This window comes from Oncorhynchus mykiss, chromosome 26 (assembly GCF_013265735.2).
Source record: "Oncorhynchus mykiss isolate Arlee chromosome 26, USDA_OmykA_1.1, whole genome shotgun sequence".
NCBI lineage: Eukaryota > Metazoa > Chordata > Actinopteri > Salmoniformes > Salmonidae > Oncorhynchus > Oncorhynchus mykiss.
The window spans coordinates 29,388,328-29,624,864 of NC_048590.1; the positions used below are offsets into that span (position 1 = coordinate 29,388,328).

General features: G+C 43.4%; 9 protein-coding genes across 15 annotated transcripts; all 9 read left to right on the plus strand.

Moving 5' to 3' along the window:
* Nucleotides 1–15,124: 15,124 nt before the first annotated feature.
* On the plus strand, nucleotides 15,125–39,963 carry LOC110506591 (C-type lectin domain family 18 member A-like). Of its 2 annotated transcripts, XM_036964197.1 has the most exons (12): nucleotides 15,125–15,342; nucleotides 16,195–16,286; nucleotides 33,158–33,388; nucleotides 33,650–33,747; nucleotides 33,903–34,024; nucleotides 34,597–34,704; nucleotides 34,860–34,952; nucleotides 36,579–36,685; nucleotides 36,814–36,943; nucleotides 37,086–37,182; nucleotides 37,733–37,824; nucleotides 39,429–39,963. In XM_036964197.1, the coding sequence occupies exons 1-12, from the start codon at nucleotides 15,216–15,218 to the stop codon at nucleotides 39,464–39,466; spliced, it is 1,335 nt and encodes a 444-aa protein (XP_036820092.1). In that variant the 5' UTR covers nucleotides 15,125–15,215; the 3' UTR covers nucleotides 39,467–39,963. The 2 variants fall into 2 exon arrangements, with proteins under 2 accessions (XP_036820092.1, XP_036820093.1); XM_036964198.1 differs by lacking the exon at nucleotides 34,860–34,952.
* Nucleotides 39,964–79,236: 39,273 nt separating this feature from the next.
* Nucleotides 79,237–148,537, plus strand: LOC110506592 (RNA-binding Raly-like protein). Of its 3 annotated transcripts, none has more exons than XM_036963610.1 (7): nucleotides 79,237–79,521; nucleotides 107,132–107,207; nucleotides 136,204–136,254; nucleotides 145,458–145,627; nucleotides 145,939–146,052; nucleotides 146,689–146,879; nucleotides 147,390–148,537. In XM_036963610.1, exons 1-7 carry the CDS (start codon nucleotides 79,482–79,484, stop codon nucleotides 147,426–147,428), a joined length of 681 nt encoding a protein of 226 aa, XP_036819505.1. In that variant the 5' UTR covers nucleotides 79,237–79,481; the 3' UTR covers nucleotides 147,429–148,537. The 3 variants fall into 3 exon arrangements, with proteins under 3 accessions (XP_036819505.1, XP_036819506.1, XP_036819507.1); XM_036963611.1 differs by having other exon boundaries at nucleotides 79,240–79,521; nucleotides 146,689–146,840; XM_036963612.1 differs by lacking the exons at nucleotides 79,237–79,521; nucleotides 107,132–107,207 and adding exons at nucleotides 134,209–134,554; nucleotides 134,789–134,858.
* A 1,119-nt stretch (nucleotides 148,538–149,656) lies between these two features.
* Nucleotides 149,657–152,428, plus strand: uraha (urate (5-hydroxyiso-) hydrolase a). Of its 2 annotated transcripts, none has more exons than XM_021586320.2 (4): nucleotides 149,657–150,267; nucleotides 150,593–150,732; nucleotides 151,032–151,167; nucleotides 151,399–152,428. In XM_021586320.2, exons 1-4 carry the CDS (start codon nucleotides 150,193–150,195, stop codon nucleotides 151,486–151,488), a joined length of 441 nt encoding a protein of 146 aa, XP_021441995.2. In that variant the 5' UTR covers nucleotides 149,657–150,192; the 3' UTR covers nucleotides 151,489–152,428. The 2 variants fall into 2 exon arrangements, with proteins under 2 accessions (XP_021441995.2, XP_036819726.1); XM_036963831.1 differs by having other exon boundaries at nucleotides 149,667–150,267; nucleotides 151,403–152,428.
* Nucleotides 152,429–152,557: 129 nt separating this feature from the next.
* On the plus strand, nucleotides 152,558–162,858 carry LOC110506595 (programmed cell death protein 5). 2 transcript variants are annotated; one of them, XM_036963832.1, is made up of 7 exons: nucleotides 152,564–152,766; nucleotides 158,269–158,298; nucleotides 159,063–159,106; nucleotides 159,415–159,476; nucleotides 159,601–159,692; nucleotides 161,648–161,719; nucleotides 161,791–162,858. In XM_036963832.1, the coding sequence occupies exons 1-7, from the start codon at nucleotides 152,701–152,703 to the stop codon at nucleotides 161,833–161,835; spliced, it is 411 nt and encodes a 136-aa protein (XP_036819727.1). In that variant the 5' UTR covers nucleotides 152,564–152,700; the 3' UTR covers nucleotides 161,836–162,858. The 2 variants fall into 2 exon arrangements, with proteins under 2 accessions (XP_036819728.1, XP_036819727.1); XM_036963833.1 differs by lacking the exon at nucleotides 158,269–158,298 and having other exon boundaries at nucleotides 152,558–152,766.
* Nucleotides 162,859–163,211: 353 nt separating this feature from the next.
* LOC110506596 (diphosphomevalonate decarboxylase) lies at nucleotides 163,212–167,098 on the plus strand. The gene is made up of 10 exons (XM_021586322.2): nucleotides 163,212–163,432; nucleotides 163,712–163,782; nucleotides 163,892–164,006; nucleotides 164,125–164,271; nucleotides 164,473–164,672; nucleotides 164,796–164,870; nucleotides 164,936–165,154; nucleotides 166,027–166,142; nucleotides 166,219–166,327; nucleotides 166,699–167,098. The coding sequence occupies exons 1-10, from the start codon at nucleotides 163,357–163,359 to the stop codon at nucleotides 166,777–166,779; spliced, it is 1,209 nt and encodes a 402-aa protein (XP_021441997.1). The 5' UTR covers nucleotides 163,212–163,356; the 3' UTR covers nucleotides 166,780–167,098.
* A 4,649-nt stretch (nucleotides 167,099–171,747) lies between these two features.
* Nucleotides 171,748–173,756, plus strand: p22-phox (cytochrome b558 alpha-subunit). The gene is made up of 6 exons (NM_001160312.1): nucleotides 171,748–171,805; nucleotides 172,227–172,296; nucleotides 172,544–172,618; nucleotides 172,777–172,860; nucleotides 173,068–173,149; nucleotides 173,559–173,756. Exons 1-6 carry the CDS (start codon nucleotides 171,748–171,750, stop codon nucleotides 173,754–173,756), a joined length of 567 nt encoding a protein of 188 aa, NP_001153784.1.
* A 948-nt stretch (nucleotides 173,757–174,704) lies between these two features.
* Nucleotides 174,705–209,803, plus strand: tcf25 (transcription factor 25 (basic helix-loop-helix)). 2 transcript variants are annotated; one of them, XM_021586324.2, is made up of 19 exons: nucleotides 174,705–175,748; nucleotides 176,180–176,317; nucleotides 176,466–176,534; nucleotides 176,738–176,859; nucleotides 176,990–177,055; nucleotides 177,141–177,223; nucleotides 186,786–186,916; nucleotides 187,466–187,565; nucleotides 188,946–189,039; nucleotides 189,183–189,275; nucleotides 194,455–194,560; nucleotides 194,684–194,843; nucleotides 195,176–195,263; nucleotides 195,440–195,598; nucleotides 198,427–198,517; nucleotides 199,192–199,271; nucleotides 203,676–203,751; nucleotides 208,572–208,784; nucleotides 209,087–209,803. In XM_021586324.2, the coding sequence occupies exons 1-18, from the start codon at nucleotides 175,533–175,535 to the stop codon at nucleotides 208,737–208,739; spliced, it is 2,040 nt and encodes a 679-aa protein (XP_021441999.2). In that variant the 5' UTR covers nucleotides 174,705–175,532; the 3' UTR covers nucleotides 208,740–208,784; nucleotides 209,087–209,803. The 2 variants fall into 2 exon arrangements, with proteins under 2 accessions (XP_021441999.2, XP_021441998.2); XM_021586323.2 differs by having other exon boundaries at nucleotides 208,572–209,803.
* Nucleotides 209,804–216,791: 6,988 nt separating this feature from the next.
* On the plus strand, nucleotides 216,792–220,810 carry LOC110506598 (melanocyte-stimulating hormone receptor). The gene has a single exon (XM_021586326.2). It carries the CDS (start codon nucleotides 217,293–217,295, stop codon nucleotides 218,307–218,309), a length of 1,017 nt encoding a protein of 338 aa, XP_021442001.2. The 5' UTR covers nucleotides 216,792–217,292; the 3' UTR covers nucleotides 218,310–220,810.
* A 6,569-nt stretch (nucleotides 220,811–227,379) lies between these two features.
* On the plus strand, nucleotides 227,380–233,448 carry LOC110506599 (tubulin beta-3 chain). Its single transcript, XM_021586327.2, has 4 exons — nucleotides 227,380–227,632; nucleotides 231,326–231,434; nucleotides 231,676–231,786; nucleotides 232,060–233,448. Exons 1-4 carry the CDS (start codon nucleotides 227,576–227,578, stop codon nucleotides 233,130–233,132), a joined length of 1,350 nt encoding a protein of 449 aa, XP_021442002.1. The 5' UTR covers nucleotides 227,380–227,575; the 3' UTR covers nucleotides 233,133–233,448.
* The last annotated feature ends 3,089 nt before the right edge of the window (nucleotides 233,449–236,537 follow it).

Genomic DNA, 236,537 nt, shown 5'->3' on the forward strand with positions numbered 1-236,537 from the left:
GCACTACTCATACTGTACATCACACTCCTGTTTCATCCACTATGACGGACAGATCATCTACAGGTTACACTTCAAGGCAAGCCCATTATTCAGTCCTGTGCAGAGACATACATACATATATAGGAAAAGTAAATAATTAAACCCTAGAAATCATACAGTAGTGTTTTGATTAAATGTTTAAAAGTGCTTTCTCAGATCAATAAAAAGCAGATCACAAAGAGGGGTTTACAACACCTTCAAAATAAATACAGTTGAAGTTGGAAGTTTACATACACCTTAACCAAATACATTTAAACTCAGTTTTTCACAATTCTTGACATTTAATCCAAGTAAAAATTCCCTGTCTTAGGTCAGTTAGGATCACCACTTTATTTTAAGAACGTGAAATGTCAGAATGATAAGAGAGAATTATTTATTTCAGCTTTTAGTTCTTTCATCACATTCCCAGTGGGTCAGAGGTTTACAATTAGTATTTGGTAGCATTGCATTTAAATTGTTTAACTTGGGTCAAACGTTTCGGGTAGCCTTCCACAAGCTTCCCACAATAAGTTGGGTGAATTTTGGCCCATTCTTCCCGACAGAGCTGGTGTAACTGAGTCAGGTTTGTAGGCCTCCTTGCTCGCACATGCTTTTTCAGGTCTGCCCACACATTTGCTTTAGGATTGAGGTCAGGGCTTTGTGATGGCTTCTCCAATACCTTGACTTTGTTGTCCTTAAGCCATTCTGCCACAACTTTGGAAGTATGCTTGGTGTCATTGTCCATTTGGAAGATCCATTTGTGACCAAGCTTTAACTTCCTGACTGATGTCTTGAGATGTTGCTTCAATATATCCACATAATTTTCCTGCCTCACGATACCAACTATTTTGTGAAGTGCACCAGTCCCTCCTGCAGCAAAGCACCCCCACAACCTGATGCAGCCACCCCCGTTCTTCACTGTAGGGTTGGAGTTCTTCAGATTGCAAGCTTCCCCCTTTTTCCTCCAAACATAACAATGGCCATTATGGCCAAACAGTTCAATTTCTCCAAAAAGTACAATCTTTGTCCCCATGTGCAGTTGCAAACCATAGCCTGTTTTTTTATGGCGGTTTTGGAGCAGTGGCTTCTTCCTTGCTGAGCGGCCTTTCAGGTCTTGTCAATATAAGACTCGTTTTACTGTGGATATAGATACTTTTGTACCTGTTTCCTCCAGCATCTTCACAAGGTCCTTTGCTGTTGTTCTGGGATTGATTTGTACTTTGGTGCGAAAAGTGCATTCCTCTCTAGGAGACAGAACGCGTCTCCTTCCTTATTGGTATGATGGCTGCGTGGTCCCATGATGTTTGTACAGATGTGGTACCCTCAGGCGTTTGGAAATTGCTCCCAAGGATGAACCACACTTGTGGAGGTCTTGGCTGATTTCTTTTGATTTTTCCATGATGTCAAGCAAAGAGGCACTGTGTTTGAAGGTAGGCCTTTGAAATACATCCACAGGTACACCTCTAATTGAGTCAAATGGTGTCAGTTAGCCTATCAGAAGCTTCTAAAGCCATGACATCATTTTGTGGAATTTTCCAAGCTGTTTAAAGGCACAGTCAACTTAGTGTATGTAAACTTCTGACCCACTGGAATTGTGATACAGTGTCATGCACAATTGTTGGAAATATTACTTGTGTCATGCACAAAGTAGATGTCCTAACCGACTTGCCAAAACTATAGTTTGTTTTCAAGAAATTTGTGGAGTGGTTTAAATACGAGTTTTAATGACTCCAACCTAAGTGTATGTAAACTTCGACTTCAACATGTGTATCAAAATAAGTTTAACACAAGACCAGGAAATAAAGGATTGTCAATGTGTAGCTTCATGTCTTCTCATCTTACAGATATTGATTGTCATATGTTGGATGTAAAACAATAAAACCAGTTAAGGAGCTCGTATTTACAAGCCCAGCTCTCTCTCAAACATTCAATCTCGACCACAAGTGGCCATTTTCTAATTTTCATGTCTTTGACCCCTTGTCCCCATCCATAATTTTGCACGCCCCTAAACCATAATTGAACCCTTCCCTTTCTGTCATTAGAATTGATACAACTCTACCAAATGCATCTGTTCCTGCCATACCTGTGTGTCTCGACTCAACTTAGACTCCCTCTTCCCCTCCTTTTAGTCCCTCTTTGATCCTTAGGACTTCAACCCTCTCTACCCCCCTCCCAGCCCCCTAGCCACTGCCCCACTCCAAAACTCTTACCACAGTACCCTTTCATGCACCCCCCTGCCAACGGCCCTTCGTCCAAACTCTTATCTAAACTATTGTCTCTTTGAAATCCTCTCCATACCCACCCCCCCCCCCCCCCCCCCGTTTACCATATCCACTCTTCTTCCCTCCATTCTCCCTCCACCTCCAGCTGGCCTCCCTCAACTCACACCCCTCCCTTTCTCTCTCCCTCTAGAACTCGTACTGGGAGATGAACATGGTGATCTTGGTGATGTACCGCCCCAGCTGGACCCCTTTCTCCAGCTCAGTCATCTCCACCTCTGCCTCCAGTGTAGCAGGTCTTTGCACCGGGCTCCCCAGCACCAGCTGGCCTGTCTGGCGGTCCGACCGCTGCACCGCGAAGTGGCGTCGGACCTGCCCGCGGCCCAGCAGGGAGAAACGCAGTGTGTCGCCCATGAGGCGGAGGGTCGACACACGGAACATGGTGCGTGGTGCTGACAGGTTGGATACGACAGACAGGTAGTGGTGGGAGATGGAGTTAGGGGCCTGAGAGCACACCTTGTTGTCCACAGAGCAGGGGTTACGCTCACAACGCCTGGGGAACGGGGAAGGATATAGGCATTAAGAGGGATTATTGCAAGACACTGATAAAAATAGTTATCAAATATTTTCTTGATTAACTATAAGAGGATGTATTCACAGGGGTGAGGTTTTGCTGTAGGTGGCGTTTCGTATGCGGGAGCAGTCCACACGTACACACTGGAACCCTCCGTAGTTGTTTATACACATCTGGTCCCGGGTGCAGTTATTCAGTCTAGAGGCACACTCATCTATGTCTACAGGCCAGGGAGAGAGAGGGAGAATAATGTGTGTAAACGTGAGGGACAGATAAAGAGACGGAGAGAAAACAGAGCGAGACAGAGAAATAACTGATTTATTGTAATTGTCTACAAAAACAAACATGGATTCAGACCAGATGTATGGTTTGTTTAATTATTCAGCCAGTGGATAACAGAATTGCATGGAATTACTGCTACAACGAATAGGAAATAATAGGAAACATTCGTTATCCTTCAGCCAAATGATCTTCTTTCTCTTTGTGGTAGACTATTCAAATGTTTAGTATTCATCTGGCATAACTGGCATGTTTTGAGCCAAAGGATTTGATGGTGTGTGTGAGTGTGTGTGTTCAGCGCTGCGGGAGCATTTGAGACTTTGGTACAGTGTGTGTGGTCTCCTTTCACCTTTGCAGTTGCGTCCATCGCGGGTGACATTGTATCCAGCTGGACAGGTACAGCGGTAGCCTCCAGGAGTGTTAACACAGGCATGTGTGAGCTGCTCTATTCCAAAAAAACAGTTGAGAGCTGTGCACTCTTGCTGCCTGCAGATGACATTCTGCTGAAACTAGGCTGTGTGTGCTGCGCACATGTGAATATACAGCTCTGGAAAAAATGAAGAGACCACTGCAAAATGATCAGTTTCTCTGCTTTTTACTATTTATAGGTATGTGTTTGTTTTTTTGTTTTTTTATGAAAAAGTTTATTTTATTCTATAAACTGACAACATTTCTCCCAAATTCCAAATAAAAATATAGTTGTCATTTAGAGCATTTATTTGCAGAAAATGACAACTAGTCAAAATAACAAAAATGATTGTGTTGTCAGACCTCAAATAATGCAAAGAAAATAAGTTCATATTCATTTTTAAACACAATACTAATGTTTTAACTTAGGAAGAGTTCACAAATCAATATTTCATATAATAACATGTAATAAACCTGATTTTCAATCACAGCTTTCAAGCATCTTGGCCAGTCTTTCACATTGATGTTGGGTGACTTTATGCCACTCCTGGTGTAAAAATTCAAGCAACTCGGCTTTGTTTGGTGGCTTGTGACCATCCAGCTTCCTCTTGATCACATTTCAGAGGTTTTCAATGGGGTTCAGGTCTGGAGATTGGCCCTGGCCATGACAGTGTCTTGATCTGGTGATCCTCCATCTACACCTTGATTGACCTGGCTGCGTGGCATGAAAGCTGTGAGGTGGGCGGACGGTCTCGAGTACTACAACACTGGTTTAGACTGACTTGCAATTTATGTTAGGTTACATTAAACTTTTTTTAAATGAAATTAAACCGTCATGCAACACTGTAGATTTCCAACATATCCTGACCTCAGTGTTCACATCCATTGCACCATGCAGCCCTCTATCAGTGGGCTGTGTGTGAGTGGGATGATAGACTTATAGAAGGCTCCCACACAGTGCAAGCAGTGTTAGTCATGGTCAAAGTTCATCCAAATCCCCATTACTCTGTGTGTGGCTCTCACCTACAGCAGTGTACTGTACACATGGGTGAGAAATGAGACAAACAGACAGAGAGAAACAAAACCAAACTGGGCCGTATTGAGGCGCAGGCTCTGCCTGGAGCCCTGAGTGTGTATGATAGCCCAGCCAGCCAGAACCAGCGAGAGGGAGTGGACCTGGGTCTCCCTCGGTGTCTGGCCCTTGTGTGTTGTTGCTACTAGTTAGACATAGCATAGAGATATATATAGGACTAAGTTCTGGTTCCAGTTTATAATCGCAATAGGGCACCTCAAGGATTTTGTTGTATATGGCCAATATACCACTGCTAAGGGCTGAGTCCAGGCACTTCACTTTACGTCGTGCATAAGAACAGCCCTTAACCATGGTATACTGGCCAATATACCACACCCCTTTGGGCCTTATTGCTTAAGCATCTCTACCTACATGTTGGCACAGGGCTCTGGCAGGTGGCTCCGGCCCAGCCTTTGGTACACGTGCAGGAGAACTGGTTCATCTCGTCCACACATGTCCCCCCGTTCAGACAGGGAGACGAGCCACACTCATTTATGTCTGAGGAAAGACAGGAGGAGTAAGGGATTAGTCAAGAGAGGAGAATGAAGTAATATTAGCCCTGATGTAAATGTTGGCTAGCTAACTTACTGACAAGCACAGGTGGAACCTTATAGCTCTGATGCATGAACCAAAAGAGAAAAGCTCCTTCTCTCTGCGTGTGTGTGTGTGTGTGCATGCACACACTTGCGTGCGTGAGCATGAATGTGCGTGTGCATGCGTGTGTGTGAGTACTCAACCTAACTGGAGCGAAAAGGGATGGCCTGACTTTTAGTCTGACAGAACGTCTTTGAAGTGTTATCTAAATGTTAGCGAGCTGTCAAGACAGAGGGCTGCTATCACTATGTGTCACAGTCACTGGATTCAATAACCCATTCTGGATGGCCATGAAAATACATAAAAAGGAAATGTGATAATGAAATGCATATGGATGCAAGCCATCTTATCTAGATAAATGTTAGTAATATGCATGAAGTTTAAAATGAGGGAAAGGGAGATAAAGAAAAGAGGGGGGCACAAAGAGGATGCTGACAAGGACGTGAGAGAGATGTTAGAGAAGATAAATAGATGAGTGACGGGACAGAGAAGAGGAAAGGAGAAGATAAGGGGGGGACACCTGACAGGAGCTAGAGAAGTAGATGGTAGTTGACAAAAGATAGTGATTTCACGTCAGATATGTGTTAATCTCACTAATGGTTAAGGTTTGGATTAGGGGTAGGGTAATCTGTAGCAGATGGTAGGGTCACTCACTGCTGCAGGTGGGCTGCTGGCCGCTCCAGGTGAGGCTCTCCTGACACATCCTGAACTCTGCTCCCACCAACTCATAGCCCGCATCACACAGGAAGTGAACCTCGTGACCTGGGTTCTGCGCCTTTCCCAACTTCCTGCTGTTGGCAGGCGTGTCCAGTTTTAGACAGGTATATGTAAAGCGGTGGGGGGCGGTTGGTAGGGGGACATAAGCCAAGACTTAACTCTCCAGCCATAGGTCCATAGGAGTTAAATTTAACATTTCTACCTACCGCTTACCACCAAATGTCAAATTACATACCAGTAGTGGCAAAGGAATAACAATCCACCAGAGTTAACATTTTTAGAACGCAGCGTGACTCTGCTAATAGCAGTTTTACCAGGACTACTCTGTCCGGCTGTGCTGTGTGTAGGCCTACACAACTTACTGAATCACGATTGGTTCTCGTTCATGAGGTTGACAACAATAGCAGAAACATTAGTATTGAATTATAAAATAAAAAGCAGCAGGCCTACTAAAAGCCAGTTTAGGCATTTCAGTGTACTTAAAAAGAACATGAAGAAATCTAATTTAAGCATGTTGCATGTTGCGTCTTTGACTGATGTTTGGGCTGTGTGCAGATTTACCATTGTTTACTTTGCCAGTCTGTTTGGTGGCTGTGTTCTGTAGCAAGTTGAGTTTCTTCCTCAGGGTGCGGAGGCTCTGAAGGTATGCAGCCTCGTGGGTCGACAGCAGCTTCTGGACCTGCTTTAGGGAGCTCTGCATGTCCTGCCTGCTGGGACAGTCCTACAGGGACAGGGCATGGTAAGCAGGTGAACACTTTATTGTCCAACAGAAACAGGGGAAGTCAGGGGCAGTGGAACAGTTAAAAAGGGCTATACAGGGATAACTTGACAAGAGAGTCATCCCCAAAAAGGCAATTCATTTGCAGAGTTACTGTATTTTAAAAAGCCGTAATTCAGGAAGTTTTTAATTGCATTTTAGCAAAGGGGCAGGTTACAAACATGGGTTTGTAAGATCCATTAAAACATTGAGGAGCATGCAAACTTATTTTTCCTATACTGACATAGGCAATGAATGCTCTCTGTGTAGCCTAGTGAAATGCAGTTACAGTTGATAGATGACTGCCTAATCTAAACTTAAGTCAGGGACCGTGAGACACAGGTGACTTGGTCAGAGGATGGAGGCAGAACTAACTCTTACATTAGCTTCCTAGAATTTGACATCACTCAGTTGTACAGACCACATTCTGTAACGTATGCTTCCAACTCCCACTCTCAAACACATAGAGCCCCTGAATGCAGCTCAGGTTCCAGATGCCAATCACCTACATTCTGATCTGTTCACACACCTGTATGTCGTTATCACACACTATTAAGTTCTTTGCACCCCATCATTGTGAGGTATTGTTTGTTTTGTGACACACTTCTATTGGGAGCTCTGGTTTTCCCAAAATGTAATGCTCCCGTGTATGACAGTTTTGGCCTGCCTCATTAACGATGCCTTTTGCCTATTCCCTGCCTGTACTTTATCGGATTTCCTGTTATCAACCTACTACCTGATCTCCCGGATGAAGTTACTATCCTTTTCCCTGCCTGTCCTGTGGCCTTAGGACCCCCTGTGTATGACCACCTGCTTGCCCCTGGACCCAGCTACCTGCCTCCTCCTGTGTATGACCACCTGCCTGCCCCTGGACCCAGCTACCTGCCTCCTCCTGTGGTCCTTTACAAATAAACACCTGCGCTTGAAACCAGCTCTTTGTCTTCCATCGTGTTCATTACACATACACTGCAAAGGCAAATGTCCTCGCAACTTAATCACTGGACAGAACAGAGAAATGACCTCACCAACAACAACAAGTTAATGTCCATTGGCTTGAGTTATGAATGATAAACTAGCAGCTGGTGAGCCACATGAAGTGATTTGTTACTGCATTTAGAAAGTATTCGAGGGGTTTTCCTAAGATAGCACTGAAAGGTAAAGAATGTAGTGTACAGTACATAACAGTTGCTAAAAAGGTCACTGGTCTGAGTTTATGGGGAGACCAGAGGAGAGACATCAGAGTAGACATACCTGCTTCAACACTACATCAGCACTCAGATGGTCATGTTTTTAATATCACTGTCCACAGTAGGCAGCCTAGTCAATGTGGTGAATGAATTAATTGAGCCGGCGACATCTTCCCCCTGGTTGTCTGACCTACTGTACAAGTGAACCAAGAGTTCTGAGCACGCATGGGCAGCTCAACAACCCCTACCACCAGATGGGGAGCTTGAAGTCAGAGGTGGCTGTAGTGTTGGTAGGCTTTTGCCTTTGTGCAAAGTGAGTTGTTCTCTAGTGGTAGTAGTTTTATGTTTTGGAGGTTGCGTGGTGTTACTTGATGGTGCTAGAGAGAAGTCCTGTAGGCCTCCTGTACGGTCTAAGGGGGTTGCTGTGAAACACTAAAGACACACTCCATGAGAGAAAGAGTGGCTCCAATCCTATCTGGACTCATTCTCACAACAGATTCCCATCACACTAAACACCCTCCCATTCTGTCTTTTCTCATATCCCAGCATATCTCTGCTGTTCTATCTCTTCAGCCCAGAAGTGTGTGGAAGTTCTGACAGTCAGTGGAATGATCTCCTTGGAGGCAGAAAAAAATGTTGCTTGCTCATAGCGTTCATTGTTTGATGCAGGGGTGGGCGTACTGTAAGTTGGAGAGGCTGTTTGGGGTCAGATGGTGTGGCATAAACACCCAGAGGGTAAACATCACCTGTGTATGAGGCACAGCCTCTCCTCCCATTGGCTGAGAAAATCAGGGAGTGTTAGTAGTATATTTTCCCTAAACTTCAACTCTCTCCCTCCTCCTCCTCTCTGTCCGCTCATGGATGTTTTCAGAAAGCCAATTAGTGTTTTCATCTGGCAGAAGTTATGTAAGAAAAGTAAATATTTGGTCATCCTGTGAAAACACCTGGCTGATTGAAACTGGAGCAGGGAGCTATGCTGCTGGAGCGACATCAGTCAGGACGGACGGAGGGAGGGAGGGAGGGAGGGAGGGAGGGAGGGAGGGAGGGAGGGAAAGGCTGCTGTTTGTGTGCCCCAGCGATAATGTCCTTTTTCTGCCTCCGCTGCAAAACATTTAATGCATTTGCATTTCATGTGTCTGTGACATTATCTTGGTGTGCCTAGGTAACATACCTATAGCCTCCTTCAGTAAGTTCTGAGCTGCTCTTTGAATCGAGAGGTGTGCAGTGCAATGATGAAGGCCACAGTAACATGGTGATCTAATCCAAGGATTCTAGATTGTTCTAAGTGAATTCTGTGATGCAGAAAGTTTTTGCATGAAAGGAAAAGTGTCCTGTAGCTAATAATACTCTGGGTGACCTTGTTCAATTATGTAATCACTGCATGGCTTCAGTTCTGCAGTGTGAGTTGTGCCATGACAAGAACAAGCCAAAGATCACTAATGAGACCTGAACAGACTCCTTATACACACAGCTCATTACCACACAGTACGTCATGATCTTAACCAAACGTGGACAAAAACTAAATTGAGTCCCAATTTGACATTCCACATTAATTTCTAACTGATCAACAGAGAGTACGGCATAGCACACACACACACACACACACACACACACACACACACACACACACACACACACACACACACACACACACACACACACACACACACACACACACATACACACACACACACACACACACCAGCCTGCTGTAATATAGACCCTTGCCCTTTGACAAGGTAGAGAGGTTTAGCAGTTTTGTGTTGAAATACGTCAGAGGTGTTCATAGGTCTATTCATAGTGATGGGCCTCTCGGTGTGTGAACATGCATCAAGAGGCCTTAGTAATTGTTTGTGCAGCTTGCCTGGGAATTGAGGTCGACCAAACACCATTTCTATCAATGGGTATCTGTCCATGTCATGATGCATGGATAATGACCTTATAGCTGGACTTGCAGGCTCCTGACTTTGACAAGAGATTGTCACTTCAGCTTGATGCGTTTTGACCTTCAACAACACCCAGACATCAATGCTGCGTTGCTCAGTGTTAGATGTTGAATTAAAGCCTATCCATGAAAAGAGCATTCAGACAATCTTTCTCTCAGGTCTATTTTCTCAGTTGTAAATCTTGTGTGAAATTTACCCACTGTCTTTTCAGGACATTAGATAATGGCAAGAATTTTAACTATGTCCCGAGAATACTGTATATTTGATAATTAATTGGTCTGGAAATGTTTTCTGAGTTTTTACGTTAATGGACTACCTAAACAGATCAGAAACCACAATAGACTACATTGAATCAAAACACACTCATAGAGATTATAATTGTAACCCATGATCATATCAAATACAGTCATTTATTTAGATTTTACGTATCACTCTGTGATATGTGGTGTGATACGTGCTTTTAAATCAGTTACATTTTTGTTTGGACCAAGCAGCTGTGCAAAATGAAACCAAGAAACACCATATGTTGTCTCTTAATAGTGGCCAAGGTGCCCTCATGACACTGACAACCGCAGGAAACACTCACCTGCCCAAATGCAGCGAGGATTGGACAAAGACACAGGAACACAATGACAGCGTGCATCCAAATCATTTTCAGTTAATCCTGTACTGTGAATACACTCAGTCACGAAGCGCTATGGGTTGGGTATCTTCTGGGTACAGTGAATTTCCAGTGTGTAAAATGCACTTATAAGCACCTCAGTGGTATTTGTGAGAAATGCTATTAATTAATTCACATGTCAGACAAGATGCCAAAGCGAAACTTTATGGAATGTAGGGTTTACTCTTCGAGAACCAATCAGGTTATGGGACTAGAAGACCTGTTGACCACATTTTACAAAATAACCATTGCGTAGGCATGTGTATTTATTTTTGGAAGGCACATGGCAAATTTCCTCACTCATGAAAGCCTCTCAGATGTGGAATTTGTAAACTGGAGAGAAAAACAAATTTTGCAGGAAGCTTGGATGGATTGAGGCAAGTTCCACTGGGCAGTGGGCACTGTGGGAAGGTGACAAGCAGGGTAATGTGAGACACAACTCATACAGGTTGCATCTTCTCATGATTTACGAGGAAATGTAAACCCATCTTTCACTAGGGAAATAACTATGTAACACAGGAATACATATAACCTACTTGAGCAGCACACATTTTGTTGAATTAACTCAGCCTTGTGCTTATTACCAGGTAATTACAGTAGCCTAATGGACAATGAGTCTTTGTTCCAATGTGTTTTTCTGTTATCTTGAATGGCAGATATCCTGAGAGAAAAAGCGTACTGTTGAATGAGCATAGAAAGTGGGGAAGGTGTGCCCTCTGCAGGGAGTAAGTGTCCATCACCTTGCCATCATCTAATTCAATGGTTATGTTCTCATCTCCCCAGCAGAACACACATAACACCATCACTACCATGGAAGTGTAGCTAAGGTTAGTTGTTCTGTCGTACCCCCAGCCTGGTGAACGTTCTTATATCATAAAAACATTCTCATGCCATAATCAGCTCCAGATAGTAAATCACCAACTGCTGAAGCATCAGGAGTCCTGTTTCATTCCCCACGCTGGGGCCATCACAGACCTGTCAGTGAGTTAGATCTGATTCCACCTGTAGCTCTCCTCCCTCTCAACCACCCACCCACGTAATATAGACCCACTGTGACTGCACTGAACAGTACTGCATTTACTGGCCTCTACTTTACTGCTCCTTTCTTTTCTGCTTGCTCAGCTATAGTTCTCTCCCACTGTCCATTATGATACACATGTTTCCCTTCTGCATTCCATTCTATTCCAGGGATTGTGGTTCTGCATCACTCATCACAGGGACCTCTGCACCCGTCCTCTTGGGTTAAAGCTCTGTCTCTTTCAAGACTCATTGACATGATGGTCTCAAATCACCCAGGACAGCACTGAAGACAACAGTCACACAGCAGTAACTTCCCCACTACCACCCACCCACCTACTCACCCATGTGCAGTACCCCATCCTACTGTAAGCCCTTCACTAGGCCCAGGATGTGATATAAGCATCACCCCCATGTCTGAATCTCTGTCCTACACACTGAGGTGACTCGGCGCTACTACAGTACCTTCCCTAATCCTAGTAGGTGATGTCACTATGAGAGGATAATGGGAAGAGAGCCGCATGTAGAATCGATAGCCCATGACCAGTGAGTTGTTTGTGACTGATTGGTGCCTCACTGCATGGGGGTCTCACTCCACAATGTCTGTTCTTTTATAGATTTGAGAATTGAATACAGAAACACGAGATGGCTCTCAATACTGTGAGATCCTTCTGTAACAAGAAGCAGAACAGTACAACTAGTTGAGGTTCTGTTGAAACTGGTTCCCCAATACACACCCCCTACCCCCTGTCCTTCAGTTTCTGTGGGGAACACAGAAAAACAGTATACAGAATACACAGAATACAGTATGAACCCTCAAATTAAATGACAGAGTCTTGAGAAGACTCAAGTTTGGAGGGATTTATTGAGAAATTTCGTTTTTGATGACATTTACGCGTATTATTTGCTACTGATGGTCAAGACATTTGATGTTTTTGTGTGTTGTGCGGCGGGGGTGTAGTTGGTAAAGTGGGGGTTTTGATGTGATGATGGAGAATGATTGGGTATCAGAACTCTTCTGTTCAGCAGACATTTCATGGTTTCACTGTGGTGATTATATTGTCTTTTTTGACTTTGTGGGGATCTACTGCTGTAGTAGACCACTATGTAACAAAGGATTCCTGAAAAGATGGGTGAGATTTCTCCTCATGGTGTGTGAGCATCCCTGATTGTTGAAACTTCTCTCGTTCTCTAGTTGTACTGTTTGCAGACGTTAGTCGTATAGAGCTGGCATAGGAAAACCTCTGATTATTTGGTCTCTCTCACAGTGTTACCCACTATTGCATAAAGGCAGAATGAGCTATTTATTTCAGCGCTACACCCTTCAATCACTGTAGTTACCTATACTGAGAAAATAGGACAAGCGGTGCAGATTTCTCCAAATGAATGCCATAGTCAGGACTGTAATGCCAGTCATTGGTAGCCCAGTCTCATCAAATGCACACACACACACACACACACACACACACAAACACAAACACACACACACACACACACACACACACACACACACACACACACACACACACACACACACACACACACAAAATATCTGTTATTTGGAAAACCTTAATTTAAAAAATGCCATGTCAGATATTTTTTATGTCTGTGGCCTTCAGTGAAACATAAATATTTTCATTGTGACTCTGAAGAAGTTTGCGATGTTATTCTCATGGATCAGTGACACTGAAGTCTGCTCGGTTTGGGCTCCTTGTCTATCTCTCAAGTACGGTATCTGTTGTTTATAAAGAGTTTAGGCTACAGTAATTGACTTGTGCTAACACGGATGTAGCCTACTGTTGTATATAGCTTTCCCTACACTACACATGGGATCACTCAGATAGGCCTACTGACAGTCACCTTTGACTTTTAATTGATGTTTTCTTGATTGTTTTACATAGGGTATACATTGGCCTTAGGGATGGTCCAGACTAAAAAAAACTATTGGTCGAACAAAAGTCAAGCCGGTGGGCATTTTTTAAGGTGTATTTTTCCATATATAGACACACCCTATGTGTTTTATAGTGGCGACCTGTAATTCAGGGCTAATATACATATATATTGTACCGGTCAAATGTTTTGGAACACCTACTCATTCAAGGGGTTTTCTTTATTTTGACTATTTTCTACATTGTAGAATAATAGTGAAGACATCAGTAGTAAGCAAAAAAGTTTTAAACAAATCAAAATATATTTGAGATTTGAGATTTTTCAAGTAGCCAACCTTTGTCTTGATGACAGCTTTGTACACTCTTGGCATTCTCTCAACCAGCTTCACCTGGAATGTTTTCCAACAGTCTTGAAGGAGTTCCCACATATGCTGAGCACTTGTTAGCTGCTTCTCCTTCACTCTGCGGTCCAACTCATCCCAAACCATCTCAATTGGGTTGATATCGGGTGATTGTGGAGGCCAGGTCATCTGATGCAGCACTCCATCACACTCCTTCTTGGTCAAATAGCCCTTACACAGCCTGGAGGTGTGTTGGGTCATTGACCTGTTGAAAAAGAAATGATAGTCCCACTAAGCGTGGGATGGCTTATCGCCGCAGAATGCTGTGGTAGCCATGCTGGTTAAGTGTGCCTTGAACTGTTCAGAGGAGAGTGAATCAGGCCTTCATGGTCGAATTGCTGCAAAATAAACCACTACTAAAGGACACCAATAATAAGAAGAGACTTGCTTGGGCCAAGAAACACGAGCAATGAACAGTAGACCAATGGAAATCTGTCCAAATTTGAGATTTTTGGTTCCAACCGCCATGTCTTTGTGAGACGCAGAGTAGGTGAACGGATGATCTCCACATATGTGGTTCCCACCGTGAAGCATGGAGGAGGAAGTGTGATGGTGTGGGGGTGCTTTGCTGTTGACACTGTCTGTGATTTATTTAGAATTCAAGGCACACTTAACCAGCATGGCTACCACAGCATTCTGCAGTGAAAAGCCATCCCATGCTTAGTGGGACTATCATGTGTTTTTCATCAGGTCAATGGCCCAACACACCTTCAGGCTGTGTAAGGGCTATCTGACCAAGAAGGAGAGTGATGCATCAGTGCTGCATCAGATGACTTGGCCTCCACAATCACCTGACCTCAACCCAATTGAGGTGAATTGGACCGCAGAGTGAAGGAAAAGCAACCAACAAGTGCTCAGCATATGTGGGAACTCCTTCAAGACTGTTGGAAAAGTATTCCAGGTGAAGCTGGTTGAGATAATGTCAAGGGTGTGCAAAGCTGTCACCAAGGTAAAGGGCGTCTACTTTGAATAATATAAAATATAAATATATTTTGATTTGTTTAAAACTTTTTTGCTTACTACTTGATTCCATATGTGTTATTTCATAGTTTTGATGTCTTTCTACAATGTAGAAAATAGTCAAAATAAAGAAAACCCCTTGAATGAGTAGGTGTGTCCAAAATGTTGACTGGTACTGCACATATATTTTAGCTAAACAGCCTAAACAGCCCCCCAGGGTCACCACTGCATGATACTTAATACTGTGTGGTTGAAAGGTCAGTCAAGCTTTTATATGTTTGGTTGTCCATGTGGGTTTATCGCAGATCATGTATCGTTCATTCAACTAAAGTTTGAGTAGCGGCCAACTTTGTGCGCGTGAGTGGATAAGAACAGTTGCAAAATGTTGAAAATTCGTGGGAAGGGGAGAGAGAGGGGGAGTGGGAGTGAACGAGAGGGAGAGACGAGCAGGGTAAAAAAGGGAGCCACTTGTCCACAAGGAGTTTAGAGTACTTGGCACTATTTACCTCAGTAGCCATGGGGTCTCTAACGGGACCCTTGTGTCTGCTTCTGTTTTTCATGGTGACCCTCCAGACCTCGTACCTCACCCACGCGAATAGGATAATCACGGAGCAACCGAGCCGCCCTGATTCATCTGAGAGCGGTAAGAGCGCGCGTCGACAGTTCTGTGTTCGGCTCAGCGCTGGTCAGAGGAAAACAGCAGGGTGGCCGATGCACGCGATACAGTATATGTGAAGAAAAGTGTGGTTGTTTTTATTAACTTATCTTGCAAAAAATCCTTAAACTATCCTAATTAATGCAGGATGTTATTTAATTTACGGTGGATATAGGCTTACATTTTACGCTATCATCCAGAGCGATGTATCGTAATGAGTGATTACATTTTCATACTGGGCCCCGTGGGAATCGAACCCACAACCCATGTTCTATCAACTGAGCCCTACTGGACTAACCAACTAATTTGAAGCAGATACAACTTGTAAATTGTCATCTGTTTCCTACATTCCATCTTAACCTTTGTAAATTGCAAAAATGTGATTTGCATATAGGCTAAACATTGGACATTCATTAGTAAATTATGCTATGCTACGTTTAATCCCCCAGTCAAAATAACCTGTGGGATTTTGCTTCTTTCCCAATAAAATAAAGAATGCTATAGGATTTTGAAAACTGTAAGATTTTGTTATAATTCTGTCAGAATCCTATTTGGGAAAAATATTCTCAGTAAGGATACAAGGCCTATATATTGAATAGAGATATTAGTTAGTATTAGCCCAATGATAGGCCAAACACATTTTAGCTCTCCAATGACAGGCCATACACATTTGTTTAGCCTATCACATGTACCGGCTGTGGATATACACTGTCCCAATGTTGTGGAGTGCTACTGTATCAACAGACCTTTCAGCCAACCCCCTTGCCCCCCTTACAGACACTTGCATTCCATTGCCATGGCGACCAGTCCTAAATAATTGTGTGCTTTTCTTTATTCCAGGGCTTGGGTTGAAGGAGCATTTTCTGATTGTTACACAGCACAATAGGCTGCGCAGCTGGGTCACCCCCATGGCCGCTAACATGCAAAAAATGGTTAGTTGCCTTGCCTGCCTTTCATTATATTTATTTTGTGTGTGTGTGTCAGTTTGTCTGTCTGTTTGTCTGTCTGCCCGTCTGATTGGGGAGGATAGGCTGGTCCTAGCTCTATAAGGGCAACTTCTACCCGAAGCTGTAAGCAAATGTAACTCGGCCGACAGCCGTGCTGCCATGCAGGCTGGCCCCTTTGAAACACATCACTGAGTTACATGGCTGCTGCTGCCTGCTGGACACCAAGGTCACCTGAAATAGAGCCCTGCCAGAAACCCTCCCCTGTGCTCTTTCCCATGCTCCCAATTACAATTGGTCACAGTCTGTCTCTTGGTTAACCGAGCCCTCGGTAAAGGCCCTCCATTTGATCCATGATTTATAACACAGCTATATATTATATCCAAAGGTACTGTACAGATCAGTTGAAATCGTATCCTCATAAGTAGTCACAGTTCCTCCCTCTCTGAGGGTATCCCCATTTCCTCATCTCTAACAACTAAAGAAAGGCAGCGACACCAGAGATTTCTCTCAGGGTATCTTCTGTTGAAACATTGATATTCCCAACAGTGAGAGATAGTGAATATCAGTCTGTTAACGAAGACAGTGCATGTTGCAGTCACAGGGACACTGACACCACAGCTGTTCTGTATGGTGCTGTCTCTGGCAGGGTGTTAATGCTGAAGGCCATAACCACTGTGTGGGGTGGATCTGGGATCTGTCCCTGGGGCTCTGAGATAGATATACCAGGAGGATTACATACGGTGTCTCTCTGTCTCTACTCAAACTAACAGTTTACATACACTAAGTTGACTGTGGCTTTAAACAGCTTGGAAAATTCCAGAAAATGATGTCATGGCTTTATATGTTACGGTGCGTGAATGAGGACCCAAAAGCGAATTAACGTAAACAGAGCTTCTTTAATAACAAAACATAGGTAGGCTCAGATGGACCGGCAGATTCCGACAGGACAGGACAAGGTTGCAGCAAACATGACGATAGTCTGGTTCAGGCATGAATAACACAAACAAGAATCCGACAAAGACAGAAACAAAAACAGAGAGAGATATAGAGGACTAATCAGAGGGAAAAAGGGAACAGGTGGGAAAAGGGGTGACGAGGTAGTTAGGAGGAGACAAGGAACAGCTGGGGGAAAGAGGGGGAGAAAAGGTAACCTAAAACGACCAGCAGAGGGAGACAGGGTGAAGAGAAAGGACAGAAACAAGACACAACATGACAATACATGACAGTACCCCCCCACTCACCGAGCGCCTCCTGGCGCACTCGAGGAGGAAACCTGGCGGCAACGGAGGAAATCATCGATCAGCGCACGGTCCAGCACGTCCCGAGAGGGAACCCAACTCCTCTCCTCAGGACCGTACCCCTCCCAATCTACTAGGTACTGATGACCACGGCCCCGAGGACGCATGTCCAAAATCCTACGGACCCTGTAGATGGGTGCGCCCTCGACAAGGATGGGGGGGGGGGGGAAGACGAGCGGGGGCGCGAAGAACGGGCTTGACACAGGAGACATGGAAGACCGGGTGGACGCGACGAAGATATCGCGGAAGAAGAAGTCGCACTGCGACAGGATTAATGATCTGAGAAATACGGAACGGACCAATGAACCACGGGGTCAACTTGCGAGAAGCGGTCTTAAGGGGAAGGTTCTGAGTGGAGAGCCAAACTCTCTGACCGCGACAATATCTAGGACTCTTAGTTCTACGCTTATTAGCAGCTCTCACAGTCTGCGCCCTATAACGGCAAAGTGCAGACCTGACCCTCTTCCAGGTGCGCTCGCAACGTTGGACAAAAGCCTGAGCGGAGGGGACGCTGGACTCGGCGAACTGAGATGAGAACAGCGGAGGCTGGTACCCGAGGCTACTCTGAAAAGGAGATAGCCCGGTCGCAGACGAAGGAAGCGAGTTGTGGGCGTATTCTGCCCAGGGGAGCTGTTCTGACCAAGACGCAGGGTTGCGAAAAGAAAGACTGCGTAAGATGCGACCAATAGTCTGATTGGCCCGTTCTGCTTGACCGTTAGACTGGGGGTGAAAGCCGGAAGAGAGACTGACGGAAGCCCCAATCAAACGGCAAAACTCCCTCCAAAATTGAGACGTGAATTGCGGACCTCTGTCCGAAACGACGTCTGACGGAAGGCCATGAATTCTGAAAACATTCTCGATGATGATTTGTGCCGTCTCTTTAGCAGAAGGAAGCTTAGCAAGGGGAATAAAATGAGCCGCCTTAGAGAACCTGTCGACAACCGTAAGAATAACAGTCTTCCCCGCTGACGAAGGCAGTCCGGTGACAAAATCTAAGGCGATGTGAGACCACGGTCGAGAGGGAATGGGAAGCGGCCTGAGACGGCCGGCAGGAGGGGAGTTACCGGACTTAGTCTGCGCGCAGACCGAACAAGCAGCCACGAAGCGACGCGTGTCATGCTCCCGGGTGGGCCACCAAAAACGCTGGCGAATGGAAGCAAGCGTACCCCGAACGCCAGGGTGGCCGGCTAACTTGGCAGAGTGAGCCCACTGAAGAACGGCCAGACGAGTAGGAACGGGAACGAAAAGAAGGTTCCTGGGACAAGCGCGCGGCGACGGAGTTTGAGTGAGTGCTTGCTTTACCTGCCTCTCAATTCCCCAGACAGTCAACCCGACAACACGCCCCTCAGGGAGAATCCCCTCGGGGTCAGTGGAGGCTACTGAAGAACTGAAGAGACGAGATAAAGCATCAGGCTTGGTGTTCTTAGAGCCCGGACGATAAGAAATCACGAACTCGAAACGAGCGAAAAACAGCGCCCAGCGCGCCTGACGCGCATTAAGTCGTTTGGCAGAACGGATGTACTCAAGGTTCCTATGGTCAGTCCAAACGACAAAAGGAACGGTCGCCCCCTCCAACCACTGTCGCCATTCGCCTAGGGCTAAGCGGATGGCGAGCAGTTCGCGGTTTCCCACATCATAGTTACGTTCCGACGGCGACAGGCGATGAGAAAAATACGCGCAAGGGTGGACCTTGTCGTCAAAGAGGGAGCGCTGAGAAAGAATGGCTCCCACGCCCACCTCTGACGCGTCAACCTCGACAACGAACTGTCTAGTGACGTCAGGTGTAACAAGGATAGGTGCGGATGTAAAACGATTCTTGAGGAGATCAAAAGCTCCCTGGGCGGAAACGGACCACTTAAAGCACGTCTTGACAGAAGTAAGGGCTGTGAGAGGAGCTGCCACCTGACCGAAATTACGGATGAAACGACGATAGAAGTTCGCGAAGCCGAGAAAGCGCTGCAGCTCGACGCGTGACTTAGGGACGGGCCAATCAATGACAGCTTGGACCTTAGCGGGATCCATCTTAATGCCGTCAGCGGAAATAACAGAACCGAGAAATGTGACGGAGGAGGCATGAAAAGAGCACTTCTCAGCCTTCACAAAAAGACAATTCTCTAAAAGGCGCTGGAGGACACGTCGAACGTGCTGAACATGAATCTGGAGTGACGGTGAAAAAATCAGGATATCGTCAAGGTAAACGAAAACAAAGATGTTCAGCATGTCTCTCAGGACATCATTGACTAATGCCTGAAAGACAGCTGGAGCGTTAGCGAGGCCGAAAGGAAGAACCCGGTATTCAAAGTGCCCTAACGGAGTGTTAAACGCCGTCTTCCACTCGTCCCCCTCCCTGATGCGCACGAGATGGTAAGCGTTACGAAGGTCCAACTTAGTGAAAAACCTGGCTCCCTGCAGGATCTCGAAGGCTGAAGACATAAGAGGAAGCGGATAACGATTCTTCACTGTTATGTCATTCAGCCCTCGATAATCTATGCAGGGGCGCAGGGACCCGTCCTTCTTCTTAACAAAAAAAAACCCCGCTCCGGCGGGAGAGGAGGAGGGGACTATGGTACCGGCGGCAAGAGCTACAGACAAATAATCTTCGAGAGCCTTACGTTCGGGAGCCGACAGAGAGTATAGTCTACCCCGGGGGGGAGTGGTTCCCGGAAGGAGATCAATACTACAATCATACGACCGGTGTGGAGGAAGAGAGGTGGCCCTGGACCGACTGAACACCGTGCGCAGATCGTGATATTCCTCCGGCACCCCTGTCAAATCACCAGGCTCCTCCTGTGAAGAAGAGACAGAGGAAACAGGAGGGATAGCAGACATTAAACATTTCACATGACAAGAGACGTTCCAGGAGAGGATAGAATTACTAGACCAATTAATGGAAGGATTATGACAAACTAGCCAGGGATGGCCCAAAACAACAGGTGTAAAAGGTGAACGAAAAATTAAAAAAGAAATGGTTTCGCTATGATTACCAGAAACAGTGAGGGTTAAAGGTAGCGTCTCACTCTGAATCCTGGGGAGAGGACTACCATCCAGGGCGAACAAGGCCGTGGACTCCCTTAACTGTCTGAGAGGAATGTCATGTTCCCGAGCCCAGGTCTCGTCCATAAAACAGCCCTCCGCCCCAGAGTCTATTAAGGCACTGCAGGAAGCTGACGAACGCTGGACCGACAAGGTAGTGCAGGATCTTGAAGGAGAGACAGGAGTAGTAGCGCTCACCAGTAGCCCTCCGCTTACTGATGAGCTCTGGCTTTTACTGGACATGAAGTGACAAAATGACCAGCAGAACCGCAATAGAGACAGAGGCGGTTGGTGATTCTCCGTTCCCTCTCCTTAGTCGAGATGCGGATACCTCCCAGCTGCATAGGCTCAGCACCTGAGCCGGCAGAGGAAGATGGTAGTGATGCGGAGAGGGGGGCAACGGAGAACGCGAGCTCCTTTCCACGAGCTCGGTGACGAAGATCAACCCGTCGCTCAATGCGAATAGCGAGTTCAATCAAGGAATCCACGCTGGAAGGAACCTCCCGGGAGAGAATCTCATCCTTTACCTCTGCGCGGAGACCCTCCAGAAAACGAGCGAGCAAAGCCGGCTCGTTCCAGCCACTGGAGGCAGCAAGAGTGCGAAACTCAATAGAGTAGTCTGTTATGGATCGATTACCTTGACATAGGGAAGACAGGGCCCTGGAAGCCTCCTCCCCAAAAACAGATCGATCAAAAACCCGTATCATCTCCTCCTTAAAGTCCTGATACTGGTTAGTACACTCAGCCCTTGCCTCCCAGATTGCCGTGCCCCACTCACGAGCCCGTCCAGTAAGGAGAGATATGACGTAGGCGACACGAGCAGTGCTCCTGGAGTAAGTGTTGGGCTGGAGAGAAAACACAATATCACACTGGGTGAGGAACGAGCGGCATTCAGTGGGCTCCCCAGAGTAACACGGCGGGTTATTGATTCTGGGCTCCGGAGATTCGAAAGCCCTGGAAGTGGCCGGTGGATCGAGGCGGAGATGGTGAACCTGTTCTGTGAGGTTGGAGACTTGGGTGGCCAGGGTCTCAACGGCATGTCGAGCAGCAGACAATTCCTGCTCGTGTCTGCCTAGCATCGCTCCCTGGATCTCGACGGCTGAGTGGAGAGGATCCGAAGTCGCTGGGTCCATTCTTGGTCGGATTCTTCTGTTACGGTGCGTGAATGAGGACCCAAAAGCGAATTAACGTAAACAGAGCTTCTTTAATAACAAAACATAGGTAGGCTCAGATGGACCGGCAGATTCCGACAGGACAGGACAAGGTTGCAGCAAACATGACGATAGTCTGGTTCAGGCATGAATAACACAAACAAGAATCCGACAAAGACAGAAACAAAAACAGAGAGAGATATAGAGGACTAATCAGAGGGAAAAAGGGAACAGGTGGGAAAAGGGGTGACGAGGTAGTTAGGAGGAGACAAGGAACAGCTGGGGGAAAGAGGGGGAGAAAAGGTAACCTAAAACGACCAGCAGAGGGAGACAGGGTGAAGAGAAAGGACAGAAACAAGACACAACATGACAATACATGACATTATAAGCTACTGATAGGCTAATTGACATCATTTGTGTTTATTGGAGGTGTACCTGTGAATATATTTCAAGGCCTACCTTCAAACTCAGTGCCTCTCTGCTTGACATCAGGTGAAAATCAAAAGAAATCAGCCAAAACCACAGAAAAAAAATTGTAGACCTCCACAAGTCTGGTTCATCCTTGGAAGCAATTTTCAAATGCCTGAAGGTACCACGTTCATCTGTTCAAACAATAGTACGCAAGTATAAACATCATGGGACCACGCAGCCATCATACCAATAAGTAATGGAATACCCACCCTGAAATGGACAAAAATGAATGGGAACTTATTGGCACCGCACAAAACATATACATGATGTACAATACCACTCAAATGGACGTTGTTTCATTCAAAACTTATTGCAAATGCCATATGGCAAATGCCAAGTGTCACACAGCAAAAATCCAATAGATTGCGAGCGCGCTCCACGGTAAATTTTCACATTGCAAATGCACATCAAGTCAAGACCCAAGGGTCAAATTTGGAAAATTTGAAAAAAAATGAAAAACTTATCACCCCCTTAAAAAAGTGCCTTCTGGACCGTTTTTTGAAATTCTTTAGATTTTTTTTTGTCAATTATACATGTATAAGAACTGTATGAACATACTTTTGTCATATGTATTGGCATTTAAAAAATTATTGTCAATAAGGCATATGTTTTGTCCATTTGCAATATGATTTCATAGGAAGTCACAAGTCGAAGTCAAAAGTCAGTGAACCATTGCCAAATGCCATAAGAAATGTCCAAATGCAATATGAAAGTGTTGATAGTGTCAAATCAGGTTGTTATGTCCATTTGCCATGTACGATCATAGGAAGTCGGTTTCCAAACCCAAAAGTCAGTGAACCATGTTCAAATGTCATTTATCCTGCCCAAATGATATATAGCATTATGTTAAGCCATGAATCAACCTAGATGGTCTATTTGTCATGTATGATGAGAGAGCAGTGGGACTCTGTTGTTCTTTAATGATTTTTTGAAAAACGTCCAAAATGACCAGGGTCGCCTGCTATTGGATGGGCAGTAGACCCTTTGCACCCCCCTAAAGGCAATAAAAAAAATAATAATTAAATGTGCTCCTGGTAACCCATTCCAATCACCAGGCGCACGGCTATCCATTTGCAATATGTTTCAATGGGCATTTACCATCACGAATTTGAACTTGGGATGGCCGGGCAGTGATTCTGGTTCCTCTCCATCGCTCGTTGGTGTTGATTTCAGAATGTCAATTTGGTGATGGTCTAACACTGTTTAAACATATTGCAAATGGACAAAAGTCAGCCAGCAAGTCACCGTCCATCAGTCAATTAGATATCATTCGGACACCAAACTGATACAAACTGACACCACACCTACTTTTTCCAACTTGTTTAGAAGCCAACTATCACATATTTCAGAGCAGGCCCAAAATTCACAGCACCTTCGGTTTAAACCATACTAAAACCATAAAACATGTAGTTACGTTCTAGCTGCGGGTCCAGTTCTGACATTATGTGTAGGTCTAGCTGAGGCGACCCAGAAACCCAAGTTTCGGCTCGATAGGTCATTTGGAGCCAGAGCAGGGACCTTAATTGGTGCTGATAATCCACATTTTCCGGGCGTTGCTACGGGGTCCTTGAATGAGCTATCGGACAGAAAATTTAAGGCCCATCTCTATGGGCCGAGGCGGTTTCAATGCACCTAGTCTTGCGACTCTGGGACTTTTCTAAATGTTGTCATTTTCGTGATGGTCAAAATTAATTTAAGTTATTGCAAATGTACGAGGCTGTTTCTCGGTCTTCTAGAGCCACATAACTCACCGTGCACTATCGACTTGAGCTCTAGAACAGGTTTCTAAAATTTCCAAGCTCAAGGTCTGACGGTTCTTTGATAGTTTGAACAAAGGTAACTATTGCAGGCTCTGTGTGTCTCTAAGCCTCACTCCGTCCTTGCTGTGTGTGTGTGTGTGTGTGTGCACGCTTTCCTTGGAAATCTGATGGGAGAAATGATTGATTTACAGTTCATGAGGGTTGCCTAATCACACGTATGAAGTTTTGGAAAGATCTGACTTGAGCCCCTATGACCTCAATTTAAGGGACTATCCTCATTGGGGTAGGCTTTTACAGAATCCTGAGTTTAAAGTCTTTACGTTAAGAATTGACTGATTTACACAGGGTTGAATGCAGTGTTTTCACAATCTGCAGGTTGGGTATATCAAAACACCTTTATGGTGTATTTAACCACTTCCGGTTTCTCTAGGAAGCTTAGAATCAACACAGGTGGAGTTCATAGTGGCCTGATGAATTGTCATCGAAGACAGGTTCATAAGACATTCATAACCCACATAGGCTTCAGGTTGAATTTAAGGGAGCAGGCAATGTATTCCTATGGGGAGAGTAGTCATTGCAAACTGTTTGATGTAAACACCCTGTTTTCACTGTTAAGGGTTAATGCCACACAGTCAAGGTTGCACAGATCGGGAGGACATCAGGAACATTCCATTGGTTGAATTGTCCTTCTAACCCTAATGGTTCTGCCACTGTCCCCTAAAAGCACCTGAAATTTAGGGCCAGGCTTCATTATGGGCCTACTTTTTTTCATGGTCACTGTGCTCAGACCAAGCGAGCTACGGTCAAGCGGGGCATCTCGTTAAACTCGGCACAGCCTAGAGATTATGGTAATGCCATTGTAGGCTCTTTGTGTCTTTAAGCCCCGCACTGTGTCACTCCATCCTTGCTGTTTGTGTGTGTGTGTGAGAGAGCTTTTCTTTGACTTCTGTTGGGAGAAATTACTGATTTACAGTTCATGAGTGTTGCCTAATCACACATATGAAGTTTTGGAAAGATCTGACCTTTTTAACCCTTCGAAACAGCCCCTATGACCCCAATTTAAGGCACTTCCGGTTGACACAGGAAAGTGAACACATATCCTCTTTGGGGTAGGCTCTTACATAATTTTGAGTTTTAAGTCTTTACGTTAAGAACTGACTGATTTTTTTTGAGCATCACCAATTGTACATTGTACGATTTCTCTTAAATTACGATAGATAAATGGCTGGTTCTTTTTTCCTGACACCATAGGTTTATGTACTTTGACTATTTTCGTTTTTGACCTTTAAGCCCGGAAAAATGTCCTTAACTCAAAAAGCGTTGAGGCCTCGACACCGTCTTTTTCGGGGCTAACTGCCCATTAGTCCAAACCTATGGTCACCAAGTTTCGTCTTCGAAGTCTTTTCCTTTTAGGAGAAATGGCCATGTTGTGATTGGTGATGTTTTGTACATTTGCAATAAGATTCCATTCGCAATATGTTGGAATTTACCGGGACAGCGGAAAAATGACCAAAGTTTGAACATTTTATAAAACGGAAACCGAATGTCCTAGAGACTTCGTTCGATGACTTCCCGGCCCCGGTGCACGGCCCACCACCATCGCCATCGAATTTTACAAACATTCGCGGATGTCTAGTAAGGGACCGTACATTTGCAATATGGAGTTTCTCATCGATCATACAGCAAATGCCAAAATGTGCCCTTCATGTATGGGAGGAGACTCGTTCTGTCTCCTAGAGATGAACGTACTTTGGTGCGAAAAGTGCAAATAAATCCCAGAACAACAGCAAAGGACCTTGTGAAGATGCTGGAAAAGTATTTAGTCAGCCACCAATTGTGCAAGTTCTCCCACTTAAAAAGATGAGAGAGGCCTGTAATTGTCATCATAGGTACACTTCAACTATGACGGACAAAATGAGAAAAAAAATTCCAGAAAATCACATTGTAGGATTTTGTAATGAATTTATTTGCAAATTATGGTGGGAAATAAGTATTTGGTCAATAACAAAAGTTTATCTCAATACTTTGTTCTAGAAATGTTTGCGAATTTATTGAAAATTAAATAGATACATATCTAATTTACAGAAGTATTCACATCCTTGATTTAATACTTTGTAGAAGCACCTTTGGCACCGTTTACAGCAGTGAGTATTTCTGGGTAAGTCTCTAAGAGCTCTCCACACCTGGATTGTGCAACATTTGCCCATTATTCTTTTCAAAATTATTCAAGCTCTGTCAAATTTGTTGTTAATTATAGCTCAACAGCCATTTTCAGGCCATAGATTTTCAAGTAGATTTAAGTTAAAACTGTAACTCGGACACTCAGGAACATTCACGATTTCCTTCCTGTATCTTTGTAGTGACTGGGTGTATTGATACACCATCCAAAGTGTAATTAATAACTTCACCACGCTCAAAGGGATATTCAATGTCTGTTTTTTTGTTTTTGTTTTACCCATCTACCAGTAGGTACCCTTCTTTGTGAGGCATTGGAAAACCTCTCTGATCTTTGTGGTTGAATCTGCGTTTGAAATTCGCTGCTCGACTGAGGGACTTCACAGATAATTGTATGTGTGGGAAACAGAGATGAGGTAGTCATTCAAAAATCATGTTATACACTATTATTGCACATACAGTGGGGCAAAAAAAGTATTTAGTCAGCCACCAATTGTGCAAGTTCTCCCATTTAAAAAAATTAGAGAGGCCTGTAACTTTCATCATAGGTACACTTCAACTATGACAGACAAAATGAGAAAAAAAATCCAGAAAATCACATTGTAGGATTTTTAATTAATTTATTTGCAAATTATGGTGGAAAATAAGTATTTGATCAATAACAAAAGTTTAACTCAATACGTTGTTATAGAAATGTCTGCAAATTTATTGAAAATTAAATACATACATATCTAATTGACAGAAGTATTCACACCCTTGATTTAATACTTTGTAGAAGCACCTTTGGCAGCGTTTACAGCAGTGAGTATTTCTGGGTAAGTCTCTAAGAGCTCTCCACACCTGGATTGTGCAACATTTGCCCATTATTCTTTTCAAAATTATTCAAGCTCTGTCAAATTTGTTGTTAATTATAGCTCAACAGCCATTTTCAGGCCATAGATTTTCAAGTAGATTTAAGTTAAAACTGTAACTTGGACACTCAGGAACATTCACGGTTTCCTTCCTGTATCTTTGTAGTGACTGGGTGTATTGATACACCATCCAAAGTGTAATTAATAACTTCACCACGCTCAAAGGGATATTCAATGTCTGTTTTTTTGTTTTTGTTTTACCCATCTACCAGTAGGTGCCCTTCTTTGTGACGCATTGGAAAACCTCTCTGATCTTTGTGGTTGAATCTGCGTTTGAAATTCGCTGCTCGACTGAGGGACTTCACAGATAATTGTATGTGTGGGAAACAGAGATGAGGTAGTCATTCAAAAATCATGTTATACACTATTATTGCACATACAGTGGGGCAAAAAAAGTATTTAGTCAGCCACCAATTGTGCAAGTTCTCCCATTTAAAAAAATGAGAGAGGCCTGTAGTTTTCATCATAGGTACACTTCAACTATGACAGACAAAATGAGAAACAAAATCCAGAAAATCACATTGTAGGATTTTTAATTAATTTATTTGCAAATTATGGTGGAAAATAAGTATTTGATCAGTGTGGGAGGGCACTGTGCAACCTGAAACAACACGAATGTGTGACAAGCCTCCAATGATAATCCACTGGGCAGTTGCTCTATATCTGTTCCCATCTATTACTGTGCCAGTCTTATCTCCCTTTGCTTACATTGCATGAGGACAGACGAAGACAGAGGATAATCAGTGGATAATGAAACACACAACGGTGGGGTTGAATAGTGTATGTCCTAGAGGCCTAATAGCCATTTTGTCCAAAACCGTCACTTATCATAGATTGCGTTCTCAAAGCCAATGATAGAGCAGAGTTCCTAGACTGCTGCTAAGCATCGGCAAACTGCACATAGCTGATAACACGTAATGAGAAAAAGAGGATGAGGATATTATCATGCTGCATTCAGGACTGTGGTATTACAGGTAATTTGCTTGCGAAGGCCGATGGAGGAATCCCGGGCGAGCTGAAGAAGCATATTAAGGAGCTTTACTGATAAACGCTTAAAAGGCTCAGGGCTTTAGCTGCGTTTGTGATTCTCTTTGAGGAATTTCCACCCAGGCAGGGCAGCAGGCGTGGGTAAGCACTGACTGATTGTGTCGGTAAAGAGATTATAGTGTGGCCCTGCAGCAGCCTCCCTCTTCTCCCTCTTCTTCTTCTCTTCAGGAGATAAAAGAGCAGCGCTTCACACAGTTTCACAAATGAGGCTCTTCTCTCTCTGTACTCAGTCCATGCCCTCTGGAGGTTCACCTAGGGCTGGGGAAGCCTGTCTGACAATAGGAGGTACTTTGCTTCAAATACAGAACTGGAAATTAGGTATTTTCTCTTGGTGTAAGACAGGAGAGGGAGGCGTTTGTTTTACGTCTACACGTTGCAGAAACTCGTTTTCTCGTTGTAATGACATCATTTCAAGTTTTGCCTGCTGGGTATGTGTGAGACAAAGTGTATGGGCGATGTGTATGTCTGCAGCTAAGTCATTTACAGTACATTAGGTCAAAGTTCAACCCGCTTAACGTCTCCACTTAGCTGAGGACTCACACAGCTAACAGAAAGATTTGAGTGGGCATGAAAACATCGACTGGGAAACAGTGTTCCTGCTGATTGTCACTGCTATTAAAAGCTCCGCTGTCTTGGCTTATTTTACACTACTTGCCAACATCAATTCCTCGGCTATAAGTTGTTGAATTTACGGACCATAGCAGAGGAAGACTAAACATATTCCTATGTCTGGTCTTTGCTTTACTACTGTAGTTACTTAATTCCTTGCACTGATGCATTGTGATGTGAAAATGGAACATTCAAGAAGGGGACTTGCCTGGTGACCCTGCTCCCCTCTGGAGGCATCAAAGCGTGCGCTGATGATTTTGACCAGAGGACATCAGAGGGAACAATGTGCTCAAAGGGGCTTAGCACAGACTCTTAATTAGCTGTCACTCCCCTGACATCTGGACATGCCTCCATTCATCAAACAACAAATGTCCTATGATGAGGAAGTAGTGCTAATGATGAAGTTAGTCCTACAGGAAGCAACATCATCCTTTCCAAGCTCTTTATAGTATGGCATGTATATTCCCATACACTGGGCCTGTTGTATTCTCTTCAATGTGTTCATGTGTCAGTCATAAGACCATCTGAGTTTTAGTAGGTATTTTCCTTAATAAATTGAAACACATGTCTCCAGTTAGTGTTTCTGAGTATTGAGGATCTCTTACTTCACTGCAAGGTTGAATAATTGACAAACGGGTCAGTGTTCCCTTTTAGAAGGCCCTTAAATATTAACACTGATGTACCAGATGAAGATTAACTTAAAAGGTGACAACATGAAAACTCCCCTCTTTTCACCCCGTCAGTGGACCCAGTCAAAGCCACTGTGGAGGAAATGACATTGATTTGTTTGGCTGTCTCATTCTTGCTCCCCTCTAAGGGGGGTGTTTTTATATAACACACATTCAGGTGAAAACACCAGCTGTGAGCTCTGCTGAGTACACACAGGCAGGCTGTGAGCTGTGGCTATCAGTAGGACAGGAGTGGCCTGGAGAGTGTTTGTGTTGGGGTCCCTCTCAAGGTGATGGAAGGCTGGCAGAATCTCTGAGGAACAACGTTGAGAAGGTGTGGAAAGATGCGACTGGTGGGGGCTGTAGTAATGGTGAAGGAGAAGAGACGGGGGTCAGTGAAATGGGGAGATGGTTGGATGTTGACGGCCTGGCTAACTTTTTTCTCTCTGAAGAGCGAATGGGACTCGGATAGCTTTGCATGACATCCCACTGATGTGTGCCAGGATACCCTCTCTCTCTCCCTCCCCCTTTCCTCCCCTTCTGTCCCCTCTCCCCATCTCTGAAACAGGACCCCTTCTTTGGGGGCCAGTCGTGAAACGGCATATGTGGAAACACGCCCCTTTCACATTCGGGTCCTGAGTGCTGACAGCCGTCTCCACGATAACTGGCTGCAGTTGTCGGGGCAGCTAACGCTGAGCGGAGACATTCTGCTACCACTCGACACGCACAAGACGAGACAGGGGTCAAACGGCTTAGCCAATGAGTGACAGCCACTGTCCGTCTCCCTGTCCTAACAGAGGCAGAGGCTGCCTCATCAGTTCCTCATCAGCAAAACAGAAGAATCCACACTGTTTATATGCTGCTTATACAGTGCATTCAGAAAATATTCAGACTTTTCCCACATTTTTGTTATGTTACAGCCTTAGTCTAAAATATATATTTTTTTAAATCCTCATCAATCTACACACAATACCCAATAATGACAAAGCGAAAACAGGTTTTCATAAAATGTTTGCAAATGTATTACAAATAAAAAACAGAAATACCTTATTTACATAAGTATTCAGACTCTTTGCTATGAGAGTCGAAATTGAGCTCAGGTGCATCCTGTTTCAACAACATGAATGGAGTCCACCTGTGGTAAATTCAATTGATTTCTACACGATTTGGAAAGGCACACACATGTCTAAAAAAGGTCCCACAGTTTACAGTGCATGTCAGAGTAAAAAACCAAGCCATGAGGTTGAAGGAATTGTCTGTAGAGCTCCGAGACAGGATTGTGTCGAGGCACAGATCTAGGGAAAGGTACCAAAACAATTTCTGCAGCATTGAAGGTCCCCAAGAACACAGTGATATATCCTCACACCAATATTTTTTACATTTGCAAACATTTCTAAAAACCTCTTTTTGCTTTTTAGGGGGTATTGTGTGTAGATTGATGTGGGGAAAAAACAATATAATCTATTTTATAATAAGCCTGTAAAGTAACAAAATGTGTAAAATGTCAAGGGGTCGGAGTACTTTCCGAATGCACTGTATGCTTATAAATGTGTCTACTGGGACACTGTTTAGACACTCAGTTCTTCATCTGCCTCAGTGCCTTGTGTCTCTTTAGTGGGCGGATATCCCAACTCAGTACTTGATACTGACAGGCCCATCATGTTTCTGACTGTACTGTGTCTTTAAGCATAACCCTGTGAGTCTGTCTATGTTGTAGCAGGCTCTGTGCCAGGAGAGGAGAGAATGTTAATAGGTGTGTGACGTTGGGATTTCATTTGATCCCTCCACTTTAGAGACACGCACCTCTCACCAGACCAGGGCATGACTAAAGGACGCTAACCCATCCAGACTGTCCCGCCTCTGGCCCCCTACTCCCCACCCCCGATTTACCCCTACACTCCATGACCCCTTCTCCAACTCCCCTTACTTCTCTCTCCCCCTACATCCCAGTCCACCAGTGTCTATATCTCTCCTCTCATAGTGAGAGGAGAGACATAGAGGAGCTCAATGGGTGTAACTTTTGTTGACAATTTTGATACCCTTTGGAAACAAAACATGTTTTATAAGGAGGATGGGATCCACCCAAATAATTTGGGCTCCTGGATCCTTTCACAGCATTTACAAGGCTGCGTTGAGACAATGACTTACTAATGACCCAAAGCCCAGCTCAGTTAATCCCTACCATTGTGACACTGAGTTGTCATAATGCTGAAGCAAATGTATATTATACCAGGGGCATTGGAAGACACAATGTAAGTAACCTAATTGATGTCCCTCTAACTGCCTCTGCTGATCCTACAGCTATTGTATGCTGTAATCATGTGCCTATGAACCAGATTTATACTGGTAGCACTGAGGCAGTGTGCCCTAGGAGGAAGTCCACTGTGTGCAGATCACCCTGCACTAACATAAATAACAAGAGCATATCTACTTCTGCTAAGCTTCCCAGTAAAGCAATGAAAACAAGTAAGCATCCCAGAAAAGTGCTCAAAATAGCCCACGTTAACATATGTAGCTTAAGAAACAAGGTTCTTGATAATACCTTTGATACAGTGGCAGCAATACAAGGTTATAACATTTACAGAAATGCGAATGGTGGAGGTGTTGCTGTTAATATTCAGAACCACATTCCTGTAAAGCTTAGAGGATCTCATGTTAAATACAGGTCTCTTCACTGTCCCCAAGTCCAGAACAGACTATGGGAGGCGCACAGTATTACATACAGCCATGACTACATGGAACTCTATTCCATATCAAGTAACTGATGCAAGCAGTAAAATTAGATGTAAAAAATCGAATGGAACAGTGAGGACTGTAAAGAAACACAAACATAGGCACAGACACATACATACACACACACGAAAACATATGCACTATACACACAAGTACACATGGATTTTGTATTGTAGATATGTGGTAGTGGTGGAGTAAGGGCCTGAGGGGGCACAGTGTGTTGTGAATGCAATGTTTTTAAAATTGTATAACTGCCTTAATTTTGCTGCACCCCAAGGAAGAGTAGCTGCTGCCTTGGCATAATAAACACAAATACAAATACAGGGCTCATAGGACACCTTGCTTAGCCGGAATCCTCTCCTAAGTGCACCAGCTTTGAAAGCAGAGATCACCTTTCAGCCTCCCAGGGTGTTCGCTGTTCACCATCCTGACTGTGTAGTTTCTTTAGGACTGTCCTGTTTAAGATCAGGTACCATCACATGGCCTGTGCTGGCCTTTAGCGATGAATAGCACACTTGCTGTTGTTGATCTATTTAAGGCCTATGAGGATGAGATAGTATACTCAGTGACCTAATGGTCAGCTGGCCGAGCAGCAGAGTCACTCTGCCATGGTCTGTGATCATACAACCAACTTTATTTATTTATTTCCCTCCCATACTCCTTTTTTATCGATCTCCCCATCAGTCCCTGCACAAATACCGTATCCATTTTAGGCTATAGATTTCCAGAGCTCTGCGACTAAGTCTTCAGAAGAAACATTGTCAGTGAACATTAACAATGGGAGGCCAAATGGTGAGCCTGGCATGGGGAGTGTCCCAAAAGCTAAATGTGTCCCTGAAAAAGGGCCCTTCAGGTCACAAAGAGAGGAAGTCGGTCTGTCACCCTCAGTCAATGGAAGGTTGTTCCCCTTTGTATTAGTTTAAACGTGTGTGTGTGCGTGCGTGCGTGCGTGTGTGTGTATGTGTGTGTGTTGTCTTCTCCCCCTTCCCCATATCTGTAGGACTGGAGTGAGAAGCTGGTTCTACTTGCCCAGGAGAGGGCGGAGTCTTGCCACACAGACCCCTCTCCTCAGGACCAACAGCTCCGCCACATTGGCTGGAACACCCATCACTCAGCCCATGCCACAACTTCATTTGCTGAGGTCATTGACTCATGGTTCGAGGAAGGGAGGGACTTCATGTACTTGAGTGGGCAATGCAGAGAGAATGCTACCTGCCAACACTACACACAGGTAATGGTTAACAGTACTGGATCTGCCAACTGTGCAGCAACCCCAAGTAACTTTGTGTCAAAACAAGCAGTCTCAATTCAACTATCATTTCAATTTGACTAATTGGTGTGACTGAGTTTGTGTTGCCCACTTGCCAATACATTGTGTTGCCAATATACTCCCTTTCCCACTCTGTTTCTCTCTAACTCTGTCTGTGTGTCTGTCCTGTCTGTCAATCTCTCTCTGTCCGTCTGTCTGTCTCTCTCTCTCTCTCTGCTGTAGTTGGTGTGGGCCACCTCCAGTAATGTGGGCTGTGCCAGACAGTTGTGTCTGAGGGGTGATGCTCTCTGGGAGCTGTTTGTCTGTGCATACTCCCCTGGGTAAGAACACAATTAATTTACCTAATGTCAAACTTCTCCTCCTGTTTTAGTACTCAGCCTTAGCGTGCGTGCGTGTGTGTGCGTGTGCGTGTGCGTGTGTGTGTGCGTGTGTGTGTGTGTACATGTATACGTGTGTGATATATGTCTCTCTGCAGGGGTAACTGGGAGGTGAATGGGAGGTTGGTGGTGCCCTATGTTACTGGTTTCTCCTGTTCTCTCTGCACCTCTTCCATGTCAGGCTGCTTCAGACTGTGGGACCACGTGGGAGGACTGTGTGGTGAGACCCCTATAGAGAACACTCTCATTCATTTAAAGGTAGACTCAGTGATATGATGTTGCCATGAGCAGCACCGCAGAGCCACGGGACCAAAACAGCGGTGAAGCCTCGCACATCAACGCTCTTAGTTGTTGTCGAAATGGACCCACTATGCTGTTTACTTTGTGCATATAGTTGTGTCTACCTTTAAATTAGTGAGAAATGTTAGCATTTGAATCATATTAGCTGTTCCTTACTCAAAGTAGTATCTATTTCAACCAACTCTGTTCTCTACAGATTGTTGCCTTAGAATCTCTTTAGTGCACTAAAAGCGACGTATCACCTCTATTGAAGATGACAGTTCATTATCTATTTTGAGCCAAAGACGTTAAGTGTATTTTTTGCCTCACTGAAGTATTGTCATGTGAAGGGGTTTTCTCTTAATCCGGTTTAACTGTATAGCCAACACGTAACCACTTACCATGCAATGATGGCCTTGTCAGAGAACAAGCACTAACTGGAGGCTAAATCTATTAATGGAAAAATGAAGACTTTTAAGCATAGGTATTTAGGAAATTGTATCTGTGTTCCAGAGACCCCCAGGAACCCATGTCGTATGAGCTGTGGGCAGCATGGTCGTCTGAACATCTCCTCCTGCCAGTGTCATTGTGGACCTAGGTTCACCGGACGATTCTGTCAGGGTACCCGTCTATGTGCCTGTTTACCAGTCTGACAGTCTACTATAGTCATTATTATCTTTGTGTGTCTGACTAGGCATGCTCTGCAGTGTGTGTTCAGGTATCTCTGTAGGTGCATCATGGTCGATATACTGTATGTGACTGTGTGTGTGTTTCAGTGCGCTGCAGTGTGAAGTGTGTGCACGGCCGCTACAAAGAAGAGGAGTGCTCCTGCAAGTGTGATGTTGGTTATGGGGGTGCTGAGTGTGCAGGTGAGTGTGATGTTGGTTATGGGGGTGCTGAGTGTGCAGGTGAGTGTGATGTTGGTTATGGGGGTGCTGAGTGTGCAGGTGAGTGTGATGTTGGTTATGGGGGTGCTGAGTGTGATGTTGGTTATGGGGGTGCTGAGTGTGCAGGTGAGTGTGATGTTGGTTATGGGGGTGCTGAGTGTGATGTTGGTTATGGGGGTGCTGAGTGTGCAGGTGAGTGTGATGTTGGTTATGGGGGTGCTGAGTGTGATGTTGGTTATGGGGTTGCTGAGTGTGATGTTGGTTATGGGGGTGCTGAATTTGCAGGTGAGTGTGATGTTAGTTATGGGGGTGCTGAGTGTGATGTTGGTTATGGGGGTGCTGAGTGTGCAGGTGAGTGTGATGTTGGCTATGGGGGTGCTGAGTGTGCAGGTGAGTGTGATGTTGGTTATGGGGGTGCTGAGTGTGATGTTGGTTATGGGGTTGCTGAGTGTGATGTTGGTTATGGGGGTGCTGAATTTGCAGGTGAGTGTGATGTTAGTTATGGGGGTGCTGAGTGTGCAGGTGAGTGTGATGTTGGCTATGGGGGTGCTGAGTGTGCAGGTGAGTGTGATGTTGGTTATGGGGGTGCTGAGTGTGATGTTGGTTATGGGGTTGCTGAGTGGGATGTTGGTTATGGGGGTGCTGAATGTGCAGGTGAGTGTGATGTTAGTTATGGGGGTGCTGAGTGTGCAGGTGAGTGTATATGTGTGTGGGAATCAGGGTTGGGGTCAATTCCATTTCAATTCCAGTCATTTCAGGAAGTACATTGAAACTTTACTGTATTAATTTAAATGGAATTGACCCCAACCCTGGTGGGAATACGTTTAGGTAGCCATTGTGCTACTGTCACACCATTACTTTAAACCAGAATGAACTCCTGTCATCATTGTATCTAAGTCAATGCACCCTCTCTTCTATTAAGCTTCAGCCTGATTAGATTCAATGTTTACTGTGTTATCAAGCCATATGCATCTCAGGGGTTTTTCTTGTTTGGGCAAAAGACCGTCCTCCGTCCTCTCTCCTCCATCCTCTCTCCTCCTAGAACTGGAAACCGATAAGTGGTCATGTCGTCGAGCAGTGTGTCAATTTGTAAGTAGGAAGAGTGTCCTCCCCCCTCGATAGCCAGAGTTTTGAAATCTGTCACACCCCCATTTGAATCAGCTTTTGTTTTGTCAGAGACTAAGAACATGCACACATTTAAAAACAATATGCTACTTATTGTTTTATCTATAAAATGTCTTGCACAACTAACTTAATTAATTTGGATCATTTTACACATTTATTTTGGGATCCACCTCTTTAAACGTAATTTGCCTATTGACGCGCGATTGCAGAAGGACCATCTAATTTCAAGCAAGCACATTTTCATCCACGTTCACTCTGCTCTACAACTCTCCTCGATTAACTTTGAACGTTTTCAAAAGGTGGCGAGTGAGGACAGAGGAGAGAGGACGCAGGAGGTGAGCAAATCGAAATGATAAAAGGTCATAGTGTTTATTGTGATCAGAATGGACTGCGGTCTGTACACTAAGTTTGAGCCAAGATGGATGGTCAGTGTCTGGTGTCTCCTTTACTGAGGCCTAATGTGTGTTGCTTATGTTTCTGTAGAGAAGCAGCAGTTTCCCTTCCACAACTGTGACGTGAGGATAGATGGAGAGTGCTTCATGGTGTCTCCAGAGGTCAACACCTACTATGGAGCCAAGACCCACTGTCAGGTTAGAGAGAGAGAGTGTGTGTGTGTGTGTGTGTGTGTGTGTGTGTGTGTGTGTGTGTGTGTGTGTGTGTGTGTGTGTGTGTGTGTGTGTGTGTGTAACCCATGTTGTGGTGTGTGTTTGGACCCCAGGAGCGAGGAGGGATTCTGGCCCAGATCCACAACCAGAAAGTTCAGGACATCCTCGCATTTTACCTCAGCCAGCTGGAGCCCAGCAACGAGGTCACAGACCCTGACTTTGAGACACGCAACTTCTGGATCGGTACGTCACTTTCACTGTCCTTCTATACGTACAGCCAAATAGCTTTGACAGACTGACTTTGGGAGTTTGTGTGAGCAGCATTGAGATGTGTCAAGGTGAGATAAGGATAAGCATCCTGTAAGGTTGTGTGTATTGTGTCCAGGGCTGACATATAAACCCCTGAAGGACTCTTTCCGCTGGGACTCAGGAGAAATCCCCACATACAACAGCTTCGCCTTTGGACAGCCTGACAACCAGGGGTGAGAGAGTCATAACTTTTGACAACTTAATGATAATAGTAACAACAATTATAACTTTGTATTATCACGTCACCTTGTTGAATGGATAATCATAAAATAATATTAGAATCTACAGTAAGCAGGTGGAATGTGGCACTGCAAATGCGACTCCACTAAATTTTTTACTGGAATGAACATATTGATACCATCATGGTTATTCTATATTGTGTGGAACACAGGTATAGTCTCACGTAGTCTCACATTATCACCTCACCCTCTGTGTCAGGGGGAGAAAAGCCTGGGCCCATACCCACAAAGCATCTCAGAGTAGGAGTGCTGATTTAGGATCAGTTTTTCCTTTTAGATCAAAATTAATATGATTATATGGACAGATCCTAGATCAGCACACCTTATCTGAGATGCTTTGTGGATACGGGCCCTGGACATTGAGGCTACTGTGTTTGAAAGCAGAACTGTCATTTTCTGTCTGACCACCAGATGTCTCTGTGTCCCCTCTCTCCATCTCACTCTTCCTCCCTCTCTCCTCTCCCTTGTGTCTCTCTCCCTGCAGCTTCGGGAACTGTGTGGAGCTGCAGGCTTCCAGCGCCTTCAACTGGAACGACCAGCGCTGTAAAACATGCAACCGATACATCTGCCAGTACGGTGAGAGAACACAACTCTATGAGAGACAGAAAGAGACAGAGGTGAAAAGAGAGGGAGGGAGAGAGAGGTGGAGAGAAACAGAGAGATGCTGAGATATTCTAATCAAGGAAATCTGTCCTCACACTGCATCCAGACTCATTACCATTAGATGTAGCATTCACTGATATATCTTAAAACTCTCTAAACCTGCAGGTGGTTTAAAACACCTGTTGGACATTGACATCACCGTGACAACATATTAAGAGAGACTGACAATAGCTCGTAAAAATTCCTGACAGACAGAGCGGAGTTCATACACTATCGGTAGAAGTTACCAGTACACACAGATCTAGGATCAGCTTACTATCCCCAAATTTTGACCTTAAATCAGCATGCAAGGGAAAGACATCAGGACCCTCCCTACCTGGTCTCTCTGGCTGAGGGATGCTGGAGTCAAAGTGAGTGTTCAGTATAAAACCCAAGCAGAGAACACATAAACACATAAACACATCACAGCCCTAACTCCTGATCTGGGTGCAGTGTTTACCGTCTGTGTTTACAAGGGAGAGGCTGTGTGACACGGCCCACACATTTTAATGATACACTCAGCTGGAATCAATGGCACTCAGGGCTCCTCATAAAGAGCCTTTTAGAGATCGATATACGTCAGGCCTACAATGGAACCAAACACACACATTTCTCCCCTCTATAATTCACCAGAGTGATGGAGTCAGAATTGGAGGGTGGTATTGTTTGTTTGGTTTTGGTTAATTGTGTGCGTTCTAGGCAGGAGGCGAGCGCTGCAATCTCATATTGATCATCCAGGGCCGTCCTAATCCAGTCAGTGTTGCTGGACGTTTCTAACAGCTCACCGTTTAAAAGCTCTGAATCTTGATGGAAAACCATAGGCTTCTTAGAGCGAGAGGCCTTTGTGTAGAGAAGGGTCAGTATAGAGGATTGGAGAGGAGTGTGTGGGTAGGTGAGCGTGTGTGTGTGTGTGTGTGTGTGTGTGTGTGTGTGTGTGTGTGTGTGTGTGTGTGTGTGTGTGTGTGTGGGTGGGTAGGTGGGTGGGTGGGTGGAATGGACCTGACCAGAGCTTAAAGTGGAGTGATAAGGCTGGTGAAAACAGAACACATGAGAACACAGCTGGACTAGAGGGGAGCATGTTTTACTCAACTCCCTCCTCTACACAAGCACTCTAACTAAAACAAAAGATTCATTGGAGCAACAAAGAGTGAAATGAATGGATTTGACTGTGATTAATAGCTCCCCCACACACTCACACACTCACACACTCACACACACACACACACACACACACACACACACACACACACACACACACACACACACACACACACACACACACACACACACACACACACACTCTATCTCGTACCCCCCTGAAGGTATAATTGTGAAGCTGCATTGATGTGTTCTGTTAATTGGCAATAAAATGATAAGCTGAAAGCACAGGGAGCCTGAGGGGTCCACACAATTACCCAGATACAGTGTGTGTGTGTGTGTGTGTGTGTGTGTGTGTGTGTGTGTGTGTGTGTGTGTGTGTGTGTGTGTGTGTGTGTGTGTGTGTGTGTGTGTGTGTGTGTGTGTGTGTACATCCACAGCTCCAGAGCACATAGCCCTGTGGGAGGTTGGCCGGTGATGAACTCGGCACTCGAGGGTGGAGAGCACAGAATTGGAGAGGTTGGGGAGGTGGGTCGTTTGGGCCGTTCGTTGGACCCGGTCTGGGTGTGTGTCAAGCAGAAGCTGGTCTTATTGGTCTTATTTCATCCAGTGTTTTTCACGCCAACTCTTGTTGCACATATCCCCTGTTGCTGGTCAGGACTGGGTCTGTCTAACCAGTGCAGGAAAAAAGCACACAATGGGAGAACTTCCAAACCAACAGAGTTTGAGCTCAACTGTAGATGGTCCATGGCAGCACAAATCTGTGTTTTGTATGATACTGTTTTTTGTATTGCATATTCTTTTCTCTGACTTAGCTAAATTATGATTCATTTGTGATGTTTGTCATACCTGCCTCCCTGCATTGTCAGTTTGAATGTACAATTCTCCCCAATGCACTGAATGTACAGTACCATGACAACCACTATTTTTGCTTTCTCAGTCATCCAGTAAGTTAATTAAAACGGTTTGCTACAATGTGCTGTGGGGTATTTTTCCAGACTCGGTAATTCTATTGGTCTCTGTGTTTGTTAGTGTGTGTGTGGTGTTTAGTGGAACGTTTGTGTTCTAGTATGTGAGTGTTTGTTAGGAATAGTTTGTGAACGTGGCACTGTGTGTCTTTCTACACTAGTTTGGGAAGAGGCCAGTTTTACTCCTGTGTGTTGGGAGCGTCTCTGAGGTGACATCACAGACCGTGTCCAGGAATCCCTATGGACCAGGGATGAGTGTGTTCAGCTGTTTGTCAGGCAGCACTAGGAGGGGAGAGGGGGATGAGGGTGGGAGTATGAGGGGAGGAGTCGGCTGCAGAGAGAGGGATTAAACCAACCTGCAGTGCTGCAGTGGAATCATGCAAATGAACAAAGCTGGGAGAAGGTCACCAGGTTAACAGGTGGGCAGTGGAGGAGGAAGACGAGCAATAACAGTGTATCTGTGTATGTGTGTGTGTGTTTACCATACCTGCATTAAACAGTGGTGTTAATGCCAAGCCCACTGCGTTGCCGTGCTGCCACTCAACAGCTGATTGGTGCAAAAGACAAAACTACTGAAAAAGTTGTTTTTAAAATGGAAGTACAATCACCCATATTCACTACACAGCAATCAGACTTGAGAAATCACTGAATTTACAGTCAAGAATACAGGGAGGTATTTTGACTTACAGTAGGTCATAGTCAGGGTTGTTCTGCTCTACATTGAACAAACTGATAACATGGTATTGATTGTAGATGCAGATACGTAGATACTGTGTTCATGTCTTTGTGTGATAGACGTGCCTGCCATAATGCAGATGAAACTGGTTTTCGAGCTTCTAACTGTTTGTATGACAATGCGTGTGCTGCGACTGAGTCTTGATTTACATGTATGCATGTAAAGTGTGTGGGTGCACTAGGGCTGGCTGATATGGCCTAAAAATCAGATCTCAATTTCTTCGTATTTCTTATTTCACTTATGGGTCGATTCATGGTATACAGTATCTAGATTATTTAAAGGTTTTTCTAGCTAAGCTTTGTTGTACAATTAAAGGTCAAATCCACTGCATTTCAAACAGTCAGCAATAATCTAATGAATTCAGGGCTTGTGAAATTATGGCTAGGCTAAACATAATTATTTTATCTAAATAGTTTACAGTTTTTTTCGATTGCTAAACGAAAGTGGACACAACTGGAGTCACATGTGCAAAACTCTAACTACAGTCTGCACAGCAGCAGTTCATGTGGACCAAACTCTAGTTCGTTTTTCATTGCTTGAACACAGTTTTCAAAACTCTACACACTTATCCCATGACTTTAACCACAACCTGCACAACACTGTGGATTTACAGCACTTTGTTCAAATGCTAACACACTGCTGTCAAAACTGTGAACCATACATTCAAAACGGAATAGATTTCAGCCTTGTGCCTTTCAAACACTGCTGATTGCAATTTCAGCTGAAAGGCTAAGCAGGTGTCTTGTTTTAGACTTGTTAGTGAATACACACACATATTACAGTATATATAGGTAGAGCTCAGAAAGACTCATTTTGGAAATGGAAGAAGATGGGTTCGTGGAGGGAGAAGGGTGGCAGGGAGAGGGCGGATGCGTGGAGGAAGACAAAGAAGACAAAGAGCTGTTATTTCAGATGAAATAAGGGCTACACTTATAGACCATGTCGTGAACCATGGTCTCTCATTGAGAGAGGCAGGGTTGAGGGTGCAACCCAATCTGCAAAGATCCACAGTGGCATCTGTAATGCGAATTTTACATCATGCAAACAGGTGAGAGTTACATCCTTACAGTAAATGAAAACATTACAGGAATCTATTTTGTACTGCAATTATAGAATATTTACACAGATATATATTACAGTAAGTTTGACTGTAAAATATATTTTTACAATAGGACCCAAAGGCTGCCCCCAACAGGGGGAAGAGGAAAAATATTTTCAGATGCGCAGGAAAATGCTATTGTTGACATGGTTGTTGTCAACAATGCAATAAAACTGCGGGAGATTCAAGATAGAGTGCTGGCTGATACTGATATATTTGAAAATGTTAATTCTGTCAGCACAACAACTATTGCTCGAGTCCTAAAGAAACACCAAGTTACAATGAAACAGTTATACACTGTACCGTTCGAGATAAACAGTGAACGGGTAAAAGAGAAAAGATACCAATATGTCCAGGTAAGACGTCTGAGGTTACGTACACAGCTATACAAAATATTTACAGTAAAAAAAAAACACTAGCATTTCTACAGTAAAACTGTGCACTTACTGTTTTTCAGAGAGTAATGGAGGTGGAAGCACTGGAAAGACCACATTCATTTGTATTTATCGATGAAGCTGGATTTAACCTTGCCAAAACACGGCGCAGAGGAAGGAATGTTATAGGTCAAAGGGCCACTGTGGAGGTTCCAGGCCAAAGGGGGGGAAATATCACCATGTGTGCTGCAATGGCCAATGATGGTTTGCTTCTCAACACACCACTCATTGGCCCATACAACACAGAAAGGCGTATAGCTTTCCTAGAACAGCTCTATGCTCAGCTAGTGCCAGCATTACCGGGGGAGCCAGTAAGAAACCCCCAAGTTTTTGTCATAGTTTGCGATAACGTTGCTTTTCACCACTCTGCAGCTGTCACAGATTGGTTTGCAGCACATCACAGATTTATGGTTTTGTACCTGCCTGCATATTCACCCTTCCTCAACCCAATAGAGGAGTTTTTCTCTGCCTGGAGGTGGAAAGTGTTTGGTCACAACCCACATGACCAAATGTCTCTTTTGGAAGCCATGCGTGCCGGATGTGAGGACACGAGTCCAGGGGACTGCCAGGGATGGATAAGGCACTCCAGAAGGTTCTTCCCCAGGTGCATGGCAAGAGAAAACATTAGATGTGATGTTGAAGAAAACCTGTGGCCTGATGCTAGAGAGAGGCAGGATTAGCCCCTCAATTATTTGTTCGAATTACAGTATGTACTTTAAGTTTCTACCTTTTTTTTCTCATTACTGTAATTCCGTAAATTACTACAGACTATTGAAGCAAACTGCTAATTTTCATTTACCTTAAATAATTATGTTCTAAAAATTGTAATAAATCATGTGAAAGAATGTCACTCTTTTCTTCGAAGAAAATATTACTTTGTATGAAGTCACTGAAATTGTTCAAACTGTAAAGATGAAAAGTTTGTATTTTCTGTATTGGTGTTTGATGCTAGTGTTTTTACTCTCAGCCTGTCCACTGTCATTCTGTGCAGAGCATTGCATTTCCAGAATCAATGTTCATTGAGACTCCAGTTTAAGAGACGTTGAGACATAAAAAGAGTATCAATACCTTCTATTCTATTACAGTAAAATAATGTCTCAATGGGTTTCTGTGTCCATATGACCGATTCTGTTGGACCACCAAACCTCAAATGCAAATAGCGTGTTGAAACCGCTTATCAGAGAGGAAGAAGTGATGTCATCTTTGTTTTGAGAGGGAGGGGGAGGGGCTTGGTGTGTGTGTAAATGGGAAGGTGCACACCGCCAGAGATCTGTATATAATGATGAGATACTCATGTCTCCGCCCTAACAATGGGAGTCATTGTCCCATAGGCGGGAAGGACAGCGACAAACTTAGGTCGAAATAAGCCCATAGAAACGCATTGGGTTTATTTTGGAAAGATTCTGGAGCGAGTCATACCTCTAGCTTCGCCTCTTCCTCTCTGACACAGCACAGAACGAGTGAAGGAGACGAGACCAAACAACTTGAGAACAAGAGGACATAAACATTCATTAAAATGAAAATGTAATACAGACATTTGGAATATGGCGCAAAAACGTTCATTTGAATTAATCAAATGAATGTGATCGCCCAGCCATAGCGTGCACTGGATATACTACTGTATGTGTGTATCATGCATGTTACAGAAAGTGTGTGTTTGCCCATGTTCTATACGTGTGTGTGTGTATGAGAGTACCTTCACGTGTGTGTGTGTGTGTGTGTGTGTGTGTGTGTGTGTGTGTGTGTGTGTGTGTGTGTGTGACTGTGCGCCCATGCTCCATGTGAGAGACAGAGCCCTATCCCAGAGCCAGTGTTAGCGTGGCTGGCCGGCCTGCAGCCCGCTGGTCTCATGGTGCCCTCTGATAAGCTGGCGCCGTAGCTTGCCTCAGAATGGAAGCAGTGCCAGTGGAATTAGCTCCCATTGTCATGGTAATAACAGTGATATTACTGCCCTAGTCCGCCACCGACCCACCATTGTAAGGAAACAGGAATGCAATTTCTCCTGGGGCAGCGAGCGGAAGGAGGATGACAATTACTGTTGTGTGTGAGAGGGAAAGTCTCTAAATGACTCTCCATTCAAGCAAGGCCAATGGGCCAGGAGCCAATTAAAGTGGGAGCAGGGGAAGAGCAGCATCCCCACAACCCACAGCTCTTACACGCACACACTTATTCAGGGTTACACACACACACACACACACACACACACACACACACACACACACGTTAAGAGGAACAGACTGAGGCACTTCTTTCTCATTGTCAAACACAAGCAGACACACAAGCACACACCCACAAATGAATTCTCTCACATGCATAACTCTAGTGGAGTTTGATTTAACGTTACACTGAGTCTCATGACTTATTCATTTGAACACGTTTAAATATTTGGGTTTGTGGACTTCATAATGCAGCGGGGGTTCGTCTGAGCTGCATGGATCCACTCCCACAGACACCATCCGTCATGATTAAACGCTCCTGTGGTGTTTATGGGATCAGACAGTCTCCTCTGATTCCTACAGATAGTTATCGACACAACGAAGTGCCCTGTGAATCACCATAGAGGAAGCCAGGGGTAAAAATGGTGACGCCGTTCACTGCTCTCTTTCACAGAAGAAGAATAAAGTACCTGAATAGCAGCGTAGTGGTAGTGTAGCTGGCGGCATGTGGAGAAATATGTGGGCCTTTCATTGGGGAGGAGAGCTCCAGATAAGTCTGGTTAAACTAGCGGCTGATAATCAGCCACAACAATAGAGCCAATTACTCAGAGCCCACAGATAACTGAGCTCCCCTTCAGACCCAACCCTTCCTTTCCTCTCCTCTGCTATGGCTCATTTATTCTGGAGGTGTTTCTCTCTCTCTCTCTCTCTCTCTCTCTCTCTCTCTCTCTCTCTGGGTGTATAAGTATCTCAAAGCAGCAGGGCTACTGAAGGCTGCAATCAGTAGTCAATTAAAGCCTTTTACATTCCAATGGTAATGAGGGCTCCAATGCCCACCTGCGAGGAGGGAGGGCGGAGGGGATGGGGGGTTGGGAGGGGTCTGATTACGACTCTTATGGGGAGGTTGATGGTAGGGGATAGACATTTGCAGACAAGGCCTATAGAGTTATCATAAACCTATGTCCCTCCAGTCAATGGGGGATGCAGTGTGTTCTGGTTTTCATCCCTACCTTTTACTAACTGATTAAGACCTGAGACACCAGGTGAGGGGATTCTCCAACCAATCAATGGCCCTGATTGCCAAATTAAGGGCCAGCATCAGAGACTGTTGCCCCCGAGAGCCACGCAGATGTGAACCCCTTGTCCCCTGTATAACCTCATTGTGTTTGGGAGAACTAGTTGAAGAGTAAATAACATGCCACTGCTCAGAGAAACACTCTGTAGGATAGGTTGATAAGGTTGCATCTTTATTTCTCTCCAAGGTACTAATGCATTTCTCATTTATTTCCCAGCCCTCCAAATCCATACACACAAAGCCAATTATATGGTTATGGGGAGAGAGAATTATCAAGGCCCGCTGCCTAATAGGAACAGTAACTAATTTTAGCCCAAACCAATAACTGAATCTATTCAAAGGGAGCTTGTGAATACGCTACAGTTCCCCTCATCATTAAACCAATATCTTTTAGCCCTTTATCTACATTATGGGAACATTTTCTCCCTATTCTCTCTTCCCTCTGTCTTTGTCTACTCCTCTCTTTATTGCAGACCGAGCGCCCGGCACATTGCGTTTGGATGCCAGATGAACTTTGATAAGAGTTAATGAGAAAGTAGCATTGTGCTGTGAGGACAGAATGGCCCTGGCTGCTCTTAAGGACCCCCTCACCACAAGATGGAGAGAAAAGAGCTGCCCACTCTACCTACTGGCAATAGGAGGGGGGAGGATGGGGAGGATGGGGAAGAGGTCGGATGATAACGGGGAGGGAGGAGGAACAGTACATTTTCAGTCAGTGACCATTTTGTCTTCTTATTAAACATTTACCCTACTTTCCCTCTGTTTACATGTTCTCCATTACGGCTGCAGGTTTCATCTCAAAATGGCGTCCCCCGTCCTCAGAATCTACAGCACCTAACCTGAATGGGACCTCTAACCACACTCTTTATAAGAGGGTCGTGTTCAGCTCAGGCCAAGACATTCAACTTGCACTGGAGTGGGACATGGGAAATAGAGTAGATTGGTTTGCTTTAGATGCGTTAGTTCCACCTGATGATATTAAGCCATGATAGATAGACTAGGCTCATTGCAAATCATAGAACTCATAATTCTCATAAGCAAAGTGTAACATCCATTTATTTTAATGAGCATCTATCATGACTTTCTGTTTTTCCAACGTTTAATCCCAGTGTCTTTATGGAAATTGAGAACATTTCAGAATGTCCATGAGCCTCTACTGTGAAGATAATGGATTTGACCTGCTGTTTACTTCATTCCAATAAAGTCTTCCTTAGCATTTGATTTATAAACACTTAATGTCCTCAAGGAGGATACGAAATAATCGTCAGGCTCCGATCAAATCAAATCAAAATAAAATAAAATCAGATGCAAGCATACTTCTGTTAAATGCGGAATGCTGTGTGTGTGTGTGTGTGTATGTGTGTGTGTGTGTGTGTGTGTGTGTGGAGCTGATTCGTGAGATGGCGAGGCGGAGAGACAAGGCTCGTCTCAGACACGCCAGAGAGGCTAATGTATCTCTTCAGCTCTCTGATTAGAACCATTTATCGGAGAGGAGGGAGGGGAGGATGAGGAGTGTTGGAGAGTGGGAGGGATACAGGGATAGACGAGGAGAGTAGAGTGAAAGTGGGATGTGGGGGAGAAGGAGTGTGGCGAAACGAGACAGGGAGAAGCAAGGGAAGAAGGAGTGAGATGGAGGAGTGAGGGATCAAGCAAAAACATGGAGCGGAGCGTGAGGCAGAAACAGAGGAGATGGGAGGGGAAAAGAGAAGCGATAAGAAGAGTTGGATTGGAGAGAGAGAGGAAGGGTAGAAAAGGGCATAGAGGAGAGAGGAGTTGGACTGGAGAGAGAGAGAGGAAGGGTGGAAAAGGGCATAGAGGAGAGAGAGGATGGTCCTCTACAGTGGAGAGGTGCACCTGGTCAACTGATGAGACGGGTCTTTAGCTCTGGGGAAGAGGAGAGGTAGAGGGGAGGAGGGGATCTGGCAGAGGAGTAGAAAAGCGAGGGAGTGTGCCAATAAATGAATAAATAACAGAGGGAGAGATGAGAGGGCCTCTCAAGGACGTCATATCTTAATTGAAAATGACAGCTTCAATTAAAAATGTAATCATTCTGTCCGTTTTCTAATTAAAATGGGTACGGCTGATAGTTTGTCTTATTAACTTCAAAGGGCGATGCAGTGCGACGGGAGGGGGGGCGGGGTATCGTTAGTCGAAGTGGGAGGAAAGGGAAGGAGAGGGGTGAGGAAGGGTGAGGATGAAGAGGGAAAGAGCGGATGAAAGGGTGTCCTTCTGTGTAAAGGGAAGCCACCCACTCACCTACTCTGTCTGACCTACGAGTGAGAGGAGCAGACAAGAATGGAGCTGGATGACAGATACATTTTTGAAACATTTATTTGTATTTGATCCTCTTCATGAGTTGATTGTGAAAGAAGACTGACAGAGTTTGTTGTTGTTTGTTTGTGCAGGCAGTTGGACAGGAGGAGTGGTTGGCATGACTTTACACAGCTCTCTTACTCTACTCCCTACAGCGAGGAACAACACTAGTCACTACTCCAAGCACTCTCTCAGTATGGGTCGCTCTCTCTCTCTCTCTCTCTCTCTCTCTCTCTCTCTCTCTCTCTCTCTCTCTCTCTCTCTCTCTCTCATCTTCCAAAGTGACCCCCTCCCTGTCTTTCACCAACTCATACCACAGAGTATCCATGCGTTGATAGAGCAGCTAAACACTGTAGTCTTGATCGAAGGTCCATTGGTATGAGGATAGAGCTCCACTCTGTGGTGAGATTCCTGCTCTTTTCTTTTCTGGGGTATTTATCCAGCTCTCTATTGTGTGGAGCTAGTCATCTCTGTTGTATTTAGCGTCGTGCCATATTGATTTCCCCTCAGCGCTGGAAAGACCACATTTTAAACCGGGTGTCTTGACGTGAGGAGAATAGAGTGGTGGGAAAAGACACACATATACACCCGTGCAAGCGCACAGATACACACACAAACTCACACACGCACACACAGTGACTTCACAGTTTATTTAGCCCAAATCAACGAAGACCAACAGGATTATTGAGGTGGGATTAGGTCAGATTAGAGGCAGTGAAGGAGAATTCCATTCAGTCTGAGAAAGACAAACACACTGGACAAACTGGCTATTTGAATGTCCAAAGAAAACAGCCCCATTCTTTCCATTTCTCCTCCTGTCACTCTTTCCATTACTCCTCCTGTTACTCTTTCCATTACTCCTCCTGTCACTCTTTCCATTACTCCTCCTGTTACTCTTTCCATTACTCCTCCTGTCACTCTTTCCATTACTCCTCCTGTCACTCTTTCCATTACTCCTCCTGTCACTCTTTCCATTACTCCTCCTGTCACTCTTTCCATTACTCCTCCTGTCACTCTTTCCATTACTCCTCCTGTTACTATTTCCATTACTCCTCCTGTCACTCTTTCCATTTCTCCTCCTGTCACTCTTTCCATTACTCCTCCTGTCACTCTTTCCATTACTCCTCCTGTCACTCTTTCCATTACTCCTCCTGTCACTCTTTCCATTACTCCTCCTGTCACTCTTTCCATTACTCCTCCTGTCACTATTTCCATTCCTCCTCCTGTCACTCTTTCCATTATTCCTCCTGTCACTCTTTCCATTACTCCTCCTGTCACTCTTTCCATTACTCCTCCTGTCACTCTTTCCATTACTCCTCCTGTCACTCTTTCCATTACTCCTCCTGTCACTCTTTCCATTACTCCTCCTGTCACTCTTTCCATTACTCCTCCTGTCACTCTTTCCATTACTCCTCCTGTCACTCTTTCCATTACTCCTCCTGTCACTCTTTCTATTTCTCCTCCTGTCACTCTTTCCATTACTCCTCCTGTCACTCTTTCCATTACTCCTCCTGTTACTCTTTCCATTACTCCTCCTGTCACTCTTTCCATTACTCCTCCTGTCACTCTTTCCATTACTCCTCCTGTTACTCTTTCCATTACTCCTCCTGTTACTCTTTCCATTACTCCTCCTGTCACTCTTTCCATTACTCCTCCTGTCACTCTTTCCATTACTCCTCCTGTCACTCTTTTCATTACTCCTCCTGTCACTCTTTCCATTACTCCTCCTGTTACTATTTCCATTACTCCTCCTGTCACTCTTTCCATTTCTCCTCCTGTCACTCTTTCCATTACTCCTCCTGTCACTCTTTCCATTACTCCTCCTGTTACTCTTTCCATTACTCCTCCTGTCACTCTTTCCATTCCTCCTCCTGTCACTCTTTCCATTACTCCTCCTGTCACTCTTTCCATTACTCCTCCTGTCACTCTTTCCATTACTCCTCCTGTCACTCTTTCCATTACTCCTCCTGTTACTCTTTCCATTACTCCTCCTGTCACTCTTTCCATTACTCCTCCTGTCACTATTTTCTCATTTTCATTTTTCATATTTTCAACACCCCTTATCCTTTTATCTAATTGTATGTTGATTCCTGTTATACTGTAGACACACTGTTCTACAGCAAACACACAAACACTCACAACTCCCCATATTCATCCCACCACTCTCCTCATACATCCCTCTTTATTCAGACTGTTGCAGACTGATCACTAGAAACACACTGCGATTTCGGACATCTGAAGAGGTCCTGAGAACGTCAATATATGCCTTCCTCGGCACTCACCCCAAAAAATGTAGGCGATTGTCCAGCACTGAGCAAACTGGTGATGCTCGGAGCCGGAGCACACTGTTTAGACCACTGCGCTATGGCAGTTCACAATGCTCTAGCAAGCCGCAAGAATACTGTAAATACTGGTGATACCTGATAGTAATAGTGCATTGTTTTTAATGATTTTGTTTTAAGCCTTCACCAAACCATAGCCCTAACCGTAACCACTCAGAATGAAAACCTAAACGAAACCCTTTGAGTTGTTTCTGTTTTAACTCTGTAGCCACACGGAAATAATGAATAAAAAATAGACATTCATCCAATAATACGTCAAATATTGAAGGGAAACTATGAGATATTTTTGCTATATTCACCCTCCTTTACAGTGAGTTCTGGTAAGGGCTCCTCATGCGTAGTGTGGACACACTGCAGCTGACTTTGACAATGCTGAGATCACTTACAGCAGGGAGAGAAGGAGTGGATCGTTAGGTTGTGGCGAGAGTAGAGACGCGTCAGAGAGGATGACGTTGTAAAACTATTAAACCAGGCAGGTGGAAAAGCTTCGACAGTGGGCAGCTGTAACTGAGCAACCTTCAACTGGATGAGAGACAAAAAGGGAGAGAGAGAGAGAACGAGAAAATGAATGCTATTTTGTGAAAGGTTATCCATCAATGAAAAAGAGTGACACTGGTTTGAGATGATTTCACCTTGTGTGTGTGTGTGTGTGTGTGTGTGTGTGTGTGTGTGTGTGTGTGCGTGTGTGTGTGCGTGTGTGTGTGCGTGTGTGTGTGCGTGTGTGTGTGCGTGTGTGTGTGCGTGCGTGCGTGTGTGCGTGCGTGTGCGTGCGTGTGCGTGCGTGCGTGTGTGTGTGGTAAAGGACCATGTGTGTTTCATTGCCGTAGTTGCGCTGTCAGGTCAACATAGACCTGGATCTCATTCACATTACATTCCTGTTCAGTTACTCTGCAGGCATTCTTATCCAGAGCAACTAACCGTATGAGTCATGCACAGAACAAGCAGCCAACACAAGCAGAAACCCTTGGGACAAACTTTATTAAATAAATGCAAAAACGCTATGACTAAAAATGTGCAATTCAAACACAAATGTTTAGGATATAGGTTGATGTGGTATATGGTTTTAATTTGATAAGTGTTAGAGCCAGTATCATACATGTAGTTTCCGTGTCCTTTCCGTGTGCTTTCACAAGTATGCTCTTCAGAACACACAAATCCTTCCATCCATAAGCATGTTCATTTCCAACATTGTTCGGAGACCGAGAGCCTCTTCCACATAATCAGCACTTTGATTTATTTTGCATAGACAGAGATGATCATTAGTTTGTGATGGTGGCAGCAAATTGGACTTACAAGGCACCTAATATCTTCCTCCCACTTAGAAAAACAATTTTCCTGCTTATTATATTAGTGGGCCGCACTTCTCCCCAGCTAATCATCCTTCTCTTCTTCTGCACAGAGAGAGTGAAAAAGAGAGAGATAAAGTGGGAAAGGAGAGAGATGAGCCGGCAGATTCAGATAATCACTTCTGCTACGAGGATTAGAGAGATTCTTCTCTTTCAGAGCTGCTGTCTCAGTGGATCAGTGTGTGTGTGTGTGTGTGTGTGTCTGCGTGTGTATGTGTGCCTCTGTGTATGCGTGCATCTGTGTGTAAGTACCTCAGTGTGTGATTCCCTGTGAGCCACTGTGTAGGGACATATCCCTTACACTCTGAAAAACAACTCACTAATTGCATTTGACCTCTAATTGTCTGTGTATGCAGATGAAACCCATCAAATATCTATTCAATTTGGCTGTATATTGTTTTCCCTTTCTCCCACATAGTGTCTCTTCCTCTCTGTTCCTCTCCTCCTCTCTCCCTCCGTTCTGATTTTCATCAGGCTCTGTGGCCGTGGCGCTGGTTGTTAGAGATGTCTGGTTAGAGTGTTATCGTCCCGGCCGGGAGGGAGAGCCTACCAGGCTCTGGCGTGACAGAGAGAGAGACAGGGCTGCGGAGGATGATAAATGGAGGTGTCAGTGAACGCTACTCTGTTCTAAAGCGTTCTCCGCTGCACTCTCCACTGCCTCTGTCTCATTAGACCCAGCCAGCCCTCTGTCGCGACCAAGAAGGTGCTAATACAAAGTTAACTGCCTCTCCTTCTCTCAAATCAAACCAAATCAAATTGTATTGGTCGCATACACATATTTGCAGATGTTATCGCAGGTGCAGCCAAATAATTGTGTTTCTAACTCCAACTGTGCAGTAATACCTAGCAATACAAAACAATACACACAATTCCCCAAAAATTGTATTAAGAAATATCTCCATCTCTCTCCACGCCAAAACATAGTTTCATCTGCCTGCCTCCCCCTAGCTAACTTGTCATCACATGAAACAATTTTCTTTAAATGATGGATTCTACACTGAGGGACCTAGCTGGGTCTGGCTCGGCTGAAGCCAGACTTTGTTCAGCACATCATAAGTTTGGAAAGTGTTGTTGGACAGTCTGCCTGTCCCATATTCCAGGGTGCATCACCACAATGCCTGCAGAACTACGATCAAAATCACCTTGAACATTCACATGCATCCATTTATCCAGTATATTACCATATATACATGTCATGTGTTTGTAGCATAACTTCAGATGTCAGTCCCGCTGTGCTGCAGTGGGGTTTGTCCATATGCTATACTCTGTAACCCTGTTTATCTTACTTGAGTAATCACTGATCTAACATGATAGGATGGGTGAAAGGCAGAGTTCCATTACAGGTTTTACAGACCCAGTCTTGTCAGATCAGTGATCAGTCAAAGGAAGGGGGAAGGAATGATGCACTTAGGATGTATTCAAGCAGGGCCATTGTCTTATTAATGACAGTGTAGTAAGTGCTGCAGTATCGAGGGTTGGAGGGTGAAACTCCATCATAAACAGCCCTACAGGACTGCAGTTGATATGCAGTGCAGGTTTGCGTGTACAGTGTTGTGGGCTGTACTGGAGGTACTGTAGTGTGGACTGTGGAGTGAATGGGAGGTTGGGTTGGATCACTTGGTTAGAGCTTTCTAGTGGAATGAAAGCTTGGCTGCAGTCCTTCTCCCATTAGCCCTTCCAACACTCACTGCTGCCACGGTTACCCAACATCCCGTCCCCCGCTCTTTGATCAAGTGGCGTCAATCTCAAACACACACACAGTCAAACACACATACGACCCTCTCGCCCAGGCAAGTTTTAACAGATGGTTGGTCATGGCTTAGAGACCCAGACTCTGACTCTCTGTCCACTTGAGATGGCAACTCCACTTGAGATGGCAACCGGACATAATGAGACTCTCGCACACAGAACACCAGCCAGAGAGATGACAGAGGTTCACAGACAGAGAGTGGGGGGTGGAGGGAGAGAGAGAGAGAGAAAGAAAAAGCAGGAGACACAGGCAGACAGAGCGAGATAGAAACGGAGAGAATGTGTGAGAGAGCAGTAAAAGTTAGAGGGTGAGGAAGAGAGAGAAAGAGAATGGAAGGAGGAGTGAAAGAGAGAGAAAGGGAAGAGAAATGAAAGAGAAAGGTAGTCAATGATAATGTATGAGCTGCCTTTTCTGATCTGTAGCAACTGGGAGGGGAGTAGTGGTGCATTTAAAGAGAAGATTATTATGTCAAGACTCAGTAATACCTCTGTGAACACTCAACTTCAGTTTGTGTGGGTGGGGGGTGCATGTGATTACTTTTTTACTTCTCTGTGTGTGTGTGTGTGTGTGTGTGTGTGTGTGTGTGTGTGTGTGTGTGTGTGTGTGTGTGTGTGTGTGTGTGTGTGTGTGTGTGTGTGTGTGTGTGTGTGTGTGTGTGTGTGTGTGTGTGGGTATGTGTGACTGGCTCTGATTTCCCCTATGATGAGAATAGATGTGTCCAGACATAGCAAGCACCACTGCCCTCCCTTTTCTACTCCCTGGCCATATTACCTCCCTCCCTCCCTCAATCCCTCCCTTTCCCCTACTCTTTGGCCTTGTTCCCTAGTGCTCGCTCTCCTTCCCCCTCACTCCTCTATATTTTTCTCTTTCCCTTGTGCCTCTCTCTTTCTCTCCACTTTCTTTCTACTCCACACTGCCTCTGAGTTAACATGCCAATTCTCCTCCTCTCTCCCTATCCTTCACCTTCCTCTCCCTCTATCTTTTAACTCTGTCTCACTGCCTCTCCAACTCTCTCCCTCACTCACACTCTGTCTCACCTTCTCCCAATGCCTGTTCCTTTTTTGCCTCTCTTCCTTTGTCTCCTATCCCTCTCTATTTTGTTTCTGCCGTAACTATTGGAATATTGAACTTTGACTGGTGCCGGACATTTAACACTGAGGACACAGCAAACAAACACATTGGATGAAAAATGTATATTGCGAATGTTCTTGTGCACTATAAATATTGCTCACAGAGGAGAGGAAATTATTTTTCCTTTATTTAACTAGGCAAGTCAGTTAAGAACAAATTCTTATTTTAAATGATGGTCTAAGAACAGTGGGTTAACTGCCTGTTCAGGGGCAGAACGACAGATTTGTACCTTGTCAGCTCAGGGATTTGAACTTGCAAACTTTCAGTTACTAGTCCAATGTTCTAACCACTAGGCTACCCCTAACTTACAACAACATAGTGTTGGCCTACCAAACATGAAACAAAAATGTCTAAAATGTTGTAGTAAACAGTAAGGGAATGCGATGGTTTAATGCTAGCGATTATTGTAATATTATATGGAATATTTAACAAACAGCATAAAACATTTTCAATACGGAAATGTGTGTGTGTGTGTGTTACTGCACAGTGATTAGTGTGTCTTTGTTTGTTGAAGAGCATTATTTAGTCACCCATGTAAATCCTGATGGGTAATTACATGGATTAGAATGGCTCTTTCAGAGTGCTGGTGGAGATGGGCTTTAAGGGTAAGGTAGCATAAATGTAACAACATGTAACATATGGAGTTGCATTAGAAACTCATCAAAAGTCCTAATGCAAAGTTACACCTCACTTTTCTATTTTTCGAAGAATGTCGAAGTCATGCTGGAAAAAACATTTGCGGGGTGTAACGTAGTATGGAGGACCCAGCAAGCCAGCGTATTCGCTATAATGTAAACTCGGACAAAAATAAATTCAAACGTATAACTTCAAATTAAACCAAATCTAGCTGCTATTCCGTGTGACTATTGGCTTACGTCGTCCCGGAGCAAACATAAATTATTCCGGAGCTAGCCAGCTGAAGAGTTCCATCAGCCACTCCTGGGCTACAATGACCTATCCGGACCCGTTTTACAGCCGATGTGGAGCCCCACCGGGCCTTCAGGCCTGGACTACCGACGTTATCTGCCCGACGGAGTTATCCAACTGGCCCCTCCGTCGCGACGTTACCTGAAAGCCCATCTGCGGCCCGCTAATTGTTAGCTGTCTTATCGGCTACTATCTGAATAGATCTATTGGACAATTTTTCTTGGGTCACTATAACTATATCTATTTTGCCAATTGGATTGATTCCCTCTACCACACGGAACCGCACTAATCTACCAATGGAAACGCACGAGGTGGCTAAAAACAGACCTCCATCCTATGCTAGCTTGCTACCGTTGGCCCGACTAGCTGTCTGAACCGCCGTGACCCCAACCAACCTCACAACTCACTGGACCCTTATGATCACTAGGCTAAGCATGCCTCTCCTTAATGTCAATATGCCTTTTCCATTGCTGTTCTGGTTAGTGTTTATTGGCTTATTTCACTGTTGAGCCTCTAGCCCTGCTCATTATACCTTATCCAACCTTTCAGTTCCACCACCCACACATGCAATGACATCACCTGGTTTCAATGATGTTTCTAGAGAATATCTCTCTCTCATCATCATGTATTCCCAAGATGGCATAGCAGTTCAGACGTATTTTTGTCCTCGTCCTGTCGTGTATATAAATATATAGATATATTTACAACTTTTTTTTCACATACATTTTTAATTTTCCAAAAACTCATCTTCAGAACACTCTCCTGCAATCCGCTTCACCAATTTATATTTATATAAAAAAGTATTATTTACCTCAGATCTGTAATCCTCCGAGAGGCTAGCCAGAAATTAGCCAGAAGCTAGCCGGGAGCTAGCCAGAAGCTGGTCCAGAAGCTACTCTGAAGCTGGTTCAGAAGCTAGTTAGCTTATTTACTGGCTAATCGTTAGTACTCAGCTAACCACGGTTTGTGGTCATCGGCTGTCCTTTGGCTCGAGAATCTATCGCCAGTTTTGTACGGCGCGGTGCAGCGCGGCTCGGAACGGAACGGAACATACCGGATTTCGGCCGCTGGCTCTGGACATCCATACCTGGATCTCACAGCTAGCTAGCTGCTATCCGTGTGACTATCGGCTTTCGTCGATTCCGGAGCTAACATCAATTGTTCCGGAGCTAGCCAGCTGAAGAGTTCCATCAATCACTCATGGGCTGCAGTCACCTATCCGGACCCGTTTTGCTGCCTACGCGGAGCCCCACCGGGCCTTCACAGTTGGACTGCCGACGTTGTCTACCCGAGGGAATTGTCCGGCTGGCTCCTCCGGCGCAACGTTGCCTGGGCGCCCATCTGCGGCCTGCTAGCCGTTGGCTATCTTATCGGCTGCTATCTGAATATACAATCGGACAATTTTTATTTTATTTTATTTTTATTTATTTATGTATTTTTCTTCTTGGGCCTCTATAACTATATCTATTGTTTTTATTTTTGTTGTTGTTGTGTGATTTGGATTAATCCCCTCTACCACACGGAAACCCACTAATCTACTGACGGAACGCAAGAGTTGGCTAATAACAGACCTCCATTCTATGCTAGCTTGCTCCTATGCTAGCTTGCTACCGGTTTAGCTGTCTAAATCGCCGTGACCCCCAACCAACCTCTCCACTCACTGGACCCTTTTGATCACTCGACTGAGCATGCCTCTCCTTAATGTCAATATGCCTTGTCCATTGCTGTTCTGGTTAGTGTTTATTGGCTTATTTCACTGTAGAGCCTCTAGTCCTGCTCATTATACCTTATCCAACCTATTAGTTCCACCACCCACACATGCAATGACATCTCCTGGTTTCAATGATGTTTCTAGAGACAATATCTCTCTCTTCATCACTCAATACCTAGGTTTACCTCCACTGTATTCACATCCTACCTTACCTTTGTCTGTACATTATACCTTGATGCTATTTTATCGCCCCCAGAAACCTCCTTTTACTCTCTGTTCCAGACGTTCTAAACGACCAATTCTTATTGTTTTTAGCCGCACCCTTATTCTACTCCTACTCTGTTCCTCTGGCGATGTAGAGGTGAATCCAGGCCCTGCAGTGCCTAGCTCCACTCCTATTCCCCAGGCGCTCTCTTTTGACGACTTCTGTAACCGTAGTAGCCTTGGTTTCATGCATGTTAACATTAGAAGCCTCCTCCCTAAGTTTGTTCTATTCACTGCTTTAGCACACTCTGCCAACCCGGATGTTCTAGCTGTGTCTGAATCCTGGCTTAGGAAGACCACCAAAAATTCAGGCATTTTAATTCCAAACTACAACATTTTCAGACAAGATAGAACTGCCAAATGGGGCGGTGTTGCAATCTACTGCAAAGATAGCCTGCAGAGTTCTGTCCTACTATCCAGGTCTGTACCCAAACAATTTGAACTTCTACTTTTAAAAATCCACCTCTCTAAAAACAAGTCTCTCACCGTTGCCGCCTGCTATAGACCACCCTCTGCCCCCAGCTGTGCTCTGGACACCATATGTGTACTGATTGCCCCCCATCTATCTTCAGAGTTGTGCTGCTAGGCGACCTAAACTGGAACATGCTTAACACCCCAGCCATCCTACAATCTAAACTTGATGCCCTCAACCTCACACAAATTATCAATGAACCTACCAGGTACCTCCCCAAAGCCTTAAACACGGGCACCCTCATAGATATCATCCTAACCAACTTGCCCTCTAAATACACCTCTGCTGTTTTCAACCAAGATCTCAGCGATCACTGCCTCATTGCCTGCATCCGTAATGGGTCAGCGGTCAAACGACCTCCACTCATCACTGTAAAACGCTCCCTGAAACACTTCAGCGAGCAGGCCTTTCTAATCGACCTGGCCGGGGTATCCTGGAAGGATATTGATCTCATCCCGTCAGTAGAGGATGCCTGGATATTTTTTTTAAATGCCTTCCTAACCATCTTAAATAAACATGCCCCATTTAAGAAATTTAGAACCAGGAACAGATATAGCCCTTGGTTCTCCCCAGACCTGACTGCCCTTAACCAACACAAAAACATCCTATGGCGTTCTGCATTAGCATCGAACAGCCCCCATGATATGCAGCTGTTCAGGGAAGCTAGAAACCATTATACACAGGCAGTTAGAAAAGCCAAGGCTAGCTTTTTCAAGCAGAAATGCGCTTCCTGCAACACTAACTCAAAAAAGTTCTGGGAACCTGTAAAGTCCATGGAGAATAAGAACACCTCCTCCCAGCTGCCCACTGCACTGAAGATAGGAAACACTGTCACCACTGATAAATCCACCATAATTGAGAATTTCAATAAGCATTTTTCTACGGCTGGCCATGCTTTCCACCTGGCTACTCCTACCCCGGTCAACAGCACTGCACCCCCCACAACAACTCGCCCAAGCCTTCCCCATTTCTCCTTCTCCCAAATCTGCTCAGCTGATGTTCTGAATGAGCTGCAAAATCTGGACCCCTACAAATCAGCCGGGCTAGACAATCTGGACCCTTTCTTTCTAAAATTATCTGCCAAAATTGTTGCCACCCCTATTACTAGCCTGTTCAACCTCTCTTTCGTGTCGTCTGAGATTCCCAAAGATTGGAAAGCAGCTGCGGTCATCCCCCTCTTCAAAGGGGGTGACACTCTTGACCCAAACTGCTACAGACCTATATTATCCTACCATGCCTTTCTAAGGTCTTCGAAAGCCAAGTCAACAAACAGATTACCGACCATTTCGAATCTCACCATACCTTCTCTGCTATGCAATCTGGTTTCAGAGCTGGTCATGGGTGCACCTCAGCCACGCTCAAGGTCCTAAATGATATCTTAACCGCCATCGATAAGAAACATTACTGTGCAGCCGTATTCATTGATCTGGCCAAGGCTTTCGACTCTGTCAATCATCACATCCTCATCGGCAGACTCGACAGCCTTGGTTTCTCAAATGATTGCCTCGCCTGGTTCACCAACTACTTCTCTGATAGAGTTCAGTGTGTCAAATCGGAGGGTCTGCTGTCCGGACCTCTGGCAGTCTCTATGGGGGTGCCACAGGGTTCAATTCTTGGACCGACTCTCTTCTCTGTATACATCAATGAGGTCGCTCTTGCTGCTGGTGAGTCTCTGATCCACCTCTACGCAGACGACACCATTCTGTATACTTCTGGCCCTTCTTTGGACACTGTGTTAACAACCCTCCAGGCAAGCTTCAATGCCATACAACTCTCCTTCCGTGGCCTCCAATTGCTCTTAAATACAAGTAAAACTAAATGCATGCTCTTCAACCGATCGCTACCTGTACCTACCCGCCTGTCCAACATTACTACTCTGGACGGCTCTGACTTAGAATACGTGGACAACTACAAATACTTAGGTGTCTGGTTAGACTGTAAACTCTCCTTCATGACCCATATCAAACATCTCCAATCCAAAGTTAAATCTAGAATTGGCTTCCTATTTCGCAACAAAGCATCCTTCACTCATGCTGCCAAACATACCCTTGTAAAACTGACCATCCTACCAATCCTCGACTTTGGCGATGTCATTTACAAAATAGCCTCCAATACCCTACTCAACAAATTGGATGCAGTCTATCACAGTGCAATCCGTTTTGTCACCAAAGCCCCATATACTACCCACCATTGCGACCTGTACGCTCTCGTTGGCTGGCCCTCACTTCATACTCGTCGCCAAACCCACTGGCTCCATGTCATCTACAAGACCCTGCTAGGTAAAGTCCCCCCTTATCTCAGCTCGCTGGTCACCATTGCATCTCCCACCTGTAGCACACGCTCCAGCAGGTATATCTCTCTAGTCACCCCCAAAACCAATTCTTTCTTTGGCCGCCTCTCCTTCCAGTTCTCTGCTGCCAATGACTGGAACGAACTACAAAAATCTCTGAAACTGGAAACACATCTCCCTCACTAGCTTTAAGCATCAGCTGTCAGAGCAGCTCACAGATTACTGCACCTGTACATAGCCCATCTATAATTTAGCCCAAAAAACCATCTCCCCCCTACTGTATTTATTTATTTATTTAGCTCCTTTGCACCCGATTATTTCTAACTCTACCTTGCACATTATTCCACTGCAAATCTACCATTCCAGAGTTTTACTTGCTATATTGTATTTACTTCACCACCATGGCTTTTTTTGCCTTTACCTCCCTTATCTCACCTCATTTGCTCACATTGTATATAGACTTATTCTTCTACTGTATTATTGACTGTATGTTTGTGTCATGACGTTGGCCTGGGAGTAGGTTTATGACAGTCATAAATACCTCTTCCTCCCTTTTTCCTCTCTCTACTCTACTGATGTTACATTTGCAAAGATTCTGGGAACATCAGAAGGTGGGGGGAGTGAACTATATTCTGGTAATCCGACCAATTGAACATATGCAGTGGTACTTAATGAATATGATGTCAGTTCGGTTGTCATCTGAGACATTCTCATCAATGATAAGATGAAATAAACTCTACAGTGGTAAGTCTGCAAATCAGAGTTATTGGATTCACACGGAATTGTTGTTCAATTGAAATGTTTGAATATGAAATTATTTGTGATGGGATGAAATGTGATTTTAGCTTCTAAAATGTGAGATTTGGGTTTTCATAAGGCTCTGCTCAATCAGTGGCCCGCCCCTGTGAATGGACATAGGCTATAAAACTTTTCAAGCACGCCCTCCTCTCCCTTCCTATATAAAGCCTTGACGACAATATAACCTTCTGTTCCGAGGATGTGAGGACGACGGTCCGATGTCAGAATGGTTCAGATAATAACTACAGAACGAAGCCAACATCAGCGTGAGCTTTGGTTGCGAATGGTATGAACTTTGAACTCTTATTCACTACAGAAGTGATACCTCCTAGCCGTTGAGTTAGCAACAGCAGCTGCAAACGCAGGTTAGGAAGGAACAGACAGAGTATCCCGTCTATCACACAACGATATTACTACAACATATTCAATTTACCAGTAGAGACATTCTTCAAAGGACAAAGGACTCGGTTGGGCAACAGCCTTCCATCTACCACCAACTTACCGAAGCGCAGCTCAGAGTAAATATTTATTGCATTTTCCTTTTCCAAATGGGCGGTAATTTAGAATGCATAAGATACTGTATTTACGATAGCACAGCTTCGCCCTTTGTTCCTCAGTCTTCCCGCTCTTTCACTCAAACCCCGCCCCTTTTCTTTTGTGTAACAAGCTGTCATATCTGTTCCGCCCACTAGGGACTTTTTCCTTTATGACGTAATTTGTAATCAAGTTATGATTTAATTATGTGTATGTGTAATTCTGTGTGATTAGTTAGGTATTTAGTAAATAAATAATTAAACCCAATTTTGTATTGCTGATTCAACTTGTTAGCCAGGTTTCGTGCAGATAACCAAGAATTTACCACTTTCAGATGAGACTGAATTAAGATGATGATTAATATTGACTGCTATTGATGTAAAATATTACTAGGTCTTTAAGAGTTTATTTGGAAGATAACAGCTCTATAAATATTATTTTGTGGTGCCCCGACTCTCTAGTTAAATACATTTACATGATTAGCTCAATCAGGTAATATTAATTACGTTGAAATTATTTTATAGAATAGCATGTCATATCACTTAATCCGGCATAGCCAAAGACACAACATTTGTTTTACTCCATCTGTAACTCTGTGTTGTTGTATGTGTCGAACTGCTTTACTGTATCTTGGCCAGGTCGCAATTGTAAATGAGAACTTGTTCTCAACTTGCCTACCTGGTTAAATAAAGGTGAAATACATTATTATTATTTTTTAAATACTTTATTAATTTATTGTTACAAATCAGCTTGGAAGGTTGCTAGCTAACTAGTCTGCCAGTGCTAGCCCTACTAGCTTAGCACTGTGTGAGTCAGCCAGTTGCTATCAACACCTAGCTTACAGCTACATTAAAGTAAAGTTTTGAAAATAAATGAATGCCATCTAACCAGTTATCAAATAATGTTACCAGTATATGCAGTTATCTTAGCCAACAAACCAGCCAGCTAAAGTTAGTTATTTTAGCCTGCTAGCTAGCCTAGCCAGCTAACTAATAAGTAGTAACCCAGTCCTTGTGGGTATAACTGCACTATGTGGGTATTACTGCACTAGTTACAAACAACAAAACTACTACAACACTCACTCGCTCGGCTTCCACTATCAAATGCACAGGAGAGAAAGTTGCAGTTTTTCCGCATTCATTTATATGGTTTCTTCTTTGTGGATGTACATTGTAGTTCACCAGCGCCAACACTTGGTTTGGAATGTAATTACATGCTAGCATGGCTAGTAGTGAACATTAGCCAGCAGGGATTAGCTAGTTAGCAACGGTTCTTCATATTTTGAGAATTAGTTCATTGTGGGTAGTTCCAACAATATCTACTACAAACTATGTTTGTAGTTATAGGTAACTATATAGATTGTGACTACAACTAAGTTACTAAGTCTTTGACCAAACTGTGTTGTTACGTTGGTGAGTAAAAACTCATGCTTCCTACTTTTTAATACCTGTGTGTCTGTGTGTGTTTACCACTTCCCTCCCAAACCACAACCCCAAGTCATGAGCAAACAAACCCAACTGTTATCATACGGATCAGTAGAAATCAGAGGTTTTCTTACGGCTTTACAAAGTGTTATTTAGTGTTGACAACAACAGCCTCCCGGCCTAAAGTCAGTCTACTCTGTGTTGACTTTTTAATAGACTAATTAAATACCTAGATGAAAGCCTCTACCCTGGGACCATCAGCTCTACATTCTACAGGCCTGTATACACAACAGTACATTAAACAAAGGAACAACTATTAACGATGCTGATGGTTACTGATGGATTCAGTTGATTTTGGTGTTAATGGTTATGATGATTGTAAACACAGGCCTAAGTGATATTAATGATGCAGGGAGCTACAGCAGAAGTATTTATCCTAGGCTCAGCCTCCATGGATTGATTTATACAGTATATGTATGTGTGTGTGTGTGTGTGTGTGTGTGTGTGTGTGCGTGCGTGCGTGCGTGTGTGTGTGTGTGTGTTTGTGCACGTGTGCAAGATTGCTTGCCTATATCTGCATGGATGGATGTACATACATTGCCTTCCGAAGGTATTTACACCCCTTGACTTTTTCCATATTTTGTTGTGTTACAAATTGGAATTAAAATGGATTTAATTGTGTCTTTTTTTTCAATGATCTACACAAAATAATCTGTAATGTCAAAGTGGAAGAAAAATTATATATATTTTTTAAGATGAATGAAACTGAAACACTAACACTATCTTGATTAGATAAGTATTCAACCTCCTCAGTCAATACATGTTAGAATTACCTTTGACAGCGATTACAGCTGTGAGTCTTTTTGTGTAAGTCTCTAAGAGCTTTGCACATCTCGATTGTACAATATTTGCCTATTGTTTTTTTTTATTCTTCAAGGTCTGTCAAGTTGGCTGTTGATCATTGCTAGACAGTCTTGCCATATATTTTCAAGATTTTAAGTCAAAACTGTAACTAGGCCACGCAGGAACATTCAATGTCGTCTTGGTAAGCAACTCCGGTGTATATTTGATCTTGTGTTTTAGGTTATTGTCCAACTGGTTGTCCTAGTGGTACTCAGTGATGTGTTGTGTTAGATTTCCTCTGAACATAATGCTTTGCATTCAGGATAAAAGTGTATTTCTTTGCAACATTTATTGCAGTATTGCTTTAGTGCCTTATTGAAAACAGGATGCATGTTTTGGAATATTTTTTATTCTGTACATCCTCACTGTTCTCCTATCACAGCCATTAAACTCTGTAACTGTTTTAATGTCACCATTGGCCTCATGCTGAAATCCCTGAGCGGTTTCCTTCCTCTCTGGCAACTGAGTTAAGAAGGACACCTGTATCTTTGTAGTAACTGGGTGTATTCATACACCAAGTCTAATTAATAACCTCACCATGCTCAAAGGGATATTCAATGTCTGCTTTTTTACCCATCTACCAATAGGTTCCCTTTTTTGTGAAAACCTCCCTGGTCTTTGTGCGTGAATCTTGAAATTCACTACTCGACTGAGGAACCTTACAGATAATTGTATACGTGGGGTATAGTGATGTTAACCACTATTATCATGTTAACCACTATTATTGCACATAGAGCAGTAGCGGTGTGTGGGTAAAATCACTGGGGAAGCCAAGCCAAGCCAGTAAAAATGCCATATTACACCCTCTGATGTGATAACTGCGGTGTTTGCTCTATAACCCATTCGTTCATACGCCACTGTGATACACCATAAGGCCGAGACAACAAAAAGACAGTCACACAGAGGAGGAATAAATGTGTTTCTTCACAAAACCGGAGAGCAACATCTGTCCGGGGATGTCCACAAAGCAAATATTGCCTGTAACAAACAGTTACAGTGGGGCAAAAAAGTATTTAGTCAGCCACCAATTGTGCAAGTTCTCCCACTTAAAAAGATGAGAGGCCTGTAATTTGAGAATCATACTTAGGTAGCCTGGGTTTCACTGTGTGTTTGTGGGTGATTGTTCCTGTCTCTGTGTTTGCACCAGATAGGACTGTTTTGGGTTTTCACGTTTCTTGTTTTTGTAGTGTTCGTGTTTATCCCTTTTGTTATTAAACATGAATCAACATAATCACGCTGCTTTTTGGTCCGCCTCTACTTCACCCGAAGAGAACGTTACAGAATCACCCACACCAACAGGATCAAGCGGCGTGGTAACGGGCAACAGCAGCGAAAAGAAGAATGGACATGGGAGGACGTTTTGGACAGCAAGAGTATGGACTATACTACTTGGGAGGAGATAGACAGGTGGGAGGTCGACCCAGGGAGAGTGCCGGAGCCCGCCTGGGATTCGATGGAGCAGTGCGCGGAAGGTTATCGGAGAATGGAGTTGGAGAGACAAGCACGGCGTGGGGCTAGAGAGACCGGGCAGGCACCGTGCTATGCTGTGGAGCGCATTGAGCCAAGTGCCATGAAGCCGGCTCTACGCAGCTGGTCTCCAGTGCGTCTCCTTGGGCTGGCTTACATGGCACCAGCCTTGCGCATGGTGTCCCCGGTTCACCTGCATAGCCCAGTGCGGGCTATTCCACCTCGCTGCACTGGCAGGGCGACCGGGAGCATTCAACCAGATAAGGTTGGGCAGGCTCGGTGCTCAAGAGCTCCAGTGTGCCTGCACGGTCCGGTCTACCCAGTTCCACCTCCACGCACCAGCCCTCCGGTGGCAGCTCCCCGCACCAGGCTTCCTGTGCGTGTTCTCGGCCCAGTACCACCAGTGCCAGCACCACGCATCAGGCCTACAGTGCGCCTCGCCTGTCCAGCGCTGCCGGAGTCTCCCGTCTGTTCAGCGCAGTCAGAGCCTTCCTCCTCTACAGCGCTGTCGGAGTCTCCCGCCTGTTCAGCGCAGTCAGAGCCTTCCTCCTCTACAGCGCTGCCAGAGTCTTCCACCTGTTTAGCACTGCCAGAGCCTTCCGCCTCTACAGCGCTGCCGGAGTCTCCCGCCTGTTCAGAGCTGCCAGTCTGCAAGGAGCTGCCAGTCTGCAAGGAGCTGCCAGTCTGCAAGGAGCTGCCAGAGCTGCCAGTCTGCAGGATGTCGCCAGAGCTGCCAGTCTGCAGAATGCCGCCAGAGCTGCCAGTCTGCAAGGAGCCGCCAGAGCTGCCAGTCTGCATGGAGCAGCCAGAGCCGCCAGTCAGCATGGAGCAGCCAGAGCTGCCAGTCAGCCAGGATCTTCCAGATCCGCCAGTCAGCCAGGATCCGCTATTCAGCCAGGATCCGCTATTCAGCCAGGATCCGCCGTTCAGCCAGGATCTGCCAGTCAGCCAGGATCTGCCAGAACTGCCAGCCAGCCAGGATCTGCCAGAGCCCCTCAGTCCAGAGGCGCCGGAGCCCCTCAGCCCAGCGGCGCCAGAGCCCCTCTGTCCCGAGCAGCTGCCCCTCTGTCCCGAGCAGCGGCCCCTCTGTCCCGAGCAGCGGCCCCTCTCTCCCGAGCAGCTGTCCCTCTGTCCCGAGTTGCCCCTCTGTCCCGAGCAGCCGCACCTCTGTCCCGAGCAGCCGCACCTCTGTCCCGAGCAGCCGCACCTCTGTCCCGAGCAGCCGCACCTCTGTCCCGAGCAGCCGCACCTCTGTCCCGAGCTGCCCCTCTGTCCCGAGCTGCCGCCCCTCTGTCCCGAGCTGCCGCCCCTCTGTCCCGAGCTGCCGCCTCTCTGTCCCGAGCTGCCCCTCCGTCCATTGAGAGGGGTCGCCGTGGTTAGGAGGCCACGGAAGCAGACAATAAAGTGGACTAAGACAATGGTGAAGTGGGGGCCACGTCCAGCACCAGAGCCGCCACCGCGGACAGACGCCCACCCAGACCCTCCCCTATAGGTTAAGGTTTTGCGGCCGGAGTCCGCACCTTTGGGGGGGTGGGGGGGGGGGGGGGGGGGTACTGTCACGTTCTGACCTGTATTTCCTTTGTTTTGTATTTATTTAGTATGGTCAGGGTGTGAGTTGGGTGGGCAGTCTATGTTTGTTTTTCTATGTTTTGGGTTATTTCTATGTTTCGGCCTAGTATGGTTCTCAATCAGAGGCAGGTGTCATTAGTTGTCTCTGATTGAGAATCATACTTAGGTAGCCTGGGTTTCACTGTGTGTTTGTGGGTGATTGTTCCTGTCTCTGTGTTTGCACCAGATAGGACTGTTTTGGGTTTTCACGTTTCTTGTTTTTGTAGTGTTCGTGTTTATCCTTTTTGTCATTAAACATGAATCAACATAATCACGCTGCTTTTTGGTCCGCCTCTACTTCACCCGAAGAGAACCGTTACAACAGCCAGACCAGAAACAAATGTTTACTCCTGAACGTATATTATTTTGGCTTGCCATAACAAAGGTTGAATACTTACTAACTCAAAACTTTTCAGATTTACGTTGTTATTAACTTGGAATCATTTCAAAAAACTAAATTCCACTTTGACATTGTGGGGTACTGTGTATAGATCAGTGGCACAACATCTAAATGTAATACATTTGACATTTGTGGAAAATGTGTAAAAAGTCAAAGGGTGTGCATTGACCCTTCTTTGGACACTGTGTTAACAAACTTCCAAACAAGCTCCAATGCCATACAACACTCCTTCCATGGCCTCCAACTACTCTTAAACGCTAGTAAAACTAAATGCATACAATTCAACTGATCACTGCCCGCACCTGCCCGCCCGACTAGCATCACTACTCTGGACAGTTCGGACTTAGACTATGTGGACAACTACAAATACCTAGGTGTCTGTTTAGACTGTAAACTCTCCTTCCAGAATCACATCAAACATCTCCAATCCAAAATTAAATCTAGAATCGGCTTCCTATTTCGCAACAAAGCCTCCTTCACTCACGCTGCCAAACATACCCTCGTAAAACTGACGATCCTACCGATCCTCGACTTCGGCGATGTCATTTACAAAATAGCCTCCAACACTCTACTCAGCAAACTGGATGCAATCTATCACAGTGCCATCCGTTTTGTCACCCCATATACCACCCACCACTGTGACCTGTATGCTCTAGTCGGCTGGCCCTTGCTACATATTCATCGCCAAACCCACTGGCTCCAGGTCATCTATAAGTCTTTGCTAGGTAAACCTCCACCTTATCTCAGCTCACCATAACAACACCCACCCGTAGCACACGCTCCAGCAGGTATATCTCACTGGTCATCCCCAAAGCCAACACCTCCTTTGGCCGCCTTTCCTTCCAGTTCTCTGCTGTCAATGACTGGAACGAATTGCAAAAATGGCTGAAGTTGGAGACATATCTCCCTCACTAACTTTAAGCATCAGCTATCTGAGCAGCTTACCGATCGCTGCAGCTGTACACAGTCCATCTGTAAATAGCCATCCAACTACCTACCTCATCCCCATATTGTTTTTATTTACTTTTTTGCACACCAGTATTTCTACTTGCACATCATCATCTGCACATCTATCACTTTCAACGGGTGTATTAGAGGCGAAGTCGGGTGCAGGAGAGTAGAGTGATGTAAACAGGCACACTTTTATTTTAGTTCCAAAAATGAGAGCACTACATAAATCTAACGCGCTCAAAACACAGAACATAACAAAAGTAATAAAACACCACAATAACATGAAACAATTCACACAAAACAATTCACACAAAACACACAAAACTAGATGGGAAACAGAGGGTTAAATACAAGTAGACTGGGGAAATGAAAACCGGGTGTGTATGGAACAAGACAAGACAAATGGACATATGAAAAATGGAGCGGCGATGGCTAGAAAGCCGGTGATGTCCAAGGAGAGGAGCCGACTTCGATGGAAGTCATGACAGTACCACCCCTTGACACGCGGCTCCAGCGGTGCGCCGACACCGGCCTCGAGGGCACCCCGAGGACACATAATTTAGTCATTATTCATAAAAAATCCCATAACAATCCACACTTTGACTAAATATTATACTCACAAGCACATCTTTTTTTATTAGATAACAATCCACACTTTGATTAAATATAAAAAAATCACACCTATTTTTATTAGAAATATCTATTGTTATCCAAAATCAAACTAACAGCTACCAATATATGTAATTACATTGACTGTTCTAGGCCTAAATCAGAATCGTAACTCTTCTTATCAGGATTTTTGTTATAATCTTCATCAAAGAAACAGTCTAAACATCAAAACAAGGAAACCTAAACATCAAAAATGGTCTCATCAAACATAGGCTCCTCGTAATTAAAAGACACAGAGCCTTCTCCTAGGCCTGGAAGTCTGTATTCTTCATCCCACTGGTCAGAGCTCGGAATCGGTCCGTATCTCACCATCTATTTCGTCATCGAGTCCTAGAAATGAGAAGCTTTCTTACAACAGTCACACAGGTGAAGGTTGTACAAAACACAGTGATCATGAAATGTTGTCATTTCCCAAGACACACTATCAAACCTATTTGTTAGAGCATTATCTACTCCAGTTCTCTGCCAGGGCCCTGGTCACTGATCCGTCTGGAGTTGTGTTATCGGGGAGGAAATTACAACATTCTGCTCCGAACCTCATACACCCCCCACCCTTTTCAGCCAGTAACATATCCAAGGCTATTCTATTCTGTCATCCCATCAACCTAGTTGCAGCTGTTATCACCAGAAGATGCTTGATTCCAATCCAGAACCAATCAGGTAACCCCCTTGGAACTCCAATGCTATCAATGTAAACTCAATTGTCAAAAGATCCTGACAGAGCACTCCTTCTCTCTCTTCTACCTGTCTCTGGGTAAGGGTGAAGGGCATGCCTAACTGCACTAGTGCACAACTACCGGTCCAATTGGTGGGCAGGTTAGGCCAAAGCTTCATACCTCCACACTTTAAGTCTTTTCATCTGCCCGTCAAGTCCCTCATTGTCTTGTCGGTTGTAACATTCTCTGTCCTATTGCATGTTCTTACTTCCCCTACATCCCATCCGTGTGTGATGTAGCGAGCCATACAATAATAATGTCCTCCTGTAACTGTGAAATGGGGAATCTGGATCTCCTGGGTACATGGGGATATAGATAATGCAGATCAATGCAACTGTCATTGTTTGGCTTCCTTGCCTTCATGAACAGCTTTACCATTCAGGCCATTCCCCTCAGTGTATCAATTCCATCAGATGGAAAGGGAATGGTTATCAACTGAGGTTTCGCTGTGGCGCAGGCCTAACATTCTTCTTTCGCTACTGATCTGGCTGTATACTGAATCCATTCTAACCATAGTTTAGATTCCCAATAACCCGTTTCCACCTCAATCACTTCCTTCAGATCTGTTGTCTGCACTATCCGCACCAGCCCTTGGCTCTGGACGACTCTGCTGTCAATATCTGTTTTGTCTGGGACTCTGCTTGTATTCTGGCTGACTATAGTGCTATCATCTGCCTAACTTCTTCTACCCGGAATGGCACTAGGGTGTTAACTGAAACCTTTACCTTCACTACACTCCCTGTTTATCCAGATCAAGTGATCTTTTATGCTGTGTCCTATCCTAGGCCCCCCTAGGCCCCGTCCTATCCTAGACCACAACTTACCCATCCCCCCTTTGATACCTGGCTCTGCCCAGGTAACAACCTTGCCGCATCTCTAAACAATAACTTAGGTAAGATTAGTAAATTATCCTTATGTCTGGCATTATCATGTAGGAGCGCCCCTTTCATTCTCCACATGTCCAATTCTCCCTTGAGCGTCCGTTCATGTCTATCCTGTATCAATTCTTTGTCACTCCTATCTAGCTCATTTCCTGGCCCCCCTTCTCCAACTTCTCCTCTCTGCTCTTAAACTTTCAAGGTCTCAGCAGTTCAGAGGAGGGCGCCTCCGTCTACCTTTTCCCCTATCTGTCTGTAGCTCTTTCTCATAACAGTCAGTAACAACTATGTGTTGTTTCCAAATATTAACTAAGTGTCTCACTGTTTGACTTTATCTGAACTGTGGACATTATGGATATTATTTGGAATTTTCATCTGCGTTGTCATGACCGCTCTTTCCTGTGGATTTCTGAACATAACGCGACAAACAAACAGAGGTATTTTGGATATAAAAAAATATTTATGGTACAAAAGGGACATTTGTTGTGTAACTGGGAGTCTCGTGAGTGAAAACATCCGAAGGTCATCAAAGGTAAACGATTCATTTGATTGCTTTTCTGATTTTCGTGACCTGATGCTAAGTGTACTTAATGTTTTGTCATGCGATCGATAAACTTACACAAACGCTTGGATTGCTTTCGCGGTAAAACATCATTTCAAAATCTGAGACGACAGGTGGATTAACAAAAGACTAAGATGTGTTTTGCAATATTGCACTTGTGATCTCATGAATATGAATGTTTTTAGTAATATTATTTGACCGGGGCGCTATGCTATTCAGCGGTTATCCCGCTTAAGGGATAGGTAGCGTCAAGAAGTTAAAGAACCCTTTATCTAAAGAATTCACGTGTTTAATTAAAACTCAGGAAACAAAACTTCTAATATTTCCTATGTGAGTGTACCCCTTTAAGATATCATGTCTCTTGGAAAATGGAAATGTACTCCCTCCAATCATTAGTTTTAAATTTCCTCAATGTTTCATGTAACTCATTCAGTCCTTCTCCAAATAGTCTCCCCAAAATGCTTGATAGGAATACCCTGCCATTAGACACACACAACTGTGATAAATGTGCACTGTCCCTTTCAAATAAAATAAACTCAGCCTGCAATCCACTTTGCGGACCTTTCATTGTTCCCTCAGAGTGAATGGAAACAGATTATAATGTTAGTATACCTTAACTTCCTGTTAAATTTCACTGGTGTTACCTGAACAATCAAACCAAAATCAATAACCGGGAACTATTACAAAACTTTTACAATACATCTATTCAGACCTCCCTCTCTTATAGACAAATATAGCACAGTTAGCGCCACCAACCAGTGATGCCCACCTAGCAATTTTGTTGCTAAATTTAGCATCTTTTCAGACTACCCCGACAAATGTAGCTACTTTTAAAAATGTGTTTGGAACTTTTAGCAACTTTTGAAACGTGACTCAAAGCTATAATGCACGCATTTTCCATCTAAATGACACAAACAATTTTCTCTTTCACCCTCAGTCACAACATCATTGCCTGGTTGCAAAAGTGCATTGTGAGTGATGTCAGCAACAGGCCCTCAGCCAGTGCCCAAGCCGCAGCAACTTCAGCGAATTGCAAATCATTGTTGGCTGACTGCAGCAGCAGTAGTACGGGTTCGACAAGCCAAACCCAATGAATATAGTTGGTCACATATGTTTGATCTTGAACAGAACTTAGAACATCAACCAACATCTCTCCATCTAAATTGTACTGCCAAAAGTACAGAAAAGAGTGGGAGTCTGTACCTGAACAACTGTCAAATCCATTTGACTAACGTTATTGTATAGTCTATGTAATGACACAGTTTTATGTTATCAAGCAATGATATCACAACGTCATTTAGCAACAAATCAACCTTCCTCCAGCAATTTACCCTGAAAATTAGTTGACAACACTGCAACCAAGCCTCTTGTTCCTGCCTCTAGGCAAAAATATACCCCCTACTCCAACTGAGTTCTGCTTTAATTCTATCGTAAGAGTAAAACCAAACTTTCCAACTTTCTCAACTCCAAAATTTAAAAGTACCATGTACTTCGCTAAATTTATAATGCATGTGTCAAGTTCTGACCTTAGTTCTTTTGTTATGTCTTTGTTTTAGTATGGTCAGGGCGTGAGTTGCGTGGGTTGTCTATGTCCTGAGCTGCCTGAGTCTCCCGCCTGTCCTGAGCTGCCAGAGTCTCCCGCCTGTCCTGAGCTGCCAGAGTCGCCCGTCTGTCCTGAGCTGCCAGAGTCGCCCGTCTGTCCTGAGCTGCCAGAGCCGCCCGTCTGTCCTGAGCTGCCAGAGTCGCCCGTCTGTCCTGAGCTGCCAGAGCCGCCGGTCAGTCAGGAGCTGCCAGAGCTGTCCGTTACTCCGGTGCTACCGGAATCGCCCTTCACTCCGGAGCTGCCGGATTCGCCCGTCACTCCGGCGCTGCCGGAATCGCCCCTCACTCTGGAGCTGCCGGAGTTTCCCGCCTGTCCGGTGCTTCCGGAATCTCCCGTCCATTTGGGACCCGTTGCTAGGGTCCCCAGTCCGAGGTCGGTGGCGAGGGTCGCCGCTCTAAAGAGGCCACGGAGTCAGGTAAAGAGGCGGGCAAAGACTATTGTGGAGTGTAGTCCATGTCCCGCGACAGAGCCGGCACCGCGGACAGACACCCACCCAGACCCTCCCCTATAGGTTCAGGTTTTGCAGCCGGAGTCCGCACCTTTGGGGGGGGGGGGGTTACTGTCACGTTCTGACCTTAGTTCTTTTGTGAGTTGGGTGGGTTGCCTATGTTCTTTCTTCTATCATTTGGGATTTCTGTGTTTGGCCTGGTATGGTTCTCAATCAGAGGCAGCTGTCAATCGTTGTCCCTCATTGAGAACCATACTTAGGTAGCCTGGTTTCACCTTTGAGTTGTGGGTGATTATTTTTCCGTTTCAGTGTTTGCACCATTCGGGACTGTTTCAGTTTTCATTTGGATTATTTTGTTCTTCTGTATTTTGTATTCATTTTCCATGAAATCCCATTATGGATACATACCACGCTGCATTTTGGTCCTCCGATCCTTCCTACTACTCCTCCTCCGAGGAGGAAGAAGAAACCCGTTACAGTATGTCAGTCAATCCATAACAATAAAAAACATTCAATGGGCACAACTCTATCGTAATTATCTCTCTGTTATTATTTAGAATTCATTAGATTTAGGTAACTGTCTCTTCTATGATTCAGCATTTTAAATACGACTCCATTCCCAATACGTTATTCCAGCGGACCATTTAGGCATGAACGTATTTCATCGAAATCGACTCGCTATTATTTAGAATGAATTAGTCTTTCAATTGAATCCAAACAAGCTATTACAAACAAACCCTAACAACCGTATCTCTCCCGGCAAAACATATCAATATTTGAATTACAATCAGAATACATTTTTGTCTATCGGTGCCTAGGCTGAGATACGAAGCCTGAGTCGTAGGCAAGAGTTCCACCCCTCGACCACCATCACTATTGGAATGACGGAGCATCCCCGCAATCAACCCTATTATTATAATTGTCTGTGGTTGCAAACTCCGGCACCAAGACAATTCCCAGAAAATAGCCCTAACTTAAAGGTCAAGGCATCTCTCCGCCGATGATTCTCCTTACTTTCTCTCTCTTCTATCAGAATTTAGGAGTAGTTACTATTGTGACTTTTGATTTAGTTATTATTGAGTTATTAGGTCTCACACGTGAGCGAATTATCATTTTTGCGACTCTCGACTGATTAATATATCTATCACCACTTTTCATAGTCTCAGACTACTTCCCATATACAATAGACTATTTAGGTCTCACACGTAAATGAGTTACCGCTTCTTATGACTCTTTACTTGTTAATAAACCTATCTCACACGCACCTATTTTTTCCCTTGCTGATATCCTTCTTTAAACTTACTCTCACCCTTTCTCTACTCAGTAATTTCGGTGGTTGCCTCCTACTCGGTCACAATGTTTACAGGGAGCCTTACACTCCCGGGCAAAATGTCCTGTCTCATCGCAATTAAAACATTTTCTATCGTCTGATCCTGTCCCTTTTTTTCTCTCTCTCTCTTAGGTCCCTTCCTCGCTTCGGCTAACCACATACGAGCGGTGTCGAACCCTTCTGTCCGTTGCTTCTCTACCTTGTCCCCACAAACCCTATTTATTTGTTTTTCATTGATGCCAGTTTTTCTATATTTAAACTCATTTTTCAACCATTCCACACATTTCTTGTTAACAACCTATAGTTTCGGCAAGTCAGTTAGGACATCTACTCTCTGCATGACCCAAGTAATTTTGTCAATAATTGTTTCCAGACAGATTAATTCACTGTATCACAATTCCAGTGGGTCAGAAGTTTACATACACTAAGTTGGCTGTGCCTTTAAACAGCTTGGAAAATTCCAGAAAATGATGTCATGGCATTAGAAGCTTCTGATAGGCTAATTGACATCATTTGAGTCAATTGGAGGTGTACATGTGGATGTATTTCAAGGGCTACCTTCAAACTCAGTGCCTCTTTTCTTGACATCATGGGGAAATCAGCCAAGACATCAGAAAATATTGTAGACCTCCACAAGTCTGGTTCATCCTTGGGAGCAATTTCCAAATGCCTGAAGGTACCACATTCATTTGTACAAACAATAGCACACAAGTATAAACACCATTAGACCACGCAGCCGTCATACTGCTCAGGAAGGAGACGCGTTCTGTCTCCTAGAGATTAACGTACTTTGGTGTGAAAAGTGAAAACCAATCCCAGAACAACAGCAAAGGACCTTGTAAAGATGCTGGAGGAAACAGGTACAAAAGTATCTGTATCCACAGTTAAACGAGTCCTATACTGACATAACCTGAAAGGCAGCTCAGCAAGGAAGAAGCCACTGCTCCAAAACCAACATAAAAAAAGACAGACTATGGTTTGCAACTGCACATGGGGACAAAGATCATACTTTTTGGAGAGATATCCTCTGGTCTGATGAAACAAAAATAGAGCTGTTTGGCCGTAATGACCATCGTTATGTTTGGAGGAAAAAGGGGGAGGCTTGCAAGCCGAAGAACACCATACCAACCGTGAAGCACCGGGGTGGCAGCATCATGTTGTGGGGGTGCTTTGCTGCAGGAGGGACTGGTGCACTTCACAAAATAGATGACATCATGAGGGGAAAAAATGATGTGGATATATTGCAGCAACATCACAAGACATCACTCAGGAAGTTAAAACTTGGTCGCACGTGGGTATTCCAAATGGACAATAACCCCAAGAATACTTCCAAAGTTGTGGCAAAATGACTAAAGGACAACAAAGTCACGGTATTGGAGTGGCCATCACAAAGCCCTGACCTCAATCCTATAGAAAATTTGTGGGCAGAACTGAAAAAGCATGTGCGAGCAAGGAGGCCTACAAACCTGACTCAGTTACACCAGCTCTGTCAGGAGGAATGGGCCAAAATTCAGTCAACTTATTGTGGGAAGCTTGTGGAAGGCTACTTAGGTTTGACCCAAGTTAAACAATTTAAAGGCAATGCTACCAAATACTAATTGAGTGTATGTAAACTTCTGACCCACTGGGGACGTGATGAAAGAAATATTTTGCTAAGGTGTATGTAAACATCAGACTTCAACTGTACCTAGAAGTGCTCACTATTCTTATTTTTTTATTTTTTTATCTTAAAAGTAAAAGTAATATAGTCAACTATACAACTTCTACTACTACTACTACACTTTATATCATCCAATAATATATAATGAAAAACACTCAACATGAAGAATTAATGCAATTATGTTAATTTCAAATATTTATTTTGAAATAAAGATTAGGTGCTCTTCTTTTTATAGCAGCAAGTAAAGGGACTGGACAAGGCTTTGCCTATAGCTGAAAACATCCTGGAAATGAGTGAACGCTTCCTTGGTTTCTTCTTGGTGGAGCCTACACTCTCTGTTCGGCAGGATTCTTGATCATTGACAATTGCTGTAAAGTAAAATGTAAACATAACATTTTCCTTAACTGACCCTAGTTAGTTAACAGTCAGTCAAATTTGTACTTTCTCCTCCAAGTTGGGTCAAAATAGTTGTTCCTCTTATCTTTTCCCTGCATTATTTCTCATCTCCCGTTAATTCCGGGACCTCCTTTGAGGATTTACTGCCCAATGCTAGTTAACTTTGTAGTTACTATGCTTATTCTCCCTAACTAGGTGTATGTGCTTCTATGATTTATGTGTGTGCTTTTCACCGTCATCCAATTACTATAGTTTTGTCCTATGGTATATTCTCACAATCTATGTATATATCTCCTTCCCGTTAGTTTCCCTAGGTTCACAAATCGTTTACATTCCTTTGTAATAGGCCCCTACATCTCGTCTCTTTACTGACCCACTAATATACTCTTGATCAGGTTCCAACTTAGATCTCAATATTAATTAGTTTACATTGGTAGTGCAAATACCTTAAGTCGTTTCGGACCTAAGTCGCTGAGGACTTCTCCATTCCTAGGTGGCTTCTAAATCCAATTCCTGTCTTCCAATTGCATAGAATACTACCTATATCAGGGTTCTCTACACACAATTCTAAAGACAGGTCACCAGATCAGAATGCCCCATGGGTTTTAAAAATTAACGTCTAAACCACACAAGAGTCATTAAACATATTTCTCCAAATGAAGCCCGAATGTCAATTCCCCAAATACCCAAATAAAGTTTTACTGACCTTGTTTGTAGGCTGGGAAAAGCAATGTTCGTGAGATTCCGTCACCGTCTCTGTCGGCCTTAGATATATACCGGCCTGTTCTTTGAACCCCAATTTCAGGGGCCAGGTCATTAATTTACGGGTCAACGACCCGCCCGTGCACGGTTTTCGGCGTGCTATCTTTCGGAAGACAGGGACAGATTTAAGAAAACCGCTCAAAGGACCAAATTGTTCAGTAATTTTGCAATCAATGTTCATAAATTCCAATTATCTTTATCTGTCTGATACCCAGAGGTTGTACATTTCTGGTCTTAAATAAAACAGACAGAATTCCCAGATCACAATTGATCAGATCCAGGTTTATTTGCGAGAGCTCTGCCGTACATACACAAATACGTTCCTTTTATTAACATTCTAACCTATGCACATACATACACACCAACATAGGGATTTTCTCATGAGTCTCACCACAGTTTATAACCACTCAGCTAACAGTTCCAGTCTCTCCCAGATACTAGAGCTCTGGAGGGGCTCTCCCTGTCCTATCTTATCTCTCCAGAGTTACAGCCAGGTCGGTTCAAACATAGGTTAATGCTACCCTTCCTTCTCTTTCTACACCCACAAACATTCCTTTCTTCCTAGATCTATGCTATATAACCCCTTCCTAATGAACAAACATTATTTAATAATACTAGAAAGACAGGTTGGAATTATGTTAGTTATAATTCTACGTTAAATGTATACATCATTTAGTCATTATTCATAAAAAAATCCCATAACACGCGCTCAAAACACGGAACATAACAAAAGTAAAGCGCGTAATAAAACACCACAATAACATGAAACAATTACACACACAACATGATGGGAAACAGAGGGTTAAATACAAGTAGATTGATTGGGGAAATGAAAACCAGGTGTGTATGGAACAAGACAAAACAAATGGATATATGAAAAATGGAGCGGTGATGGCTAGAAAGCCGGTGATGTCCATTGCTGAACGCCCTCCTGAACAAGGAGAGGAGCCGACTTCGGCGGAAGTCGTGACAATCACTCCAGTGTTAATTTGCTAAATTGTAATTACTTCACTACTGTTGGCCTATTTATTTATTGCCTTACCTCCTTACTCCATTTGCAGACACTGTATATAGATTTATATATAGATTGTGTTATTGACTGTACTTTTGTTGATCCCATATGTAACTCTGTGTTGTTGTTTTTTGTCACAATGCTTTTCTTTAACTTGGCCAGGTCGCAGTTGTAAATGAGAACTTGTTCACAACTGGCCTATCTGGTTAAATAAATGTGAAATATTTGTTTTATTTTATTAAATTGACGTGTTTCTGTTGTTGAGTAAATGACTGGTTAATCAAGTGGAGGGAAACAAACACCAGAGGTCTGCTATACCTGTCTGTAATCTCTATCTCCTCACTCTAATCACATTGCACTCAAGGGACACTGCCTGTGTTTATACTGTGTGTGTGTGTGAGTCTGTGTTCAGCATTTGATTGTGTGCATGTGTGTGTGTGTGTCTTAGCCTCAGTAGAATGACTCTGTCTTAGATAAGGCTTAATTAATGTTGCTTTCTCCATAACAGGGAGGTGAGTCCCCCCCCCCCCTCTCTCTCTATCACTCTCTCTCCCCGCCCTCTCTCCCTCCCTCTTTCCCCTCGTACTCAAGGATCTCCACTGTTAACTCATCCAGTTGTCACCCACAACACCCACATTCTCTGAATAATGTGTGTGTGTTTGGTGCATGTGCGTGCCTGTGTATAATGCCATCCCTGTGTGATATGAGGTCAGTGGTGAGCTCCTCTCGTCATCTCTGTATTTGGCTCTGCTGTGTCCTCAGATTCATGCTCCTCTCTTAGACCCCTGCCCTCCACTGTCCCCCCTTCACTCCCTTAGCCCCCGGCTGTGGATAGAGTTACCCTCTCTTCACCACAGCCTACACACACACACACACACACACACACACACACACACACACACACACACACACACACACACACACACTTCTTGGCAGCTCTCTCTTTGCCTGGGCAGACTCTATAAGCCCTGATCCCCAGCCAGGCTCTTGTTGCTGTGAAAAATAAATTGACACACTCACACTACCCCCCCCCCCCCCCCCCCCCCCCCCCCCCTGCCTGCTGGAGCTAATGGGCTAACCCAGTGCTTCCTCTCTCCACCCCCGCTGCAGAGGGACAGATGGTACATACTGTTGGTGCTGCTCTAACTGCTCTGTCATTGATTCAGTAGTAACACAGTCGTCAGTCCACAGCCTGCCTGCCTGCAGAGAGAGAGCCAAAACAGGAAGAGAGAAAGAGAGGACACAAGGAGAGAAGAAAAGAGAGTGATTGTGAGAGAGAGAAGCAGGGAAAGCGTCCAGCCATCTTTCTGTCTCCAGTCTGAAAGCCACAGACGCCCTCTTTGTTTGGCGTCCCTGATATGACCCTGTTCAAAAGTGAGCACCACCGCAGCCCACGATGTGAGTATGCCAGGCTATAGATACCACTCTATGTGTGTCTGTGTCTGTATGTTTCAGTGTGTATGTATGCATCTCCTACTCAATCTCTTTCTGCTTCTACCTCCCTCCCTGTTTTCGTCTCTCCCTGTCTATCCCTTTTTTCACCCCCCTTTTTCTACTTTTCACTCCCCTTTCTTTCACATCTCTTTTCTCTTGGTTTCTCTCCCACTGCCTCTCTATTCCCTAAATCCCTCCGTCCTTATTTCCCCTCTCCTTACTCTATCCCCCCTTTCTCTCTCCCTCTGGTATTTCCTCATGCCGACCCATACGCCTGGCCAGGGATAACCCTGTCTAATGGAACGAGAGACAGAAAAAGAGAGAGAGACGGAGTGAGTGAGGTAGTGAAAGGATCCCGAGTTGAGGTGACAGGAACTCGGCTGTTTACTCTCCAAACACAGCTGAGCTTAGCCAAGGACTGGAGAGGTGTGTTTGAGAGGACGTGGGCGTGATGAGAGCGTGTTATGGGTCTGTCATTTATCTGGGTGTGGGTGCTTGCGAGAGAGAGAGAGATAGACAGAGAGGTAGAAAGAGATCACTTATGTGTGTCCACATACATGTTATAATAATATGAGCATGGGTACATGAAATTGCATTATGACAGATGTCCGCAACTGTGATAGTGTGTTGGCCAGCAGAGTGGTGTTGGATTTAGACTCTCTGAGGCATCCGGCTGTGTGCTTGACAGGCTCTCCTGCAGTGCTAGACTGTGTGAATCGATCCTGTGGTTCAGCCAAGACTAGAGCAGCCCAGTAGGAAGAATAAGGGCACAGGGTCAGCTCTCTCTCACTGGAGCAGAGAGGACAGAGCGAGAGAGTCTTCAGGACGCAAGGGCTAGAGCTGAACCTTCTACCCAGCTGAGCCTTCACTAGGGTTGTCAATAACTGTGGAGAGTGGGATTACATCGGTGCATGTATGTATGTATGTAAAAAGAGAGAAAGGGCGAGGGGGGAGAAGACCATTATCAAAAGCCCACTGCAGTCAAAAACATGATTTACCTGTGTTTTATCCAGAAAATTATGTCATGGCTTTAGAAGCGTCTGTGGATGTATTTCAAGGCCTACTTTCAAACTCTGTGCCACTTTACTTGACATCATGGGAAAATCAAAAGAAATCAGCCAAGACCTCAGAAAAAAATTTGTAAACCTCCACAAGTCTAGTTCATCATTGGGAGCAATTTCCAAACGCCTGATAGTACCACATTCATCTGTACAAACAATAGTACACAGGTACAAACACCATGGGACCACACAGCCATCATACCGCTCAGGAAAGAGAAGCGTTCTGTCTCCTATAGATGAACGTACTTTGGTGTGAAAATTGCAAATCAATCCCATAACAACAGCAAAGGACCATTTTTGATTTAACTAGGCAAATCAATGAAGAACAAATTCTTATTTTCAATGACAGCCTAGGAACAGTGGGTTAACTGCCTTGTTCAGGGGCAGAGTGACAGATTTTTACCTTGTCAGCTTGGGGATTCAATCTAGCAACCATCCAGTTACTAGTCCAATGCTCTAACCCCACTAGGCTACCCTGCTGACCTTGTGAAGTTGCTGGAGGAAACAAGTACAAAAGTATCTATATCCACAGTAAAACGAGTCCTATATCGACATAACCTGAAAGGCTGCTCAGCAAGGAAAAAGCCAGACTACGGATTGCAACTGCACATGGGGACGAAGATCATACTTTTTGGAGAAATGTCCTCTGTTCTGATGAAACAAAAATATAACTGTTTGGCCATAATGACCATCATTATGTTTGGAGGAAAAACTGGGAGGCTTGCAAGCTTAAGAACACCATCCCAACCGTGAAGCACGGGGGTGGCAGCATCATGTTGTGAGGGTGCTTTGCTGCAGGAGGAACTGGTGCACTTCACAAAACAGATGGCATCATGAGGGATGGAAAATTATGTGGATATATTGAAGCAACATTTCAATACATCAGAAGTTAAAGCTTGGTCGCAAACGGGTCTTTCAAATGGACAATGACTCCAAGCATACTTCCAAAGTTGTGGCAAAATGGCTCAAGGACAATAAAGTCAAGGTATTGGAGTGGCCATCACAAAGCCCTGACCTCAATCCTATAGAAAATTTGTGGGCAGAACTGAAAAAGCATGTGCGAGCAAGGAGGCCTACAAACCTGACTCAGTTACACCAGCTCTGTCAGGAGGAATGGACCAAAATTCACCCAACATATTGTGGGAAGCTTGTGGAAGGCTACCCGAAACGTTTGACCCAAGTTAAACAATTTAAATGCAATGCTACCAAATACTAATTGTAAACTTCTGACCCACTGGGAATGTGATGAAAGAAATAAAAGCTGAAATAAATCAATTTCTCTACTATTATTCTGACATTTCACATTCTTAAAATAAAGTGGTGATCCTAACTGTCATAAAACATGGACTTTTAACTAGGATTAAATGTCAGGAATTGTGACAAACTGAGTTTAAATGTATTTGGCTAAGGTGTATGTAAACTTCCAACTTCAACTGTATATATTTCCACACTATTGTCACACCCTGACCATAGTTTGCTTTGTATGTTTCTATGTTTTGGTTGGTCAGGGTGTGAGCTGGGTGGGCATTCTATGTTACATGTCTAGTTTGTCTAGTTCTATGTTTGGCCTGATATGGTTCTCAATCAGAGGCAGGTGTTCGTCATTGTCTCTGATTGGGAACCATATTTAGGTAGCCTGTTTGGTGTTGGGTTTTGTGGGTGATTGTCCTTAGTGTCTTGATGTCCTTGTTCTGTGTGTATGTGCGCCAGTATTAGGCTGTTTTGGTTTTCGTTATGTTTATTGTTTTGTAGTGTTTGTATTTAGATTCGTGTTGCTTCAGTTTAAATAAACATGGATCTCAATCTACACGCCGCATTTTGGTCCGACTCTCCTTCACACCTAGAAAACCGTGACAACTATGATGTTGGAATGATACTGTGAAATTGTTAAAAATGATGATAATGCCATTTTAGTGTAAGAGCTGTTTGAAAAGACAGCCTGCAATTTCAGCCTGTTTATGTGGGATGGAGTTTTGGCCTTCCATGGTGACATCACGATGTGGTAAATTAGTTAATAGACCAATAAAAAAGAGAATTCCAAACCTCTCTGCCAATAACAGCTAATTGTCAGTTTTCCCTTCCCCACTCAGACCATTCCCAGACAGTCCAAGAAAGATTCTTGCTTGAGAAATTGCCCTTTGCTAAGAAGCTATCTTTCTTTTTCACCATTTTAATTGAAAACCATCACAGTAACCAGGTTTCCATCTAACCATTTCATGCAGATGAATGACCTGATGCATAAATTCACGACAGGGATTATGGAAACAGCTCATTTCTGTGTAAAACTTCCAATGTCAACAAAACAAAATACGCTAGACAACGTGAGATATTTTTTTGGTCTGTGATATAGATTATGGACAGTTGCAGTGGAAAAGCTTTTATGCGCAAATATTGACAGAAAAGCCATAATGTCTCAGTAAACGTGCAGTCACGTGATGATGTTGGAAAACAATGCAGTTTATAGGCAGATGAAATAATGAACATCAGAACTTCTTTCAGAACTTCGTAACTTATGGTGGTTAAGTGCCCTGATGAGCTTCGTGCAAATTTCCAAGAGATATTGAGGATAGGCTATCATTTAAATGATGGTGATGTCATGATGATCGGTGCTTGGCTGACAATTCTAAAAATAAAAAAGGATCTTGCATATTACCTACTTTTGTCCATAGAGCCTGCACCAAAACCAGATTGAGCAAGTATGCTATTTATCGCAACAGTTTTTGTGACAAAACCATATGTAGTGTTAAAAATGAACTAGTTTTTTATTCAGGACATGAAAACGTAGGGCTAGATTCAATCAGATCTGCTTTAAAAAATACAGTTGAAGTCGGAAGCTAACATACACTTAGGTTGGAGTCATTAAAACTCGTGTTTCAATCACTCCACAAAATTTTTGTCAACCAGCTATATTTTTGGCAATTCGGTCAGTGAAACAAGTAATATTTCCAACAATTGTTTACAGACAGATTATTTCACTTATAATTCACTGTATCAAAATGTCTTTCATTACATTCCCAGTAGGACAGAAGTTAACATACACTCAATTAGTATTTGGTAGCATTACCTTTAAATTGTTTAACTTGGGTCAAACATTTTGGGAAGCCTTCCACAAGCTTCCCAAATTATGTTGGGTGGATTTTTGCCCATTCCTCTTGACAGAGCTGGTGTAACTGAGTCAGGTTTGTAGGCCTCCTTGCTCGCACACACTTTTTCAGTTCTGCCAACAAATTTCTATAGGATTGAGGTCAGGGCTTTGTGATGGCCACTCCAATACCTTGACTTTGTTGTCCTTAAGCCATTTTGCCACAACTTTGGAAGTATGCTTGGGGTCATTGTCCATTTGGAAGACCCATTTGCGACCAATCTTTAACTTCCTGACTGATGTCTCGAGATGTTGCTTCAATATATCCACATAATTTTCCATCCCTTATGATGCCATCTATTTTTGTTTCATCAGACCAGAGGACATTTCTCCATGTGCAGTTGAAAACCATAGTCTGCCTTTATTATGGCGGTTTTGGAGCAGTGACTTCTTCTTTGCTGTGCGGCCTTTCAGGTTATGTCGATATAGGACTCATTTTACTGTGGATATAGATACTTTTGTACTTGTTTCCTCCAGCATCTTCACAACGTCCTTTGCTGTTGTTATGGGATTGATTTGCACTTTTCACACCAAAGTACGTTCCTCTAGGACACAGAACGCGTCTCCTTCCTGAGCGGTATGATGGCTGCGTGGTCCAATGGTGTTTATACTTGCGTACTGTTTGTACAGATGAACATGGTACCTTCAGGCATTTGGAAATTGCTCCCAAGAATGACCCAGACATGTAGAGGTCTACAAATTTGTCTTGGCTGATTGCTTTTGATTTTCCCATGATGTCAAGCAAAGAGGCACTGAGTTTGAAGGTAGGCCTTGATATACATCCACAGTTACACCTAAAATGGACTCAAATGATGTCAATTGTGAAGCTTCTAAAACTATGACATCATTTTCTGGAATATTCCAAGCTGTTTAAAGGCACAGTCAACTTAGTGTCTGTGAACTTCTGATCCACTGGAATTGTGATTCAGTGAATTATAAGTGAAATAATCTGTCTGTAAAAAATTGTTGGAAAAATTACTTGTGTCATGCACAAAGTCTATGTCCTAACCGACTTGCCAAAACTATAGTTTGTTCCAAGAAATTTGTGGAGTGGTTGAAATACGAGTTTTAATGACTCCAACCTAAGTGAATCTTAACTTCCGAATTCAACTGTATATACACTACCATTCAAAAGTTTGGGGTCACTTAGAAATGTCCTTGTTTTTGAAAGAGACGCATATTTTTTGTCCATTAAAATTAAAGACGCCTCACTAGTCCTGAACTGGCATCTTCATTAAATTGTACCCGCAAAACACCAGTCTCAAAGTCAACAGTGAAGAGGCAACTCCGGGATGCTGGCCTTCTAGGCAGAGTTGCAAAGAAGAATACATATCTCAGACTTGCCAATAAAAATAAAAGATTAAGATGGGCGAAATAACACAGACACTGGACAGAGGAACAGCACCCCTTAGTTGCTTCTTCACTGTTGACGTTGAGACTGGTGTTTTGCGCGTACTAATTAATGAAGCTGCCAGTTCAGGACTTGTGAGGCGTCTCTTTCTCAAACTAGACACTCTAATGTACTTGTCCTCTTGCTCAGTTGTGCACCGGGGCCTCCCACTCCTCTTTCTATTCTGGTTAGAGCCATTTTCCGCTGTTCTGTGAAGGGAATTGTACACAGCATTGTACGAGATCTTCAGTTTCTTGCCAATTTCTCCCATGGAATAGCCTTCATTTCTCAGAACTAGAATAGACTGATGAGTTTCAGAAGAAAGTTATTTGTTTCTGGCCATTTTAAGCCTGTAATCGAACCCACAAATGCTGATGCTCCAGATACTCCTCTAGTCTATTGCTTCTTTGATTCTTTAGTGTGCGATGAGACAAGGATATCCCTACCTAGTTGTATTGCTTCTTTAATCAGGACAACAGTTTAAAACTGTGTTACCTTAATTACAAAAATTACACAGTTTTTTTTTTCTTTACCCCATTTTTCTCCCCAATTTCGTGGTATCCAATTGTTAGTAGTTACTGTCTTGTCTCATTGCTACAACTCCCATACGGGCAGTCGGACTCACTATCAGACTCACAATCACAGCCAGGATTCAAGCCAGGGTGTCTGTAGTGATGTCTCAATCAGTGGGATGCAGTGCCTCAAACCGCCGCGCCACTCAGGAGCTTTAGCCAACATCCACATGGCAGTTGTTTTGACAATGTCTTAGGTGGAACTGCATTACAGCTGTCAAATCCACAAGTGGCTCTCGGCATTATACCTAAAGCAGACATTACCATTGGCGGCACAGTGTCGAATTAACAGCCTTGTTTACAAGTTGGAACACAGGAATTTAAGATATAATCTACACCTTGATTAGGATGATAGAAATCCTCATTATTTAGTTGCATTTTTTTTTTTCAATTTAAGAGTAATTATTTCTATATATCATATGCTTTCTCGTTCCGAACTTCTTATTCGAGTGATTTGACAGCCGACACCGCCAAAACATAGCTATACGGTCGTCTGCTACCGCGGGTTAACACCTGATCTGATTGAATCTAGGCCTTAAGTGCAGAAGTGCCTTTATTTGGACTGTCATCACAATCAGCATTTTATTGCCTAAAAAGTCAGTTTGATTGTAACCTCTGGTGGGAAAATGCACATGTACTTTTTTTATATCCGCATTCAAATCTGTCGCCAATTGGAAGTCTAGCTAGTAAGGTACTTCATTGTTACCTAGAAATGATTCGATATTGGGACAAAAAAAACAGATGCATTGGACCTTTAAGGGTTGTAGAGCTTGGAATAGAGAAATACAATTGTTTAGTAAAATAACCAGAAAGCTAGAGAGAGACAGAGTGAGAGGATGAAGGAGCGAGGAAGAGTCCTCGGAGAGCGAGAAAGATAGAGAGACAGAGTGAGAGGATGAGGGAGGGAGGAAGAGTCCTCGGAGAGCGAGAAAGATAGAGAGACAGAGTGAGCGGATGAGGGTGGGAGGAAGAGTCCTCGGAGAGCGAGAAAGATAGAGAGACAGAGTGAGAGGATGAGGGAGGGAGGAAGAGTCCTCGGAGAGCGAGAAAGATAGAGAGACAGAGTGAGAGGATGAGGGAGGGAGGAAGAGTCCTCGGAGAGCGAGAAAGATAGAGAGACAGAGTGAGAGGATGAGGGAGGGAGGAAGAGTCCTCGGAGAGCGAGAAAGATAGAGAGACAGAGTGAGAGGATGAGGGAGGGAGGAAGAGTCCTCGGAGAGCGAGAAAGATAGAGAGAGATCCGGAATATCTTAGTATACTAAGCACATGAATTTAGGACCCACTGGTCACAAACTGGTTGAATCAGCAATGTAATTTGTCAACATATTTTGACGTGGGATCTACTTGGATAATACATATAATTTTTTTTTAAAACATCAAGTTAAACTTGTTTTGAGGGTGATATTTCAACCACACCATTATACCATCATTGTAACCAATTTTCAACATAGACCAGCCTTGTGCAAAATATGTTGAACCTTTGAAACAACATTAGATCTTCAATGTTATATCCACTATCAGACAAAAACTGTAGGCTGGGCAGCATCTCCTACTGGAGAGTTGATCTACACCTATTCATTTGTTCTCCCATTCTATTTATCACTGACTACTACCAATGTGCTATCGTGAAAATGATTATGGAGAGATCTCTTAATAGCTAAATACATTCACTGTTTGTCTATAAATTAATAATTGATATGTTAGATTCATGTCTCCATCAGAACCAAAAATCTAAGACAAAGAATAGGACTAAATCAAATCAAGCTTTATTTAAAGTGCATTTAAAGTTTGATTAGATTTAGTCCTATTCTTTAACTTTTTGGTTGAGATGGAGACATGAATCCAACATATACATTATTCATCTGTAGACAAACTGGATATTGAATTGTGTTTGGTTGTCAGTGCAACCAAATATCAACATTTAAAGGAGATATTCTGCTTGGATAGTTCCATCTGTGCCACTGACGTAGCTTTAATTCCAGTTTGTCTAATAATGTATTCATTGACATGTTTGATTCACATCCCCATCTCAACCCAAAATCCCCAAAGTTAAAGAAAGGGACTAAATTAAATCCAATCAAACTTTAAATGCAATTGAAATTAATTTAGTCATATTCTTTAACTTTGATTATTGGTTGAGATGGAAACATGAATCCAACATACAATTATTAATTAGTAGACAAACTGGAATTAAAGCCAGAATAAGTCAGTGGTACAAAATACAAATCTCCTTCAAATGTTTATTTATAACCAAAAGCAATTCAATTACACTTTGAAATACTGTAAGTAGCCTATTAACATATCAACAAGTTAACAAATAGGCCTATGTTGGATTCACATCTCCAACTAAACCAAAAATAAAAGTTAAGGAATAGGATTAAGCCAGTGGCTCAGAATAAACTATCCAAGCATTAGATATAATTAAAATGTTGATGTTTGGTTGCTTTGTCATCCAAACACAATTCAATATGACTTTTGTAATACAGTAAATAGTATAAAGTTAAGACATTTTACAAACTAATGTAACAGTATTCATTCAACCTTAAAATGAGTAACACATCCATGGTCTAATTTTAAAGTTACTGTAACTATAAATGTCTTCTTATGTCATCATAAAAAGTGTGCATGTTCAAGATAGCATGCAAAGTTCGCAGGTCTGTTGAGATCTTCACAATTTTTTAAATAATCTGTGCAGAATCTTGAACAGCATTGATCACTTGCGTTAGGCCTATGTACTTTTAATGTAATCTCAACTACAATCCAGGTCATTTGGTTGTGCTGTTAGATGAAGCACAGTGATAACACATTAATTAAGTTGCTGTATAAATACAAAATCTCTGCCATTGTATTCCCATTTGAACTTCGTAGTCCTTTGAAATGGTTGAAAGCGCAGTGATAACACATTTTGATAACAAGTAAACAAAAAAACAGTTTTTTCTTTGGAATTTGGTTGTGCTTTTAGATCAGGGGTAGGCAAACCTGTTCCTTGATTGCCGCAGGTACTGCAGGATTCTGTTCCAACTAGTCACCACACCAGACCAACTGAGCTAATTGATCAGTTCAGTGATTGCCTTAATTCAACACACCTTGTCGTCCAGGTCGGTTAAATCAAAAACATGAAGTGGTTGAAAGCATAGTGATAACACATGGGGAATTCAACAAACTGTCTTTTTGAGTGGGTGAATAAAGGTTGAAATCTCATTGATCAACGTCTCAACCAAATATTAGCCAAATGTTGACGTTGAAATGACGTGGTGTGCCCAGTGGGGATACCACATATTATATTCTCTCCTCTTCTAATAATTTATGTTCAATGAGGTTTTCTTTTTAAGTTTTGGCATATTCATTCCAGCACCATACATCTCACTGCTGGTTTGCTTCTGAAGGTAAGCAGGGTCAGTCCAGATGAAGCTGAAAATAAACGTGGGAAAATAAGTCACGTTTGTGGAAAAAAATACATGAAAATGAACATTAACATTAACATCAATTGTGTGCCATGTTCATTTTTACACCACTTCCAGTCTCCCATCCAAGGACCAACCAGGACCAACTGCATAGCTTCAGAAGCAAACCAGCAGTGGGATGCAGGGTGCTATGTTGCTGGAATGAATGTGCCAAAACTTACAAATGGAAAAAAGGCAGCAACTGAAAAAAGGCAGCAAAAGCGAAGGACAGGGCAACATGACCAAACATAGGGAAAATTGTCAGGAAAAAGGGAGCCGTTTTATTGAATTGCGTTGTCATAACAAATGTTTCACTGCAAATGTTTTTTTTGTATCCATTTACAATTCATTTTTTATTTTGCTCTCAATATCATTGTTTGTGTTTGCATTACTAAGAATGTTGTTGTCGACTTCAGAAGTTTTGCTTGATATTAATGGCACAAGCGTAACTCACTCACTATAGTATTATACCATATAATAACACCATTAGTCTATTAAAGGTGTTTAAAGTGGCAGTCCTTAATTGAAACCTTAACAAAGTGTTCTCCCCCGCACAATTACAGTGAAAGATGAGGGATGGGGCTGGAGAAATGCAACCACTCTCAAATCCATAGAATACACTGTTGGGCGCAAGGACTGACCATCCATGATATCAACATATATCATTTTTAGGCTATACAGTGGTTGTTTACATTTACTTTGTTTACAAACATTGGAGTATATCAAGCTTAGATTTTGGGTTCAAATGGGGTACGATAGCTGAACTAAGAATGAATTTACAGTGCCTTCAAAAAGTATTCAAACCCCTTGACTTATTCCACATTTTGTTGTGTAATAGCCTGAATTCAAAATTGATTCAATATTTAAAAAAAGATCTGTCATATAATAACCTATGCCCATAATGACAAAGTGAAAACATGTTTTTAGAAATATTTGCAAATGTATTGAAAATGAAATATACAAATATCTAACTTACATAAGTATTCACACCCCATAATTATTCACACTGAGCCGATCCATGTCAAAATCAAATTCGGCAGTGATTACAGCTGTGAATTCTTCTGGGTAAGTCTCTAAGAGCTTTGCACACCTGGATTGTACCATTTTTGCACATTCTTCTTTTTTAAGTTCTTCAAGATCTGTCAAGTTGGGTGTTGATCTTTGCTAGACAGCCAAGTCTTGTCAGATATTTTCAAACCGATTTAAGTCAAGACTGTAACTACGCCACTCAGGAACATTCAATGCCGTCTTGGTAAGCAACTCCTGCATATATATTGACCTTGTGTTTAAGGTTATTTTCCTGCTGAAAGGTGAATTTGTCTCTCAGTGTCTGTTGGAAAGCAGACTGAGACAGTTTTTAATCTACGATTCTGCTTGTGCTTAACTCTATTCCATTTCTTTTCATTCCCCCACAAAACTCCCTAATCATTGCTGATGACAAGCATACCCATAACAGGATGCAACCACCACCATGCTTGAAAATATGAAGAGTTGTACTCAGTCATGTGTCGTGTTGCATTTGCCCAAAACATAACACTTTGTATTCAGGACATGAAGTTAATTTCTTTGCCACAGTTTTTTAAGTTTTACATTAGTGCCTTATTGCTAATAGAATGTATGTTTTGGAATATTTTCATTCTGTACAGGCTTCATTCTTTTCACTCTGTCATTTAGGTTAGTATTGTGGAGTTACTACAATGTTGTTGATCCATCCTCAGTTTTCTACTATCACAGCCATTCAACTCTGTAACTGTTTTAAAGTCATCATTGACCTAATGGTGAAGTCCCTGAGCAGTTTCCTTCCTCTCCGGCAACTGAGTTAGGAAGGACGCATGTATCTTTGTAGTGACTGGGTGTATTGACACACCATATAAAGTGTAATTTATAACTTCACCATGCTCAAAGGGATGTTCAATGTCTGCTTTAAAATGTTTTACCCATTTACCAATAGGTGCCCTTCTTTATGAGGCATTGGACAACCTCCCTGGTCTTTGTTGGTGATTCTGTGTTTGAAAAGCACTAATCGACTGAGGGACCTTATAGATAATTGTATGTGTGCGGTACAGAGATGCGGTAGTCATTCAAAGGTCATGTTAAACACTATTATTGCACAAAGCGGGAGTCCATGCAACTTATGGAGTCCATGCAACTTATTATGTGCACATTTTTACTCCTGAACTTTATTTAGGCTTGCCATAACCAGTGGTGTAAAGTACTTAAGTAAAAGTACTTTAAAGTACTAATTAAGCAGTTGTTGGGTGGTATCTGTCTGTACTTTTCATTACTATTAATATTTTTTACAACTTTTATTTTGCTACATTCCTAAAGAAAATAATGTACTTTTACTCCATACATTTTCCCTGACACCCAAAAGTACTAGTTAATATTTGAATGCTTAGCAGGACAGGATGGTCCAATTCACACACTTATCAAGAGAATATCCCTGGCCATCTCTACTGCCTCTGATCTGACAGACTCACTAAATAAAAAAGTACTATGTTTGTAAATGATGTCTGAGTGTTAGAGTGTGCCCCTGGCTATCCGTAAATACAAATGAATTTTCAAAATCATGCCATCTGTTTTGCTTAATATAAGGAATTTGAAATTTGATACTTAATTAAATTTGAGCAATTACATTTACTTTTGATACTTAGGTATATTTAAAACCAAATACTTTTAGACTTTTACTCAAGTAGTATTTTACTAGATAACTTTCGCTTTCGATTAAGGTATCTTTACTTAAGTATTTTTCCACAACTGGCTTTAACAACGGGGTTGAAAACTTATTGACTAAAGACATTTCAGCTTTAAATTAAAGCACATTTTTAAACATAATTCCACTGACATTATGGGGTATTGTGTGAAGGCCAGTGACAAAAAGAATCTCAATGGAATCCATTTTAAATGCAGGCTGCAACACAACAAGATGTGAAAAAAAGTCAAGGAATGTGAATACTTTCTGAAGGCTCTGTATACTCCTATATTCTTCAAGAATCAATGGGTACATATCATTCATTTATAAGTCCAAACATTTATGTAGCAACTGTGGATTGCCCCTTTAATAGGAAGTGACCTTCATACAGCAGAACCATGTCGCCATTTCAGTGTGATCCATTAACCTGCCCCCCCCCCCCCCAATGTCCTGCATTTGGGTTTTCAAGATTTGGTCACCCTAATTCCAACCAGTAGAAACATTGCAAACAGAAAAAAATCTTATTTTACAATGACGGCCTACCCCGGCTAAACCCTCCCCTAACCCGTACGACGCTTTTTTGTAAGGGTGTATGTAGTGAGAGCTGTTAGAGTAGATCCATTAGAGAAGAGGTGGTATGAATAAATAAACACAGCAGCACCAGCAGGCTCACCAGACAGACCCCTGAGACTGGTCCACCCTTCACACCAGGGAGAGACCTACACGGCTAATATCTCTCTGAAGCTCTCAGAGGGCAGAGTGTGCGGTGTCCTTACAGCATACAGTATACATGTATATTACTAGAAAAAGTAATATGGAACGTTGAATGAAGTATGTCTAAGAATGCGGTGAGAGAGGTACGGCCAGGCAGCTTGTATCAGAAACTCAGCCGCTTCAGTGGTTCTGCTCTTTGTGTATGCTGCGCTGCCATGCCCCTGAGCCAATGTGTGTGTGTGTGTGTGTGCCCATGGCTCCCTGTCTCTTTGTGAGCTGACTGACAGACTAACTGACTGATTGACTGACTGACTAATTGACTGACTGGTTGACTGACTGACTGACTGACTGATTGATTGACTGATTGACTGACTGATTGACTACGTTCAACACTAGGGAAATAGCTGGGGCTATTCTATGGAAAAATGGAAGTGTTATTTATTGAATCTCAATTAACATAAATGATAAAAGAGGAGACAATAGAATAGAGGCTGTGGTACGTCCCCACTGGGCACACCATGTCACATTTGGTTGAGAAATTTCAACCTTTATTTACCCACTAAAAAAGACAGGCTGACGTTTGTTGAATTACTTGTGTAATTACTATGCTTTCAACCATCTAAAGGCTCAACCAAATTCCAATGTAAAAAGAATGTCATATTCCTGGTTTAGTTATCATCTAAATGTGTTATCACTGCGCTTTCAACCATTTAAAAGCACAACACAGTTCAAATGGGAATACAATGTCAGGTGTTTTGTATTTATACAACAACTTAATGTGTCATCACTGTACTTCAACTAACAGCACAACCAAATGACCTGGATTGTAGTTGAGATTACATTAAAAGTACATAGGCTTAGCACAAGTGATCAATGCTGTTCAAGATTCTGCACAGATTATTTAAAAAATTGTGAAGATCTCAACAGACCTGCGAACTTTGCATTGCTATCTTGAACATGCACACTTTCTTTGATGACATAAGAAGACATTTATAGTTACAGTAGGCTAACCTGAAAATGTGGCCGTCAATGTGTTACTCATGTCCGAAAACCATGAAAATGTCAAAATAATAAACAATTCATGTGATTTGTTCACACGTGTCTGAAAAGTTTTTTTAATGTGATTTTTTAATGTGATGTTTTGTAAGGGCAATAATGCAACTGTCAAGATCGCTGTGATATACCTTTCTAACCTATACTATCTCTCTCTCTCTCTCTCTCTCTCTCTCTCTCTCCCCCTTTCTCTCTCTTTTAACTGTCAGGATTGCTGTGATGTACCTTCTCTACTGTCTTTCTAACCTATACTCTCTCTCTCCCTTTACTCCCCTTTCTCTCTCTTTCAACTGTCTCTCCCCCGTCTTTTTCTCCGTCCTCTCTCTCCCTCTCACGCCCACTCCCCGTCATGCTGCTTTGTTAGGCCTATTTTTATGACAGTGATGTTGGTGGTTGCTCAGCTTGTGATATCGTCAGTAAGAACCCTGTCAGCAGACTCTGATCTGAGATCAAATGGACCAGGACTCCTGTCAGAGAAAGCAGATGGGAGTGATCCAGGAAGTCAGATCTGAGAACAGCACGATGGTAGAGACGTTGCATTGTGTGTCAGCATGATGTGAACAGGCAGGTGGGCTGTGCTTTAACAGTCCCGTTTGACAAACGACCCACTCTGCCACTGCAGAATGCCAGCCTTGTGTGTGTGATAGGCGGTGCCACTTGCCAAAAACACACAGGGCTCCACGCTGTGCAGGATCCCCCACAATTCATCTGTTCCTGGAGCGCACAAAACTGCCAAAATGTCACTCCACTCCACTCCACAGCTCATTGCTCTCGTTACATCATATTTTCCACATCGGGGGCTTGAATCCGGGTTTAAGAGGTCACAGTATTTGCCTGAGTAAAATACTAATAAAAAACAAAGCCTAATTCCAAGTAGGATGTTTTTGCTTATGCATATCCTCCTCTCTTCCAGGTAATGTGATTAAACTGGCTTTAGATATGAACATTTACCATAGCTGGTGGTGAGGCAGAGTAGAGGTCGGTGGGAGAGGCAGGAGCCAACAGTCAGTCAGAACACGGCAGTAGGGATTATAGATTTATAATCCTGTGGTTATGATTACAACTCATTTCATGTGACCTTGGTTTTGGTCACACTGACAGACAGTCACTGGCTGCAGCCGCTTGTTTGATGACGCATCTCTGTTTCAGTTTACTGGTTTCGTGGTTGATGGGATTCTATACCGAGTCCTCCACCCTTTCTGGCCTCTGTCATCTGTTCACAGACTTCAACACAGAGATTGTGGAGATAAACTCATGAACAAGGGATAATCAGAATCGAGGTCAATGCATTGTTCATTTTGTCAGATTAGGAACTGAATTGGAATTTGTGTGTTTTCCATGTTACATCAATAGTGGGGTTGAAAAAGTGGAGTTAGTGTTTCTTACAATAGTTAATTCCTACCCCTGCTGTTGTACTCTAATCAGAAATTCCATAAGGAATTAAATAGAAAAATATGCATAGAACATCTTGTCGATGACTGTTTGTTTTTTACTGTAGACCTGTGTTCATGTTATAAAGCACGAATCTGTGTAGGCTTGAAAAATCCTAGGAACTTTTTTAAATCATGGTTGGAGGTTTCCGGAATTTCTGCTTATTCTCTCCTGATTTCAAGAATCTTTCAACCTGGAATTTCTGCAAAACCACAGAATTTTGGGAAATTAACCGTAATTTTGCAACCCTACACGTGTTTGTGTGTCCATCCCACATCCTGACTCTGGGTTGACTAATCTGCTCAAGGTGCCTGGCCAACTCGTGTGTGCACTGGCTGCACTGTGGTGACGGTCCTATAGCCTCATCCATGTATGTGTATGTGACCACTTTGAGTCCCTTTGAGTCTGTTAGCATCCTCCCATGTTTTCTCTTAATAGACTCTCAATCTGTGTATGTCCTCTGTGCAGGTGGGTCCTCTGTTCACAGACCCCTCAACACAAAATGCTCTTCCACCCCCATAGTGCTAATGCCTCCTCTGGAAGCCTGCCATTTAGACAACAACAACAGAACACATACGTGTCAAAAATGGTCACTCTTGTCACTCTAGTCCTGTTCTATCCCCAGCAGACATTAAAAGCTTTGTGGTAGTGTTTTAGATGTTTTTAGTGTTGAGAGGCATCCTGGAATGTGTTTGGATTGAGATCACAGTGGGAAAGCTAATTGCATTGTATTGCTTTCGTTTCCTTTCATCTCTCCCTGTTATTGTTGTTGTTCCTTGAAACCAATTGAGTTGTATTGTCATATTGCATTTGACTCTGTTACAAGCCATTTATATATAGTACATGTTCTCATCGTAGCATTGGTTATGGAAGGCAAAAATACTCACATCATGTTTGACAAGCACACTTTGCATAACACCATTGTAGGTTGCCATCAGCTGAAAACATTGCAATGTCTGTTCTTACAAAATCAATAAAGATACAGAATATCTGAATAGCTAAATGCAGAGACGGAAGTGAGAAGGCGATCAGGGGCAACTTTTATCTTCAACAGGAAAAGTAAAATAAATCACTGGAGGACGTATTTTAAGAGACATGGTTTTTCTACAGTCAAAATATTACAACAGCCACAAGGCTGTTGACAACCAAAGCAGCCATGACTGCAGTTGTTTAACATAGCAGTCAATCTATTTCCTGTAGTTTTAAAATGATTACATATTTTGTTTTATGTAATAAAGTTTTATGTAAAAAAATATTTCTACTTCTAATGGAGCACACTTTGTTAAACTGCAGTGGGCTAAATCAGGCTCACAGTGTTTCTTGGCAAATCTACTTTGAAACAAAAGTATACACCTCACACAGATGGTTATGGTCTTAAACAAAATAACACACCTGTACCATGTCAGATATACAGTTGAAGTGTATTACATTTTGAGATGCATCCCAATATTAGACTTTATATGCATCACAGAAGACTGAAATATAACAAAACTTTTTGATATAGAAACACCATATTAATTATGGATTTATGAAAAATATGAATAATATTCCACCCATGAAGCCGCTAGAGGGCGATTTGGTCATTTGACTGCAGGAAAGGGAAATAATATCATTCAAATAAGTTGACTCACCCACATAAGTACACCTGGATGCACATACATTTTAAAGACATCCTCCAGAAATGTAGGAACGTTTACTGTTAAAGTGATATCCCTAGTATAAATACAGTGGCAGGGCGGCAGGGTAGCCTAGTGGTTAGAGCGTTGGACTAGTAACCGGAAGGTTGTGAGTTCAAACCCCCGAGCTGACAAGGTACAAACAAATCTGTCGTTCTGCCCCTGAACAGGCAGTTAACCCACTGTTCCCAGGCCGTCATTGAAAATAAGAATTTGTTCTTAACTGACTTGCCTGGTTAAATAAAGGTAAAATAAAAAAAATGAAAAAAACAGTGCCTTGCGAAAGTATTCGGCCCCCTTGAACTTTGCGACCTTTTGCCACATTTCAGGCTTCAAACATAAAGATATAAAACTGTATTTTTTTGTGAAGAATCAACAACAAGTGGGACACAATCATGAAGTGGAACGACATTTATTGGATATTTCAAACTTTTTTAACAAATCAAAAACTGAAAAATTGGGTGTGCAAAATTATTCAGCCCTTTTACTTTCAGTGCAGCAAACTCTCTCCAGAAGTTCAGTGAGGATCTCTGAATGATCCAATGTTGACCTAAATGACTAATGATGATAAATACAATCCACCTGTGTGTAATCAAGTCTCCGTATGAATGCACCTGCACTGTGATAGTCTCAGAGGTCCGTTAAAAGCGCAGAGAGCATCATGAAGAACAAGGAACACACCAGGCAGGTCCGAGATACTGTTGTGAAGAAGTTTAAAGCCGGATTTGGATACAAAAAGATTTCCCAAGCTTTAAACATCCCAAGGAGCACTGTGCAAGCGATAATATTGAAATGGAAGGAGTATCAGACCACTGCAAATCTACCAAGACCTGGCCGTCCCTCTAAACTTTCAGCTCATACAAGGAGAAGACTGATCAGAGATGCAGCCAAGAGGCCCATGATCACTCTGGATGAACTGCAGAGATCTACAGCTGAGGTGGGAGACTCTGTCCATAGGACAACAATCAGTCGTATATTGCACAAATCTGGCCTTTATGGAAGAGTGGCAAGAAGAAAGCCATTTCTTAAAGATATCCATAAAAAGTGTTGTTTAAAGTTTGCCACAAGCCACCTGGGAGACACACCAAACATGTGGAAGAAGGTGCTCTGGTCAGATGAAACCAAAATTTAACTTTTTGGCAACAATGCAAAACGTTATGTTTGGCGTAAAAGCAACACAGCTCATCACACTGAACACACTATCCCCACTGTCAAACATGGTGGTGGCAGCATCATGGTTTGGGCCTGCTTTTCTTCAGCAGGGACAGGGAAGATGGTTAAAATTGATGGGAAGATGGATGGAGCCAAATACAGGACCATTCTGGAAGAAAACCTGATGGAGTCTGCAAAAGACCTGAGACTGGGACGGAGATTTGTCTTCCAACAAGAGAATGATCCAAAACATAAAGCAAAATCTACAATGGAATGGTTCAAAAATAAACATATCCAGGTGTTAGAATGGCCAAGTCAAAGTCCAGACCTGAATCCAATCGAGAATCTGTGGAAAGAACTGAAAACTGCTGTTCACAAATGCTCTCCATCCAACCTCACTGAGCTCGAGCTGTTTTGCAAGGAGGAATGGGAAAAAATGTCAGTCTCTCGATGTGCAAAACTGATAGAGACATACCCCAAGCGACTTACAGCTGTAATCGCAGCAAAAGGTGGCGCTACAAAGTATTAACTTAAGGGGGCTGAATAATTTTGCACGCCCAATTTTTCAGTTTTTGATATGTTAAAAAAGTTTGAAATATCCAATAAATGTCGTTCCACTTCATGATTGTGTCCCACTTGTTGTTGATTCTTCACAAAAAAATACAGTTTTATATCTTTATGTTTGAAGCCTGAAATGTGGCAAAAGGTCGCAAAGTTCAAGGGGGCCGAATACTTTCGCAAGGCACTGTACTGTAAAGTGCAGACACTAAAGGGTAAAACATAATTTTTTGAGTAAAATTGTGCTTTTTAGACACAACTGTAAACTTCAAGGAGTAGGGCATTCAATGAGTTGTTCTGATGGGAACCCGTGATGTCATCGGCCTACCCCTTGCTTGAGGAGCAGTAGAGACAAAAGAGGAATGCCCCACCCCACCACTGCAATGTCATGACTTACCTGGACCACCTATTGAGATGTGCCTTTTGTTTTGTAAACAGTGGTGCGTATTAATGGATGCCAAGGGAAGCCAGGCTTCCCCTAAAAAAAAATGCATCAAGAAAAAAAGATAGATCTTTCGTCTCTCTGTGTTTCATAATTTTCCTTCAATTCGCAAGAGGCTGAATGTACATCACAGGAGAAAGCGCGCCTATGTCTCTATATGTGTAGGCCATCTATCTGATGCTGTCTGGTCCAAAAAAGTATGACATTGTTGCCTTCCGTAGCATTGAAGGCAAGGGAAGCCAGCGTGCGTCTGGCCCCCCTTGACAAAAATAGTATACAAAATTTGCGAAACCGCATTGAGCTATACTGAGTGAGCTCAACTGTGAATGGTTCTGGCACACCAAAAAAGTATCAAGGGAAGCCAGCTGGCTTCCCTCCTATCAAATCCCATTGAAAGTAATTGACAGAAAATTGTTGTGTTTTTTTAATCTTCCAGTGGCTAGCTATCCAGCTAGCTAAATTTGTCTCTTTCCTAAATTAGCCTTGGATGGAGATAGGGATATGGACTTGTGGTTTTCATTAATTCTCCATACTGGCCAATGATTATAATGGTGATTCTGATTCAACCATTAATTCATACATTGTTGTGCCCCTGGCCTGAGAGAATGGAAGTTCAACATGTAGCTAGTTGTAGAAGGTTAATGTTAACTAGCTAAAGTTGCCCATGAAAGGAAGTTAGGCTAGTGAGCAAGCATTTTAGCCAGGTAGCCTAGGACAACAAAAAATAAAAGCATGTACAGTCGTGGCCAAAAGTTTTGAGGAATTAAATTCCTCTATGTTTTAATACCCAATTAAAATTAAACACTCTGTCAATTCCTAAGAATTTGTAAGACTCTTATTTGCATAAAATGGACAGAGACCAGTCTCAAAATCAACCAGCAGTGTTTATTCTCGAGAGTACTGAATATGATACAGTTTACCACAGGTTATAAACTGAAAATGACGTCATTAGTTTTCGAACTGACCCGTCTCTTCTTGACACTGGTACAAAGTCTGTATAGTTCTCAACCCTTCCCACATCATCTATCCTAATTTAGATAATTTACGACCTAGCCAAGGCCTGCCTGTGTAGATAAGCATTCTAGCCAGTCTGCCGATATAGTTAATTCATTTCTACCAAGGAACAGACAGTCATTGTTCTAATTCTTGATTATATTTACACACATTATATTCAGTACTAGGATTAAAAGAAAATTCATACATATATACAGTAACATAATAGTATTCTTATTAGTCAGTCCTGATTGAAATGTATACATAATTAGTCATTATTGATAAAAAAAAAAAATCCCTTAACAGACACAAATATTAATTCTCTCAAAGTCTGCTGCCTCAGTTTGTATGATGGCAATTTGCATATACTCCAGAATGTTATGAAGAGTGATCGGATGAATTGCAATTAATTGCAAAGTCACTCTTTGTCATGCAAATTAACTGAATCTCAAAAAAATATTTCCACTGGATTTAAGCCCTGCCACAAAAGGAACAGCTGACATCATGTCAGTGATTTTCTTGTTAACACAGGTGTGAGTGTTGACGAGGACAAGGCTGGAGATCCCTCTGTCATGCTGATTGAGTTCAAATAACAGACTGGAAGCTTCCAAAGGAGGGTGGTGCTTGGAATCATTGTTCTTCCTCTGTCAACCAAGGTTGCCTGCAAGGAAACACGTGCCGTCATCATTGCTTTGCACAAAAAGGGATTCACATGCAAGGATATTGCTGCCAGTAAGATTGCACCTAAATCAACCATTTATCGGATCATCAAGAACTTCAAGGAGAGTGGTTCAATTGTTGTGAAGAAGGCCTCAGGGCACCTAAGAAAGTCCAGCAACCGCCAGGACCGTCTCCTAAAATTGATTCAGCTGCGGGATCGGGGCACCACCAGTACAGAGCTTGCTCAGGAATGGCAGCAGGCAGGTGTGAGTGTATCTGCACGCACAGTGAGGCGAAGACTTTTGGAGGATGGCCTGGTGTCAAGAAGGGCAGCAAAGAAGCCACTTCTCTCAAGGAAAAACATCAGGGACCGACTGATATTCTGAAAAGGGTACAGGGATTGGACTGCTGAGGACTGGGGCAAAGTCATTTTCTCTGATGAATCCCCTTTCCGATTGTTTGGGGCATCCGGAAAAAAGCTTGTCCAGAGAAGACAAGGTGAGCGCTACCATCAGTCCTGTGTCATGCCAACAGTAAAGCATCCTGAGACCATTCATGTGTGGGGTTGCTTCTCATCCAAGGGAGTGGACTCACTCACAATTTTGCCTAAGAACACAGCCATGAATAAAGAATGGTACCAACACATCCTCCAAGAGCAACTTCTCCCAACCATCCAGGAACAGTTTGGTGATGAACAATGCCTTTTCCAGCATGATGGAGCACCTTGCCATAAGGCAAAAGTGATAACTAAGTGGCTCGGGGTACAAAACATCAATATTTTGGGTCCATGGCCAGGAAACTCCCCAGACCTTAATCCCATTGAGAACATGTGGTCATTCCTCAAGAGGCGGGTGGACAAACACAAACCCACAAATTCTGACAAACTCCAAGCATTGATTATGCAAGAATGGGCTGCCATCAGTCAGGTGTGTTCCAGAAGTTAATTGACAGGATGCCAGGGCGGATTGCAGAGGTCTTGAAAAAGAAGGGTCAACACTGCAAATATTGACTCTTTGCATCAACTTCATGTAATTGTCAATAAAAGCCTTTGACACTTATGAAATGCTTGTAATTATACTTCAGTATTCCATAGTAACATCTGACAAAAATATCTGAAGACACTGAAGCAGCAAACTTTGTGAAAATTAATATTTGTGTCATTCTCAAAACCTTTGGCCACGACTGTACTGTATGACAGTCATAGACCGTTTCTTCAACATGAAAGAGAGGAGGATGGCATTGGCGTTTCTCTACAAGTAGGGTGAGTCAACATGTTTCTCTACTTGCACGGATGCTCATGCACACAAACACACATGCACAGAAATCAGAACCATGGACAGCCACATCATATTTAGCTTATGTTGATTGGACAAAATTATTTTTGGTATCTTTTTGTTGTCACTGTATTAGGCTAAGCATACTGTAGGTGATTTGATGATGTTGAAATGTTGAAGTTGAAATGGTGCAGGAATAGGGGAGGCAGCTTCTGTTTTCCTTGCGGCTTGCAGTAACTCTCTGTGGTTCTAAATCAATAGTTATTTAGTGGTCCGAAAATGTGGGAAATATTAACTTGCTTGACCATGCTGTACATCATGTAACTGTCTGTTACTGTACATGCTTTGTGGACTTCACTGGACAGAGGTTGCTCTCCGGTTTTGTGAAAAAAAACAAAGGTGTGGTTGAATTTATTCTGCCTCTGTGTCTTCTTATTGTCTCGGCCTTTAGGCCTATATATCACAGTCGCAAGGCATATGAATTAACAGGTTATGGGGGGGCGTGGCTTCCCTAGTTATTTTACCCAGGCACCGCTACTGTTTGTAAATCAGGTGATAAATGAGGTGAAAAGCTGACTGGAGTGCCACTTTAAAACATGGTTTTGTTTGTTTAGGCTAATAGCTACGGCTTCTATCTGAGCACATGGCACGTGGTAATTGTCTGCAATTCACACCTCCCGTGTAGATGCCGATTATTAGCACAACACTCCCCCAAACATTTATTTGTTCAATTTGAATTTGAAGCCTTTTTTTTGTGGACAACTGTAACACTTCTGTTTAACCCAGCGTGAACTGGCAGGAATTCATCATTTGTTGATGCAATTTACCGACTTGGCAGCAGAACGCGCCCAGATAGTGCTCCCACTGATTGGCAGCTCCTGATGAGTGACAGTTGGTCTCGCTCGGAGGGAGGCGCATGCAGTGTGGTCTGCTGTATATGGCTCAGGAGTGGGGAAGACTTTTTCTGCATTTACACAGGTATCTCAATTCAGATCCCCCCCCCCCCCCTAATTGCTCTCTGGACTAATCAGATCAGTTCTGAAAAATATCTGATATGAGAAGATCTGATGTGATTGGTCAAAAGACCAACCCCCAAAAATATCAGAACTGGGCTGCCTGTGTAAGCACAGCCTTTTTGGTATTTTTGAGATGGCTGAGGAGTGGGTAAGATGGTTTGGTTGTCTGTAGATTGCTCAGGGCCGGGGAATATGGTTTGGTAATATGTTAATGGTTCAGGAGCTGGGAATATAATAATATATGCCATTTTAGCAGACACTTTTATCCAAAGAGACTTACAGTTATGCGTGTATTCATCCAGTTCAGAGCCTGTCTCGTTCCCCCAGCTCAGAGCCTGTCTCGTTCCCCCAGCTCAGAGCCTGTCTCGTTCCCCCAGCTCAGAGCGTGTCTCATCCCCCCAGCTCAGAGCCTGTCTCGTTCCCCCAGCTCAGAGCCTGTCTCGTTCCCCCAGCTCAGAGCCTGTCTCGTTCCCCCAGCTCAGAGCCTGTCTCATTCCCCCAGCTCAGAGCTTGTCTCATTCCCCCAGCTCAGAGCCTGTCTCATTCCCCCAGCTCAGAGCCTGTCTCATTCCCCCAGCTCAGAGCTTGTCTCATTCCCCCAGCTCAGAGCCTGTCTCGTTCCCCCAGCTCAGAGCCTGTCTCATTCCCCCAGCTCAGAGCCTGTCTCGTTCCCCCAGCTCAGAACCTGTCTCGTTCCCCCAGCTCAGAGCCTGTTTCATTCCCCCAGCTCAGAGCCTGTTTCATTCACCCAGCTCAGAGCCTGTCTCGTTCCCCCAGCTCAGAGCCTGTCTCGTTCCCCCAGCTCAGAGCCTGTCTCATTCCCCCAGCTCAGAGCTTGTCTCATTCCCCCAGCTCAGAGCCTGTCTCATTCCCCCAGCTCAGAGCCTGTCTCGTTCCCCCAGCTCAGAGCCTGTCTCATCCCCCCAGCTCAGAGCCTGTCTCATTCCCCCAGCTCAGAGCCTGTCTCATTCCCCCAGCTCAGAGCCTGTCTCATCTCCCCAGCTCAGAGCCTGTCTCATTCCCCCAGCTCAGAGCCTGTCTCATTCACCCAGCTCAGAGCCTGTCTCATTCACCCAGCTCAGAGCCTGTCTCATCCCCCCAGCTCAGAGCCTGTCTCATCCCCCCAGCTCAGAACCTGTCTCATTCCCCCAGCTCAGAGCCTGTCTCATTCCCCCAGCTCAGAGCCTGTCTCATTCACCCAGCTCAGAGCCTGTCTCATCCCCCCATCTCAGAGCCTGTCTCATTCTCCCAGCTCAGAGCCTGTCTCATTCCCCCAGCTCAGATCCTGTCTCATTCCCCCATCTCAGAGCCTGTCTCATTCCCCCAGCTCAGAGCCTGTCTCATTCCCCCAGCTCAGAGCCTGTCTCATTCACCCGGCTCAGAGCCTGTCTCATTCACCCAGCTCAGAGCCTGTCTCATTCCCCCAGCTCAGAGCCTGTCTCATTCCCCCAGCTCAGAGCCTGTCTCATTCCCCCAGCTCAGAGCCTGTCTCATTCCCCCAGCTCAGAGCCTGTCTCATTCACCCGGCTCAGAGCCTGTCTCATTCCCCCAGCTCAGAGCCTGTCTCATTCCCCCAGCTCAGAGCCTGTCTCATTCCCCCAGCTCAGAGCCTGTCTCATTCACCCAGCTCAGAGCCTGTCTCATTCACCCAGCTCAGAGCCTGTCTCATTCACCCAGCTCAGAGCCTGTCTCATCCCCCCCATCTCAGAGACATGAAGATCTTCTCCTCTTCTTCCCCATTTTGACTATTCTAGGTTTAACTATACGGAACCATGTGGCTTGGGAGCAGTCTTGCCCACTCAAAATGAGAACATTGAAATGATCAAAAACTATACAGGAGTTTTCTGTAGTGCAGAGTTATGGCGAGATGAGACAGTGAGAGTTGCAAGATGTGAAATTGAATGAAAATGTAGCAACATACTGCTGGTTATTTGCACTTATACAACCAGGTTCATGAGAGTGATAGGTTTCCTCTAGGCTCCATGTTGGTCTACTGTACTTCAAACCACCCACTCACCACTGGTCAGGTTGCTTACGAGTCGAAAAGTATCTCAAACAGCCAAACAAAAGAACACATCAACAGCAAAGTCAAAATTGTTGGTACACTAATCATGTTCTGTCCCCTGCAGACATTGAAAGCTTTGTAGTTGTATTTTTTAGCGTTGAGAGGCATCCTGCTTTGTGTTCCAATGGAGAAGGCAGTAGGAAAATCGAATTGCCATCCCTCTCTCCTGAGGCTGGTCCCCTGTAGAGCAGGTTGCGTGGGCTCTGTCTGTCTGTCTGTCTGTCTGTCTGTCTGTCTGTCTGTCTGTCTGTCTGTCTGTCTGCCTGCCTGCCTGCCTGCCTGTCTGCCTGTCTGTCTGTCTGTCTGTCTGTCTGTCTGTCTGTCTGTCTGTCTGTCTGTCTGTCTGTCTGTCTGTCTGTCTGTCTGTCTGTCTGTCTGTCTGCCTGCCTGCCTGCCTGCCTGCCTGCCTGTCTGTCTGTCTGTCTGTCTGTCTGTCTGTCTGTCTGTCTGCCTGCCTGCCTGCCTGCCTGCCTGTCTGTCTGTCTGTCTGTCTGCCTGTCTGCCTGTCTGACTGTCTGTCTGTCTGTCTGTCTGTCTGTAAAGGCTTTATCATGTAATCGATTAGCTCAGTAAACAAAACATGAAGTACACTATTCCCCAGCCTTGTTGTAGTCACTACTGAAGCCTGTGGGGTTAATGTTATAGTGATGCATCTCAATGCTACTAATGGCTTCTTCTGACTTCGTTTTGATAGGGTATAGCTGTGGGCTTGGGGGGTGGTTTCAAATGCTCTTCTAAATGTCTCTTCAGAAGACATGAAATAGTTAGAAATGTCATTCACCAAGGCATATTCCTACCAGCAGTGTGTATACTTTACTTGTTTGTGCATACTGTATCTGTCTGTAGGTGGTTGTTGACCAATGTGTGCCACTGGATGTGGACAGGAGGCAGTGGACAGCGGGGTGCGTTGTCAAAATTCTGCAGACTGAGAGCCCATACATTTCCCTGTGACAGACGAAGGGCAATTAGGCAACACAGCTCCGTTTATCAGACATGCTGTCACTGTGGGAGGCGAGGCCGGCCCTGGGCCTGAGCTCCAGAGTACTGCCACTTTGCCAGCCTGACCCACCCTGCCAACCCCACCAGGGAGAGCCCGGCTTGGTCAGGATATAAAAAGGGGAGGGCAAACCTACACAAATGCACACACACACACACACACACACACACACACACACACACACACACACACACACACACACACACACACACACACACACACACACACACACACACACACACACACACACACACACACACACACACCATATGTTTCACTATCCTTGTGGGGACCTAAAATGTATTTTCATTTAAAATCCTAACCCTAAACCTTACCCCAAACCTAAACCTAACCCCTAACCATGATTCTAACCCTAATTGTAATCCTAACCCTAAATCTAAAATAGCCTTTGTCCTCATGGGGACCTGGGAATTTTCCTTGTTTTACCATCCTTGTGGGTACTTTTGGGGTTTTCCAGTACCCACAATGATAATAATACAAGCCCACCACAACCACAAAGACGCACACTCCCCCATCACATCTCTCTCTCTCTGCAGCCGGCTCAGTCACGCTTTAGTCCCCTCTCCCATCTGTCCATATTAGAATGGCCTCTCTTCTCTTCCCTCTTCTCTGAACCACCATCCCCTCTCACACGCCATAGAGGGAGAACTGCTCTGGCATGTGCAATAATCAAGATGGCTCCTGTATAATTGAGCCACGGGGATGGTGTGTTTGTGTGAGTGTGTATTTGTTTGTGTGTGTGTGTGTGTGTGTGTGTGTGTGTGTGTGTGTGTGTGTGTGTGTGTGTGTGTGTGTGTATGTGTGTGTGTGTGTGTGTGTGTGCGTGTGTGTGTGCGTGTGTGTGTGTGCGTGCGTGCGTGCGCAAATATGTGTGCAAGTCGGAATGACCAGTGCCATGTGTCTCAACGCCAGTGAGCTAATGTGCTGTGACAAGAGTCTCTTGATGTACAGACATGTTTGTTTCTGATGCTAAGTTGGTGCCAACAGAGACACAGTTAGTGTCAGTGTGTAGATAGACGGCATGGGTGCCAGTCTGTTTCTGCCAACCACTGTCGTTTTCATGCCACATGAAGACAACAACAAAGTCAATTGCTAGAGTAAAAACAGAGAAGATATGGTTGGTTAAAGCAGAAACAGCCTGGTATTCGTAGTGCTGGAGCGAGTTATGCCATGCTGTGCCATGCCTTTTCACACCTGACTATGGTTGTGTTGTTCTTTACAGACATTAGCATGAGTGGAGAGCTGAAGTCCAGCCGTTCCAGGACCAGCAGCAAGAGACCCAGCAGCAATCCATACGGGTGAGTCTCATATCAGTTTATACACTTTCACATCACTTTAGACTGCCAACCTGCATGTCACACACACACACACTCTTCTCTCTGTTATGTGTTCCCTACAGCAGCACCCCTGTTGCTGTGGTAAATATCCCAGCTGGTGATTGGTTGTGGGTAAAGCATTAAGGTTGCTGCTGGGTGTTTTTTCCCCTGTTGAAAAATGGGGATAAACCAGAGAAACACACACACACACACACACACACACACACACAGACACACACATACACACACACACATATTTGCCAATGCAATATCTGTTTTCCTATATAATCATTTATACCACTCGTTTCTGATTGGCTGAAGGATATTTTAGAGCGTGTATTATTTCCCTATAAGGCACGGTATATTTGCACGGTAGAATTAAATGGCTTTAGTTCATTCTTACATGTTCTATGTTTGAAAGCAAAAGTCGCTTTGAAAACAATATTGGCATTGTTGATTTCGATTTTCCTAATAGCAAGCTAGGACTGATGGTTTAATTGTAGCAGAATTTGGGGTGAGCTGTTGTAACTTCTCAAGGAACATTTTCTGTTTTGAACTGTGATGTTATGCCTTGCGTAGACTCCTGTTATGTCGACACCCTAACACAAGGCCATTGTGTTCTGGAACTGTTGCTCTTAGAAAAGATCTGTTGCGTAAACAGCATGATTGTATTATGACCTCCTATTAAGAGACATGTAGCCATTTATTCTTTGAGTTGTTCCCTGTGGAATCAGGGATAGATCTCCCATGCAGCTGCTTGATTGAAGATTTTTCTATTATACAATTAAATAGACTCTACCTTAATCTTTGGATCAAATTTTCCACAAAAGCTTAGTTAGATAAACTAGCAAGTCTGTTTGTTTGGTTACCAAGGCAACTACTGTAGCTATCTAGTAAACTTGCTACCTACTGCAGTGGAGATTGAACACATTTCTACCTGCAAATGAACACATTTTTAGCAGCAAATGTGTTAAATTATAGTCATGGTATAAAAGAGATAATCAAAGAGGGGCTACGCGTTCTCTGGAAAAGCATGCAACTCTGTGGAAGGTCAGTTCCACTCCGCTAGCATGTTGTGGAGCACACCTTCCACGTCATTCACTATTTTCCATAGAACGCATAGCCCCTCATTGGTTATCCCTTACATACTGTATGTTCTATCTGGGCTGTCTTAGTCAATGTTTTAATCAATCTGTTGATAAAGTGCATGCATGTGATTGGATCTGATTATGGTTAACTGTTAGCCATTGGATAGGCAGCGCTGCAGCTACACTGGAGTTACTGTGCTGAGATAGCTGGAGGAATATATGTCATATCAGGACAGCAATAGTATACAGTCATGGTCAAATACTGTATATTGCCACCCTTCACAATAGAGTGAAATGAAGCAGGATGTTCTGTTTTCTCTTTTTAAAACTGTGTGGATACTATGGTGATGCCAGTATTCCCTGTCCATCCCAGGGAGCTCCAGGGATCCCCCCAAGGATGGAAATCACCCTGGTGTATCGTTTGTGGTTATAGCAGGAATGTTCCGCCCACACCCTGCCCTTCAGGTGCCTTTAATCTGCATCACACCTCCCTCTTTCTGCTCTCTACCACACCCTCTCTGTCTGACCAGCCCTGTCCCCTAACCCCTAACACTAGATTCAAGTCCACATCCCAGTTCAACCCTAGCCTCAACCACAACTCTAACCGTAACCGTAGCTTCTTGTCCAACTCCCCGTGCAACCTTAACCCTCAACCAAAACCCTAACCCTAGCTTCATGTCCACATCCTGGATTCAACCCTAACCCTCAACCCGCTGTCCTCTCATACCAAAGGAGCCCCTTTTCTTCCCATGCCCACCCCCTCCCACACTACCCCAGTCCCCTCCCCCCTGCACATGTCACCCTCACCTCTCTCCAACAGAGTGGTCTCCATTGATTTGGACAAGACATGTAACACACCTGGGATAACAGACATAGACATGGCTTTGAACACAGCAAAGGCACACTTCAGTGATGGAATGTAGAAGAGAGTAAGATAGCAGAGAGACACCTGACATTCAGGCAGGCAGCATTCCCACCATGACACAGCTCATACATGTAGTCCAGTGGGACACTTCAAATATAATGGACATCAAACACCTAGCAACACACCTGGTCACACACATCACATCATATTATAGCCTCTCTCTCTCTCTCTCTCTCTCTCTCTCTCTCTCTCTCTCTCTCTCTCTCTCTCTCTCTCTCTCTCTCTCTCTCTCTCTCTCTCTCTCTCTCTCTCTCTCTCTCTCTCTCTCTCTCTCTCTCTCTCTCTCTCTCTCTCTCTCTCTCTCTCTCTCTCTCTCTCTCTCTCTCTCTCTCTCTCTCTCTCCATCTCTCTCTTTTAATTAAATTCAAGGGCTGTATTGGCAAAGCAATGGCTCTCTGTCTCACTCTCTCTTGCTCTCCCTCGCTCTCTCTCATCTGTCTCACTGAAGACAGTGCTCTTGAATGACCCTGACAGTGGATGGGTTTTGTCATCGTTTGTTTCCTCCAGGACTGCAGGCGGTGACAGGGGCTATGTGGCTCTGCGTGGCCCAGCTGTGGGATGAGGGATGGGGGCACAGTTTCACACTGTTTGAGGCAGAGATACAGCTGCCATTGCCAGTTCGCACCAGTGCACTGCTACAAAAGATCACTGTACTGTTTGTCCTGTACACAGAGACTCAGGTGCTATGAAAGGCCAACAGTCTCTCTCTCTACACACATATGCTTGCACACACACACACACACACACACACACACACACACACACACACACACACACACACACACACACACACACATACACACACACACATGCACACACATTCCCATGGCACACAGAGCTGGAAGTTTGAGGCAGCGCAGGGAGCATGTAAGCAGTAAATTATCGTATGAGCAAACAGCTCTTCTCTCTAATTGTGCTTTTATGGAACAGCAGATGATTTAGTTAGTAAGTTTATAAAGGTTGAGGAATGTGGGGAGTATAATAAGACATCTCTGTAGTTCAGAGCCCTGAATCACTAGGATGAAACAACTGCCCAGGGGAGTGAAGACTAACTACACTCCAAATGCGTCCTTGTTTTTGGCATAGAGCCACAAATGTTGCTTATTACCTCTCCCTACTGGAAATTCACAAATTGAACATTTTCCATTTGCAATTCTAACATGTTCCATGGCATGTAACATGACTTGATAACTTGTTTCCAATACATTTGTAACGTCTTTAGGAACCACAAATGCTCCAAACTATAGCTTCTCATGTGTTTGTGAAAGCAAAGACATGTAGAATCAATTTGTATTACAATCACATTTGTTATTGTGTAATTATTGTATATGCTATACGTTTTAACATGGACATTTACAGTAATAATTCCCTGCCTTTTCATCTGAGGGAGTCACTGCAACTCTAAACCCTCAGCACTCATCAGCACTGTTCTGTGGCCATGTAAACATTCACTTGTAAATATGAAGGTCCAGCTTGGACCCTGGAATTACACCGGCCATTACTGTCTGCTCCATTTTCCCTCAGTGGGGAGAATGAGATGAGGCAGGAGAGGAGGGTCTGACTGAACACAGGGCAGTGTGTGCTAGGCATCTGGTCCTATATATTTCCACTCTGCTCTCCCTCTATGCGTTCCATTCCTCTACTGTGGCATCATCTGTGTTCATTACTGGGGGGGCTGGCCTTTGGATGGGGGGGGGGGGGGGGGGGGGGGGGGGGGGGGGAATATAATAGATCAGACCCATCTTTCACAGGCTCGGAAAGGGGAAGGGGGTCAGGGGGGTGGGCGCAAGGAGGGCATAGGGGCAGCTGCTGGGGACGATGGCCCACTAAAATACTACACCGCCCTATTAGACTGGCTTGTTAGGGCCAGAGCTCTCTGGGAGGGCAGGGAGGGGGCATGGGGTAGGAAGGTACCATGGGGGATTAGCGAGTGTGTTATTTGGGGATGAGGGTGGCCACTCTTGGCAAAAAAGGGAAGTAGAGGGAGCAGAGGAGGGTAGGCATGTGGTGGGTATAATATAATATCTAGTGTGATATTAGGGAGGTGAGGGTGGTCACTCCCGGGATGAGAGAGAATAAAACCTTTAGTGTAATGAGGTGTCACATAGCGCTGGGTCCTGTTACTGTTCAGCCCAGGCCTGGTGTCCAGGTTACAGTCTGATTAATAGAGTGGTGACAGGCTCTTATAGAGGCACCCAGGTGTGGAGGCTCCATTTCCCTGCAGGGACTCTGGCTGCATGGGCAACCCAGCCAAGGGCACACGCACTGGGCTACGGCTCATGACATCAGCCCCATTCCCTGGTGGTCCACAAGCCAGGGGTGTAAGGTTAATCTCTGGGATTTGTTGTCTCACTTCTCTCCCTGTGTTTGTCTAGATTATGTATGGTCCTGACTGCTAACAGGGTCAGGTTAATAGGTAAATGAGGGCTCTCTGATATCAGACAAGTGAACCATATCAGGTGGCCCAAACATTGTACACTACACTGCTCGGACACTCGTCTTCCTCCTCCTCTGTTCCATAGATGCAGCCTTCCTGCTGTAATGTTCCACATCCTTAGACTGAGGGTAAAGGTCAGTGTTGTCTACAGTAACAGTCCCAGTCAGTTTTGTGGGTTCCAGAGGTGGTATGGAGATAAGGTCGGATAGAGGGTCTAGTTAGAGATAAGGTCAGGGTCTAGTTAGAGATAAGGTCAGGGTCTAGTTAGAGATAAGGTCAGGGTCTAGTTAGAGATAAGGTCAGGGTCTAGTTAGAGATAAGGTCAGGGTCTAGATAGAGATAAGGTCAGGGTCTAGTTAGAGATAAGGTCAGGGTCTAGTTAGAGATAAGGTCAGGGTCTAGTTAGAGATAAGGTCAGGGTCTAGTTAGAGATAAGGTCAGGGTCTAGTTAGAGATAAGGTCAGGGTCTAGATAGAGATAAGGTCAGGATGTAGATATAGATAAGATGTGGGTCTAGTTAGAGATAAGGTCAGGGTCTAGATAGAGATAAGGTCAGGGTCTAGTTAGAGATAAGGTCAGGGTCTAGTTAGAGATAAGGTCAGGGTCTAGATAGAGATAAGGTCAGGATGTAGATAGAGATAAGGTCAGGATGTAGATAGAGATAAGGTCAGGGTCTAGATAGAGATAAGATCAGGGTCTAGTTAGAGATAAGGTCAGGGTCTAGTTAGAGATACGGTCAGGGTCTAGTTAGAGATAAGGTCAGGGTCTAGTTAGAGATAAGGTCAGGGTCTAGTTAGAGATAAGGTCAGGGTAAAGTTAGAGATAAGGTCAGGGTCTAGATAGAGATAAGGTCAGTGTCTAGTTAGAGATAAGGTCAGGGTCTAGATAGAGATAAGGTCAGGGTCTAGTTAGAGATAGAGGAAGGAGGTTTCCATATGGTAATAACACTGGCCACTGGGCCAGAGAGTAGAGGCAGAGAGAGGGAAGTAGAGGAACGGATGGGGTGAATGCATGGTGGGGTGGTAGGATGCAGAGATGGATGGGATGTATTGGTGGAAAGGATGGAGGAGTGGATATGGGGTGAAGGGATGGAGGGATAAAGGGATGGAGATGGGTCTGTCCTGGGCCTGATGACTTAAGATAAGTTCAGAATGCAGATGGGGTGACAGGCTAGGAGGTTGGCTGACCATGGTCACTTGGCTGGAGAGAATGGAACTGGCCTAAGCTATGTGTGTGTGTTTCCTTGTGCGTGTGTTTGTGAGGCCAGGGGGGTATCCATTCGTATTCTCTGTGGTCTGTGTGTGTGTACATTACCAAGCCAGATGAGTTATCTGTGGTGGCCTGAGGCTTATCACTCCACAGGAGCTGGCCCTGAGCTAATGGAGTCATTCCTACCCCTACTGCTCCTCAGTCTGCCTGACACACATACACACTCCGGAAGAGGGAGAGGAGAGAGAGAGAGAGAGAGAGAGAGAGAGAGAGAGAGAGAAAAGAGCAATGTAGGAAATGGGGAGAGTGATAGAGGATGAGAAAAATATAGATCAGAAGGGAGGGAGAGAGGGATGAGGAGAAAGTGTGACGGGAGGTAAAGAAAGCAAGTAAGGGAGAGGGAGAGAGAGAGGTGTGTGCCGTTTGCCCCCTGGCGTGAACAATCCATCTCAAATTGATCTCCCAGCTCGGCCCAGCAGGGCATTCCGAATCAATCTCAAATTGATCTCTGTGCCAGAGGTCTGGAAAACTGTCAGCGGAGCTTATCAGAAATATAGTGGTGCTGGGAGGATCTGACAGAGAAACTTATCACACTGCACAATGGGAAATGGGCTCTGAAGCCCCAGGGCGGCAAGGGGACCCAACCAGCTCCCTGCTACACACACACACACTACACTGCATGCACACACACACACACTTAAGTCAACGCGAGCGCACACACACATGATACACGTTGCTAAATGTTTCTCCATACATACAGATGTATATCTTGGCCCCAAATACAAACACAAACACACACCCCAAAACGCACACACCCACGTGAAACAGACACAGAATCTCTCTCACGCACACTCCCTTTCCAACTCCACAAACCAACAGGCACATACACAACCCTGTCATCTGTACCCAACCAAAGATGACTTCCTGACAAGTTAGCAAGAGCGCTACATATGGATTTATGATGAGTCAGACAGGTGTGATTTGAGACCTGCGGGCCTTAGTGTTGCTATGTGAGAGACCCGGGGTGCTTCTATTGTAGTATAACATGGAATATCAAGGGAAGGCATTGCACATAAAAGCCTGAAGATGAATACGTTCATACATCTCTCATTCATCGTTATGTCAAGGACAAGAAAAGGAGAGAAATGACACAGTCTAACCTTCCTGGGTTATAACAGCTTCAGGAGACTACTTCTGCTCCTGTTTGAACACTGTGGCAACAGCACCAGAGGAGGCTGGAGGAGCTAGAGGAGGAGCTAGAGGAGGAGCTAGAGGAGGAGCTAGAGCTTGTTTTGTCTTTGTTGTCAGATGTGCTTGGGTCACCAGAGTGGAGCTGACATGCTTTTTAAGAGTGCATGATCAGAAACGATAGCACACTGAAAATAATGTCCAGTTCAATCCAGTGAGAGAGAGAGTGATGGAGGAATTGAGTAAAAGGGCAATAGAAGGAGGGAGAGAGTGAGACAGAGGGAGTTTGAGTGTGTCAGCGTTTGAGCTGCCTGTCCTGTAAAAGCTTCCAGTCAGCACTGTGGGGTAATGGGGGTGAATGTATGTGTGTGTGTTGTTGTGTGGTGCCAGTGACCCCATCAGAGATGCCAGGACTACAGTACTGACACCAGGGAAAAATCTAACCCTACAGGCAGGCACACACACACACACACACACACACACACACACGCACACACACACACACACGTCTGGTAATTGTGTGTGCATCTGGTAATTAATTCTGCAGGAAAATTAGGTTTGACCCCAGGTGATCTTTGGCCACCACAAAGGACACACACACACACACTCTGTCTTCTCAAAGTCCCCCCCCCCCCCCCCCCCCCCCCGCTCTCCTGCTTCACACTCCATTTATTCCCACTTACAGACCTGAGGTGCCTACCAATGAACACATAGATGTCCTTCAGATAACACACACACTATGCACACTATCTGTATACCACTTGTACCCCCCGCAAAACCCCAAACACACACACTCATACACTCATATTTCTTCACAGTACATTTCCATATACAAAGGAAGAGCTGCAGTAGGGGTGGGCCATATCTGTGCCTTTAGTTCTGCTGCATTAGCCCTGAGACACTGTGCAGCTCTCTGTTAATGGCTGTTATTTGTTATCTGGCTCTGATAGCAGCAGGCCTCCTTGCTCCTCTGTATTCACAGCAGCTCTGTCTTTAAACCCACCCACCCCTTCTCTCTGTTGCTTTTTAGTCAGACTTCTCAGTGAAGGTGTTTTAGGACGTTTTGGCATTCAGTGGGTTTCTCTTAGCTCTAGGACTGCTTTTTCTCTTAGTTCTAGGACAGGCTTGTGGTGTGTGGTGTGTGTGTGTGTGTGTGTGTGTGTGTGTGTGTGTGTGTGTGTGTGTGTGTGTGTGTGTGTGTGTGTGTGTGTGTGTGTGTGTGTGTGTGTGTGTGTGTGTGTGTGTGTGTGTGCGTGTGTGAAAGTGTATGTGTATAAGACAGACAGACAGACAGACAGACAGACAGACAGACAGACAGACAGACAGACAGACAGACAGATGCAGCTTAAGCCCCACCCTATCAACGAATTGGCGTGGGCACTAGAACAGTCTGCTGCACCCAGCCTCAACCTACTTGAATCTGAAGTCAAATGTCTGCTGTTTGCTGATGATCTGGTGCTTCTGTCTCCAACCAAGGAGGGCCTACAACAGCACCTAGATCTTCTGCACAGATTCTGTCAGACCTGGGCCCTGACAGTAAATCTCAGTAAGACCAAAATAATGGTGTTCCAAAAAAGGTTTAGTTCCCAGGACCACATACAAATTCCATCTAGACACCATTGCCCTAGAACACACAAACATCCGCGCCACAGGTAACTTCCACAAAGCTGTGAACAACCTGAGAGTCAAGGCAAAAGGGCCTCCTATGCCGTCAAAGGAACATAGAATTTGACATAACAATTAGGATCTGGCAAAAAATACTTGAATCAGTTATAGAAAGAACCCTTTATGGTTGTGAAATCTGTGGTCCGCTCACCAGAATTCTGCAAAAATATCCTCTGTGTACAGCGTAAAACACCAAATAATGCATGCAGAGCAGAATTAGGCCGATACCCGCTAATTATCAAAATCCAGAAAAGAGACGTTAAATTCTTGACACATTGGAAAGAATTAGCAAAAAAAACTGAGCAAACTAAAATGCTATTTGGCAGAATACCTGACCACTGTGACTGACCCAAAATTAAGGAAACCTTTGACTATGTACAGACTCAGTGAGCATAACCTTGCTACTGAGAAAGGCCGCCAAAGGCAGACCTGGCTCTCAAGAGAAGACAGGTTATGTGCTCACTGCCCACAAAATGAGGTGGAATCTGAGCTGCACTTCCTAACCTCCTGTCAAATCTATGACCATATTAGAGACACATATTTCCCTCAGATTACACAGACCCACAAAGACTTTGAAAACAAATAAAGCATTGATAAACTCCCATATCTATTAGGTGAAATACCACAGTGTGCCGTCACCGCAGCAAGATGTGTGACCTGTTGCCACAAGAAAAGAGCAACCAGTGAAGAACAAACATCATTGCAAATACTACCCATATTTATATTTATTTATTTTCCTTTTTGTACTTTAACTATTTGCACATCGCTACAACACTGTATATAGACATAGCATGTCATTATTCTTTTGGAACTGTGTAATGTTTACTGTGCATTTTTTATTGTTTATTTCACTTTTGTTTATTATGTATTTCACTTGCTTAGGAAATGTAAACATATGTTTCCCAGGCCAATAAAGCCCCTGAAACTAAATTAGAGAGAGAGAGTGTCAATAAGTTTTGGGGAGCTCTTGGCCCAGGTGGATGTCTCCTCCTGTGAGGATCTCAGACTGCAGTGTGGGGTCGACTCAGCAAATGTCACACCTGTCAATCACAGCTAAACCCCTGACAGCTCTCCTGAGGTTGCTCTGATTGACAGCTTATTATTTGCCCTAGATGTTTTCCCCCCTTTTTCTCCTCTAGTGTTGAGCTAATGCTTTACTGTCCTTCTTAAAGCGTCAGGAACGGAAGGAGCCGGGCTGGTTTCTGTCTTAAATAGGATGTGTCCTGTGTAGAGGGGTTCACAGATGGGCTCTCACCCTCAGCAGTTCACAGTTTTCATTCTGTGAGTGGTTAGTAAGTCAAGTTAGGAAGAGTTTTTCACTTTTCAAGTAGTGCTTTCATATTTTTGACTTGTAGTTCACTGTGACAGATTTGGACATGGTCATAGACTAGGGTTGCTAGATCATTTGAGAACAATTTAGAGTGACATGAAAAAGCTAAACTCTCCTTTGTCTGGGTATGCCATATTAAAAAGGCTAGTTGGATTAATTACAGACGACAGTTTCTGACAACCTTTCAATTTAGCGTTTTTACTTTTACAGTGACATTTTAAGGTATCTCTAACAGAGAACATCCTGCTCTCCCTGAACAGTATCCTCTGCTAGAGACAGAGATGTGGTGGGGGGGAAGGACACACACACACACCCTCCACTGCCGCCCCCACTGTCACTCGTCACCTTACTACTTTCTAATGCTCCTAATTAACACTAACCATCCTAATGAATGCTGTTCATCTTTGAAATGTCCAATTACTGTTCTGCCCCTTGTTCCTGGGCTCAGACAGACCATAAAGGGACAAAGCTGTGACTGGGACTGGAGAGGAGGCTCACACACACACACACACTCATAATCTTTGCTGAAAATTATGAGGGTCATGCGTCACCATGGTTACAGAGGGGTCATACTATACCTGATTATTATAAGTCAGTTGAATGTATGATGGTTTTGGACTGAGAAAGTGGTGGTTTGGAGAGAGAGGTGGGTGGCGGGGGGGGGGGGGGTCTCTCGGGAACAAAGACCTTTAGGATGCCATCTTAGGTACATTATTTAGGACAGACAAGCAGTCAGAGATGTTGTAGACTGTGCTCCTCTTCCAGACATAGGGGGTGTTTTAGTGAGATGAATCTGGGGCTTTATCATTGTCAAATACAGTAATCATTCCACTTTCTCTCTCAGTGGAAGAGGGTACCGAAGCTCTGAGTGGCCAAAAAGCTCTCCTTCTTTGAATAAAGACGTCAACAAAGAGACTATAACTGGTTCCTCATTCTCTCTCTAGATTTAACTGTCCCTCTTCTGTGGCAATGAGCAAAAAATATTGGATTCTTTGCCAAAGTTAGATGAAATTAATCTCTAAGTTAGATGAAATTTAGCTCCAAGTTAGATGAAATTTTGCTCAAAGTTAGATGAAATTTAGCTCAAAGTTAGCCCGAGGATGTTGTGAGTTCTGTCTGCAGATGTCCAGATGGTCTCTAGCCATGCAGTCTATACTGGCCCATCCCACACCAAACGGCCCTCCGCCTACAGAAAGATGAATCTAGTCTGTGAAAAACCAAAAGAGGAATGTCTCTGATACAAACACACACACACACACACACACACACACACACACACACACACACACACACACACACACACACACACACACACACACATGCCTTAAGATGTACTTCCTTTGTTTGCAAGTGTTTAGAGTAAAGCACCCTCTTGTTTGCAGCCTCCTGTCGTTCTCTCCTGTTTCACAAAGAGATTCGTTCAATCTATCATTTAATCTGATTACCTGCAGGTGTTTCCACCAGGAAAAGGCAGGATGGTATGCATATATCCCCCCTCTCTCTCTCTTTCTCTTTATCTTCCTCTCTCTCCCCCTCTGTCTCTCTCTCTCTCTCTCTCTCTCTCTCTCTCTCTCTCTCTGCCAGGAGCCTAAGTGAGTAATTATAATAATAGCGTTTGGTTGGTAATCACAGTAAACACCTGTAACCTGGGCTGATTTGAAAGGCAGATTAATGCTAATCTGTTGTTTAAACATGCCAGAGCTGTTGTTGCCCAGCATTCGTTCTCTCTCTCTAAAATATACTGTCATACACTGGACCACACTACTGCTTTGATACACACTATGGAGGGAGTCATTTGGGCCTCTTGTTCCCTCTTCTTCTCTCCTTTTTGATTTCATTGTTTCTCTCTTTTCTTCTCTTATGTCCTCCTCTCTTCCTCATCTCCTGTTTTCTTTTTCTAATCCCCCGTTCTCTTAATATTTTACCTCTGTAAAAAGCATTTGTTACATTGATATCTCACAAATCATATTTTATTCTGATACAATTGCTCAGAGGAAGAGATTTTGTCTAACAAGTAATACGTTTTTTTCCTCAAAAAAAATACGGGTCAAAATTATTGGCACCCCTGTTCCAATACCTTTCAATACCTCACCTTGCGGGGATAACGATACTGTTGTATGAGATTGGAGAACACATTGGGAGGGATCTTAGACCATTCCTCCATACAGAATCTTTCCACACCCTTCATATCCTTTGCTCTTATGGACTGCCAGTTCAAACCACCAGGTTTTCAATGGGGTTCATGTCCGGAGACTGAGATGGCCATTGTAAAATGTTGATTTGACTTGGTAAAGTTCATGATACCGTTGACCTTAACAAGGGCCCCAGGACCAGTGGAAGCAAAATAGTCCCATAACATCAAAGATGAACCACCATATTTTACAGTAGGTACTGGTGTACATGGCCAAAGAGATTTCTTTTTATGTCGTCTGACCATAGCACCGGTTCCAAGTGCCAATCCCGTAAAGCAAACTCTAGGCATTTACATTTGTTTGATTACATGAAAATAGAGCCCTTTGGCCACGCACACCAGTGGTGGGTTTTACGTGGAAATAAGGATGCATAAGCAGTAATAGTCCTGCTCCCTCACAACACAGTAGAGCACAGCAGTGAATGGGGAGTGACTGGTGAGATAGTAGGTGAATGTCAGAGGAGCAGGGGGCAGGGGCTACCACTGTTAACCATCAATACTCAGACAGAGAGAGTGGACAATCTGACTCTCTGCACAAACACACACCCACACCACACTGGATGGTCAATCTCAGTTGGTTTGTCAGCTCATTCTCAGGAAACAGCAATAACCCCCCAGGGGGAGGTGTGTGTGTGCATGTGTGCATGTGTGCGCGTGTGCGTAGGTGTGTAGGTGTGTCATGTGTCCCTGCTTGCTTACCTGTATTCTATGTTTAAGACCAAAACCCTACAGACAATCTCTTATCCTAAACTCTTTCCTTTGTTCCTATGTGTTCTGTCTGTCTTTCTGTCCCAGTCTCATGTGTTCCAGTGCACAGCTGTCGGCCCTATCTGTGCTGCTCCAGGCCCAGCGTTTACTCTAGCTCCAATGCCTTATCAATGCAGCACACTCCCATTCCACTCTATCAACCTCTTTAACTTCTCTTTTAGTTGTGCTCTTCTAGTCAAACTGTGAAGAGGCATCAGTCAGGCCTACTCAGTACAGAGCAGCAGACACAGGGTGCCTTGAGGTTTCATTTCATTCACTCAGTCTGGCTCTGAGTAGCTAATGATGAATACTGCATTTATCCTGAATTAATACATCACTTGCCTCTTGTGGTGCACTCCCTTTCTCTCTCAGGGACAAATCGTCTCTTCAGATCCATATCCGTGTCTCAGTCTTTAGCATCAATCATGTACTGATGTAACAGGGAGATTTGCACCATGTACTAGAAGATGCTGCTTTTATCGTCCAGAGCCGATGTTCAGCAGCCAGACCACCCTGTGTCCCTCTGCTGCTGACCAGTGGGTCGGTCAGTAATGGATGTTGAGCACTAGATTACATGACTCCCAAGTGGTGCAGCGGTCTAAGGCACTGCATCTCAGTGCTAGAGGCGTCATTACAGACCCTGGTTCGATTCTATGAGTCCCATAGGGCGGCGCACAATTGGCCCCAGCGTCTTCCGGGTTAGGGTTTGGCTGGGGTAGGCCGTCATTGTAAATAAGTAGTTCTTCTTAACGGACTTGTCTAGTTAAACAAAGGTTAAATAAATAAAAACATTGTGGCGTGTTATTGATTAGGCTCTGTAGAGGAGGTTCCATTGCTGATAGCTGTTTGTTTAAGTAGTGCCTCTCTCACTGGGAGTGGCTCAGACAGAGACATTGAAAGATTTAAGGTTATGTCTCTCTCAGGACCCAATGTCTAGAATTGTAGACGTGCTGTGTCTCTGACTGTTCTCCTCAATATGGTGGGAAAATGTGTGTCTGGAGGAGGGAGGGATGAGAGAGAGTAAAGGAGAGAAGAAGAGAGCGGGAGAGAGAGAGTGATTGAATGAGGGAGAGAGTAGATTAGCCTTGTCCAGAGGGTCTCCCCAGAGTGTGTCTGAAATCCCTTGCCTCACTGCTCTTTCCCTCCTCCTCCACCCACGCCTCTCCACCTATGTCTGGGTCATACTGACCTGTAGCTACCAGTATTTCATTTTCAGTATTTCGTTTTTTCTCCTTTTTATTCTTTTTTTCTTTCTTTCCTTCCTTCTTTCTTTCGTGTTTAGTTCACATAATGTACCAGCCTTTCTCCAGCAGCATGTTTAGTTCACATAATGTACCAGCCTTTCTCCAGCAGCATGTTTAGTTCACATAATGTACCAGCCTTTCTCCAGCAGCATGTTTAGTTCACATAATGTACCAGCCTTTCTCCAGCAGCATGTTTAGTTCACATAATGTACCAGCCTTTCTCCAGCAGCATGTTTAGTTCACATAATGTACCAGCCTTTCTCCAGCAGCATGTTTAGTTCACATAATGTACCAGCCTTTCTCCAGCAGCATGTTTAGTTCACATAATGTACCAGCCTTTCTCCAGCAGCATGTTTAGTTCACATAATGTACCAGCCTTTCTCCAGCAGCATGTTTAGTTCACATAATGTACCAGCCTTTCTCCAGCAGCATGTTTAGTTCACATAATGTACCAGCCTTTCTCCAGCAGCATGTTTAGTTCACATAATGTACCAGCCTTTCTCCAGCAGCGTGTTTAGTTCACATAATGTACCAGCCTTTCTCCAGCAGCATGTTTAGTTCACATAATGTACCAGCCTTTCTCCAGCAGCATGTTTAGTTCACATAATGTACCAGCCTTTCTCCAGCAGCATGTTTAGTTCACATAATGTACCAGCCTTTCTCCAGCAGCATGTTTAGTTCACATAATGTACCAGCCTTTCTCCAGCAGCATGTTTAGTTCACATAATGTACCAGCCTTTCTCCAGCAGCATGTTTAGTTCACATAATGTACCAGCCTTTCTCCAGCAGCATGTTTAGTTCACATAATGTACCAGCCTTTCTCCAGCAGCATGTTTAGTTCACATAATGTACCAGCCTTTCTCCAGCAGCATGTTTAGTTCACATAATGTACCAGCCTTTCTCCAGCAGCATGTTTAGTTCCATCTCCTTTTATCCATTTCATCCTTCATTCTATTTCATCCTTCATTGAAATAAATATCTAATTATTTCCTAAAGAGGGGACATTTATGTTCGCTTTGAGCAGGGACATCTCTTGGGTTGTGTCCACAATCCGTACTTGCATTCTAAATAGTAGGGTGATTCGGTGTTTGAAAACATTATGTTTTATTCTATATCACATTTCGATTGAATATGCTTTAAATACCAGGATGCCATACTCCTTTTAGATTTGTATCTAGAATGAATTGCCTGCATGTTATTTAGGAAGAGAATCGTCTTTTCAGACCCACGTGTGTTTGACAACAGCTGACGATCAGGTAAGGGGAGTGGCTGTACCAAAATGAACATATGGCGATAAAACAATGTAATTGTACATTAGAATACACATTCTCAGTATAGATGTGTTCAAGGAATTCAATTGCTCTATGTTTTAATACCCAATTAAAATTAAACACTCTGTCAATTCATAAGGATTTGTAAGACCCTTATTCTATAATAATAGACCGAGCCCAGTCTTAAAGTCATACAGCAGAGTTTATTCACGAGAGTACTGAATACGAGACAGTTTACCACAGGTTATAAACTGAAAATGACGTCATTAGTTCCAACACCAACCCGTGCCATCTCCGTTTCCAGTACAAAGGCTGTATCTCAAGCCTTCCCACATCCGTCTCCCTACCAATTTAACATAATTTACGAGTCAAGGTTTTCTTGTGTAGATAAGCATTCTAGTCAGTCTGAAGATATCGTTCATTAATTTGTACCAAGGAACAGACAGTCATTGTTCTAACTCTTGACCACATTCACACACATTATATTCAGTACTTAGATCAAGAAAGAAAATTCATACATACACAGTAACATAATAGTATTCTGATTAGTCCATATACAGTAACATAATAGTATTCGGATTAGTACATATACAGTAACATAATAGTATTCTGATTAGTCAGTCCTGATTGAAATGTATACATAATTAGTCATCATTGATAAAAATTCCCTTAACAAGATGAAGCTAGTAAGTTGATATGTGTTGCTTACTACATATATTTTTACTAAACAGTACATTCTAAACACTATTTAGTACGATTAGTACAGTTTTAGTGAGTACAGTAGTAGGCAAGACAGATTTTGGACACGGACTGAAGTCACTCTGCAACTCAGACACAGTCAGACAGAAGCATTGAGGTTAGTGTAGTATTTAAGGGGGAATTATTTATCCCTTAGCATGCACAGTGCCCACTGATGTTCATCTTTCTGTCTATGTTAGAGAGAGACTCCGTGAGAGAGACTCAGTGAGAGAGACTCAGTGAGAGAGACTCAGTGAGAGAGACTCAGTGAGAGAGACTCAGTGAGAGAGACTCAGTGAGAGAGACTCAGTGGGAGAGACAGTGCATATTACTATGATGACTATATGAGATACAGAGCCTCTCTGGGAGGTTTTTCTCTCTTACCATTATCAGTACATTTCCCTTGTGGTTTGATGTATGGTGTTGGACGAGATGATGGAGATGGATAGAGGCTGAGGATATGACTGATAGAGAGAGAGCCAGGGGCAGATATACCATCTGAAAGAAGGCAGGAGAAATTGTAAGCTGCACTGGCAGCGCATGGATTCCTTTATGCTTTTTCTCTGAAATGGCAAAATAAGAGATATAGAGATAGAACGATGGAAACAGAGATTGGAGGAAAGCCGAGAGAAAGGGGCATATGAGGTGGGGTGGGGGAGAAAGTGGTAGAGTTTAGAGAAAAACATTGAGTTGTAAAGAGGGAGAAAAATGGAGAGCATGACAAAAAGGAGAGAATTACACAGAAAGCCCAGACTGAAAACACCTTGCCTTGTATAGCTCTGCAGCTGCATGCTTAGTTTAGTTGCAGCATGGTACTGATAATAATAGTGCTGGGCAGGGTGCACAGCCAGCACCACACAGAGCACTACCAGCCTGGGCCGGTCTCTTTCCCAGGGCTCACAGTGGGGGATCAGGGGCTTACGAGGGACCATTATTGGGCACATGGTGCAAAGTTGGAAAGGCCACAGCAACAAAACAACAACTTAGTCCTCTGGCTGTGGCTGATGATGCGGAAATGCCCTCCCCTCCAGGTTTGCTGTATCTCTGCAGCTGTCTGTCTCTGTGTGTATCTGTCTGTTTGCCTGGAGTCTCTGGCTAGAATCAACAGATTATCAGATGAATCAGTGTGAAATAGTTTGACTCTATTAAATGTTCTGCTAATCCAACTAGAGTCCATTAGGCCTGTCCCACAGATAGATACGCTGCAGGGACCATACTTGGGGAGAGAACAGGAGCAGAGGAGAGGGGGGCGGAATGAAAGGGGGATAGGAGAGGGAAAAGTAGGGAGAGAACAGGAAAGGGGAGGATTGAGAGGAGATCATAGAGAAGGGATAAGAGAGGGGAGATTCGTGGATGGGGGGCGGTGTTGGAGAGAGAAGGGTAGGGAGAAACAAACAGTGGAGAGCTCTTATCTCTGAGCCCAACTCCGTATAGCTCTCACTGTGTTAAATTTGGCTTTTATCATACACAGAAAACGTGTGGGTGTTAAAAAATCTTGGTTTTAAAAAAAGTGGTCAAAAGTGTTGTGTTATATATGAGGGTGTTGATTTTAGTGAGGTTAACACCAGTGGGATTGAAATTGACACCACCTGCAGTGAATAAATGAAGTGTTATTTGAATCAGAGTGGAATCAAGACCACGTTACTTGAATGTGTTTACTTAATTTCCGTTAACTCTCTCCGAGTGAAAAAGACATTGGAAGGGCCTCATTATCTTAATTCCCAGCATGCTTTGTTGATAGAATTTTTTGAATATTTTGTCTTAACATCAATGTTTCTGCATGCACATTGATTGATTAGTTGATCTTATACTACACAAACATAAATAATATACATTTTATAAACTTTTCCAATCTGTAAGTGGTTGGACTTATTTTAACCGTTATTGAGATGGTTCTTCCAGTTTCGATAGTTTAGGTAGTCATGACGTTGGTTTATGACAGTCATAAATACCTCTTCCCCCCTTTTTCCTCTCTCTACCCTACTAAGGTTACATTTGCAAAACCCTTGGTTAACATAGAGATTCTGGGAATGTCAGAATGTGGGGGGGAATGAACTATATTCTGGTAATCTGACCAATTGAACATATGCAGTGGTACTTAATGAATATGATGTCGGTTCGGTTGTCATCTGAGACATTCTCATCAATGATAAGATGACATAAACTCCACAGTGGAAAGTCTATACATCAGAGTTATCAGATTCACATGGAATTGTTGTTCAATTTAAATGTTTGAATTTGAAATGATTTGTGATGGGATGAAATGTGATTTTAGCTTCTAAAATGTGAGATTTGGATTTTCATAAAATAGGGCTGCTCAATCAGTGACCCTCCCCTGTGAAGGGACAAAGGCTATACAACTTTTCAAACACACCCTCCTCTTCCTTCCTATATAAGCTCTTGACTACAACATAACTAACTATCTGTTCCCATGAGGTAGGATGACGATCCTATGTCAGAATGGTTCAGATAAAACTACAAGAACAAAGCCAACATCAGCATGAGCTTTGGTTGCGAATGGTATGAACTTTGAACTCTTATTCACGACAGAAGTGATACCTCCTAGCCGTTGAGTTAGCGACCGCAGCTGCAAACGCAGGTTAGGAAGGAACAGACAGAGTATCCCATCTACCATACAACGACGTTACTACAACTTATCCAAGTGAACACCAGAGACATTCTTCAAAGGACAGAGGACTCGGTTTGGCAACACGGTCTCCCATCTACCACCAACCTACTGAAGCGCAGCTCAGAGTAAATATTTATTGCATTTTCCTTTTCCAAATGGGCGGTCATTTAGAATGCATACGATACTGTATTTACGATTGCACAGCTTCGCCTCTGCTCCAGTGTCCTACTTTTTCACTGAAACCCCGCCCCTTTTCCTTTGTGTAACAAGCTGTCATATCTGTTCCGCCCGCTAGGGACGTTTCCTATGACGTAAAGAATTATCCCGGTATAATTAATTATTTGTGTTCGTTATTCTGTGTGATTAGTTAGGTATTTAGTAAATAAATAATTAAACCCAATTTTGTATTGCTGATTCAACTTGTTAACCGGGATTCTTGCAGATAACCAAGAATGTACAACTTTCAGAATATGAGACTGAAGTAAGATGACGATGTTGACTGCTATTGATGTAAAATATTGCTAAATCTTTAAGAGTTTATTCGGAAGATAACAGCTCTATAAATATTATTTTGTGGTGCCCGACTCGCTAGTTAATTACATTTACTTGATTAGCTCAATCAGGTGATATTAATTACGGATAAAGTATTTTATAGAATAACATGTCATAGCAATTAATCCGGAAAGACACGACATAGTCTAATTTAAGAATCTTCCTTGGCAGTCATTCTAATGGCAGATTGTGGGTGATTAAAAGTTCCAATTGTTGGATATCTGAACTGGCTGGATTTCAATAGGAATTACAGTGCCTTCAGAAAGTGTTCATACCCCTTGACTTATTCCACATTTTGTTGTGTTACAGCCTTTTTTTAAATTATCCATCTACACACAATACCCCATAATGGCAAAGTGAGAGAATGTTTTTCCGAAATTAAATACAGCAATATCTCATTTACATAAGTATTCACACCCCTGAGTCAATACTTTGTAGAAGCACTTTCTGAAGGCACTGAATTACACAGCATAATATAACTTGCCAATGTGGCCTGCAAACCAGCAGTTTCAGACCACTGTGTTAGGGTAAAACAAGGCTGCCAAAGTATGATATTGTCAAAAAAAAGTAATGTATTCTCATGAATAATAACATTTTTATGATAAAATATTAACTTAGGCACTCACCTGGTGAAACGCTACAGGACTGAAAGCCATCAAATGCTAAAATGTTGTCTCTGTCACTAGCAAACACTGTCATGGGTGGTACTGGTACCTAGAAAATTCACTTAAAAGGCAGCCTGGGAAATTATTATACAAATAAGGCATAACCACAGGTGTTAGAATCAGCTCTTATAAAGTGTTAATTTCAGTTGGAATTTGCAACACCCGTGGTGTTAGGGATCAAACACCCTCCGGGTGTTAGTTTATCAACACTCTGAAAAGTGTTACTTTAAAACTATTTTGGTGGGTTACATATACACACTAAGAAAGTGTTAAATGGAACACTGTGGATGTTTAAAATTCTGATCTCAAATATTCTGTGTAGGAGCCTATAGAATGCACCCACTTGGACTGTGTTCAGTACTAAACTGTTTACAGTGCAAAAATGTCAGTGTACTGTGCTTCACTGTGTTTGACACTGCATGATACTCTGCCCCCTGGTGTGCACAGTCTAATCTCAGAGTGTACAGTACAGATAGTTGTGCCCCAGCCAGAGCGCAGAGGAGCCCTACTAAATCCCTCGTTTATCAACGCAGGAGTGGTCAGCACTTTTCTTTAATAGCCTTTAATAGAGAGAGAGAGAGAGATGGGGGGGGGGGGGGGGGGGTGTAAGAGAACACTCTCCCTGGTCTCTGAGGTAGTACTAAACAGTCACACCGAAACAGTCAACAAGGGTATCACCCACCTCTCCCTTCTTCATATCCCTCTCCCTCATCTCACTGAGATGCCTTGACCACCCTTCTACTCTGAGATGCCTTGACCACCCTTCTACTCTGAGATGCCTTGACCACCCTTCTACTCTGAGATGCCTTGACCACCCTTCTACTCTGAGATGCCTTGACCACCTTTTTACTCTGAGATGCCTTGACCACCGTTCTACTCTGAGAAACATGTGAATGTAGGAGTTTTTCCCCCCTTAAACAGCCAGCTGTAGTGTTTCCCCCAACTCTATAACCTAGCCTGCCCGTACAGCACTGGACAAGCCACAGCAGTAAGATTGATGTCTCTTACCTCCACTACATCCACGTTAGTAGCAAGAAGCGGAAATGTCCTGCACGGCCATGGCTCAGTACATCAAAGAGAAGTGTGGAGCTGGCAGAGAGCAGTGAGGAGCTACAAGCTCAGTAAAACACACCTGGGTTAAGGTTTCAGAGTGTTCCATTCCTCTATCACACTCTCCTTTCTGTGTCAGACTAGAGACTTGGACTGGGCTCTCTGGACGTTCTCTTGTAAGAGTTGAGTGTGAGCATGATTGTACGACTCTCTGACCGTGGGCAGTCATAACTCAGGGCTGATGCTCCTCCCCTGTGTTTAAGAGGCTAGTTTCATTCCCCTTGCATTAGACTGATATGATTTACACCAGCACAGCACGGCTCAGGTCGGAGTGGGAACTTTATCAGAACATAAATCACCTGATACCTGCCTACTAGGTCCTCTGGGAGGAGAGGGACGAAGACAGCACTTCACAACTAATACACCAGGGAGGGAGGGGAGAGTGGGAATGAGAAAAGGGGAAGGAAGTAGAAGGAGAGAAGGAGGGAGAAGTGGAAGGAGAGAGGGGGGGAGGAGGTGGAAGGAGGAGGAGGTTGAAGGAGAGAGGGAGGAAGAGGTGGAAGGTGGGGGGAGGGAGGAGGAAGTGGAAGGAGAGAGGGAGGGAGGAGGAGGTTGAAAGAGAGAGGGAGGAAGAGGTGGAAGGTGGGGGGGTGAAAGGAGAGAGGGAGAGAGGGAGGAGGAGGTTGAAGGAGAGAGGGAGGAGGAGGTTGAAGGAGAGAGGGAGGGAGGGAGGTGGGAGGAAGAGAGGTGGGAGGGAGGGAGGTGGGAGGAAGAGAGCAAACAGTGGAAGTTCTAAGAAATTAGTCCATTTTGGGTAGTGTCACTTGGTGGGGGTAAATTTGTGTCACAATACAAATTAAATTGTTAAAACATTTCTAGCCTGTCTATGGGTAACAGGGTTGACGTGTTATGCTCGACCCACTCAGTTTTCCACCACATAACACCAGAAAATGGCCAAAAAGAGTAGAACCAGCTCACCTGATTTTACAATAGGATTTGACTATTAGATGTTCAATGTTTCTTTAGATTTTTTTCCGAGGAATAGTTTCACCATGTTAAAACAAATAATTTCATGCAACTGTAAGGACTGACGCTGGAGATGAGAAGCAGGTACAGGGAGTCAACATTTAATATAGCACAGACATTAAACAGGGCAGGAACAGCATCGGCACTGTGTAACATAACGACATACGAACATTAACCCTGAAGCATTTGTATTGTGTAGGGATGTGTGAGTATATGCTGTTTGTCAACAGGGGGAAGTCTCAATGCTTACCACAGACAACACCGCCACCTTCCACATCTGCACACACACACACATGCTATGCGACCAGCAAGGGGAGATGATTTGTAGCTAGCCATGTCTAATGGATTGCTGGGGCACTCAAGAAATAATGAAAATAAATGAATCAGCCTTTAGTGACCCTGCACTGCCTTTTAACACACACACACACACACACACACACACACACACACACACACACACACACACACACACACACACAGCTGTAACGATGTACAGTACAATGAGAGTCGGGATGCAAGTTCAGGACATGAATACATAAACAAATAAACAAAATAAACAAACCCAACAAGAAACACGAACAGCGCGCCAACATGACAGAGGGAGTGACATATAAAGGGCAGGTAATCAAGGAGGTGATGGAGTCCAGGTGAGTGTCATTATGCGTAGATGGCGCGTAACGATGGTGACAGGTGTGTGCCATAACTAGAGGCTGGAGAGGGAGCACACTGACAACAGCCGCTTCACTGAGCTTCCTCTCTCTCTCTTTCTCTCATGTTTCCACTCACAAACTCAGAGACCATTATGTCATTAAAGAGAACCAGTGTGTGATTGGTTTACTCAAGGTGGTTGTGTTGCTGTTGAACTAGGAAAAGAGACTCTTAATCTTAGACTTGGGACCACACAGTCACTCCACTGAATAGCAGGCTAATGATTGCTTTGCAATGCTTGCAGTTAGCCACTGATTCCTTCCAAACCACTTATTGTTGAATTAGATTGATTTCCAACTTGTTTTGTAATGTTTATGCCCAATGGCCGATGAGCATCGATACATTGTATCTATAATTTCTCTTCATTATTTATCTTCATATGACAAGGGTTGACAAGGATTAAAAAGGATTTGGCAGTAGTTTGTCGATTGGTTCATGATGATGACTGCTAGCTAAGATCAGTCCAATCAAAGCCACTGTAGATATAATGTGATTTGACGTCATTTTATCTGTGGCCAATGACCTTGAGCCTTCTTGGATGGGCGAGCACTCCCTTTAGATTTGGTGGTGACGTAGTGTCTCCATGAGTGACAGAACACTGAGCCAATCACGGCGCAACGCTCTGTATTTTCTGTTGGCTTGCCCCACCACCACAGAAAGCACTGAGCTAGGCTGAAACACCTGCATTTTAGAGCTGCCTCACTCAAGAAAACAAAAAAGAGACCATGTTTGTTTTGCGGCTTTATTAACTAAATTATATATTTTTTGATGCTGCATTGTTGGCAAACTAATATGTGACACGTATTAAAGCCAAAATCACATGCAAAACAGGCAAGCCTGTTTTTTTTTGCTAAATATGTGGGGCTCAAAACAGCCCCACCTGCCCTGAATGACGGGTCACCACTGTATGGGTAACAGGGTTGATGTGTTATGCACGACACACTCAGTTTTCACAAAAGACCCCAAAATGTCCAAAAAGAGTGGAACCAGCTCACTTGCTTTTAAACTAGGATTTGACTATTAGATGTTCAATGTTTCTTTTGATTAAATGATTTAGAAAGGAATAGTTTCATCATACAGTATTAAAACAAGAGTTCAGTTGACAACAGGGTTGACATTTTTAACATTTTTACATTAACAAGAATCACTAATCACATGAAATAAATAATACTTTTCAGAAAGGACTTTGTCAGTGCAACAAAGCTTCCATTCCAGAGACCATTATGTCATTATAGAGACAATCCAGAGCGTGATTGGTTTACTCCAGTTGGTTGTGTTGCTGGATGAGTAGCGCTGAGCAATTAACCAACATTTTGCTAGGTATCTCTTTCTGAAAATACATGATATAAGTGAGTGATAGCTGGTATTCAGCAGTCATAAAAGTATGCCTTTTTTACTTTGAAAAACTCCAAAATAGTGATTTTGTCAGACAGCATAGGCAGCCACTCTATAGAGATGAGAGGATGACTTGGAATGAAATAATAAAGTCATCAAATAAAACAAAAGTAATATGCACAACTGAAATATTTTATTAAAGTAATGTGAATAAATGATGGTTAATAAGTGATAAGCAGTAATTGGCCCTCACTACCATCATGGGACTTGTTTTATTATCTATTGTTACAGCATTCAACCCACACAACGCATAGTGCAATGAATGAAAAAATATATCATTTTAAACCGAAATCAAAAACGGCTTTTTTTTTCTTCTTCATAGAATGGAACCAAAACCAAACCGACCTCAAAAAGCACGAATCACTCAACATTATGGTTCAGCGGGGACCCCATTTTTCAGCCAGAATTTCTGGGGACCCCATCCCCCCCCCCCCCCCCCCCCCCCCCCCCCCCCCCCCCCCCCCCAAATGCCTAGTGAACCCACCCCACACCAAATCTAACCTTAAACATTAAAACCTTAAAATTGGTACATTTAAAATGTTACATCAACAAATAACCTTCAATTCATTGCATTAAAAAATATATAAAAAATTGGCTACCCCATTGAAGTTCCCCCGTGACCCCACTAGGAGAATATCACTGACTTATGGTCTCACAGCAGTCATTTTGGTCATGGTGACCATTCTGGAGCAGGGAATCTGTCTTTTCACCAGGCAGGTGGTGTTGCAATCACAATGCCTCTCCGGAGTGCTCGGCTAAAAGGATGATGATACTGTAATGCACTATGTGGTCTCCTATGTTTTCAAACTGCAGAAAGGCACTAATACCTGACATGTCTGTCTGTTTGTCTCAGACTTGGTTGAAGAGTTTAGCCACTCTAATAACAGAAGATGGCTTGGATAATGGAAGAGGAAATGGAAATTGTTTTCTGTCCTGACTCTCTCTCTCTCCTCCCAGTGCTAAATGACACAGATTACCAACTAGAACATTGCTGCAAGGAGAGAAAATGATAGAGAAAAAGAGGGAGAAAGAGAGTTAGAGTGAGTCAGTCTGCCTTAGTTTTCCTGCTGTGAGAGTTTGGCAAATAGTTGTTATTTTCTTCCGCTCGAGTTCCCCATTAGGACACAGAGCCCCTCATCTGTGCCGGGGCCCGTGGCGCTGTTCTCTCTCCCGATTGCTCACGCCGTCTCTCCTCCCTGCCTGAGCACAGAACTTCTGTTGGCCGCCAGATCTGTTAGCTCATGGTGTTCTGCTGAGTACAGGGAATCTGCGGGTAGAGGTTGAGAGGTTGTGTTGTGTTCAGGTGGGTCCTATTATCAGACTGAGTGGAAAGGTTCTGTTTGAGTTCAGTTTCAATGGTGGCTAAGTAGAACGGTTTTGTCAGGGTCTTGGAACTGGCTAGAGTGGTTTTGTTTTGGTTCAGTAGTACAACACACATAAACCCTAATCCACACAGCCAACCCTGGACTGTGCAGACCCACACACATTTGGACATGGAAAGAAACCTTCAACCAGAGTGTGCTCCCCTGCAGGGGATTGAGTTTCCATCATGTTGTCGTGTCTTTGGCTATGCCGGATCAAGTGATATGACATGCTATTCTATAAAATAATTTATCCGTAATTGATATTACCTGATTGAGCTAATCATGTAAATGTAATTAACTAGAGAGTCGGGGCACCACAAAATAATATTTATAGAGCTCTTATCTTCCGAATAAACTCTTAAAGACCTAGTAATATTTTACATCAATAGCAGTCAATATTAATCGTCATCTTAATTCAGTCTCATCTAAAAGTTGTAAATTCTTGGTTACCTGGCTAACAAGTTGAATCAGCAATACAAAATTGGGTTTAATTATTTATTTACTAAATACCTAACTAATCACACAGAATTACACATACACATAATTAAATCATAACTTGATTATAAATTACATCATAAAGGAAAACGTCCCTAGCGGGCGGAACAGATATGACAGCGTGTTACACAAAGGAAAAGGGCTGGGTTTGAGTGGAAGAGCGGGAAGACTGAGGAACAAAGGGCGAAGCTGTGCTATGGTAAATACAGTATCTCATGCATTCTAAATTACCGCCCATCTGGAAAAGGAAAATGCAATAAATATTTACTCTGAGCTGCGCTTCGGTAAGTTGGTGGTAGATGGAAGGCCGTGTTGCCCAACCGAGTCCTTTGTCCTTTGAAGAATGCCTCCGGTTGTCAATTGGATACATTGTAGTAACGTCATTGAGTGATAGACGGAATCCTCTGTCTGTTCTTTCCTAACCCTCGTTTGCAACGGCTGTTGCTAACTCAACGGCTAGGAGGTATCACTTCTGTAGTGAATAAGAGTTCAAAGTTCATACCATTCGCAACCAAAGCTCACGCTGATGTTGGCTTCTTTCTGTAGTTATTATCTGAACCATTCTGATATCGGACCGTCGTCCTCACATCCTCGGAACAGGAGGTTATATTGTCGTCAAGGCTTTATATAAGAAGGGAGAGGAGGGTGTGTTTGAAAAGTTTTTTAGCCCATGTCCCTTCACAGGGGCGGGGCACTGATTAAGCAGAGCCCTACCTTATGAAAACCCAAATCTCTCATTTTAGAAGCTAAAATCACATTTCATCCCATCACGAATAATTTCGTATTCAAACATTTAAATTGAACAACAATTCAATGTGAATCCGATAACTCTGATGTGTAGACTTTCCACTGTAGAGTTTATGTCATCTTATCATTGATGAGAATGTCTCAGATGACAACCGAACTGACATCATATTCATTAAGTACCACCACATATGTTCCATTGGTCGATTACCAGAATATAGTTAATTTCCCCCCACCTTCTGATGTTCCCAGAATCTCTATGTTAACCAAGGGTTTTGTAAATGTAACATCAGTAGGGTAGAGAGAGGGAAAAGGAGGGAAGAGGTATTTATGACTGTCATAAACCTAACCCCAGGCCAACGTCATGACAATGTTAAATAGGGATAGCTGGAAACATAGATGTCTTCCATTTCACATGAAAGGCCTACCGGTATTTAGAATAATAGAAGCCTTTCTGCAAATTGATCAGACCTCGAGCTAAATCATAAAACACAGCTGGGGAAGAGCGTGATGAGATGTACATGTTGACACTTATTACAGATTATTTGAAGATGGCAGAATATGGAGCTCAGAAAATCCAACTGTCTTCAGACGAGGGGAGAAAACCAGAAACAGTTTGGCTGCGGGTAGCTGGAGGAGAATTCATTAGGAATTCACACACACCTCAGGTACACAAACACACACTTTTATACCAACACTGCTAGCTATCTCAACACTTCAGAGACAGGGTTGCTACATTCTGAATCACATTTACATACAGAGTGAGCAAAAGAAAGTGTGCGTGTATGTGTGTGCAGCACATCTGTCCGTGTGTACTGTATGTTTTTAGCTGTGAAAAAGTGTTACGTTTAGTCTCCTGCTGTACTTCCTGACATGTTTACTGATACATCACTTTCCTCCAGTCAACAGCATGATTACAGCACTGAGACTCACCAGCCCCCTGCAGAGACAGATAGGACAGAGGGACTTTAGGTGTGTGTGTGTGTATGTGTGTGTGTGATGAGAGTGAGTTATGTCTGTCATTCATCTCTGTGTGTACGTGGTTGTGATTTTGTTTGTGTGTGTCATGTGTATGTCATGCATCTGTGCGTCTGTGTGTGTCTGGTTTGATCCATCTGTTTGAGAGAATGATGAACCATGCTGATACCATCTGTATCACCCACGTACTGTATGCTACTCACCTTGAGGTGATCATGTATTACATTTAGTAGAGGCTATGCTGATTGTTCTATTTATACAGTGTATTAATATATGTGTAGGAATTAATAGGAATTAGTATGGGTACATGAGTCACCTTTCAGGCACCTATAAATACAGTTCTTCTCTGGTTTAAAGTTTTACAGAAAGCATAAGTGGAGGGTATTTGCTGTGTGTGTGTGTGTGTGTGTGTGTGTGTGCGTAGACTTCAGGGCTGGGGTATCAGTGGTCAGGCAGGGATTAAACACACAGAGAAATGCTGAGCTCTATTTAACTACACACCAGGGTATGAGCTACTTACCATCAGGCTTAGTGTCACTCCTGTCTCTGCCCTGGTCTGCTCTACACACCAAACCGTATAGGGTAATCTATAAACTACAACCTACAGCAAACTCTGCCCATATATTGTAGGCAAAGGTGTGAGCAATTTGAGTTTAATCAAACACACACAGAGATGCACAAACACACACACACACACAGGCACATACACAGGTGGGTGCATACACACCAACAACTGACAGTCTAACTTCACAGTAAATGAGCTGGAATATGTAGAAGCACATAGAGTGCGCAGCCTGTGGTCATTGGTGCATAACACAGGACAATTTCTAAGGATTTTCCACCTTGGGTGCTGTGGCACAACAATTCCAATGTCTTTTTCCAGCTGGCTAGAAATCATGAATAGCATATTCCTTCCAGTTGCCAGAGCCCTGCTCTAACTATGTACACACTATTCCAGCAGCCTGCTTACAGAGTGGAATATCTCTGATGGCACAGTATATTTAGCTCACCTAATAAGGAACAGATCTGAAAGGCTGCTTGTATCATAGATAGATGTTGTTTGATCTCTCAGTTTTTCATCAGCCTGTCTTAACGTTCTGCTCTCACAGGGGATGGATGACTTTGTGTGTGTGTGTGCGCGCGTGTGTGTGTGTGCCGTGCGTGCGTGCACCATGCATGCGTGTGCGTGCATGTGTGTCAGTAACACCTCTGTCAGTCAGCTGTGAAGATAGTTGTGAGCCTTTGTGTCAGGCCACTGTCAACTCACTGTCTCTCTCACTCTCTCCACCCCCCCCCCCCCCCCCCCCCCCCCTCTCTCTATCACCCTCTCTCTCTGCAGATCTGACTATGACCTGGACTATGAGTGCTATCAGGAGGACCTCTATGACAGGTACTGTCAGCCCGCTCTGCACCGCACCTCTCACACAAACCCTGAATGTTCAGAGTCGGACAGAGGAAAAGTCTAAAAAACACACTTAACCCTCCTTGTCTCTCCTGTCTCCTGCTGGCCCTCTCCCTCCTCCCCCTCCCCCTGTCTGTCACTGAGCTGTCAGTCATGTGTCTCTGCTAACAGAGCTGCCTGTTACTGCCCACTAATCGTACCTTGGTAAATCTTCACTCCACTCGGCCTGGCAGGTGTTTGAGGCACACGTATATGAACGAACAAACACACACACACACACATACACTACCGTTCAAAAGTTTGGGGTCACTTAGAAATGTCCTTGTTTTTGAAAGAAAATTTAAAAGATTGTCCATTAAAATAACATGAAATTGATCAGAAATACAGTGTAGACATTGTTAATGTTGTAAATGACTATTGGAGCTGGAAACGGCTGATTTTTAATGGAATATCTACATAGGCGTACAGAGGCCCATTATCAGCAACCATCACTGCTGTGTTCCAATGGCACATTGTGTTAGCTAATCAAAGTTTATCATTGTAAAAGGCTAATTGATCATTAGAAAACCCTTTTGCAATTATGTTAGCACAGCTGAAAACTGTTGTGCTGATTAAAGAAGCAATAAAACTGGCTTTCTTTAGACTAGTTGAGTATTTGGAGCATCAGCATTTGTGGGTTCTATTACAGGCTCAAAATGGCCAGAAACAAAGAACTTTCTTCTGGAACTCGTCAGTCGATTCTTGTTTTGAGAAATGAAGGTTACTATATGCAATAAATTACCAAGAAACTGAAGATCTCATACAACGCTGTGTACTACTCCCTTCACAGAACAGCGCAAACTGGCACTAACCAGAATAGAAAGAGGAGTGGGAGGCCCCGGTGCACAACTGAGCAAGAGGACAAGTACATTAGAGTGTCTAGTTTGAGAAACAGACTCCTCACAAGTCCTCAACTGGCAGCTTCATTAAATAGTACCCGCAAAACACCAGTCTCAATGTCAACAGTGAAGAGGCGACTCTGGGATGCTGGCCTTCTAGGCAGAGTTCCTCGGTCCAGTGTCTGTGTTCTTTTGCCCATCTTAATCTTTTCTTTTTATCGGCCAGTCTGAGATATAGCTTTTTCTTTGCAACTCTGCCTCAACGAGGGTCCCCAGTCCAGGGCCCGCTACGAGGGTCCCCAGTCCGGGGCCTGCTACGAGGATCCTCAGTCCGGGGTCGGCGGCGAGGGTCCCCGCACCAGAGGTGCCACCAAAGTGGGGTGAGCCAGCGGTGGAGCGGGGTCTGCGTCCCGCACCTGAGCCACCGCCGCGGATAGATGCCCATCCAGACCCTCCCCAATAGGTTTAGGTTTTGCGGCCGGAGTCCGCACCTTTGGGGAGGGGGGGGGGGGGGTACTGTCACACCCTGATCATAGAGATCCTTTTTATGTCTCTATTTTGGTTTGGTCGGTGGGGGGGGGGGGCATTCTATGTTTTGTGTTTCTATGATTTTCTATTTCTATGTTTTGGCCGGGGATGGTTCTCATTCAGGGACAGCTGTCTATCGTTGTCTCTGATTGGGAACCATCCTTAGGTACCCTTTTTCCCACCTGTGTTTGTGGGAAGTTGACTTTGTTTAGGGCACATAGCCTTTGAGCTTGACAATTTGTTTTTGTATGGTTTATTGTTTTTTGTCGGCATCATTTTTAGAACAAAAAAAAATGTACGCTCACCACGCTGCACCTTGGTCCTCCTCCTTCAACATCCGTGACACACACAGAGAGTTGCTGTGTGGCCTCTGTAATGAAACCAGTCAGGTTGTAAGCCACTCTAACCCTAGCTGAATCTCTAATAATTATGAGTCAGCTTAAACTGTTCTAAGTGCAGCAGCTTATGTTACAAGTTCCATTAAAGCTCAGGTTAGTTTTCTGTGGCTCACAGCAGATGTTGGGCCGTGGGTCAGGGTGGCTACATTACAGCAACTGAAGCATATAGAAAATTAACTGTAGGCTGGAAAACTGCCATTAAGTACCTGTTCACTTTCCAGCGGTACTGTACTGTAGATGGTACTGTGTTTTGACATGGAGCTGTGGGGTGTTTTCGCTACAGCTCCAGCCAAGAGATCATGACCTCAGTTCAGATTCCAAGCCAGAATTTGACAGTCAGTCCGGTTCAATACAATTAATTGAAGTTTAGTGCGGCCCTACCCAGTTCACAGTTGAATCCCGTTCAGTCCACTCCAGTCTTGCTCAATGACTTTCAGTCTAATGATCTCTGATCCCGTCGGATTCTGTCCATATCAGTCCGGTTTAGTCCAGTTCCGCATGGCTTAACCCAGGTCAGTCCTTTTCAGTCTGACTCAGTTTTGCCAAGTCCAGTTGAGTCCGGTTCTATCTGGTTCAGCATGGCTTAACCCAGCTCAGTCCTGTTCAGTCTGACTCAGTTATGCCATGTCCAGTTGAGTCCGGTTCTGTCTGGTTCGTCACCCAGGTCAGTCACTCAGGTAATTGCTGTGGGAGCTCTCCACCTCCCTCAGGCACACTGAAGGTGACATGGCTCATTCATAAACACAGCACTCAGCACATCTGAATAAAGAGTGCTCTCTCTCTCTCACACAACACACACACATTGAACAACCTTGTTGTCCTCTGTGTGAATGCACTCAGAGGCAGTCAGATGCTGTAGATGTAGTTATGCACTGAAGAGTTGAGGACGTCCTCTATGTTTATGTTTCTATCTTCAGTTTAAACAAACATGCAGAAAGAAAATAAGAAAGTGTAAGGAGGGTGGTTAGATAAACAGGCTGTCCAACATACAGATTACACCTCCACCTCTCTCTCTCTCTCTCTCTCACTCACACAGTATTGTACAGCTAACCTTGTGGGGACACACAATTCAGTCCCATTCAAAATCCTACTTTCCCTAACCCCTATCTCTAAACCTAACCATAACCCTAACCTGTACTCTTACCCTAACCCAAAAACCTAACCTTAATCCTAACCCTAAACCTTAGCTCCTGACCCTAAAACTAACCATAGCTCCTAACCCTAATCCTTAACGTAATTCTAACCCTAACTCTAATTCTAACCTTAACCCTAAACCCCCTAGAAATAGCATTTGACCTCATGGATGAACAAAATGTCCCAAGTTGGTCAAATATTTGTTTGTTTACTATTCTTGTGGGGACTTCAAGTTAAACATGTACACACACACACACACACACACACACACACACACACACACACACACACACACACACACACACACACACACACACACACACACAGTACTGTAGCTGTGAGTTGACACTGTCATCTTTTCCTTGCATTTTGTTGTTTTGCCGTGCTCTGCATTTTTCTGTCTTCACAAAGGAAAAAACCCTCACCACTGATTTTCAATTTGCTTCAAACACGGTACATGATTTTGCCCTACGTGGCTGGCTAGCTCCATCGACAGCTTGTGTGTGTTAGTGTGTGTGTGTGTCTGCATCTGTTTGTGCGCATATGAGAAAATGTCTGCCTCTACACACACAGATAACAGCTCTAGCAGAGACAAAGCCTCTCTTATAATATCTCTTCTAATCCACACACAAACACACGCACACGCACACACACTTACACAAACACTTAAACACACTCTCGCTCTGTTTTCTCTAATCCTCACACATCCACAGTCTCTCGTTGTGTTTCACGAGGTCCTATTCTCTGAAACTACACTTCAAAGTAGTTGTAGCAGCACTCTGTCTATCTCCCTCTGCAAACTCCACTAAAGGACTTTAAACTCCCATAAGTCTTTAGTCTCCCAGCGTCTCTGCTGAAAGGCAACGGTCCCAGCCCTCTCACTACGTTGGTGGCCGGTTGATATACTTCATGCACAGTGAGGTGGCTGTATCTGGTTAAATACTGGTAATACATTCTCCTGAGACAGGGGAACTGAAGTGTGAGATAGATTTCAGTAAAGGGGTAACACACGTTCCTCAACTGAACACTAAAGTATTGTCTCTCTCAGCGACTTACAGCTCAATCACTGAACCCAAACTGACATCACACCTCAAGGCTTCCCGACTGGCATCCTGTTTGCAGCTGGTTTAAAGTGTGTTTCTCTCTCCTCAGCAGTCTGCCTGGAGCCTTACTGCAGAGACGGTGGCTATCTCCACACAGCCCTGCCTGTGTAAAGGCCATTCAGGCTTACTTAGACCTGTAAATAAACACTAACCAATCTGTCCATGAGTCTCTGAGCCCTGCTCTGCTGTAGGCTACACTCAGGGCACAGGAGAACAGGGCTATGGTTCCTGGGGTGGGTTTTTGGTGGTGTAGGATCTTCTTGGTGTGTATGGAGGGTGATGTGTCCTTCTCTCTCTTGCTTTCTTTCTTACTTTTTTTTCTCGAAACCTCTTTTTCCCCCTCCTCCTCCCTCTCAGTTTTTAAGAGCTGGAGCCAGTGCCCAGGTCTCTGTCTGTCTGGCTCTCAGCCCTAATTGCTCTCTGATGCTATAAGCAGATGCCATGTGAAAGGCATTCAGGTTGGAATGTGACTCAGTCAGTCCCACAGGATTGAATTAGGTGGCAGAGCTTATTAAGAGGTTAGGATGAAAGCCCTTAAATACTGCAGAAAGGAGCCAGGTAGGCAGTCCTTAAATACTGCAGAAATGAGCCAGGTAGGCAGTCCTTAAATACTGCAGACAGGAGCCAGGTAGGCAGTCCTTGTATAAAAGTTCCTGTACTTCATTTCAGAGTGGAAGACTTTCATTAAAGCTGTGGTTATAGGGTCTACAGGTTAACATAGGTCCCAGTCAAGCCGAGACTAAATTGACTTATGGTTGTTATCTGATTGGAGTGCTGACTCCTGTAAAGTGTGTGGTGTGTGTGATTGGCTAGCTCTGACCCCTCGGAGGAATCTGATTGGCTGACTGTGCTCCTGTGACCCTTTTCGGGGGTCTTATTGGTTAGTTTTTAGCCTTTACCAGTAGGTTGACATGTGTCCTTCCCCCTGGCTGATGATGGATGACCAGTGAGTGGTCAGGTCTCTCCAGGGAGGTAGTGGGGGAGGAGATCAATGACTCTCTTAATCAACATGATTAAAACACCACCTCTCTCGGTCACAGTCTCTGGCCTCTCCACACACACACACACACACACACATAACATACACACACATAACATACACACACACATAACATAATATACACACACACATAACATACACACACACACACATAATATACACTCTCCCATGTTTCTGTAACTGCTAAAAAGCGAGTGTGTGATACACTCTCTCCTGTCATCTGCTCCGCTGTGTTGCCAGAGAGATTTTGATTGGCCCTGACAGAACCAATTAGATTTAGCTGTTGATAGGGATACGGAGCTAGGCGATGGGGGAACGAGGGAGGAGAGAGGGGGACTGACAGTGGAGACTGATCCAAATCTAACTTCTGTCACATAGTAGATCTCTCCCATCCTCCTCATCTCATCTCCTTTTCCATTTTCTCCTTCAATCCCTCTGTGCCCCTCCTCTCCTTCAATCCCTCTCCTCTCCTTCCATCCCTCCATACCTCTCCTCTCCTTCCATCCCTCTCCTCTCCTTCCATCCCTCCATACCTCTCCTCTCCTTCCATCCCTCTCCTCTCCCTCCATCCCTCTCCTCTCCTTCAATCCCTTCATACCTCTCCTCTCCTTCCATCCCTCCATCCCTCTCCTCTCCTTCCATCCCTCCATACCTCTCCTCTCCTTCAATCACTCCATCCCTCTCCTCTCCTTCCATCCCTCTCCTCTCCTTCCATCCCTCAATCCCTCTCCTCTCCTTCCATCCCTTTCCTCTCCTTCAATCCCTCCATACCTCTCCTCTCCTTCAATCCTTCCATACCTCTCCTCTCCTTCCATCCCTCCATCCCTCTCCTCTCCTTCCATCCCTCTCCTCTCCTTCCATCCCTCCATACCTCTCCTCTCCTTCCATCCCTCTCCTCTCCTTCCATCCCTCCATACCTCTCCTCTCCTTCCATCCCTCTCCTCTCCTTCCATCCCTCTCCTCTCCTTCAATCACTCCATCCCTCTCCTCTCCTTCCATCCCTCCATACCTCTCCTCTCCTTCCATCCCTCTCCTCTCCTTCAATCCCTCCATACCTCTCCTCTCCGTCAATCCCTCCATACCTCTCCTCTCCTTCCATCCCTCCATACCTCTCCTCTCCTTCCATCCCTCTCCTCTCCTTCAATCCCTCCATCCCTCTCCTCTCCTTCAATCCCTCCATCCATCTCCTCTCCTTCCATCCCTCCATACCTCTCCTCTCCTTCAATCCCTCTCCTCTCCTTCCATCCCTCTCCTCTCCTTCCATCCCTCTCCTCTCCTTCAATCCCTCCATACCTCTCCTCTCCTTCCATCCCTCTCCTCTCCTTCCATCCCTCCATACCTCTCCTCTCCTTCCATCCCTCTCCTCTCCTTCAATCCCTCCATACCTCTCCTCTCCTTCCATCCATCCATCCCTCTCCTCTCCTTCCATCCCTCCATACCTCTCCTCTCCTTCAATCCCTCCATCCCTCTCCTCTCCTTCAATCCCTCCATACCTCTCCTCTCCTTCCATCCCTCCATCCCTCTCCTCTCCTTCCATCCCTCCATACCTCTCCTCTCCTTCAATCACTCCATCCCTCTCCTCTCCTTCCATCCCTCCATACCTCTCCTCTCCTTCAATCCCTCCATACCTCTCCTCTCCTTCCATCCCTCCATACCTCTCCTCTCCTTCCATCCCTCTCCTCTCCTTCAATCCCTCCATACCTCTCCTCTCCTTCCATCCCTCTCCTCTCCTTCAATCCCTCCATACCTCTCCTCTCCTTCAATCACTCCATACCTCTCCTCTCCTTCAATCCCTCCCCTCTCCTTCAATCCCTTCATACCTCTCCTCTCCTTCAATCCCTCCATACCTCTCCTCTCCTTCAATCCCTCCATACCTCTCCTCTCCTTCAATCCCTTCGTACCTCTCCTCTCCTTCAATCCCTCCATACCTCTCCTCTCCTTCAATCCCTTCATACCTCTCCTCTCCTTCAATCCCTCTATACCTCTCCTCTCCTTCAATCCCTTCATACCTCTCCTCTCCTTCAATCCCTCCATACCTCTCCTCTCCTTCAATCCCTTCGTACCTCTCCTCTCCTTCAATCCCTTCATACCTCTCCTCTCCTTCAATCCCTTCGTACCTCTCCTCTCCTTCAATCCCTCTCCTCTCCTTCAATCCCTCCCCTCTCCTTCAATCCCTTCATACCTCTCCTCTCCTTCAATCCCTCCATACCTCTCCTCTCCTTCAATCCCTTCATACCTCTCCTCTCCTTCAATCCCTTCATACCTCTCCTCTCCTTCAATCCCTCCATACCTCTCCTCTCCTTCAATCCCTTCGTACCTCTCCTCTCCTTCAATCCCTCTCCTCTCCTTCAATCCCTCCCCTCTCCTTCAATCCCTTCGTACCTCTCCTCTCCTTCAATCCCTCCATACCTCTCCTCTCCTTCAATCCCTCTCCTCTCCTTCAATCCCTCCCCTCTCCTTCAATCCCTTCGTGCCTCTCCTCTCTTTCAATCCCTTCGTACCTCTCCTCTCCTTCAATCCCTCCCCTCTCCTTCAATCCCTTCGTGCCTCTCCTCTCTTTCAATCCCTTCGTACCTCTCCTCTCCTTCAATCCCTTCATACCTCTCCTCTCCTTCAACCCCTTCATACCTCTCCTCTCCTTCAATCCCTCCATACCTCTCCTCTCCTTCAATCCCTTCGTACCTCTCCTTTCCTTCAATCCCTTCGTACCTCTCCTCTCCTTCAATCCCTTCGTACCTCTCCTCTCCTTCAAACCCTCCATACCTCTCCTCTCCTTCAAACCCTTCGTACCTCTCCTCTCCTTCAAACCCTCCGTACCTCTCCTCTTCTTCAAACGCTCCGTACCTCTCCTCTCCTTCAAACCATCCGTACCTCTCCTCTTCTTCAAACCCGCCATACCTCTCCTCTCCTTCAGTATGTTCAGTCATTAGTAGTCATTACACTCATTAGTCATTTGTAGTTTGTTTGTGTTTTGTCACATGATATGGTGAGACTTCTATATCCAGTGGCACTGTTTTCTTGTAGGGTAATACTATAATGGTTGTGTGAGGTGTACCAGGGGTCTTCAACCTGTAGGGTAATACTATAATGGTTGTGTGAGGAGTACCAGGGGTCTTCAACCTGTAGGGTAATACTATAATGGTTGTGTGAGGAGTACCAGGGGTCTTCAACCTGTAGGGTAATACTATAATGGTTGTGTGAGGAGTACCAGGGGTCTATAACCTGTAGGGTAATACTATAATGGTTGTGTGAGGAGTACCAGGGGTCTTCAACCTGTAGGGTAATACTATAATGGTTGTGTGAGGAGTACCAGGGGTCTATAACCTGTAGGGTAATACTATAATGGTTGTGTGAGGAGTACCAGGGGTCTTCAACCTGTAGGGTAATACTATAATGGTTGTGTGAGGAGTACCAGGGGTCTTCAACCTGTAGGGTAATACGATAATGGTTGTGTGAGGAGTACCAGGGGTCTTCAACCTGTATGATAATACTATAATGGTTGTGTGAGGTGTACCAGGGGTCTTCAACCTGTAGGATAATACTATAATGGTTGTGTGAGGAGTACCAGGGGTCTTCAACCTGTAGGGTAATACTATAATGGTTGTGTGAGGAGTACCAGGGGTCTTCAACCTGTAGGGTAATACGATAAGGGTTGTGTGAGGAGTACCAGGGGTCTTCAATCTGTAGGGTAATACTATAATGGTTGTGTGAGGAGTACCAGGGGTCTTCAACTTGCTCAACTTCATTTCTGCATTCCCTATCTGAGAAATCCTCTGCCTCACCTTATCAGATACTATTTCTTATTATTTTCTCACTTGTGTACACAATCTGTATGTGTGTGTATATTCCCTCTGCTTGTCAGATCATATTACACCATCCTGTCAACCCTCTCCCTCTGTGTCCTTCATCATAGGAGACATACATTCACAAATACACACACCCACGGACACATCCATCCAACCAGGTGATAGACATCACTGTCCATACACGCAAACACACACACATGCTTGCCTGCTCACACACTCACTCACAAACATCCTGTCACTGTACTTTTCTGACATGCGTACACATACACATCTAGTCACACTGACAATACTACACAAAGTACTAGTAGTTGGATGACAGTGTGTGTGGATGTTTCCCTCTTCAGGATGTATGACTACCAGCGTGTGCCAGCTTCCCTACCTCCCCTGTCCCAGGGACCTAGCCTGGCCAAACGACCCCGCTCCTCCTCCACTTCCTCTGGGCACAGACGCAGCCGAGACAGGCCCCCCTCCAAGAGCTCCAGAGCCCACTCCACCAGCTCCAACAGGGCCAAGTGTGAGTAATACACACACACTCACACACTACCCTCAAGATGGTTCTTTCATTACAACACTTCTATAGCAGCCTCTTTCCTTAATGGATCCTAGCCAATCAGGTCGCATTATTAGCCCAAATCAACAGAGCAGAACCAATAGGCAGTGTGTATGCTGTTCTAATACCCACCCTCATCACCTTGATAGTCCTTATTACCAACACACTCACAGAAACTTGACTTGGATCCTTTCCTTCCTTCTCTCCCCCTCTCTCATTCTCTATATCTCTCCTCCCCCTTCTCGCTCCCTCCCTCATCCTCTCCCTACTTGTAGTGAGAATGGAGGAGCTGCAGGTCATTAAGAGGGAGCTGACTCTGATAAAGACACAGATTGACGGGCTGCTTGACAACCTGGACAGGATGGACACACAGAGGCAGGACCACACAGGTGAGACAACCAATCAGAGAGAGAGACAGAGGAGTGGACAGGTGAAATAGGAGTAAAGCATGATAGGGGAAGCCACAGTGTGAGCTTTCACCTGTCCGGTTCTTACGAATCAGCAAAGAAGAATGACAGTGAGAAGTACAGAGACGGCGAAAGAAGGCTTATAGGAGAATAAATACAAAGTCCTACAGGGAAGTGTTGTAGCTGCTACTGCCCTCATGTGGCCACATGGACAAACTGCATCTTTGTCCTTTCTACGACACACATACTGTACCGACAAATAAAAAAATAAATGTGTGTGTCATCTCATCCTTTCCATCTCTTATCTGTACACGTTGCCTTTGGGTGGTTGACTGATCTCATCTCCGCATTCATTTATTCCAACGTAAATTATGATCCTCCTCCACTACTGTACCTCATCTCTCCTTTCTGTCTCCCTCTCCTATTTCTCTCTCTATCGCCACATCTCTCCCTCATCCTGTCATTCTTGTTCTCTCCTCTTGTCTGTCAAATCATGCATTGCAGTTGACCATCAATGGTTTAGATTGAAAGTGAGAACAGGCACACCAACACTGATCTGCCCTATAGAGGGAACTTGTGTTCACTCCTATTCACTCCCTCTCTCTCCGTGTTTTTTAGGGTCTCCCGTGAGGGAGGGCAGCCTGGCCGGGTCACCGTACTCCCCCTCCGCCAGCAGTGGTGAGCGCTCACCCTCCCCCCTGTCCCCCCCACGCCGCTGCATCCAGAGAGAGAGCCCCGAACTGGGGGAGGCCAGCGACGATGATCCCACGGTAACTGGCTTGATGTCTGTGTGTGGAGAATCTCTGAATGTGAGTGGGAGTTCTTTCTCCTTGTCTCAGAGCGACATGAGGGCCTAAGCATGTCCTATGGTTGGCTGTGATTTAGCAGCTGTCAGTGTGATTTGGCATGCAACAGAAATAGTGCTTATCTCCACACACAGAAACACACACAAACACAAATACACACAAAGAGAACACTGACAAGAGCATCAAATCCATAGCCATTTTGAGTAATAAAAACAAATCAATTGCATGACACTTGAAGATCTCATTCTGGGTTCATCTCACCCACACACAGTTCACAATCATAACTGACATTCAACTCAAACACACAAAGAAAATCTGAGAAATAGGACAAATGAAAGCTGGACAGGATACTCTTACCCTGACAGATGAGTGGGTGTTTATATAGAAGACTATTATCCTCCAGACCTTCCTCATCACTGTGTATAATCACCCTGGAGAGGGGAGCCTTACCTGAACAAAACACTCTTTGGTGTTTTGACACACTGTTGCTGATTGAGCGTGTGTGTGTTACAGATGAATAACCACAGCTCTGACCCTGAGGACGAGATGTGAGGATGGAAACAGAGAAGAAACGGAGGAGCGCCAGACATAGAGGAAGAGAACATCTGTCTCGTCAAGAAGTTGCCATGCCAACAACTGATTCAGAGGCCCCACTCCTGTCTAACCAACCAGTTACATTTTATTCTACATCCACATATACATCAAACAGAAATACACTACTACACACTACTACACACACCACTTTGTGTTCAGAGTTAGCCTCTTTAGGTTCTAAATCATCTATTCCTCCTCTCTCTGTCTGGTAACGGCAGATATTGTATGTGTGAACAGCACACACATACAGACACACAGGCACACACACACACACACACACTGTAATTACAGTTTATCAGAAATCAACTCCATGTATCTCCCTTGGCTATTCCCCACTGAGATCAGCTCACCACACACACACACACACACACACACACACACACACACACACACATTTTATCTGTAGAGTGTAATTATTAACCAGAACAGGAAGGTGAAATCATTTCCATATTTATAATTTTCTTACGCTCTTTTTAGCACGTCTTCATATTTTCCTGAAAAACATTCTGATTACAAATCCGTATAAATTTTACCTGCATATTGAGAGACTGGGTTTTTTGAAATGAGCATACTATAGATGTCACAATCATAGTTTTTCAGTGACTTGAGTTACTTTGTTTTATGTATATCATATCACTACCAGAGCATGAGTTCATCAGTTTATACTTGTCCATCAGTTAAAATCCCCCGTATGTCTGTGTAATGTTATCTCCCTGCTGTACCTGCCTGTATTAGGTACGAGGAGACAGTAGCCCATCTCTTCCTCTATGTACCTGGCGCTATGAGCTGAGGAGAGGCCCCAGCCCGGTCCATGTGTAATATTGTGTATTACTGTAAAACTTTACTGTATTAGGTCAGCTGTACGATTTTAATCCATCATTTTGTTTTAGGGTTTTTTATTTGTTAATGTTTTTTAAAGCGAGAAGAAAACAACAATGTTAATTGTTTTATTATAATTCTAGTGGTGTTAGATGTTTTGTTAGTTCTGTTTGCATTCATGAAGAAGCCAAGTGGAAACACTACTCACACTGTCACAGTAGTAAAGGTATTTTCATATTGATTAAAAACACCTCTGGGAGTGTTTTCTTTATCATTGTTTGTATGTGTGTGTGTGTGTGTGTGTGTGTTTGGTTTTACTATCCTTGTGGGGACCAGAAGGAAAATTTGGACAAGTGGGGACATTTCGCCAATCCCCGCAAGAAAATAGGTTATTTTAGACATGGGGGTTAGGAGTCAGGTTTAAGTTTATGGTTTGGGGTTAAGGGTTTGGGAAAATAGGAATCAGTTGCTTGGTTCCCGTTTCTGTGTGTGTAATAAAGGGAAACAGGATCAAAGACAATGCTGTAGTGTGTGTAACTAACGCTGACTGAACAACAAACATTGTAAAGCTCAACATCAGACACAGCGGAACGTGTGTAAACTGTTTGTGTACAGTATGTGAGTGTTACAGAGAGGATGGGGAAAGCAAGATGCTTTTTATCTCTCAGAATCACCTTTATTCAGCGGAACGTGTGTAAACTGCTTGTGTACAGTATGTGAGTGTTACAGAGAGGATGGGGAAAGCAAGATGCTTTTTATCTCTCAGAATCACCTTTATTCAGTGGAACTTGTGTAAACTGTTTGTGTACAGTATGTGAGTGTTACAGAGAGGATGGGGAAAGCAAGATGCTTTTTATCTCTCAGAATCACCTTTATTTGCGAAGTACATTTACACATACTCAGAATTTTACTTGATGATATGGTGCTGCAGCTGCAAGTGATAGACAACATTTAGAGACAGAATACAGACAGTGTGGTTTCAACAAGGTTTTACATACAGTACATATGGAAAGTTTTCAGACCCCTTGACTTTTTCCACATTGTGTTACATTACAGCCTTATTCAAAAATGTATTAAATAAAACATTTTCCTCATCACTCTACACGCAATACCCCATAGCGACAAAGCAAAAACTAATGTTTGTAGTGTCAAAGCTTGACGTGTCCTACCCAAGAAGACTCGAGGCTGTAATCACTGGCAAAGGTGCTTCAACAAAGTACTGAGTAAAGGGTCTGAATAGTTATGTAAATGAAATGTTTTCGTTTTTATTTATTTTTGCTAACATTTCGAACAAAAACTGTTTTTGCTTTGTCATTATAGGGTATCGTGTGTTGATTGATGAGGGGAAAATCTAGGTAATCAATTTTAGAATAAGGCATAACAAAATGTGGAAAAAGTCAAGGGATCTGAATTCCTCTGAATGCACTGTACATTATATACATCTAGCTTCTAAACTGGATTGAAAGGAAAATAAAGCAACTCATAGAGCATATGTTTTTAAGCTTGCTCCCCTGTGTAGAGCAGTAGGCATATGCAGTAGGCATATGTTATTCACCCTGACTGAAACGATGTTAGGCTACACAAGTATGCTAATAATGACATTTAGGCCTACAATTCTCACTTTTATCATTATTAAGGACTTATCTAAAGTGTGCTAAAACGCACTTTGACCCAAGCCTGTTTCCAAAAATGTTAAAAGGCCAATTGTTACTGGGATGTTTGCATACTCTTAACCATTAACAAATGCTGATGTCCCTCCCAACGAGACATGTAAGTTGCAACAGCAAACAGCAGCCCTAGTCATATGAATATCCTCGTGAGTTTTGAACTTGTGCTTAAAATCTGTTACAGTTAATCCACCGTAAATGCCATACTTTTCACTAGAGGGGGAAACTGGTTTGGGATGACTTCGAAATCAGCGCGCATGAGTACCAGCCGATTACAGCACATAAAGGATCATCTTTTGGACGAATACACGGTAGGCTAATATATTGCTTTTGATTTTCAGAAATAGTGTTTTAACCGAAATTATTGACATGTGACATTCGTTTGTCTGCAGGATTGTTTTGAAATTCATGAAAATAATAAAGCGAAAGTAAAAGATGGGAAAATATAACAAATGTTGGGTTAGTTCATCTCATAGACATTAAGCGTTCAGCTAGGCCTACCTTCTATTTTAACCCAAATAATAAATAATTTATAGGCTACAGTTAGCCTACAGCTTTCTGTATATAGTGTGCAAAATTACAGTAGCCAAATGTCCATAATGTTGACTCACTATGCTGTCGGTGTATGCGCTGTAGTGTGCAGAGATGGCAGCTCCATACAGCCCCCTGACCACTCACGTCCTGAACACCGGGATGGGCGTCCCTGGAGCCCACATGGCCCTCAGCCTGCATCGCATGGATCCCTCCACTTCACTCTGGAACCTTCTCACCACAGGGTAACCTCACCACAGAGAGTGCTGTAGCACCAGTTAACATAGACATAGAATGGAAATTAACACAATAATTTCTTAGCAGCTCCATAATAATCAATATAATAGACAAATACACATTTAGTATTTGTTTTATCAATTTCAGATTCACCCCTACAGCCTCTTTCAGTAGAGCTGCATAATATTATCAAATATGAATATATACCGGTAGTAATGTTAATGAGCCAAGGCTTATTTCAGGATCACATCAAACCAGTGTCCACTCTATTCAGTATTTTATATCATTTTAAATTATTTCTTCTCAGGACTACTAATGATGATGGGCGCTGCCCAGGGCTCATCACCAGAGAAACTTTCACTCCAGCAGTGTACAAGATGCGCTTTGAGACGGGCCAATACTGGGGGAGTCTAGGAGAGACCTCTTTCTATCCATACGTCGAGGTTAGTTGAAGACAGTCTTCAATGCTTTTATCATAAAGAATGTGTGCATTTAAATGTATGACGGTTGGACATATAAAGTTAGACATGAATGTGTCTTTATATCTACAGAATCAGCTTCTGTTTATTTCCTTGTCAGCTCTGCGAGTGCTAACTGAACGCTAAATGTTTCGGTAGCTCCGATTGATCGGCTGAGTGGTTACTAACACATTGGTGGTCTGTGTTTATCTGCAGATAGTCTTCACCATAACGGACCACAGTCAGAAGTTCCATGTTCCTCTGCTCTGCAGCCGCTTCTCCTACACTACCTACCGGGGGAGCTAGAGAGTCTGTCACTCACCATCTCTCACCTGGGCCACATTCAGTTGTCAAACGTTGTCTAATCTCGGTTAACCCAGAACTAATGTCTTGCGTAATTGTCAGATGCTTGATTAAGTTCCGGGTCCATATGTGTTAAGGGAAGAGATCGGAACCGGAACAAAGAGCTCCACCCTTCTCTCTTTGCAAGTTACGGGCAAGTCTATGGTTCAAATATCCCCTCCCCTTCCAAAATTTGAAGGATGCTAACACCTGTGAAATCGTCATTAATCCAAATCACCTGAACTAATGCTGCTCATTATCTCACTCATCCCGTTTTATCATGCCAGATCTACAGAACCATTTATGTTTACGTAGTCTGTCCACGAGAGATTAAACATTGTTGAACGTTGCAGATAGAAATGCCATGACCAGAGTTGACATGATTCCTTGTTCTACATGTCAGATAGAAATATGTTATGAAGAATAAACATCTGAACGTTCCAAAACGTTGTGTCCTGCTGAACGTGCCCCTGGCTGACTGTGACCCGAGACCTGTCACCTGGGCCTATTCAGGTGGTTTAAAGTCATCCTTCAGTTATTGTAGGTAGAAATGTACCTAAGAAAGCACTCTTGTGTAATACTAGTTATATTGTTATAGTTATTGAGTACAGAACACAAGAACAGTATCCTTTATGTGGTACATTTCTACCAGTAACAGTTGTTATCCTGTCACCCAAGGCTCTCAGAGATCCCAGTCATTTGTTTAACTTGCCTTTTTGGACCAATCGATGACAGCAAACACTTTTTTTTTATGTTTGATCTGATATTAACAAAATGTCTAAGCTTTATTGGACAGTGGGGGTTGTGATGTGTGCCATTTCCTTCAGAATATTGATTACCCATTTTTGTGTCCTGAAATTCATTTTGGAAAATCTAGATAGCAAAATAAACAATTACAATCTTATGTTTATGTATGACTAATTTAATTATATTTTATGTTGTAAGTGTGACTGGTTGATGGGCAGTCCTAAACGGTCCAGACAGATCATTTCTACGATATCATCCTTTTGTGGCTCGATTGCTTTATTCTGGATGCATATTGGATTATTCTGAGATCGATTACATTATACTGAAGCAGGGCCCAGCCCCTAACGAAACAGTTCCACAAGACTCGTTAAGTGACAGATTTTCTTATTTTACCATTGATAAGGCCTATTTTCTATCTATTCGAACACAATGGCAGACGACGAATTGGAGGCTATCAGGCGGCAACGCATGGCCGAACTGCAGTCAAAACACGGGGTAAGGAGAGAGCCTGAGGGGACCAGAAATGCATTGTTCCGACCATATATGAAGATCCACTGTTCAGTCTGTTGCTAGCTAGTGTTAGCCTTATAGCTCAAGTTTAGAGTATTTTAACCTATCACCATCTTTAACGAATTTTCTAATATTGTTCATTGCATGTTCGCATAGCAGCCAGATAATTCAGTACCTAGTTTACTAGCTAACGTAGTTACTAATAAGATACTGTAGATTGATAGCTAGCTAACGTTAGCTAGTAAACTCATGCCATAGTGAGACACGAGTTATGCTACCAGTAGCTAGTAAGCTATGTGATGTGATTTAATCAACATTTATGAATATGCGAAACATACATTTAATTTATGAACAGGACAATGACTCGTTGACTTTGGCGCTCGCGTCTCCCACTCCTCTGGGGTTGAGAATCGCTCTACCGCTCCCCTGGTGCGCGTGCATGTGCCCAGGTGTTTTGGTGCACAAGTGCGAGAGTAGTGTGAATGTCCGTTTTTCAGACCTAGTTTGAAGCAATGAACATCATTGTTAGTAGCCCCACCCTCTGTCTGGATTATCTAGCAAGCCTGCTTGGCACTGATTTCTAAATCTTCATTAAGCAAAACACTTTACTGAATAGATATACCCAGATTAGCCCAATATTGGACTAAATGAGCCTAAAATCACTCCTTTTAGTCCAAGGACCTTACATGTTCTGTTTAGAGGCGAGTTGGCTCTGGCAGCCAAAACAGCCATCAAATCAAATTTCAAATCAAATGTATTTATATAGCCCTTCTTACATCAGCTGATATATCAAAGTGCTGTACAGAAACCCAGCCTAAAACCCCAAACAGCAAACAATGCAGGTGTAGAAGCACGGTGGCTAGGAAAAACTCCCTAGAAATGCCAAAACCTACGAAGAAGCCTAGAGAGGAACCAGGCTATGAGGGGTGGCCAGTCCTCTTCTGGCTGTGCCGGGTGGAGATTATAACAGGACATGGCCAAGATGTTCAAATGTTCATAAATGACCAGCATTGTCAAATAATAATAATCACAGTAGTTGTCGAGAGTGCAACAAGTCAGCACCTCAGGAGTAAATGTCATTTGGCTTTTCATAGATAATCATTGAGAGTATCTCTACCGCTCATGCTGTCTCTAGAGAGTTGAAAACAGCAGGTCTGGGACAGGTAGTACGTCCGGTGAACAGGTCAGGGTTCCATAGCCGCAGGCAGAACAGTGGAAACTGGAGCAGCAGCACGGCCAGGTGGACTGGGGACAGCAAGGAGTCATCATGCCAGGTAGTCCTGAGGCATGGTCCTAGGGCTCAGGTCCTCAGAGAGAGAGAGAGAGAATTAGAGAGAGCATACTTAAATTCACACAGGACACTGGAGAAGACAGGAGAAATACTCCAGATATAACAGACTGACCCTAGCCCCCCGACACAAACTACTGCAGCATAAATACTAAATACAGAAAGGGTCAGGAGACACTGTGGCCCCATCCGATGATACCCCCAGACAAGGCCAAACAGGCAGGATATAACCCCACCTACTTTGCCAAAGCACAGCCCCCACACCACTAGAGGGATATCTTCAACCACCAACTTACCATCCTGAGACCAGGCCGAATATAGCCCACGAAGATCTCCGCCACGGCACAACCCAAGGGAGGGCGCCAACCCCCTTGAATCGATTTTCAATTGCGGTATGGTTCTAGAAACATAAAGCCCTAAACTTTCATATCACATTAAAATACATTTTAAAACAGTTGCAGCTGACTGTATTTTCAGTGACAAAAGCTTTTGGTGTCCGTCTTCCGTTTACGCACAGGTGTTCGAAGCGCAGAGCTAATTAGTACAGCACAAGCGCTTCTCAGATTTCTATCACCTGAAACATTCACAGAAGACAAAAATACATGCACGAGATGTGTGCGTACTTGCCAAGCTCGTGCATGTTTACATTGTTCTGCTCATGCTTCATGTGAGAATTCTGAACACATTACCAGTGCTTTGAAAAATGTATGTAATTATACTTTCCTGTGGATATATTGTTTCACATTACTACTGCCAAAAGGACCAACTGTACATACAACCGGTTAAGTACACTGTAATATTATTCTATTCAACATTCTGGCTTGTAGAGGTTGGTGGGGAAAACTTTCTTGACTGAAATGCAAATTTCTGCCCAAAGTAGTATTCAATGCAATTCAACGTCCGGTTTCCAGGCAACTGCACGACAGAAGTCAATGTATATCTATTGATGGCATTCAGTCTAATTTTCTTAACATAACCAAAGGTGTGCCACAAGGCTCAATACTAGGCCCTTTACTGTTCACTATTTTCATAAATAATGTTGGTTTATCCCTGAATAATAATAACTGGGGCTTACATCTCTATGCAGATGAGTAATTTATTAATGTGCCCCCTCAGTGCAGCAAGCCATTCATGACCTTCAGCTTGGCTTTGATTCAATTAAATAATTGATTACCGGTCTTAAGTGAATGTTGATAAAACCAAGTTTGTTTTTCTCCAGGTGTTGTAAAATTGATTTTAAAGACCTTGAGAGGAGCCCAAATTATGCTAGTTCTCCATTTATAAGTAGCTAGGCATTTGGATTGATGATAAGTTGGCCTTTAAAAAAACAAAAAGTTGCAAGTAAAGACTCATTTACTTTATACAGTGGCGATTTTAGCATGTAAATCTTTGTGGGGCAAACTCATTATTAGAGGTTGACCGATTTATGATTTTTCAACGCCGATACTGGATTATTGGAGGACCAAAAAAAGCCGATACCGATTAATCGGCAGATAAAAAAAATAAAAATAATTTAAAAAAAAAAATGTTTAAATAGATTTTTTTTTTAAACATTTTTTTATATATATATATATATATATGTATATATATATATATTTGTATATATATATATTTGTAATAATGACAATTACAACAATACTGAATGAACAATGAACACTTTTATTTTAACTTAATATAATACATCAATAAAATCAATTTAGTCTCAAATAAATAATGAAACATGTTCAATTTGGTTTAAATAATGCAAAAACAAAGTATTGGAGAAGAAAGCTGCTGCATACCACCGCTCAGTCAGACTGCTCTATCAATTCATAGACTTAATTATAATAACACACTGAAATACGAGCCTTAGGTCATTAATATGGTCAAATCCATAAACTATCATTTCGAAAACAAAACGTTTATTCTTTCAGTGAAATACGGAACCGTTCCGTATTTTATCTAACGGGTGGCATCCATAATTCTAAATATTCCTGTTACATTGCACAACCTTCAATGTTATGTCATAATTACATAAAATTCTGGCAATTAGTTTGCAACGAGCCAGGCGGCCCAAACTGTTTCATATACCCTGACACTGCGTGCAATGAACGCAAGAGAAGTGACACAATATCCCTAGTTTAATATTGCCTGTTAACCTGGATTTCTTTTAACTAAATATGCCGGTTTAAAAATATATACTTCTGTGTATTGATTTTAAGAAAGGCATTGATGTTTATGGTTAGGTACATTCGTGCAACGATTGTTATTTTTTTCGCAAATGTGCTTTTGTTAAATCATCCCCCATTTGGCAAAGTTGGCTGTCTTTGTTAGGAAGAAATAGTTTTCACACAGTTTGCAACGAGCCAGGCGGCCCAAACTACTGCATCTACCCTGACTCTGTTGCACAGAACGCAAGAGAAGTGACACAATTTCCCTAGTTAAAATAAATTAATGTTAGCAAGCAATATTAACTAAATATGCAGGTTTAAAAATCTATACTTGAGTATAGATTTTAAGAAAGACATTGATGTTTATGGTTAGGTTCACATTGGTGCAACGACAGTGCTTTTTTCCACGAATGCGCCTGTTAAATTGCCCGTTTGGCGAGGTAGGCTATAATTCAATGATAAATTAACAGGCACCGCATTGATTATATGCAACGCAGGACAAGCTAGATAACTACACATGGTTAATGATATTACTAGTTTAACTAGTGATTATGTTAAGATAGATTTGTTTTTTATAAGATAAGTTTAATGCTAGCTAGCAACTGACATTGGCTCCTTGCTGCACTCGCATAACAGGTAATAACGCATAACAGCCTGCCACACAGTCTCCTCGTGGAGTGCAATGTAATCGGCCACAATCGGTGTCCAAAAATGGCGATTACCAATTGTTATGAAAACTTTAAATTGGCCCTAGTTAATTGTCCATTCCGATTAATCGGTCGACCTCTATTACCAACCCCTATGCTCAATATTTTCTGCTGGCTGCCCTTCCACCACAGAAAGCACTGAGCTAGGCTGAAACACCTGCATTTTGGAGATGCCTTAGTCAAGAAAGCAGAAAATGGACCATGTTTGTATGCAGCTTTATTAAGTCAATTTTTTTTAACATTGTTTCCAAACTGATATGTGACAAGTATAAACGCCACTACCTGTATAGAAATAAATTGTCTCACTTTTGAAGATAGAGGGAAGATTGTTCAAGCAACACTTCCCAGTAATTGACTATGGCGACTCAATCTTCATGCATACGGCAGCCTCTGTTAAAACCTCTAGATACAGTCTACCACTAAGCCTTTCGTTTTATCACTGGTGATCATTTCTGTACGCATCATTTTCTCTTATATAGTTCTGTTGGATGGGAGTCTCTGAGTAACAGAAGGACCCAACATTGGCTAATATTAATAAATAAAGCACTTCTCCAGAAACTCCCATACTACCTCATCTCACTTCTAAATAGGACATCTGGTAAGTATAATACTCTCTCTCGAGACTGGTTGGTACTAGAGATTCCATGGGTCTCCTCTGAGTTAGGGAAGACTGATTTTAGTTACTATGCCCCTCCGTCCTGGAATGTCCTACAGGTCACTCTAAAACTTGATTCTTTGGTCCCAAAAGGTGAATTTATGGCTATAATAAAAAATGTGACCAATGAAAACTGCACTGGTTTTGATTGATTGTATATATTTGTTTCTACTAACCTTTTGAATGTAACGATTGGTTTGAAATGTTGTAACTGTAACTTTGTAGTGATCATGCTGGAATTGTTGTTCACATTGCTTGAACTGTTGTTCTCAGGGCGCCATTGGAAATGAGACCATGGTCTCAATGAGTTCCCCTGGTTAAATAAAGGTTAATAATAAAAAATGTAATTAAGGTGTGTAGTAACCTTTTATTTTGGGGATTTATTATTATTTCTCGCATATATGAAAGACATGTGACTTTTGTTTCCAAAACCATACCGCAAGTAATGCGTTTTAACATCCGCAACGAGTGGCGGGGCTCTTAACAAAACTCCCCCAGCCAGAAGATACTATTGTCAATAGGCGCTAAAGGTAGTTAGTGTTTATGAATGAGTTATACCTCAATATGAGTGACATGATGACAGAGATTATCAATCAAAAGATTGGGAATGGGATGGACATAGTCACACTAGGAATCCTTTCATCCAACAGAGATGTTGTCATTGAGTTTGAGTTGCTAATTTTTCAGAGTCTGTCTTGGAACCAAATGAGTCCAGGGGTAAGCTGCTGTACAGCTACTGTACTGCACATTGTGTGATGGCGGTGACATGGCAAAAGGCTGTGTAATTAATGACCTGGACTGAGCAATGCAGCATGTCTGGCAGTTGTGTCTGTGCTCCTTGAGTAATGTGACCCAAGTATGTTTGCAATAAAGGAATAGCAAAATGTTTGAATGCCAGAACCATGATGTATTGTGAATGGTTTGGGACATGGTTATCAACCTTGAGTGAAGCTTATATGTTAAACTTAAAAAAATATTTAAAAAATGTATTATTTTGTAAGCTTTGTATAAACATATTTTCCAGAAACCTGTAAATTTTCACTTTGTAGTCTACTATACTACAGTTAATTGTGTCCCACTCCCTATCCCTGTCCCTCTTGAGGCTAGATTTGAAGGAACTGGGCAGATGTAGTAATCAATATGGGGATGGCGCCACCCAGTCTACCAATAGGCTCTTTCAGATCTGCAAACTCCAAAGGAGTAGGGGAGGGGGCAACGGGTTGTTTTCTGAACCACGTTTTGGTACAGTTTAAACTGTTGTTCAAAGATCTAGTCCCTTTGCCATGGGTCTGAAAATCCACAGCAATATTAGGCTGCACTTCAAGAGAGAGCCGATGTGTGCGCTCAGCATGGCTGTGTGATACAGTAGCCTGTTGGCTGGTCTGTTCTCATGTTGTTTAAAAATAAATATGTTTAAACAACTAAAGAAAGGAGTGGACTTTGACTGTCTCTTTTCTCCCCCCCCCCCCCCCCCTTCCCAGGACTCTTCAAATGACCAGCAAGGGCAGCAGGAGGCCAAACAGAAGTTGGTCTTCATTATTTATCCATCTGAACTTTTATTCCCGTCATGCATTCACAACTCAGTGCTGAGTATAGCTACATTTCAGAGACACAGATTTCTCTCCCTGTTATTGGTTTAGTTCACAGTAGTTTGCTAATGTTGCATGTCTTGACCTGCAGTTTGCAGCTCTGGTTTATGAAGAACTATGTGACAGACTATTTATAAAGCTAGTCAATGTGATAAAACAATTGGCTTCATTTACACAGGCAGCCCAATTGGGCTGCATGTGTAAACGTGGCCTAACTATAATCTTCTGTTCGGTCTTTTCACAGGGAAACAGAGATGAGGAACTCCATACTGGCTCAGGTTCTAGACCAGTCTGCCCGCGCCAGATGTAGGTATTTCATATCCCCCTGGTTTGAATGAATCATTGATCTGATATTGGAACTTTCAGCACCTACGCCTGGTTTAGCAATAGGTGGCTCCATTGCCTAAAAGCCTGCTATGTTTTGTTGCAGTGAGTAACTTGGCTCTGGTGAAGCCAGAGAAGGCCAAAGCAGTGGAGAATTACCTCATACAGATGGCTCGCATGGGCCAGCTGGGAGGAAAGGTGAGAGAACTGGACCTAAAGCATATGTGGACATATATCATTGAACGTACTTTTAAACAAAATTGTGATTGTTAATGCTTAGGAAAAAATCCCTAACTGAAAAAAGTGGGGGGGAGGTATGGGGCGAGAACATTTTAGAGGCCCCCATCTTGGCGGTGTAGAGAAATTTGTCAATTTTTAAGCCAATTTCCTGCAATTCTACAAAGTTCTCCATGGAGCTGAAATAACTTTTTGCAGTTTTAAAGCTAATTTCCTGCGATTTTATTTGTAAGTTTACATACACTTAGGTTGGAGTCATTAAAACTCTTCAACCATTCCAGAATTTTCTTGTTCACAAACTATACTTTTGGCAAGTTGGTTAGGACATCTACTTTGTCCATGACACAAGTAATTTTTCCAAACAATTGTTTACAGACCGATTATTTCACTTATAATTCACTGTATCACAATTCCAGTGGGTTAGAAGTTTACATACACTAACAATTTAGTGTATGTAAACTATTATTCTGACATTTCACATTCTTAAAATAAAGTAGTGATCCTAACAGATCTAAGACAGGGATTTTTTACTAGGATTAAATGTCAGGAATTGTGAAAAACTGAGTTTAAATGCATTTGGCTAAGGTGTATGTAAACTTCTGACTTCAACTCTATATGTGTGTGCCCTAACATTAGAAACACCTTCCTAATATTGAGTTGCACCTCTTTTTGCTCTCAGAACAACCTCTATTCATCGGGGCATGGGCTTTACAAGGTGTCAAAAGCGTTCCACAGGGATGTTGGCCCATGTTGACTCCAATGCTTCCCACAGTTGTCACGTTGGCTGGATGTCCTTTGGGTGGTGGACCAATCTTGATACACACAGGAAACTGTTGAGCGTGAAAACCCCAGCAGCATTGCAAAAATCTGGCACCTACTACCATACCCTGTTCAAAGGCATTTCACTTTTTTCTTGCCCAGTCACCCTATTTTTAAAAATTGTATTTAACCTTTATTCAACTAGGCAAGTCAGTTTAGAACAAATTCTTATTTACAATGATGGCCTACCAAAAGGCAAAGGGCCATAAAAAAGGGGCTGGGATCCATAAAAAAAAAAAAAAAAAAAAAAAAAATATATATATATATATATATATATATATATATATATATATAGGCCATCATTGTTTATATATATATATATATATATATATATATATATATATATATATATATATATATATATATATATATATAAATAAATAAATAAATAAATAAATAAATAAATAAATAAATATAGGACAAAACACACATGACAACACAACACTACATAAGACAACAACATAGCAAGGCAGCAACAAATGACAACACCGCATGGTAGAAACACAGCATGACAACAACATGGTAGCAACACAAAACATGGTACAAAGATGATTGGGCACAGACAACAGTACAAAGGGCAAGAAGGTAGAGACAACAATACAACATAGCGTCCCCTCTCATATGAATAGCACACCTACACAATCCATGTCTCAATTGTCTCAAGGCTTAAAAATCCTTCTTTAACCTGTCTCCTCCCCTTCGTCTACACTGATTGACGTGGATTTAACAAGTGACATCAATAAGGGATCATAGCTTTCACCTGGATTCACCTAGTCAGTCAGTTATGGAAAGAGCAGCTATTCCTAATGTTTTTTACACTCAGTGTATACTATATATATTTTTTACACTGTTTAGACTTACGCAACCTGAAAAAAAACACTTAGACAGCCTGACGTTTCTTTCTCTTTGCTAGTGACTGCATTGCCCCCGAGCAGTCATACGCAGGACCATATTTTGCCCTGTGAATTCACATGCAATTTTCAGATTTTTTTCTTATCATTCAAATGTTTAAACATTAAAAACTATTCCCTATGAAAAGCACTGACTTGACCCATCTGCTATTGGCTCTTCCTTACATTTGGATTGTCTCTCTTCAGATTTCAGAGACTGGTTTGATCGACATCTTAGAAAAAGTTAGTCAGCAAACAGAAAAAAAGACAACTGTCAAGGTGAGTCCACGGATCAAATACAGTATCACAATCTCAGACTTTTAACTGACTGCATCCCCTCCTCCCCTCAGTTCAACCGACGAAAGGTGATGGACTCCGATGAGGATGATGATTGATGCGTTGAAAGGAGCTCAGGAACCAGTCAGACGGCTGGCTTAGGGCGGGATTCAGGACTAGATAGGTTGGAGCAGGGCTCTGTTCGTTGGCGGCCGTTTTTGACTTGCCAAAGGCCCTGCCTTAGTGATGCACCCAGGGGTATCACATCAGCCCCTGTGTGCATCTGGAACTCATTACTATATTCTCTCTTATATCCATTTTCACCACGTTTTACTTTTTCTCCACCACAAGAAGCAGAACAAAATTCAACTTAGGGTATATTGCTGCTGATGCATTTTTCTAGAGACTGCTTTGTGAATACTGTCTGCTGCTACTCAGTAAATAGTGAAAACATCATTGGACAGAGCACATGGGTATATTCATTCTTTTTTGTAAAATTTTGCTGACCTGTATCCAACAGTTTACATTTAAAAAATAAAAAAGCCTTACATTTAAATGCTTATTCCACAAATAATCAACAGCTTTATCATGATGATATTTTGTCTGTGAGCTGAGTGCTTGAAGACTCATTGATTGGTCATATGGGTTTGCACTACATTTTCTTTCATTAAAAAAGTATAATCACATAAGAGCAATGGTGTAAGAAAAATATAGTTTGTATTAAAATGTAGTCAATCTTCTTTACAAGGCCTCCTAGGTAGTGTCTTAGGCTATCCTAATGTATAGGCTGGCGATAGTTGCTTTGACTCACTAGGTTCAAATACTCTGTGCTGAAATGTATGCAGTATGTGCATTAAGAGGCTGAGACGTATTTGTAGCAGGATTTGTTAAATTATCTCAATCGTTAGTCTACAACAGCACTTAAAGAACTTCCTGCTTCACTCACATTGAACAGATGTCTGGTGAGACCACAGATATATGAATGGTTGATTCTATTGTTCACCTGCCACAGGTAATACTCAATATCTGACAGTACATTGATGTTCTTACAAGCATGATGTTACTAAATATTTGGAGATAAATTCATGGGAGATTTGGTTTCATGTTCAAAGCGTTCACCCCAATAAATCAATGTCAGCATTGATAAAGCAGACAAGGAGTCATTCTTCTTGATCATAAAACAAGCGTTCCTCTTATAATAACAATAATTATACACTAGATTACTGTTTTTTTCTTTCCTCTGAAACCATAATTTCATATAAAAGAAGAACATAACACAAGAGCTGTTAATATACGGTATATGGTCAAATATATCCGGCACTATCATTCGTAATATCCAGTCACTACTACATTTCTGCCTGCGATCAAGATACGCCCCCTAAATGTGGCTCTGGCCTCATTTTCGGACGACGGTGGTCTGATCAAAAGGATTGGCTGCCTTGTTTCAGTCACGGTACATGAGTGACGCTGATTGGTGGGAGGTTTAGTCACGTGCTCTACCCCCTCCAATCCACAGACACGTTTTGTAAAGCTCTATGGTTGTGCAGACATTACTGTATCAGTGGATCTCAAAATATTAGACAGTCTCGCGTTTATAGTATTTTTTGTAATTTTATTGCTCCTGATTTTACTTTATCAAAATGTCCGAGGACAGCGGCAAAAAGCTCACCATGGTAACATGCAGTGCGCCTGTGAATATCGCTGTCATCAAATACTGTGAGTATTGTATTTTCGTATAATCCACTACAGACATGTCAACCAAAGAACACTGTCAACCACATCTAGCTTAATGTCATGTAAAACTGTAACATTTATTGAATCAATGAAATGCTTGCTTGCAGCACTGTAGCCACTTCTAGCCACGCTTTGGTGTGTGTGCATTGGTACATGACAAATGTATTGCCACCATGATGTGAAAGGAATGTTCTCTGTACAATCTTTGAAAATAACTATGTATTGAATTGTAAATGCTTTGTTGTTATTGCTGTTTCAAAGGGGGGAAGAGGGATGAGGAGTTGATTCTACCTATAAATTCATCTTTGAGTGTCACATTACATCAAGACCAGGTAAGACTGTAATACTGTTCACCAGACACTCAGCAAGTGGCTAAATATGACTGTTTTGTTAAAACAACAAAAACTAACCATTTCTGCCATGTGTCCTTATTCCCCCCAGCTCAAAACAACCACAACAGTGGCGTGCAGCAGGTCGTTCCAGGAGGATCGTATCTGGCTCAACGGCAAAGAGGAGGACATAACCCAGCCCAGACTACAGTCCTGCCTTAGGGAGAGTGAGTCACTCACTATATGCAATGATATGATAGAGGGAGAGAGTAGAGGGGGAAGAGTAAGAAAGCAAAGGGGGAGGACAAGAAATGATGTGTTGTTGTTGGTGGTTTCCTTCCTCAGTTCGGCGCCTGGCCCGTAAGCGACGTAGTGATGGGGAGGCTGATGTAGACACGGCCGGTTTGTCCCATAAAGTCCACATCTGCTCTGTCAACAACTTCCCAACTGCAGCCGGACTTGCCTCCTCTGCTGCCGGCTATGCCTGTCTGGGTAAGAGACTGTGTCCTATCATAATGGTTTGTACCCAACACAGCATTAAATAGATCAAATGAAGTAAATGCTTGTGTGAAACTAGTTTTATACTTTTTAAATGTTGGGAACTTAAGCACCGTCTCCATCTCCTCATCCCTCTTCTCCTTACTTTCCTTTTGTCTCTCCATCTTGTCTCCTCACTCCACTCTCCTGTTCCAGTGTACACCCTGTCCCGGGTTATGGGAGTGGAGGGGGAGTTGTCTGTGGTTTCTAGGCAGGGTTCAGGCAGTGCCTGTAGGAGTATGTATGGGGGCTTCGTCCAGTGGATTATGGGCCAGCAAGGAGATGGCAAGGACAGTCTGGCCCAGCAGGTGGAGCCAGAGACTCACTGGCCTGAGCTCAGGGTCCTTGTACTGGTGGTAGGTCTCTCTGATCATTACTAAAGATGGCTTTGTCTGGAGGTAAATGTTGGCATATACATTTCTCCCATTTCTTTAATAATCTCAACACCCCCATCTCTCTGTCTCCCTCTCTCTTTTTAGGTCAGTGCTGAGCGGAAACCAGTTGGCAGCACTTCCGGCATGCAAACTAGTGTAGAGACGAGCAGTCTCCTGAAGGTACACACACACACACACACAAAGTTATTAACCCTTACCCTTAACCCTTGTGCTCTCCCCCTCAGCACCGGGCAGACTCTGTGGTCCCAGCCAGGATGAAGGAGATGATTGAGGCTGTACATAAGAGGGACTTTACTGCGTTCGCTGAGCTGACCATGAAGGATAGCAATCAGTTCCATGCCACCTGCCTGGACACCTACCCACCGATCTTCTACCTCAACGACGTGTCGCGCCGTGTTATCAACCTTGTGCACCGCTATAACCGTCACTACAGGGAAACAAAGGTGAGCACCATCAGGGAGTTAGTTCTTTCTTTTAGTCATGGAAATGTGCTAGTCATATGGAACATTGACAGTTCTACAAGGGGTCTAAGAAGCAGAACAAGGTGCAGTAATTGTTTATATTCTGAGATTATGAAATAGAGATATGAAACTGGTAGTATTTCTACAGTTCAAGAGGAATAGAAAATGTGTTAACAAGCCCAAGTATGGATGTGGTAAAGAAATCAATGGATCTTGACCAAAACAGTGGAAATGCCATGGAAAGATCCAGAATCTCCTTATTTCCCCTAAGCGAAATTAGCCTAGATTTAGGCTGTTGTTTATGTGTATTTCACACAATGTTGTGGTAAAAATCGGAGTATTGTATTGATTGTATTGATGTCAACTTCAATACATGTTCATGTCATCATCACCATTCAACTGCATTACAGTTAAAAAATGACTTTGACTACCACCACTGATTTCTCTATGCTACCAGCTTATATGAACGGGAGTTAGCATTTAGCAGTCACTTCTTCTAAACCTGAAATGTTATGCAGCGAAAACAGTATATCCAAATCAGACTTTGTAAACACGTTGTGGGCCTGTTACAATACATTGATCATGACGGATTTGACGAATATCCACTTTGTTAGATCAGATTTGTTGTGCACCAATCTGGCATCCTTCTTCTATCCCCCATGGTCTGCGTTCTATTGACCTCTTTGCCGCGTCTATGACCTAGTACTTCTTCATGAGTCTCAGAGGACTAGTGCAGCATCGCATCCCTCCTTCTGCTGACACTGTTATAACACTGCTGTAACAAAGCTATAACTTTGGTTCATAGTTCTTTTCACGAGTATAAGCAGTGACCGATGTTTTCTCTTCTCCACCAGGTGGCATACACGTTTGATGCAGGTCCCAATGCAGTGATCTACACTCTTCAGCAGAATGTGGAAGAGTTTGTCCAGGTGGTCAAACACTTATTCCCACCAGAGACCAACGGAGGACAGTGAGTTTCTCACAAACACACACACTCAGACAGTCAGACAACACTCCCTCCTGTGACTTTACCTGTCCCACGTCAGGTTTCTAAAGGGTCTTCCGGTTGCCCCAACAACACTATCTGAGGAGCTGAAGCAGGCCATTGGTATGGAGCCCATGGTGAAGGGAATCAGCTATATAATCAGCACCAAGGTACATAGACACACACACATACACACATACACACATGCATACATACATACATACATACATACATACATACATACATACATACATACATACATACATACATACATACATACATACACACACACACACACACACACACATACACATACACATAGGCAGCACCCTCCGGGTCCTTTGCCCGTTTCCTGTGCATCTCTGCGGGTTGGCGTAGTGGAAGGTTTTGGGGAGCGAGCTTGATGCTCTCTCCAACCGGCTTACGGGAAATCAGCAAGAATGCAGATCCTATAAACGCACACATTATGTATGGATCTGCTACATTTTGATGTGATATTAAGTTGGTTTGTCTGAGGGATTATTTCTGATTTGTGTATAAGGCTGGACCTGGACCTCGCGTGGTGGAGGACCCTAGTGAGCATTTGCTTGGATCTGACGGGCTGCCCAAGGAGAGTGCATGATACAAGCCAGCCTCCCAGCTGGGCAGAGACAGAACTCTTTGGTGAAAAGAAAGACCAGACATATTAACAAACAACAATTCCAATTCAATCAATTGGATACAAATGCAAAGACTTATTCATTGAAGGGGCAATCTGCAGTTGCTATATCAATTTTTGGACTTATAAATTAATTATATGAAACCATTGATTCTTGAAGAATATAACTTGTAAATACCTCATGAGCTTAGTTAAACTGTCATACCCCATCAGAACTCAAAATATCAGCTTGTTTTACTACAATGTTTGTAAACAAAGTAAATATAACCATGTTTTAAATGTTTGTTTATGTTTGGTTATAACTATAATTTTGATATCATGCATGGTCAGTCCTTGTATCCATAGTTCTGTCTATAATTTTGAGTGGTTACATTTCTCCTGCCCCATCCCTCAGCTTTTTACCAAAACTAAGGATTGCCCCTTTAACTGGAGCGAAACAACCACACACGGCTGAATACCTCTAACACTGTTGACTAGTGCTTCATTTGGACAATTTTCTTATTGCAAGTTTGGATTAAATGTTTTGTAATGTTAAAGATGAGGGGATGCCTTGTGAGAACGATCAGAAATATTCTAGTACTTTGATAACTGTAGAAAAATATTTCAAATTTTCTAAGTAGATGATGTACATTTTACATAATGGTTTAACAGTCACCTTTAGAGTGAGTGAATCACAAGACAATCTAATTAAAATTAAATCCCTTAAAGGATTATAAATGACAGTATTGAGAACAATGTAGGTGCTTTAGTATAAGAGCTGGATATATAGTCTACATGTCATCTTCAAAGGTGGCACCACGGGTCCCAGAGTGGTGGGGACATTTTTCTTCTCTCCTGACGGTAACCAGGTAAAACTACAAAAACTCTACAACCTAGTTGTAGCAGGGACCTTAAGGGTTGCCCTGTTGCCTGGGGCAAGTGAACTGAGCAGTTGGGCAAGTTGAGTCTGCTCTAAAGTTGGCCCAGCTAAAAATATTTTACTGAAAACAACGATACCGCAAGGAATTCCAATAGGCATAGCCTAAAACTGATCTTTCTGGTTCATCCCCCATTGTTTAAGTCAGGGTTTCCAAACATGGTCCTGTGCCCCTCTCCCCCAGCACTACACAGCTTATTCAAATAACTAACTCATCATCAAGCTTTGATTATTTGAATCCGCTGTGTAGCACATTCAAATCATTTTCAACCAGTGGGGGCCCCAGGCCCCAGTTTGGGAAACCCTGTTTTAAGTGCAAGTTGGACAATTTATATCAGCCGGGCAAGTTGAGCCTGCTCTATATTACAACAGCTGAACATTTCCCCCTTTGACCAAATCATGTCAGGCAGCAAAGTTAGTTAAAGCAAAGATTATGGATAGACTAACAAGGGTGGCAGTCCAAACACTTAAAAGACACACCCTCGTCCACTTACCCTCGCCTTATGCCCTTGGGGGAATCCCCGTCGCCATCTTGGAGGGCGGTCCAAATGATTAGCCAAGCAAGGGAAGTTTGCAACGTAAGCCCCTCAGCACTCGTTATAATCGGCTTTGCGAGTGTACAATTATGTTCATTCCGGGGCCTGAAACACCCCATAATTCAATTTGCGACGATTGTACGTCCGCTAAGAAAAGTCAGCGAAAACTTAAAAACAACATCAATGGAGAAGTTAACATACAAGTGTAAGTAAAAACGAATGCAAATAAGTTAGAAATTGTGCTACTTTTTTATATTTCACCTTTATTTAACCAGGTAGGCCCGTTGAGAACAAGTTCTCAACAAGCACCCCCATAGAGACTGCAAGAGATCTGGACAACAGGCCCTCTGATTTGACACACTGAACTCTATCTGAATAGTAGTTGGTGAACCAGGCGAGGCAGTCATTTGAGAAACCAAGGCTGTTGAGTCTGCCGATAAGAATGGGGAGATTGACAGAGTCAAAAGCCTTGGCTAGGTCGATGAAGATGGCTGCACAGTACTGTCTTTTATTGATGGTGGTTATGATATCGTTTAGGACCTTGAGCGTGGCTGAGGTGCACCCATGACCAGCTTAGAAACCAGATTGCATAGCGGAGAAGGTACGGTGGGATTCGAAATGGTCGGTGATCTGTTTGTTAACTAGGCTTTCGAAAACTTTAGAAAGGCAGGGTAGGATAGATATACTGTAGGTCTGTAAAAGTTTGGGTCTAGAGTGTCTCTCCCTTTGAAGAGGGAGGTGACCGCAGCAGCTTTCCAATCTTTAGGGATCTCAGATGATACGAAAGAGAAGTTGAACAGGCTAGTAATAGGGGTTGCAACAGTTGTGGCAGATAATTTAAGAAAGAGAGGGTCCAGATTGTCTAGCCCAGCTGATTTGTAGGGGTCCAGATTTCACAGCCCTTTCAGAACATCAGCTATCTGGATTTGGTGAAGGAGAAATGGGGGAGGCTTGGGAAAGTTGCTGTGGGGGGTGCAGAGCTGTTGATCGGGGTAGGGGTAGCCAGGTGGAAAGCATGGCCAGCCTTAGAAAAATGCTTATTGAAATTTGCGATTATCGTAGATTTATCGGTGGTGACAGTGTTTCCCAGCCTCAGTATAGTGGGCAGATGGGAGGAGGTGCTCTTATTCTCCATGGACTTTACAGTGTACCAGAATGTTTTGGAGTTTGTGCTACAGGTTGCAAATTTTCTGTTTGAAAAAGCTAGCCTTTGCTTTCCTAATAGCCTGTGTATATTGGTTCCTAACTTCCCTGAAAAGTTGCATATCGTGAGGGCTATTCAATGCTAATGCAGTACCCCACAGGATGTTTTTGTGCTGGTCAAGGGCAATCAAGTCTGGAGTGAACCCAGGGCTAAATCTGTTCTTCGTTTTAAAAAAAATTGAATGTGGCATGCTTATTTAAGATGGTGAGGAAAGCACCTTTAAAGAACAACCAGGCATCCTCTACTGACGGAATTAGGTCAATATCCTTCCAGGATTCCCAAGCCAGGTCAATTAGAAAGGCCTGCTCGCTGAAGTGTTTTAGGGAGCGTTTGACCGTGGACCCATTACCCATTACGGACGCAGGCAATGAGGCAGTGGTCGCTGAGATCCTGGTTGAAGCAGAGCAGTGGTGCATTTAGAGGGCAGGTTGGTCAGGATGATATCTATGGGGGTGCCCGTGTTTACTGATTTAGGGTTGTACCTGGTAGGTTCCATGATAATTTGTGTGAGATTGAGGGCATCTATCTTAGATTGTAGGAAGGCCGGGGTGTTAAGCATATCCCATTTTAGGTCACCTAACAGTACAAACTCTGAAGATAAATAGGGGCCAATTAATTCACATATGGTGTCCAGGGCACAGCTGGGGGGCTGAGGGGGGTCTATAACAAGCGGCAACAGTGAGAGACTTATTTCTGGAAAGGTGGATTTTTAAAAGTAGAAGCTCTAACTGTTTGGGCACAGACCTGGATAGCATGACAGAACTCTGCAGGCTATCTCTGCAGTAGATTGCAACTCCACTCACTTTGGCAGTTCAATCTTGGTGGAAAATGTTGTAGTTGGGGATGGACATTTCAGAATTTTTGGTGGCCTTCCTCAGCCAGGATTCAGACATGGCTAGGACATCAGGGTTGGCAGAGTGTGTTAAAGCAGTGAATAAAACAAACTTAGGGAGGAGGCTTCTGATGTTAACATGCATGAAACCAAGGCTTTTACGGTTACAGAAGTCAACAAATGATAGTGCCTGGGGAATAGGAGTGGAACTGGGGGCTACAGGGCCTGGGTTAACCTCTACATCACCAGAGGAACAGAGGAGGAGTAGGATAAGGGTATACGAACTGGTCATCTAGTGCATTGGGGGACAGAGAATAAAAGGAGCAGATTTCTGGGTGTGGTAGAATAGATTCAAGGCATAATGTACAGACAAGGGTATGGTAGGATGTGAGTAGTGGAGTTAAACCTAGGCGTTGAGTGACGATGAGAGAGGTTTCGTCTCTGGAGGCACCAGTTAAGCCAGGTGAGGTCTCCGCATGTGCGTGGGGTGGGACAAAAGAGCTATATAAGGCATTTTGAGCGGGACTGAGGGCTCTACAGTGAAATAAAACAATAAGAACTAGCCAAGACAGCAGTAGACAAGGCATATGCACATGATGGCACAAATAAACTTAAAAAGTAAATCTGTTTTTGTTTGGTTATCTTTTAATAATTGTAGAAAATTAAATACGTCATCAGAAGTGTCCACTTAATTTGAGGGCTGAGGGGATAGGGTGTGTCTTTTTAGTGTTTGGACCGTACTCGAGATACTTGTCTCTCTGCCCTAACAATGGAGTCGTTGTCCACAAATTGGTACAGATTAATAAGCATAGTTGTCTGTCTAGTTTCTGCCTATCCTCTCTTTGGATTGGTGGATACATCTCATAATTTAAAAAATGTTTGAATATTAAATTAGGGTTGTTGACGTAAACCGCCTTTATTCAATGGAGAGAGAGATGCTGCTAGCTTCATGCATAACCATCTCGATACAACTCTGATATAAAGTTGCCGTGATGTCCTACTTAATCAGTACACTCATAACTTAAGCATTACGAAATTTCTATTTGATCAAATAAACCTCACGTAGCAAATAAGCCATTATTTTTTTGTGGACCAAATTCAACACGCATATTGGCCTCCAAACAACAACTTGGTGAGCGAAAGAAACGAAACAACGTCACCTGCTTGTATAATACAGATTTTTGGCCGAGTTGGTGCTCTCGCTTCGCCTCTTCCTCTCTGGTTAAGGGTTACTCCTCCCAGGTCACATCCTCAACCTTTTTTCCTATCGCTCCGCTCAGACGTTACGAGACCGAGGGCCAGACCAGGCGGCTGCTACCACCCACCTTTGTTCCTCCAAAACGTATACATTTTCACTTTCCACAATAATCGAACGTGACAGCCGCGATCATTTGGATAACTTCCAAGCATAGAGGGGAGTTCTGTCGGTCCGAACGAAGACAGAATGGGGAAAATAGAATGGGCTATGTGGGCCAATGAACAGGCTCTGGCGGCGGGGCTCAGTGAGTAGAGAACTTTTGCCAAGTTTAGACATCTGAGTTTGGTATTTGTGTAATGGTATCAACTGTTAAAGGAATGTGTAATCCCATTAGTTATGCGTTATTACTGTATATTAATATATGTGTTTTTCCAGTATGGTATGCCTAACAAACATTGGTCATTAAAACCGACCAAAAACAAAATGTAGAAATGGTTCCAGACAAAAATATTATAAGTCATTAAATTGTATTGGTAGTGAGAATATTTGAAAACATATCTGTATAAAACACTAAATCAAACTTGGGGGGGGGGGGTGTACAAATTATTTGGGTCTTGGCACATTTCGATTTGAAAGTTACAGGATACAAAAAAGTGTCTTCATCTGTGACTTGCAGGAACTGTTGATAAACGAAATATTTTCTTCTTCCTACTTCCTCATTTCAGTTCTCCTTACTGGTGGTATAGTGGGGGTGGCTGGCCAGTTCAGGGACTGGGAGTTTGCTGCTTATGCTATGTATCCTTTCACTGGCGGCAGAGCTGTCTCTTACAGTATAATTCCATGCACAAAATTGTATCTATTGTTGTGATTAAATGCTGATTTACCCTTGACACGTCACAAGGAATGCATTACAGGCATCTACACCATCATTTATCTTCTTTGTGCATTTATGTCCAGATGAGACCCAAATGTATATTTGCATAGTATAGTGAGGTTCCACGTGTGCCTGTTGTTGTTGAGTAACCTTGACTGATGTGCCCAGAGCTGCAGGGGTGTTTGTCTGTCTACTAGAGTACCCAAGGGGCAAGAGAAACAAGGGCACCAGCGTAGAAAGGACGTGAGTACCCACATACACCATACCAAGCTAAAGTTTCTGTACAGTCACTCTAACAGTGATGCAACAGATATGATTCCACCAGTTGAAAGCAAGTCATAAGCAAGTCTTCATCACTGAAAGTTCTCGATAAATAACTCTTAATATTGGGATTCTTCCAGGGGTCAGTACTGCTTCACTGTCTGTGTGAAGTCATTCGGCCCACTGACCAGGAACTACTATGTCAGAGCGTTTCTACATGCAGCGTGAGTACATTCTGTGTCAGTATAGTCAGATCTCTGGGCTGAGACAATATTCTTTCCCTTCACTGTCTCCTTCCAGCTGTATTAGAGACAGGTTGTGTCATTGTGCAAAGTCATTCTTGACACCATCTTCATTGTTTAAATATCACATTGCATGTTATCAGTGCCTTGCCTTTGTAACACTCTTTCTCTGTGTGTGGGTGTTTATAGGATCTGCGTTCCTGGTGGTTTCATCCTTGCAACGGTTCTTGGCTGTGTCTGCCTCGGCATAGCTAGCCTCATCTACCTTGCGGTTAGTATTTCAAGTATTTGAAAGTATTTGACTCAAGTTAGGTGGTCAGACAACAACAAGGTAGTGTTGTTGTCTGACCGCCATATGAAGGTAGTGTGATAAATCTAATTGGTGCAATATCAGCTGATGCTATCAGTTGAATGAACACTCAAGTTTCCTGTATGAACCTACGGCCCTTGATTTACAAGGAAGCGTTTGTTTGCCCTCTGGTATTTATCATTATTAGCTAGTTAAGAAACCCAGGCTGTCAGGGGAGTGACTTGGCTGTTATCACCTATTGTTGTTGGGAATTCACTGCATGCCTGTCTGCATGCATGCTTCTAGAGATCAGCACCAAAGCAACCCATTTATCTATGTTATTGAGGGAGCCTGAATGATCTTTCGTCTATTGTGTCTGTATGTCTTCTAGGCGGCCATCCGAGGGGAGCAGTGGGAGCCCATCCTGCCCAGGAAGGAGAGTGCCCGTAAGCCGGTGGGAGAGAGCATCAAGCTCCCTCCCCAGAACCCTCCACCACGCCCACCCGCAGAGATGCGCAGGAAACGGGCAGAGGACCTGGAGGCGGCTGCCTATGTCAACCCCATCGCTGTCACTGCCAATGATGACTAGATCCCCTTACTTTCCTTCCTTCAGGCCTGTTGGGCTAAGCTCACTCAGGTTAGCTTATGTTTCCACTGAGCCCCAACCGAAACAGATCTACAGTGGAGCCCCACCCAGGCCATGCTCTGTTCCGACTGCCATTGGCTGAGAGCCGAATCCTAAATTGAGATAGATAAGCTTGCATAACTTAGGTTTTGTGTAAATTGGGCATTGGCGTCAATGGGAATTTGTTATGGATTGGTATCAAGTTAGGAATCAGGCCTCGGAGAGTAGAGGGTTGTGGAGAGGACACACTGCTGCTGATGTTTGATGATGTATAAGGGATTGTATTGAACTGAGATGTGGCTGTGCCTTAGTTACTGCAAAAGGTTTGTGTCCTATGTCTCTGCACCACCTGCTACAACTCTTTCAGTTACAATAATTTTGGTCCCCAAAAGGCTTTGGAATGTAAGTGGCAAAGTTTGTATTCTTGTTGTGACAGTAACTTATTTTGTGAGTAATTGGATGAATAGATGTGGATGAGAATCAACCACATTTACTGGCACAGACATCATGAAATTATTTTAAAAGAGAATGAAGAGCTATTTATACATTTTGTATCCTCAAAATATACTGTAGTCTTTTACACTGGAATTTAAGTTGTTTATAAGCAAGCACTGTTTTGCGTTATCTCTCTTTGGACGGTTACTATGTCAGTGGTCAACTAGCTGTATTCTGGACAGTTGTGTATTCACCTCTCTACAAAATAATGTATGTCTATGTTTTATGCTTGTTATGCTTTTGATACAATCTGAAAATAAACATAGTTATTCTAGTTATTTAAAATGTGCATGTTTACCATATAACTAAAATGCATGTTTCTGTCTGTTTCATCGTTGATGAACTGTGGGTTTGGAATGACAATTACGTGTCATGTCTCAAGTTTTACATTTCCTCTTTTCTAATAGTTCCTATGAACCCTATGCATTTAACCGTTCCTTCTCACAGCGCAACACTAAGACGCTCACACACTTTATTGCGACACGTTGGAAATTCCTGCACTAATCAGATCATACACAGCCACAGAGATGTCATACATTAGTTATAACAGATTATACAGATTATGTTTATACACCCTAATGACATTTACAGTTGTTGTGACATACACATACATACATATCTTTTCTCCATATGAAGCACCTTCTTCATTCCTATGGTCATAGGAAACAATACAATGTGTGTTTCCTTGAGTGCTCTGGGTTTGGCAACCATTACATCATAACAGCAGCAGGAACAGGTGCAACTTCCTTATTTGTTTATCTGTGTTATACTCAGTCTAATTTATTAGTTATAATGGCCATTTCTTGACACCATAACACATACAAGTTATTGATAGACCCAGGGCAACCCTTGTTAACAACAAAATTATGCATTGGTCATAGGCTTTGAAACCATTAACTGACTTTACAGCAACAGCCTTGACAGTGGTTGCCGCTCCTCCAGTATGCAAATAATAGTTGAAATGTTGAAAGTCGTTAGTTCCCTTTTGTGTTAACTTAATTTCAGGCATTTTCAGAGCCTTTGTCTTTACGCACTACTGCTCCCTAGTGGTACAAAGGTTAACGGCAGCGAACTGTGATTTTCAAAACGAAAATAGTTGGCATGCACCAAGATTGTCTACATGGAGAACCCGTAGAATAAACTCTTTGGCATGCGGATTTTGCTCTCATGTTGTTTATGGCTGTAGCTGGGTCAAATCCCAAATTAAACCATAGCCCATCTTCGTGACAACTCTGTCCCGGGAAGATGTCGAGTCGTGCTCTGAGGAGGTTGAAGGGGAAACAGCGGGGGCAGGAGGCCCTGGACCTCGGTGATCTTGTCCCAGGGGAAGGGCCAGAGGAGCAGGCTGCGGATGTTGAGGAAGAAGAAGAGGAACTGGAAGAAGCTGTTCTCCAGCCTGTTAAGAGCAGCATCAGAAAAACTAAGAAGAATAAGAAAAACTTGTGCAACATTTACGAACTGGTGGAGTGTTTCTCCTTTTCTAACACACATTGCAAAATGTTTACGAAATGTCTTGTTAACTGCCACGTAGCTCCACCCCCTAGGCTACATAACTGTGTGACATAGCTAGCTAGCTTGTTATGCTAGTCAATGAAAAAGCAGCAGGGCACATTGACATATGCAGACAGTGTAAACAAATCAAACCAGCATTATACTGACTAACCGATTTTGCCTGGCCAGACAGGACTCATACAGTACACACCCTTGCCTTGACCATATGAATGTCACTAGGATGGGTTGGAATCCCAATGGCTCCCGCAAGAACGTGAAAAAAAAGGCAGAGACTGACCAAAGATTAATTAAAACTATGTGCCGTTGTTGAGATTTAGTCTCTGATAGACAACTTTAACCCAAGCCTTTCTGTCCTTCTTGCTGGAACCATGTCGCTGCAGATATGTGATGCAGAGAAAGCCACGACGGATGAAGACACAGTGAAGCCAGAAGAACAGCATGGTGATGAAACCAAGGAGAAGAGTGACAGCGGGGAAACAGAGAAGAGAGATGCACAGCCTGAGACAGGTGCTGCGAAGGTGAGGAGAGAGGCCCTTGATACACTGTAGCCTCCACAGTACTATGGGGTATTGTGAGCCCCATTCCTCTTCAGTCTTGTTGTTATTATGCATGATTGATCTAGTCAAAATTTTTTGAAGAGTTGTTTAATCGTTTTTATGATGTCAGTCCGGAGATAAAGCGAGCAAGAAAAAGAAGAAGAAGAAGAAGAAAAAGAACACTACAGGAGATAAACAGGTATACAGTCCATCTTGACAAATCACTTCCGCATATGTCCCCCAATGTGAGGGCACCGTTGTGCACATTGCCATATTAACCACTGTTGTGCACACATTAAGTGCTTTAGCAGCATTTTATTGTGTATTGAGGCTATGGGGGTTCTGCCCTGACGCCATCTCACTCGGTCACATAGGCTGCTCTGTCTTATGTGTGGTTGTCAGGAGGGAGCTGGGGATGACATTGACGCGTTGCTGGAGACCATAGAGCAGTCTAATGGACTGACCCTGCAGAGTGAGGGCTGTGGAGGCTCAGACAACAGGCCTGTGCTCTATGTGGAACACAGGTGAGTAGGTGCACAGCACAACATCAGGACTCTCAGTGGGGTAACATCATCCAATCAGAATAAACATCATTTATGGCAGTCATTTATCAGTGATAGATTTTACTGGGACTTACCCTCTTTTGTTTGTTAGGAACCTGAATCCTGAGACGGAGTTGAAGAGATACTTTGGAGCTCGAGCAGTTCTTGGAGATCAAAGGTAAGATCTTCACAGAACTCCTTATCAGTGGGACTACTACTATTAAAGGTTACAGTGTAAGGCCATCTCTTCATTCTTTCCTCAGACCTCGTCAGAGACAGAGACAGTTCCATCGCAGCACCTGGATGACCATCCCTAAAGACACCTGGCCACGCTTCAGTCGCCCAGGTCAGACCTACACTCAACCTCTCACAGTCGGGCATCGCTCAGAATGCTGAAAGCCTTGTGAATATACAGTGGGGCAAAAAAAGTATTTAGTCAGCCACCAATTGTGAGAGTTCTCCCACTTAAAAAGATGAGAGAGGCCTGTAATTTTCATCATAGGTACACTTCAACTATGACAGATAAAATGATGAAAAACAATCCAGAAAATCACATTGTAGGATTTTTTATGAATTTATTTGCAAATTATGGTGGAATATTAAGTATTTGGTCAATAACAAAAGTTGATCTTAATACTTTGTTATATACCCTTTGTTGGCAATGACAGAGGTCAACCGTTTTCTGTAAGTCTTCACAAGGTTTTCACACACTGTTGCTGAATGGCTGAAGCCATTTCTGACTGAAGCCATTTCTGACTGAAAAGTTATGTTACAGAAATCCCTAATTTGTTTAGGAAAAACATTCCCTCAACCCTTTCTATCTCTAAGTGACACATGTATGCTTTGCATGCACGTGACCAATAGGGCCTGACCTGTAGCATATCATCATCCATATATCCCCCCCAAAAATAATCAAATGTATTTATATAGCCCTTTGTACATCAGCTGATATCTCAAAGTGCTGTACAGACACCCAGCCTAAAACCCCAAACAGCAAGCAATGCAGGTGTTGAAGCACGTTGGCTAGGAAAAACTCCATAGAAAGGCCAAAACCTAGGAAGAAACTTAGAGAGGAACCAGGCTATGGGGGGGTGGCCAGTCCTCTTCTGGCTGTGCCGGGTGGAGATAATAACAGAACATGGCCAAGATGTTCAAATGTTCATAAATGACCAGCATGGTCAAATAATAGGTCTGGGACAGGTACCACATCCGGTGAACTGGTCAGGATTACATAGCCGCAGGCAGAACAGTTGAAACTGGAGCAGCAGCACTGCCAGGTGGACTGGGGACAGCAAGGAGTCATCATGCCAGGTAGTTCTGAGGCATGGTCCTAGGGCTCAGGTCCTCCGAGAGAGAGAAAGAAAGAGAGAATTAGAGAGAGCATACTTAAATTCACACAGGACACCGGATAAGACAGAAGAAGTACTCCAGATATAACAAACTGACCCTAGCCCCCCGACACATAAACTAGTGCAGCATAAATACTGGAGGCTGAGACAGGAGTGGTCAGGAGACACTGTGGCCCCATCCGATGATACCCCCGGACAGGGCCAAACGGGAAGGATATAACCCCACCCACATTGCCAAAGCACAGCCCCCACACCACTAGAGGGATATCTTCAACCACCAACTTACCATCCTGTGACAAGGCCGAGTATAGCCCACAAAGATCTCCGCCACGGCACAACCCAAGGGGGGGCACCAACCTAGACAGGAAGATCACATCAGTGACTCAACCCACTCAAGTGATGCACCCCTCCTAGGGACGGCATGAAAGAGCACCAGTAAGCCAGTGACTCAGCCCCTGTAATAGGGTTAGAGGCAGAGAATCCCAGTGGAAAGAGGGGAACCGGCCAGGCAGAGACAGCAAGGTTGGTTCGTTGCTCCAGAACCTTTCCGTTCACCTTCACACTCCTGGGCCAGACTACACTCAATCATATGACCCACTGAAGAGATGAGTCTTCAGTAAAGACTTAAAGGTTGAGACCGAGTTTGCGTCTCTCACATGGGTAGGCAGACCATTCCATAAAAATGGAGCTCTATAGGAGAAAGCCCTGCCTCTAGCTGTTTGCGTAGAAATTCTAGGGACAATTAGGAGGCCTGCGTCTTGTGACCGTAGTGTATGTGTAGGTATGTACGGCAGGCAGGACCAAATCAGAGAGATAGGTAGGAGCAAGCCCATGTAATGCTTTGTATGTTAGCAGTAAAACCTTGAAAGCAGCCCTTGCCTTGTCAGGAAGCCAGTGTAGGGAGGCTATCACTGGAGTACTGTGATTTAAAAAATGTGGTTCTAGTCAGGATTCTAGCAGCAGTATTTAGCACTAACTGAAGTTTATTTAGTGCTTTATCCGGCTAGCCGGAAAGTAGACCATTGCAGTAGTCTAACCTAGAAGTAACAAAAGCATGGATTAATTTTTTTCTGCATCAGTTTTGGACAGAAAGTTTCTGATATTTGCAATGTTGTGTAGATGGAAAAAAGCTATCCTTGAAACAGTCTTGATATGTTTGTCAAAAGAGAGATCAGGGTCCAGAGTAACGCCGAGGTCCTTGACAGTTTTATTTGAGACTACTGTACAACCATAAAGATTAATTGTGAGATTCAACAGAAGATCTCTTTGTTTCTTGGGACCTAGAACAAGCATCTCTGTTTTGTCCGAGTTTAAAAGTAGAAAGTTTGCAGCCATCCACTTCCTTATGTCTGAAACACAGGCTTCTAGCGAGGGCAATTTTGGGGCTTCACCATGTTTCATTGAAATGTACAGCTGTGTGTCATCTGCATAGCAGTGAAAGTTAACATCATGTTTTCGAATGACATCCCCAAGAGCTAAAATATATAGTGAAAACAATAGTGGTCCTAAAACGGAACCTTGAGGAACACCGAAATTTACAGTTGATTTGTCATTCACAGAGACAAACTGTTCTCTTTCCGACAGATAATATCTAAACCAGGCCAGAACTTGTCCGTGTAGACCAATTTGGGTTTCCAATCTCTCCAAAAGAATGTGGTGATCGATGGTATCAAAAGCAGCACTAAGGTCTAGGAGCACGAGGACAGATGCAGAGCCTCGGTCTGATGCCATTAAAAGGTCATTTAGCACCTTCACAAGTGCAGTCTCAGTGGTATGATGGGGTCTAAAACCAGACTGAAGCATTTCGTATACATTGTTTGTCTTCAGGAAGGCAGTGAGTTGCTGCGCAACAGCCTTTTCTCAAATTTTTGAGAGGAATGGAAGATTCGATATAGGCCGATAGTTTTTTATATTTTCTGGGTCACGGTTTGGGTTTTTCAATAGAGGCTTTATTACTGCCACTTTTAGTGAGTTTGGTACACATCCGGTGGATAGAGAGCCGTTTATTATGTTCAACATAGGAGGGCTAAGCGCAGGAAGCAGCTCTTTCAGTAGTTTAGTTGGAATAGGGTCCAGTATGCAGCTTGAAGGTTTAGAGGCCATTATTATTTTCATCATTGTGTCAAGAGATATAGTACTAAAACACTTGAGTGTCTCTCTTGATCCTAGGTCCTGGCAGAGTTGTGCAGACTCAAGACAACTGAGCTTTGAAGGAATACGCAGATTTAAAGAGGAATCCGTAATTTTATTTCTAATAATCATGATCTTTTCCTCAAAGAAGTTCATGAATTTATTACTGCTGAAGTGGCCATCCTCACTTGGGGAATGCTGCTTTTTAGTTAGCTTTGCGACAGTATCAAAAATAAATTTTGGATTGTTCTTATTTTCCTCAATTAAGTTGGAAAAATAGGATGATCGAGCAGCAGTAAGGGCTCTTCGATACTGCACGGTACTGTCTTTCCAAGCCATTCGGAAGACTTCCAGTTTGGTGTGGCGCCATTTCCGTTCCAATTTTCTGGAAGCTTGCTTCAGAGCTCGGGTATTTTCTGTATACCAGGGAGCTAATTTCTTATGAGAAATGTTTTTAGGGGTGCAATTGCATCTAGGGTATTGCACAAGGTTAAATTGAGTCCCTCAGTTAGGTGGTTAACTGATTTTTGTCCTCTGACGTCCTTGGGTAGGTAGTGGGTGTCTGGAAGGGCATCAAGGAATCTTATATCTACAGAAATAAGACAGTTCCTGCTTCTGTTGCCTGTTTGAGTATTTGTGTTACAGTGTTTGTCTTACGGTGTTCAGAGTTTGTTATAACCAATTTATTGATGTGATTATTATAGACAAACACCGTAACACAGACACTCAAACAGGCAAGAGAAGCAGGAACTGTCTTATTTCTGAAGATATATATGGATGATTTATAAAGCCAGGCACGTTTAACAGTTAGGCTATTGATTATAGACCTAATTAAGTGGGGGTTTCCTTTCTCCTCACTTAGTTAATAAGGCAAGGGCTGTTTTCTTGTCTCCTAACCCTGCTGCTGCATCTGTCGCATTGTTATCAACACCAATATGACGGCTTTTTTATTAGCAACGTGGTCTAGGAAAAGGCGCCAATTCAACAGCACACGGATGTGTTTCAGAACCGCGGACAGCGACCACTGTCCAACGCAGGAGGAAGCATATTTGTGATAAAATAATTTTATTTTCTCTTTCTTGCACCATTGTTCTTACATAATATAACCAAATACAATTTCAGTAGCATGTCTTAGAGTGAAGGACTGTGCCATCCCCACGACCTCCACAATGGATCAGTCCACTCAGACAGGTGCAAATCGGACAGGTGTCTTGTACAGCATGACTGTTATATTATTTTTGCTTCTGCTCAACTAAAGAAATCTCAGTCGACCAGTCGACTAAATGGGGTCGGCCCTACCTCATCCACTAATGTACTGTAACTATGATGGCACAAATTAAGTTCAAGCGAACAATCGAGAGGCATGGCAGCATCCCCGTTAGCTGCTGCCAAGGCAGCCGCTACTCTTCCTGGGGTCCAAACAGAAACAGAAAAGTAAGCCCGGTATACAGTATAAACGTTATATTTCAAAATACAATGATGATTCAAGACCATTCAGAAATGAATACTACCAAAAATAAGTTATACTTTTTGGGATTAAGGGCACCCCAGCCTCGTAAGGGTGCGTACTACTCCACTGCTTATAAATATAATTTAAGTATAACTATAAGAAATATAAGATGTGCCAGTAAATTATATCCAGCTCAGGGCTTCAATAATGCATTTGGTTTGCTAACTTTCTTGCTAGATGTCAAGATCAAGGTTCTTGGTTACAGCAGAGACATTCAATCCCCTCCTGGATCAAGATCCATGTTGACTAAATGGTTATGTGTGTCAATAAAAATAGTAATATATTTATTTATTTATATTCCTTATTATTTGAAATAGCGCCCCTTGTGTGCATTCTGGGTAACACCGTATATCCCGAATATGTTACAGAAACGGTATGAAAATCTGGATACTGCCCAACCCTACAAAACAATAGTCTGCATCATAAATAAATCAATACATCACAACAACATTGTGTACTGTACACATTCACACTGCTCTACCATTAAAATGTACAACAATACAATATTACAGTGTGTGTGTGTGTGTGTGTGTGTGTCTCTTCGCAGTCTACGTTGTGCTGTGAGGTGTTGTTTTATGTTTTTGAAATCTGATTTTACTGCTAGTTTGGGTTACCTGATGTGAGAGAGTTCAATGTAGTCTTGGCTCTATGAAGTACTGTGCGTTTCCCAACCTCTGTTTTGAACTTAATGCAGGACTCTACAACCCTGTTCCTGGAGAGCTAACGTCTTGCAGGTTTTCACTCCAACCCTAATCTAGCACACCTGATTGTAATAATTAGCTGGCTGGTAAACTTAACCAGCTTATTTACAACTGGAGTTGGAATGAAAACCTACAGGAGGGTAGATCTCCAGGAACAGGGTTGGAGACCCCTGCCTTAGGGACTGTGAAGAGACCCCTGGTGGCATGTCTTGTAGGATATGTATAGGTATCTGAGCTGTGTTAGCTGTTGAACAGACATTTTGGTGCTTCCAACACATCCATACCTCTCACAAAGACAAGTAGTGATGCAGCCAGTCTCTCTTCTGCTTTGAGCTAGGAGTGATTGACAGGCATGTTTTTTAAATGAGCTCTCTGTGTAATGTACATTTAAGGGCCAGACACGCTATAGTGTAGCTCCAGTTCTCTGAAATACATTTTGAATGGCCAGTTTCTATTTATTAGGATTTAATCAATTATGCTAAATTTAACCCCCATCTCCCCGGGCTGGCGCCTCTATGTTGAGCAACAAGGCAACAGTGTCTCTCCATTATCACATTTGGAATTCTCATCGGACTCTAAGAATCCTGGTTCAGTTTGGATAGCATGTAACCAATCAAGAGTTGCAGCAGAAAAAAAGTGCATGTTAACAGCAGTGGGCAGCCTGAAGCCTTGTTGACAGAGACAGCTTTTCTGGGTAGGATCACACTAAAGGCTGTGTTCTGTGGCTTTAAACGTTGCCCTATGACGTCTTGTTAAAAAAACAGTACAATCACCACATATCGTTAATCAAATGCTGCCTAGCCCTCTGGCTCAAAGACTCTATTGATGTTTGGGAAAGACTCCATTGATGTTTGGGTCCATAGTGCCCCTGGTGTTGTGGGATACTGGGCTGTTTAACCCAGAGCTGAAGTTGAAGAAGAATCAGAAGAAGAAGAAACACTGTTATGTCAGTGTTAGCTACTCCTCAGGGTGTTAAAGCTCCCCAAAACTCAAGGCTTATGCAATCACCTGACTAGAGATTTGGTCTGGGAAATATCATTTCCCTCCCAAAATATAGATGGGTCATTTAAAAAAAATATTTTTCCTCTCACTTTTTGAGTAGTCTCGATGCCTTACTTTGTATGTGGTACACCATGACTGCTGTGTCACCATGAAATGCTTCCCTCTGAATCCACTTCTCCTTAGCCCAAAGTGTGTTCATTCAAATTCTAGGGTGCTATACTGTACTTGGGCATAGAATGAGTGGGACAGATTGCAATTTTTATTCCACTTAAATATCTACAGGGCATTCGGAAAGTATTCCGACCCCTTGACTTTTTCCACATTTTGTTACGTTACAACCTTTTTCTCGTCAATCTTCACACAATACCCCATAATGACAAAGCAAAAACAGATTTTTAGAAATGTATTGAAAATAAAAAACAGAAATACCTTATTCGCATAAGTATTCAGACCCTTTGCTATGAGACTTGAAATTGAGCTCAGGTGCATCCTGTTTCCATCGATAATCCTTGAGATGTTTCTACAACATGATTGGAGTCCACCTGTGGTAAATTCAATTGATTGGACATGATTTGGAAAGGCACACACCTGTCTATATAAGGTCCCACAGTTGACAGTGCATGTCAGAGCAAAAACCAAGTCATGAGGATGAAGGAATTGTCCGTAGAGCTCAGAGACAGGATTGTGTCGAGGCACAGATCTGGGGAAGGGTACCAAAACATTTCTACAATCAGGCTTTTATGGTAGAGTGGCCAAATGGAAGTACATGATAGCCCACTTGGAGTTTGCCAAAAAGCCAACTAAAGACTCTCAGTCCATGAGAAACAAGATTCTCTGGTCTGATGAAACTATGATTGGCCTGAATGCCAAGTGTCATGTCTGGAGGAAACCTGGCACCATTCCTATGGTGAAGCATTCTGGTGGCAGCATCATGATCTGGGGATGTTTTTCAGTGGCAGTAACTGGAAGGCTAGCCACCGGAAAAATGAACGGAGCAAAGTACAGAGAGATCCTTGAAGCTCCAGAGCACTCAGGACCTCAGACTAGGGTGAAGGTTCACCTTCCAACATGACAACGACCCTAAGCACACAGCCAAGACAACACAGGAGTGGCTTCGGGACAAGTCTCTGAATGTCCCTGAGTGGCCCAGCCAGAGTCTGGACTTGAACCCAATCGAACTTTTCTGGAGAGACCTGAAATTAGCTGTGCAGCGACGCTCCCCATCCAACTTGACAGAGCTTGAGAGGATCTGCAGAGAAGAATGGGAGAAACTCCCCAAATACAGGTGTACCAAGCTTGTAGCATCATACCCTAGAAGACTCGGCTGTAATCGGTGCCAAAGGTGCTTCAACAAAGTACTGAGTAAAGGGTCTGATACTTATGTAAATGTGATATTTCTAAAAACCCTGTTTTTGCTTTGTCATAATGTGGTATTGTGTGTAGATTGATGAGGGGGGAAAACAATTTAATCAGTTTTAGAATAAGTCTGTAATGTAACAAAATATGGAAAAAGTCAAGGGGTCTGAATACTTTCCGAATGCACTGTATATCTATATCGAATTGACTTGTATTGAAGTCTTGTATTGACTGTATTGAAGTCACCGCACAGCCATCCTGTTACTCCTCCTCAATTGTAAAAATGTTGGATTTTGGAAGCTATAGAAATGCATTTATTATTGTCTATATTCGTTTCTGATTTATTCTAATACAGACACTTGAATGCATACTTTTAAGTTGTATTATGTGAGCTAATACATAAAAATGTAAAAAATATATAACATTTTCCTTGAAGCATTTTTTTTAGGGTACTAATGTTACTGTCTCCACTACAACAACCAAATATTTGTCCTTTTTTGTCCTTTTAATTGAAATACTGTAGAATTCCATTAATTCCTGTGGAGGACTGCTCCTACTAGGGAAGACCAATATGGCTGACTGGTGGCTTCAAATCACATTTTATTGGTCACATACACATGTTTAGCAGATGTTATTGCAGGTGTAGTGAAATGCTTGTGTTTCTAGCTCCAACAGTGTAATAATATCTAACAAGTATATATAACAATTTCACAACAATACAAACAAATTAAAGGAATGGAATTAAGAATATATAAATGTCAGAGCGGCATAGACTAAGATACAGTAGAATACAATACAGTATATACATATGAGATTAGTAATGCAAAATATGTAAACATTATTAAAGTGGCCAGTGATTTCAAGTCTATGTATATAGGCAGCAGCCTCTAATGTGCTAGTGATGGCTATTTAACAGTCTGATGGCCTTGAGATTGAAGCTGTTTTTCAGTCTATCGGTCCCAGTTTTGATGCACCTGTACTGACCTCGCCTTCTGGATGATAGCGGGGTGATCTGGCCGTGGCTCAGGTGGTTGTTGTGCTTGATGATCTTTTTAGCCTTCCTGTGACATTGTGTGCTGTAGGTGTCCTGGAGGGCAGGTCGTTTGCCCCCGGTGATGCATTGGGCAGACCGCACCACCCTCTGGAGAGCCCTGAGGTTGCGGGCGGTGTAGTTGCCGTAGCAGGCGGTGATACAGCCCGACGGGATGCTCTCAATTGTGCATCTGTAAAAGTTTTAGGTGCCAAGCCAAATTTCTTCACCCTCCTGAGGTTGAAGAGGTGCTGTTGTGCCTTCTTCACCACACTGCCTGTGTAGGTGGACCATTTCAGTTTGATAGTGATGTGTATGCCGAGGAACTTGAAGCTTTCCACCTTTACCACTGCGGTCCTGTCTGTGGGTAGAGGGGGTGCTCCCTCCGCTGTTTCCTGAAGTCCATGATCAGCTGCTTTTGTTTTGTTGATGTTGAGTGAGAGATTATTTTCCTGGCACCATACTCCCAGAGCCCTCACCTCCTCCCTGTAGGCTGTCTCGTCACTGTTGGTAATCAAGCCTACTGCTGTTGTGTCGTCCGCAAACTTGAGGATTGAGTTGGAGGCGTGCATGGCCACGCAGTCATGGGTGAACAGGGAGTACAGGAGGGGGCTGTGCACGCACCCTTGTGGGGCCCCAGTGTTGAGGATTAGCAAAGTGTTGATTCCTACCTTTGCCACCTGGGACCGGCCGTTCAGGAAGTCCGGGACCCAGTTGTAGAAACTTAGCCTCTGAATGGGCAATACATAGCATCAGCAATCCAGGGTTTATATACGTCATTGCATGTAACTCACATTGCATAATACTGTCCGTAATATTTCCTCCTTCAGGTATCTCAATGACCCTACTGGAGTCCAGGGATGGTCTACAGTACTTCACCTTCGAGCACAGCCGGGACTACCAGCAGATTCAGTTCAAATTCCTGGACTCAGTGGAGTCCATGGATCCCAACAACATTGTGGTAAGGCTACACCCACGGTCTCAGGGAGATTGATCAGCAAAGCCGTAATGCGCGTCTCAAATATCTAGGACAACTGATATGCATGAATTTAGATTCTAGATAAATCCTGACTAAGATTCTAGGTCACGGCATGAGAAACTAGAGGTAAATTCAGTTGAAATTTCAGGTTGAGGACATGCCTAATGCTTAGACAAACGGTGATCCTCCCCCCTGTGCCCCCCATAACTCCCCCACCCGTCTCCCTGTCTTCCCCACCTGTCCCCCCACCCTTCTTCCGTCACCCCCACCCACCCACATCTCCATCACCCTCCCCTTCTCCCCCACCCTCCCCCATCTCTATCACCCTCCCCGTCTCCCCTACCCTCTCCCTGTCTCCCCCATCCCTCCCCCATGTCCCCCTGCTCTCCCCAACCTCCCCGTCTCCCCTACCCTCTCCCCGTCTCCCCCACCCCCTCCCTGTCTCCCCCACCCTGTCTCCCTCTCCCACTGTCTTCCCCACCCCCTCCCTGTCTCCCCCACCCTGTCCACCCCATCCTACCCTCTCCCCAGGCCCTGCTACAGATGAACCCCTACCACATTGACTCCCTGCTGCAGCTCTCTGATGTCTGCCGCATACAGGAGGACCAGGAAATGGCCAGGGACCTAATCGGTGAGTGTCAGGGACCTGATTGGTGAGTAGGACTCCTTTCTTTGCTCTGGTTGGCAAGGAGGGTCATTCTCAAAGCTCTGATTGGTTAGTTGGGGATCCTCTCTGCTGTATCCTCTTGCTCAAGGTTTGTAAATGTGTCATGAGACCCCTTTGGTATGTTTCCTTGGACCCATATACAATTTAATCTAGGTCCCAGATAAATAGTTGGAATAAGTTTATGCAACATTATTCTTGATAAACATTGGTGTCCTCTGGGCAGTACATTTTTAATAGGTTATTTCATACACAATACCTATACCACACACTGCTCTAGTATGTCATATATTACCTGATGCCAGGTTTTCTTCAACTAAGCTTTGGAACCCGAAGTAGGCCCTGAGCATTTCTCGTTTGGATCTCGAGCTGAAAAAGCTTAAGAACCTCTGCCTTATGCTATTGATCTAGATAAGGTTTAATAGTTAAATTGAGTCATCTGTATCCACAGCATGTTTATTCTCTGAAAGACTCTAAATGGGAAGGAAAAAAAAGAACAACAAGGGGCCAGCATGCAAAGTAGTGTATTTCAGATTCCTCAGGTAATGCATTTAGGCAGGAAATATTACCATACTGTTACTCCAAGCCTGTCGCTACTACCCTGCTAACATCGTCTATAAATGAGTTGATAAATACAGTTAAGGTTTGAGCAGAGCTTTGGTCAGGGCTAAATCACATCAATTACAGAGGGCAAGCAAAAGCAGCTTCCATTTACAGTGACTTCTCTCTGACCTCCAAGGTGAAAGTACATTTTCAACCACACGTAACTGAATTGAACCCATCTAAAATATTTATTGGTTATCTAGCCACGTGTTTGCACTGTACACAATACATTCAAACAACCAACAGATTGTTCCGATATAGTCACTGAAAGTGCATGTCAAGATTCTTGTGGGTGTAGCCCCTCTCATCCTGTCAGCTGCTCCTGATCATGCTAATGAGGTCCTACTCAAATCAACTCATTACAGCAGCTCTGGATTTTTTTTATACAGTTGTATAATCTTAGTTTGCAAGGACTTAGTACATTGGGATCCTACCAGTGTTTTGACCAATGAGAAATGCTGCAACCTCTAGGTAGCTAGTCTTGTTGATGTAGTATTTGACACTGGAACTTGCAAGGGAGAAAGTAAGTGGTTTCACTTAAAGCTGTTTTCATGCCTTCCAGCAGAGGGAGACATTTATGTTTTTACAAAAGACAAACAGACAGGTGGAAGGAGCCTGGAGGAGGGTATGGTGATCTACCAATTGAGAAACACTGAGACTGTTGAGCAGCCAGGTAGTGCTGGCTAAAGTTAGATATTTTCACTTGTCTTTGATAAATTACTGTGTGGTGTGTGTGTGTTTCAGAGCGTGCCCTGTACAGCTTTGAGTGTGCATTCCACCCTGTGTGCAGCCTGACGTCAGGAACCAGCAGGCTGGACTACCTGCGACCAGAAAACAGGTTAGATAATACATCTCTGCTATACAGGTCAATCCACAAACGCTGTTATGCAAGGGCCTTTCTCTTAAATTTCCATTGAATTTATAACTTTACAAGGTTTATAATAAGTCTCTCCTTTGTCTGTATATTTATCCTCTCTGCAGGGCATTCTACTTGGCTGTTTATAAGCACATGATGTTCCTGGAGAGGAGGGGATGCCCCCGGACAGCCCTGGAGTACTGCAGACTCATCCTGAGGTACATGGGAGACTGTGTGTATGTGTGCGCACAGTGTGCACCCCAGGTGTCCGGGGTAGAGGGAAGGTGTGAATCGCATAATGGAAAGAAGTATAGCGATGGACTGTTTTTATTTATTTGCACAAGAAAGATGAATAGTGCAGATAAAGACAAAAAGTGAGTGCATTTTTTTTTTATGTATGTAGATTAGGGCCTAATACATTTATTTCAATTGACTGATTTCCTTATATGAACTGCAACTCAGTAAAATCTTTGAAATTGTTGCATGTTGCAACAGGTGTATAAAACTGAGCACACAGCCATGCAATCTCCATAGACAAACATTGACAGTAGAATGGCCTTACTGAAGAGCTCAGTGACTTCAACATGACACTGTCATAGGATGCCACTTTTCCAACAAGTCAGTTTATAAAATTTCTGCCCTGCTAGAGCGGCCCCGGTCAAATGTAAGTGCTGTTCTTGTGAAGTGGAAATGTCCAGGAGCAACAACAGCTCAGACTCAAAGTGGTAGGCCACACAAGCTCACAGAACAGGTCCGCCAAGTGCTGAAGCTGCTATGGGTTTCCATAGCAGAGCAGCCGCACACAAGCCTAAGATCACCATGTGCAATGCCAAGCGTCGGCTGGAGTGGAGTAAAGCTCATGCCATTGGAGCAGTGGAAATGCGTTCTCCGGAGTGATGAATCATGCTTTACCATTTGGCAGTCCAACAGACAAATCTGGGTTTGGCGGATGCCAGGAGAACGCTACCTGCACCAATGCATAGTGCCAACTGTAAAGTTTGGGGAAGGAGGAATAATGGTCTGGGGTTGTTTTTCATGGTTCGGGCTAGGCCGCTTAGTTCCAGTGAAGGGAAATCTTAACTTGCTTCCAACTTTGTGGCAACAGTTTGGGGAAGGCCCTTTCCTGTTTCAGCATGACAATACCCCTGTGCACAAAGCGAGGTCCTTACGTAAATGGTTTGTCGAGATCGGTGTGGAAGAACTTGACTGACCTGCAAAAAGCCCTGACCTCAACTCCATCGAATAACTTTGGGATGAATTGGAACGCTGACTGCGAGCCAGGACTAATAGCCCAACATCAGTGTACAATCTTACTAATGCTCTTGTGGCTGAATGGAAGCAAGTCCCTGCAGAAATGTTCCAATATCTAGTGGAAAGCCTTCTTAGAAGAGTAGAGGCTGTTATAACAGTGAAGGGGGGACCAACTCCATATTAATTCCCATGATATTGGAATGGGATGTTTGACAAGCAGGTATCCACATACTTTTGGTCATGTAGTGTGTGTGTGTGTATATGTGTATGTATATATATATATATATATATATATATATATATATATATATATATATATATATATATACTGCTCAAAAAAATAAAGGGAACACTTAAACAACGCAATGTAACTCCAAGTCAATCACACTTCTGTGAAATCAAACTGTCCACTTAGGAAGCAACACTGATTGACAATACATTTCACATGCTGTTGTGCAAATGGAATAGACAACAGGTAGAAATTATAGGCAATTAGCAAGACACCCCCAATAAAGGAGTGGTTCTGCAGGTGGGGTCCACAGACCACTTCTCAGTTCCTATGCTTCCTGGCTGATGTTTTGGTCACTTTTGAATGCTGGCGGTGCTTTCACTCTAGTGGTAGCATGAGACGGAGTCTACAACCCACACAAGTGGCTCAGGTAGTGCAGCTCATCCAGGATGGTACATCAATGCGAGCTGTGGCAAGAAGGTTTGCTGTGTCTGTCAGCGTAGTGTCCAGAGCATGGAGGCGCTACCAGGAGACAGGCTAGTACATCAGGAGACGTGGAGGAGGCCGTAGGAGGGCAACAACCCAGCAGCAGGACCGCTACCTCCGCATTTGTGCAAGGAGGAGCACTGCCAGAGCCCTGCAAAATGACCTCCAGCAGGCCACAAATGTGCATGTGTCTGCTCAAACGGTCAGAACAGACTCCATGAGGGTGGTATGAGGGCCCGACGTCCACAGGTGGGGGTTGTGCTTACAGCCCAACACCGTGCAGGACGTTTGGCATTTGCCAGAGAACACCAAGATTGGCAAATTCGCCACTGGCGCCCTGTGCTCTTCACAGATGAAAGCAGGTTCACATGGAGCACATGACAGACGTCACAGAGTCTGGAGACGCCGTGGAGAACGTTCTGCTGCCTGCAACATCCTCCAGCATGACCGGTTTGGCGGTAGGTCAGTCATGGTGTGGGGTGGCATTTCTTTGGGGGGCCTCCATGTGCTCGCCAGAGGTTGCCTGACTGCCATTAGGTACCGAGATGAGATCCTCAGACCCCTTGTGAGACCATATGCTGGTGCGGTTGGCCCTGGGTTCCTCCTAATGCAAGACAATGCTAGACCTCATGTGGCTGGAGTGTGTCAGCAGTTCCTGCAAGAGGAAGGCATTGATGCTATGGACTGGCCCGCCCGTTCCCCAGACCTGAATCCAATTGAGCACATCTGGGACATCATGTCTCGCTCCATCCACCAACGCCACGTTGCACTACAGACTGTCCAGGAGTTGGCGGATGCTTTAGTCCAGGTCTGGGAGGAGATCCCTCAGGAGACCATCCGCCACCTCATCAGGAGCATGCCCAGGCGTTGTTGGGAGGTGATACAGGCACGTGGAGGCCACACACACTACTGAGCCTCATTTTGACTTGTTTTAAGGACATTACATCAAAGTTGGATCAGCCTGTAGTGTGGTTTTCCACTTTAATTTTGAGTGTGACTCTAAATACAGAACTCCATGGGTTGATAAATTTGATGTCCATTGATCATTTTTGTGTGATTTTGTTGTCAGTACATTCAACTATGTAAAGAAACAAGTATTTAATAAGAATATTTCATTCATTCAGATCTAGGATGTGTTATTTTAGTGTTCCCTTTATTTTTTTGAGCAGTGTGTGTATATATATATATATATATATATATATATATATATATATATATATATATATATATATATTATATATATATATAAAACAGATTGTTCAATCAATTATATAAAATATATTAATTATGTGATATTGGTAGTTTATTAAATGGCACAAAGGCTGCGCTGTGCTAATCTGTGCCGATCCCAATTGTTATCTAAGATTTCCTCTTAAAAAGATTCCTTCTCATATATTATAATAATAATAAAGGTCTTACCACACTTCACATCAACTAAACAGACATAACACCTGAGTCAGATGTCCATATCGTACCCAGGAATGACTCTTCTAAATGGACCAGTGTGACTGCATTCCATTACTGGTCATTAAACCTGTCTAAGCAGTATGACAGAACAACACCCATGGGACAGGCCACACACTATTATTACACATTCACCTGCCTTCGCCCTGTGTCTTAGGCCTTTAGCCTTTATCTTATCTAGGATGTGGTGGTCATGGTGTACAAAACATTAACAACACCTGCTCTTTCCATGACATAGACTGACCAGGTGAAAGCTATGACCCCTTATTGATGTCATTTATTGAAGGGGAGTAGACAGGTTAAATAATGATTTTTAAGCCTTGAGACAATTGAGACATGACTTGTGTGTGTGCCATTCAGAGGGTGAATGGGCAAGACAATATATTTAAGTGCCTTTGAATGGGGTATCGTAGTAGGTGCCAGGTGCACCTGTTTGAGTGTGTGAAGAACTGCAACACTGCTGGGTTTTTCACGTTCAACAGTTTCCTATGTGTATCAAGAATGGTCCAACACCCAAATGACATCCAGCCAACTTGACAAAACTGTGGGAAGCATTGGAGTCAACATGGCCAGCATCCCTGTGGGACACTTTCAGCAAAAGCGGGTGCAACTCAATATTAGCAAGGTGTTTCTACTGTTTTGTATACTCAGTGTATATCTCTGATTTCCGTCAAACACTGGCTTCCTCCCCTCATGGTGGTGTGTGTCTGCTCTGTATAAGCATCCAGGGTGGAACACGTTGTGACGGCTGTCCCTCTCAGGCCTGCTGTGTTATGATCAGGAGGACCTTATCTCTGCTTCAGTAGATGACTGATAGGAATACCAGATGAACAGCCCTGCCGCCCGCAGCAGCTCTGTCATATACCACATAGAGGGCCCTGCTTTTTGTTGCGGAAATGGACGCACTGTGCTTTTACCGATATTTCCAGTGTTATCCAATAGTGTTGATGGAGGTAGAAAATCTTAGGAAATGGTATTTAATTGACACAAGCTGTCTCCAATCAATATCTGAATGGGACTCGAACCCGGGTCCAGCGACTGCCAAGCCAACCCCTTCACCTGTTACTCCCAAGAGGTCCGAACCCCGAACCTCTTGATGAGCTCGCTAGGTGTTGGGTTATTGTTGCTTCACTACCCCCTTCCTTCGGGAGAGCGTGTCCCCAAGCTATACCAACTCCCTCACGAGTACATGCCACTCGGATGGCCTCATGGGCATCATCCCACTTCTGACACCAATGTAGTGAATTTGGAGGGTAGCCCCGACCGGGACTCAAACGCAGATCCACAAACCCAGATCCAGTGACTGTCAAGCCAACAGGTGTTCATTTTATAGTCGCTGGATTCGGGTTTGAATCTGTTGGGGCTACTACCCCCCGAATTACATACAGTGTATTTCAATGGTTGGTTTCATTTAATCAACCCTTTAACTGCACCCAATTTACCAATTTTTAGCTACAACTTCCAAGTCTGTTGGAGAGGATCAGCTTGAGCAAAATAAGGTGTAGAATCACTGATCTACAAATAGAATTCCCTGCCAAATGATAGTAAATAATAATATCACACGCACAACCAGACATTGATTGATTGGAGACGGTGTCAATTAAATTACATTTCCTAGGATTTTCTACCTGCAGCAACACTAGTGGATAAAGCTTGAAATACCAGTAAAAGCACAGTGCCTCCACAGTGCCTCCACAGTGCCTCCACAGTGCTTCCATTTCCATTATGTATAGTGTCACTGTATTTAGGATCCCCAGGATATTGAGTGTTTCCACCAATGGCACAGATTCTGGTCACGGGTTGTCATGGGTCCACTTTTAATAAAGAAACCATTTATTTTATTTCTGTAATGTTTATTTATATAATAGTTATGTGGTCTTAGTTATGTAGGCGAAACTGAATGAAGTATTCATTGAAGAAGAGGAGCTGTTGTGTGCTTTATTCCGTCATCTCCTTTCTCTCCCAAGTCTGGACCCCGACAGCGATCCCCTCTGTATGCTACTGCTCATTGACTTCCTCTCCCTGCGCTCACGAGAGTACAACTTCCTCCTCCGGCTATACCAGGATTGGGAGGTGAGACGAGTGTGTGCGCCAGATTTTCCCTGTGTGTGTGACCTCATGCCAGTGTGTGTGTGATTTCTGTGTGTGTGTGTGTGTGTGTGTGTATTGTCTGATTCCTGTGTGTGTGTTTCCCAGGTGCACAGGAACCTGTCCCAGTTGCCAAACTTTGCCTTCTCTGTGGCTCTGAGCCATTTCCACCTGAGTCAGGAGGATCAGACTGAGTCAGAGGAGAGGAAACGGCTCAAACACAAGGCTGACCTGCTGCTGCAGGACGCTCTCATCATGTTCCCTGGAGGTTAAAGTCACACACACACAGGCCTGAGAGAGACAGCCATCAGAATGTGTTCCACCATGGATGCTTATATAGAACACACACACAGGCCTGAGAGGGACAGCCATTAGAATGTGTTCCACCATGGATGCTTATATAGAACACACACACATACACAGGCTTGAGAGGGACAGCCATCAGAATGTGTTCCACCATGGATGCTTATATAGAACACACACACAGGCCTGAGAGGGACAGCCATCAGAATGTGTTCCACCATGGATGCTTATATAGAACACACACAGACAGACAGAAAAGAGACCTATGCCTGAAATCTGTTTGTTTGTGTTCCCCAGTGTTGATGCCTCTGTTGGACCTGTGCACAGTGCAGCCAGACGCTGCTGTATCGTCACATGACTTCTTTGGACCCAGAAGCCAGTTGGGGTAAAACATCTGCTTCAACCGAGGCATCATGTCTTCCTGTCTGTCATGTCTTCCCTTTATGCACATCTTCTGTGTCAGTCAGCCTAATGGAATTGAATCATCATTTATTGGCATGAAATTGTATTAGAGTGACAAATGTAATTGTTCCTTCCTCCCATCTCTTTTGATCTTTCTAGGCAGTCTCCTGCCCTGGCTGAACTGGTGTCTCTGTACGTGGGGCGGACGCACACCCTGTGGAGGGAGGGAGGGGTCCTGCTGTGGCTGGAGGAGTGTGTGAGGGATGTGTTACGACGAGTCGACGCTAAAGACCCTCTGGTGGAGGACTGCCAAAACAAGTAAGAGCCCCTTGGACTCTAGACCACTGGCATTATTACCTTTCCAACCGGGCAAACTGTTCCTCATTAACCCATTCGCCTCTATCCTCAAATTCGAGTATTTCTGTTCAATAAGTAATATTCATTGATTCAGTGGAGCAATGTTCAATGTGGATTCCAAGCTAGTTCACCTCCAACATTCCGTGCCTAGTGAAGGTCTACTTACCCTTTGCACAGTTTACAAATTTTGCAGCCTTGAAATGAAATACAAAAATAGATTACATAGTTTTTCTACCATTGTTCACAACCTACTCTACACTTCCAACGTGAAAGAAAAATTATAGAACATTTTCCAAATTAATAAAATAAAAATAAGATGTCTGGATTGCATATGTCTTCACACCCCAGGGTTAATACTTGGTGGAAGCACATTTGGCAGCCATTACAGCTGAAAAAAACATTTGGAATAGGAATCTACCAACTTTGCACAGATGTTAGAGCAACATACAGTGGGGCAAAAAAGTATTTAGTCAGCCACCAATTGTGCAAGTTCTCCCACATAAAAAGATGAGAGAGGCCTGTAATTTTCATCATAGGTACACTTCAAAAAGAGAGAGAAAAATTCCAGAAAATCACATTGTAGGATTTTTAATTTATTTATTTGCAAATTATGGTGGAAAATAAGTATTTGGTCAATAACAAAAGTGTATCTCAATACTTTGTTATATACCCTTTGTTGGCAATGACAGAGGTCAAATGTCATTGTATGTATGTCTGTATGTCTGTTAACCCCATGTTAATCAGAGTCATCTGACTGGCCGCCTGGCTCATTGCGAACTAATTTGCCCAAATTTTACGTAATTATGACATAACATTGAAGGGTGTGCAATGTAACAGGAATATTTAGACTGATGGATGCCACCCGTTAGATAAAATACGGAACGGTTCCGTATTTCACTGAAAGAATAAACGTCTTGTTTTCGAGATTATAGTTTCCAGATTCGACCATATTAATGACCTACGGCTCGTATTTCTGTGTGTTATAATGTTATAATTAAATCTATGATTTGATAGAGCAGTCTGACTGAGCGATGGTAGGCACCAGCAGGCTCATAAGCATTCATTCAAACAGCACTTTCGTGTGTTTTGCCAGCAGCTGTTTATGACTTCAAGCCTACCAACTCCCGAGATGAGGCTAGTGTAACAATGTGATGTGAAATGTCTAGCTAGTTAGCGAATTGCGCGCTAATAGCGTTTCAAACGTCACTCACTCTGAGACTTGGAGTGGTTGTTTCCCTTGCTCTGCATGGGTAACGTTGCTTCGAGGGTGGCTGTTGTCGTTGTGTTCCTGGTTCGAGCCCAGGTAGGAGCGAGGAGAGGGACGGAAGCTATACTGTTACACTGGCAATACTAAAGTGCCTATAAGAATATCCAATAGTCAAAGGTATATGAAATACAAATGGTATAGAGAGAAATAGTCCTATAATTCCTATAATAACTACAACCTAAAACTTCTTACCTGGAAATGTTGAAGACTCATGTTGAAAGGAACCACCAGCTTTCATATGTTCTGAGCAAGGAACTTAAACGTTAGCTTTCTTACATGGCACATATTGCACTTTTACTTTCTTCTCCAACACTTTGTTTTTGCATTATTTAAACCAAATTGAACATGTTTCATTATTTATTTGAGGCTAAATTGATTTTATTGATGTATTATATTAAGTTAAAATAAATCAGTATTCTTGTAATTGTCATTATTACAAATACATTTCAAAAATCGGCCGATTATTCGATATCGGCATTTTTTGTCCTCCAATAATCGGTATCGGTGTTGAAAAATCATAATCGGTCGACCTCTAATAGAGAGTTTTTACATAGAGAGAGTTTACGTAGAGAGTTTTTTTTTTAAATTTTTAATTTTACCCCTTTTTCTCCCCAATTTCGTGATATCCAATTGTGTAGTAGCTACTATCTTGTCTCATCGCTACAACTCCCGTACGGGCTCGGGAGAGACGAAGGTTGAAAGTCATGCGTCCTCCGATAACACAGCGCACACAACACTTTAACACAGCGCACATCCAACCCGGAAGCCAGCCGCACCAATGCGCACCGTGCACCTGGCCACCTTGGCTAGCGTACACTGCGCCCAGCCCGCCACAGGAGTCGCTGGTGCGCGATGAGACAAGGACACCATAGCCTGCTGAATTTGCCAGATAACTTTTCTTTCATTTTGATTTATGCACAAATGAAAATGTGGCACTGACTTGCCCATGGATTGATGTTTCAGTATTGTCTCAATGAAGAGTTGGGCGTTCGACTAGCAGATTACCCCTATTCCTTAGATTAAATAGCATGCTTTAATGGAGAATCTCCTTGGAAAGTGCTTTTTAGTCTAGGAAAAGGCTTAATCTAGGTCTGAGAAACCATCCATAAGTCTACGACAAATCTGCAAAAGTTATTGTTTCATAAGTGTTGAGGCAACACTTTTAGATTAAATATAGCAATGTTACATTTCGATGTCAGGAAGAAATCAAAGGAACCTCCTGAAATGAGGCATATTGGCTTATGTCTCTTTTTATTTGATTATTATTATTAATATATATTTGTTGTACTTTTACCCCTTTTTCGTGATCCCGGCCGGCCAACCCCTCCCCTAACCCGGACGAAGCTGGGTCAATTGTGTACCGCCTCATGGGTCTCCCGGTCATGGCTGGCTGTGACACAGCCTGGATTCGAACCCGGGCCTGTAGTTACGCCTCAAGCCTTAGACTGCTGCACCGCTCGGGAGGCCCTGGCCTATGTGTCTCTGACTTTGGTTTCCCCTCCTGTCTCCTCCATCCCCCTAGGAGGAAGCAGAGGTACCAGAGTGCCCCCCTGAACATCCATCGCCACGTCATCCTGTCTGAAATCAAAGAGGCCACCTCCACTCTACCGCTGGTGAGAGACTCAGGCAACAGCCACTCTACTATACCCTGGTCACCAGTTCTGTTTCTGATTTAGCCCATTAATCCATTGTCATGCTGTTTGTCATTTGTTCAATCAGAAACAGATTTGGCAACCAGGTTTACTCTATTATTAAGTCTGTGTCTCATATAGCACCCTATCCCCTTATATTGCATGACTTTTGACCAGCCATAACTCTGGTCAATAGTAGCACACAGTATATAGGGGAATAGAGTGACTTATCTAATCATAGTATAATTTCCTTACTGCTTTATCACATGATCATGAATGGTTGTATTCATTCATTATGTACAATGTATATCCTGTATGTTTATAACATGAAATGTCCCAAAGAGTAAATGTGGTTTGCAGGACAGTAGCGTACACATACACAACCGCTACAGTACAGAGCATGCCAAATTATGCTGAGAATGTAGTCCTCTAATTCAAAGAGATAAATAACAACTGGCATACGGCTTCCTTATTGGTTCCATGAAGAACCCAATCAAATATAATGATTGGACCTCCTCATCGAGAGGTCCTCATAACACAAACGAGATCAACTTGATGTTTTGGATGCATGACAATTACAACAGTAACAGAGTTTTAGTGAGGATAGGCCTTCAATATGTTTATTGTAATGGTGAATTGTGTGTGTTCTCTCCCAGGAGGTGACCACTCAGTCGGTGATGGGGTTCGATCCTCTCCCCCCGCTGGACTCAGTGGTCTCATATACCCGGCCTGAGAGGTAACCCTCCAAACATGTCCTAACTTGTGTCATTATACATATCTTGTGCAGGGTAGGGTATGTACCAGTGCAGGTTTTTACATAGTACACAAAATATAAACACTACCGTTCAACATTTTGAGGTCACTTAGAAATGTCCTTGTTTTTTAAATAAAAGCACATTTTTTGTAATTTAAATAACATCAAATTGATCAGAAATATAGTGTAGACTGGCAGCTTTATTAAATAGTACCCGTAAAACACCAGTCTCAACGTCAACAGTGAAGAGGCGACTCCGGGATGCTGGCCTTCTAGGCAGAGTTCCTCTGTGTTCTTTTGCCCATCTTAATCTCTTATTTTTATTGGCCAGTCTGAGATATGGCTTTTTCTTTGCAACTCTGCCTAGAAGGCCAGCGTCCCGGAGTCGCCTCTTCACTGTTGACGTTGAGACTGGTGTTTTGTGGGTACTATTTAATGAAGCTGCCAGTTGAGGACTTGTGAGGCGTCTGTTTCTCAAACTAGACACTCTAATGTACTTGTCCTCTTGCTCAGTTGTGCACCGGGGCCTCCCACTCCTCTTTCTATTCTGGTTAAAACCAGTTTGCGCTGTTCTGTGAAGGGAGTAGTACACAGCGTTGCACGAGATCTTCAGTTTCTTGGCAGTTTCTCGCATGGAATAGCCTTCATTTCTCAGAACAAGAATAGACTGACGAGTTTCAGAAGAAAGTTCTTTGTTTTCTGGCCATTTTGAGCCTGTAATCAAACCCACAAATGCTGATGCTCCAGATACTCAACTAGTCTAAAGAAGGCCAGTTGTATTGTTTCTTTAACCAGAACAACAGTTTTCAGCTGTGCTAACATAATTGCAAAAGGGTTTTCTAATGATCAATTAGCCTTTTAAAATGATATACTTGGATTAGCTAACACAACGTACCATTGGAACACAGGAGTGATGGTTTCCATTTACAACATTAACAATGTCTACACTGTATTTCTGATCAATTTGATGTTATTTTAATGGACAAAAACTTGCTTTTTTTCAAAAACAAGGACATTTCTAAGTGACCCCAAACTTTTGAACGGTAGTGTACATATATTATATATACAGTGCATTCGGAAAGTATTCAGAGCCCTTGACTTTTTCCACATTTTGTTACGTTGCTGTTCTAAAATTGATGAATATATTTTTTCCCTCGTAAATCTACACACAATACCTCATAATGACAAAGCAAAAACTGTTTTTGGACATTTTTGCAAAAGTATAAAAATAAAAAAAACTGAAATATGCTATTTACATAAGTATTCAGAACCTATACTCAGTACTTTGTTGAAGCACCTTTGGCAGTGATTACAGCCTCGAGTCTTCTTGGATATGACGATACAAGCTTGGCACACCTGTATTTGGGGAGTTTCTCCCATTCTTCTCTACAGATCCTCTCAAGGTCTGTCAGGTTGGACAGGGAGTGTCGCTGCACAGCTATTTTCAGGTCTCTCCAGAGATGTTCGATTGGGTTCAAGTCCAGACTCTGGCTGGGCCACTCAGGGACATTCAGAGACTTGTCCCGAAGCCACTCCTGTGTTGTCTTGGCTGTGTGCTTAGGGTCGTTGTCATGTTGGAAGGTGAACCTTCACCCTAGTCTGAGGTCCTGTTTGCTCTGGAGCTTCAAGGATCTCTCTGTACCTTGCTCCATTCATTTTTCCGGAGACTAGCCTTCCAGTCCCTGCCACTGAAAAACATCCCCACAGCATGATGCTACCACCACCATGCTTCACCGTAGGGATGGTGCCAGGTTTCCTCCAGACATGACGCTTGGCATTCAGGCCAATCTTGGTTTCATCAGACCAGAGAATCTTGTTTCTCATGGTCTGAGAGTCTTTAGATGCCTTTTGATGGAGAGCTGCAGAGATGGTTGTCCTTCCGGAAGGTTCTCCCATCTCCAAAGAGGAACTCGGGAGCTCTGTCAGAGTTCATTGTCACCTCCCTGACCAAGGCCCTTCTCCCCCAATTGCTCAGTTTGGCCGGGCGGTCAGCTCTAGGAAGAGTCTTGGTGGCTCCAAACTTCTTCCATTTAAGAATGATGAGACCTGTGCCTCGACACAATCCTGTCTCTGAGCTCTACGGACAATTATTTCGACGTCATGGCTTGGTTTTTGCTCTGACATGCACTGTCAAATGTGGGACCTTATATAGACAGGTGTGTACCTTTTCAAATCATGTCTAATCAATTGAATTTACCACAGGTGGACTCCAATCAAGTTGTAGAAACATCTCAAGGATGATCAATGGAAACAGGATGCACCTGAGCTCAATTTGGAGTCTCATAGCAAAGGGTCTGAATACTTGTGTAAAGAAAGTTTACTTTCTTATTTTTTTTTATAATATATAATGTGCAAAAATGTCTAAACCTGTTTTTGCTTTGTCATTATGGAGTGTAGTGTGTCAATTGATGAGGAAAACAATGAATTTAATCCATTTGTGGAAAAAAGTCAAGGGGTCTGAATACTTTCCGAATGCACTGTAGCTAGTTATAGAATGAGACTCCTTCAGGGCCTCCTGGGTGGCGCAGTGGTCTAGGGCCGTGGGGCGACGCACAATTGGCCTAGCGTCGTCCGGGTTAGAGAGGGTTTGGCCGGTAGGGATATCCTTGTCTCATCGCCAGCAACTCCTGTGGCGGGCTGGGCGCAGTGCACGCTAACCAAGGTCGCCAGGTGCACGGTGTTTCCTCCGACACATTGGTGTGGCTGGCTTCCGGGTTGGATGCGCGCTTCACCTCTCCCGAGCCGGTACGGGAGTTGTAGCGATGAGACAAGATAGTAATTACTAACAATTGGATACCACGAAATTGGGGAGAAAAGGGGGTAAACATTTTTTAAAAGAATATGGCTCCTTCAGATTGCTAGGTTCTTCTCTATAGGTCTACTTGGATCAGCAATCCTGTCAGTGCCTCTGGACTGAAAACCAAGAGTCAGGACCGTATCTGCTTGTGTTTTCCTAAGCAGAACCAATACAGCTTGGTTTGTTTGTCTACCTAAGGCTGTCTGGCCCACTGGCCACTGACTCCATTGATGATCTCTAATGAAGGTATATTAGAGTACAGTGTAAGGGGATGGGGGTGATCCATTTGTAATGTTCAGGAGTGTGGACATTGGAAAGGCACACGGTTATGTAGGCCGGGGGAGGTGAATTAACCCTCTCTCTGTCTTTGCCAATGGTGACAAACGCCATTGATGTACATTTGGCATAAAGAATAGCCTTGATTTCACCAGCTTGCATCTCTCCTCTTAATGGTCTATCCCTGACACACCCTTCCTTCTCTGCCTCCCTTCTTTCTCTCCCTCCCACCTATCCCTCTCTTCAATCTCTCTCTTCTCCCCTCTCGCTGTCATCAGTTTCTCTGAAATAGCATGTGGTTACAGGAGTGTTGTGGGTTCCTGACTGAGGCCTCTTTCCTCCCATCTTGTAATAGCTGTTAACCTGCAGAGTCAGTGGTGGATGGTAGGGAGGCATCAAACCATCAGAGAGGCGAATACGGTGACAACGAATAACATGACAAATTTACTCCTAGTCAAGGGAAAGTGTAGCATTTGTTTTAAGTGGGGAAGACCTCATTTTCTGAGGGCTGTTGTGTGGAGCACACTGTACATACTGTACCCTGTCCTGATGATCTCTGGTGAGAATTACTTAGAATGACAGCCCACCCATGTCTGAGGACAGCCCACCCATGTCTGAGGACAGCCCACCCATGTCTGAGGACAGACCTACTATTTCTGCCTGATGGTTGCTTGTTCCTCACAAGCTTTACCAACATGGCCACGGAGAAGTGTTTTGATTGATAAAGAACTGGGGGTGTGTAAGTGGTTGAAGTAATGATTTTTATTAATGGGTGGGGGGTTACTGGTTACAATTTAGCACTGGATCTGTAACCGCAACATAAAAGAGCATTCTTTGGGTTCAGAAAAACTATTGGACCTACTTATAATGATCTACAGTGAGGTCCAAAAGTACTTAGACAGTGACACTTTGTTGGAATGGTTAATAACGCATTATCATGTATTTCTATTGGGCACAACATAATCTGAAACACAACCAAAACTAACTGCAAATGCATCCAACAAGTTTGGAGTATTACAAGCTTGTTGTAGTCGGGACCAAATATATGGGACCAATTACTAAACTTTTGACTACTTTAATACACATATAGGTACATTTGCCCAATACTTTTGGTTCTCTAAAATGCGTGGTCTATGTACACAGTCCAAAGTGCAGGAGTACAGAGTGAAAACAACACAACACGGACCTCACTGTATATGATGGTTGATAAAATGTATGGTCATGGGAGAATCCTTATCAGCAGAAGAGTGTCAGAAACGTATTGTATGCTTGTGTTATCTTGTTAGCTTTCTCACTTGTCTCTGTGTTTGCAGGCAGAGTGTGGGAGCCTCCAATGAGAGCACCCTGTCACTGTTCTTCCGCTCTCTGCTGCCAAACTTCAACCTGCAGGTAAGTGAGTGAGCTAGGCCAAGGGGGAGCTACAGTAGACTAGGGGTATGCAACCATGGTCCTCGGGAGCTGCAGTGTCAGGCAGATGGCTTGGGTTCTTTCATTCAAGTCCGTGTCTGATTATTTAGATCTGGAAAATTCTGATTCCAATCAGTGACATTAATGGATATGGATTTGACAAAGAAGTAGCAGAGGAAGAGGACATCAGCAGACACTGTGGTCCCTGAGGACAGAGCTGCATGCCCCCAAGCGTGGCAAATCTAAGAAAAGGTCCTCTGCATCATAGAACATCATGACTGCTTGTCCTTTGACCCCAATGTCCCATCTCCTGTTAATGACCTCATAAACCAACGTGTGTGTGTGTGTCTGACTGTATTGTGTGTTTTTTAACATAGGGCAGGGACCTTGAATAAGATGGCATGTGAAACACAGCCTCATAACGATAATATAGTTAGCATCTCCACTGTGCCTTTGCCAATGGGAGACCAATAGGGAACATCAGCTGTTGAGGCATATGACCTCCCCACACACGGAAGAGTGTAAAAACAAATATATAAAGATCACAGGATATTTCAGTTGGCACGTTGCTGCAGCAGACAATGAAAACATTCATAAAGTGTACCGAGAGTCAAAGAACCTGGTCTGTCGCCTCCTCAGGGCTCCCAGATTCCTCACATACACTAGCCCACGCTGTTGCTAGGCCACGGTCAGCGGGATGAGACGTCATCATAATAATCTCAAAACATTTGTGGGAGTGCTGAGCTAATGGAGACATCCTGGACTACTGTTGGGCTGAGCTAATGGAGACATCCTGGGCTACTGTTGGGCTGAGCTAATGGAGACATCCTGGGCTACTGTTGGGCTGAGCTAATGGAGACATCCTGGGCTACTGTTGGGCTGAGCTAATGTAGACATCCTGGGCTACTGTTGGGCTGAGCTAATGTAGACATCATGGGCTACTGTTGGGCTGAGCTAATGGAGACATCCTGGGCTACTGTTGGGCTGAGCTAATGTAGACATCCTGGGCTACTGTTGGGCTGAGCTAATGGAGACATCCTGGGCTACTGTTGGGCTGAGCTAATGGAGACATCCTGGGCTACTGTTGGGCTGAGCTAATGGAGACATCCTGGGCTACTGTTGGGCTGAGCTAATGGAGACATCCTGGGCTACTGTTGGGCTGAGCTAATGGAGACATCCTGGGCTACTGTTGGCACAAAGGGTTCTGACAGGATGGAAGGGAACATTGATTAGCTGGAGTTTAGGTAGATATTCCCTAACCCTCTGGAGGTTTCTGAATGGATTAACCATACGACTCATTTCATGCCTATTTGCTCCGTGGCCAAGCCTTAGAAAGTGCTTCTGAGTAGCTTCCTACTCCACTAGATCTACTGCAGCTTATCCACATTAAGTCTACAGTAGTGTAACTTTGCCACAGAAAAAACGGGTTCCTATGTTGGAACTAACCAATATGGCCCATGAAGAACATGCTCTTGAAATAGTGTTCTGGTGCGTTTTGGACATGTCCGAACAATGTTGACCCATTGACGATGTTATGTAGTGTCTGACTCTGACCTCTATCTGATGTCCGATAACACAATCTGATCACAATCTACAACCAACACTTTGTGACAGTTGGCATCGGAGGCCTAACAAAGTGTAGCTTTATCATTTGATACAGCACAGATCGTGGAGAAAGATTGACGAGGCAAACTTGGCTTTTGGTACAATAACTCTTGATTGGCTAACTTGATTTTAAACAGTTTACTGCTATGGATTGGCTAACATAGCCTCTCTTTGATGCACTGTTTTTAATGGTGTGTTACTTGAGTCCTGTTGAAGCAGAACAGACAACTGTTGCATTTCAAGAGAGTCTTGATTCCTCTGACTCAGTGTTGTCCATGGCAACCAACGAGGAGGGAATGTACTGTCCGCCCCATTGCCCCCTGCTTCTCAGGCAGAGTGGAGAAGAGGTAAAGAGTGGGCAGTGTCACACAGGGTGAAATACACAAGAGACAGATGGTGACAAACACCCCTGGAGAGGAGAGGATAAGCACTCAGCAGCCTGGCACCAGCAGCCAGAGGATAGCCTATATTTACACATCACATTGTCTCTCGTCATGTTGACCTACTTCAGAACATTCCTGCGTCTATAAAAAAAGATCCACATGATCAAAACATCAATGGACAGTATACATGTGTGGGAGTGATTTTTATATTTGATGAGGTGTCCCACACTGACTGGCAGTGTGTTGCCATGTAACCTTGTGCAGTGAGATGCAACGTGGTGTGAAGGAAGCAAAGCATCGTCTCCTATTATAGTTACTCTCCAATGTCCATGCCAGTTCGGAGTGTAGCTAGCCACGCTAGTGATCAGAGGACATGCGGCTAATTGTAAAGATAATCACTAATGTGGACCACCAACCTGGGCGCTCCAGTGTCCTCAGGTCCTCCTGTGCCACAACTGACCATGCAAGTTCCAGAAACACCCACTGACCAAAAGCGTTTTAACCAAGAGGGACCACCTTTTTTTATGCAGCTACTTTTAAACCATCTTCAGACTTATCTGATTAGGAAGAGGAAGAGATGCAATTACGATAAGAATGAGACAGTTTAGGAGGAAGAGTTGCTGTCTGCTTTCAGTTGTTTTATTGCACTGTTAGAATAGCTACAGTGTTATCCAACAGGTCTGAAATCACAATTTAGGTGTGTTGGAAATTAAATTAATCTAATAAATGTATGTTCTGTGTGAAAATCCCAAAAAACTTAGACACAAAACACTGACATACTTGTATGTCACCTAGGGTCGTACAAAGCTCCTGTTTGTCTCTTAAAATGTATTTGTTTACGCGTGATACCTTATTGCAACGTTTGAAACATTTTGAACCTGAGTGAGACAGGAGAGAATAATGTGGTGTTCTTAGGAGATGGTATTGTGCTTTTCCTGGTGAATTTAAGCAACACATACATATACAGTGTATTCGGGAAGTATTCAGGCTCCTTGACTTTTTAAATTGTAAATGTTGTTACATTACAGCCTTATTCTAAAATGGATTAAATACATTTTCTACACACATAATAACAAAACATTTTTGTTGTCCTTTTTTTTAAAGTATTTAAAGTTTTAAGTATTTTAAGTATTTAAAGTATTTTTTTAAAGTATTCTGACCCTTTGCTATGAAATTGAGCTCAGGTGCATCCTGTTTCCATTGATCATCCTTTTTTTATTTTTATTTTTTATTTTTTTAATAACCCCTTTTTCTCCCCAATTTTGTGGTATCCAATTGGTAGTTACAGTCTTGTCTCATAGCTGCAACGGACTCGGGAGAAGCGAAGGTCGAGAGCCGTGCATCCTCCAAAACACAACCCACCAAGCTTCTTGACACAATGCCCTCTTAACCCGGAAGCCAGCCAGCCACGCCAATGTGTCGGAGGAAACACAGTACACCTGGTGACCGTGTCAGCATGCACTGCGCCCGGCCCTCCACAGGGGTCGCTAGTGCGTGCTGGGCCAATTGTGCGCCGCCCCATGGGTCTCCCGGTCGCGGCCGGCTGCGACAGAGCCTAGACTCGAACCCAGACTCTTTAGTGGCACAGCTGGCACTGTGATGCAGTGGCTTAGACCACTGCGCCACTCGGGAGGCCCCTCCATTGATCATCCTTGAGATGTTTCAACAACTTGGAGTCCACCTGTGGTAAATTCAATTGATTGAACATGATTTGGAAAGGCACAAACCGGTCTATATAAGGTCCCACAGTTGACAGTGCATGTCAGTGCAAAAACCAAGCCATGAGGTCAAAGGAATTGTTTGTAGAGCTCCGAGACAGGATTGTGTCGAGGCCACAGATCTGGGGAAGGGTAGCAACATTTTTTTGCAGCATTGAAGGTCCCCAAGAACACAGGGGCCTCCGTCATTCTTAAATGGAAGAAGTTTGGAAACACCTAGACTCTAGAGCTGGCTGCCTGGCCAAACCGAGCAATTGGGAGAGAAGGGCCTTGGTCAGGGAGGTGACCAAGAACCACCAATCAGGCCTTTATGGTAGAGTGCCCAGACGGAAGCCAATCCACAGTAAAAGGCACATGACAGCCCGCTTGGGGTTTGCCAAAAGGCAACTAAAGACTCTCAGACAATGAGAAACTAGATTCTCTGGTCTGATGAAATCAAGACTGAACTCTTTGGCTTGAATGCCAAGCGTCACGTCTGGAGGAAACCTGGCAGCATCATGCTGTGGAGGTGTCTTTCAGTGGGAGGGAGTGGGAGACTAGTCAGGATCGAGGGAAAGATGAACGGAGCAAAATAAAGAGGTCCTTTATGAAAACCTGCTCCAGGGTGCTCAGGACCTCAGACTGGGGCGAAGTTTCACCTTCCAACAGGACAACGACCCTAAGCACACAGCCAAGACAATGCAGAAGTGGCTTCGGGACAAGTCTCAATGTCGTTCAGTGGCTCAGCCAGAGCCCGACTTGAACCCGAGGTATACAGGTGTACCAAGCTTGTAGTGTCATTACCAAGAAGACTCGAGGCTGTACTCACTGCCAAAGGTGCTACACTAAAGTACTGAGTTATGGGTCTGTAAATGTGATACTTAAAAAGATATATAACTTTTTTTGCTTTGTCATTATGGGGTATTGTGGGTAGATTGATGAGGGGGGAAATGATTTATTCCATTTTAGAATAAGGCTGTAATGTAACAAAATGTGGAAAAGGGGAAGGGATCTGAAAACTTTCCGAATGCACTGTATACACACACACACACTTCCGTATTGTCATGTTCAGTGATGATTAGAATTACTGCTCACACTCTAGTCACTGTCTCTGCAGGGTGAGCCGATGCCGCAGGATGACCTGGAAGTAGCTCAGGCAGGTCGGGAGTTGAACCAGGAAGTAAATCGTCTGATGGTGGCCATGAGGGACATGCTGGCCAACATCCAGTTTCAGGAGCCACCTAGAGAGGACAACCCTGACAGAGACGAGGGGGAGTGGGACTGAGATGAGGAGGATACAGAGAGAGGTGGAGTGAGACTTGAGGGAGAGGTACATAGAGCTGTGAATGGATAGAAGAAAATATAAGGTTGATTAAGATGAATGGAGTTGGAGTACAGCAGGGTGGTAGGAGGATGAAGAGTGAGTGAGGGAATAGATTCAGTGAGGGTAGCAGTAACAGATGTACTGTAACCTTAAAGAAAGAAATGGTAGGTCATCTATATGACCCAAACATCAAACAAACTCTCCCTTTCTGATATAGGCACAGTAGTATCACCTCTTCCTCCTGTCATCGTCAAGACAGTCCAGCAGCCCTCTCTCCTTCCTCATGTTGTCCCATTCTCTTTCCTCAGGACAGTTGTTCTTACTGATCGAGAAGATCAGGAGGCTGCGTTCATCAAGAAAAAAACTCCCTCAGTTTTTTAAAAAGAAAAAAAATGAATATTGTGTTTCATCAGAAGGATAATGATGCCCTCCTGCTACAGTATATCTGAAGTGGAATTATTTATGATTGAAAAAATCCCTATGGTGTTGTCTTAGCAACCAAACGTTGTACACACATTGACAGTCTTCTGCCATACGAGTTGATGAGAGTCAGGATAAAGGTTAATGAGCGTCTGATAAGTCAGAATTATACAGTAATTCACCTTGTGAGTGGAACAAATGGACTTAACCTCTTATTCCATTTTTAATATTGGCCATAACAACTTTGATTTTTAACATCAACTCCCAATTAACCCTGTTCATCATTGAATATAAAATGCTGTTGTCTTAGAAATCTGATTTTGAGGATAAAATTCAAACTGATCAGGATATTTTTCTGTTGTGATTCTCTATAAAGAGGTATTTTTAACCTTACCTGAAATCAATTCTAGGCTATTTATTAACTAGGGCCCGAAGTTGGTCCCAATGAGGTCATGTTGGCAGGAAAAACTACTGGCCCAAGTCATCTGTTAATGTCAGGAAAGGATTGCATGATATCCAACCCACTACTGTAAATACTCTGCTTAGAAATCATTTATTACACAAGCTAATGTAAAGACAATAAACTTGATGTTCATATGGTTCAATACTGACTTGAGTAAAAATACATATTTCATAATTAATCTCTTTCCAGGCCAATAGGGGGTTCATTCTGTGTCTTGGCCTCCCAAGCCGCCTGATCATGAGTGCTTGCTGCACGGTGAGTGGTAATCAGTCTAGAAATTACAAGGCTATCTGTGTCTACCATCCAAAAATAAATGTCCTTTCACTTATCTTGAAGTCTTTGATGCTGAGAAGATTAACTGGTAGGTGTTATCTGATATGTAGTCAGTCAGTTGTTGCTAATGCATCTGCCATTACTCAATCTGAGGACACTGCCTCTCAGGTTCCCGTTAAAATAGAGCAGTGTTTCCCAAACTTGGTCCTCGGCACCCCAAGGGATGCACATTGTGGTTTTGCCCTAACACTACACAGCTGATGCAAATTATCAAAGCTTGATGATTAGTTGATGATTTGAATCAGCTGTGTAGTGCTAGGGGGACAAACTATACGTTCACTCCTTGGGGTCCCGAGGACCAAGTTTGGGAAACCCTGCAATAGAGAGTCTTACGTACAGTTGAAGTAGGAAGTTTACATACACTTAAGTTGGAGTCATTCAAACTCATTTTTCAACCACTCCACAAATTTCTTGTTAACCAACTATAGTTTTGGCAAGTCGGTTAGGACATCTACTTTGTGCATGACACAAGTAATTTTTCCAACAATTGTTTACAGACAGATTATTTCACTTATAATTCACTGTATCACAATTCCAGTGGGTCAGAAGTTTACATACATGAAGTTGACAGCTTTTAAACAGCTTGGAAAATTCCAGAAAAATGATGTCATGGCTTTAGATGCTTCTGATAGGCTAATTGACATCATTTGACTCAATTGGAGGTGTACCTGTGGATGTATTTCAAGGCCTACCTTCCAACGCAGTGCCTCTTTGTTTGACATCATGGGAAAATCAAAAGAAATCTGAGGTCTGCAATTTTTTTCCTGAGGTCTTGGCTGATTTCTTTTGAATTTCCCATGATGTCAAGCAAAGAGGCACTGAGTTTGAAGGTAGGCCATGAAATACATCAACAGGTACACCTCCAATTGACTCAAATGATGTCAATTAGCCTATGCACAAAGTAGATGTCCTAACCGACTCGCCAAAACTATAGTTTGTTAACAAGAAATTTGTGGAGTGGTTAAAAAATGAGTTTTAATGACTCCAACCTAAGTGTATGTAAACTGCTGACTTCAACTGTAAGCTCTATTGGTGCTTGTTCCAATATCAGTTTACTAGGGAAATGACTCTACCCCTAGTTACCCTGGAATGACCAGGATATTTATTAGGCATATTTTGCCACCCTGCATTCATGAGCACTATTTCTCTCTGTCTGGTCTCGTGGGTGTCAAAAGTTGTTTTGACAGCATTGCTTTGGTCTTGTTGGTGACCTTAACTAACCTGTTTCTAATGGAATATCTGTCCATCGAAGCTTTATGATATTCACTATTAACTTCATTAGTTAAAATGTGGTGTGTTGTATTCAATCATTTATCATGAATTTAAGATGCCACGTGTCCTCCTTTAGCTGGCTACACTCCTCATTTGGGGGGAATATTCTAGATTATTTTCAACCAAACGTTCTCTCTCCCAGTGGTGGAAAAAGTACAAAATGTCATACTTGAGTCAAAGTTAAGATGCCTTAATATAAATGACTCAAGTGAAAGTCAGAGTAAAACACTACTTGAGTAAAAGTCTAAAAGTATTTTGTTTTAAATAAACTAAAGTATCAAAAGTAAATGGAATTGCTAAAATGTACTTAAGTATGAAAAGTGAAAGTATTAATTCAAGCTCCTTATATTAACAAAACCAGACGGCACAATTGGCAAAAAAATGGAACATGGTCCAATTCACACACTTATCAAGAGAACATCCCGGGTTATCCCTACTGCCTCTGATCTGGCGGACTCACTAAACACAAATGTTTCGTTTGTAAATTATGTCTGAGTGTTGGAGTGTGCCCCTGGCTATCCGTCAATAAAAATAAAATGGTGCCGTCTGGTTTGCTTAATATAAGCAATGTGAAATCATTTATACTTTTACTTTTGATACTTAAGTATATTTAAAACCAAATACTTTTACTAAAGTAGGATTTTATTGGGTGATGTTCACTTTTACTTGAGTCATTTTCTATTAAGGTATCTTTACTTTTACTCAAGTATGACAAATTGGGTACTTTTTCCACCACTGTTGCATATTACTTTTGATGTTTTATGTCCTCCATCTTTTGGTTGTGTGTCGTTGATTCTTCCAAGTAATTTGATAAGTGATATGTTGCCCAGGGGTTTAAAATAGTCCAAGTTATTGTTCTTGAAAGACCATCTGGCAAAAAGAAGAGACCATCCCATGATACTCATTTGCGTAATTGCCTAGTTTTCATTCCCTTGAAATAGTCCAGGAATATGCTGTTTCCTATCAGAGGATGTATAAATGAAAGCAGAGTGAAAGGGTACAAAGCCGCTCACACACACTCAAAACCGTACTCGCTTAAAAGACACCCACATCAACAACACACATACATCCTCTCTCTACTGTTTTTGAATAGAACCACATGGTGTAATGCTGTGGGTGCAGTTGGTAGACTGCTGTTCAAACGAGGGCCTTGTTCCAGAGTTTACCTGGAGCTACTGCAGTGCCTGGGTCACGAGGGGTGTTCATGTGAGGTCTACCCTCTTCCCTGCTAAGACATGTCCCCACGAGCAAATGGTCGGTAGTGTTCACTGTGATATGAAGTACATTCCCAGCTCTATGTGAACCTCTGTGTCAGAGGAGGATGGGACTATCAGCGACATATACTACTCTTCAAAAGTTTCGGGACACTTACAAATGTCCTTGTTTTTAAAGAAAAGCACATTTTTTAACCATTAAAATAACATAAAATTGATTACAAATACAGTGTAGACAGTTAATGTTGTAAATTACTATTGTTGCTTGAAACAGCTGATTTTTAATGGAATATCTACATTGGCGTACAGAGGCCCATTATCAGCAACCATCACTCCTGTGTTCCAATGGCACGTTGTGTTAGCTAATCCAAGTTTATCGTTTTAAGAGGCTAATTGATAATTAGAAAACCCTTTTGCAATTATGTTAGCACAGCTGAAAACTGTTGTTCTGGTTAAAGAAACAATACAACTGGCCTTCTTTAGACTAGTTGAGTATCTAGAGCATCAGCACTTGTGGGTTCGATTACAGGCTCAAAATGGCCAAAAACAAAGAGTCTCCGGAGTCGCCTCTTCACTGTTGACGTTGAGACTGGTGTTTTGCTGGTACTATTTAATGAAGCTGCCAGTTGAGGACTTGTGAGGCATCTGTTTCTCAAACTAGACACTCGAATGTACTTGTGCTCAGTTGTGCACTGGGGCCTCCCACTCCTCCTTCTATTCTGGTTTGAGCCAGTTTGCGCTGTTCTGTGAAGGGAGTAGTACACAGCGTTGTACGAGATCTTCCGTTTCTTGGCAATTTCTCGCATGGAATAGCCTTCATTTCTGAGAACAAGAACAGACGGATGAGTTTCAGAAGGAAGTTCTTTGTTTCTGGCCATTTTAAGCCTGTAATTGAACCCATAAATGCTGATTCTCCACATACTAAACTAGTCTAAAGGCCAGTTTTATTGCTTCTTTAACCAGAACAACAGTTTTCAGCTGTGCTAATATAATTGCAAAAGGGTTTTATAATGATCAATTAGCCTCTTAAAATGATAAACTTGGATTAGCTAACACAACATGCCATTGGAACATAGGAGTGATGGTTGCTGATAATGGGCCTCTGTACGCCTATGTAGATATTCCATTAAAAAAATGTGCAGTTTCCAGCTACAATAGTCATTTACAACATTAACAATGTCTACACTGTATTTCTAATCAATTTGATGTTATTTTAATGGTCAAAAAAATTGCTTTTCTTTCAAAAACAAGGACATTAATAAGTGACCCCAAACTTTTGAAGAGTAGTGTATACAGTGCCTTGCGAAAGTATTCGGCCCCCTTGAACTTTGCGACCTTTTGCCACATTTCAGGCTTCAAACATAAAGATATAAAACTGTATTTTTTTTGTGAAGAATCAACAAGTGGGACACAATCATGAAGTGGAACGACATTTATTGGATATTTCAAACTTAGAGTACAGGCCTCGGTTTAACACTCATTTCTTCGAAGATAAACATGAATCCGACCATCACCCCTGGTGAGATAAAACCGCGACTTGTCAGTGAAGAACACTTTTTGCCAGTCCTGTCTGGTCCAGCGATGGTGTCCGTCCTGTCTCCCTGTTCCACTTCATGATTGTGTCCCACTTGTTGATTCTTCACAAAAAAATACAGTTTTATATCTTTATGTTTGAAGCCTGAAATGTGGCAAAAGGTTGCAAAGGGGGGCCGAATACTTTCGCAAGGCACTGTATATCCTTTTAAGCTTGGAAAAGAGCTACTGGATGGGCAATTCTAATGTAACTCTATGGCAGCACCCAAGGGGGTTGAATTTTCGAGCTCTCCCCGAAGATTTTGTGGTGACGTAGTGTCCCCATGAGTGACAGAACACTGAGCCTATCACGGCTCAATTAGAGAACATTACCAACCCCTAAGCTCCATATTTTCCGCTGGCTGCCCCACCACCACAGAAAGCATTGAGTTAGGCATTTTGGAGCTGCCTTCCTCAAGAAAGCAAAAAAGAGGCCATGTTTGAATGCGGCTTTATTAACTCAAGTATTCTTTTTTCTTTATTTTTTTTTTACATTGTTTACATTTTTACATCGTATTAATGCCAAAATAACATTCAAAACAGGTGGGGCTCAAAACAGGCGGGGCTCTGCTCCACCTGCCCTAAATGACAGGTCGCCACTGGCCACATCACTTATCATCTGTCCTATTGGGTCCCCCCTACCCCATCCAACCCCTCTTGTCAGGTCTGGAGTTGTAGTCCCAGGTAGGAGTGGTGCTCCTCAGCTAGAGGCTGATACAGATCTGTGTCTGGCCCTGAGTGAATGGAGGATTCTCCCACTATCACACTCGAACTATGGACAGTCTGGCTGCTTACAGTTGACACTGCTGCTCTCCACAGGTGAGAGAATACTGCCTTTTGCACAAACTGCAGTTTGTGTGTGTTATATCTCCCATGAAATCGCTAGAGGAAGAGGCTGGTTATGCAAGCACTGAGAAGGATTGTTTCAAAGGCTGGAGCCATAACACTTGGCACTTTGTTCAGAACTCTATGTGGTTTCCTCCAGCAGTGAGTATTCACTTCTCAGCTGTCACAGGTTTTAACAAATAAATCTTGTTTTGGACATATTTTATGAACATTGTCAACTAAATTATATATTTAATTTTGTTATGGTTTAGGTTTGGTTTGGTTTAAAGTGATGTTGCTTCATGAGTCCAAAGTCTGTCCTGAATGGATCACTGTGTATTGTTATTGGGTGGCTGGGATGAGGTTCAACACTCGAACTAAATTTGTCCATGTGTAGGCAGGCTACTGTAGCCTGCGTGGGCAGCTTCTTGCGTCATCATTAACTTGAGGCTCCGCTTGTAGTGTTGCGAAGGGTTTCTGAAGTTGGAAAAAAAACGCTTTCTTGATTGCTCAACTACACGGTATAAAAACATTGAATCAAATAGAGATTGTAATGAAGAAGAAAAAACATCCGATTCAATACAGCGGAGAAAAGAGCCCTTCTGTTATAATCGGCTCGGGACGGAGGACAGGTAGTCCACACCACACACATACACACACAAAACCTGTCAAAATGCCAAGTGGCTCTGCTGCAACTAGGTCACTACAAAAACCTTCATGCGTAATGGACCAACCCATTCAATCGGGTTTGTCTATCCAAATCCCCTCCCATTTGTTTAGGGTAATAGCTCGCGTTACCGCTGTTTTGGCAGACAACAAACATCATGTTTGCGAGCCTTTACAATCTTTATTGTAATTACAAATGTATTTCGCAATTATATCAAAGAAGAAAAATAGTGCAACAGTTTGAGCCATAATCATGAATTCATTTACAAGTGTGCACTGTGCGTAAAGTTCCCGTCCAAATACAGATACATGAGAGCAGCGTGTCATTTTTTTAATTAACTGATCATTGTTGTCGGTTGCCATTAAGAATCCCTTTCCTAATATTGAGTTGCACCTCCTTTTGCCATCAGAACAGCCGCAATTCTTAGGGGCATAGACTTTACAAGGTGTTAAAAGAGTTCCACAGGGATGTTGACTCCAATGCTTCCCACAGTTGTCAAGTTGGCTGGATGTCCTTTGGGTGGTGGACCATTCTTGATACACACGGGAAACTGTTGAGCGTGAAAAACCCAGCAGGGTTGCAGTTCTAGACACACTCAACCCGGTGCGCCTGGCACCAACCACCATACCCGCTCAAAGGCACTTAAATATTTTGTCTTGCCCATTCACCCTCTGAATGGCGCACACACACAAGCCATGTCTCAATTGTCTCTCAAGGCTTAAAAATCCTTCTTTAACCTGTCTCCTCCCCTCCCCTACACTGATTGAAGAGGATTTAACAGGTGGCATCAATATGGGGTCAAAGCTTTCACCTAGATTCACCTGGTCAGTCTATCTCATGGAAAGAGCAGGTGTTCCTAATGTTTTGGACACTCGTGTATTTGAGGCACATGAAGTATGCATTGTCTAAATCAATTGGTCACATCAGTTGTGCACAGTGCGCAGTAAATTCCATTTTAGTGCTGGGGAACATGTTCTCAACTATGTATTTGAATTACTTAATGAATTATTATTATGCTCTGCTCAGGCGACTAGTAAGTATATCAATACTACACTCTCTCCATCCATTTTACTCCCTAATCTTGCTAAATACTTCCATGCGGGATCACGCGTTCATTAGAGTTTGTGTCAGTCTGAGAATCATGCGGTTGGCTTTCTCTATGAGAAAGGAGGAGTTAGAAAGGCGGTGGACCCTTTTAAGAACCCACTGTCACTTTATGCGCCTGAGAGCTCACTTGGATAGGCTTCAGTTCACGCATTATGATTGCTTGGAGCCTACTTGGACGTCCAAATGGTAGAGGATTTTCTCTCATGCGATCCAGCACCAATGAGCTGTTTTCAGACTCAGACTAGGATTCTCATCACTTGGAAATACCATATATGGACTATGTGCAAAATACAATTGGATAAACCTTTGAATCTAAACAGTTACTTGGGAAAGAGACAATTTCACATGGATGATTCTCCACTGTGAGCATCTGGGCTCTTCACTCTGTGTTAAAGTTCGTTCTGGAGACCTCCGTTTGTGGGAAAACATCACTCCAATTTCAGGGTTCACGTGAGCTAAACTACCTTCACCTCACACATTCTGTGCTCTTTTTTCCTGCGGTCACAGTCCAGTTGAAAAGGATAGGATGTCTATAGAATAACTAGTTAATTCTGTTACACTATAGAGACCACAAAGAAAATATTTTAAGGCTTTTTCTTTCCACCTCATCCAATAGCCTACAACAGCAGGGAGCAGCAGACATGATGGACAACACGTCTCAACACAACTTCATCATGCACCACCACATGGAGCTGAGCACCCTCACCATGTACAGTGAGAACAGCACCAACAACACCGGCGCCAGGGAGCAGAACTCTACGACCTGCTCGCTCCGCATTCCACAGGAGCTGTTCCTGACGCTGGGCCTCATTAGTCTGGTGGAGAACATTTTAGTGGTGCTGGCCATCATCAAGAACCGCAATCTGCACTCGCCCATGTACTATTTCATATGCTGCCTGGCCGTCTCCGACATGCTGGTCAGCGTCGCCAACGTAGTGGAGACCATAGTCATGTTGCTCACCGAACACGGGCTGCTAGTGGTCACACCTGAAATGCTGCGGCACCTGGACAACGTCATCGACATCATGAACTGCAGCTCGGTGGTGTCATCACTGTCCTTCCTGTGCACCATCGCCGCGGATCGATACATCACCATCTTTTACGCGCTGCGTTACCACAGCATCATGACCACGCAGCGCGCCGTGACCATCATCGCGATGGTGTGGATGACCAGCATCACCGCCAGCATACTTTTCATCGTCTACCACTCGCACACCGCCGTCATTGTATGCCTCGTCACCTTCTTCTGCATCACTCTTGTCTTCACCGCTGTGCTCTACATGCACATGTTCATCCTGGCGCACGTGCACTCGCGGCGCATCATGGCCATCTACAAGTCTCGACGCCAGGGCACGAGCATGAAGGGCGCCATCACGCTCACTATCCTGCTAGGGGTCTTCATCCTCTGCTGGGGACCCTTCTTCCTCCACCTTATTCTCATCCTTACCTGCCCCACGACCCCCTTCTGCACCTGCTTCTTCAGCTACTTCAACCTCTTCCTCATCCTCATCATCTGTAACTCGCTCATCGACCCGCTCATCTACGCCTATAGGAGCCAGGAGCTGCGCAAGACACTCAAGGAGCTGCTCTTCTGCTCCTGCGTCACCTTTCGATGCGATTCCATACTTGAGTGTCTATTTCCATGGAAGTTCACGTGACTGCAGGATTTGTTCAGGAATAACAGATTATTTGATATTTGCGGCACTATTAGGCGAATGCCTGCCATTGCTGTTGAATTAACTGAAATACATAGTTAATAAACTATGAGACCTCAGGTTGGATTGCGCAAAACGGCACAGTGCCACTTATGGGACATTTTACCAACCCCTGGCCTCTTCCATGTTGCAGGCCAAGCCATACATATATGCCATACTTGCGTGTTGAACAAATGCTTGAACCATAATCTAAAGCATCTATATCTAATTATACACAGCAAATGTGTGATCAGAATTGTAACTCCCACAGTGTTAAATGTATCACTTTCTTAGAAATCACATGTAACCATCTCAAATAGCCTAGTGTTAAACTAACACCTTTAAAAGTGTTGATAAACCAACACCCCAAAAGTGATTGGTCCCTAGCACAATGGGTGTTGCAAATTCCGACTTAAATGAACACCTTATACTGATACTGTTACACTTTCTCAGTGTTGTCTAATTAACACGTGGTGTTACAGTAACTCATTTGGAGTGTTGTTTTAACATTTTCGGGTGTAACTACTGCACATTTATTTCCCAGGGTTACTTTTTTGCTGTATGTTTGTTAGTGACAGAGACATGATTGTTGCATTCGATGGCTTTCAGTCATCTAGCCTTCACCAAGTGAGTGACTAAGTGAATATTTGATTTGATCCCACCAGAATCAACACTCAGATATAACACTCACAACACTTTTTACCTCAACACCGTGATTTTAACACCCTCAAATTTGCTCTTTAGTTATCATCTCCATATATCAGCAACTGACAGAACTTTTTCAAAGATGCCAATGTGTGTAAAGGCTGCGGGTCCAGTTTTCTCAGGCACCAAGAAACTTTGGTTTAACAGTACATTACTGTAAACTTTACAGTAATGTACTGTACTGTTAAACCAAAGTTGCTTTGGAATTTACGGTAACATACTGTACATTTTTTTACAGTAATTTACAGGTAAATGGCTGCCAGTAAATTAGCATAAAAACATGCTTATTTTACAGTGTACTATGTAGGACAAATAGTAATTTGTGCTTTAATTGTATAGCCGACACTGGAAATATACTTTAAATAAGATATAGCAAGTGTTCTGTCTAAAATAGGAATGCATTTCCCAGAATGTTGTTGGGAAGAGGATGTTGTTTGAAAGAGGCTATTGTTGAAGAAAAAGATCAATGGGCATACTGATATACACTAGCCCTAATGCTTTGTATGGAGTCAAAGAAAGATGCACAAATATGAGAGTCATTAAGTTGTGTTTTGTACAAGAAAACAATTCTGTCACGTTTTGATTAAATCAAATTAGTGCATTGTGAAGTCCAATAATAGCCTAATTGGTCTATATAGAGAGTTGCATTTTTATTTATTCACTCATTATTTGTTTACATCCAACTTCCAAAGACGTTTCACAGTATGATTTAGGCCTAACTTAGCCCACTTAGGCCTTTGACAAAAATGACCTATAAATTGAAATAAAACTTTTGGAATACAACTATTTACATGAAATCCAATCTTGAAACAGATCAGACATTTTAAGATTATCCTCACCATTTTAATGCAAATAATAATGTATGCATAGAAAGAAACAAAATGTTTATTTCAATGTTTATTTTACAAGTAGCCCATGTAATGTAGACTAGCCATGTTTTTTAATTGTGTTATGGATGTACTGAATAATTTGAATGTTTCAACATATTTACAACATTTTCAAAAGCCTCAAGAGGGTATCAATATTCATCCCATTAAACAATCCATGCTATTTTATGGCTGTGTGTCAGAACCAAGGCTCAAACTTATCTCATTGTAAATGTGTACATTTGATTACTTTTTACTGTATTTCAACATATTGCTATGGTCAAATAGTACTAATATATACTGAACAAAAATATAAACGCAATATGCAACAATTTCAAAGATTTTGCTGAGTTACAGTTCATATAAGGAAATCAGTCAGTTGAAATAAATTCATTAGGCCCTAATCTATAGATTTCACATGACTTGGCAGGGGTGCAGCCCACCCACTTGTCATCCAGGCCCACCCACTGGGGAGCCAGGCCCAGCCAATCAGGGGTGAAGCCATAAGTGGGCCTTAGAGAGCATAGGACCAACCATTTGCCAGCCAGGCCCAACTTTTTGTGCGTATAGAACATTTCTGGGATTTGTTATTTCAGCTCATGATGGTGTATTATTTAATAACAGCATCAGTAATGAGGACAGTGATACTACGCATGATAACAATATAATTATAACACTATTGTTGTCATGATATCATTTGTTGCTATAATATTGTTGTAATATTGATAATTAATAATTACTATTATTATTGCAATACTAATAATAACATAATTAACCCTAAAATATTTATTGTTCTTGTTATTTTATGTACAGTGTACATATTGCATGTCATACATTTCTTAATCATGTAATGTTTGTTGATGTCAATCCTCATTTCTTTTAGTCAGTATGTGATCCTGTGGATAAAAATGTTTTTCATAAAAAACTGTTTTGGTCCAGAAGTGTAATTTCAAGCTTTCTCATGCCACAAGTGATGTTATGTGAGAATTAATTTAGTCCCCTCTTAAATACTGTATGTGTCTCTCTTGTCCATATAAAGGCCCACGAGCTCTCTGTCCTCAGTGTAACCTGGGCTGACCATCTGTCTAACTGCCTCCTCTCTCAGACAAGAGGAGAGGTCTCTATCGGGGCCTACAGTCCAGTGCTCTTCTCCAAAGTCCTCCAAATAAAGTTTCAATCACTTTTAATATATTATTAAATCATTTTGAAAGATAATAATTACTTCCTTTTTCTATTTCAGGTATCAATATATTTTAAGACACTATTTTGAATACAAGAATACAATTACAGTGGGGCAAAAAAGTATTTAGTCAGCCACCAATTGTGCAAGTTCTCCCATTTAAAAAGATGAGAGAGGCCTGTAATTTTCATCATAGGTACACTTCCCCTATGACAGACAAAATGATTTAATTTAAATCCAGAAAATCACATTGTAGGATTGTTAATACATGTATTTACAAATTAGGGTGGAAAATAAGTATTTGGTCAATAACAAAAGTTTATCTCAATACTTTGTTATATACCCTTTGTTGGCAATGACAGAGGTCAAACGTTTTCTGTAAGTCTTCACAAGGTTTTCACACACTGTTGCTGGTATTTTGGCCCACTCCTCCATGCAGATCTCCTCTAGAACAGTGATGTTTTGGGGCTGTTGCTGGGCAACACAGACTTTCAACTCCCTCCAAAGATTTTCTATGGGGTTGAGATCTGGAGACTGGCTAGGCCACTCCAGGACCTTACAAAGCCACTCCTTCGTTGCCCGGGCGGTGTGTTTGGGATCATTGTCATGCTGAAAGACCCAGCCACGTTTCATCTTCAATGCCCTTGCTGATGGAAGGAGGTTTTCACTCAAAATCTCACGATACATGGCCCCATTCATTCTTTCCTTTACACGGATCAGTCGTCCTGGTCACGTCTGGCACTGCAGGATTTGAGTTCCTGGTGGCGTAATGTGTTACTGATGGTAGGCTTTGTTACTTTGGTCCCAGCTCTCTGCAGGTCATTCACTAGGTCCCCCCGTGTGGTTCTGGGATTTTTGCTCACCGTTCTTGTGATCATTTTGACCCCACGGTGTGAGATCTTGCGTGGAGCCCCAGATCGAGGGAGATTATCATTATTGTATGTCTTCCATTTCCTAATAATTGCTCCCACAGTTGATTTCTTCAAACCAAGCTGCTTACCTATTGCAGATTCAGTCTTCCCAGCCTGGTGCAGGTCTACAATTTTGTTTCTGGTGTCCTTTGACAGCTCTTTGGTCTTGGCCATAGTGGAGTTTGGAGTGTGACTGTTTGAGGTTGTGGACAGGTGTCTTTTATACTGATAACAAGTTCAAACAGGTGCCATTAATACAGGTAATGAGTGGAGGACAGAGGAGCCTCTTAAAGAAGAAGTTACAGGTCTGTGAGAGCCAGAAATCTTGCTTGTTTGTAGGTGACCAAATACTTATATTCCACCATAATTTGCAAATTAATTCAGAAAAAATCCTACAATGTGATTTTCTGGATTTTTTTTCTAATTTTGTCTGTCATAGTTGAAGTGTACCTATGATGAAAATTACAGGCCTCTCTCATCTTTTTAAGTGGGAGAACCTGCACAATTGGTGGCTGACTAAATACTTTTTTTGCACCACTGTATATACAGCTGTATTAGCTTGGCTGATACAAGACCAGGAAGAGAGGAGGACAATTTGTTTTGAGCCAGGCTATACAGCTGTATACTTGCTATCATGGGAATGACAAATCATGTTTTCAAGAGATTTTAAATATGGAGAGATATGTATGCAAAATGCATTTATTTTTAGTTAAGCGGTCCATTCAACTAGCTGACCCCGGAGTGCTTTTTAATGGGAGGATACATTTTTAAACTGATGGGGGAAACTAAAAGCTGTTTATGGGCATCTTAATTAAGTTGGATAATTTTCTGATCCCCATTTTAAAATCAAAGCCTTTGAACCAAAACCTTCACAAATCACCTAGTTCCTTTCCTTCGGGTTGAAATGAAAAGCGTGTTTGTCTGTGAGCTTTCTAGATTTCCTTTGCACTATTGTTTGTTGAATGACTTCAATTGGCAACCAAAGTCAACCAAAGTCAACCAAAGTCAACCAAAGTCAACCAAAGTCAACCAAAGCCATATGCTGTATGCAAAAATGTGACAGGAGCTTTCTATCAAATAAACAGAAAAGTGGTTGAGCAGCATCTGAGATTGAGAGTGTGCTGATGATACTGTAACCTTTGGAACTTTGTGGATTTGTTTGTTTGGATGGACATAGTATCCTAACATTCTCATTAGAAGTAGGAGACAGAGCCAGAGGGCCACGGACTTCAGCCTGCCCTCCCCCCGTCCACCCCCGTCCACCACGTGGTAGCCGGTCGTTGTGGGCCCTGGGGTAGGCTGTGTATTTTTGGAGGACTGAGCGCCTGGAATGCACTGTAATAACAGAGGGCTTTCATATCAACAAACATTTTCTTGTTTTGGCCCTTTATTAGGCATCAAATAGGAATTCCTGTCACTTCACTGAAGCAATAGGGTGGAGGGGGCTGACACTCAACTGGTGTCTTCTCCATTAGCTCTGCTGCACAAAGCTGCTCTGTTCACATCTTCCACTGCTTTGGTTTGAAGAACCAACATGCTTGCCCTCATTGTTGCAACCCAAGGGAGGAAACTTAAACCCCTTCTTGACAAATGAGTCCTATAGATTAAGATGATTTCCTCTACAAACTCAAATTCATCATAGTGCTTTATAATAGTTTTGGTTTTGGTGTAGTACAATGTAGTACATGATGAAGTCAATGTGGACATAGTGTAACCTCAATCATGCCCCTGTTGACCTTGCGTGCATTCCAGGTACACAGGTTCTATGCAGGTCTGTGCAGATTATCAATACAATGACAGTAGAAGTGCAACATTTCAAGAACCACATACAAATTATATAAGGGTCTATGCAGAAAACTGCTCAGAAAATGTGTATCTGGAACACACCCCGTATGTACGTGTGTCTCTGCATGCACACAGTCCCCCTGCCTTGCCTCTGAGGTCACCACATCCAATCAGAGAACATCGATAGAGGCGATTAGGCATGTAGGGGTTATGGATGGATGACTGAGGTTGGGATGAGATGGGTGCAGTAATCACTTAGTGGCTGGCATCCAAATGAGAGCTTGAAATCCTGACAAGGACCTGATTGTACAGGCTCCATTGTACAGCTCCATACTGTGCGTGTTTTCCCCAAGAAAGTCTGGTCTGAGCCCAATGTCTCCTAGTCACACTGGAATCAAATTAGGTAACCAACATTCTTGCCTGTTGATGCCTTCTGCCTAACCCTGTATAGGTTATATTTTCAACAATGGTCTATACAATTAACTGTACATAAGTATGAACTGTACACTGTATGACACAGCCCCAATCCAAAAAATAGCACAAGTATTTCTGTGCATGGAAGCTTCCATGAAAATCTAACTACAGTATTCTCTTCAGCAATATGTTAATTTGAAAGTGAGACATTACTGAGAAATGCTGAAATTAGCTGGTATGCTCATTTTTAAAGAGAGGTTAGATAAAGGGCAGTTTGAAACACTTAGGAAGACAAAACGTTAGGTATGGGGTCATACCAAGTGCCCAGTTTAATTGTGTTTGTGTGGGTTTCAAAAACTCCACATTCAGTCTCTTTCTGAGATGAGAGGTTGTTTCAGACTTATTGGTTTACAATTTATTTCCCACCGGACATTCAAAATACTCCTCAGAAGTGGTTTTGTCTAGAAGAAGAGAGGTCCGACCAACAAATGAAGTGAGTCGTAAACTCACTTAAGGCCTTTCCAATATGGATACTGTCTCATCAACAGTGCTTCATGATGTGAACTGCCATTTTATAATGGTTGACCAGATAACCCTGTCATCAAGTCAACTGGTGCCGTGTGACTCATCATGGCAATCCTCCTCTCTAACCTTACTGGCATAATGCAGACTCAGAGAAGGATAGATAAGTTATGAGATGCATGATTTAATCATTTTGAAGGAGGGTTATATGACAGTAGCATCAATTTGTTCAGCTTCACCACACTCTGTGCCACTATTGGGGCCCTTTACATCAAATATGTTAGAGAGGCTCTGGCAGTTTCTCTCCACTAGATGGCCATATTGGCTTTGAGACATGGGAAGGGCGCACAAGCAACTCTTGACCAGTGCTGGCAAAAAATACAGCTTCAGTTTTTCTCATTACCCCCAGAATTGGCAGTGCATAGGCCAGTGTTCTACAGACCCACAGGATGTGGAGACTTTGGGGATTTTATTTAACTAGGCAAGTCAGTTAAGAACAAATTCTTATTTTCAATGATGGCCCACTATTCAATGAACAGTGGGTCAACTGCCTTATTCAGGGGCAGAATGACAGATTTGTACCTTGTCAACTCAGGGATTTGAATTTACAACCTTTCAGTTACAAGTCCAATGTTCTAACCACTAGGCTACACTGCCAGACTAAAGAACAGTGACATAATCCATGATTCAACTCTCATTAAATCCTCAACGGAGTCAAAGCAGACTACCAGTAACCCAGAGCAGTGAGAGTAGGACTACTATTCACAATGTGTAATTAAAGTACCAACTCAGAATTTTCTAACCCAGTGAGATTCCATACATAATCCCTCTAATCTAGTTTTCCACTCCCAAGTCTATGGCAGTGTGGTCAATAGTGTAATCATTGGTGTTAGTGTCATCTTTAGAGGGACACTATGGTTTATTGATGTTCTAACAGGTGAACGCCCCTCTGCTAAAGCACAGTTATCTCAGCTGTATTAGCAGACGAACAGGAAATCAACAGCTATCCCACACTGTGTGGCTGATTAGCGATGGAGGCTCGCTCACATTGTGTAGATCTAGTTGCTAAGCAGCAGTGGTTGGCAGACACTGAGGGGGCAGAGAGGAGGGGGCTGTGGTGGCTGCCTCATACTGGTTTCTGTGCTCTGAGCAGAGGTTCCTCAGCTGTTGGTTTCACGGCTGTTGGCTTGTCATCCTCTCCACAGGCTCTGTGTGAAGACAAAGCAGGCCCAGACGTCCAAAGAGACTACTGGTCCATCACAATCGTGTTTCTGGAAATCAGAACACACGGCTACTGGAACAGACACAACTTACAGTGTGAGATGTACTGTATGCATGTACTGTAGATGTCTCATACACACACGTGCACACACACACACAAACAAGTACACAAAACAGGACTTGCTTCATAGGCAGACCATCTGTCCATGAGGAGTCTTCCTCAGAGCACTTAACCACAACTGCTACCTGACTCAGCAATAGATACATATCTCAGCGGGCAGAGACTGCAGAGAGTTGAGGCATAGATAAAACATCCTTGGACCAGACTATTCACTGTATAATGATTGCAGTGTTCATGCTAATAAGGGCCACAACAAGGTTGTGGTCATCAGTGTTCAACGTGCTCTACTCTTCTTCCTCCCTGAATCTGCTGATACTGAATCATAATGTTTCTGAGATTACAAATATGGGAATCACTTTGGGGAAAAAATATTTTGCTGTCAGAAATTGTTCATCTCTGTCATTAAAGTATGTAGGTGTGAGTGATCTCCTAGTCTATAGAAAAAATGCACCATGCCACAAGACTATGTGCACACAGAGAAAGAATCAGTAAAACTGTTCAGTGTTTAAGATAATTTTCTCTCCTCTCTCATCACCCTGACATCTAACTAAGCTGTGTTGTTGCTTTCACGTGACTCTGGGATTTTTCAAATGTTGGTGGTTGTGGTCGTAGTGTTGGTGGTGGTGTGGTGTGTCTGTGTGTTTCTGACCAGCATCCCTTTGACAGCCACGACTAGCCAAAATCTATTACTGACCCTTACCACCTCTGAAGGATCCAAGGATATGCATATTCTTGTTACAATTTGAAAAGTTAACACTTTGAAGTTTGTGGAAATGTGAAATTAATGTAGGAGAATATAACACATTAGATCTGGTAAAAGATAATACAAAGAAAAAAACAACCATATTTTTTTTGGTACCATCTTTGAAATGCAAGTGAAAGGCCTTAATGTCTTATTCCAGCCCAGGCGAGAATTTAGATTATGGACACTAGATGGCAGCAGTGTATGTGTAAAGTGTTGGACTGTCCCAATGAACCATTGCATTTCTGTTCAAATGTGCCTAATTGGTTTATTAATACCTTTTCAAGTTCATAACTGTGCACTCTCCTCAAACAATAGCATGGTATTATTTCACTGTAATAGCTACTGTAAATTGGACAGTGCATTTAGATTAACAAGAATTTAAGCGTTCTGCCAACATATGTCTATGTCCTGGGAATTGTTCTTGTACTTACAACTTTAAGAGGTTTTTACCTTTACCAAATTTGATGAAATATCGGTCTGCAAGTCAGCCACGTCCCGTTAGTTTTCCCCTGACTCGCACTGGGATGCACTGCCGCAGGTGTCTGCCATTGGTCAGCGACCGTCTCTCTCCAGAACATAGATTACGTCAGCAATTGGTGGAAGGAACAGAGTACCCGTTTCGCCACACAGCAGACCTGCGCAAGATAAAACCTCCACTCAGCACATAACACTCCCTTTGCTTCCGTGTGCGACTGGGACCAGCGCCCTCTCCAACTCTCCCACATCCGCAAGAAGACGTACATAACACACAGAGGACAGGATGAGGGAAATCGTTCACCTTCAAGCCGGCCAGTGTGGCAACCAGATCGGAGCCAAGGTATTAACAAAATATGATTATTTTAAATATTTTTACGCAAGTGCTATTGTGCCATTTTAAGCCTTGTTGTGTAATCTTTTTTAATGTAATGCATACGTATATTTTTTTTGTTGCACCGAAGTTGTGGGGCGGCAGGTTTACTCGGTAACGTTAGTTTAGTTGAATAGTTTAGAATCCCCGCCTGTGTCGCAGATTGCGAAAGAGATGAGTAAACTCTGAGACGGAAAAGGAAGAGGCGCATTTCACACTCTCCTTTTTTCTGGTTCATACACCGTCAATAGAGTAAACCGGGAGAGCCCACACCTTAACCAGACCGGAACTGTGACCATTTGTTTTAATGGTTAACGGACAGAGATCCACCATCTTTTGTAAACTGCGAGTGTATCATGCACAGAAAGGCGTGGTGAGACACTGTTGAAAACCACCACGCCCTCGGGTGGACTGGGGGGGGGGGGCAGACAGACAGACAGACAAAGGCTCGGACTGTTGGAGCTTGTCCAGCTGCGCAAACACTCCACTTAGGGCCCGAACACAATTTACAGGCCAATGTCACAATGACAAGTATAGCTCTCTTTCTCAAAGCAGCTTCCAGTAGATGTAGTAGTTGACAGCCTATATAGATAGACATGTGACCTATTTGACTGATCAGTACATCAAAGTTGTATTAATGGAGGATCAATTGATGATACCTGGACATAAGTTACCACTACAAATAGCCTACAATCGCACTGACTAGTGGTTTGGGTTGCTATCTGTTTTGATGGTTTATTAGACAGTGAGTCTTCAGGAAGGATATTGCCTAAATGCTGAAAGCTTTTCTGTCTAAAGCTGTAATGCAGATTTTACAGTGTGTGACTGTGACCCTTTTTTTTTAGCCAACAGTAGACAGCTTTTTATTTTGTTGCTGCTCTGTTTTGGATGGCTTCACTTGCACTTACATTACCTGATTGGCTGGCTGTATGTGACCATCTAAAACTAAACCGGTCTACAGGTCTTCTCCCCTTTTGTTGTGTTTTGACCATCTGGGGATAGCCTACATTGGTTCACTATGATCTGTGAGTCTCTACTGTAGCTGGAGACGATTTATCATGGATTTGTTCAACATGGTGGATCATAAATGGAAATCATTTCAGAGTGAAAGACATAGGGGGGCTAATGATTACTGTCTCCTCAGCCTGATGGGACATTTATTATTCATAACATTTAAGGCAGCCTTTTCTGAGCCTCAGCAGGCTCTGTAGGGATTTCGGACAGCTACGTAACCTCATCATCGTAATCAGCCTCATCACCATAATCATCATTACCCAGAACCAAATGTACAACTACAGCATCAGCTGAAACATACTTGTTTGACCACAGCTGGACAAGTGAACGTGTCATGTGTCCACTTTTCTTCACTCCCCTCTGGAGTATTTCACTAGTGACTCGGCTCTTTTGCTGATTCTGACCACCGTTTCTCTAATGGGGCAGTTGTTGGGAAAATGACTTGTTCCTAATGCTCAGGTTACTCCCAACAAAGAGAGACCCAGAGAGATGGGGGGGGGGGTGTTGGGAGTGGGACTTTTTGTCGTCTGATATACTGCAATGGTGAGCTCATTCTGATGCTTAACTATGATATGGCAGTAAGTCTACTAGCACCACACATCTGCCATTGCTAATGCAGTACAGGATGAAGTCCGATGACAATGGAAGAATTCTACACTTTTGCCAGTGTAGCGATAGTAACTAAGAATGAGAGAGCAGAAATTCCCTACAGACTCTTTAGTCATCTAACTCTGTATTTCTCTATCGCAGTCTAGCGGTTTCCCTTTAATCTCTGTCTCTCCCTTTTGGATTTATTTTCTGTTTCTTTGTTTGTCCCTTAGAAGAGATATTGCCAGATTGAGTTACAGAGCCATAATTAAGGAACAAGAGGAACTCCTAGTTACTGATTTAGATGGCAGGGGACGTCTGTTTGGGACAGGATAGATCATTAGAGAACTAAGGAGTATCTTCTGCAGAGGAGAGAAAGGGAGGGAGGGAAAGGAGGGAGTACAGCACTTGGAGAGAGGAAGAGGGACACCATTGTCAGAGCTCAGACATAAGATGGTCTTCATACTGGGTGTGGTGCCCTTGGTCACAGCAGTCTGTACAGAGGGATAGAGGAAAGGTTGTTTTTGTCAACACACTGACACCATATGGGATTAATCTATAAATCATTGCTTATCATCTTTAAGTCTTTGCTAGGTAAAGCCCCGCCTTATCTCAGCTCACTGGTCACCATAGCAGCACCCACCCGTAGCACGTGCTCCAGCAGGTATATTTCACTGGTCACCCCCAAAGTCTATTCCTCCTTTGGCTGCCTTTCCTTCCATTTCTCTGCTGCCAGTGACTGGAACAAATTGCAAAAATCACTGGCTGATGACTCATATCTCCCTCACTAACTTTAAACATCAGCTGTCAGAGCAGCTCACAGATCATTGCACCTGTACATAGCCTATCTGTAAATAGCCCATCCATCTACCCCATCCCCATATTGTTATTTATTTTTTTGCTCCTTTGCACCCCAGTATCTCGACTTGTGCATTCATCTTCTGCACATCTCACTCCAGTGTTTAATTGCTAAATTGTAATTACTTCACCACTATGGCCTACTTATTGCCTTACCTCCCTAATCTTACCTCATTTGCACACACTGTATATAGACTTTTATATTGTGTTGTTGACATTACGTTTGTTTATTACATGTGTAGCTCTGTGTTGTTGTTTGTGTCTCATTGCTTTGCTTTATCTTGGCTTTATCTTGGCCATGTCACTTCATCTGTCTGGCTGTTGAGTGACACAAATATGGGATTAACACACTGATACCAATATGGGATCACTATGGGGCTTTTGAGTGACCATTGTTATTGTGTACAGTATCTTTTTGGTGTTTTTGTCTGCTTTTAGTGAATGCCCAGATGGTGTTTTTTGCTAATTAAAGGAGAACTGCACTTTGCACATATGGACCTTCTATTGCATAGTAATGAGAAACTGTAAAATGGACAATATCTAATCTGTGACTTGATATGGCCACTTGGCATCCTCCTTCCAACTACGTGTCCTGTGTTTGCCCTTGATAGTGCTGTCTGTGTTCTATTTTAGACTTTCATAGGGCTCTGTCTCTCTCTGTCTGATATATATATACACACACACACACACACACACACACACACACACACACTGGCCTATACACTCAGTGACCGTATACATATTTGAAGTGATCAAGGGGACTTCATTAGGCAGTGCCCTCTTTTGTCTCTTTACCTAGCAACACACTTTGTGTGTGTGTGTGTGTGTGTTGAGGCAGAGAGAGCCTCTCCAGATGGAGTCTGTCCCCTCTGAGAGGGCCTCTACCTCAGTATGAGTCTAGCGGCCCAAGGGCCTGGGGGAGGGTGGAGACAGCTGGACTAACTGTTGGCTTAAATGGGGTCATGGATCAATGAAGCAGAACCCAGGATGGATGACAGACAAAGCCTAGATGCCCACTATCCCAACTTACATTGGCCCACACTCCTCTAACAGTTTTTACTATAGCTCCCCACTAATTTCACCTCCAAGTACCCAAGTGATAGTTCAATATGGTCCCGACTATAAATCTGTTGAAGTTTCCATCCACTTTGCTTGTATAGAACTATGTGTTACTGGTAATGTATGTGTCTTTGTGTTGTGCAGTTCTGGGAGGTGATCAGTGATGAACATGGCATCAGCCCTACAGGGAACTATGAGGGCGACTCCCCACTGCAGCTGGAGAGGATCAGTGTCTACTACAATGAGGCCTCATGTGAGTCTGATACTGGAAATACTAAATACACATCTACACAAGCCCAGAAACAACACAACACTAAAAGCCCTGTTGCTCAAATACTTGTGATGACCTGTTTCAGTTGAACACTCTCTCACTCTTTGGGGTTTATCTAGCCTTGAGAATATCCACTTTAATCCTATTGTACTGAACTTGACTGTGATATACAGTAGTATTTATTAGGGCGTTGCAGGTAACCTCATCTGCTGTCTCTCCCCAGCCTCTAAGTACGTCCCCAGGGCCATCCTAGTAGACCTGGAGCCAGGAACTATGGACAGTGTTCGCTCTGGGACCTACGGACAACTCTTCAGACCAGACAATTTCATCTTCGGTCAGTATCTGTCCAACGTGGGTTAAATATGGCTGCAGTGCTTAGTGATTGCATTGGAAGAGTGTATTGGCAATAACAGTCAATCTGCCATTTACAGTCTCTTCTGCCATTAACAACATAAATAGTCTGTAATATTTCCTTTAAAGACATTTTATTTACTTACAGTAAATGCTCCCAAATGTCCTTAAAACGATGTAAATGTGTAGCTCCCTGTACAAATGCAGCGTTGATAATTGCTGAAGCTCTATCTTGAAGTGTGTTGTTGCCCTATAGGTCAGAGTGGCGCTGGTAACAACTGGGCCAAGGGCCACTACACAGAGGGAGCAGAGCTGGTGGACTCAGTACTGGACGTAGTCAGGAAGGAATGTGAGAACTGTGACTGTCTCCAGGGCTTCCAGCTCACCCACTCCCTCGGAGGGGGCACAGGCTCTGGCATGGGGACCCTGCTCATCAGCAAGATCCGGGAAGAGTACCCTGACCGCATCATGAACACCTTCAGCGTGGTGCCTTCCCCTAAAGTATCAGACACAGTGGTGGAGCCCTACAATGCCACCCTGTCCATCCATCAGCTGCTGGAGAACACAGACGAAACCTACTGCATTGACAACGAGGCGCTTTATGACATCTGCTTCCGCACGCTCAAGCTCCCCACGCCCACCTACGGAGACCTCAACCACCTGGTGTCGGCCACTATGAGCGGTGTTACTACCTCCTTCCGCTTCCCCGGCCAGCTCAATGCTGACCTCCGCAAACTGGCTGTCAACATGGTGCCCTTCCCCCGTCTGCACTTCTTCATGCCTGGCTTCGCCCCCCTCACGGCGCGTGGCAGTGCGTGCTACAATGCACTGTCTGTGCCTGAGCTCACCCAGCAGTTGTTTGACGCCAAGAACATGATGGCCGCTTGCGACCCGCGTCACGGACGCTACCTGACCGTGGCCATGGTGTTCCGTGGTCAGATGTCCATGAAGGAGGTGGACGAACAGATGTTGGCCATCCAGAGTAAGAACAGCAGCTACTTCGTCGAATGGATCCCCAACAACGTCAAAGTGGCCGTCTGTAACATCCCGCCCCGCGGTCTCAAGATGTCCGCCACCTTCATCGGGAACAACACGGCCATCCAAGAGCTGTTCAAGCGCATCTCCGAGCAGTTCACCGCCATGTTTCGCCGCAAGGCGTTCCTGCACTGGTACACCGGAGAGGGCATGGACGAGATGGAGTTCACCGAGGCAGAGAGCAACATGAACGACCTGGTGTCAGAGTACCAGCAGTACCAGGACGCCACCACTGAGGAGGAGGGAGAGATGTATGAAGACGACGAGGAAGAGTCAGAGAGCCAGGCCCGGTGAACACCTTGGAAGAAGAGCCACGCTTGTGTAAACCCAGCCGACAGCGCTTTGTCGGTGTGTAGCAGGGTTATCTGCCTCATGTACACTATACTGTATAACCCTCCCTCCCTATACCCCCCCCCCCTGCTCTCACTGTGTCTTTGCTAACTGTTAGCCCCACTTCCCTTAGCCCTCTGACCAACTCATGGCCTCCTGTTGATTTATCCTGTTGATAAAAACCTCCCAGACAGACCACTAAGTTGAATGGGTGAAATAAAGTGTGTGAAATGGATGACGAATAGCCCTTACTTTCTTATAATAAACATGTTCAAGCCTACTTTGGAATTAGCTTTTTCTGACTTGTTTGGGGATATTAAACAAGAATGATATTATACACCATCTTGTTTTGATACACTGTGTTCAGTGTTTCTGAGGTTGTTTTTAGTGGAAACAGGAACAGTGTATTACAGTACAATGACTAGGGGTCTTTCTTCTAGAGAAATAGGATAAAGCAGAGCCTTGTTGAACTTGGACTCCACTGCATGACTGTCCCATGTGGAGGTGACCTAGATGCTGGATAAAAATACTGGATCTCGGTCCCCTGGAGGTAGAGGCACACCTTGGGCAGCATGGGTTGAGTCTGGATAGAACATGCTGTGAGGAGCTAAGATGGATGATCTACAACATGTGAGGGGTTGCGTGTCTGACTTAACATCACTGACTAGTAAGGAACTCCCCTCACCTGGTTGTCTAGGTTGTAATTAAAAGGAAAAAACAGCAGACACTAGGGCTAGGCCCTAATGGAATGAGTTTGACACCGCTGATCTACAAGATGGAAGGCCTTCAGCAGGCTAATTACATACTTATCTGCATGGTCTAAAATAGCTAGGCGGTCCTGGAGTGTGCAGGCACTTCATGTTTTGCATTTAACTGACCTGGAAGACCAGGTGAGTTGAATTTAGGCAATCACTGAACTGATCAATTAGTTTAGTTGGTCAGGTGTGGTGCCTTGTTGGATCAAAACCCGGTTGCTTACCCCTGTTCTAAAAGGGGGCAGGAGCTCTAGTGCATACGGTTGGAGCCAATTGATTTGCAGGACAAGGAGCAACAGGTGAAATGTGGAGAGTGCTGCAAATTTTACACATTCAAAAATGAATCAACAATCTCAAGAACACCTGCACTTCTTGAAGAAACAGGAAGAGCAGTGACTAGCTCGCTGGTTAGAGAGCGATGGAGGCTGTTTGTGCTCTCTTCTACAATGTATGGGGACAGTCGGCTGGGTGGATCACATGCTGGCGATGCCTCAACACTTAGAGCCTGTGGCAAGGGGCCCTGAACAGAGCAGCTCTTTATACAGTGTCACAGAACACGCAGACCCTGTCATAGCCTCTCTAATCTCAAAGATGCATCCCCACATAACACAGGAGGCCTGCCACCTCCAGCTTCCTCATGCAGTAAATAAACTCAGCAAAAAAAGAAACGTCCTCTCACTGTCAACTGCGTTTATTTTCAGAAAACTTAACGTGTAAATATTTGTATGAACATCAGATTCAACAACTGCGACACAAACTGAACAAGTTCCACAGACATGGGGCTGCAGGTAGCCTAGTGGTTAGAGTGTTGGACTAGTAATCGAAAGGTTGCAAGATCAATTTCCTGAGCTGACAAAGTAAAAATCTGTAGTTCTGCCCCTGAACCAGGCAGTTAACCCACTGTTCCTAGGCCATCATTGAAAATAAGAATTTGTTCTTAACTGACTTGCCTAGTTAAATAAAAGGTAAAATAACATTTTAAAAAATGTGACTAACAGAAATGGAACAATGTGTCCCTGAACAAAGGGGGGGTCAAAAGTAACAGTATCTGGTGTGGCCACCAGATGCATTAAGTACTGCAGTGCCTCTCCTCATGGACTGCACTAGATTTGCCCGTTCTTGCTGTGAGATGTTACCCCACTCTTCCACCAAAGCACCTGCAAGTTCCTGGACATTTCTGGGTGGAATGGCCCTCACCCTCCGATCCAACAAGTCTCAAACGTGCTCAATGGGATTGAGATCCAGGCTCTTCGCTGGCTATGGCAGAACACTGACATTTGTGTCTTGCAGGAAATCACTCACAGAATGAGCAGTATGGCTGGTGGCATTGTCATGCTGGAGGGTCATGTCAGGATGAGCCTGCAGGAAGGATACCACATGAGGGAGGAGGATGTCTTCCCTGTAAAGCACAGCATTGAGATTGCCTACAATGACAACAAGCTCAGTCCGATGGTGCTGTGACACACCGCCCCAGACCCTGGCCACATCTGCAGTCCTCATGCCTCCTTGCAGCATGACTAAGGAAGGTTTCCGCAGATGAGCAGGGACGCTGGGCATCTTTCTTTTAATGTTTTTCAGAGTCAGTAGAAAGGTCTCTTTAGTGTCCTAAGTTTTCATAACTGTGACCTTAATTGCCTACCGTCTGTAAGCTGTTAGTGTCTTAACGACCGTGCCACAGGTGCATATTCATTAATTGTTTATGGTTCATTGAACAAGCATGGGAAATAGTGTTTAAACCCTTTACAATGAAGATCTGTGAAGTTATTTTGATTTTTACAAATTACCTTTGAAAGACAGGGGTCAATAACGTTCCCAAAGTAAACGGGCTATTTTTCAGGACCAGAAAATATAATTTGCATATAATTGACAGCTTGGATAGAAAACACTCTAAAGTTTCCAAAACTGTAAAGATTTTGTCTGTGAGTATAACAGAACTGATATTGCAGGCAAAAGAATGAGAAAAATCCAATCAGAATGCAGCGGTTTCTAAATAAGAGTCCCTTCCTATGCTTTCCTATTGAGCAGTGAATGGGATATCAACGAGATTCCTTTTTCTATGGCTTCCTTAATGTGTCTAGTATCACAAGACATAGTTTCAGGCTTTTATTTTGAAAAATGAGCGTGTACAACAACATTGTGTCAGTGTCCACCTGATGGCTCTTTGTGTATTTCTCGAGCAAAAGACAACAGGTAGCCATTTTTCCACCCGGTGTTACTGAAAAAAGCACCCACCAGTTGCACAAGTTCCAGCAGGTATATCTCTCTGGTCACCCCCAAAACCAATTCTTCCTTTGGCCGCCTCTCCTTCCAGTTCTCTGCTGCCAATGACTGGAACGAACTACAAAAATCTCTGAAACTGGAAACACTTATCTCCCTCACTAGGAGGAGCAGCTCACAGATTACTGCACCTGTACATAGCCCATCTATAATTTAGCCCAAACAACTACCTCTCCCTCTACTGTATTTATTTAGCTCCTTTGCACCCCATTATTTATATCTCTACCTTGCACATTCTTCCACTGCAAATCTACCATTCCAGTGTTTTACTCGCCACATTGTATTTACTTCGCCACCATGGCATTTTTTTTTTTGCCTTTAACTCCCTTATCTCACC

Bases quoted from the DNA above. Each gene is read 5' to 3' on its own strand.
- LOC110506591 (XM_036964197.1), top strand. From the start codon at position 15,216: ATGGGGTCTCTAACGGGACCCTTGTGTCTGCTTCTGTTTTTCATGGTG. The intron at 33,389-33,649 runs GTAATGGTTAAC...TCTCTGCTGTAG, and splicing joins CCTGCCAACACTACACACAG to TTGGTGTGGGCCACCTCCAG. The intron at 34,953-36,578 runs GTGAGTGTGATG...ATGTTTCTGTAG, and splicing joins TGGGGGTGCTGAGTGTGCAG to AGAAGCAGCAGTTTCCCTTC.
- LOC110506592 (XM_036963610.1), top strand. From the start codon at position 79,482: ATGACCCTGTTCAAAAGTGAGCACCACCGCAGCCCACGAT. The intron at 107,208-136,203 runs GTGAGTCTCATA...CTCTCTCTGCAG, and splicing joins CCCAGCAGCAATCCATACGG to ATCTGACTATGACCTGGACT. The intron at 145,628-145,938 runs GTGAGTAATACA...CCCTACTTGTAG, and splicing joins CAGCTCCAACAGGGCCAAGT to TGAGAATGGAGGAGCTGCAG.
- uraha (XM_021586320.2), top strand. From the start codon at position 150,193: ATGACTTCGAAATCAGCGCGCATGAGTACCAGCCGATTACAGCACATA. The intron at 150,268-150,592 runs GTAGGCTAATAT...TATGCGCTGTAG, and splicing joins ATCTTTTGGACGAATACACG to TGTGCAGAGATGGCAGCTCC. The intron at 151,168-151,398 runs GTTAGTTGAAGA...GTTTATCTGCAG, and splicing joins CTTTCTATCCATACGTCGAG to ATAGTCTTCACCATAACGGA.
- LOC110506595 (XM_036963832.1), top strand. From the start codon at position 152,701: ATGGCAGACGACGAATTGGAGGCTATCAGGCGGCAACGCATGGCCGAA. The intron at 158,299-159,062 runs GTAAGCTGCTGT...CCCCCTTCCCAG, and splicing joins GGAACCAAATGAGTCCAGGG to GACTCTTCAAATGACCAGCA. The intron at 159,693-161,647 runs GTGAGAGAACTG...GTCTCTCTTCAG, and splicing joins TGGGCCAGCTGGGAGGAAAG to ATTTCAGAGACTGGTTTGAT.
- LOC110506596 (XM_021586322.2), top strand. From the start codon at position 163,357: ATGTCCGAGGACAGCGGCAAAAAGCTCACCATGGTAACATGCAGTGCG. The intron at 164,007-164,124 runs GTGAGTCACTCA...TTCCTTCCTCAG, and splicing joins ACAGTCCTGCCTTAGGGAGA to TTCGGCGCCTGGCCCGTAAG. The intron at 164,673-164,795 runs GTAGGTCTCTCT...CTCTCTTTTTAG, and splicing joins TCAGGGTCCTTGTACTGGTG to GTCAGTGCTGAGCGGAAACC.
- p22-phox (NM_001160312.1), top strand. From the start codon at position 171,748: ATGGGGAAAATAGAATGGGCTATGTGGGCCAATGAACAGGCTCTGGCG. The intron at 171,806-172,226 runs GTGAGTAGAGAA...TCCTCATTTCAG, and splicing joins GGCTCTGGCGGCGGGGCTCA to TTCTCCTTACTGGTGGTATA. The intron at 172,297-172,543 runs GTATCCTTTCAC...TGATGTGCCCAG, and splicing joins GAGTTTGCTGCTTATGCTAT to AGCTGCAGGGGTGTTTGTCT.
- tcf25 (XM_021586323.2), top strand. From the start codon at position 175,533: ATGTCGAGTCGTGCTCTGAGGAGGTTGAAGGGGAAACAGCGGGGGCAG. The intron at 187,566-188,945 runs GTGAGTGTCAGG...TGTGTGTTTCAG, and splicing joins AATGGCCAGGGACCTAATCG to AGCGTGCCCTGTACAGCTTT. The intron at 203,752-208,571 runs GTAAGTGAGTGA...CTGTCTCTGCAG, and splicing joins TGCCAAACTTCAACCTGCAG to GGTGAGCCGATGCCGCAGGA.
- LOC110506598 (XM_021586326.2), top strand. From the start codon at position 217,293: ATGATGGACAACACGTCTCAACACAACTTCATCATGCACCACCACATG.
- LOC110506599 (XM_021586327.2), top strand. From the start codon at position 227,576: ATGAGGGAAATCGTTCACCTTCAAGCCGGCCAGTGTGGCAACCAGATC. The intron at 227,633-231,325 runs GTATTAACAAAA...TGTGTTGTGCAG, and splicing joins GCAACCAGATCGGAGCCAAG to TTCTGGGAGGTGATCAGTGA. The intron at 231,435-231,675 runs GTGAGTCTGATA...GTCTCTCCCCAG, and splicing joins CTACTACAATGAGGCCTCAT to CCTCTAAGTACGTCCCCAGG.